Source organism: Aquarana catesbeiana, linkage group LG02 (genome assembly GCF_042186555.1).
Source record: "Aquarana catesbeiana isolate 2022-GZ linkage group LG02, ASM4218655v1, whole genome shotgun sequence".
Taxonomy (NCBI): domain Eukaryota; kingdom Metazoa; phylum Chordata; class Amphibia; order Anura; family Ranidae; genus Aquarana; species Aquarana catesbeiana.
Window position 1 is genome coordinate 673,564,471 of NC_133325.1, and position 288,358 is coordinate 673,852,828.

Genomic DNA, 288,358 nt, shown 5'->3' on the forward strand with positions numbered 1-288,358 from the left:
GTTGCTGGAGGGGGTCTATTTTTGTGTGGAGGTTTATGGTTACTGGTGGGGGATCTTTTATTGCTGGGGGTCAATTGTTGCTGGAAGGTATCTACTGTTGATTAAGGGGGTCTATTGTTGCTGGCTGTTGGAGAGTCTATTGGTTTTGGCTGTTGCTGCTGGGGTGGTATTTTGTTGGGGAATTCATTGTTGCTAAGGGGAGGGGGAACGGTTGCTGCTGCATGTGGGCGATCTATTTTTTGCTTTTCTTGTTATTTTTACCAAATTCCATACAAATTACTTAGAACTACAAAAATGATACCCATCACAGTATTCTCGTACGGGGAGTTGGATAGGGGGTGGAACCAAGGGTTGGCGCTTGCAGTTGGGTCAGGGATAGAGACACAAAGTGACTCAGAAGGGGGAGTTCCTGCATCTCTTCTCTGAGAAAAGAAGTCCTAGTTATAACCCTCCCTTACTCTATCCTAATTGAAAAATAAAAAAGTGTTGCATATAGTTCTACTGTAACTTAACATTGAACTAAAAAAAGCCATCTCTCTATTGAAGCAGACACATGCTATGGCGTGGAAGTCTAGTTCCTTAATTTCCTCCCATCTACTGTATGTATGTTGTGTTGGGCTAGTGTATGTGCACAAGTCATGACACTGCTGGGGGAAAAAGTTTTTTTTATGAGAAACCGCACTGCAAATTTAGGTTGTTGTAGTGAAGATGTCCACAGTCTGATAAACACGTTATATAAAACCTTTTACTTTAATATCAGATACAGTCAAACCCACCTTATATAAATTACTGAGACCTATTTTTGTCTGCATGTTAAAAGTGGAATTCCTGCTTACAGTGGCCGGACAAGGTCATTTGGAGCCCAGGGCAAACATGTCAAATTGTGCCCCCCTCGCCCAAGATGTTTGAGCTTTAGGTGTCAGCGAATATCCCCCCCCCCCCCCAAAAAAAAATTGAGCACTAATCTGCATGGTTACCCCAAGCATAAATTCCCTCTCCTCCCATGCTGCTACTGAAATCCTCCCCTTCCAGCACAAATTTTTACCCTGACCCAAGCTCAAATATTCTGTCTCCTCATATGTCCCCAGCAAAATAACCCCCAACCCCCCCCCCCCCCACACACACACAAATGTTTCTCCCTCCTAGCACAAATCCTCCATCCCACAAATTTAGCCTCCAAGCAGAAATCCACTCTTCCCACTCCAGCACAAATCCCCCATCCTGGCACATATCCCCCCACAAATTTCCCCTCCTAGCACAAATCCCCACCCCCGAAAAAAAATATTTCCCCTCTACCATATTACTTTTATAGCACAACACCCCCCCCTCCCCCAACGCAGATCCCCCCAAATGACCACTCCTAGCACACCTCCCCAAATTTGCCCTCCTAGAACAATTCTTACCCCCTACCCCAATAAATCCCCCTACTCAACACAAATTCCCCCCAATCCCCTTGTGGTGCCCCCCACCTCACACGATACCACAGTGCTCAGGGCAGCCATCCCTCCTGCCCACCCTATGTCCCAGCCCTGCCGGCTTAACACTATGTCCCTATGAAAAACCGCAGTGATCAAATACCACCAAAAGAAAGCTCTATTTGTGGGAAAAAAAGGACGTCAATTTTGTTTGGGAGCCACGTCGCACGACCGCGCAATTGTCAGTTAAAGCGACGCAGTGCCGAAAAGCAAAAAACACACTGGTCAGGAAGGGGGTAAATTCTTCCGGGGCTGAAGTGGTTAAAAATGTCCCCTCTCCCCTCATGCCACCTATGCTGTCTAACCTATGTAAAAAAAAAAACTATTTTCAGCCCGCTCCTGTCTGGTCACGTGATCCCCTGTGATAGTGAGCAGCGGCTGCAGGGAAGAGAAGGGAGCACTCAACAAGGGCTGGGAATTCTAGGAGCGTGATGTCATGCATAAGCTCCCATGTCCCTGCCGTTAGCATCGCTCCCTCCTCTCCCCTGCAGCAGCCACTGACTGACACAGAACCGAAGCTGCAGATCACATGATTGGAATTGGACAAGTATACACATCTTTTTTCAAACAGGTTAGGCAGCATGGGTAGCAGGAAGGGGGGGGATTTTTTAACCTAGTTAGTGTTGGGCAGGAATGCTACTTTTAATCCAGCCCTCTATATATTGTATTAACACAACAAAACACAAATTACTCAGTTGGCTATGTTAAATATTTTATTAAAATAAGATACAAATGATAAGACTAAGAAAGACTTGCCTAAGAAAATAAAAACATAGTCCAAGAGGAGTAAATGGAAACATCTACAAAGATGACATGAAACAATTGCAACACAGACATAAGATGAGTGTGAATGTTGGCTTACACTATTAGCAGCTAGAAGGCTTTATTACAGGTCTTCAGTAACATCAGTGCCTCAATACAATGAAAAATTGAACAACATTTACAATACCATTTAATGTGAACTGTTGGCCATAAAAAGTAATGTGAAACGTTCACTATAAAAAAGGGAGCACAATGGGGAGATTTACTAAAAATGGTGCACTCGGAATGTGGTGCAGCTGTGCATAGTAGCTAATCAGCTTTGCTTGTTCAATTAAGCTTTGACAATAAAACCTGGAAACTGATTGGTTTCTATGCAGAGCTGCACCAGATTTTGCACTCTCCAGTTTTAGTAAATAACTCAGAGTCTTGTGATCCCCTGATCCGCTTCCAGACTGTAAGAGAAATACCCAGCACTTCAGGTAATGGAACACAACACACTCCCTATCCTACAATGCAGCACTCTCTAGGCAAATGCTAGGAATGAGCACGATCACATGGAAGTTAGGGGAGCGTGCATAGTCCTGTGTAAGTGACCATTTGCTGAGCCAGTCAATGGGGGTTATTTACTATAACTGGAGAGTGAAAAAGCTGGTGCAGCTGTGTATGGTAGCCAATTTTCTGCTAACTTCAGCTTGTTCAAATAAGCTTAGACAAAAAAAACCTGGAAGCTGATTGGTTTCTATGCAGAGCTACACCAGATTTTGCACTCTCTAGTTTTAGTAAATCAATCCCAATGTTTTCACTGGAATCTGGGTGGTCTAGCAATGAATCACATCGGGACAGGTAAGTACACTCTGTTTGTGCTCCCTTTTCTATACCTGTAAACCTGCTGCTTTACTTAGCATTCACAAAGCCAAGTTGACTAAGGCCCGATTCACACTTATGCATTTTTTAGCGTGTTTTCAGTTTTGCAAAAACACACTGCAGTGCATTTAACATAGTTTCCTATGGGTCATGTTCACATCTGTGCATTTTATGGAAGGGCCCAGGGACTTTTTTTCTGATTTTTGGTTCCACAGACTTCAATGGATCAAAAAACGTGTATTGAAAAACACAAACTGCACCTGGGGTATGCAAACTGCAACCTGCATAGGTGTGAACCAGACCTCAAAGTGTTACTAAACCCACAACAGTACAATCAGTCTATAAATGCAGTAAAGAATGCTTGTTATACTCACTGTGGAACCTAAGGGGTTAATCATCCGTATTGTGTAAAAATGCTGTTTGATCCTGTATGTACAGATCCTCCCCTCCTTCCACTGTCCCCTGATAATTTCCTGATAACACAGAGTCTATGGACTCAGGCAGCACATGCTCAGTTTGGAGTGTATTGCTAGAGGTTTTTTTCTTGGGAGGGTGCATGTGATCAGCACAGGTCCAATCAGCACTGTCCAGAGGATCAGGGTTCTTGCAGTCTCATGGGACAGTCAGAAAACTCCTCCTACAAGCTTTAACCAGTGCTTGGCTTGTCTAACTGCTGATGAGAAAAGGTATTTAGCGGTTTTATATTTACTAAAATAGTTGCATTTCCATGTTCTGTGTACTGTGGGAGTCCGGATATAGTGATTGCAGGGTCCTGGGTTTAGTAACACTTTAAATGTACAACCAATGACATTAAAAACAAATACTTCTGAACAATGAAAGTTTGTAGTATATGACATGATGCAACAGTTCTACTATTCAAGAGCCAGAGGTTGCTGAAATGCTAAAAGGAACAGGCACATGGCCAAGTCACATACAGTTAGGTCCATATATATTTGGACACAGGCACAATTTTACATTTTTTTAGGTATTTTTCAAAACATATTCAAGCTATAGTTATATAATGGATATAGGCTGAAAATGCACACTCTTAGGTTTAATTTGAGGGTATGTACATCCAAATCTGTGGAAGGGTTTAGGAATTACAGCTCTTAAGAAGAGCCACTCCCCTTTTTAAGGGACCCAAAGTAATTTGACAATTGAATCAAAAGCTGTTTCATGGTCAGGTGTGGGCTACTCCTTCGTTATTTCTGCATCAATTAAGTAGATAAATGGTCTGGAGTTTATTTCTAAATGTAGTATTTGAATTTGGAATCTATTGCTGTGAACCTACATCATGCGGTCAAAGGAGCTGTTCATGCAAGTGAAACAGGCCATTGTAAGGCTTCAAAAATTAAACAAATCCATCAGAGAGACAGCAGCAACATTAGGAGTGGACAAATCAACAGTTTGGTACATTCTGAGTAGGGATGAGCCGAACACCCCCCGGTTCGGTTCGCACCAGAACCCGCGAACGGACCGAAAGTTCGCACGAACGTTAGAACCCCATTGACGTCTATGGGACTCGAACGTTCGAAATCAAAAGTGCTCATTTTAAAGGCTAATTTGCATGGTATTGTCCTAAAAAGGGTTTGGGGAACCGGGTCCTACCCCAGGGGACATGTATCAATGCAAAAAACTTTTAAAAACGGCCGTTTTTTCGGGAGCAGTGATTTTAATGATGCTTAAAGTAAAAAAAAAAAAGTGAAATATTCCTTTAAATATCGTACCTGGGGGGTGTCTATAGTATGCCTGTAAAGTGACGCGTGTTTCCCATGTTTAGAACAGTCCCTGCACCAAATGTCATTTTTAAAGGAAAAAATCTCATTTAAAACTGCTTGCGGGTTTAATGTCATGTCGGGTCATGGCAATATGGATGAAAATCAGTGAGACAAACGGCATGGGTACCCCCCAGTCCATTACCAGGCCCTTTGGGTCTTGTATGGATATTAAGGGGAACCCCGCACCCAAATTAAAATAAGGAAAGGTGTGGGGCCACCAGGCCCTATTTACTCTGAACAGCAGTATACAGGCGGTGCAAACAAGACAGGGACTGTAGGTTTGTTGTTAAGTAGAATCTGTTTGTAATTTTGAACATTTTTAACGTGTTTAGCTCCAGCCAAAAAATCTTTTCTAAGCTTTTTGGAAAACATAGGGAAGGGTTATCACCCCTGTGACATTTGTTTTGCTGTCTTTCCTCCTCTTCAGAAGATTTCACCTCACTTTTTTGTCCCAATGAAAAATGTTTTTTGAAAATTTGGGTTTTTTTGTGGAACAAGGATTGGAAAGCATCAGTGGAAAGGAGAAATTGTTTTCCCATATTAACTCTTACAGGAGAGAATTTCCCTTCCTAGGGGTAGATTTCATCTCACTTCCTGTTGTCTCCTTCCGTTTGCAAGTAGGAGTCGTTTGTAAGTTAGATGTTTGAAAGTAGGGTCCTGCCCTATATACTCAGCAGAAATTTGGGCCTTAGGTGTTGCTGTGGCCACAACACTGTAAGCCCTCACAGGGCCCTGCTGTGAAATATTAGATCAAGAATTGTAATTACATGCCCCTGTTGAACAGGAGCTGAAAAATTAGGCCTTAGGCACTGGTGCTGGTGCCACAACACTGCAACCCCTCACAGACACTCTAGTTGGAACGCAGGAACGAGCCCTGCTGCAAATTATTGCTTCAAAAATTGTAATTACACGCCCCTGTTAGACAGGGGCAGAAAAATTGGGCCTTAGGCACTGGTGCTGGTGCCACAACACTGCAACCCCTCACAGACACTCTAGTTGGAACGCAGGAACGAGCCCTGCTGCAAAGTATTGCATCAAAAATTGTAATTACACGCCCCTGTTAGACAGGGGCAGAAAAATTGGGCCTTAGGCACTGGTGCTGGTGCCACAACACTGCAACCCCTCACAGACACTCTAGTTAGAACGCAGGAACGAGCCCTGCTGCAAAGTATTGCATCAAAAATTGTAATTACACGCCCCTGTTAGACAGGGGCAGAAAAATTGGGCCTTAGGCACTGGTGCTGGTGCCACAACACTGCAACCCCTCACAGACACTCTAGTTGGAACGCAGGAACGAGCCCTGCTGCAAAGTATTGCATCAAAAATTGTAATTACACGCCCCTGTTAGACAGGGGCAGAAAAATTGGGCCTTAGGCACTGGTGCTGGTGCCACAACACTGCAACCCCTCACAGACACTCTAGTTGGAACGCAGGAACGAGCCCTGCTGCAAAGTATTGCATCAAAAATTGTAATTACACGCCCCTGTTAGACAGGGGCAGAAAAATTGGGCCCTAGGCACTGGTGCTGGTGCCACAACACTGCAACCCCTCACAGACACTCTAGTTGGAATGCAGGAACGAGCCCTGCTGCAAAGTATTACATCAAAAATTGTAATTACACGCCCCTGTTAAACAGGGGCTGAAAAATTGTGCCTTAGGCACTGGTGGTGGCGCCCAGAACCAAAAATGTTCTTACAAGCTATCAGCGTGATGATTGAGGAGGAAGAGGATAATTACTCAGGGATAGTCACTCAGCATCAGCATAGGCAGTCTTTGAAGGGATCTGAGATTTCAAAAAAAATTATTCGGTTACATCAGCATCAGGTGCTTGGTAGCTGGTGGTGATCCAAGACTCATTCATTTTTATGAAGGTCAGCCGATCGACCGAGTCGGTGGACAGATGCACCCTGTGATCGGTTACCACGCCTCCAGCAGCACTGAATGTGCGTTCCGAAAGAACGCTGGATGCAGGACAGGCCAGTAGCTCAATTGCATACTGTGCAAGCTCTGGCCAGTGATCCATCCTCAAGACCCAGTAACCCAGAGGATTTTCGGTGGGAAAGGTGTCCAAGTCTGATCTTGCCCCTAGGTATTCCTGCACCATGTAAAACAGACGCTGGCGATGGTTGCTGGAACCGATCATACCTTGGGGCTGCGGACCAAAAAATTGTCTGAACGCATCGGTCAGACGGCCACCTTCTCCACCGCTCCTTCTTTGACTGACCGAAGCCTCAGCAACACGTTGTCCAGAAACAGGAGTTTGTAACCTCCCAGTCTCTGGGAACGCGTTGCACAGACCTTTCTGCAAGGCCTCCCGAAGATGTTTCATCCTCTGCTCCCTCTGCGATGGCAAGATAAGGTCCGCAACCTTACCCTTGTAACGTGGATCAAGGAGGGTTGCCAGCCAGTATTGGTCCTTCTCCTTGATACCACGAATACGAGGATCCTTACGCAGGCTTTGCAGGATCAGGGAGGCCATGCAGCGTAGGTTTGCTGAGGCATTCGGTCCGGAGTCCTCTGGGTCACTAAGAACGACATGGTCCGCAGCCACCTCCTCCCAGCCACGTACAAGTCCATGTGTTTCTTGGGACTGATCCCTTAAAGACTGCTGCTGATGCTGAGTGCCAGGCTCCACCTCCATACTGACACAATCTTCCTCCTCCTCCTCTTCCTCCTCGTCCTCTTCCTGTGTGATCGGCGGGCACGCAGGAACACTGTCTGGATAAAGGGGGCCTTGAGAGCTAAGGAAGTCCTCCTCTTCCTGCCTCTGTTCTGCCTCAAGTGCCCTGTCCATTATTCCACGCAGCGTGTGCTCCAACAGGTGGACAAGGGGGACAGTGTCACTGATGCATGCACTGTCACTGCTCACCATCCTCGTGGCCTCCTCGAATGGTGACAGGACAGTGCATGCATCCCTGATCATGGCCCACTGGCGTGGGGAAAAAAAACCAAGCTCCCCTGACCCTGTCCTGGTGCCATAGTCGCACAGGTACTCATTGATGGCCCTCTGCTGCGTGTGCAGCCGCTGCAGCATGGCCAACGTTGAGTTCCACCTGGTGGGCATGTCACAGATTAGGCGGTTCTTGGGCAGGTTAAACTCCTTTTGGAGGTCCGTCAGCCGAGCACTGGCATTATATGACCGGCGGAAATGCACACAGACTTTCCTGGCCTGCCTCAGGACATCCTGTAAGCCCGGGTACCTGCCCAAGAACCGCTGCACCACCAAGTTAAGGACGTGAGCCAAACAGGGCACATGGGTCATTTGTCCCTGTCGGAGGGCAGAGAGGAGGTTGGTGCCATTGTCGCAAACCACCATTCCTGCCTTAAGTTGGCGTGGCGTCAACCACCTCTGAACCTGCCCCTGCAGAGCTGACAGAACCTCTGCCCCAGTGTGGCTCCTGTCCCCCAAGCACACCAGCTCAAGCACCGCATGGCATCTTTTGGCCTGCGTACTTGCGTAGCCCCTTGAACGCCTACGGAGCACTGCTGGTTCCGAGGAAGAGGCCATGGAGGAAGAAGAAGAGGAGGGGGTGGAGGAGAGAGGTGTGTCACAATCAGCATTTTGGAGGCGTGGTGGCGGAACAACCTCCAACACTACTGCACCTTGTCCTGCATCCTTCCCAGCTGCCAGCAGAGTCACCCAATGCGCCGTGAAACTTAGGTAACGTCCCTGTCCATGCCTGCTGGACCATGAGTCAGCGGTAATATGCACCTTACCGCTGACCGCCCTGTCCAGCGAGGCATGGACATTGCCTTCCACATGCCGGTAGAGAGCCGGAATCGCCTTCCGTGAGAAAAAGTGGCGTTTGGGTACCTGCCACTGAGGAACCGCACATTCCACAAACTCACGGAAGGGGGCAGAGTCTACCAACTGAAAAGGCAGCAGTTGAAGTGCTAGCAATTTTGCCAAGCTAGCATTCAACCGCTGGGCATGTGGATGGCTGGGAGCAAACTTCTTTCGGCGGTGCAGCAGCTGGGGCAGGGAAATTTGCCTGGTACAATCTGACGTCGGTGTACCAAAAGCAGATTGCCCACAAGTACTTGGCTGTGACACACCTAATTCTACACCTTCATTCCTCTCACTGCAGGTCTCAGAGAGGACTGAAGGTCTAGTGGGGTTGGAAATCTCAGCTGATGAGGAGCAAGGAGAGATCCTCTTTGTTCTTTGGTGTGGGTCTTTTAGATACGCTTGCCAACGAACTGCATGGCAGGTCAACATATGTCTGGTCAAGCATGTGGTACCCAAGCGGGAGATGTTTTGGCCACGCGAGATACGCTTGAGACATATGTTGCAAATAGCAGCAGTGCGATCTGATGCACTTGTCTCAAAAAAGGCCCACACCAAAGAACTTTTTGAATAACGCGCAGAGACTGCAGCGCCCTGCACATGTGGAGCTTTGGGGTGTGATGCAGTCAATGTGCTGCCCTTAGGCTGGCCCCTGGAGGGCATCCTGCCTCGTTGGTGATGTGCTGCCGCCTCCTCCTCCTCCTCCTCCTCCTCCTCTCTCCTATCAGGCACCCACGTTGAGTCAGTGACCTCATCATCCCCTCCCTCCTCATCACTGGAGCAAACCTGGCAGTATGCTGCAGCAGGGGGAGCATGACTGCCAGATTGCTGTCCTTCTTGGGCACCCCCTCTGTCCGCGCTCATGTTACTGCCTTCATCGAGCTCAGTATCGTCATCAGAGCCTTCCAAACGCTGGGCATCCTCCTGGAGCATGTACCCAACACTGTGGTCAAACAGTTCGAGGGAATCCTCATGAGGACATGGTGGAGCTAGGGAAGGAGTCACTGATGACATTGAGCTGAGGGAAGAGGCCGCTGCTTTGCCAGACAAAGCACCCTGGGCATGGGTGAGAGAGGATGAGGAGGATGAGGACGGCTTGGTCATCCACTCGACCAAGTCTTCCGCATGTTGCGGCTCAACACGGCCAGCTGCCGAAAAAAAGGCCAAGCGTGTCCCATGGCCACGTGCTGATGAGGATGCACCGTCTCCACGACCAGCACTAGACACAGAGCCTGCTTGCCCTCTCTTATTGGCTTGTGACTGTCTGCCTCTCCTTCTTGGCCTTCCAGACATACTAATGGCCTGTAGCTGCACTAAGCTGGGATAGAACACCTGTAATTTTCTTCAAGTAGCTTTATATACTGTAACCAGACAAGCCTGCCTGTCAGTAGGAAGATAACAGGAACGGATCTAGCTGAACACTGTGAGCAGGACGCACTGTACTAAATGTAAATAGTCTAGCTGCCTGACCGTGGTACTAATAGGATCAAATAGAACACCTGTAATTTTCTTCAGGTAGCTTTATATACTGTAACCAGACAAGCCTGCCTGTCAGTAGGAAGATAACAGGAACGGATCTAGCTGTACACTGTGAGCAGGACGCACTGTACTAAATGTAAATAGTCTAGCTGCCTGACCGTGGTACTAATAGGATCAAATAGAACACCTGTAATTTTCTTCAGGTAGCTTTATATACTGTAACCAGACAAGCCTGCCTGTCAGTAGGAAGATAACAGGAACGGATCTAGCTGAACACTGTGAGCAGGACGCACTGTACTAAATGTAAATAGTCTAGCTGCCTGACCGTGGTACTAATAGGATCAAATAGAACACCTGTAATTTTCTTCAGGTAGCTTTATATACTGTAACCAGACAAGCCTGCCTGTCAGTAGGAAGATAACAGGAACGGATCTAGCTGTACACTGTGAGCAGGACGCACTGTACTAAATGTAAATAGTCTAGCTGCCTGACCGTGGTACTAATAGGATCAAATAGAACACCTGTAATTTTCTTCAGGTAGCTTTATATACTGTAACCAGACAAGCCTGCCTGTCAGTAGGAAGATAACAGGAACGGATCTAGCTGAACACTGTGAGCAGGACGCACTGTACTAAATGTAAATAGTCTAGCTGCCTGACCGTGGTACTAATAGGATCAAATAGAACACCTGTAATTTTCTTCAGGTAGCTTTATATACTGTAACCAGACAAGCCTGCCTGTCAGTAGGAATTTAACAGGAACGGATCTAGCTGAACACTGTGAGCAGGATGCACTGCACTAAATGTAAATAGTCTAGAAGATAACAGGAACGGATCTAGCTGAACACTGTGAGCAGGACGCACTGCACTAAATGTAAATAGTCTAGAAGATAACAGGAACGGATCTAGCTGAACACTGTGAGCAGGACGCACTGCACTAAATGTAAATAGTCTAGAAGATAACAGGAACGGATCTAGCTGAACACTGTGAGCAGGACGCACTGCACTAAATGTAAATAGCAGGAACGGATCTAGCTGAACACTGTGAGCAGGACGCACTGCACTAAATGTAAATAGTCTAGAAGATAACAGGAACGGATCTAGCTGAACACTGTGAGCAGGACGCACTGCACTAAATGTAAATAGTCTAGAAGATAACAGGAACGGATCTAGCTGAACACTGTGAGCAGGACGCACTGCACTAAATGTAAATAGCAGGAACGGATCTAGCTGAACACTGTGAGCAGGACGCACTGCACTAAATGTAAATAGTCTAGAAGATAACAGGAACGGATCTAGCTGAACACTGTGAGCAGGACGCACTGCACTAAATGTAAATAGCAGGAACGGCTCTAGCTGAACACTGTGCGCAGGACGCACTGCACTAAATGTAAATAGCAGGAACGGATCTAGCTGAACACTGTGAGCAGGACGCACTGCACTAAATGTAAATAGCAGGAACGGATCTAGCTGAACACTGTGAGCAGGACGCACTGCACTAAATGTAAATAGCAGGAACGGATCTAGCTGAACACTGTGAGCAGGACGCACTGCACTAAATGTAAATAGCAGGAACGGATCTAGCTGAACACTGTGAGCAGGACGCACTGCACTAAATGTAAATAGCAGGAACGGATCTAGCTGAACACTGTGAGCAGGACGCACTGCACTAAATGTAAATAGCAGGAACGGATCTAGCTGAACACTGTGAGCAGGACGCACTGCACTAAATGTAAATAGCAGGAACGGATCTAGCTGAACACTGTGAGCAGGACGCACTGCACTAAATGTAAATAGCAGGAACGGATCTAGCTGAACACTGTGAGCAGGACGCACTGCACTAAATGTAAATAGTCTAGAAGATAACAGGAACGGATCTAGCTGAACACTGTGAGCAGGACGCACTGCACTAAATGTAAATAGCAGGAACGGATCTAGCTGAACACTGTGAGCAGGACGCACTGCATTAAATGTAAATAGTCTAGATAGAAGATAACAGGAACGGATCTAGCTAAACTGAATACAGTGTATATATATATATGCAACACCTGGGATGCATATATATACACAATACACTGTAAGTGCAGCTAACTGACTGACTGTTCTGCCTAATCTATCTAACTCAAATCAAATGACACTGTCTCTCTCTCTCTCTATCTCTCAGCACACCGGAACACACACTACACAGGGCCGCCGTGCAGGCGGCCTTATATAGTGTGGGGTGTGTACTAAATCCCCTGAGCCATAATTGGCCAAAGCCACCCTGGCTTTGGCCAATTACAGCTCTCTCTACTGACGGCGCTGTGATTGGCCAAGCATGCGGGTCATAGTGCATGCTTGGCCAATCATCAGCCAGCAATGCACTGCGATGCCGCAGTGAATTATGGGCCGTGACGCGCCACACGAATTTAGCGCGAACGGCCCATAACGTTCGCAATTCGGCGAACGATCGAACAGCCGATGTTCGAGTCGAACATGGGTTCGACTCGAACACGAAGCTCATCCCTAATTCTGAGGAAAGAAGAACACACTGGTGAGCTCAGCAACATAAAAAGGCCTGGACGTCCACGGAAGACAACAGTGGTGGATGATCGCAGGATCCTCTCTATGGTAAAGAAAAACCCATTCACAACATCCAGACAAGTGAAGGACACTCTCCAGGAGGTGGGCGTATCATTGTCAAAGTCAACAATCAAGAGAAGACTTCACAAGAGCAAATACAGAGGGTTCACCACAAGGTGCAAATCATTCATAAGCCTGAAGAATATAGAAGCCAGATTAGACTTTGCCAAAAAAAATAAAAAATTACAGTTCTAGAAAAGCATTCTTTGGATGGATGAAACTAAGATTAATCTGTACCAGAATGATGGGAAGAAAAAAGTGTGGAGAAGGCTTGGAACAGCTCATGATCCAAAGCACACAACGTCCTCTGTAAAACATGGTGGAGGCGTGTGATGGCATGGACATGCATGGCTTCCAGTGGCACTGGGTAACATTGTTGTTTATTGATGATGTGACAAAAGACAGAAACAGCCGGATGAATTCTGCAGTGTTTAGAGATATACTGTCAGCCCAGATTCAGCCAAATGCAGCAAAGGCGATTGGACGGCGCTTCACAGTACAGATGGACAATGATCCAAAACACACCGCAAAAGCAACCCAGGAGCTTGCTGAAGGCAAAACAAAAGGCAGAAAGACCCACAAACAAAGAACAAACTAAAGACAGCTGCAGTTAGAGCCTGACAAAGCATCATAAAGGAGGAAGCCCAGTCTTTGGTAATGTCCATGGGTTCCAGACATCAGGCAGTCATTGCAAGTAAGGGATTCTCAACAAAATATTAAAAATTTACATTTTATTTAATATATTTATTGGTCCAATTACATTTGAGCCCCTGAAAACGGGGGGACTGTGTATAAAAATAGTTGCAGTTCTTAAAATTTGTACTTGATAGTTATGATCAACCCCTTGAATTAAAGCTGAAAGTCTGCGCTTCAAATTAATTTGGATTGTTTCATTTTAATTTTAGTCTGGTGGCATACAGAGCCAAAAGTATGAAAATTGTGCTTGTGTCCAAATATATATGGACCTAATCCTCTCTCTATTCAGACCATTGTGAGTAAGATCAGAGGTTAACTTTGTTTTTGTAATTTTGGGCCATGAAAATCTGTTAAGTAAGGACCATACCGGTATCTCTGTAGAATACCAAGCTTTTGCAAACTTCGTGATCTTAACAATATCTCCCACTGTCCTCCCATCTGAACAGACAGTGTAAATAATTAAAGCGGAGCTCCACCCAAAAGGGGAAGTTCCGCTATAAGCTCCCCCCCAAATATGCCACATTTGGCATGTCATTTTTTTTGGGGGGGGGGGGGGGACAGGTACCTAGTTTTGACAGGTACCTGTATCCACTTCCGCTTGAGCCACCTAGTTCTCCTCTCCCCCTCCCTCCCTGCAATAGTCTGGGACACATCATAGGTCCCAGAAGATTGCCTGACCAATGGGGAGGCTTAGAGCGACTCACGCATGAGCAGTGCACGTCCGGCTGTGAAGCCTTAAGCTGTCAAAGCCGGGTGCCCACACTTGCAATGCCGGCACTGGGGAGAGACGGGGGAGAGAAGTGAGGCTTTGGGCAGCCGCATCGCTGGACCATGGGACAGGTGAGTGTGTGTTTATTAAAAGTCACCAGTTACACTTTTTGTAGCTGCTGACTTTTATTAAACACAAAAATGAGTGGAACTCATGCTTTAAGAAAAAAAATGGAAAAAAAAACTGACAGCTTTTACTTGTCATGTGTAACTCCTTGTAATCCTCATTTCACTTTTTATTTAGAGCAGATAAGTGAAAAATTGCTGTAGGTGAGATGTAGGTGGCATCATTCATTGTGAAGGACGCCCTATCGCATTGATGAGGGGCAACGCACAACACAGTGCACCACAATACACACAGTGCACAGCTAAACAAAAAAACAAAATACAAAAATAAAATATAGCATTTTTTGATCTATTGAGATGCATTGGCAGACCATTCATAATAAATTGGCTGCTTTATCGCAACGTGCAACATATGTTAATGCACCACAACTGATTGCTGAAGACCAAGTGTTATAAAAAGCACATTTTTATAACACCTGAGTTTCTTAACTGTACTCAAGAAATTAATTTTATTTTAAAAAGGAATGCAACCTTTTTTTGTAAAAATCCTTTGAGAGCTGCACTGAGATTATCAAAGGTCTTTTGAGAGCTTTATGGATATTATGTTTACAGAAGCTAGCACTACATCTGCCAGATATGATTTTATTACATCTTAAAGGTTTACTTTACTTAAAAGGTTATTGTACAAAATTGCACTCAGTGCACTCAAGCGTTGAACCCTATGGGCATTGTTGCTGCTGTATACTGTACAAGGTCACTGCAGCAGGTGGTTTAGGCAATTGTGTAACAATACCAGTTTTGTGCTGGGGTTTTTATGCTGTGCTATGAATGAGGTTCACTCCAATAGTCTCTTAAGGAGCCTGATGGAGGTGGGGCTTGGGCACTTTGTAATATCCTATGCATTAGAAAAGGACTAGCAAATATCTCATTAATGTGTATGTTTAGACAAATAAAATGTTGAATGGATTATCCCATCCATTATAAACCATAGCCTGGGGAAATATGAAATATGTGGTTTGTACTCCCTGTAAACTCCCTTTTCTTGGATTCCATTGAGGGACACTTTCAGTTTAAGGCTATACTGTAACCCACTGGAAGACTGGATACTGGCAAACAAAAAAACTGTAGGTTAGCCCAGGATAACTCTTACTACTACCAGCATGCCTCAGTTTTTTAGTCCAACAGAGAGGTGGGCAACACAGAAAAGAAATGCTAAGGGTCCCAAAAAAAACCCCAACAAACCTATGGACTGCCTGCAACTGAAGGAGCAGCCAGGAAGACCTTACACCTGAAGATGACCTCAGATGAGGCTGTAACATCCACCTGGTAGAATTCGGAGAATGTGTGAACAGAAGACCAGCCTTGCAAATCTGGGAAACAGGTGTTTAATTGTCAAAAAAGAAGTACTCACAAATCTAGTTAGACAGGGAAGAGTGGAACCCAATATGGGAGACCATAAGCTTGGATAATAGTCTGTCTAAGCCACTTAAAGATGGTGGAAGGAGAAGCTGGTGCACCTAGACAGGGCCCAGCTAAGATGTCCTGGTTGAGGTGAAAGGCAGAAAGGAAGTCCTGGGCCTCAGCACCACCTTGTTGCTATGAAAACCCAAAAATGGTTCTTGCAGAGTAATGCCGCGTACACATGAGTGGACTTTTCTACCGGACTGGTCCGACGGTCTATCCAACGGACTTTCGGCGGACTTCCGACGGGCTTTCCAAACTAATGGACTCACGACCGGACTTTCCGGCAGAATAGGTCCGACGGTCTTCCCGACGGACTTTCGGACTTGCCCACACACGTTCATTTAGAACGTGATGAAGTACGACAGGGCTAGAAAAGGAAGTCAATCTCCCCGCTTTTATTGGCTAGATTAACACCTTGCGAGCCCCATCGCAGAGCATACCAGGCCCTCAGGTCTGGTATGGATTTCAAGGGGAACCCCTACACTGAAAAAAACGGCTTGGGGGGTCCCCCCAATATCCATACCAGACCCTTATCTGAGCACGCAGCCCGGCCAGTCAGGAAAGGTGGTGGGGAGGAGCGAGCGCCCCCCCTCCTGAACTGTACCAGGCCTGTATCTATAGCATTTGCTCAGTCTCAGGGAACAGAGATGTTAATATGACGTTGTTTGGGAGCATTGGAGACCTACACAGCTGATCCCATTGAGCGCAGGAGTGGCTCCAAAGTGTGTATTGACAGAGTTTAGTTACTGTGTCACACACATCAAGGTGAGCGCATGCGCTTTTGGGGGTCACAGGAGAGCACTAAGGCATGCTTTATGGTGATACACTTATGAAATGAGCAGGATGGATGGACTTCACTAATTATGGACACACTTTTTTGAGCACTTTATATTTTATGGACTATAAGGACTTTTTATAAGGATTGGTTTATATATTTTTTTAAATTTTTTATTCTTTCATTTCTATCTTGACACTCAGATTTTGGAATAATTTTGCACATTGCACTTTTGTGGGTCATGTGGATTAAGCACTAACAGTCAATTAATTCAGATTTTTTGATATTCAGTATATATTTATTTGATTTATTCATTTTTGCACGGAGCACTTTTTGGATTTTTCAGCGCAGACACATTTATATATATTTTTTCAATAAAAAAAACACACTACATGGGTTTTTAAAGTAATTTATTAGGCAGCTCCAGGGGTCTTCTTCTGACTTCGGGGGTATCGTCCTACTTCTCCGCTCTCTCCGGCCTCTTCTCCGCTCTCCGGTTCTTCTTCCGGGCTCCTCCGCTATCTTCTGCTCTTTTGCCGCTCTCTTGCTAGCGGTGGCCCGGTCTTCTCCATCGTCTTCTTCCCTCTTCTGATGTTGACACAACGCTCTCTCCCGCTGTAATGCTGTGTTCACGGTGCGCAATGGCTTATAAAGGCATGGCGCGTGTCCACCAGGTGACCCCGACCCTTATGAGGTCACAGTCCCGGGGCATGCTGGGACTGTGCCGTCATAGGGGGCGGGGTCACCACATGGTGACCACACCCCATGCCTATATAAGTCGTTGCGCACCGTGAACACAGCATTATAGCGGGAGAGAGCGTCGTATCAACATCGGAAGAAGAGAATAGGGAAGAAGATGATGGAGAAGACCGGGCCATCGCTAGCAAGTGAGCGGCAAAAGAGCATAAGATAGCGGAGGAGCCCGGCAGAAGAACCGGAGAGCGGGAGAAGAAGCAGAGAAGAGGCCGGAGAGCAGGAGAAGAACTGGACAACGGGAGAAGAGGCCAGAGAGAGCGGAGAAGTCAGAAGAGACCCCCCGAGCTGCCTAATAAATTACCTGTGTAGTGTTTTTTTATTGACACTCTTTTCCCCAGGTGAATGGCATACCCATTCACATGGGGGGGGCGGGATCTGGGGGCCCCCTTATTAAAGTTGGGAAGAGGCCCTTGTCCTCATCAATATGGGGACAAGGTGCTTTGGGTTGGGGGGGCTGCAGGATGCCCCCCTTCCCCAAAGCACCCACCCCCCATGTTGAGGGCATGCGGCCTGGTAGGTTCAGGAGGGGGGGGGGCGCTCGCTCGTCCCCACCCCCTTTCCTGACCGGCCGGGCTGCGTGCTCGGATAAGGGTCTGGTATGGATTTTGGGGGGACCCCCAGGCTGTTTTTCTCGGCGTAGGGAGTTCCATTTAAAATCCATACCAGACCTAAGGGACATTGACGCTTCTTTCTCGCGCTCGCTGCAATAGGAAAATGTGTTTTTCCTATTGCAGCGAGCGCGAGATGCATAGTACCCTGTCGCCGAGAACCAGCGCGATAGGATTGCGCTGGAAACATTCTCGCGGGCAGGTGCTATAGCTGCCCTTGTGTCGTATTTGGTCCGTCCGACCAGCATACAGATGAACGGGCTTCCCGATAGGAACTGGGTCCGGCGGAAAGATTTGAAACATGTTTCAAATCTAAAGTCCGTCGCATTTTCAACCGAAAAGGTCCGTTGGAAGTCCGATGAAGCCCACACAGGGTCGGATTGTCCGACGGATTTGGTCCGTCGGACCAGTCCGGTCGAAAAGTCCGCTCATGTGTACAAGGCATAAGACTGCTATTTCAGACACTCGTGGTGATGGCTACAATTAATACCACCTTGTGGCTAAAAGTAGAGAGGGGAATGTCAATAATGGCTTCAAATGGTGGTGTGCGGAGTACAGGGGGTCCCCTAGTTACAAACATCCGACTTACAAACAACTCCTACTTACAAACGGAGGGAGACAACAGGAAGTGAGAGGAAATCTACCCCTAGGAAGGGAAATTCTCTCCTGTAAGAGTTAATATGGGAAAAAGGTGTCTCCACTGATGCTTTATCACCAAGGCTTGTTTCCACAACAACCCAAAATTTTCAAAATCCAATTGTCATTGGGACAGAAAGTGAGGTGAAATCTTTTGAACAGGGGCACACACAGCAAAACAAATGTTACAGGGGTGTTAACCCTTCCCTATGCTATCCAAAAAGCTTAAAAATAGTTTTTTTGGCTGGAGCTACACTTAAAAAATGTACCTGTTCCGACTTACAAACAGATTCAACTTAAGAACAAACCTACAGTCCCTAACTTGTTTGTAACCCGGGGACCCCCTGTATAGAGAGAACCAGATTATGCTGAATCACAGGGGAGGAAATGGGGAGCTACATGGGAGACTCCCTGTACAAAGACAAAGTCAGTAAGAGAGGGGTGGTCTCTGAAACAAGATAGAAAAAGCAGAAACTTGGCTTTTGATTGTGCTGACAGCCAAACACTGGTCCAGACCCAGCTGTAAGAAGCAGAGGATTCATCCCACACAAAACTTCCTAGGGTGCAAACCCCGAGACTTACACCAAGTAAAGTATGCCTTCTATGCTCGATGATAGACCATGTGGGAATTAGACTTCCTAGCTTTGGAACCACCGATATACGGATTCCCCTGTTTTCATAACCTGGGCTTCAACTGCCATGCCGTTAAAGCCAGCAACCATGAAGCAGGATTGTATATCAGTCCTTGAGACAGAAGGTCCGGACAATCTGGTAAAGCCCACAAAGCATACGCCAGAAGTCCTACTAGGGTGGCGTACCACACCATCCTGTGCTAACCTGGATCACTGGAGTGCCCCCAATCTTGATCCTGTGAAGCAGATGAGGAAGACATTTCAAGAAGGAAAGGCATAGCTCAGGATGTACTAATCCCAAGGAGTTACCAGAGCATTCACTGGTTCTGCTAGATGATTCCTGTACCTGGGGAAAAATGTGATTGTTTTCTATATACGTATCTGCAAAATCAATTTCTTGGAGTACACGGGACACAGAGCAGGCTATATACTTAACTACCTGGGACCTCTCAGAGCGATACCCATGAGGGGAGGGAGACACCATCACAGAAACTGCCACCAGAGAAGGACCTAAACTTAGCCGATTGTAATACACTGAGGCTAAAGGCAGTTTCCTCCGCGGCTCTGACATCCACCTGGAAAAACCCTGTGAATGTATGAACCAAAGACCATGTAGCAGCCTTGCAAACCTGAGCCACTGACGCCTGATGGCGGATAGCTCAAGATGCCCCCACACACCTGGTAGAGAGTGCTCTCACCAGAAAGGTTGGAGCCCTTGCCCTTTCAAACTATAGGCTTGAAAGATTAACTGGTGGATCCAATGAAAAACAGTTAACCTGGATGCCACCTGCCCTTCCTGGGTTCTTTTGGCAGCACAAACCAGGATTCCTCACCTGTGCAGATAACTCAAGTAAATCCTGACTGGCTGAACTACATCCAGTGAATGCAGCAATCTTTCCCCTGCTAACTGTGGACTAGAAAAAAAGAAAGGAAAGACACTGTCCTGATTCAAGTGAAAACTAGAAACCACTCTAGGCAGGAAAGATGGATGAGGACGCAATATAACCTTATCATGATGCAAGAACAAAAATGGCTCCTTACATGAAAGAGCCGCCATCTCTGACACTCTTCTTGCTGAAGCGATAGTAACCAAAAAAGACACCTTCTGAGTCAAAGGACTAACAAAGTTTCTCGAATTAGCTGAAAAAGTGGCTTGTGCAAGGACAGCCAAGACCAAAAACAAGTCCTAAGGACACAGGAGTGGCCTAACAGGCAGGATTGTCTGCGTTATACCCTGCGTGAAGTACAAATCAAGAAGTGAGAAACAACGGTCTCTGGAAAAAAAAAATGGATAGAGACAAAATCTGACCCTTAAAGATACTTGAGGCCAATCTCATTTCCCCTCCCAATTGGAGAAAGAAAAAATCTCCCACTCACATACACTATATTGTCAAAAGTATTGGCACACCTGCCTTTACATGCACATGAACTTTAATGGCGTCTTAGTCCTTGGGTTCAATATTGAGTTGGCCCACCCTATGCAGCTGTAACAGCTTCAACTTTTCTGGGAAGGCAGTCCACAAGGTTTAGGAGTGTGTCTATGTTAATGTTTCACCATTCTTCCAGAAGCGCATTTGTGAGGTCAGGCACTGATGTTGGATGAGAAGGCCTGGCTCGCAGTCTCCGCTCTAATTCATCTCAAAGGTGTTCTATCGGGTTTATGTCAGGACTCTGCAGGCCAGTCAAGTTCCTCCACCCCAAACTTGCTCATCCATGTCTTTAGGGACCTTGCTTTGTGCACTGGTCCAAATCATTTGGTGGAGGGGGATTATGGCGTTGGGCTTGGCCCCTTAGTTCCAGTGAAGGGAACTCTTAAGATGTCAGCATACCAAGACATTTTGGACAATTTCATGCTCCCAACTTTGTGGGAACAGTTTGGGGATGGCCCCTTCCTGTTCCAAGATGACTGTGCACCAGTGCACAAAGCAAGGTCCATAAAGACGTGAATGAGGGAGAGTTTGGGGTGGAGAAACTAATACAGTGGTTAGCTAAAATACTGTACAGTGTACACTGTATTAATGGCTTTGAAGGGGTTAACTGTGTGCCTAACAACTGTAATATGTGCTAATTTTACTAACAGATCTGGCTGTTTTAAGCTGGGAGAACAAAAAGCCAGATCGCTGATCTGTTTGTAAAAACAGGCCTTTGTGCTGTGATTGGCTACAGCCGATCAGCACGTCTCGGCCATAAAACCTGCGGACCTGCTGACAAAATCCTGCTGTAGCCAGTGACAGAGCGGGTAAGCAGCGGACACACACGTGTGTCACTAACCCAGAACAGGCTGGATGATGTACATGTATGTGATCCAGCCTGTCTGTGCCACCCTGCCACAGTAAATGTACTGAGGGTGGGCAGCAAGCTGTTAAAGGGGAATGGTGGGGAGAGGTAAAAACGCAGTGGGTGTGAAGTAGTATCTCACTGTGTTTTATGATCATTAGCATTAGACGCCTTTCACACGACAGGTCTGATCAGGTCCGCCTGTCCATTTCAAGTGGACCTGACCCAACCCTTTATTCACTTCTATAGAGCGATAGATGTAAACAGACTTGTGTCCATTTACACCCACCTACCTCCAATCCGATTTGATCCGCTAAACAAAGCGGAAAGGGATCCCGTTCCCCACCATCTAGGGCAGTGGGCATCAACCCTGTCCTCAGGGCCCACTAACAGGCCAGGTTTTATGTATTACCTTGGGGAGATGCAGACTAGAATACTGCAATCACTGAGCAGCAAACTGTATCACCTGTGATGTATTTTAGTTATCTTGCAAACTTGGCCTGTTAGCGGGCCCTGTGGACAGGGTCGATGACCACTGATCTAGGGGATTGGACTGGAGGGCAGTCAGATGAAAACGGGCAGTCGGTTTGTTTACACCAGCCACCCTTGGAGCAGAGTAGGCTGTGTCTGCCTACTGAGGAAGTCCCTTTCATATGACGCAATGCCTATAGGAGGTGAAGTCCTGCACATCCCCCAGCCATCTTTGAACTCAGCTGAGTGCCGGAGCTTGTAAAAACACATGCGATATAGAGCTAGCACTGGCTTGAGTGGTTTGTAAGTTTATTACTTTTTTCAATATTAATTACGTTTTTATACAGAGAACACTAGGGTTTGTGTGCTTTTATTGCCCTTACATGAATACTGGTGACATCTGAGACCCATTTATCTGAATATGAAGCAGTAAGAGATTAACTTCCATCTCCCTAAAGGGAAAACTGCGAGTTATGACCCACTGGTAATGCTGGGGTCATAACTAGAGGCGAGAAGGCCATATTGCACAGGTGGTGGAGTCACAAAGTTTTTTTGCTTTTCTGACATAGCGGTGATTATTAGGATGTTGGATTACTTTACACTGAAATAATTTTTTTTTCGAATACTGGGGAAATCATATTTTGGATGTTTATGTATGGTTGACTTTTGCACATATAATTTATTCCACGTATTGAAGTTCACTACTATTATATATCAATTGGAGTATATGTATTTGATTAATAAATTATTGATATAGTTATAAGTTGCGCTACACTGGTTAAATTTGGTAGGCTGTGTCTGTGTCCGCTCTGCATAAGCTGAGTGGACACTGACCTGTGATATGCCCACTCTGCTCAGTGGGAGATCAGAAGACAGATCCCCCACTAAACAAGTGGATTTCACCCTGCATGAAAGAAGCCTTATTATAACACACAGCACAGGTTAAGATCATCAGCATAACACACAGGCAGCAGTTAGCAGGTTTTCTATCATGGCTGTTGGGTGCTGACCTTGTTAACTTATGACCAATAAGTTAAGAAAATCAGCATCCAACAGCCATGTCATGTGACACATTGTGACAGAAAACCTGCTGACTGCTGCCTGTGTGTTATATTATAGTAATCTGGTATTTCATTAAATATTCACCTGGGCACCCCTGTTCTGCAGCCATAAAGTCTGGCTCCTTATGCTCCCTGTCAGCCGCTGCTCACCTGCCTCACATAAGCCCCTTGGTCTTGGCTACTGAGTGGAGCTGAGCGGAGCAAGATCACTCCGCCAGGGAAGGCAATGGGCAGCGGCAGCCGGTCAGGACTAATTCAGCAGCCAACAACATGTAGGACGTATGTATTCTGCCCCCGAAAGTTCCTCCATTGCATTCACCATCACATCATCAGAGGGGCCAAGGAAAGTGTAATTAAACACCCCCCTCCCCCCAAGCCAGTAGGAGCAGTAGTGTAATTTAGAAAGCACTTCTTTTTTTATTCTGCACAAGTGAACTGTAAAGCTGCTTGGGCTCCCCCTGGTGAGCTGATGAAGCTGAGCCCAGTACAACAGGGCTGGTTGTACTGCCTTATCAGCGGCCTTGTATGTATGAAGTGCAATGCAAACACGCAGGTATGTATGCAGTCCAATGCAAATACGTACGTATGTATGTATGTATGCAGTAAAATGCAAATATGCACATATGTATGCAGTTCAATGCAAACATACAGGTATGCATACCATAATATTATATTATGCTGCACCTGCCCAACTGCACTTGGCCCCATACTAGTTTAGCAGGACTAGCCAAGCATATATGCATCCAAGGCAGCCTGAATGCAGCTTCAGTGCAGCCTAAATGCACGCTACTCTGGAGACAACTCCTTAATATGCACCGATACCAGAAGGGTGTATCGACAAACACTTGTACAAGCCCCCCAAATTAGGCAGTAAGTATACAAATATGCCTTTATGCAAACTTACCATTCCCGCTGCAGGACTCTGAATCATAACAGGATTCCAACGTTCAACCTTCACGATGAGCTCTGTCATAAAAGACCTTCAAGGACTTGGTCCCCCTTAGGCAGGCCATACATGGGTCGAATTTCAAAAGACTTTTCTTTCGAAAATCTTATCTAAGAATTTTCATTTAAAAATTTTGCACCATTAGCTGGCTGCAGCAACAGCCGATTTTCGTGCGGCCATTCAGTTTGAGTAATTGGGCGTGTTGGAAATTTTTAGAAAAACTAGATTAGATTAGAACGATTTTCTAATCAATGATGGGAGAATCGTGCGAGAAATGTAATCTAAAAAGAAATGCGTATGTGCAAGAAAAGAAAATTCCCGGAAAGAAAATAAGATTCCCAGTCACAAAAATTTTTTTCTGTAGCAACAGAAAGATACAAAAAGAAACTGTTTATTTTTATATTTTGTTGTTGATAAACATAATAAAAATAATCAATTAAATTGGCTCTTTACCACGTGACCGGCTGTGTCCAATCACAGCCGGTCACAAATGTCAACAAACGGCTGAAGTTTCCGGGTTCTCCTCCTCAGTGTGTGAGGAGGAGACCTGGATGAAAAAGTGTAGGGATGTGTCCAATTGCCCCTAAAATACAGAGGACATGCCACAGCCCACCAGGAGTACCTGTCACCAGCCCCAGAGTACCTGTCACCAGCAGAGTACCTGTCACCAGCCCCAGAGTACCTGTCACCAGCATCAGAGTACCTGTCACCAGCGCATCAGAGTACCCGAGTAGCTATCTCCAGCTCATCAAAGTATCTGTCACCAGCCCATCAGAGTACCTGAGTAGCTATCTCCAGTTCATGAGAGTACCCGAGTACCTGTCACCAGTTGGGGTGTTTTCTTTTCAAAACGGGGTCATTTTGTGGGTAATTTCAATGTCCTGGTGCTCCAGGACCTTCAAAAGTGTGATAGGTAGTCAGGAAACTAAATGTGTAATTTATGCTCCTAGAACGCCTGATGGTGCTCCCTGCATGTTGGACCTCTCTATGTGGCTGGGCTGTGTAAAAGTCTCACACATGTGGTATCGCCATACTCAGGAGGAGTAGCAGAATATTTTTTGGGGTGTCATTTTTGCTATGAACAACTTTGTGTAAAAAAAAAATTAATTTTCATTTTCTTTCCACGTTTTCCAAAAATGTTTGGAAAAAACGAACCATTCAAAAGACTCATAGATTATACGTTGGGGTGTTTGCGTTCCAAAATGGGGTCATATTGTGGGTAATTCCACTGTCCCGGTGCTCCAAGGCCTTCAAAATGTAATAGGTCGTTAGGAAACTGTATGTGTAATCTATGCTCCTAGAACACCTGATGGTGCTCCCTGCATGTTGGGCCTCTCTTTGTGCCCAGTCTATGTACATGCTATGTGTTAGAAATAACTTATAAATTGACCACTTTGTGTAAAAAAAAAAAAAAAAATACGTTTTCATTTTCTTTCCACATTTTTCAAAGACTTTTGAAAAAAAATGAACCATTCAAAAGACTCATTATGCTTCATAGAATATACATTAGGGTGTTTATTTTCCAAAATGGGGTAATGTTTGGGGTAATTCCATTGTTTCGGTGCTCCAGGGCCTTCAAAAGTGTGATAGGTCTTTAGGAAATTGTATGTGTAATTTATGCTCCTAGAATGCCTGATGGTGCTCCCTGCCTGTTGGGCATCTCTATGTGGCCAGGCTGTGAAAAAGTCTCACACAAGTGGTATCGCCATACTCGGGATGAGTAGCAGAATGTATTTTGGGGTGTAATTGGAAGTATGCATATGCTGTGTGTGAGAAATAACGTGTTATTATGATAATTTTGTGTAAAGATAAATAAATAATAATAATTTCTTAATTTTCCCAAGTATTGTGGGAAAAAATTACAACTTCAAAAAACTCACTAGACTCTTACTAAATACCTTAGACTGTCTACTTTTCAAAAAGGGGTCATTTGGGGGGTATTTGTACTTTCCAGACATTTCAGGGCCTCAAGAAATTAGATAGGCCAGCAGTACACCAGGTGTGATCAATTTTCAGTGATTTGCACCATAGCTTGTAGACCCTATAACTTTCACAGAGACCAAATAATATACAATTATTTGGGTTATTTTTACCAAAGATATGTAGCAGTGTAAATTTTAGCCCAAATTTATGAACAAAAATTACTAAGGCCTCTTTCAGATGAACGATCCGTTCAGGTTCGCCTGACAGTTTTTTAGGCGGACCTGAACGGACCCTCCATAGACATCTATGGAGCGTCGGATGTCAGCGGTGACATGTCCGCTGACATCTGACCCGCTCCGATCCGAAAAAGTGTAAACGGAGGAAAAACCTACTTTTCCATCCATTTTCGGATCGGATGACGACGGACTCTACGGTCCGTCGTCATCCGATCCCCCATAGGGGATTGCGGCACTGTGACAGGTCCGACGCTGTGCAGCGACGGACCTGTCACCTGCCTGTTCAGCGGGGATCCACGGAGCGATCCCCGCTGAGCAAGCGGATGTTCACGGGGCGGATGTTCACGGGGCGGATCATCACGGATCCGTCCCGTGTGAAGGAGCCCTTATTTGCAAAAAAATTTTCATAGAAACAAAAAAAAAAAGTGTTTTTTTTTCTCAAAATTTCGCTTTTTTTTCACTTATGTCACAAACAATAAAAAAACCTAGTGGTGATTAAATACCACCAAAAGAAAGCACTATTTGTGTGAAAAAAAATGCAAAAAATTTAGTTTGGGTACAGTGTTGCATGACTGAGTAATTGGCATTCAAAGTGCAAGAGCGCTGAAAGCTGAAAATTGGTCTGGGCAGGAAGGGTGCAAAAAGTGCCCTGTATTGAAGTGGTTAAGCATGTTATACAGTGCTTGTGCTAAGTCATTTGGAACCCTGTAACACCTGAAATACATGGCTGATCCTGCCTGTTTATGTCCTCTCCTTTGTAAACTGACCACAATGTATCATGGCTGCTGAGCCCTGACACCGTGGTCAGTTTACACGCCTTCGTCATCCGCAGCCCTGCTCTCCGTCTCCTCTGTCCTCTCTCCCCCTCCCCTCCCTGCTTCTCAGCTCGTGACAGTGCCCACCCCTGCAATTCCTGCTGCTCAAATAACTTTCACATCATCATACCATGCCTTCTTTGTTCTAATCCTGTGTGCCCGTGTGAGTGATTTATAAAAAAAAAGCCTGCTATACCTCATATCACAGCTCTTCTCAGCAATCACACGATAGGCTGGCTATCTCTCTCCTCTCCTGAGTGACAACAGCGGGGGAATCTCAGCCCTGCCCGCTGCATCTGTCAGACGGGGAAAGGAGAAAGCCAGCCGACAGCAGGCTTTTTTCTATAAATAACTCACACAGGGGGACACAGGATTAGAACACAGAGGGGATGGTATGAAGATGAGAAGTGGCTTGACAACTACTTTATGCTTTAAACCTTGTCATTGACAGCCAAGCTTGGGGGGGGGGGGGTGTCTCTGGACATCATATAGTATGGGAGCAGGAAACAAACAGGACTTTTCCTAACTGACAGCAACGGAGAAAACTTGGCAGTCTGTCTATTCCGCTGAGGAAGATCCATAGTAGATCCAAATGGATATTGTCCTTCAAAGGCCACACAGACGAGATGCTTCTTAATCGCAGGTTCCATAGTCCAGCACTTTAAACAAAGTGTTCTCCACATGTTGGGACAGGACACCCATGTAGGAGATGAGGCAGGAAATCTCCAGCAGCTTAAAATTATAACCATTTGCTCCAAACTTTCTATGACCAAGTGATCAACTGCAGCAGCGGCAAGATCCCTTTTAAGGGACTTAAATCAATCAGCAAGGGTTTGACAAAGCAAAGTTGCAGCCAAGAGGGTGTGACGAATAAGGCCTGCCAGCAAGAACAGAGCTTTAGAGAGGGTTTCTAATCCTTTATTGGTTGAATATTTAAAGAATCCGAATCCACGGTGGAATTTCTTTTTTACACAGTCCTCTTTAAATAGGTACACAGTTTTTAAGCTTTTGGGGAATGAAAATTGTGCGTTTCCAGTCTCCATATAGGAAGACTTGGAACAGCAGGTACAGTAGGAAAGTCTTTGTCATCTTCGGGGCTATAAAGAACCCCAGACTGGGAATAGCGCTGCCAGAAGCAAGCAGCTGATTCTCTAGTTTTAAAATTATGCGCACCGCATCAATATGCGCTAAAATGGTCTCTATAAATTTAGGAGCAATGTCAGAAAACTGCAACTCCTCAGAGACAAGCTTCTCCGGTAAAGACTGGAGTGACTCAGAGTCTCATCAGCTGATGGCTCAGGTAGCTCAGATACAAAACCTCCATGGAAAGCTGCAGGAGCACATTTGTGGCCTCTGCGATCAGCAAATAACTTGGTGATTTGGGCCATTAAGTCTTCCATGCGTTATCCTGGGCTGACTTACAGTCTAAACCTCCTGTGGTATACTGTAACCTGAAGGTGACAAACTTCCTGTGTCAGTCAATAGAAGAGAAAGAAATAAAAATTCTTGAAATTAATTGTAAGCACCTGTACTGGCCAAGGGTTCCACACCTGACTCCAACAATTCTTACCCCAATACCACTATTTTAAATAGAATATTTTAAAATGGCAACTTTTTCTAGCAGATTTTTTACAGCTTCTAAGAATGAAGAGACCACAAACCACATGATTATAGCAAGTGATGCTTTATTCATCTGCTAGAATCACAAAGCATATGGCACAAATTGATCTTTATATCTGACAAGCTGAAGACCATGAGAAGTATAAAAGTATTGGTGTGAATGACCAAAAAGAATTTAATAATTGCATAAAAATGTCACAAATAAAGAAAAAAAAATAGATTTCTCTCTTCATGGATAAGAAGCTAGCTGCTTGCAAGTCTACAAAGTTGATTGCGAAGGTAGGTGCACAGCTGGTTCATTAAGTCCTTGTTTTGTCCCTCCACCCAGTACATTTCAACCAATACATTAGGAGCCTCCTTCTTTACATTCAGCAAGCATTTAAAAAGAAAAGGAGAACAATTGCCCTGAACTGGCTGTGACCCCTCTCCTGTAATCTGGTGCAGTTCTTTAGAGGAATCATGATCATCCGTTTCAGTATTCTGAGAGTGAGAGGTGTCCTTGGCTTCGTCAGATAATGCCAAGGTATCCTCCTCAATAGACTCTGGATTGGTATCTTCTGGATGTTGCATGGGGTCTGGATCGGAAGATGCAGATGTTGCACTACTGAAGTCTGGAGTAGATTTACTTTTCAGGGGCTCCTCAGGGGCTCCAGATGCCTCTGGTGTTTGGACAACTTGCCGTGAATCTACCTTTAGTGTTGGCGTTTCCATTTTGCTCATGTGCATGAAATCCTCCTCAGGAGCACGAGGCAACTCTTTAAGCTGTCTCATTTGGTTCCTTTTCTTTCTGCGGTTATGGACCCAGGAGTTTTCAATTGCTGTAAGAAATAAGCTCTCTTCTTCTTTCCCACAAGGCATAGATTTATGCTCAACCTATTGGATAAAGAAAATCAGGTTTAAATATCTCTACACACAATCTTAATTTGATACTTTATCCACCTGTGAAATACCCCCAATGGTGGTGCACTTAAACTGACAGTCATCCATAAGTTATTCTTCTCCCTATTTCGTTTTTTTTTTTTTCACTGTCGTTTTGTTTATTGACAGATTTTATCATTTCAGAACTTGTTACCACATTTGTAAGATTTGAAACTGATGCTTTATATCACTTTTTTTTGTTATGTTTACAACAAACATTTATTACATGAGAAAGGGATTATAAATATAGGAAAAGGAACCAAGAGCTGCACCTGCAGGCTCAAAAGAAGATTACAAAATATTGTATAAATATTTTTTTTTTGTCCAGATGATAATATTGTTAAGGGAAAAGGGCACATGTTCATCCGGATTAAACGAAAGACAAAAAAAAAAAAAAAAAAAAACCTTACATCCTTAGAACCCTAAACCCACAGTAAAACAGAGGAAGGCAAACAAAAACCTCAAGGTTGAAAAAAAAAATCCCTCCTGATCAAAGGTAATAGCATCAATAAGTCACACTGGTATTTCTTTTTTGCCTTTACCAACACAGCCTTTTTAACACCTTCTAATTAGTTTGCTAGGGCCAGCTCTAAACAATCCATTTTCTCTGTGGAGGTTAAACCTCTTTTCCTCCAGGCATAGAGCACTCCTTAATTTTCTGCAACATTTGCATTAGGAATGCTATATGGACCATTTATGTATTCACAAGATGATCATATCCACCTAAACGTGAATAATTTCAGTTTGTTTAATATTTCATCATAGTTGAAGTCCATCATGCCCCTAATTACATGTATTACTGTTCTCAGAAAACTGAACTGCATATTCAAGATGAGGTCATACTAATGCTTTCTACACAGCCAAAATTATTTCTTTCTCCCTTGATTCTATTCCTTTCTTTTTACTATTACAAAGATCTATTGCGCTTGTTCTGAAAGCTGCAGCTTGGCACTAGATGCCGTCTATGTCTTTTCTTGCTCACAGCTGTCCACAAAGGTTTTCACCTTTAGATCTGTAAGAATCTTTTTCAGAAAGCCTGTGACCACAGCCACATAGCTGGGAGTTGGGTTCTGGGAGCCATTCAATTTTTCCTTCAGCATTAGCACGGTGGTCTCCAGCACAGTAAACAACATGGGCTTGCGTGGCTTCTCCAATTTTCTTTTTTTGAAGGGTGGAGCCTGGAAATGAAAATCAGAACATTCAAAACTGCTAGCTTTTAAAGAATTTCTCGGATAACAACATGAAACATGAATAAAATTAATTATCTATAAAAAGAAATGGTTTACATTCTTTCAAGTGTGAAAACTGATGAAGATTGCAGTACAAATCTTTTCTATGAGTGTACAGCTGTAAAAGGGCCACTAGATGGTGCCAAAGAAAAGCATACCAAATACATGTTTCTTTCTCCACCCCATGCCTGCTCACAAACAAAATACTGCTATAAGCTACCGATGATTACAATATATAGACATAACTCCCAACTATCCCTGATTTCGAGGGACTGTCCCTGATTTGGAGCAATGTCCCTCTGTCCCTCATTCCTCCTCATTTGTCCCTCATTTTGGTCTGATCTATATAGTTGTATATAAAATGCACTTTTTATCTATCAAAAAGTGTTTTCCAGTGCTAAACCTTTCATCTGATTTCTAAATTGCTGCATCTGTGAATTCCAAAAGCCAATATAAAGGAATAGTAGTGGTAAAAAAAAGCACTTGTGGGTTCAACCAATCTTGTTTTTTTGTACAATTCTACTTTAAGGGGCATGGCAAGGGGTGTGTCCTACATACTTTTGCTGATAGGTGTCCCTCATTCCCTTCTCAAAAAGTTGGGAGATATGTATAGAGAAGGTCATACATGTTTACATACATTTTATGGTATACACTAACACAAGGAGTATAATGTATATAAACAGATAAGACATGTCAATGAAAAAAAAAAAAAAAAATCAATGAATGGCAGTCATCCTTGCCCTGTTAAAGTGCATTATGTACCAAACATTTTAATCCTAACCACAGGCCACTATTACACCAATCTATACACGGCAGGTTTTTGCACATGGCCACTTATTCAGTCCCATGTGGACAGAAACACATCCTGTGCCTTGCCTGCTAGAAAGTTTACATTAGCATTTACAGTTTGTCATGTTCTATCAAAGATGTGTACAACACCATCTAGAGGCAAACTCAGCTAGATTAACAAAAAGTCCATCAAGTTCTGACATGAAAAAAAAAAAAGAAAAAAGAATCCATCAGTGGTTGTCAGTGTGTAAGGTTATCAAGTGCCTTGACTGAGGTCTCTGACACCACCAAAGGGTCACACACAATGTTCACTATATGTAATGCTAGAGATCAGTGGCGGAACAACCAGGGTCGCAACAGTCACACTTGCGACTGGGCCCTGGCAAATCCCGCCACTGTAAGGGGGCCCCAAGACCGCACGAAAGACTTCTGGTCCGGCACCTGGTGTAGCGGCTGCTGGTTCTCTCACCTCTGATGGCTCCAGTGATTGGCTTGCAGCGTGTGTGGGGTGTTTCTGTTCCCACACGCTGTGATTACACTGTATGGCATCTCTCCCTGTGTCCCCCCTTCTGCCCACCCTTACACTAACACACGGACTGAAGTCCCCTCCCCCCTTTCCTCGGCTCGGATGTCAGAGAAAGGAGAAGGAGGGGGAGGAAAATGGACACAGCACTCAGCATCAACAGAACGGACATGCTGATCTAAGGTTTGTACTGAATCTTTATGCTTGGCACTGGCAGGGGAAGGGGAACTCAGAGAAGGGGCAAGTTGTCAAAGAAGAAGAATTGCAGTGATTTGAGGGGGATAAGAGGATGCTTTATGTGCTGGGGGGCACTTTGGGGTGGGAAGAAAACGTGTGATGGGAGGGTCAGATTTTTTTAGCACAATTTCTCTCCCCTCCCAAAGTGCCCCCTAGCACATAAAGCATCCTCTTATCCCCCCCAAATCACTGCAAGTATTCTTCTTTGATAACTTGCTCCTTCCCCCTTCTTTAAAGACAAACAGGCTGCTATTGAGGGGACAATCATGGTTTCTGGGATTCTGTGCACCTATGCTAGTGCCCCCGTCAGGCAAGTTAGTGGAGCCAAGTGCCTGAACTTTTTTTTGGCACTGGACCCCAAGACTCAGGGCCTGTTCACACCACAAATCATATAGGAACGCGCTGTGCTTTCCTTTGCAATTCACATGCCTTCCAGGTGCTGTGTGATTTCAGCCCTTTCATTTTAATGGGCTGAAATCTTGTCGGTCTGCACTGAGCATGTGCATGCACTGCTTTACAAAACGCACAGAAACTGGATCGCATGGTACTGTTGATCAAACATTGTGGTGCAGGCAAACACTGCATTTGTGACCTGCATTTTGGTAATCATTAATCCATTGCCACACATAAATATGCGGCCTCTCGGCACCTGGGCCTTGGCACAGATGAGGCCGCATATTTGCATGAATTGTGATCAGTAGTGATGTGCGCGCCTTGAGCACCCCCTTCACAGTTACCGGTGTCTAACTGAAAGCTCCCGATCACTGCAAGCAATCAGGAGTTTTCGGATCACATGACTACCAGGAGGCACAGCGTGAAGAGGTACGCCCATTGTAGATTGCTATGGCAGTGCATTTTGAAAGAAGTGTGGGAAATGCACACAAAACGCAGGTTTCCCTCACAGACCCTTAATCCGGATACACAGGATTTCATTTGTATCTCAGAAAGGTCCCACCAAAACCAGGACAGTTGGGAAGTATGGATTTGTATTAGAAGGGGAGATAATTTGTGTTTTGGGGGGTTTGTACTGAGAAAGGGGATTTGGGTAGTAGGATTTGTGACAGAACTGGGGAGAGTACTTATGCTGGCATAGGGGAAAGAGGATTCGTGCTGGGGAGGATTGGGGGGGGGGGGGGAGCAGATTTGACCCAGGATGAGGGGGTTCTGCTGGAAGGGAGGACCGGATCTGTGCTAGAGGTGGGGAGAGGATTTTTGCTGAGAGGGGGATTGGGTGGGGATGGATTGTTCTGGGGGGATTTGAAGAGACGTCCTTCATGTTGCACCCCATCACAAACACAGGCATAATGTGAAGGAGGTCCCAGCGTGGCTGTGGACAGTAGGGGTGGGGGTTGTATTGTGGAGGGGAGAGGGGTGGCAGGTGAATGGTGGAGTGGAAGAGCATCAAAAATCGAAATGCACCTTCGCCTGTGTAGACAAAAATTCTTGCATCGGCTCTTCTGTTACTGATAACTGCCTCCTGACTTGGCCCCCCCCACCACTCCCCACCCCTGCTAGCCCAATGCTGCCAGTCTGACATTCCAACCTCCATCAGTGTCCCCAATGTGAGCCACCTGCTGTCAGAGCTCTCCTCCTGCACCACTGCAGCTCATATTCCTGGAGTCGGCAATGGGTATGTTGGTTCTCATAGGTGATCTGCTCAGTGTCCGCTCACTGAGCCTGTCAGTAACATGCTGTTTAAAAGCCTTTCAGATGCTGGGAGTGCAGGTCTTACATGCCGGTAAAATCTATCACATTTATGGCAGTACCTAAATGCAGGTGGAACACGGAGGCAGAACTACCAGGGTTCACAAAAGGTGCACTTAGGACTTGGCCCTGATGTTCTACCACCATGATGGCAGAAAGGAGGCCGCTGTGAGACCCTAATAAAGGGCCCCACAATGAGAGTAAAGGGATCCAGGCCCAGGACCAGAGGTCAGGGGGGCCCTGAAAGTTGTAGTTACGCCTCTGCTAGAGATGACATTACAGCCAGAAATTGTAGTCAAACTAGAGGAAATAATGGTCAGAGACTGGACTTGTTACAGGTTTGATTGGAAACTGAAGACGTACTGCAGAAGACAGTAAGATTTGGTACATAATACATACGGTTAGTAGAGGTTACTGCTATTTCCTTTTACAAATCAATAATACTCCCACTATATGGGTCTCATGCCAAGTACCTAATGACCAAGGTCTTTACCTCTAGTTGCTTCACCCCCTCAAAGATTCATCCAATTTGCACCAATAAAGGGGAAAAAGTCCCCTTCGATCATTTAGATAATCACCTGGGTTCAAAGTTCTAGTATGTATTATCTAAGATCAAGTAGGAATCTATATTTTGGACTGTTAGAAACACACGCAACCATTTTTGAGAAGTTCAGTGCCTTGAAAAAGTATTCATACATCTTGAAATTTTCCACATTTTGTCATGTTACAACCAAAAATGTAAATGTATTTTATTGGAATTTTTCTGTGATAGACCAACACAAAGTGGCACATAATTGTGAAGTGGAAGTAAAATTATAAATGGTTTCCAAATTTTTTTTACAAATAAATATCGGAAAAGCATGGTGTGCATTTGTATTCAGCCCCCTTTACTCTGATACACCTAACTAAAATCTAGTGGAACCAACTGCCTTCAGAAGCCACCTAATTAGTAAATAGCTGTTCTGTGAAGCCCTCAGAGGTTTGTTAGAGAACCTTAGTGAACGAACAGCATCATGAAGGCCAAGGAACACACCAGACAGGTGAGGGATAAAGTTGTGGAGAAGTTTAAAGCAGGGTTAGGTTATAAAAAAAATATCCCAAGCTTTGAACATTTCACGGAGCACTGTTTAATCCATCATGTGAAAATGGAAAGTGTATGGCAAAACTGCAAACCTACCAAGACATGGCCGTCCACCTAAACTGACAGGCCGGGCAAAGAGAGCATTAATCAGAGAAGCAGCCAAGAGGTCCATGGTAACTCTGGAAGAGCTGCAGAGATCCACAGCTCAGGTGGGAGAATCTGTCTACAGGACAACTATTAGTTATGCACTCTACAAATCCGGCCATTAGGGTTGTCCCGATACCACTTTTTTAGGACTGAGTACAAGTACCGATACTTTCTTTTAAGTACTCGCCGATACCGATTACCGATACTTTTTTTTTAAATGTCACGTGACAGTGTTTTTTTTTTTTTTTTTTTTTAACAGTGCTTGCTTTTTTTGGGGGGGGGGGGGGGGGGGGGGGGGTGAACGGTGTATGTGTGTGTGTGTTTTTTTTTTTATTTATTTACAACTTTTATTTTTTACAATAATATTTTTTTCATTCTTTATTGTTTTTTTTTTTTTTTGTTTTTTTTTTAATCAGCCCTTTTGGGGGGCTTTGGTGAGATATCAGGGGTCTTAACAGACCTCTGATATCTCCCCCTTGAGACAGAGGATAGAGATTCCCCAGTCCCTTTCTCTGCAGCGTCAGCTGCACTGAGAATGAATGGAGAGAAGACAGCAGCTTCTCTCCATTCATAAACTGACACATTGTAATCACAGGAGATTACAATGTTTCAGTTATGTGAATGGACAGAGTCAGCTGACTCTATCCATACACAAAGGAAGGAGGAGGGGGACTGAGGAACGGAGGGGGAGAACGGAGGGAGACAGATAAGGAGAGAGGAACGGAGGGGACAGATAAGGAGAGCAGAACGGAGGGGACAGATAAGGAGAGCAGAACGGAGGGGGACAGATAAGGAGAGCAGAACGGAGGGGGACAGATAAGGAGAGCAGAACGGAGGGGGACAGATAAGGAGAGCAGAACGGAGGGGACACATAAGGAGAGCAGAACGGAGGGGACAGATAAGGAGAGCAGAACAGAGGGGGACAGATAAGGAGAGCAGAACGGAGGGGACAGATAAGGAGAGCAGAACGGAGGGGACAGATAAGGAGAGCAGAACGGAGGGGACAGATAAGGAGAGCAGAACGGAGGGGACAGATAAGGAGAGCAGAACGGAGGGGGACAGATAAGGAGAGCAGAACGGAGGGGGACAGATAAGGAGAGCAGAACGGAGGGGGACAGATAAGGAGAGCAGAACGGAGGGGACACATAAGGAGAGCAGAACGGAGGGGACAGATAAGGAGAGCAGAACGGAGGGGGACAGATAAGGAGAGAGGAATGCAGGGGACAGCGGAGAGGCACAGAGGAACGGAGGGGGCATGGAGGAGGATGCAGTGACAGTCAGCGGTGAGCGATCACCGCTGTGTCACTAAAGCTGGTGAAAGCCGCTGGGGGAGAATCTTGTAACTCCCCCACGCGCTGATCACAGCTGTCTTCCAGGTATCGGGGAAGCATTGGGAGCATTTGCCCAAGTACAAGTACTTGGGCAAATGCTCGGTATCGGTGCCGATACCGATACTAGTATCGGTATCGGGACAACCCTACCGGCCATTATGGAAGAGTGTCAAGAAATCCATAAGAAGTCCAGTTTTCAATTTGCGAGAAGCCATGTGGGGGACACAGCAAACATGTGGAAGAAGGTGCTCTGGTCAGATGAGACCAAAATTAAACTGTTTGGCCTAAAAGCAAAATGCTATGGTGTCCGTTTATGAAACAGAGAAAAGCCGTTATGCTGGTCTCTGGTGTGTACCGGTTTATGTAGCTGAGATGAGAAGCAGAGAACATGTTCTCTACCTCCCATCACAATACACAACAGTTCTGGGCAGTTTATAAAAAGTGAGATCTGAAGATCTCACTGGCCGTTACACTGAAATATCTCCCTCACAGATTCTCCAGCTCAGAGTTGGAGAATCTGGGAGAGAAGCTGGTGCGAATAGAGGAATAGAGGCTTCCTTCTTTCTATATATCAGCACCAGTGGGTTAAAAATTAATATAAACAATATATATATATATATATATATATATATATATATATATATATATATATTTATTGTTTATATTAATTTTTAACCCACTGGTGCTGAGGGTAGAGTGCACACGATCCAATGTAGCAGTGCTAAGCAATCAGGCCCTTCCACAGGCCATATATAGAAAAAATCAAATAGGATTGCTGCACTTAAAATTTATTAGAAAGAGACATCAGTTCAAGTTCTATTCAGTGTCAATACATAAACTGTTATTTACTCATGAGAAGAGAAGTGAATTTATACTGTATATATGACCAGCTATTTTAAAGAAAACGATAATGAATATCATTATTTTTGCAAGTTTAAACCAAAAAAAGGGGAAAAAATAAAACAGGGTAAAAATAGCTGGATATATATATATATATATATATATATATATATTCACTATATGTGTTTGTTCTTCTTTAGTGCATATCGAATGTAATGAGAAAAGCGATAGCACCTGATGACCCATGGTTCCACATATGTCCACATTTTTCTATTTGTTAATTAGCCTTATTGGCATTGAATGATTAATTAATTGATCCCGTATGAGAGAAAAATGTATATATATGCTTGTAAAGATCACCATTATTGTATGTGTCTTGTTCCGAAGAAGGTCGTTATCTGAACAGCCCGAAATCGTCATGCATTTGACACTGAATGGAACCTGAATTGATGTCTTTTTCTAATACATTTTAAGTGCAGAAATCCCATTTGATAATATATATATATATACACACACACACACACACACACACAGTCTCACAAAAGTGAGTACACCCCTCACATTTTTGTCAATATTTTATTATATCTTTTCATGTGACAACACTGAAGAAATGACACTGCTACAACGTAAAGTAGTGAGTGTACAGCTTGTATAACAGTGTAATTTGCTGTCCTCTCAAAATAACCCAACACACAGCCATTAATGTCTAAACCGCTGGCAACAAAATTGGGCCCAATTAGCCAGTTTCCCTGCCCGATGTCATGTGACTCACTAGTGTTACAAGGTCTCTGGTGTGAATAGGGAGCAGGTGAGTTAAATTTGGTGTTATCACTCTGACTCTCTCATACTCGTGACTGGAAGTTCAACACGGCACCTAATGGCAAAGAACTCTCTGAGGATCCGAAAAAAATAATTGTTGCTCTACATAAAGATGGCCTAGGCTATAAGAAGATTGCCAAGACCTTGAAACTGAGCTGCAGCACGGTGGTCAAAACCATACAGCGGTTTAACAGGACAGGTTCCACTCAGAACAGGCATCGCCATGGTCGACCAAAGAAGTTGAGTGCACATGCTCAGCGTCTTATCCTGAGGTTGTCTTTGGGAAATAGACATATGAATGCTGCCAGCATTGCTGCAAAGGTTTAAGGGGTGGGGGGTCAGCCTGTCAGTGCTCAGACCATACGCCGCATACTGCATCATATTGGTCTGCATGGCTGTCGTCCCAGAAGGAAGCCTCTTCTAAAGATGATGCACAAGAAAGCCCGCAAACAGTTTGCTGAAGACAAGCAGACTAAGGACATGGATTACTGGAACCATGTCCTGTGGTCTGATGAGACCAAGATAAACTTATTTTGTTCGGATGGTGTCAGGTGAGGAGTACAAAGACAAGTGTGTCTTGCCTACAGTCAAGCATGGTGGTGGGAGTTGCATGGTCTGGGGCTGCATGAGTGCTGCCGGCACTGGGGAGCTACATTTCATTGAGGGAACCATGAATGCCATCGTGTACTGTGACATACTGAAGCAGAGCATGATCCCCTCCTTTCGGAGACTGGGCCACAGGGGAGTATTCCAACAAGATAATGACCCCAAACACACCCCAAGTTGAACACTGCCTTGCTAAAGAAGCTGAGGGTAAAGGTGATGGAATGGCCAAGCATGTCTCCAGACCCAAACCCTATTGAGCATCTGTGGGGCATCCTCAAACAGAAGGTGTGGGAGTGCAAGGTCTCTAACATCCACCAGCTCTGTGATGTCGTCATGGAGGAGTGGAAGAGGACTCCAGTGGCAATTTGTGAAGCTCTGGTGAGAAACTCCATGCTCAAGAGGGTTAAAGCAGTATACAAGAAAAAGAACTGCTGCTCCAGGTGTACAAAGATAAGGTTGATTGGAGTATCTTGCAGAGTGCTAGCCCCGGCCCACCTCCGTGGGAAACTTGGAAAGAAGAAAGAAATGGCTGCACATCCAGAACTTCCGATTGCCTTTCATTTTGTTTCACAAACATAACACCAAAGACACCAAACTGTGGTCACGTAGACGCTTTTCACACATACATCTTGTTCTTAATCATTACTAAGCACAAGATATATGTGTGAAACGCGTCTACGTGACCACAGTTTGGTGTCTTTGGTGTCATCTTTGTGAAACAAAATAAAAGGTAATTGGAAGTTCTGGATGTGCAGCCATTTCTTTCTTCTTTCCAGGGTTAAGGCAGTGTTGGAAAAAAATGGTGGCCAAACAAAATATTAACACTTTGGACACAATTTGGACATTTCCACTTAGGGGTGTACTCACTTTGCCAGCGTTTTAGACATTAATGGCTGTGCGTTGAGTTATTTTGAGGGAACAGCAAATCTACACTGTTATACAAGCTGTACACTCACTTATTTACAAATGTGAGGGGTGTACTCACTTTTGTGAGATACTGTGCATATATATATATATATATATATATATATATATATATATATATATATATATATATACACACACACACATACAGTGCCTTGCAAAAGTATTCACCCCCTTGGCTTTTTACCTATTTTGTTACATTACAGCCTTTAGTTCAATGTTTTTATCAGAATTACATGTGATGGATCAGAACACAATGGTCTAAGTTGGTGAAGTAAAATTAAAAAAATATATACATAAAACTATTTTTCAGAAATAAAAAAAAAAAGATAATTGGCATGTGCGTATGTATTCACCCCCTTTGTTATGAAGCCCATAAAAAGCTCTGGTGCAACCAATTACCTTCAGAAGTCACATAATTAGTGAAAGATGTCCACCTGTGTGCAGTCTAAGTGTCACATGATCTGTCATTACATATACACACCTTTTTGAAAGGCCCCAGAGGCTGCAACACCTAAGCAAGAGGCACCACTAACCAAACACTGCCATGAAGACCAAGGAACTCTCCAAACAAGTAAGGGGCAATGTTGTTGAGAAGTACAAGTCAGGGTTAGGTTATAAAAAAATATCCAAATCCTTGATGATCCCCAGGAGCACCATCAAATTTATCATAACCAAATGGAAAGAACATGGCACAACAGCAAACCAAACAGAATAAAAGTCCAGATAACAGCAATCGGAGTTAAAAGTGATCACAGTGAGAATAGCGTGGTACCAGAAACAAATAGCTAATCGCAACCCGACATGTTTCGGACTAGAGGTCCTTCTACTGGGGCATATATATCAATATGCCCCAGTAGAAGGACCTCTAGTCTGAAACATGTCAGGTTGCGATTAGCTATTTGTTTCTGGTACCACGCTATTCTCACTGTGATCACTTTTAACTCCGATTGCTGTTATCTGGACCTTTATTCTGTTTGGTTTGCAATAAACCTGTTTTTATGGATTTAAGCACTATGTGGGGTCTTCTCCTTTTGCATGTCCCTACACTGGCTGAGTGAAAGTTATACCTTTTGGCCATACATTTGCCGGGGAGGTGTCTACATCTAGACTCAGAAGATCCGACTTCCCCAGGTCGTTTATGATCGCCACAAAGGAACCAGTGGAACCTGCCGCACACGCCTCTCCATTAAGCATCCATCTGGATCGGTTGATCCACAAGCCTGTATGACACCTAGCCATATGGCAAACGTGTCCACCTGTTCCGGTAAGCGTATTTGCTCCTACTATTTTTCATCTGGGGACACAGAGTACCGGATTATTACCTCTGTGACCTGCATGGCATCCTTGACAATTTTCACGTTTATTTAGAACACATATTGTTTACATTATTGGACATCTATATGACTAGAATGTTTACTCAGTTGGACATTCATATGGTCATGAACTGCAATTTCATTCTATGAGAATCATTTTTTTTCTACATATGGCTTTCACACCATCACGTTGCATGTTTGATTGTTACACATTTATAATGTGTTAGCCAATATTGATATTTATGTTTAGCGCTGCATTTTTATTCTAGTACTTTTCACATTGTCACGACATTGTTGATGCTGGCTGCTATATTTGTTATTTAATTTCTTTTTTATAGTAGCGCAACAATATCTGAATTTTATTCTTTGTTCTCACAACAGCAAACCTGCCAAGAGGCGGCCGCACACCAAAACTCAAGGACCGGGCAAGGAGGGCATTAATCAAAGAGGCACCACAGAGACCTAAGCTAATCCTGGAGGAGCTGCAGAGTTCAACAGCTGAGACTGGAGTATCTGTACATAGGAAGACAATAAGCCGAACCTTCCACAGAGTTGGGCTTTATGGCAGAGTGGCCAGAAGAAAGCCATTACTTTCAGCAAAAAACAAATTAGCACATTTTGAGTTTGCAAAAAGGCATGTGGAAGACTCCCAAAATGTATGGAGGAAGGTGCTCTGGTCTGATGAGACTAAAATTGAACTTTTTGGCCATCAAAGAAAACGCTATGTCTGGAGCAAACCCAACACATCACATCACCCAAAGAACACCTTCCCCACAGTGAAACATGGTGGTGGCAGCATCATGCTGTGGGGATGTTTTTCAGCACTCGGGACTGGGAAACTGGTCAGGGTTGAGGGAAAGATGGATGGTGCTAAATACAGGGATATTCTTGAGCAAAACCTGTACCACTCTGTGTGTGATTTGAGGCTAGGATGGAGGTTCACCTTCCAGCAGGACAATGACCCCAAACACACTGCTAAAGTAACACTTGAGTGGTTTAAGGGGAAACATGTAAATGTGTTGGAATGGCCTAGTCAAAGCCCAGACCTCAATCCAATAGAACATCTGTGGTCAGACTTAAAGATTGCTGTCCACAAGCACAAACCATCCAACTTGAAGGAGCTGGAGCAGTTTTGCAAGGTGGAATGGGCAAAAATCCCAGTGGTAAGATGTGGCAAGCTCATAGAGACTTATCCAAAGTGACTTGGAGCTGTGATAGCCACAAAAGGTGGCTCTACAAAGTATTGACTTTAGGGGGGTGAATAGTTATGCACATTGACTTTTTGTTATTTTGTCCTATTTGTTGTTTGCTTCACAATAAAAAAAAATCTTCAAAGTTGTGGGCATGTTCTGTAAATTAAATGATGCAAATCCTCAAACAATCCATGTTAATTCCAGGTTGTGAGGCAACAAAACTTGAAAAATGCCAAGGGGGGTGAATACTTTTGCAAGGCACTGTATATATACATATATATATATATATATATATATATATATACATATATATATATATATATATATATATATATATATATATATATATATATATATATATATATGATCATATTCATATGTCTATACATGTTCTTTTAAACTTTGGCTTCACTTTTTAAACTCGGCTGCACTATAATCTCACAATATTTTACGAGATTACAGGCAGTCCATCCACTTTTACATGGATCTGGGATGTTTTCAGAAAAACTTCTCCTCTGTTCTCCCTCTGAGAACAGAAGTTCTCAGATTCATAAACAGGTTGCAGAGGAGATAATTTTCCTCAGAGAAGTGAATTGAGAGAAAACTACTCAGTTTAATAAACGTACACCAATGTGTGGTGGAAAACACTGCACATCACCCTGAACACACCATCCCCACCGTGAAACTTGGTGGTGGCAGCATCATGTTGTGAGGCTGTTTTTCTTCAGCAGGGACAGGGAAGCTGGTCAGAGTTGATGGGAAGATATATGGAACTAAATACAGGGCAATCTTAGAAGAAAATCTGTTAGAGCCTGCAAACGACTTGACTGGGGTGGAGGTTCACCTTCCAGCAGGACAACGACCCTAAACATACAGCCAGAGCTACAATGGAATGGTTTAGATCAAGGTACATATTAATGTGTTAAAATGGCCCAATCAAGATCCATACCTAAATTCAATTGAGAATCTGTGGCAAGACTTGAAAATTGTTTACAGATGTTCTCCATCCAATTTGACAGAGCTTGAGCTATTTTGCCAAGAAGAATGGGCAAACATTTCACTCTCTAGATATGGAAAGCTGGTAGAGACATACCCAAAACGACTTATACAAAGTATACACCCAGGGGGGGCTGAATACAAATGCATGCCATACTTTTCAGATATTTATTTGCAAAAAAATGTTGAAAACCATTTATCATTTTCCTTCCACTTCACAATTATGTGCCACTTTGTGTTGGTCTATCACATAAAATCCCATAAAAACACATTTACGTTTTTGGTTGTAACATGACAAAATCTGGAAAATTTCAAGGAGTATGAATATTTTTTCAAGGCACTATAATTCAATGAAAATGCTAGAATCATTTACCGTGGAACACAATTCAACACTTAATATCATCTGTACAAGGTAAAAATGCCATCCCTTCTGTTCTCTTCTCATTAGTAAATAACAGTTTATTTATTCTTTTCACATAGTGGAGGTCCTCCATGTCCCTAGTTTATGTGCTGTAGCTGCTGTCCCTTCACCTTGACCAGTTCCACAACATTTTTATTTTTCTGAACTAGTGCCCAAAACTTGAGTATGCACTGCAGATGCAGGTCTTACCAATGCTTTCTACAGGAACAAAATCATTTCTTTTTCTGTGGCATTTATTTCTCTTAATACAAGAGAGTATATTTCTGGCTTTAGAAACTGCATATTGGCATTGCATGCTATCATTATGTATATTATTTATAAGGATGTCCAGCTCTTTCTCCAGAAATAATTCATCCAATTGTACCCATGACTCTACATTAATTCACAATAAACATATGTCAAAAAGCCAAAACGCTGCTTTGGATGGGGGTGCAGAAGGTTAGAACTCCTGTCAGGTTCTTACTGCTATACAGAGCTCCATTAGAAAGATTTTCCCTAATTTTTCTGTCCTACCGACGACAGGCGGTAAGAAGAATTCTCCAACAGCTATACAGACTGTGATACTTTTTTTGTTCCTTGTCAGCCTCCATACCCGTATGTTGCGAGGTTGAAGGGGTTATACCAGCAGCTACAGGCATTATCCCGGTATCTTTTGTTTTTCAGCCGGTGATGCAGTTTAACGTAAAAGCAGTTCTAGCCGCTGGAGCTCTTTTACAGGAGGCAGAAAGGGGTCCTTCCGTCGCCTTCCTGTCCCATTTTTTAAAGTACCCCCATCCCCCCGTACTCACATGCAAAGGCAAACCCACGCGTTGGTCCCACACTCATATGTAAACATGTATCTAGCACCAGACCTGTGTAAATCTAAAGTGATAACCTGCCGTTTTCAACCCCATGTAGGGCACCAATCCCCCACGCCTGACTGGTTATCTATGATGTCCTTGACAAAATTCTGTAACACCCTACACTTATCTGGCCAGATACATAGAGCCCCCATGACTTTTGAGGGAATGTATGGTCTTTCTCAGGTCCCTAGGCATACTTTATATCTAATATACAAAGAGATTCTTTCTCATACATATAACACCTTGCCCACCTATACACGAAAATAGTCCAGAGACCTAGAGTCTCACAAGTCTTCGATATCCAGTTTCACCCAGGAGAAGAACTACAAATTGTTCTCTAGATGGTACAGAGATCCAGTTACTGTTAACAGAATTTTCCCCAACTCTCCCGATACTTGCTGACGGAGGAAGAGGAACCTACCTCCATGTTTGGTGGGAATGCGGTCGAGTTCACCCTTTCTGGAAACTGATTTTTGAGGTTTATAACAAAATGTATTTTGACTCTTTCACCCCTTTCCCCTAAGGTGGCCCTCCTATCCATCCTACCGGGCCCAGCTAAATCACACAAAATGAACCTCCTCAAATTTTTTTTATGTTGGCAGCACGTCAACTGATCACAAAGTTCTGAAAATCAGAGGTTGTTCCCCCCTCCATAAGTGGATTGACATCCTCAATGATGGCATGCTCATGGAGGAGATGCAGGCTAGAGAGAGTGACACTTGGAACAAACACCTCCAACTGTGGTATATCCAGCTCCATTATTCTTCCTCAGATAAACTTCTACGCAGACTGTCTTTATGAAGAGTCATCCTTTGGTCTGGATTTCCATGCCTTAATTATCCCCAGAGAATGGGGACCTTGTGTGGTAGAGATCACACTACTATTAGTCGCTTTCCAGCAACTACGTTTAGAGTTCAATGTGATTTATGTCAGATACACTGTACATGTTTTTCCCTTACCCTCCCTTCTTTCTGTTTAATGACTTCTGCGCCTACCCACGCAGAAATCACAACTCTTTTTGGTACGGTTTACAATTTTGAGGATTATTACTTACATCTGTATATTTTCATGTTATGTGCCAAACGTTGCGGTATTTGTTTACCACTGTTCTCCCTCACCCTTTTCTTCATTTTGTATCCCCTATTGTTTTACTTGAAAACGAATAATACAAATATATTCAAGCATAAAGTAGTAACCTGTAAAAGGTTTTTAAGCGTGGTATATGGATAATTTAATGTATCGTAGTTTGTCATCATTCCACTGACATGCGCAGTTTTAAAGTGCGACGTGTTTGGTATCTATTTACTCGGTGTAACATCATCTTATGTATTTTACCAAAAAATGGGTATTGTATGGTGTTCTTGTGCACTAAAATTCAGTAAAGTGTTTTTTTTTTTCAAAACAAACTACATTTGAAAAACTGTTGTGCAAATACCACGTACGGCCTCTGCTTAAAAATATATTTAATGTTTGGGGGTTCTAAGTAATTTTCAACCAAAAAAATGTAGATTTTTACATATACAGTCATGGTCAAAAATATTGGCACCCTTGCATTTCTTTTAGATAATACAGCACTTCACCCAGAAAATTGTTGCAATTACAAATGTTTAGGCATTCTCATGTTTATTTCTTTTGTTTGTATTGGTATGACACAAAAAAGTGGAGAAACATTAAGCCAAATCTACCACATTCCACGCAAAACTCCAAAAATGGACTGGACAAAATTATTGGCAACCTCAATTTAATATTTGGTAGCACACCCCTTGGAAAAAATAACTGAAATCAATTGCTTCCTGTAACCATTAATGAGTTTCTAACACCTCTCTACTGGAATTTTGGACTACTCTTCTTTCGCCAACTGCTCCAGGTCTCTCAGATTGGAAGGGTTCCTTCTGTTTTGAGATCCCTCCACAGGTGCTCTTTAGGATTTAGATCTGGACTTATTGCTGGCCAGTTCAGTACTCTCCACTACGATGTCTTATACCATTTCTGGATGCTTTTTGACATGTGCTTTGGGCCATTGTCCTGCTGTAAGAGTCATGACCTCTGACGGAGACCCAACTTTCTGACACTGGGCCCTACATTGCACCTCAGAATTCTTTGGTAGTATTCAGATTTCATAATGCCATGCACACAGTCAGGACATCCAGTGCCTGAAGCAGCAAAGCAACCCCAAAACATCAGTGAACCTCCATGTTTGACTGTAGGAACCGTATTTTTTTCTTTAAAGCCCTCATTTCTTTTTCTGAAAAAGTAGAATGATGGGCTTTACCAAAAAGCTGTAATTTTGTTACAATTTTGGCAAACTCCAATCTAGCTTTTTTATGTTTGTGTCAGCAGTGGGATCCACCTAGGTCTCCTACCATAGTGTTCATTTTCATTCAGATGGTGACATATATAGTGATCTGGCACAGTTGTACCCTGTGCCTGAAGGTCAGCTTGAATTTGTCTGGAAGTTGATGGAGGTTCTTTAACCACCATTCGAACAATCCTTCATTGCAAACTTTGATCAACCTTTCTCTTCTGTCCACATCCAGGGAGATTAGCTAAGGTGCGCCACGGGCTGTAAACTTCTTGACAATGTTGCGCACAGGAGATGGACTTGTAACCTTGAGATTGTCCATGCCACAACTTTTTGTTCTCAAATCCTCAGACAATTCTTTGCTGCTCTTTCTCTTCTCCATGCTCCGTGTGGCACACAAAGACACACAACAGAAAGGTTGAGTAAAATTTTCACCATTTTAACTAGTTGCTGGTGTGATTTCTATATTGTTAGCACCTGTTAATTGATACAGGTGAGTTTAATTACAAATTACAGGAGCATCACAAACTTGGAATGCAATTATTTGTTACAATATTAAGAAGGTGCCAATAATTTTGTCCAGTCCATTTATGGAGTTTTGCGTGGAGTGTGTCAGATTTTGTTCCTTGTTTCTCAACTTTTTTGTGCCATACAATACAAACAAAAGAAATAAACATGAGAATGCCTAAACATTTGTAATTGTAACAATTTTCTGAGCAAAGTGGTGCACTGACAGAAATGCAGCTGTGCCAATATTTTTGGCCATGACTATGTGAGAAGTCTCAGAATTGGCCAGGGGCTAAAGTGGTTATTTAGAATTTTCTGGGAGCATAGGGGTAGGCTAAAACCCCTGTCAGATTTCTATGTCTGTATAAGTGTCTGTTGCAGGTTATCCTTCTCTTCCTGTCTAGTAAAAAGTTGTCAGTTGGACAGGAAGGGAGGGTAAATCTCACTAATGGAGCACGAGGTAGCAGTAATAACCTTACAGAGGTTTTAATTCTTCTGCACTCCACATTTTTGGCTTTACATACTATCTTTCCAATCAGTGTGGTTGGGTCATCAAATGTTAACAGACTTGCTGCGGTGTATGAATACATACCATCCTCAAAAATATGCTTCTGCAGGGGACAGCCTGATCACTGATCCCATCTTTAAAAAGAGATTGCATGCTCAAACACCTGGACTTGTGAGCAGAATCTACAGAAGCCATTTATCCAAGGAATTAAGTATTTCAGGTATTCTGTTGCTTGCAACTTATCCATCCCAGCAAGACCACCAAGATAGGTTAATTTCTGAATACAGGTCCTCCTTCAAGTAACCCTTGTGAATCAACAGGTTTTTTTTGGACTTTAAGGATAAGGGAGATTTTATCCAACAATCTTTATCTCACAGATTAAGCCATAGACACACATGCTGATAATACAATATTATGTATGTCCACATGCTGAGCAGACACGCCTCACAAAAAAAAAGTGAAAAAAGATTGTCACAATAAAACGCTTTGATTCTGGCTGATTTAGTATGACAAATCAAAAAATAAACACGTGATTTCTGTTTTGGTCCTTGAACACAGAATAGCCTTCAGCATGGTACACAAGATCCTTTCTACTCATAATTTCTATATAAGTGATTGTTAGAAAAACCATGTTAGTTTGCAAAATGTTCACGCTGCTTTTAATTTACCAAGAATGTCCAGGAGGAAATGGGAATGGCAGAGTCAAAACACAATTGTATATTTTTGCCTTCCCTCTCTTCAGCTGTTCAGACAAGAATGTTTGTTTTTAGTTGGTTCTGCTCCTGTGATGTTGTAGCTACATTCTGTGGTATTGTGGAATGAAGCAGATCTTGGTACTCTGAGTAATGTGCTGTTGTAGCACATTGCAACACAGTCAAGGGTGGAAAGGAGGTAAAGTAGAATTAAAGGCAGAATTTTTTAAAGTATAGCAGGGATATGCAATTAGCGGACCTCCAGCTGTTGCAGAACTACAAGTCCCATAAGGCATAGCAAGACTTTGACAGCTACAAGCATGACACCCAGAGGCAAAGGCATGATGGGGCTTGTAGTTTTGTAACAGCTCGATCCACTAATTGCATATCTCTGAAGTATAGAGTAATGGAGGGTTATTAACAACTGTCGCTTTGTTTTAACCATCTGTTTCCCATTGGGGGGATTTCCCTCCACTTCCTGTCCCATAACCAAAACAGAAAGTGAAAAAAAAGCCTCTAATGTGAACCTGTGCCCCCATTAAAAGACTTCCCCTCTATGCCTGTTTTGGTGACAACTCAAAATTTAGGATTTTCTTACACATTCAGTAATAAAGGTAAACAGGATTAACATGGAGGGTGAACCTTTATAATGGGGATAAAGACAGCAACGAAAACCTGATAGGTGTTCTAATCCCTCTTCACTCTATACAAACCACCCTCCCAAAAAAACGTTTGCCTTTAATTCTATTTTAATCTCAGGAACTCCAGATACATCATGTTGGAGACCTGCCTGGGTCTGCTTTAGTATACCAACACTTAACTTATACCCAAAACTAGCAATGTGCTTATGCCCAAAACGCAACCAAGCCTGCAATCCTACCAGAAATACTTTTTTGCCTCTTATTATGTTACTAAAGCAAGAGCTGCCATATTAAAGGGACGGTTGTATAACTAACAGAGTTGTTGCAGGGAGAGATGACTTCTGTGAAGTACAATACACCTCAGTGGCAAGTTCTCTCTTAATAACTGACCCAGCTCTAACAGAAGTTTGAAAGGCAGATAACAAGTCAGAAGCAAGGTCTCTCTGGTCAAAGGCCAAACCAACCTTTCTCAACCAGGATTCCGCCAGAGCCTAGAGGTTCTTTGAGCAATGTTTACCTCTCAGATAAGTAAACAAATTATGTTTTTGTCAGCTATCTTTTGGATGCATTCCTCTTACTTATTACAAATGTAAGGAGCATTTTTCTCACTAACCATCACGGTAATATAACACTGGGCATTGTTACTGGGAATGCAGAACTCTATTTGCCCACAAGATGGCAGTGCTCGCTGTTTTGCTTGGCCATTGTTTTAATACAAGTGCCCAGAGCATTCTGGGAAATGTAATCTTGAAGTGGGATCCTGCATACAGTTAAGCTAGGGTTGCAATTACAAGGCCCACAAAGACCAGCAAAAAAGGGGAAAGATGCAATAAAAAAACCTTGGAAGAAGCTGGGCAGTTGGAAAGAGGAGTTCCAACTGGAAAGGTAGAGGGGAGAGCTGTGCTGTGCGGAGTTAGACTAGGTCGGACTGGACTGCATCCAACATAGCCAAACCGAGTTCGAAGGACAGGCTGTTAAGCTGAATGTCGAGCTAGTGAGAGGATCTGAGGTGGTGCAGTCAGTAGCTGGAACTGCCGCGAGCTGCAGCTGTCCGAACCGCTGCTGCTTTGCCAACTAAGGTGGCCTCCCACCAAGCAGAGAGAGCGCTCCAGCATCCAGAGACTGCCGCAATAGGACTGGGTGAGAGGGTCTTGGACACAATTAACAGCTTTAAAGTGGTTCTAAAGGTGGAAGGTTTTTTTTATCTTAATGCATTCTATGTCCAGCGATGTCCACGAGTGTCTCAGTCGTCCAAGATTGGCTCCCGCTGCTGTCAAAGTCAGCTAGCCAATCAGGAGAGAGAAGGGGGCGGGCCGAGTTGGGGTTCTATGTCTGAATAGAGACAGAGAGCTGTGACTTGGCTTGGGTGCCCCCATAGCAAGCTGCTTGCTGTGGAGGCACTTAACAGGAGGGAGGGGCCAGGAGCACAGACGAGGGATCCGAGAAGAGGAGGATCCAGGTTGCTCTATGCAAAACCAACTGCACAGAGGAGGTAAGTACAACATGTTTGTTATTTTTACAGGGGAAAAAAAGGAGATTTTACAATCACTTTACGATAAAAAACCTTCTGCAGCAGCAGCGCCCCCCCAATACCTACTTGGGCCCCATCTCAATCCAGTGATGTTGCACGAAAGCCTCAACTGTCCGTGGACTCTTCCTCATTGGCTAAGACAGCATCGGGTGCCCACTGCTGTTAAAGTCAATGAGCCAATGAGGAGAGAGTGGGGGCGGAGCCGAGCTGCGGCTCCGTGTCTGAATGGACACACAGAACAGCGGCTCGGGTGCTCCCATAGCAAGCTGCTTGTCGTGAGGTCATCCGGCAGGAGGGAAGGGCCAGGAGCACCGGTGAGGGACCTGAGGAGAGGAAAATCTGGGCTGCTCTGTGCAAAACCACTGCACAGAGCAGGTAAGTATGACATGTTTGTTATTTTTAAACAAAAGAAGCAAGACTTTAATATCACTTTAACGAATAAGTGATTCCCCTTTGCAAATCAAGCCCAGGGAGTATCTTCTCCCTACGTTCGTCCGGTTCCTCTAAGAGAAAGCAAAAGTGCTCTATTGCTGCCTCTTCCCACTGGAATCAGAAAACTCCAAGATCATAAGACAATTTTCATAGTTGCTACCATATCAGACGGCTGACTCTGTTTATACCCCTTTTTACACTGCAAGTGCTGGACAGAGTTCTAAACTTAAAGTGATTGTAAACGATCGCCTTGTAAAACAACCCATTTAGTTTAACCACTTCCCTAAGCGCATATAGACATATGACGCCTACAGATGGGATCTCCCATCCTGGGTCGACGTCATATGACGGCCTCGGGTTCCCGGCCGTCTAGGGGGGCGCGCGCGCGCTGCATTGCTTGGGACCCGGTGCGTGTGCGATGTCCGCCGGGCACCCGCGATTGCCCGTTAACCGGGCCGGACTGTGGATCTGTGTGTGTAAACACACCGATCCACGTCCTGTCAGGTGAGAGGAGAGCGATCTGTGTTCCCAGTACAGCGGAACACTGATCGGTCTCCTCCCCTTGTACGTCCCCGCCCCCTACAGTTAGAAGCATTCCCTAGGAAACACATTTAACCCCTTGTGTCCTCCTAGTGGTTAACCCCTTCACTGCCTGTCACATTTACACAGTAATCAATGCAATTTTATAGCATTGATCGCTGTGTAAATGTCAATGGTCCCAAAAATGTGTCAAAAGTGTCCGATGTGTCCGCCATAATGTCGCAGTCACGAAAAAAAAAATCGCGATCGCCGCTATTACTAGTAAAAAAAAAAAAAAAATAATTAAAAAAAAAAAAAAAGCCATAAATCTATCCCGTATTTTGTAGACGCTATAACTTTTGCGCAAACCAATCAATATACGCTTATTGCGATTTTTTTTACCAAAAATATGTAGAAGAATACGTATCGGCCGAAACTGAGGAAAAAATTTGTTTTTTTTTTAAAAATTGGGATATTTATTATAGCAAAAAGTAAAAAATATTGTGTTTTTTTCAAAATTGTCGCTCTTCTTTTGTTTATAGCGCAAAAAATAAAAACCGCAGAGGTGATCAAATACCACCAAAAGAAAGCTCTATTTGTGGGAAAAAAAGGACGTCAATTTTGTTTGGGTACAACGTCGCACGACCGTGCAATTGTCGTTTAAAGTGCGACAGCGCTGAAAACTAAAAATTGATCTGGGAAGGAAGGGGGTGAAAATGCCCTGTATTGAACCGGTTAAAATGGAAATAAAAGGCAAAACATTTTTGTATATATATAAAAATACATTATAATTACCATTTTCCTTTTTATAAGTGATCGCATTTCCTCTCTTCTAAGCTGCATAAGAGCTGGGGGGAGGAGAAGCAGTAGTACACTGAGCTTCCCAGTGACAGGCTGTGCAGGAGGGGTGTGTCAGGACAAGTCTGATCATTGGAGAGCAGGCTGAGTTCCCAGCATAGCTAGAGAACTGAGCATGGTGTGCTCTCCTGCTTAGTGTGGTCAGTTTTTAAAAGGAAAGCAGAGGGACTAGCAGGAACAACATGGATTGCACACAAAGGAAGCAATACAAAGAGAACAAGACACTTTCTCATACAAGTACATGGTACAGCAGGCACATATCAGTAATATGAAGTGTTGGGTTAACAAACGCTTTAACTCCTCCCCCTGTTCACAGTGCATTCCAAACTCCTTGCATGTGCCTACATTGCCCTGCTGCTCCTAAAGGGGCATACCCATTGGCTGAGGACAACCTGACATCCTCTTGTCCCTGAACTTTCTGTCCCACAAAACACCACTGTTTATGCGCACAATGTTAAGGGCCCCCCTGAGTTTATGCTTAGTACTGCAGTACATATTGAGTTCACTCCTAGAGGTACCTGGGTTGACTGCATAGTATCTGTTATCATACTGATTTCTTATATGTTAATGTTAAACTACTGATTTACTGTGCTTGTGTGTGCTCTTCCTGTGTGACTGCTGGGAGGTGACAGCTAAGGTATTCTGGTGGTGCCAGTAAGAGTAAGGCTCCAGACAGGGCCAGAGAACAAGCAGAGGACCCAGCATCATCAGCGGGTCTCCTGTAGGGGTAGCACTACAGAAATGTGCTATAAGCTGTAGATATTGTAATTATTAGTAGGGGTTCCCTGAGACCAAAACTAAAATGTGTACTAAAAAGGTTGAGACTTGAGGTGATTGTAGCCGTATTAGTGCAATTGTGACAGAGAAAATTGAGCACTGTCTGTGATACTTTTTTTATTTGCACCAACATATAATTTTTCATGGACAAGCTTTCGGGGTGTGTCCCCTTCTTCAAGATCCAAGTAGTACTGATTCACAAAAGTTTTAGCAGAAGGTTAAGAAAAATGGTTAATGTCTAGCTCAGCCTGAGGACCAGCGATGTACCGGTACGCCGCTGGACTGGAAGGGTGATATCTTGGTTATTGCTGCAGCTATGACAGAGATATCATTTTTTTTTTTCAGCTGGTGACTCCCTTCACTGTAAAAGTAATCCTAGCAGCCAAGAAGCTGCTGGGTTACTTTTACAGGTAAAAGTAACCCAGCAGCTTCTGGGTCCAACCCTCCCCCCTCTCAACATCACATTTACCAGGCTCTCCTGAGCGATCGGGGAGCCCGGTAAGGATGCCACCAGCGGTATTAGCTTCCCTGAACATAGTGAAAGGAACTAATTTTGCCCCCCCCCCTTACTGTGTGACGCCAAAAACTCGAAACGAGGATTTCTTCCCTTTCAGTTTCTGTTCTGGTTTCAAGCCATTTCCGGCTTGTATAGCAGCAGATAAAACCTGAGATTTATCTGCTGCTTTAGAGGCCTTAGTGCCTTGCCAGGCTCTCCCGTGCAATCGGAAAGCCGAATTATTGATCCTGGGGCGGTTTACCATAGAGCTGGCCATGGACTGGTTGGTTCCAGCCATCTCTATAACCCTGGGAGGCCGGAAGCTGTAAACACTGCCAGTTTTCTTTTTTCTCTGGAAAGCAGAGATCAATGTTTTTTTTTTTCTTTTATCTCATTTTTCCCAAGGTAGAGAAGATATCTGGGGTCTCATTGACCCCAGGTGTCTCCATAAAGTGGACCTGTCATGCCTTATTCCCATTACAAGGGATGTTTAGATTTCTTGTAATAGAAATAAAAGTGATACATTTTTTTAGGGATGCACCGAATGGGTTTTTTGGGGCCGAAACCGATACCGAAAATAAATCTTCCTTGATCCCGAAAACCGAAACTGATACCGAAACAGCACCGAAAGTGACTGTTTTTAAAAATATTTTTATAGAGGAGATGGTCAGCGACTGGGGACATGGTACAGGAGATGGTCAGAGACTGCAGAGATGGTACAGGAGATGATCACAGACTGCAGAGATGGTACAGGAGATGGTCAAAGACTGCAGAGATGGTCAGAGACTGCAGAGATGGTACAGGAGATGGTCAAAGACTGCAGAGATGGTACAGGAGATGGTCAGAGACTGCAGAGATGTACAGGAGATGGTCAGAGACTGCGGACATGGTAAAGGAGATGATCAGAGACTGCAGACATGGTAAAGGAGATGATCAGAGACTGGGGACATGGTACAGGAGATGATCAGACTGCAGACATGGTAGAGGAGATGGTCAGAGACTGGGGACATGGTACAGGATATGGTCAGAGACTGCAGACATGGTACGGGATATGGTCAGAGACTGCAGACATGGTACAGGAGATGGTCAGCGACTGCAGACATGGTACAGGAGATGGTCAGAGACTGCAGAGATGGTACAGGAGATGGTCAGAGACTGCAGAGATGGTACAGGAGATGGCCAGAGACTGCAGAGATGGTCCAGGAGATGGTCAGAGACTGCAGAGATGGTCAGAGACTGCATACATGGTACAGGAGATGGTCAGAGACTGCAAACATGGTACAGGAGATGGTCAGAGACTGCAAACATGGTACAGGAGATGGTCAGAGACTGCAGACATGGTACAGGAGATGGTCAGAGACTGGGGACATGGTACAGGAGATGGTCAGAGACTGCAGAGATGGTACAGGAGATGGTCAGAGACTGAGAACATGGTACAGGAGATGGTCAGAGACTGAGGACATGGTCAGAGAGTCAGAGACTGCGGACATGATACAAGAGATCAATGCAGCCTCACCAGTGCCCGTCAGATGCAGCCAGCCAGTGTCCCCGGTAGTGCAGCCTGTGTCCCCATTGCAGCCAATGTCCCCAGTAGTGCAGCCTGTGTCCCCATTGCAGCCAATGTCCCCAGTAGTGCAGCCTGTGTCCCCATTGCAGCCAATGTCCCCAGTAGTGCAGCCTGTGTCCCCATTGCAGCCAATGTCCCCAGTAGTGCAGCCTGTGTCCCCATTGCAGCCAGTGTCCCCAGTAGTGCAGCCTGTGTCCCCATTGCAGCCAGCGTCCCCAGTAGTGCAGCCTGTGTCCCCATTGCAGCCAGCGTCCCCAGAAGTGCAACCAGTGTCCCCATTGCAGCCTGTGTCCCCAGTGGTGCAGCCTGTGTCCCCAGTAGTGTCCCCTTCTGCAGCTAGTGAACGGAGAGGAGAGCCGCCGCCGCCTGTTTGATTACAGCGCCGGGAACAACACAGCTTTCATTCCAATAGCTGTGTGTTCCCCGCTGAGCGCCGTCACATACAGCCCCTCCCCCTTGTCCGGGCACTTTGATAGACAGATCACCCGTCCCATTGGACGGGTGATCTGTCTATCAAAGTGCCTGGACAAGGGGGAGGGGCTGTATGTGACGCCGCGCAGTGGGGAAAACACAGCTATTGAAATGAAAGCTGTGATGTTCCCAGGCGCTGTAATCAAACAGGCGGCGGCTCTCCTCTCTTCTACAATATAGGAAGTCCCCCTAATAGGCGGCACCAGGGGAGGAGCCCCGCCCCCGCCCTGCCCCTTTCGGTATCGGCAAAAATTCTCTTTCGGCTTTTTGCCGAAAGGGCCATTTTTGGCCGATATGTTTCGGTGGCCGAAATTTCGGTGCATCCCTAATTTTCTTTTTTAAGGGACATTGTAAAAAAAAAAAAAAAAGATGTATGCGTAAGTTGCGCCCATATATGTAAACGGCATTCACACCACACGTGAGGTGTCACCGCGAATGTTAGAGCAAGAGCAAGAATTCTAGAAAAAGACCTCTTCTGTAACTCTAAACTGGTAACCTGTAAAAAAATTTAAAGCGTAGCCTATGGAGATTTTTAAGTACCGAAGTTTGGTGCCATTCCACAAGTGTGCTGAATTTTAAAGTGTGACATGTTAGGTATCTAGTTACTTGGCGTAACATCATCTTTTACATTATATGAAAAAATTGGGGTAAATATTTGTTTTTTTTTCTAATTCATGTTCAAAGTGTATTTTTTCCCAACAAAAGTGTGTTTGAAAAATTGCTGCGCAAATACCGTGTGACATAAATTGCAATTATAACTATTTTATTCTCTAGGGTCTCTGGTTATATATATATATATATATATATATATATATATATATATATATATATATATATATATATATATAAAATATGTTTGGGGATTCTGATTCTTGATTTTCTGCCAGCCCCCTATTTTTATCTTTTTCTGATGCATCTTCAGGCCAGTCACGTGTGCAGTGTAAGGCTGTCTCCCAGGGGCACGCTGGATTATTTGTATCCTGAATATGCAGCAATGGGATTGTATTGAGCCTTCAGCAATGCTAACACTAAATCCAGGATCTAATTGGTACATCCTAGGTTGGCCCTTTTCCCTTTAATGGCTGCTCCCACAATTAGGAAAACTGTTTACATGCCCCTATCGAGAAACCTGGCTATATCTAATATACTTTCTAACTTCTGATTGAACTTTCTCATCCTACCGTGACTTGCATGATTTTGCATCTCAATTTAAGATAGAGAGACTTATTCCCTTCTCTGTGAACCTTGGTCGTGTCCTGAGGTAGCCTAACGGCGAAACGCGTAGACATACAAGGGCTCACTGCACAATAATCATAAATGCATATATGTTACAATTGTTATTATGTTTTTTAGATATTTGTAATTTTCAATAAATATATATTTTTTTTATACTGCTATATCTTCTCCACTGTTTCTTAGCCTAAAAAGTCCGCCTCCCTGGTAATACTCAGTACTACCTTAGTTTGTATCCTCAACGATTTATGGACATGGCTTATTTTTGGTGCACTTTCTTCTTTTTTTGTGTCTGTGTCTGAATGGACACACAAAGCTGCAGCTCGGCTCGGGTGCCCCCCATAGCAAGCTGCTTGCTGTGGGCGCACTCGACAGAAGGGAGGGGACAGGAGCAGCGAAGAGGGACCCGAGAAGAAGAGGATCGGGGCTGCCCTGTGCAAATCCACTGGAACAGAGGAGGTAAGTATTACATGTTTGTTATTAAAAAAAAATAAAAAAAAATGACACTTTACAATCGCTTTAAATAACAAAACAGGTTTGTACTTACCTGCTCTATGCAATAGAGATACACAGAGCAGCCCCGATCCTCCTCTTCTCAGGTCCCCCGCCAGCACTCCTGGCTCCTCCTCTTCTCCGTGTGCCACCATAGGAAGCTGCTTTGAACCCGAGCTGTGCTGCCTATGTCCACTAATACAGAAAGAGCAGCTCGGCCCTGCCCCCCGCTCCCTTGTCACAGGATTTGACTGACAGCAGCAGAAAACAGTGACAAAGCCTGTGAGAGCGGGGAGAAGAGGAGAGAGCCGCTGCAGATAGGCACAGCTCTGGATCGAATGAGGACTCTGGTAAGTATTGAGGGGGTGGGGGACCAATACTTTAACCTAAACATTTTGTACCTTAATGCAAGGAATACATTAGGTAAACAATGTTAAGGCTTTAGAACCACTTTAACATATCATGACAGTAGAAAGAACTGGCAGCCAAAAGACCTTTCCAAAATTATGGACGGCCATTTTTCCATGAATGCAGGTCTCCGCACTGAAAAGATGCCAACCACACCAGCTTGAAGCCAATGACAATTAAAAAAAAAATTCCATCCATTTCCGAAATTAGTTGGCTGGGGGTGTAAGCACAGGCAGAAGAGCGTTCATGGACATGCAGGCATTTCTAATTGGAGATCCTATCCCCATCAACATGGGGACAAGGTTCTTTGTGCCAAAGCACCCCCCAATGCTGACGGCATGTTGTCTGGTATGATTCAGGAAGGGGGGTGCTCGCATGTCCCCCCCTTTCTGACATCCCGGGCTACATCCTCGGATAAGGGTCTCGTATGGGTTTTAAGAGGGACTCCACGTCGTCTTTTTTTTAAATTTAGGCCTGGGTTTCCCCTTAAAATCCACACCACACCAAAGGGCCTGCATGGGGGGGGGGACCCTACGCTGTTTTTTTCCAGAATTTTTAATTGCCGGCATGTTTTTTTTTACATTCAGCTGTCAGCGGGGAACTTGCTGACAACTGATGAGTCATCCATTGTTAAGGAAGTGTCACCAGACATCAGGATCTCCAAAATTGGGTCCAAAACTTTAATCACATAGCATCAAAAATATTGCTTTTTATTTTGATACTATGCAATTAAAGTCTTGGACCCAATTTTGGAGATCCTGGTGTGCTGGTGACACTTCCTTCTTATGATTGCAGTCGGTTCCAGCCGTTGGTCATTTCAGCACCCAGTCTAAGATACAGCCGTTTGTGCAGGAACGTATGCATTGGGAGTATTGCATTGGCGATCCATTGGCAAGGACACGGCGATGGGCTTTCCAGCCCGCTCCTTAGCAACCAGCTCAATGCAATAAGTTACCGCATGAACAAAATGTGGTAGTTACCGCTCAATCGAACATCGTATTCGCTGTTTAACGCAAAATTCTTTCTATATTGCACTTTCAAAATGGATTTACCGCTATTTTACTGCATTTTATTTGCTGTTATTTAGTGTTTTGAGCCCTATGTTTGGATAGTGAAAGGACAAGTAGCATACAGGGATGCTCATCTCTATGTCACTCTGTTCTCTCCTCCCTCTCCCATTCTAGCCTCTGCTGTACAGGGACTGCAAGAGGCTGATCCCAGGTTAATCAGGTAATTACAATGCCTTCAATTAAAATATACATTTGTTGATATATTAATTAAATAGCACTAAATTATTGTGTGCCTTTAAAATCTGTCACAGGCAAGATAAACAATAATAATGAAATGTTCACTTGCTACTTTCACTTTAGTTTTATAGTTACAGTCATTCCAGTATTTTGCTTTGTAACCTTTTCTGCTCATTTCATTGTCCCAGAAATCCATGCCCAAATTTGCTAGAAAGAGCCTCCAATGGTCCTTTTTGTATGTGCACAATGGAAAGCATTAGCTGAAAGATAACAGGTGCACATTTTAAAAATCACCTTTTAACATCTAAATTATGCTGAAAACCTCTAGTAATACCATGCGCCTTTTACAAAGCCCTGTAGGGGTGCAGCTTGCAGACTGCGACCAATAACTATTTCATCGACAGCCTATCTGTATTGATGTTACACAGCTAGCTTGTTATTTTTCAGGCAGTGTCGAATCTTGTTTTAATATCTATTATGCACAAGGTTCTTCATAAAATTCAAAAGCGAGGGGTGGGGGGGGACAAATACAGCACTGCAGCTTTAAATGGCGAGACCGGCTGTAAAAACAATCAATTCTATCACGCCACGCTCGGCTTGAAATCACAGTTAGTCATCCTTTAAGACCTTTCACTGGCTGCTTACAATCATAGCAATTTAATGCCAACTCTCTGAATTGTAATTGCCAGGCTAGACATCTGCAGTTAACCCCCAACCCACGTTAAGAAAATAAAAAAGGCTTGAAATCGATAGACAACATAGTCTCCTAGCCCAGGCTACAAAAGGTCTGACAGGTCGCCCTGGCCACGATCTTACTTTCATTGTTTAACACCAGCCCATGATTATGCCGATAGTTTGATAGAAGCTGTCAGCTAATGCCTTTTTAATTTGTTAAGCCCAGAAAAATCAGTGTGCATGTCTAATCCTTAAGACAAATGGGCATTAGCAGGCTGGTCTGTCACAAGACGGCTCTACAAAAAGGTATTTATCAGACATAGGGCAGGGAGCATGTTCACCCACGGGCTATGGATGAGGATTTTTGTGCCTTCAAAACTCCATCATACAGGAGATAGCGCTGGCCATACAACTCAGGTACATTAATAACAATGCAGAGAATTACAGATATATCAGCATATGACTTCCCTGCTTTGTTGAGAATAGTCAAAGCCCTCAAGGGCGCTGTATATTATTTTTACAGCATTTACACAAAAGGAAGGTAGCAATGCCATGTTCTTTAATACAGGGTATTACCCTTTCAGAACAGTATATTTTGCTTTCAGTGCTGTATGAGTTTATTAATAACATCTGAATTCGAGACCTTTTAGGGCTTTTAATTGATTGTACAAAAATAACAAAATCACTTTATTTCATAGGGGTATTTAGGGGTAATAAGAAAAATAATTAAATTGCGCTAATTATATAAAAGTCCATATATGTGACCAAATGAATTAATTCAAATGTACAAAGAGTCCACACTTAATGTGATAAAGTGAATAATTCCATGATAGTGATCATTATCCAGCACCAATAGTATCACAGTGAATCCACCACCAGCTGTAGAAGCTTCTTACCAGTTCCAGTTGACCCCTTATTACAGGGGGCCGGTGAACGCCTATGGCTTAAAACCCAGCCAGGGCCTCTCTCCACAAGAAATCATTCAGAGGCTCCAGATAGTGTAAAATCCTTAGGTTTATTTAAACGGACAGGTTGTTTGGTATGTGCCGGCCAACACGCCAAACTTCAGGCTTTTTATTGCTGGGAGCAAAAACTTTTATTTAATAAACCTAAGGATTTTACACTATCTGGAATCTCTGAATTCTTTTTGGTGTCTAATTCCTATCAAATCCCTGGAGAACCATCGGGAGAAGTGGAGTGACCCCGTGATGTGGAGAGAGGCCCTGGCTGGGTTTTAGTCATTCACTGACGCCCTGCTAAAAGGGGTCAACTGGAGCTGGTAAGCAGTTTCTACAGCTGGTGATGGATTCACTGTGATACTATTAGTGATGGATGATGGACACTATCATGGAATTATTCACTTTATAACATTAAGTGTGGACTCTTTGTACATTTGAATTACCGGTAATTCATTTGGTCACATATATAGACTGTGGATGTTTGTGGAGCTGTCTTTGCAATAAATTGACAATTTGCTTTACTTCAGTCTTTTAATCTTTTTTTCTTTGCTTGTGAAATCACAACAATCTTAAAGTGTTTGTTACCCCAGCTCTACCCTGTTCTCTTTGTATTGCTTCCTGGTTTTCTTGCCAGTCCCTCTGCTTTTATATTAAAAACTGACAACACTAAGCAGGAGAACACACTGTGGTCAGTTCTCTAGCTCTGCTGGAAACTCAGCCTGCTCTCCTCCAATGATAAGACTTATTCTGACAAGCCCCCTCTGCACAGCCATTCACTGGGAAGCTCAGTGTACTGCTGCTTCTCCTACCCCCAGCTCTTATGCGGCTGAAAACAGAGAGAACAGAGGGTATGTGATCACTTAAAAAAAAAAAAAAAAAAAAAAAAGGAAAATAAGGTATTTATAATGCTTTTTTTATATCTATATACAAATGTTTTGTCTTTCATTTCAGTTTTTAACTGAATGGGTTGTTTTACAAGGAGATTATTTACAATCACTTTAGGCTGGCCATACACAAAGTGAATTTTGGCCAGTTTCTGATGAACTAGCAGAAAGTCACTCAGATGGTGGTTTTGTCGGCTGTCTCCCTCTAAACATCCCTCCATTGAAAAATCAGGTAAACCTCACAGTCAAGAGAGAGATACCACATGTACAAAAAACATACATATACAGCTGAAACAATAATCACAGTGTAGCTGGACAAGCATAATGGAGCTACAGGCAGGTATATGGAACAAGGTGGGTACCGGTAAAGTGCAAAATAAAAATCTTCATGGGTGTGGAGGGGGTGTTTGGTGCTGAAGCAGAGAGGGAAGGACCAATCAGGTCCACCACACAAACCCCCCCATCCCGACAAAATAGCAAACAAGCTCCCTCAAGGTAGGGTAGAATGATCAGTTTCTATTCTAGCGTCAGTAATAGAGGGGGACTCAAGCCATATTTCCCATACCTTGTAAAATTTCTTAGGACATCTGTGAGAAAGATATGTCTTTTGTATAACGGTATCACCAAGTTAATCAGTTTTTTCCAACAGTCTAAAGGACACCTGTCTGATTTCCAACCTAACACAACTGCCTTCCTGGCATAGAAAATGAGTAAACTTAGTAGGGTCCTAGAAGCTCTGGGAAACACTAGGTGATTAACTAAACCCAGCAGATGAACAGCATCTGTTTGGGGAATCGATATCAAGGTTAGTGAATAAATAAATTGAACTACAGCAGCCCAGAACTCTTGAATATGGGTGCAGGACAAAAAGACATGGAAAAAAATCAGCAGGTGCGTCCCCACATTGCCAGCAAATAGGTGCCACCGTGGGGGAGATTCTATGAAGGCGTTGAGGGGATAGATAGCGCATATGCACAATTTTAAATTGTATTAACCTATGCCTTGTAGCAACCAATTGGGCCATGTGCACTCTACTTTAAAAGTAAGTTATACATTGGGGTGGTTTCCATTTTTGTTTAGCCTATGGTGGGCCACCGACAGATCCAAGGAGGGGTATACCACTGTTTAACAAAATCCTTTCCAACAAGTCTGGGAACAAGTCTAGTAAGTCTTTGGAGGGTGTCAATGGAGTGCCATTGTGTATTCAGTCCGCCAAAGACCTCAGAAAGCAGTTGCAATGGATGTGTCTTTGCAGCTTCAGGGACTCCAAAAGACCAGAGACTGAAAACAGTAGGCTGATACATACAGTATCTCACAAAAGTGAGTACACCCCTCACATTTTTGTAAATATTTTATTATATCTTTTCATGTGACAACACTGAAGAAATGACACGTTGCTACAATGTAACGTAATGAGTGTACAGCTGGTATAACAGTGTAAATTTACTGTCCCCTCAAAATAACTCAACACACAGCCATTAATGTCTAAACCGCTGGCAACAAAAGTGAGTACACCCCTAAATGAAAATGTCCAAATTGGGCCCAATTTGCCATTTTCCCTCTCCGGTGTCATGGGATTTGCTAGTGTTACAAGGTCTCAGGTGTGAATGGGGAGCAGGTGTGTTAAATTTGGTGTTATCACTCTCACTCTCTCATACTGGTCACTGGAAGTTCAACATGGCACCTCATGGCAAAGAACTTTCTGAGGATCTGAAAAAAAGAATTGTTGCTCTACATAAAGATGGCCTAGGCTATAAGAAGATTGCCAAGACCCTGAAACTGAGCTGCAGCATGGTGGCCAAGAACCCAAGACCATACAGCGGTTTAACAGGACAGGTTCCACTGAGAACAGGCCTCGCCATGGTCGATTGAAGAAGTTGAGTGCACGTGCTCAGCGTCATATCCAGAGGTTGTCTTTGGAAAATAGACGTACGAGTGCTGCCAGCATTGCTACAGAGGTTCAAGGGGTGGGGGTACAGCCTGTCAGTGCTCAGACCATACGCCGCACGCTGCATCAAATTGGTTTGCATGGCTGTCGTCCCAGAAGGAAGCCTCTTCTAAAGATGATGCACAAGAAAGCCCGCGGTTTGCTGAAGACAAGCAGGCTAAGGACATGGATTACTGGAACCACGTCCTGTGGTCTGATGAGACCAAGATAAACTCATTTGGTTCAGATGGTGTCAAGCGTGAGTGGCAGCAACCAGGTGAGGAGTACAAAGACAAGTGTGTCTTGCCTACAGTCAAGCATGGTGGTGGGAGTGTCATGGTCTGGGGCTGCATGAGTGCTGTCGGCACTGGGGAGCTACAGTTCATTGAGGGAATCATGAATGTCAATATGCACTGTGACATACTGAAGCAGAGCGCGATCCACTACCTTCAAAGACTGGGCCACAGGGCAGTATTCAAAGATGATAACGACCCCAAACACACCTCCAAGACAACCAATGCCTTGCTAAAGAAGCTGAGGGTAAAGGTGATGGACTGGCCAAGCATGTCTCCAGACCTAAACCCTATTGAGCATCTGTGGGGCATCCTCAAACAGAAGGTGAAAGAGCACAAGGTCTCTAACATCCACCAGCTCTGTGATGTCATCATGGAGGAGTGGAAGAGAACTCCAATCGCAACCTGTGACACTCTGGTGAACTCCATGCCCAAGAGGGTAAAGGCAGTGCTGGAAAATAAAGGTGGCCACACAAAATATTGACACTTTGGGCACAATTTGGACATTTTCACTTAGGAGTGTACTCACTTTTGTTGCCAGCGGTTTAGACATTAATGGCTGTGAGTTGAGTTATTTTGAGGGGACAGCAAATTTACACTGTTACACTCACTACATTGTAGCAAAGTGTAATTTCTTCAGTGTTGTCACATGAAAAGATATAATAAAATATTTACAAAAATGTGAGGGGGTGTACTCACTTTTGTGAGATACTGTAGCTACATAGTAAGTAAGGTTGAATAAAGACAATAGTCCATCCAGTTCAACCTGTGTAGGTGTATGTGTGTCAGTGTCTCTAATTATTTCCCATATCTATGTTGTTCTTTAACCCGTTCATGCCTAAGCCTATTTCTGACATTTGTTACTTACAAGTTAAAATCTGTATTTTTTTCTAGAAAATTACTTAGAACCCCCAAACATTATATATATATTTTTAGCAGAGACCCTAGACTGTATTTGCACAGCGGTCTTTCAAATGCACTTTTTTGGAAAAAAAATACACTTTCATGACTTAAAAAATAAATGAAACAGTTAAGTTAGCCCAATTTTTGTGTATAATGTGAAAGATGATGTTGCGCCGAGTAAATTGATACCTAAGATGTCACGCTTTGAAATCGCGCACACTCATGGAATAGTGACAAAATACGGTACCTAAAAATCTCCATAGGCGATGTTTTAAAAAAATGTAATGGTTACCAGGTTAGAGTTACAGAGGAGGTCTTTTGCTAGAATTATTGCTCTCGCTCCAACGATTGCGGTGACACCTCACATGTGTGATTTGAACACCGTTTACATATGCGGGTGCGACTTACGCATGCGTTTTCTTTGCTGCGCGAGCTCGCAGGGATGGGGGCAGTCTAAAATATTTTTTTTTTATTTATTTTTTTACATTGTCACTTAAAAAAAAAAAAAAAATCTGCAATAGCGTTTTTTAGCATTTTTTTTTTCAATAGATCAAAAACGTCAGCGGCATTTTTAAGTGTTTATCGGCGTTTATCAGCATTTTTGATGTTAGAGCGTTTTTACAGCTGAAAAAACTCCTCTCAGAACCCATTAGTTTTGGTTTTTTTTTTAAAGCCAAAAACTGCTGATAACAGCCTATGTGTGCATGGACACATGGAATAACATGATGGGGAGTTTATTGACTGTAGAAAAAATGTCTGAAGCCAAAAACAGCTGCTGTAAAAATGTCCAAATGTCCAGTGTGCATGAGGCCTAATAGGTGTTGACAGGTACTCTTTATGAAGGGATCAGGGGTCTAAAAGGCTCCAAATCCCTCTTTTGCACTTAAAAGTATTCAGATCGCCAAAAACTGCGATTCTGAATACTGTCATCTTTTTTAAATCGGCGCCATTGGCAGCTGAGTAAATCGGAAGTGACGTTGTGACGTAGCTTCCGTGTTTTTACATAGGAGACTGGATAGAAGCCGTTTCCGGCTTTGTTTCAGTCTCTATCTAGCCTGCGGAAGTGCCAGATCGTGGATCGGGTCTCCCGGTAGGACAGGAGGCCCGGGAAGAGTGGTGGAAGGCGGGGGACATCCCCTCCCACTCCTTTAGGATAACAACCGAGTTGCTTTTAGCCGCATCGGTTGTTACCCCTAAAGAGCTGCCCACCCGCTCTAAAAAACGGGTGCAGCTGCAGACATCATCCTGTTATAACCCCTTAAAGCCAAGGCCACATATGTGCGTACGGTTGGCGCTAAGGGGTTCTTTTATAAATATTCATACTCCCTGCGGCCACCACCAATTTTGGAAGAGTTCCACAGCCTTTTTGCCCGGACGGTGAAAAACCCAGTGCAGTTTAAGGTTAAACCCGTTCTCCTCCAATCTCATTGTGTGGCCCAGTGTCCTCTTACACTCCCTGAGACTGAATAGGTTTTTTTTCCTATGCTGGGATCACCATTGAGGTATTTGTAAAGCGCTATCATTTCCCCTCGAAAGCGTTGCTTCTCCAGCAAAAATAAACTGTGTGCTTGTAGTTGTTCCTCATAATGGAGGTTGTCCAGTCCCCTTATTAATTTCATTGCCCTGCTTTGGACTCTCTCCAGTTCCAGCACATCCCTTCTGAGGACTGGTGACCAGAACTCAACGGAGTACTCCAGATGTGGCCTAACCTGAGTTTTATAAAGTGGCAGGATTGTCCTTTTATCCCTGGAGTATATCCCTTTTTTAATGCATGCTAAAATTCTGCCGGCTTTGGTAGCTGCAGCTTGACATTGCTTGCTTCAGAGAACAATGGGGTGGCCCTTAAAAGTCGAACATCTAGGTGTCTTGGAGTAGTAAACTCAGCCTGGACTCCAACCAGTCATGGGGATCATTGCATGCTATTGCTCAGTCTGTCATCTACTAGTACCCCCCAGATCTTTTCCCCATCCTTAATTCTCCCAGCGGTTCTCCCTCTAGTGAGTAGTTTGCATTTAGGTTTTTTGTCCCCCAGTGTATTAACTTTACATTTCTCCACTTTAAACCTCATTTTCCATGTAGTTGCCCACTCCATTATTTTGTTCAAGTCTTTCTGGAAAATTTCTATATCCTGATGTAAAGTTATTGCCCTGATTATTCTTGTGTCGTCCGCAAAAACTGAAATAACGCTATTTATCCCATCTTCTATATCATTAATTGAATAGAATTGGTCCCAAGACAGAACCCTCGGGTACCCCACTTACCACTCCAGACCAGTCCGAGTACATGTTATTTATCACCACCCTTTGGACACGCCCCTGTAACCAGTTTTTTACCCAAGAACAAACCTTATGGTCCATGCCTGCAGACCTCAGCTTGTAAATTAAGTGTTTATGTGGACTGTATCAAATGCTTTTGCAAAACCCAGATACATTAAATCCACGGGCCTTCCCCTGTCTAGATGGCAGTTCACTTCCTCATAGAATATTATCAGAGCGGTCTGGCAAGAACGACCTTTCGTAAACCCATGCTGATTACTACTAATGTTTTAAACAGGGGAATTGGCGCTGTCCGGCTATATGTGCATAAATGGTGATTCGTACAAGTGCAAAAAAACGAACAAACGTGTAAAAAAATTTAAAATAATTTAAATAAAACTATTATTAAAAATGTGCATGTACCCAATGTGTTGCAGGGGCTGGGGTATATCAAAATGCAAACAATACACCCAGCAAGAGTAATGTAATAAAGTGCAACATGCTCCTAATATATATGTGTATGTGCCAATATCTCAATATATGCCAAATATCTGAATGTGCATAGGGGAATGTGCCCAAGGGTTGAGAAAGGGTAAAAAAACAGGGAATCCAGAATACAAATAGTTATGGCAATCAAAACAGTTTAGGCAATAAAAACACACAGTTTTAAAAATAAAAATAAGAATAATAAATAGCATATGTGCATAAAAATCCGAATAATGAAAGGTGAAAACAAATGTGTATAGAAAAACAAAGAATTAAAGTGCCCGAAATCAAAGTCCTAAAGTGTATCCTTCTGGTGAAGAAAAACGTGGTCTCAGCATTAACTGATGTTGTCCCCGTCCTTTACTGCACCCCCACTCGTGCTTACACTCACCGGACTGCCTAACCCCTGCAGGGGTAAAAGGCATGTATAGAAAATCCTGCGATGGCGAATCCCAGAAGCAATCGTCCGTCCGGGGGTATTTTATCCTTCTCTGTGATGAGCAGTGCTGGGTTCTCCTATGATGGCTCCTCCGTGTCCAGTGATCACAGCTCTCCCCTGTAATCCTCCAGCCAGGGATCAGCCAGGGATCAGCACCCCGTCCAGACACTTTAATTCTTTGTTTTTCTATACACATTTGTTTTCACCTTTCATTATTCGGATTTTTTATGCACATATGCTGGGGATTATTTATTATTCTTATTTTTAAAACTGTGTGTTTTTATTGCCTAAACTGTTTTGATTGCCATAACTATTTGTATTCTGGATTCCCTGTTTTTTAACCCTTTCTCAACCCTTGGGCACATTCCCCTATACACATTCAGATATTTGGCATATATTGAGATATTGGCACATACACATATATTTTAGGAGCACGTTGCACTTTATTACATTACTCTTGCTGGGTGTATTGTTTGCACTTTGATATACCCCAGCCACTGCAACACATTGGGTACACGCACATTTTTAATAATAGTTTTATTTAAATTATTTTAAATTTTTTTACACGTTTGTTCGTTTTTTTTGCACTTGTACGAATCACCATTTATGCACATATAGCCGGACAGCGCCAATTCCCCTGTTTAAAACATTTTTGCATATTGGATTTCACCTAGGTGACTTTCATTTTTAGGGAGGCAGCAGTCCTCTCTTATCTCTTTCCTCCTAAGCACGGAATTACCGTCATTCACCTGATTACTACTAATGATACTTTTTTATTCAGTAAACTTTTGGATATAGTGCCCTATCATCCCCTTCAATAATTTATCTACTATTGCTGTTAGGCTGACTGGCCTGTAGTTTCCAGGGATTTGTCTCTGCCCTTTTTGAATATTGGTACCACATTGGCTTTTCTCCAATCAGCAGGTACAATTCCTGTCAGTATGCTGTCCGCAAAGATTAGGAACAATGGTCTGGCTATAACCTGACTAAGTTCTCTGAGGACTCTCGGGTGTAAGCCATCTAGTCCTGGTGATTTATCTGTATTAAGTTATCTAGTCTTTCCTTGAATCTGGCCTCCTTCAGCCACAAGGTTATGCCCTGTGACCGTGTCGGGGTCAGTATACCCCTCCTTTTCCTGCGTAAAAACTGAGAAGGCATTTAGTACAGTTGCCTTCTTGTATCATCTGTAACCATCTTCCCATCCTCATCTTTTATGTGGACAATGTGTTCTGATCTTTCCTTTTTACTGTTAACACATCTAAAAAATGTCTTTGAATTTTTTTTACTCTCCTCTGCTATGTGTCTTTCGTGTCCCTGATTGCGTTCTTACACTTCTTATTGCAGTCCTTGTAGTGAGAGAATGGCAGCGATGACCCATCCCCGTTATATTATATGAATACTTTTGCAAGGCACTGTATATGTGTGTGTATGTACATGCGTCTGTATGTGTGTGCGTACATGTGTTTGTGTGTACGTGTCTGTATGTGTGTGTGCATACACGTGTGTGTACAAATGTGTATGTACATAGTCTGTAAGGTTGAATAAAGACACCAATCCATCCAGTTCAACCTGTGGTGTGTCTGTGTGTGTGTATATGTTTATGTCAATAGTAAATCGTATGTCCCTGTATGTTGTGATTGTTAAGATGCCCATCTAATGGTTTTTTTAAACTATTAACGCTCCCTGCTGATACCACTGCTTGTGGAAGAGAATTCCACATCCTTACCACTCTGACAAGAACCCTCCATGCAGATTAAGGTTAAACCACTTCTTTTCCAATTCCCGCGTGTCTTTTTAAACTCCCTCTCACTAAAAACTTTTTTCCCTATGCTAGGGTCACCAGTAAGGTATTTGTATATCAGTATCATAGTCTCTCTGGAGAGGAGGCACTTGAGAGGGGATAAGTTCAATGCTTAGTAGTCTTTCCCCATAGCTGATATCTATTAGTCCTTTTATTAGCTTTGTTGCCCTTCTCTGAACTCTTTCCAGTTCAAGCACATCCTTCTTGAGGACTAGTACCCAGAACTGGACGGCATACTCAAGATGTGACCAGACCAGAGTCTTGTAGAGTTGGGAGAATTATCTTTTATCTCTGGGGTAAATCCCCTTTTCATTGCATGCTAATATTTTGTTGGCATTGCATGTCATTGCTGAGCCTGTCATCTGCTAGGACCCCCAGGTCCTTTTCCATCCCGGATTCCCCCAGAGGTTTCCCCCTATAGCGAGTAACCTGTGTTTGTATTTTTAGCAACCAAATGCATTACCTTACATTTTTCAACATTAGACCTCATTTGCCATGTAGTTGCCCATCCCATTATTTTATTTAGGTCTTCTTGTAAGGTTTCCGCATCCTGCACAGAAGCTATTGCCCTGCTTGGCTTTGTATTATCCACAAATACCGAAATTAAGCGATTTATCCCATCCTCTATATCATTTATGAATAAATTAAACAGAATTGGACAGATCCCTGTGGGACCCCACTTACCACACCGGACCATTCCGAGTACTCGCTATTTATCACGACACTTTGGACCCACCCCTGTAGCCAGTTCTCAATCCAGGTACATACACACTATGGTGCATGCCAACAGAACTCAGTTTGTAAAGTAAACGTTTATGAGCAACTGTATCAAATGCCTTTGCAAAACCCAGATACACCACATCCACAGGTCTGTATGTGTGTGGGTTTGTGTGTACACGTCTGTATGTGTACGTTAGTGTGTGAATATGTTACTTATAATCCTGACCCCTATTTCTGTACTATCAGAACTGCTTTGTCTGGGCCTGTTCATAATAGCAGCAAGGACTATCGCTCCTCTAAAAAGGAACCCATGCTCAGATCGTTTTTTTAGAGGCATTTAACAGGCGGTAAAGAGGCAATATGTCACCTCCTCACCACCTGTAAATGCAGCATCACCACACTGCAACCACAAGCAATGTACACAGTTGTGGGGTGGTTGCAGTGCAGCCCCATTCACCTGGAGGTATATTTCCAGCTGCGACCAAAGCAGGTGTACACTGCTAGTCGCTGCCTCTGCAGCTAAAGGGGGAGCAGTTGGGATGCTAAAAACAGCTCAACTGCATGGTTTTATCACCCCCCATCCCCTCTCCCCGCAGCTTTCTGCCAAAGGAACTGGGTCAAGGCACACTAGTCCAAAAGACCTCAAACAGCTATATGCAGATCTTCTCATCTTCACAGTGATACAGAAAGGTTGGAGGTGAGGAGTGGAAGTTTCACTCTCTTCACCTACAGTGAGGGAAAAAAGATCCCCTGCTGATTTTGTACATTTGCCCACTGACAAAGAAATGATCAGTCTATAATTTTAATGGTAGGTTTATATGAACAGTGAGAGACAGAAAAAACAACAAAAATATCCAGGAAAACGCATTTCAAAAAAGTTATAGATTGATTTGCATTTTAATGAGTGAAATAAATACCACCAGGTTTGCACACATCTCAGGAGGGACTTTGTCCCACTCCTCTTTGCAGATCCTCTCCAAGTCATTAAGGTTTCGAGGCTGTTTGATAATTTGAACCTTCAGCTTTCTTCACATATTTTCTATGAGATTAAGGTCTGGAGAATGGCTAGGCCACTCCAGGACCTTAATGTGCTTCTTTGTGAGCCACACCTTTGTTACCATGTGGCCGTGTGTTGCTGGAATATCCACCCACAACCCATTTTTAAAACCCTGGCTGGGGGGAGGAGGTTCTCACCCAAGATTTGACGGTACAAGGCCCTTTGATGCAGTGACGTTATCCTGTCCCCTTAGCAGAAAAACACCTCTAAAGCATAATGTTTCCATCTCCATGTTTGACGATGGGGATGGTGTTCTTGGGGTCATAGGCAGTATTCCTCCTCCTCCAAACATTGCAAGTTGAGTTGATGCCAAAGGGCTTGATTTTGGTCTCATCTAACCACAACACTTTCACCCAGTTCTCCTTTGAATCATTCAGATGTTCAATGGCAAACTTCAGATGGGCCTGTACATGTGCTTTCTTGAGCAAGGGGACCTTGCAGGCGCTTCAGGATTTAAGTCCTTCATGGCGTAGTGTGTTACCAATTGTTTTCTTGGTAACTATGGTCCCAGCTGCCTTGCGATTATTGACAAGATTCTCCTATGTAGTTCTGGGCTGATTCCTCATCATTCTCATGATCATCGAAACTCCATGAGATGCGATCTTGCATGGAGCCCCAGACCGCAGGAGATTGACAGTTATTTTGTGTTTCTTCCATTTGCGAATAATCGCACTAACTGTTGTCACCCTCTCACCAAGCTGCTTGGCAATGGTCTTGTAGCCCATTCCAGCCTGGTGTAGGTCTACAATCTTGTCCCTGACATCCTTGGACAGCTCTTTGGTCTTGGCCATGGTGGAAAGATTGTAATCTGATTGATTGATTTGTTCTGTGGACAGGTGTCTTTTATACAGGTAACAAGCTGAGATTAGGAGCACTCCCTTTAAGAGAGTGCTCCTAATCTCAGCTTGTTACCTGTGAAGAAGACACCTGGGAGACCGAAATCTTGCTGATTAATAGGGGATCAAATACTTATTCCACATTTATTAAAATGCAAATCAATTTATACGTTTTTTGAAATGCGTTTTTCTGGATATTTTTGTTGTTATTCTCTCTCTCACTGTAAAAATAAACCTACCATTAACCACTTCAGCCCTGGAAGGTTTTACCACCTTAATGATCAGGCCATTTTATGCAATACGGCACTGCGTTACTTTAACTGACAATTGCATGGGCGTGCAAACAAAACTGATGTCCTTTTTTCCCCACAAATAGAGCTTTCTTTTAGTGGTATTTGATGACCTCTGCGTTTTTTTATTTTTTGAGCTATAAACAAAAAAAGAGCAACAATTTGAAAAAAAAAAACAAAACATTGTATACTTTCTGCTACAAAGCATATCCAATAAAATATTTTTAAAAAATCTAATTTCTTCATTAATTTAGGCCAATATGTATTATGCTACATATTTTTGGTAAAGAAAAATCCCAATTAGTGTATATTGATTGGTTTGCGTAAAAGTTATAGCGTCTACAAACTATGGGATAGATTTAGGGACTTTTATTTACTAGTAGTGATCAGCGATTTTTAGCAGGACTGCGACATTGCGTGGAAAAATTGGACACGAAGTGACACCAATAGAGTGATCAGTGTTGAAAAAAAAATGCACTGACATTGTATAAATGACACTGGCAGGAAAGAGGTTAACACCAGGGGCAATCAAAGGGTTAAGTGTGTTCCCTAAGTGTGCATTCTAACTGTAAGGGGGATGGATTGACTGCAGGAATAGAGAGATCTGTGTTCCTGATTGGAAGGAATTGCAGATCTCTCTGTTCCTGTCTGACAGAACGACGGTCTGCTTTGTTTACATCTGCAGACCGCCGTTCTGTCATTCCCCGAACGATCGTGGGAGGTTGGCTGCCTTCGCACCCTGTGGGCCCAATGATTGGCTCCCGCTGTGTCCAATCACAGCGGGAGCGGTCCCCGGCGGGGCGCGCACCCCCCCCCAGACCAGGTCAAATGAATAACGTACAGGTACGTTGTTTCGCACAGCCGGGCCACCATGACGCATTACTGATTACAATTATAGACTGATCATTTCTTTGTCAGTGGGCAAATGTACAAAATCAGCAGGGGATCAAATACTTTTTTCCCTAACTGTAAGTGCCTGAGCAACAAATTATCTAGGTGTCCGCAAACATTACCAAATGTCCCAACCCTCTGAAAAGTTGGGTGCAGCTTCATGCAGATGAAGGTTTTTTTGAGGGTGTAGCAATCTCAAAGATTAAAGCAGAGTGGAACTTCCGCTCATTTGTCTCCTCTCCCCCCTCCGGTGCCACAATTGGCACCTCTCGGGGGGGGGGGGGGGGGAATACCTATTTTTGACAGGTATCCTGTTCCCACTTCCGGGAGTCCGGGCCGTGGCCCGTGACATCACCGCGGGGCTCCCTCCTCCTCTCCCTGTCGCTGGGCCAGTAGGAGAGAGGAACGGGGCCTTGCGCATGCGCAGTAGGGTTCCCGGCATGAAGCCGTAAGGCCCCTTAGTTCCAGTGAAGGGAACTCTTAAGGCTCAAGACATTTTGGACAATTTCATGCTTCCAACTTTGTGGAAACAGTTTGGGGATGGCCCCTTCCTGTTCCAACATGACTGCGCACCAGTGCACAAAGCAAGGTCCATAAAGACATGTATGGGCGAGTTTGGGGTGACAAGACAATGTGGCTTCCACATACAGTACATTTGTACACTGTTAAACAGCGCAATTAGTTTTCTGGCTAGCTGGTAAGTGTGCTGGGAAAATTTTTGTTTTGTTTGTTCTGTGCAAAGGCCTTCCATATTCATCTTACTTTAAAAGCTAGATATAAAGTGCGATGGTTGCCATTTTTGTTTAGATTGTTGGAATTGGTGTGAGGACACACTGGGCGCCTTCAGCTGCCAATTTGCTTTGTTGGATTTCTAGTGTTTTCCTGTGCCTTTAAGAATGGGCTGCCTCCAGGCATATCTTGCCCTTCATTTATCCATTGCTAAATATGCCTCAACATGGAGACTTTCAAAGATTAGAGTAAGGGCCGCATTTCATGAGGCAGTGTGGCTTCCACATGTATTTGTAAATGCTGTGCAGGTAAAATCTAACACAAATTGTTGCTGGATAGCTGGTAAGTATGCTGGCAAACTTTTTGTTTTGTTTGTGCCATGTAAAACCCTTCCATGTGCACTCTACTTTCTTTTTTTTTTTTTTGTTTTATAGAAATTGTATTTATTAAAGTTTCATGAAAAAATTACAAAACAGAGCCTCTGGGCATACCCCAGCTCGATATAAACAGATAATAAAAAAAAACGTAACAGTAACTCAAGTATACCTCACAGTCAAGAGAAAGATACCACACGTAAAAAATATATACATATATAGCAGCTGAAACAATAATCACAGTAAAACTGGTCAAGTAAGTATAATGGTGCTACAGGCAGGTATATGGAACAAGGTGGGTACTGGTAAAGTGCAAAATCAACACCCCCACTGGGGGGGATGAGGGTTTAGCAGAAAGTCAAAGGACCAATCAGGTACACCACACACCGCCACCCCCCACCCCTCCTGAAAAAATAGCAAACAGGCCCCCACAAGGTAGGGCAGAATGGTCAGTGTTATTCTAGCTTCAGTAGTGGAGGGAGACTCAAGCCATATGTCCTATACCTTGTGAAATTTCTTAGGACATCCGTGAAAAAGATATGTAATTTTATATAATGGTATCACCAAGTCAATCAGTTTCTTCCAACAGTCTAAAGAAGGAGGCCTGTCTGATTTCCAAACTAACACAACTGCCTTCCTGGCATAGAAAACAAGTAAACTTAGTAGGGTTCTAGATGCTCTGGTAAACGCTAGGTGATTAACTAAACCCAGCAGACATAGAGAAACTGTTTGAGGAACTGATATTGGAGTTATTAAATAAATAACTTGAACCACAGCAGCCCAGAACTCTTGAATATTGAGCCGGACCAAAAGACATGGAAAAATATCAGCAGGTGCTTCCCCACATTGCCAGCAATTAGGTTGCCAGCAATGAAGGCGTTGAGGAGTAAAATAGGCCATATGCACAATTTTAAATTGTATCAACCTATTCCTTGTTGCAACCAATCGGGCCATTTGCACTCTATTTTAAAAGCAACTTATACATTGGGGTGGTTTCCATTTTTGTTTAGCCTATGGTGGGCCACCGACAGATCCAAGGTTCTGTCAGTGGCCCACCACAAAATCCTTTCCAACAAGTCTAGCAAGTCTTTGGGGGGTGTCAATGGCATGCCATGGTGTTTCCAGTCCCCCAGAGAAAGACCTCAGAAAGAGGTTGCAATAGGAGGGTCATTGCAGCTTCAGGGTCTCTAAGAGGTAAACTGATCCTCCAGAGTGGGATACATCACATCCATAGGAGCTCAAATTGTCTCTTTTAATCCAGGAGTGAAAAGCATAAGACCGCAATACTATAGAACCTGTGGGGGAATTCGCAGGAGCACACTTCTAGCTACTGCAATTATTCAGCAGGACTTAAACTGGGCCACAAAGTCATGCATGACTATAGCAGGATCTCTAGCCAACAAGGCTGGAAAGGGAGGACTTTAGAGTGGAGGATCTTGTGCCCTGTACTGTACTCCAACAAAATAAAATTTACAGGAACGTAGAAAATCAGATTTTCTTCATTGTACAGTAGAGGGCACAGTTTTTCTTCATAACAAATGGGAAGTCCAAAAGTAGTAGGGGAGGGTAACTAATAGGCAACAACAAATTTATAACCAAAAGACCCTTAAAAAAAACTCCAGGCCTAAATGGGCCAACCAAAGTTAAACAATGGCCTGCAAAACGTTGTGGCTGAAAGCGGAATCATAAGTAGTTTACCCCTTTAGCTGCCAGGTCCATATGGCGTATAGACCTACAGCACTGCTTCCAGCTAGCCAGGTCTGTATGCTGAATGGACCTGGCATTCCTCCTCCTGCTAAAGCTTATCGTCGCTTCTGGTAGACATTTTTTACAAGCCCCCTTTCTTTGCTGAATGAACACAGTGAGCAATTGTTACTGATTGCTCCTGTCTCCATTCATAATTAAAGCATTATAAACTGTGTTCACTATGCTTCAGTTTGTGAGTGAATAGAAGTCTCTATACAAAGACTTCTATTCATTCATCCACAGTGCAGCTGAGACTGCAGAGAAAGACTTTCTTTAGTCACTTTCTCTGTCTCATAAAAGAGACATTAGAGGTCGGTTTAGACCCCTGATAGCTCTTCAATGCCCCCCCCCCCCCCCCCCCAAAAAAGTAACAAATATCAGAAATAAAATTATACCTGTTAAAAAAATAAATCAATAAAATTAAAATAAAAGACATTGTAAGGGTAGATTTAGACATGCATCTAAATCTCCCTTGCCTCTGAAGACCACCAGAGGCTACTGACAGGTGGTGAGGAAGCCATGCAACGCCTCCTGTGTTGCTTTGTTGTGGGCACAAAGTGAAGCATCGCGACCGCAGCATGTAAACACCCCCATCCGCCGCCTATTGCAACTTAAAGGGAGGTGTTGGGTTGGTGGACAGCAGAAACGCAGCTCAGCTGAGCATTTTTGTTCCCCCCAGCCACAAGTCTAAATGAGGCCCTCATTCACGCGGGACATCCTATAGCGAGGCTGTGTTTAGGTGTTCTGTGCATCCCATGCATGCAGTCCCCATTGATGTAAATTAGGACACAGAGGCTACACAGAAATGCACAGGTGTTCCATGCATTTCTGTGCAGGCAGTCCCATTCACGTCAATTGGGATGCAGAGGCTGCATAGACTCAGCCATTGCTCCCAACTTGAAATCCACGTGGGTGCATGTCCTTGAACTCACACTGTTTGCGTTTGGGGCCATGCACCTACACCCGCATGGATGTCAGATGTGTCTTTGCAATCGCTGTGTCCCAAATTACTTGAATGGGACTCCCTGCACAGGGATGCATAGAACACCTGTGCATTCCCCATGCAGGTAAACACAGCCTTTCATGGGCGTACATGAAAGGCTGTGTTTTGGTATAATCCATGTGAACGGAGCCTTAAGTTATGTTGTTTGTGCAAATAAGGATTTTAGTAGTGAAAATAGCGATTTGATAAACATTTGTGTAACTATTGTGGGGCCTAAAAAATCAGTAGCACCTTCTTTTTTATTCTCCTGGTTCTTTGCTTTCAGAAAATGTATGGTTTTGGGGAGTCTTTTACAAAACTGTGAAAGCTGTAAGTGAGAAATGAAATCCTCCAGATTTTTATAGAAAGTTGGTTATTTACAGTTTTGCGTACATTCGATTTTTACCATTTCACCAAAAAAAAACTTAAAATTTACAAATGTTTATTTATTACCTCAATTCTGGTTAGGTTTTTATTTTAATAGGAATCTAGCAGGGATTTTGTAAATGTTTTTGTGTTTGTATCTGCTAATGATTTTATTGTATTTTTAGCTAAAATATTGTTTTGATAAACATTTGCGCAAATATCACTGGGCCTTCTTTTTATGCTTCTGGTCAAAGCTTTCAGAAAGATATATATATATATATTTTTTTTTGGGGGGGGGGGGGGGTCTTTTACAAACTTTAAAAGCTGTAAAGGAAAAATAAAATGGCAATGGGAAAAATTGCAAATATGGTCTGGCCATCTGAGTTTAAGAGTGAAGCGCGGGGCCTAGCAGCAAAAGGGTTAGGAATCCATTATGTAAACTCAAAGTGGTTGTAACCCTAAAAAAAACAAAAACATGCTCCTGTCCCTTTAAGGCACGAGATATAGCCCAGTGCTTTTGCCATGTCAATTGTCCCTTTCCATGTTGTACAATACCTGGCTGATCCTGCCTGTTTCCTGTCTTCCCCTCTGTAAACTAACCACTTTTATCACGGCTGCTGATGTCCGATAGTGTGGTCAGTTTAAGTGCCTCTGTCATCCAGCTATTTCCTCCTCCCTCTCTCTTCCATAGTCTGTGTTTAAGCCGATCTCCTCCCCGCCCCTCTCCTCCAGCCTAGATAGATCAATGCTAATGTTAACCACTTCCCACCCAGGCCAATTCTGACATTTCTCTCCTACATGTAAAAACTTTTTTTTTAATATAATATATATACACACACACACACAAACACACATAGTGGGGAAAATAATTATTTGATCCCCTGCAGATTTTGTGAGTTTGCCCACTTACAAAGAAATGAAGGGTCTATAATTGTTATCATATATAAATCATAGAGACAGAATATCAACCAACCAAAAATCCAGAAAAAACACATGATGCAAATGTTATAAATTTAAGTTGCAGTTCAATGAGTAAAATAAGTATTTGTTCCCCTACCAACCAACAATAATTCTGGTTCCCACAGACTGGCCAAAGTATGTGCTCATGTGGTATACAGATTAGTCCTGTCAATGTAAGAAGGTGCTCCTAACGACAACTCCACAGAATTTCTTCCATTTAAACCTCACAATCATGGGAAAGACCAAAGAGCTGTCAAAGGACGTCAGGGACAAGATTGTAGACCTGCACAAGGCTGGAATGGGCTACAAGACCATCAGCAAGAAGCTTGGTGGGAAGGAGACAACTGTTGGAGCGATTATTCGCAAATGGAAGAAATACAAAATAACCATCAATCGCCCTCAGTCTGGAGCTCCATGCACGATTTACCTCATGGGGTAAGGATGATCATGAGAAAAGTGAGGGATAACCCCAGAACTACATAGGAGGAGCTTGTGAATGATCTCAAGGAAGACAATACGCCACCATGGATTGAAATCCTGCAGCGCCTGCAATGCCCCCCTCCTCAAGAAGGCACATGTACAGGTCCAACTGAAGTATGACAATGAACATCTAAATAATTCAGAGAAAGATTGGGAAAAGGTGCTGTGGTCAGAGGAGACCAAAATTAACCTCTTTGGTATTAACTTGACTCACCAAGTTTGGAGGAATAAAATTGCTGATTATGACCCTAAGAACACCATCCCTACAGTCAAGCACAAAGGTGGAAACATGATGCTTTGGGGCTGTTTTTCTGCTAAAGGCACAGGCCGACTTTGCTGCATTGAGGGGCCAATAGACAGGGCCATGTATTGTAAAATATTGGATAAGAACCTTCTTCTCTGGGCCAGAACACTGAAGATGGGTCTTCCAGCATGACAATGACCCAAAGCATACCACCAAGGCAACAAAGGAGTGGCTCAAGAAGAAGCACATTAACCACTTCAGCCCCGGAAGGATTTACCCCCTTCCTGACCGGAGCACTTTTTACAATTTGGCACTGCGTCGCTTTAACTGCTGATTGCGCGGTCATGGAATGCTGTACCCAAATGAAATTTGCGTCCTTTTCTTCCCACAAATAGAGCTTTCTTTTGATGGTATTTGATCACCTCTGCGGTTTTTATTTTTTGCGCTACAAACGGAAAAAGACCGAAAATTTTGAAAAAAAAATTATATTTTCAACTTTTTGTTATACAAAAAATCCAATAAACTCAATTTTAGTCATACATTTAGGCCAAAATGTATTCGGCCACATGTCGTTGGTAAAAAAAATGTCAATACGCGTATATTTATTGGTTTGCGCAAAAGTTATAGCGTCTACAAACTAGGGTATATTTTCTGGAATTTACACAGCTTTTAGTTTATGACTGCCTATCTCATTTCTTGAGGTGCTAAAATGGCAGGGCAGTACAAACCCCCCCCCCCCAAATGACCCCATTTTGGAAAGTAGACACCCCAAGGAAATTGCTGAGAGGCATGTTAAGCCCATTGAATATTACATTTTGTTGTCCCAAGTGATTGAATAATGATAAAAAAATTAAAATAAAACATTTTTTACAAATAAGTTGTCACTAAATGATATATTGCTCACACATGCCATGGTTATATGTGGAATTGCACCCCAAAATACATTCTGCTGATTCTAGCTGCTTCTCCTTAGTATGGGGACACCACACGTGTGGGACTTTTTGGGAGCCTAGCCGCGTACGGGGCCCCGAAAACCAAGTCCTTCAGGATTTCGAAGGACGTAAATTTTTGATTTCACTCCTCACTACCTATCACAGTTTTGAAGGCCATAAAATGCCCAGATGGCACAAACTCCCCCACCCCCCCAAAATTACCCCATTTTTGAAAGTAGACACCCAAGCTATTTGCTGAGAGGCATGGTGAGTATTTTGCAGCTCTCATTTGTTTTCGAAAATGAAGAAAGACAAGAAAAATGTATTTTATTTATCTTTTTTCAAAACTTTGTGACAAAAAGTGAGGTCTGCAAAATACTCGCCATACCTCTCAGCAAATAGCTTGGGGTGTCTACTTTCCAAAATGGTGTCATTTGGGGGGGTTTTGTGCCATCTGGGCATTCCATGGCCTCCGAAACTGTGATAGGCAGTGAAGAGTGAAATCAAAAATTTACCCCCTTAGAAAGCCTCAAGGCGGTGCTTGATTTTCGGGGTCCCGTACGCAGCTAGGCTCCCAAAAAGTCTCACACATGTGGTATCCCCGAAATCAGGAGAAGCAACAGAATGTATTTTGGGGTGTAATTTCACATATTTCCATGGCATGTTTGAGCAATATATCATTTAGTGACAACTTTGTGCAAAAAAAAAAAAAAAAAGTTGTCTTTTTCCCGCAACTTGTGTCACAATATAAATATTCCATGGACTCGACATGCCTCTCAGCAATTATTTGGGGTGTCTACTTTCCAAAATGGGGTCATTTGGGGGGGTTTTGAACTGTCCTGGTATTTTATGCACAACATTTAGAAGCTTATGTCACACATCACCCACTCTTCTAACCACTTGAAGACAAAGCCCTTTCTGACACTTTTTGTTTACATGAAAAAATTATTTTTTTTTTGCAAGAAAATTACTTTGAACCCTCAAACATTATATATTTTTTTTTTAAAGCAAAGGCCCTACAGATTAAAATGGTGGGTGTTTCATTTTTTTTTTTCACACAGTATTTGCGCAGCGATTTTTCAAACGCATTTTATTGGTAAAAAACACGCTTTTTAAAATTTTAATGCACTAAAACACACTATATTTCCCAAATGTTTGATGAAATAAAAAAGATGATCTTAGGCCGAGTACATGGATACCAAACACGACATGCTTTAAAATTGCGCACAAACGTGCAGTGGCGACAACGAAATACATTTTTAAAAGCCTTTACAGGTTACCACTTTAGATTTACAGAGGAGGTCTACTGCTAAAATTACTGCCCTCGATCTGACCTTCGCGGTGATACCTCACATGTATGGTGCAATTGCTGTTTACATTTGACGCAAGACCGACACGTGCGTTCGCCTTTGCACGAGAGCGGGGGGGTAAGGGGTGCTTTTTTTTTTTTTTTTTTCCTTTTTTTTTTTGCTTTTTTATCTTATTTTTAAACTGTTCCTTTCATTTTTTTTTTTTTTTTTAGCATTTTTATTGTTATCTCAGAGAATGTAAATATCCCCTATGGTAGCAATAGGTAGTGACAGGTACTCTTTTTTGAAAAAATTGGAGTCTATTAGACCCTAGATCTCTCCTCTGCCCTCAAAGCATCTGACCACACCAAGATCGGTGTGATAAAATGCTTTCCCAATGACGCTGTTTACACCCGGCGAAATCTAAGTCATAAAATGCTCGTAGCTTCAGGTTTCTTAGGCCATAGAGTTGATTTGAGCCATTCTGGTCTCTGATCAGCTCTGTGGTCAGCTGGCCGAATCAACGGCTGCATTCTCAGGTTCCCTGTTGGGACAGGAGAGCCAGAGAAAAACATGGAAGACGGTGGGTGGGGGAGCATTCCCTCCCACTGCTTGTAAAAGCAGTCTAGAGGCTAATTAGCCGCTAGGATTGCTTTTACATGAAAGCCGACCCCTGGCTGAAAAGAATGATACCAAGATGATACCTAAACCTGCAGGCATCATTCTGGTATAACCACTTAAATTCCAGCAACATACCAGTACCTTGCTGGTCCTTGTTGGGCAAATATTGTAAACCTGTGGGCTGAACGAAAAAAAGAGATTGATCGGTGGGTATGCCCACCATTAGAATACCTCCCTTCATCCACCCACTTCTAATGATGGGCATATATGCACAGTTTATATATGCCGAAGCATGGGGGCATCCTCCCGCAAAAGGTAGGAGCAAATCGCTCCTCCGCCCACTGCTGCCCCCACACTTGGGCATATATGCTGAAGTATGTAACTATGGTGGTGAAATCACCTCCGACAGCGCTGGAGTCACGGCTTTATGTATCGTGGGAGCAAACGCTGTTGCTGTCAAGATAAATAAATCCGCGCTGCAACTGAATGGCGTACCTGCTAAGCAAATGATGGTTAACAATAAAACACAGTAAACTATAAAAAAATTACATAGCTGAAAAGCAAACATGATAAAACATAACAACAATAAAACATTGCAGAATATATTTTTGGTTTTTTTATTTTATATTTTTTTTGTGTATTTTTTTTTACTTTTTTTTTTTATAACTAACTTTTTTAACTGTAACTAGTACCAGGTTTGGGTCTCTCAAAATGCGATGGCATCTTGGGAGACCCTGTGAAAGTGTGTCCTAGTCTGTGGAATGCTGTACCCTATGCTAAAACTCAACTAGTGTATGGTAGCGCTCAAAACATTCACCAATGCATAGACCAGGATTGTCCGGACAGGAGGGACAATAATACCGGGTGTCAAGCTTATATCCGGTTGGTTGGGGAAGGTGAGGTAGAGCACCGTCTGGATACAGAAGGGCTCTGATGATCTCTTCATGGAATTTAAGGAAGGATCCAGTCTGTCCTGAAGCTCTGTATAGCACATGAGCGTTCAGCAAAGCCAATTGAAATAAGTATACAGACACTTTTTTATACCAGCGTCTGGCCTTACGGGCAACTAGGTACGGCGCCAACAACTGGTCGTTGAGGTCCACCCCTCCCATATTTTGGTTATATTCGTGGACACAGAGGGGTTTCTCCACAACACCAGTCGCCGTAGTAATTTGGACCGTCGTGTCTGCATGAAGGGAGGTAAGAACGAAAACATTGTCCCTCCACTTCACTGCGAGCACATTATTACACTGCAAGCAGGCTCTCTCCCTCAGCCTAAGACAGGAATCTACAACCTGCTGGGGAAAGCCCCGGCGATTAGGTCGCACGGTGCCACATGCTCCAATCTGATGATCAAAAAGGTGATTAAAAGTGGCACGCTTGTGTAATAATTGTCCACATATAAATGGTACCCCTTTCCGAATAAGGGTGACACCAAGTCCCACACAATCTTGCCAGCGCTTCCTATGTAGTCAGGGCAGTTTGTCGGCTCTACGTGACTATCTTTGCCCTCGTAAACCATAAAACTACATGTATAGCCTGTGGCCCTGTCACAGAGCTTATACATCTTGACCCCGTATCTGGCACGCTTGCTGGGAAGGTACTGTTTGAATGACAAGCGACCAGAAAACTTAATCAGGGACTCATCAACGCAGACAACTTGATGGGGAGTAAACAAGTCTGCAAAATGTTGGTTGAAGTGGTTTACGAGGGGCCGAATTTTGTAGAGCCAATCGTATTCAGGGTCTCCACGAGGACGACAGAGTTCATTGCTGTTGAAGTGCATGAACCGCAAAATCTGCTCGTATCGTGCCCTGGTCATGGAGGCAGAGAACAAGGGCATATGGTGAATTGGGTCAGTGGACCAATATGATCGCAACTCACTCTTTTTAGTTATGCCCATGTTGAGGGAAAGGCCCAGAAAGATCTTAAATTCGGAGACCGTAATTGGTCTCCAATCTCTGGCAAGGGAGGACTGGGGAATAGTGGTGATGTGTTGACCAGCATATAAATTGCTTTGGTCCACAATAGATCTATAGAGATCTTCAGTGAAAAACAGCGAATAAAAATCCAGTGGCGTAAAATCAACTGTTTCCACCTGAATTCCGGGTTGGCCAGTGAATGGGGGAAGTATGGGTGCTGTAGAAGTGGTGGGCTCCCAATTTGGATTGGCGAATGCAGCAGGAAGGGCACTATGGGCACGACGGGCCTGTGTTCGTCTTCTTGGTGGCAGCGGGATACTACTTGTGCTTGCCACCTCGCCAGCTTGAACTGTACTTATGGGACTCGCCAGGTCACCACGTGATACTGCAGTGCTGGATGTACGACCAGGGTGTACTAGGCCGCTGGTGCTTGCCAGTTCACCAGAAGGAATAGCGGAGCTAGTACTGCTCTGCTCCATACGAGAGCCCTGCGGTTCTTGCACTTCAAGGACAGAAGAAGAAGTTTGGGGTCTGGTACGCCTGACCTTGGCAGGGACCACAACTCTGTTGTCAGAGCTATCTGTCATGGAGCTGCTGTCGTCTACAGGATCGTATTCTGAGCCTGAATCTGACAGATGAGTGACTTCCTCTTCACTATCTGTCATGCTCAGAAACGTGTAGGCCTCTTCACTAGTGTACCTTCAATTTGCCATTTTGGGCTCTAAATTTAGGGGTACACTAGTGAGACTCACAGGCAAAAAAGCTCCTGTCAGTGACTGTATCAAAACGCTACCAAAAAACTGTTAGCGATTGCAGGGATCAGGCCTGACTCTGCGAACGCTGCAGTTATGTGTGCTTAGTGTTTTTTAAGTGTCAGTGATCGATTGATACTGCACTTGGGTGGGCTGGGCTGGGCCGAGGGGCAAAACGCAGGTACTAGCAGGTTTCCTGGGCTGATCCCGCTACCACTGCGTTTTTGGGGACCCTAAACTGCTGGGGACGCTAGTATAGATCTGATCGGATCAGATATTGATCCGTTCAGATACTATAACACTAAGGGAGGTGTAGGCTGCGTGCGTGGGTGTTAGCGGTACTGGCGCTAACCTGACGCTGCCTGGGGCGACGCAGACCTTATCTGACCCTAAAAACTTAACTTACATCATCGCCGGGCAATTAGGGGGTTAAACCTTTATAAGGTAATAAACGGCGGGTGCCCTGAAACTATAATAAACAAACTAACTAACCAGCGTCACCCGTAACACTTATACGGTGATCACTGGTGAAAGGGTTAACTAGGGGGCAATCAAGGGGTTAAAACCTTTATTAGGTAGTATATGGGGGTCCCTGTCACTATAAAACACTGACGGCGAACCTATATACTTACCTCACTAACTAGCGTCACCAGTGACACTAATACAGCGATCAGAAAAACGATCGCTTAGTGACACTGGTGACGGGGGGTGATCAAGGGGTTAACCTTTATTAGGGGGGGTTAGGGAGTACTCTAGACCTAAAGGGGGGTACCCTAGACCTAAAGGGGGCTAACCCTAACTGCCCCAACACTTATAACTGTCACAAACTGACACCAATGCAAAAAAAAAAAAAAACTGCTATTGGTGTCACTGTGACAGGGGGTACAGGGGGGTGATCGGGGGGTGACTGGGGGGTGAAAAGTGTGCCTGCGTGTTCTACTGTAAGTGTAGTGTTGTGCAAACTCACATTGATGTCTTCTCTCCTCAGCGCCGGAACGAAAAGACCGGCTCGAGGAGAGATGACATCACTTCCTCCGCTTCTGTTTACATTACAGAAGCCGAGGAAGCTTGTCATTCGCCAGGAGCGATCACGAGGGGGGAGCCACGAATGAGTGGCCTCCCCCTCACCTTTGATCGCCCCTGACGATAATCCGACCTCCACAGGCACCGGGGGGGGGGGGGGGTCGGGCAGGCAAGGCAGGGCAGGCAAGGACGAACAGGTAAGTCCTTATGCCTGCCCGTGCCATTCTGCCGACGTACATCGTCGTGCGGCGGTCGGCAACTGGTTAAAGGTCATGGAGTTGCCTAGCCAGTCTCCAGCCCTTAATCCTATAGAAAATTTATGGAGGGAGCAGAAGCTTCGAGTTGCCAAGCGACAGCCAAGAAACCTTAAAGCGGGGGTCCACCTATCTATCGTTTTTTTTTTTTTTGAGTTCATTCACAAACTTTTCTTCTCAGCATTACATACTCACATATTGTGTGTAATATGTCCGCCTGTGTCAGATTTTGTCGGAAAGAATAACTTATATTATTCACTGCAGGTGGTTTCCATCTTCATTGTGGGCATTTGAAGCCCACAAGCATTTATTTCCTGGATGCGGTGAATGCTGTGCTCCCAGCATTCACCGCTCATTCCCGCACATGCTCAGTGGCATCCTGGGAAGCCTGAGACTAGCTCCCAGGAGACTGTGAGGAGTCTGGGAGAGGCTAGAAACACGCCTACTCCCATGGGAGGAGAACCAGGAAGTGCAAAGAAGAATAGAAAAATAAAAGGTAATTACGGCGATTTAAATTTTTTTAAATGGCATGTCAGCACCTAGGCAAGAAGAGAATACATACAGATATTGTTCAAAATTTGGGTGGAACCCCGCTTTAAGGAATTAGAGAAGATCTGTAAAGAAGAGTGGACCAAAATCCATCCTGAGATGTGTGCAAACCTGGTAACCAACTAAAAGAAATGTCTTACCTATTTGCTTGAGGATTAAATACTTTTTTTTTTTACTGAGCTACAACATTTGTATCGTGTTTTTTCTGGATTAATGGTTGATATTCTGTTTCATTTGTTTGTAAGTGTCGAAATTAGCAAAATCTACAGGAGAATAAATAATTATTTTCCCCCCTGTGCATATATATATATATATACATACACAAACACACACGTATACAGGCTATTTTGTCAAAAGCATTGAAATGCCTGCCTTTACATGCACATGAACAATAATGGCATCCCAGTCCTAGTCCGTAGCGTTCAATATTAAGTTGGGCCACCCTTTGCAACCCGACAGAACACCTTTGGGATGAATTAGAGCAGAGACTGTGAGCCAGGCCTTCTCGTCCAACATCAGTGCCTGACCTCACAAATGCGCTTCTAGAAGAATGGTCAAACATTCCAATAGACACACTCCCAAATCTTGTGGACAGCCTTCCCAACATAATATTGAACCCTACGGACTAAGAATGGGATGCCATTAAAGTTCATATGCGTGTAAAGGCAGGTGTTCCAATACTTTTATAATATATAATTATTTACTTTTAGCAGAGGCCCTAGAGAATAAAATGGTGGGTGTTGCAATTTTTTTTATGTCACACGGTACTTGTGCAGCAGTTTTTCAAACGCAATTGTTTAAAGAACTTTTTTGCTCACAAACACTATACAGTACCCATTTCTTTCTCAAAATGTAAAAGCGCTAGAGCGCTGGGTAAATAGATACCAAACAAGGCACGCTTTAAAATGGAGTATGCCCATGGAACGGCGCCAGACTATGGTACCTAAAAATCCCTATTAGAGACGCTTTAAAAGCATTCAAGGTTACCAGTTTAGAGTTACACAGGACGGCAAGAGATCCTCTTTCACATAAAAGTGGTTCCAGTGGTGGATTCACCACGGAATCACTTTTATGGCTGCAGAAGTGGTGACCCCCCCTCTCCCGCCGCTTCCTGGTCGTTTCCACCGCTTACCGGAGAGATCAGAAGCAGCGGAAACTATCGGGTCCGATGGCCTGATGGGCAGAAAGACGAGTGAGGGCAAGATGACCCCCACTCGACTCTATGCCCTTGGAGGACCGGAGCGATGTCAAATGTCACTTCCGTGTAAATGTGAGATCTAAGTTTTCATTAAAGAGGCTCTTTCATGCTTATTTCTATTACAAGGGATGTTAACATCACACGCAGAAGTGAACACATACGCAAGTCGCGCCCACATATGTAAACGGTGTTCAAACCACACGTGAGTTATTACCACGATCATTAGAGCAAGAGCAATAATTCTAGCCCAAGACCTCCTCTGTAACTCCAAACAGGTAACCTGTAAACATTTTTAAAGCGTCGCCTATAGAGATTTTTAAGTACCGTAGTTTGTCGCCATTCCATGAGCATGCACAATTTTAAAGCATGACATATTAGGTATCAATCTACTCGACGTAACGTCATCTTTCACATTATACAAAAATTTGTCCATGAATCCCTCGGCTGTCCAGTACTCTCCCTCCTGATTGGCTGAGACACAGCAGCAGTGTCATTGGCTCATGCGGCTGTCAAAGTCAGTTAGCCAATGGGGGGGGGGGGGGGGGGGGGGTCGAACCGCAGCTCCGTGTCTAAATGGACACACAGAGCTGCAGCTAGGCTCGGGTGACCCCATAGCAAGCTGCTTGCTGTGGGGGCACTCAACAGGAGGGAGGGGCCAGGAACAGCAAAGAGGGACCTGAGAAGAGGAGGATCTGGGCTGCTCTGTACAAAACCACTGCACATAGGAGGCAAGTATAACAGGTTTGTTTTTTAAAAAAGGAGACTTTACAATCACTTTAAAGGCCTCACTCGCTTTACACACTGATCCAATAATGTTTTTTTTTTATCTTTGTGATCCAGCACACAAAGATACTCCCCAAGAGGTTTTCTCACTCGATGACAATGAGCCAGTCCCAAAGAGAATAATAGGTAGTAAGTGTAGTATTTTATTTAAAATTGTCAATAAAAAGTGAATATATTTACATTTATTTTTTGCCACAAGTTTCTGGAAAATTACAAAAACATTTTTTTTTTTTTTTGCACAAAGTTGATATATTTCTCACACATGCCATGGGAATATGTGAAATTACACCCCAAAATACATTCTGCTGCTTCTCCAGAGTATGGGGATACCACACGAGTGAGAGGATTTTTGGGAGCCTAGCCGCTTACAGGTGCCAAAAACCAATGACCGCCAGGTTTTCAAAGGGTGTAAATTGCGCATTTCACTTACTACCTATCACAGTTTCGGAAGCCCTGAAATGCCAAAATAGCAGAAACCCAAATTTGATAAGAGGCATGGTGAGTATTTTACAGATCTCATTTTCTTTTAAAAATTGAAAAAAGAAAAGAAAAAGTAAATTTTCTAAATTTTCCCAAAAATTGTGGCAACAAATGAGATCTGCAAAAAACTCACCATGCCACTTTGCAAACACCCTGGGGTGTCTATTTCTGGTTTGCACTATCCTGGCATTTCAGGGCCTTCAAAACTGTGATAGGTAGTCAGGAAGTTTAATAAAGAAATAATGTCCTTAAAAGCCTGAAAGTGCTTAGTGGACTTCGTGGTCCAGTAGGCGGCTACACTGCCTACACTGCCCCATACTCAGAAAAAGTAACAGAATGTATTTTGGGGTGTAATTTCACATATACCCATGGCATGTGCGAGCAATATTATTTAAGTGACAACTTTGGGTAAAAAATATAATAATAATTTTCAAGAAACTTGTGGCAAAAAATAAACTACTCCATGGGCTCCATATGCCTCTCAACAAACACCTTAGGGTGTCTACTTTCCAAAAAGGCGTCATTTGGAGGGTCTTTGAACTGTCTTGGGATTTATGCACAACATTAGAAGCTTATGTCACACATCACCCACTCTTCTAACCACTTTAAGAAGACGAAGCCTTTTCTAACACAAATTTTTTTTTGCTAGAAAATTACTTTGAACCCCAAAACATTATATTTTTTTTAAAGCTGAAGCCCTACAGAATAAAATGGTGGGGAAAAAGAAAAAAGAAGTCTCATTGCACTCTAAGTTCAGGCTCATCAAACCTTAAATCCGGGAATAAGGATCCACGGTCAAAAGGATGTATGTCCAGTACTCCTATGGAGTCTTGTCTCCAGTGGGAAGGATCAGGGTGGAGTACATCAATCAGCAGCCTTACTGAAAGTCAATGCAGGATGTATCACGTTAAGATGTGGGTGGGGATGGACAACGGCTCGGATTGTGGTGCAGCAGGGCTCATCAGATCTGGAAGTCCTCAATAACATGTAGAAAACAAAGGTGGCCACAGTGCAATCATCAATACGAGCATGTATCATTTTTTTAAAAGCATAAAAAGCATTTGCTTACACATGGGTAAGCAAATGGCTGCAAAACTGTGAAGATGGTGAAGAGCAGCCCAGCAAGCCGTCAAAATCAGCTGTCATGCACGGACTGCATGACCGCCAGAGGAGGTAGGCAGCATTTTTGGGCTTACTGGCCCAAAGCAGCAACCATCAAGATAAAAGGGGGCGTGTACAATGCATTTCAGAGGCCCTGCCTCCTTTTTCAAGTATCAAGGATACCGGCCGGCTCTGCTCTTCATCATCATCACAGTTCTGCAGCCCTTTGCTTATCCATGTGAGAGTGTGCTTTTATCCTTTTAATAAATGATACATGCTTGTATTGATGTTTGCGCTGTGGCCACCTTTGTTTTCTACATAAAATGGTGGGTGTTGCAATTTTTCTTGTCACACAGTATTTGCTCAGCGGTTTTTCAAACGCAAATTTTTTTGAAGAAAAATATACTTTTTGGAATTTTAAATGCACAAACACACAATATATTGCCCAATTGTTTGGAAAAAAAAAATATGATCTTACGCACAGTAAATACATACCAAACACGCTGTAAAATTGTGCATGCCGGTGCAGCGACGTCAAACTACCGTATTTCCTGGCGTATAAGATGACAGTTTACACTTAAATTACACAGCCAAAAAGCGGGGGTCATCTTATACGCCAGGTATGAAGCGGTCACGATGGATTTCAGCCCGCCTGGTGCTCGGTAATACCATATACATACAGCATGCACCGCTCAGCGAATCCCGGCGATGCACTCTGTTGATGAATACAGAGCCTGCTAAGCCTGCTCGGATTGGAGTAACAACCTCGGCCAATCCGAGCACGATACATTACAATGAGTCAGAGCCGCACGGGCTGATGATGTCACAGCCTCTGACAATCTGCCAATCCGAGCAGGCTTTGTATCCATCAACAGATTAGTAAAATACATTGCCTGCCGTAATTGGCTCAGCGGTGCACATTGTATTCTGCAGTGTACCTGGCGCTACTGTATTAACACAGCATCATATACTGTGTGTACCTGGGGCTCTACATATTAACAAAGCATCCTGTACTGCACATCCAGCTCTCCCTTAAAATACAGGTATGATTTATGGTGCTTTGGAGGAGAGGATTCATTGTTGCTGCCTACCAATTTTGGGATCTCTGGCACTTGTAGTTCACCAGTTTCCTTTTTCTGATGTTAAGTCTGATGGGTTTTTTTAAGTTTCTGATGTTTTTTTTTTTTTTTTAAATGGTGTTGCCTCGGAAGGGGGGTAGTCTTATACGGCGAGTATAGCCCAAAAAGTTTTCACTGGAAAAATAAGGGGTCGTCTTATACGCCCAGTCGTCTTATAGGCCGGCAAATACGGTACGTACATTTTAAAAAAAAAAGGCTTTACAGGTTACCACTTTAGATCTGCACAGGTCTAGTACTAGAATTACTGCCCGAGAAAACCATGGAAGGCAGCAGGAGGGGGGCTAATTAGCCGCTAGGATTCCTTTTATTTATAGCAGACCGCCGGTTGAAAAAAAACAATACCAAGATGATGTCTACACCTGCAGGCATCATCCCTGGATAACCACTCAAAGTCTAGCAACATACCAGTATGTTGCTGGTTCTTATTGGGCATATACAGTGGATATAAAAAGTCTACACACCCCTGTTAAAATGTCGGGTTTCTGTGATGTAAAAAAACAAGACAAAGATTAATCATTTTAGAACTTTTTCCACCTTTAATGTGACCTATAAACTGTACAACTCAATTGAAAAACAAACTAAAATCTTTTTTTTTTTTTTTTTGGGGGGGGGGTTAAACTAAAAAACGAAAATAATGTGGTTGCATAAGTGTGCACACCCTCTTATAACTGGGGATGTAGCGGTGTTCAGAATTAAGCATTCACATTCAAACTCATTTTAAATAGGAGTCAGTACACACCTGCCATCATTTAAAGTACCTCTGAATGACCCCAAATCAAGTTCAGCTGTTCTTGTAGGTCTTTCCTGACATTTTCTTAGTCGCATCCTACAACAAAAGCCATGGCCTGCAGAGAGCTTCCAAAGCATGAGGGAACTCATTGTTAAAAGGTAGCAGTCAGGAGAAGGTTACAAAAGATATACCATCGAACACAGCGAAGACAGTCATCATCAAGTGGAGAAAATATAGCACAACAGTGACATTACCAAGAACTGGACGTCCCTCCAAAATTGATGAAAAGATGAGAAGAAAACTGATCAGGGAGGCTGCCAAGAGGCCTACAGCAACATTAAAGGTGCTGCATAAATATATGGCAAGTACTGGCTGTGTGGTACATGTGACAACAATCTCCCATATTCTTCATATCTCTGGGCTATGGGGTAGAGTGGAAAGATGGAAGCCTTTTTTTTACAAAGAAAAACATCCAAGCCTGGCTAAATTTTGCAAGTCTCCCAAAAGCATGTGGAAAAATGTGTTATGGTCTGATGAAACAAAGTTTGAACTTTTTGGCATTCTCCAAAAGACACATTTGGAGCAAAAACAACACTGCACATCACCAAAAGAACACCATACCCACAGTGAAGCATGGTGGTGGCAGCATCCTGCTTTGGGGCTATTTTTTCAGCAGGAACAGGGGCCTTAGTGAAGGCAGAGGGAATTATGAACAGTTCCAAATACCAGTCAATATTGGCACAAAACCTTCAGGCTTCCGCTAGAAAGCTGAAAATGAAGAGGAACTTCATCTTTTAGCATGACAACGACCCAAAGCATACATCCAAATCAACAAAGGAATGACTTCACCAGAAGAAGATCAAAGTTTTGGAATGGCCCAGCCAGAGCCCAGACCTGAATCCCATTAAAAAACTGGAGGGTGATCTAAAGAGGGCTGTGCACAGAAGATGCCCTCGCAATCTGACAGATTTGGAGTGTTTTTGCAAAGAAGAGTGGGCAAATATTGCCAAATCAAGATGTGCCATGCTGATAGACTCATACCCAAAAAGATTGAGTGCTGTAATAAAAGCAAAAAGGTGCTTCAACAAAGTATTAGTGTAACCACTTAAGCCCCGAACCATTTGGCTGCCCAAAGACCAGAGCACTTTTTACGATTCGGCACTGCGTCGCTTTAACTGACAATTACGTGGTTGTACGACATGGCTCCCAAACAAAATTGATGTCCTTTTTTCCCCACAAATAGAGCTTTCTTTTGGTGATATTTGATCACCTCTGCGGTTATTTTTTGCGCTATAAACAAAAAAAAGCGCCAATTTTTTAAAAAACGCATTATTTTTTACTTTTTGCTATGATAAATTTCCCCAAAAAATATATAAAAAAACATTTTTTTCCTCAGTTTAGGCCGATATGTATTCTTCTACATATTTTTGGTAAAAAAAAACCACAATAAGCATTTATTGATTGGTTTGCACAAAAGTTATAGCGTCTACAAAATAGGGGATAGTTTTATGGCATTTTTATTATGACTGCGACATTATGGCGGATAGATCTGAAACTTTTGGCGTGATTTTGGGACCATTCACATTTATAAAGCGATCAGTGCAATTAAGAATGCATTGATTACTGTGTAAATGTGACTGGCAGTGAAGGGGTTAACCACTAGGGGGCAGTGTAGGGGTTAAGTGTGTCCTAGGGAGTGATTCTAACTGTGGGGGGGGCATGGCTATGTGTGACACGACACTGATCACCGCTCCCGATTACAGGGATCAGGTGATCAGTGTCCTGTCACTAGGCAGAACGGGGAAATGCTTGTTTACATCAGTATTTCCCCGTTCTTCCTCTCTGTGAGACGATCGCGGGTATCCGAGATCACACTCATGGAGGTCACGCGCGTGCGCCGCCCGCAAGCCGCTTCTTAAAGGGCAACGTACAGGTACGTTAATCTGCCTGTATGTGCCCTTCTGCCAACGTGAGCTGGTCGGCAATCGGTTAAGAGTGTGCACACTTATGCAACCATATTATTTTCGTTTTTTATTTTTACTTCCCTCCACCTAAAAGCTTTATGTTAGTTGTTCAACTGAGTTATACAGTTTATAGGTCACATTCAAGGTGGAAAAAGTTCTGAAATTATTTATCGTCTCATTTTTTTTACATCACAGAAACCTGACATTTTAACAGGGGTGGGTAGACTTTTTATATCCACTGTAAGTAATGTTCTTTTTTTTCCATGCAGCCTGTGGGCTGAACAAAAAAAGAAAACCTAACAGATTCCACGATCCACATTCAATTCAAAAAAGTGTGTGGTATGCCCACCATTAGAATATACCGCCCTGCATCCACCCACTTCTAATGATGGCCATACATGCAATGCTCTTTTTTTTCCCATTCAGCCCGTGGGCTTCCTCCATTCACATTGATCAATGTGGATAAAGAAATCTTTGCCAAAAAAAGTGAAAAAAATGCAGAAGCCTAGGGGCGATCCACCCAATGATTAACTACGGCCCCTGTGGGTGGGATGGGCATATACACTCTTTTTCTTTAACTGCGGAGGAGAAAGTTCCTCCTACAGCATTACAGTCACTGACATATGTATTCTGAAAGCACAGCCTGATGCTGTCAGAATAAACAGATCAGTACTGCAGCTGAATGGCGTTCCTGCAAAGCAATCAATGGTTAACAATAAAATCACAAAACTTTTTTTTTTTTGTAACTTGTAAACTTTCCAAGCTAGGGACTTTTAAAATGCGATAGCCAGTTTTCTGACTAACATCTTTCGAGACCTTGTGTGAATGTGTGCCCTAGACTGTGCCATGCTGTATCCTATACTAATACTCCACTAGTGTGTGGTAGCGACGGAAGCAGTCCTTGAGGCAGAGACCAGGTTGCCTAAGGCAGAAGGGACAAAAAAAGCGTGCGTTTCTTCTTATTCCGTGTCTGCTACAGACACATCTTTTTTGGGGTGACTTTTGGGTCAGGGTACCAGGAATGGGATCCAGAAAAGGCCTCTCAAGCAGCCAGCTCACTGCATCTGGATTGGGAGTTTGGGCCACAGCACTTTCTGGATACAAAAGGGCCATGATCTCTTTCTGAAATTTTAGGAAGGATACACTTCTTCCTGATACTTTGTATAGTACAAAAGAGTTGAACAGAGCCAATTGAAATAAATATACACCCATTTTTTCGTACCAGCGTCTGGCTTTAAGGGAAACGAAGTACGGCATCATCATCTGATCGTTGAACTACATCTCTCCCACGAAAAGGTTGTAGTCGTGGACACAGAGGGGCTTCTCAACAACACCAGTCGCCATTGTAATTTGGACTGTTGTATCTGCGTGAATGGGAGACAGGACGAAAACATTCCATTTGTCCTTCCACTTCACTGTGAGCAACTCATAATTTCTCAAGCAGGCTCTCTCTCCCTTTCTAAGTTGGGTATTTACAAGCTATTGGGGAAGCCCCGGCTATTAGGTTGCACGGTGCCACATGAGCCAATTTCTAGTTCAAAAAGGCATCTAAAAGGTGTCACGCTTGTATAAAAGCTGTCCATGTACAAGTAGTACCCTTTACGGAACAAGGGAGACACCAAGTCCCAAACAATTTTGACACTGCTCCCTATGTAGTCTGGGCAGTCGCGGAGTTCCACGTGACTATCTTTTCCCTAGTAAATCCTGAAATTACATGTATAGCCTGTTGCACTCTCATTTATACATATTGACCCCATATTTGCAACGCTTGCTGGGGAGAAACTGTGTGAAAGCAAGACGGTCAGAAAATTCATGAGGGATTCATCTATGCAGACATTTTGTTGGGGCGTATACAAGTCTGCAAAGGAGTCCCCAAGGACGACAGAGTTCATTGTTGTTGAAATGCATAAATCACATTATATTCTTGTATCTATGCCTGCTATGGCAGCAGAGAACACAGGCATATGATGAATCAGGTCTGTGGACCAATATGACGCGACTCATTTTTTTAAATTTTTTTTTAGTAATGCCCATGTTGAGGGTTAGGCCCAATTCCATTCGAATGATCTGGCAAGGAACGAATCTGGGTTGGTGGTGTTAAATTGCTTGGCATATAAACTGCTTTTGTCCACAATCGATACAAATTTTCAGTGAAAAACAGCTAAAAAAACAAGGGGAGTTAAATTTGCTGTTTTCCCCTGAATTCAGGGTTGGGCAGTGAATGGGGGAAGTACGGGTGGCTGCAGAATCTGTGGGCTGCCAATTAAGATTCAAAAGCACATCAGGAAGGACACTATGGGCTCTACGAGCCTGTGTTATAATTCTTGGTGGCTCAGCAACCTGGGCATGGGTTTGGGTACGCTTGACCTTAGAAGGGATCCCTTCTCCATCGTCTGAGCTATCTGTCAGGGTGCCACTGCTCTCTACAGGTTAGTATTCTGAGCCCGATTCTGGCAGTGAAGACTCCCCATTGCTCTCATCTGACATACTCAGAATCCTGTAGGCCTCTTCACTAGTGTACCTTTCCTTGTTCATTTTGGCCACTAAATTTACAGGTCCCTTTGGTAACTCATGGGTAAAAAAAAGCACCTGGCTGTCAGGGACTGCTTGAATGGCTACAAAAAAAATGACCTGCTAGTGCTAGCAGAGATCAGGCCTTATCTTGCTAATGCTGCGGTTCTGTGTGTATCAGAAGTGACAGTGATCTACTGACACTGCACTTGTTTGTTGGCGGGGGGGGGAGCAGAGGGGCTAAATGCAGGTGCTGGCAGGTGTTGGGGCTGATCCTGCTAACGCTGCGTTTTTGGGGACATTATACTATTGGGGACACTAGTATAGTTCTGATCTGATCAAAGATATTGATCCATTCAGAAACTATACTAGTACCCTGTTTCCCCGAAAATAAGACCTAGCGTGATTGTCAGTGATGGTTGCAATATAAGCCCTACCCCCCAAATAAGCCCTACCCTGTTTCCCCGAAAATAAGCCCTACCCTGAAAACAAGACCTACAAGGACTTTAACTAGGGCTTATTTGGGGGGTAGGGCTTATATTGCAGCCATCACGACAATCATGCTAGGTCTTATTTTCGGGGGAAACCGGGTAATGGAGGTGTATAGTGTGTCTGTGATCGTGTTACTGGCAATCGAAGGGTTAAAATTTATTAGTGAATATGTGGCAGGCAAACTGACGCTATCTGGGATTGACACTAAAGCTATCTGGTGTCACCTGTGACACTAATACAGTGATCAGGGCAGTGAAAGGGTTAACTGGGGCGGCGATAGAGGGGTTAAAATGTATTAGTGAATATGTAGCGGGTAGCCTGACACTACCTGGGACTGACGTTAACAGCCGCTAACGCTCTCTGGCATCACCCGCGACACCAATACAGTGATCAGCAAAAAATCTATACACTGTACCTAATCACAAATGGTAAATGTGCCTAACTATGTGATTTAGTGTCAGTGTAGTACTTTAACTCACTGTTTGATGTTTTCTTTTCTCTCTCTGGAACCAAAAAGGGCCCAACAAGAGAAGAGGACATCATTTTCCTGTGCCTGTGTGTTGTAAACACGGGCACAGGAAGATCTGTGATTTGCCCAAACTGACACCAGGTCCCAGCCAAAAATCGTGGCCCTCAGCTTGGGAACATGCAGGGGGCTCATATTTATACGTGTGATCCGTGATATGGGACACAGCTGCCGCCCTCTAGCAGTAAAACTGCTATTGGGCGGACGGCAACTGGTTGACCCAGCTCTAGCAGCTATATAGAGAAAAGTTTTAATTGAAGAGAAAAAATGTTGGAGAAAAAAATTAAGCCAGCAGAATTAGGTTAGACTTATCTAGCAGAGCTGAAAAAAAAATACACCCACCCTTCTAGGAACCTAGCAAAACACTTATGCATACTGGTAATGGGAGCGGTTATCTTGGGCTGGCCTACATTTTTTATGTTTTCCAGTGTCCAATCCTCCTGTAAGTGGTAGTATAACCCAAAAGCGTCCATCAATGGACGAGAAAGAAATGGCTCCCCTTGAGGGCAGTTGTATGTAGGTAGCTGTACTCTCTCTGCTCTATGTGCTGAGAGATTGCAGGGATTAGGATAGGAAATGTGTCTCACACAGTGTAACATTTCAGTGTGCTGTTCTGGGGACTAGTGGCAATCACAGTTACATGCCGGTATCACTGTAGCAAAGAAACCCAAACTTGACATTAGAAGTGATTGCTTTTCAGCCAGAACTTACTAGAGGGCACACAGATAATCCGTGTCCTGTTTCCTTTACTGGATTTTCTATAGACATGGAATAGATTGGTTGTTCACAAGAATGGATTCTCAGCATAAATGCAATAATTTGACTGAAAAGGCATAATTGGCCTGTAAAAGCTGTGATCAAAATAAGTGGACCCTGCCGCACCAGGGTTTTCGACAGAAGTTAAAAACCTAGCATAGGTTTTTTTTTTTTGGAAATTTCTTTTTATTACTTTTCAAATGTAATTCAGTTACAAGTCAACTAACAGTAGACAACACAAAACAAAAAAAAAACACCACAGCACCGGTGGCTACAACAGCAATTCCAGTTATCAGTCATACAAAAGTTAAAGAACAAAAACCATACAGTGAGTAAATAATACTTATCAAGGGTCACACAAGATACAATAAAGATCAAGCAAAAATACGTAACCAAAAAAAAAAATCAGATGAGTTCCTGGTAACCTCAAAGAACGAAGGAGACTGTCACAGAGCAACTAATTATGTAGATTAAAATAGGGATCACAGGGGAGACATGAAGAATGTGATACATGCCATATAACAACTAGCATAGGCGTGAATATTTACCTGTTACACCCAAAATGGACAGATCGGCTAATTGTACAACAGTGGTCTAGAGATGTTTATTTGAATGATGAGTAATGTTTCATCTTTTATTCTCTAGGGGAAATGCAAGGAGTAGTGTGCTAACAAGAAACTTAGAAACAATGACTTTTTTGTTGGTTACAACAACTTGTTACCTACAGGGATGGTCACATCATCATCGAAGCTCCATGCCAGCGCCCAACGCATGGTTTTTCCCTGATAAAATTCTGTATATGCAACTTTAGATACCTATGATAAAATATGAGACACAATTTTAACATAGTGGTGAATACTGCAGCAATCATACCAAGCATTTTCTATGTGGTGTACATCTCTGAATTGACAGTCAATATATTCTTATTAGTTTATTAAGGTTAGCTCCAATACTGAGATTTGAAACTCTAGCAGGCACAGTTTGCTCTAATACCTACAGAACTGTTACTGAAGATCATAATTACATTTTGGTCAATCTAGTTTTGGCTTAAATAACGAAGCCTGCAATTGCTAGTCTTACCCCAAACACACGTATCAACTCATGTCCTTTAGTGCACAAATCGATTGCGCCAAATACTGACAAACTCATTTTCTGAACCATTATTTATTTTCCTGCAGATTTTGAGACATTGGGGTTGACTTACTAAAGGCAAATCCACTTTGCACTACATGTGCACTGCAAGGGCATTGGAAGTGCATTCGCTGTAGATCTGAGGGGAAGCTCTGCTGATTTTATAATCCAATCATGTACAAGCAAAAATGCGTTTTTTTTTTACTTGCATGTCCCCCTCAGATCTACAGCAACTGCACTTCCAAGTGTACTTGTAGTGCAAAGAGGATTTGCCTTTAGTAAATAAACCCCATTGTGTTATATTTTTTTTTAAATTTTTGCACTAGTCACATCTTTAATTTTAAACATTCAAACAACTATTTTTTTTTTATTTTGGTGCATCCAAGAAAAAGGCAGGTTTGTATATGTCAAATATTTGGTGCAGTGAAAACTGTTTATCTGGGCCACTGTGTTGAAAAAAGGAAAGGTTCACTGCAAATGGCCATATGTTGTCAACAAGGGGGAAATTAACACAGAAGAGGGATACGTTGATCTGTGAGCACAGTACAACTGAAAAAAAGTCTATTCAAATTCATATATTGTGTAGGCAAGTGCGGGAAGGGGGTTGTTCACAAATAACATTTTATTATGGCAAATTAACCCCCTGCCATATAACCCGGATACAGGTAAACTTAAAGCGGATTTCCACTTTTGCAGTCAAATTTGAGAAAACCCCTCTATATGTTTGTTAAATTATATATATATATATATATATATATATATATATATATATACACACTATAGGTTTACCACTGTTTTGGAACTGTATTATATTATATTATAGCACGCTTATGCCGCATACACACGATCGCACATTCCGATAACAAAATACATGTTTTTTTTCAGACGGATGTTGGCTCAAACTTGTCTTGCATACACACGGTCATACAAAGTTGGTCGGAAATTCCGAACGTCAAGAACGTGGTGATGTACAACACATACGACGAGCCGAGAAAAATGAAATTCAATAGCCAGTGCTGCTCTTCTGCTTAATTCCAAGCATGCGTGGAACTTTGTGTGGATTTTGTTGTCGGAAAATTTGAGAACCAGCTCTCAAATTTTGTGTGACGGAAATTCAGATGGAAAATGTCCGATGGAGCCTACACACGGTCGGAATTTCCGTCAAAAAGCTCCCATCGAACATTTTCCATCTGAAAATCCAACCGTGTGTATGAGGCATTAGAGCTTGGCCTGAAACATAGCCTGGCTTTTCTCAATCCAGCCTGCCCTGTACTCAGTACTGATGGCAACCAAGCAGCAACTTGAGCCTGACACCTGTAGGTTCTTCATTGAAATTCCATTAATTTTCCTCTGGGACTATACTTGCAGTACACTACTGTACTTATGGACGATTGCTACCTATTATCATTTCAACATGGACATATAAGCTGTACTTGTACCAATGCTTACATGGCACAAATTCACTAAAATCTTATTCTTTGAAAAAAAAAAAAAAGTTTATTACCTTTTAGATGTTTCTCAGGAAAAGGTGTCATGGGTGATTGCAAGCCTTTTTTTGAATAATGTTTTGTGGGGTACACACTATACGTTTTTTTTTACTCAACCCAGCAGGCTAAACGAAAAAAAAATTACAGATCGCTATACTAGCACAAGCGATGTTAGTGCGGCGATCTCCACCACTGAACTATTGTATTATGACACAGGGACTGCCCCCCCGACAGAACACACTGATGAGCCACTGGCTGAGATCGCTGATTGGATTTCTTGTTTTCCAGCATGCCCATTTGACAGAAGCCGTTTGTGTGACCAGCTTCTGTAAGTCTGGGAGCTGTACACATGGACCGAAAGTCGGATGGGCCCTGTTGAACTGATTGTTTTTGGCCTGTGTGTACCCAGCTTTAGAGTAAGCCTGTCCTCATTAAGGCTGGCCATACATTATACAATGTTCTTCTATAACTTTCCTTTAGATTTACCAAAACCATATAATATAAGGGCACAGCAAAACACTTTCAATTTTGTATGCAGTCCGGCAGGCCTTTCCACTACATAGCCAAAGGTAAATCTAAAGGAAATTAAACAAGAATATTGTAAGGTGTATGGCCAGCTTAATACAATGCAAGAAGCACGGCCTCTACATATTTAACTCTTTGTTAGGACAGTGTTCAAATCTAGTTACAATCAATAATGAAGATCTGTCTGCACAGTACAGACCATGTTAATTATAGCAAACACAGCATCTAAAAAAAGGTAAGCTGCATTTTTTTAAAGTTGTGCTATGTGAATAGGAACATGTAACAAATATAAAGTAGGAGTTATTCCAATTTGGTTGCAAAAGTGGAAACGCACTTGCATAAAAACACTGATTCTTGATTGCATACTCTGTAATACATATTACAATTTATAGCCAGGTCACACCTACTTCTGTAGCTCTCCTCTACATTGAAAGTTTACCCTTAATTAGCATCAATTGTTTGTAAGCAAAATAATTTACATTTGGCAATAGTATCTGTAGTACATAAAAAGGGCTACTTTATGTACCATATGTAATGGGAGTATTTGGCAAGATAGAGTAGGGACTGGCCATTACTTTGATTTAACTAACTTGAAAGTGTAATTCAATGTATTTAAAACCAATAATTCTATTACTTAAAGCATTTTTTTCATGGTAACACGTTGGTAAATTATTACTTTAAGATATGAATTTTATATATTTTTTTTATATATTATTTTAACACATTTGTAAATGGGACATTAGGGGGGAGATTTACTAAAACTGTTGCACACGGAATCTGGTGCAGCGATACATAGTAACCAATCAACTTCTAGGTTTTATTGACAAAGCTTAAGTGAACAAGCTAAAACCCAGATAGCAAGCTACTTGCTAAGCTCTTGCTAGACTTGCCAGGCTTCACAAGTTTGTTGCACAATTAAGTCCGCATTGCATGACTCCAGATCAACTTTCTCAGAAAACATTCTGCAAGTCTGCTGCAAGTTCTGGTTCAGTTATGTTGTGCAATAGTCATCCCACCACAGGGGTCACTGTGACTTGCAAAGCTCCTGCTGTAGACTCACCACTGCAACTTAGGACTTGCCACGCAAATTTTCTACAAATTGGAAAAGTGTCAACTAGAACCTGTGCTTCAAGTGCTCTGCAAGTGTACAACTTGCCACTGAAAATGTGCAGCAAGTTAACAAGACTTACAATTCAACAAATTAGGCTTGCTATCCGGGAATTAGAAGCCGATTGGTTATCATGCACAGCTAGCCAGATTCTGTGTGCACCAGTTTTAGTAAATCTCCCTCTCCTATGTGTCTGATATTAAAGGGGTATAAACCCTCAGGGTTTTTCACCTTAATGCATTCCAGCGACGGTGACGAACACACCAGCTCCAGCCGGTGTCTCGGGTCCTCATTGGATTTATAGCAGCGGGAGCCGGGGGGCGGGGCCGAGTCCTGCTGTCTGTGTCAATGGATGCAGCAGCAGGAATCGGGAGCGTGCCTGCATAAGTGCCCCAAGGAAAGCGCTTCTCTGTCAGGACACTCGAGAAGAGGAGGAGCCAGGAGCGCCACAGAGGGACCCCAGAAGAGGAGGATTGGGACCACTCTGTGCAAAACCCGTGCACAGGGGAGGTAAGTATGACATGTTTGTTATTTAAAAAAAAAAAACAAAAAAAAAAACAAGACTTTACAACCCCTGTAGCCGTTGATCATAAACTAATTGCTAGGAGTTTTTTTTTTATTTCACGATTTTTTAAAAAGATTTAAATGAAATTCCTACCCGAGTTGTTAGCAGACTTCAAAATGTTAATTTTCTTTCCCCTTAAACTAAACAAGAACAACCAAAATAGCAGTAAACATACGAACAACCAGAATAGAAGTAAACATACCCCTTGTATTTGTAGCTCTTCCTTCAATGGCGCCAAACTGCACTTCTTACCCAGCATGCAGCTGTACCATCTAAAAAGAAAAAACCCACAGGGTATATAATTGGTGAGCTTTCTTTCACTGCAGGAAAATACACAAGCCAAGAGCAGCCCAACATTCCCCTGTATTTTGAATAAATTATCAGTTAGAGGTTCAGACATCTTGACATTTCTCAGCACAACAGAGCAAACACGGGGAACACAATTTCTAATTTGCATTAATCAATCAATTCTAAATCACTCCAGTGTGGCTCAATTGCTTCATGGAAACTGAACAGATTGTGATAACTGATTGCACGTTTTGTCAGAAAGACCTCAGGTAAAACAAAATGTAGCATTGGTGAACTACAAACCCCTTGGTAAGGAAATCGCTGCAATTGAGAATCACAGACACTTATGACATCTGCATGAGCTTGCACTAAACAGACTAAATCAGTGATGTGGTTGGTGTGGTAATACAAATACAATTAAAGTGTACACACAATCCTAAAGCTTAGTACACTATTTTTTTCTTCCATTCAACCCAGCGGGCTGAATGGAAAAAAACTGAAAAGCTTAGAAGGAGATCCTGTCCTAACAATGATGTTACTGATCTTAGTAAGGCAATCTCCTTACTGAGGTATTGTGTTCTAATAGAAAGACTGCCCCCCAGCCAGAACACACCGGTCAGCGGCGCTCTCAGCCATTGCTGAGAGCACTGATAGGATGTGGATAGGCAGACCTTTTTCGGTCATGTCCCTTCGACAGAAGCCAATACAGCCCATGTGTACGGCCCTTAACAAAGAACTTGCTCTCTGCCTGTGCTGCACTTTTATCAGTTAAACCGTTCCTGTGCCATCTCTAAAGCCTTGTACACACACACACACACAAACACACACGTGTACCAGGCTTAAAGTGTTACTAAACCCACAACAGTAAAATCTGTTTGTATATGCAGAATAGCATGCTTGTTATACTCACGGTGGAACTTAGGGGTTAATCCTCTGCCTTGTGTAAAAAGGCTCTTTGATCCTGTATGCACAGATCCTCCCCCTCCTGCAGAGTCTCTCTTGGCAAGGCCAGGTAAGACACAGTGAGGGTAGTACTGCTGCACATGCTCAGTTTGGTCTCTATTGCTAGAGAGAAGATTTCCTTGTTTGAGCTGAGCTTTTCAGATCACATGGTATGACATCACACATGTGGGCGTGTATACAGATCCTAAAAAACAACCCAGTCCCTGCCTCCTCCTCCTCCATGCCCAGTAACTAAAAAAAGAACACAGTGGGTGGAATGTCACATCTTGATTGATGGATGATCCAACTCCCATAACAGCATGAGGACACAGGCTATAGTGGAAATCTCTTCCTACCCAAACACTCAGAACTTGGGCAGACCCTGCAGTTTATCACGTGACCGTGGTATACAGATCAGCCAAAAAGGTATATAGTGGCAGTATTTGAATGTAAAAAGAAGGGGGGGGCAGGGCGGATAAACTATTTTCATATTACTGGTTTTAGCAACACGGTAAGGACTATAGACTCACCCTGTGCTATCTCTAAGGTCTGCAGACCCCCTCCCTGCTATGCAAAATATAGCGGAAGGTGTTTGTATTACTTTTCTAAAGTGATATTGCTGGTTCTCCAAGGATACAGTACAGTAAGTGTACATTATTACCCTAGGACAGAAAGTGTGTTAGTGGCAGGATCACCAGGTAAAAGTAGGGGAAGTATATCTGCAAAAATTGAAACACCACATTTAAGTAACATCTAAGGACCGGAAAACTGAAATATAATACATTTTTGTTATTGGGTTTAGACACGTTTTAATGGTCAAATCATGTAATACTTTTTCTTTTGTTTGACAGCTTAACATGTTTTTTTGAAGAGGGCAAAGTTTTAGCATTAATAGCCTGTGAAAGCTTTGTTTTGGTTAGGGATTCTGCTACTCGTGTAAAGGTATAGCTCAGAGCGGTGCTATACTAAAATGGTGTTCTAAAATAATGGTTTCTTCTTCTCAGAAACCATAGATCCTACTCATCATGTGAAGAAACATATATCCCCATAGAGCCATGATCATGTAAGGCCTTGCTATGTTAAAAGGAGTGTGTATATCCATTAGTACCAGGCATTGTATAACTGGAAGAGAGTTCCCTCCCCCTGGATACATGTACAGACCATCTCTTGACAGTGCCTCTTTAAGCGCTATAGAGAGAATGACCTCATATTGCATCTGCCAATTCAGTTGAGGAGCTGGGTTGTACTTCAAGACATGATAATATTGTGATTGTAAAGTCTCGTTTTTTTTCCTATAAAAATAACAAACATGTTATATTTTCCAGCTCTGTTGCAGTGGATCTGTACAGAGCAGCCCTGATCCTCTTCTCGTGTCCCTCTTCTGTGATCCTGGCCCCTCCCTCCTGTTTAGTGCCCCCACAGCAAGCAGCTTGCTATGGGGGCACCCGAGCTGAGTCACAGCTCTCTGTGTCCATTCAGACACGGAGCCCCGACCTGGCCTCGCCCCCTCTCTCCCATTTTTGGCTAGCTGTCTTTGACTGACAGCAGCGGGAGCCAATGGCGCCGCTGCTGTGTCTCAGCCAATCAGAAAGAGGAATCTCAGACGGCTGAGAGATTTGTGGACATCGCTGGACAGAGAAGGACCTCAGGTAAGTGTTAGGGGGGCTGCTGCACACAGAAGACTTTTTATCTTAATGCGTTAAGATGAAAAACTTTTTGCCTTTACAACCACTTTAACCGCTTGCATATCAGTGCACGCACGCTGACAAAAGGGCATACAGGTACATCCCCTTTAAGAAGTGGTGTCGCCCGCCGCAGTCTTCATGACTGCTGGTCCCGCGGACTCGATGTCTGCGATCATGTCACGGAGAGGAAGAACGGGGAGATGCTTTTGTAAACAAAGCATTTCCCCATTCTGTCTAGTGAGAGGACAGAGATCACTGCTCTCTTTCATCGAGAGCAGTGATCACTGTCCTGTGTGTTGAAGTCCAGCCCCCTCACAGTTAGAATCACTCCCTAGGACACACTTAACCCCTTAACTGCTCCCTAGTAGTTAACTACTTCACTGCCAGTGTCATTTACACAGTAATCAGTGCATTTTTATAGCATTGATCGCTGTATAAATGACAATGGTCCCAAAATAGTGTAAAAAATATCAGCTGTGTCCGCCATAATGTCGCAGTCCCAGAAAAAATAAAATAAATCGCAGATCGCCGCCATTACTAATAAAAAAAAGTTAAAAATAAAGATGCCATAAAACTATCCCCCATTTTGTAGACGCTATAAATTTTGCGTAAACCAATCAATATATGCTTATTGCATTTTTTTTTACCAAAAATATGTAGAAGAATACATATCGACCTAAACTAAGGAAAAAAATTGTTTTTTTTATATATTTTTGGGGTATATTTATTATAGTAAAAAGTAAAAAATATTGCGTTTTTTCAAAATTGTCGTTCTTTTTTTGTTTAAAGCGCAAAAAATAAAAACTGCAGAGGCGATCAAATACCACCAAAAGAAAGCTCTATTTGTGAGAAAAAATACATCAATTTTGTTTGGCTACAATGTCACACGACAGCGTAATTGTCAGTTAAAGAGACGCAGTGCCGAATTGCAAAAAGTGCTCTTGGTCAGGAAGGGGGTAAAATCCTCCGGGGCTGAAGTGGTTAAAGGTGTGCAGTCCCTTTTCAGTGTATGTTTTGTAGCCTTTATAGAGCCTATACATTTTTGCAGATCTTATATGAGCAAAAAAAGGGTTTGGGATTTTTCCCTTTGCCAGTAAAGTAAATCTATAAAGCGTTATTATGTAGTTCAGCCCTGTTGCCAATGCCTGGATCACGAAAAAGCAATTTTCCAATCGACTTTTGTTGAAAGAGCTGTTCTCTGCTGAACAGTTCTTGCATCCAATCAGATGCAGGCACTGTTCAGATATTTTGACAGATGGCGGTGCTGGCTGTCGCAATACAATAGTCTACAGTGAGATATTTGTCCTTCTGTGCTCTAGTGTGAATAATGGAATCTGTTTGATTGCTTTCATTCAGCCCAGAGGATGAATGAAGGAAATCTATAAGTGTATGCCTAACCACTTGAACTCCGGAAGATTTACTCCCCTTCATGACCAGGCCATTTTTTTGCAATATGGCGCTGCGCTACTTTAGTTGACAACTGCGCGTTCATGCAACGCTTTACACAAATAAAATTTGAGTCAATTTTTTCCCCACAAATAGAGCTTTCTTTTGGTGGTATTTGATCACCACTGCGTTTTTTATTTTTTGTGCTATAAACAATAAACACCGACAATTAAAAGAAAACAATATTTTTTTACTTTTTGCTATAAATCATATCCAATAAAAAATGTTAAAAATCAAATTTCTTCATAAATTTTAGCCAATATGTATTCTGCTACACGTTTTTGGCAAAAAAATCCCAATAAGCGTATATTGATTGGTTTACATTAACGTTATAGAATCTATAAACTATGGTATACATTTATGGAATTTTTTTCTTTTTGTACTAGTAATGGCGTTGAGCAGCACCTTATAGCGGGACTGCAATATTGTGCGCAGACAATCTGACATACTTGACATTTTGCAGGAACCAGTGAAACTAATACAGTGATCAGTGCTAAAAATATGCATGGTCACTGTACTAATGACACTGGCTGGGAAAGGGTTAAACATCTAGGGCGGTCAAAGGTTTAACTGTGTGCCTAATCAGTGTTTGTGTGGATAGATGGATTTTATTCCCTTTGCAGGGACACAAAGTCTATCCCTTCCCCCGTCAGAACGGAGATCTGCCTTGTTTACATAGGCAGTTCTTTGTGTTTTACTGACAATCGGTGGGTGCCGGTGGACATCCAGTGCCCAACAACGCTAATCGGCCTCTGCTGTGATTAAAGGATCACTAAAGATATATATATATATTTTTTTTTAAATAACAAACATGTTATACTTACCTCCACTGTGCAGCTCATTTTGCACAGAGTGGCCCGAATCTGGTCTTCTGGGGTCCCTCGGCAGCTGTCTCGGCTCCCCCCCGCAAGGACTCAACACCTTCATGCGAGCTCCCTCGCATGGTGTTGAGTGCTTGCGGGCACGCTCCCGTGATACAGCCGGCGGCCATAGCTGCTCACTGTATCACTCGGCCCCACCCCCTGGTGAGCCACGTCATTGGATGTGATTGACAGCAGCGTGAGCCAATGAGCGGCGAAGAGGATGTCGGGGGCGAGCGCGGGACTTTCGAAGGATCAGGTAAGTAAAACGGGGGGGCGGTATTGAAGGATTTTTTTTTACACCTTAATGCATAGAATGCATTATGGTGAAAAAAACTTTTACCTTTACAACCCCTTTAATCACAGCAGAAGTGGAATTCCCACAGTTCGAGAGTTGAGACAAACCATTTGATGCAGACAGGGATGCTAACAATGCTCAGCATTTTTATATTCATGTAAAACCTTTATGCTGTAACTGCTTAAAAAGTGTTAGCTGGAGTTGGACTTGACTAGTTAAAGCCGATCTAAATCTGCTAGTGCATCCAACACTAACCTCTCTGTTGCTCCTCTATCCAGACTTAATACATCCTAAGACAGGAAGTGTGTTACTAACCGGACCACCAGGTGAAAGAAAAAAAAAATAATGTAATGTAGCCACAACATTTATAGTGGTTATAAAGTGTGAAGGTTTTTTTTACCTTCATGCATTTTCTGCATAAAGGTAAAAAACCTTCATAGCAGGGCTTCCCCTGCAGCCCCCCCTCCAATTACTTACCCGAGCCCGATCCAGTGATGTATACAAGAGCAGTATCTCTCCCAGGTCTCTCACTCCTCATTGGCAGAGACACTGCAGCGGGAGCCATTGAGGTCAATCACACCCTGTGAGTAGGAATTGGGGAGTGGGACTGAGCCACACCTCTTTGTCCCATAGATGCATAGAGGCAGTTTGGGAGCGAGCACGCACGAGTGCCCCAGTTAAAATCAGTATTTTTTTGCTAGAAAATTACTTAGGACCCCCAAACATTATATACATTCTTTTAGCAAATAAATATGGCGGTCATTGCAATATTTTATGTTATGGTATTTGCACAGCGGTAGGCAGTATGATTGGTTACAATATATTTGAATAGTGTGTATTATCAGATGATGATACAGCAGTATATATGTGTTTTATATTGCTTGTTTGTACCATATGAAATGTACTATGACATAATTTGAAGGCATGGATTGAATATTTGGGATGTGTGACGATATGCTGTATTTACTTATGGCTATCCGCATCCCCTATCTTCATCTATGACCGTGATTCTTTATAGCCGATATAAGTGCAATGTGGGTTGGTTTGTCCCTCTCCCCCTCCTGTTCCTCAGTTGCGCTGACGTGACGTGTGCTTGTCTGCACTCTGGGGATCGTGATTGGTTGTGGAGTTAGGGGCGGTTTGTTTTTAAGTCCGGCGTCTTTGTCGTGTGGTCACGCCCTCTGTTGAAGTCAGGATATGACGAAACGCGTCAGTGCGTGACCTACACGATGCCGGAAGTGACACGTGCGCTTCATCGTGGTGGACCCGGAACTAGGAAGTGACTCCGCTCTTTGATTGCTGAGGCAGTGACCGGAGATCCTACGATGCGGTGCACGGTGATGTCATCCTTTTTCGCTTGTTGACTGCATATGTTTAGTACGTAGCTAGTGATGGGGAAATTTTAATGTGATGGGTCTGTTTTAATAATAAATGGAATTACGCTATGTGCGCTCTCCTTTGTTTTTATTGCTCTGGAACCCCTCTTTCTACCCATCACTTGGAGAAGTGCTAATTTATTTATCCCATGATATCTGTTATTTGGAGGCTTGAGATATACCTATCTCTGGTGAGTTTAACCCCCTGAGGGGAGTGTGTTCACACCTGGTGGAGTGGAGTGATCGGTGGATGGTGCATGCTTTGACAACTTTGTGATCTGCCTTGAACAACCTCTGAACCACTACTGTTACTATATCACTCTTATGGACATTGCTCACAGCTGGTCACAGCGGTAACCAGGAGGCTTTCCTCAGTTTGCGCTGACAAGATGCGAGCAGAGGAGAGCTGATCAGTGGCTCTCTTGACAGGGGGAGTCTGCGCTGATAATCAGCGCAGCCCCCCCCTTCCCCATCAGAGGTGCCCACCACAGATGCTAATCAGTGCCCATCAGTATAGCCTGTCAGTGCCTATCACAAATGCCAATCAGTGCCTCCTCATCAGTGCTATTACTGTCCATCAGTATCACCTATCAGTGCCCATCAGAGCCCACTATTAGTGCATATCAGTGCTGCACATCAGTGCCCATCAGTGCAGCCTCAACAGTGCCCGTCGGTGAAGGAGAAAACAACAATTTATAACAGAAAACTAAGAAAAACTTTTTTTTTTTTTTTAATCACTTCAATACTGGGCACTTTCACCCCTTTGCTTCCCAGACCAATTTTCAGCTTTCCGTGCCCTCGCACTTTCAATGAGAATTGTGCGGTCATGCTACACTGTACCCAAATACATTTTTTATTATTTTGTTCACACAAATAGAGTTTTATTTTGGTGGTATTTATTCACTACTTATTTTTTTTATGTTTTGCGATATAAGTGAAAAAAATTGCGAAAAAAAACAATATTTTCTCCTTTCTATTTTAAAAGAAATCCAATAAAATCTAATTTTGTCATAAATTTAAGCCAAAATCTATTCTGCTACATGTCTTTGGTAAAAAAAAAATCCTGATAAGTGTATAATAATTGGTGTGTGGTCACGAACATATGTATGCAGATGATCATGTACAGATGTGTGCAGATGACCACAGACATTTGTGTGCAGATGATCATTGGGACATATGATTTTACTGGGATATATGTGGGGGACAGGTGTTTTTACTGTGTGGGGACATGTGTGGGGAGACACTATTTTGGGGACACTGGGCTGGTGATCAGTGTGTAAAAAAGCTGTAAAAAACAGTTCACACTCACTGGTCACCGGCCGGCTGCAGCGATCCGCTCTCCCTCTTCTCACTGACAACTTCCGCCTAACAACCGGCTTTCTATTTACCTCACATGATGGCTGTGATTGGACACAGCCATCATGTGATCAGGAGGGCCAGTCACAGAGCCCTCCTGCCGATCTGAGATGCGCCGTGTCCGGATGACGGTAGCGCATCATGATCGCGCAGCTGCATGGGCGCGATCCCCCTCCTTCTGAAAGACGTTCCTGAACATCTACTCAGGAGGAGGAAGCGCCCACCCGGCCATATATGTGCAGTGGCTGGGTGGGAAGTGGTTAATTTGTTTAGCAAAAAATAAAAAGCCTAGTGGTGATCAAATACCACCAAAAGAAAGCTCTATTTGTGGGAAGAAAATTGTAAAAATGTAGTTTGGGTACATAACCGCGCAACTGCCATTCAAAAGTGTGACAGGGCTGAAAACTGAAAAATGGACTTGGCAGGAAGGGGGTGAAAGTGCCCTGTATTGAAGTGGATAAAAAGTTGACTGGAGAGGGGAAAACATATAAAGAAGTGCAGAAACGGATAGGCTGCTCAGCTATAATATCTCAAATGCTTTAAAATGGCAACCAAAACCAGAAGGACCTGGAATAAAATGGAAAACTACCATTCAAATGGATCGAAGAATAGCCAAAATGGCACAGACTCAGCCAATGATCAGCTCTGGGGTGATCAAAGAAGGTCTAAAGTTACCTGTGAGTACAGTAACAATTAGAAGACGCCTATATGAAGCCAAGCTATCAGCAAGAAGCCCCCCACCAAGTCCCATTGTTGAAGAAACGACATGTGCCGAAGAGGTTGCAATTTGCCAAAGAACACATTGGGGTTGATTTACTAAAACCGTAGAGTGCAAAATCTGGTGCAGCTTTGCATAGTAGCCAAACAGCTTCTAACGTCAGCATCTGCAATTAATCTTTGGCAATAAAACCTGGAAGCTGATTGGTTTCTGTGCAGAGTAGCACCAGATTTTGCACTCTCCATTTTTAGTAAATAACCCTTACTGACTGGCCTAAAGAGAAACGGCGCACCATTTTGTGGACTAATGAAAGCAAGATTGTTATTGGGGTCTAGGGGCCACATTTTGTCAGATGACCTCCAAAACACTGAATTTAAGCCACAGTACCAGAGACGGCTCTAGGCTTTGCGAGGCCCCAACTCACTCCCATAATAGGAAAAATAATTCAAGCGATAGAAATTAACTGTATAAATTGCATACATCAAGAGCTATAAATCCTATGAACCATGAATGCACAGTTTCTATAATGTTCTCTAACCAATTCTCATTAAACATAGGGTAATATATATATATATATATATATATATATATATATATATATATAGTACACACACACACACACCCAGTATCTCACAAATTAGACTTTACTACAATGTAAAGTAGTGAGTGTACAGCTTATATAACAGTGTAAATTTGCTATCCCCTCACTCAACACACAGCCATTAATGTCTGAACCGCTAGCAGCAAAAGTGAGTACACCCCTAAGTGAAAATGTCCAAATTGGACCCAAAGTGTCAATATTTTGTGTGACCACCAGTATTTTCCATCACTGCCTTAACCCTCTTGGGCATGGAGTTCACCAGAGCTTTACAGGTTGCAACTGGAGTCCTCCTCCACTCCTCCATGACAACATCATGAAGTTGGTGGATGTTAGAGACCTTGCACTCCTCCACCTTGCATTGGAGGATGCCCAACAGATGCTCAATAGGGTTTAGGTCTGGAGACATGCTTTGCCAGTCCATCACCTTTACTCTCAGCTTCTTTAGCAAGTGGTCGTTTTAGAGGTGTGTTTGGGGTGGTTATGTTGGAATACTGCCCTGCGGCCCAGTCTCCGAAGGGAGGTGATCGTGCTCTGCTTCAGTATGTCACAGTACATGTTGGCATTCATGGTTCCCTCAATGAAATGAAGCTCCCCAGTGCCAGCAGCACTCATGCAGTCCCAGACCATGACACTCCCACCACCATGCCTGACTGTAGGCAAGACACACTTGTCTTTGAATGCCTCACCTGGTTGCCGCCACACACACTTGACACCATCTGAACCAAATAAGTTTATCTTGGTATCATCAGACCACAGGACATGGTTCCAGTAATCCATGTCCTTAGTCTGCTTGTCTTCAGCTAACTGCGGGCTTTCTTGTGCATCATCTTTAGAAGAGGCTTCCTTCTGGGACGACAGCCATGCAGACCAATTTGATGCAGTGTGCAGCGTATGGTCTGAGCACTGACAGGTAGACCCCCCCACCCCTTCAACCTCTGCAGCAATGCTGGCACTACCCATACGTCTATTTCCCAAAGACAACCTCTGGATATGTGGCTGAGCACGTGCACTCAACTTCTTTGGTCGACCATGGCGAGGCCTGTTCTGAGTGGAATCGCTGTATGGTCTTGGCCACCATGCTGCAGCTCAGTTTCAGGGTCTTGGCAATCTTCTTATAGCCTATGCCATATTTATGTAGAGCAACAATTTTTTTTTTCAGATCCTCAGCGTTTTCTTTGCCATGAGGTGCCATGTTGAACGTCCAGTGACCAGTATGAGAGAGTGATAACACCAAATTGAATACACCTGCTCCCCATTCACACCTGAGACCTTGTAACACTAACGAGTCACATGACACCGGGGAGAGAAAATGGCTAATTGGGCCCAATTTGGACATTTTCACTTAGGGGTGTACTCACTTTTGTTGCCAGAAGGTTTAGACATTAATGGCTATGTACTGAGTTATTTTGAGGGGACAGCAAATTTACACTCTTATACAAGCTGTACACTCACTACTTTACATTGTAGCAAAGTATAATTTCTTCAGTGTAACATGAAAAGTTATAATAAAATGTTTAAAAAACATTCCTTCCACTTAATTATGTGCCACTTTGTGTTAGTCACTCACATAAAATCCATTTACATTTTTGGTTGCAACATGACAAAATGTGGAAACTTTCAAGGGGTATGAATACTTTTTCAAGGCACTGGAACTTAATTTCTGAACTTATTTGTTTGTTTTTTTCGTATGTATGGATTGCATGGGTTGTTACTGACATATCAATAGTACCTTTAGAAATATATTTACCTAGACAAATGGGGACATGTTCAATACTTATTTTACCCGCTATATCACTGCTCAAAGCCGGCTTTCTGACAGTGACAGGAGTGAATCATGCCTGTTCAATGTGTGTCAGCACAGCCTCTTGTAGTCTCCACCATGTGACACGGTGACAACGCTCCCACAACTGGGAGACAAACTGCCTGAACATGAAACCTTCATGGCGGGATCACCAGGGATTTAGGAAAATGGTAGGGGCATTACAATGGTAGATTTCTCCAATTTATCGGGCTAGGCTTTAAAGTTTATAGGAGATTTTAGTGATTTGGTTTACATCTACTTTTAAAAGGTAATTGATTTCAATTTTTCCTGAAATTGTTTTATTTTTTGTTCTATTTTGAAAAACTAACAGATTTGTGAATAGTTACTGAAAAATAAAATTACTTTATAAATTATTTTTTTCTCAACAGTTTAAAACTGCAGAGCCAATCTAAAGAATTAGCCTTTGAAAGCAGAAAAGAGCTGAAAAGAGCTATAATCACTTTTCCTTAATCAAGCACTTGACAGCTCAGTGTACACAATGCTGGGCCCTTCCTATGAACACAAACCACTGGTGGGTTTAGCTCTGAGTGTGGTCAAGCTCAAGATTATAGTCCCCATCTGCTTACTAATCACAAAACATCCGTGTCTGTTGTGCTTACTGTCAGTGAAGCTCCAGTGTCAGGCACATGACAGCCTTTTCGATTCATACTTAATACTGCATTTGACTGTTACAAGAGAAGATAGACTGAGGGATCACACAGGGTCTTTGGTTTAACAGTAAGTAGAGAAAATTGTCACAGTGGTTGGGCCAGATCTACTGCCAGTCTGCAGAATTCTATTTCTAATTAAGCAAAATACCACATGCGGACACACTGTGCGCCTGACAAAACATATTACACATTTACTGTCAAGCATGAATCAGTGCCTTACCATGGAAATGAGCTGGAAATCAGAGTGCTTCAAGCACTAATAGATACATTTGCCCACATAGAAAATACGCAGACATATTGATTTGAATAGTAATGAATACTGTTATTTAGAGCACAAATCTTTATTTCTTTGCACGAGCTTAAGAATGAATTCTCCTTTCCATAACCAATGGGTGTGCAGCAAAGTAGCACTTTATTAAAATGCACAGCACAAGTTTAAGGCCCCTTTCACACTGTCGGACCGTTCAGGTCCGCCTGTCAGTTTTGTCGGCGAACCTGAATGGGCGCTCCATACTAGTCTATGGAGCGACGGATGTCAGTGGTGACATGTTCACTGACATTCGACCTGCTAAAGTCAGACGGATGCCCCTACGTTCGCATCCGTCCCTGGTGGATCGGATGAGATCTGATGAAAACGGACAAGCTGTCAGTTTTCGTCCAATCTCTCCATAGTAACCAGTGGCGCTCGACAAACCCCTCCCCGCTCAGTGAGCAGAGAGGGACCTGTCATCCACCAGCTCAGTGGAGAACAACGGAGAGATCTCCCGCTGAGCTGGCGGACAGAGGCGGACTCCGTGGCAGCGGATCCGCCTCGTGAGAATGAAGCCTAACACAAACGAGCACATTATTCTGTGTTTTATTCCTGTAAAGATCCTACAAGTACAGAAAAATACTAGTTGATCTGCAAGAGATATGCTCAGTTGGTGTCAGCCCTGACCAACTTTCTTTTATTAATCCACCTCAAGACCAGGCACTTTCACCCCCTTCCTGTCCAGGCCAGGCCAGGCCAGTTTTCAACACTGTCACACTTTGAGGCAGATAGAGCTTTCTTTTGGTGATATTTATTTACCACTGGATTTTTTATTTTTTGCTACATAAAAAGAAAAAAAAAATACCCAAAATTTTGAAAAAAATAACACTTTTTTTTTAGTTTCTGTTAAAATTTTTTGCAAACAAATAATCTTTATTCATAAAGCTAGGCCAAAATGTATTCTGCTACATTTGTTTGGTAAAAATAACCCAGATCAGCGTATATGAATTAGTCTGTGTGCAAGTTATAGAGTCTACAAACTATGGTATATATTTAAAAAACCCTGATGTACTGACTTGCCTATCTTATCAGTGATATCAGAGCAGCCAGCCATTGTACATGATCACTGCCACAGCAGTATGATGTCACCATAGTGACACTGCACTTGTGCTGGTAACATTATGTAAAAATTAAATAAATCATACAATTTTTTTTTTTTTACTTACTGTTACCAGAATAGTTCAGTTTTACCATATTGACGCTGTACTAGCCTTGGGGGGGGGGTGATAAGGATGTTGTTTTTTAACCACTTACGGACCGCCCGCCATCAGTATATGCCAGTACTTTGAAGAGGGATATTGTTATGGCAGCAGCTAGCTACCATAACCCCTGTATCCTCTTCTTCAGCGGGCGGTCCGCTTTCACATAAAAAGTGGTCTCTGAGGCGGATTCGCCATGAGATCACTTTTATCGGCGGTGGGAGAGGGCCCCCCCTCCCGCCGCTTACCGCCACTTACCGGAGCCTGTGGCGATCGGGTCCTGTATCCTGTTAGGTATGGAGACGAGTGAGGGGAAGATGGACCCCACCCGTCTCCATACCATTGCAGGGCGGAAGCAACGTCAAAACGTCACTTCTGCAAACATTTTAAAGCAAACATTTTTTTTTTTTTAATGACATTTCATATTTTTTTTATTTATTACATTTTAGTGTAAATATGAGATCTGAGGTCTTTTTGACCCCAGATCTCATATTTAAGAGGTCATGTCATGCTTTTTTTATTACTGTTTACATTCCTTGTAATAGGAAAAACAGCGACACGTTTTTTTTTTTTAAAAGAACAGTGTAAAAATAAAAAGTAAAATAAATAAGGAAAAACATTTTTTAAACGTGCCCCATCGCGCTGAGCTTGCACGCAGAAGCGAACGCATACATGAGCAGCGCCCGCATATGAAAACTGTGTTCAAACCACACATGTGAGGTATCACCGCGATCGTTAGAGCGAGAGCAATAATTCTAGCCCTAAACCTCCTCTAACTCAAAACATGTAACCTGTAGAATTTTTTAAACATCGCCTATGGAGATTTTCAAGGGTAAAAGTTTGTCGCCATTCCACGAGCGTCTTATTTTTTAATCCAAAAAAGTGCGCTTGTAAGACCGCTGCGCAAATACGGTGTGACAGAAAGTATTGCAACAACCGCAATTTTATTCTCTAGGGTGTTCGAAAAAAATATATATAATGTTTGGGGGTTCCAAGTAATTTTATAGCAAAGAAAAATTTTTTAACTTGTAAACACCAAATCTCAGGAAGAGGCTCAGTCCTTAAGTGGTTAAACATTATGATTGCTTATTACAGTGACAATCACTGTATAAGCAATCATTTACACTGTGTAATGACATTCACTCATAATGCCATTTTTTACTATCATGATCCCTGTGATTGGTCATAGCACATTGTTAACATGGTACGAGACAGTTGTGATTTGCCCTGTACCATGTAAATAAGGTAGTAGCGTGATGCCACCTACTGATAGAAATAAATAAATATTGTACAGCTTCTGCAATCACTAAATGTGTTCCCACATTCACAGTAAATCAATATGAAAAAGTGTGATCACACTGCCTCAATAACAAGGTAAGGTATTGACTGAAACGTGACAATAAATAACTGCCGGGGGACCCCAGACGAGCAGGTTCGGGGCCACTCTGTGCAAAACAAGCTGCACAGTGTAGGTAAGTATGATATGTTTGTTATTTAAACAAACCCTTACAATCACTTGAATCTTCGTCCAGCTGACGTGTTTCGGAGAGTTTATGTCTTCTTCTACTTGCAACTACACCCCAAAACACATTCTGCTACAAGGCCCTGGAGCACCAGGACAATGGAAATGCCCAAAAAATAACCCTATTTTGGAAAGCAAATACCCCAACACATAATCTAGGAGGTATAATGAGTCTTTTCAACATGTCATTTTTTTATACCTCGTACGTGCAGGCAGATGCACACTGACAGGTACAGACAGTGAACTACCAGAGCGCTCAATAGCGCCATAGCAGTTCATTGAGAATTACAACCTGTTAGCCACAAAGGCTGTCATTACTTGTAGTTTCCCAATCACAGAGCTCTGTGAAAAGGTGACGTGATCAGGCCTTTTTTTTTTTTTTTCCGCTTTCAATGCTAATATTAAACAGACCAAAAGAGAGCAATTAGTTCATTGTTAGGGCTTACACTCCTCTCTATGTACTGTGCATTTGGGCATCACAGCAGGTATGTGGCTTTCCAGAGCTGCAGCAAGTGTCATTAAAAATAGGATTTTTATAACAGCTTAGCTGTAAAATCCTTTTCTTTTGAGGTACATCACGGGACACAGAGCCTCAGTAATTACTGATGGGCTATAGGGTATTGGACACTGGCACACCCTAGACAGAAAGTTCAACCCCCTATATAACCCCTCCCCTTACTGGGGATTACCTCAGTTTTGTAGCAAAGCAATATAAGTGTATTAGAAGAGGGGCGGGACCTCTGTGTCCCGTGATGTACCTCAAAAGAAAAGGATTTTACAGGTAAGCTGTTATAAAAATCCTATTTTCTTTCTCGTACATCACGGGACACATAGCCTCAGTAATTACTGATGGGATGTCCCAGAGCAATGCTAACTGAGGGGAGGGGAATCACAACCAAGTAGGGTGCAATCAGACCTGAGGACCCTGTACCGCTGCCTGCAGCACACTACGCCCAAAGGCGATATCCTCATGCCTTCCCACATCCACCTGATAAAATCTGGTAAATGTATGGACTGAAGATCAGGTTGCGGCCTTGCAGATTTGAGTCATAGAGGCTTGGTGATGCACCGCCCAAGAAGCACTAATAGCCCTTGTGGAGTGTGACTTGATTTGAAAAGGTGGAATTTTCTGTTTCAAATCGTAAGCTTGAATAATCATTTGTCGAATCCAATTTGAAATGGTAGACTTTGACGCTGCCTGTCCTCTATTGGGACCTTCTGGCAACACGAACAAAACATCCGTTTTGCGAATTTGAGCAGTTGCCTCCAGATAGGCTTTGACTGCTCTTACTACATCCAAAGAATGTAGTGACCTTTCTTCCGTAGAACAGGGATCTGGAAAAAAGGAAGGTAGAACAATATCTTGGTTTAGATGAAAATCTGAAACCACTTTCGGTAGAAAGCCAGGATGAGGGCGCAATACCACTCTATCCTTATGCATGATTAAATAAGGCTCTTTACAGGAAAGGGCTGCTAATTCTGATACTCTTCTAGCAGAAGAAATGGCTACCAGAAAAATGAACTTTCTTGTCAACAAGACCAAGGGAATTTGACGTATTGGAACCAAATTCAAGTCCCAGGTGTTTAGAGGCGCCTTAACCGGAGGATTAAGACGCGTTACCCCCTGCATAAATTTTCAGACTAAAGAATGTGAAGCAAATGGCCGTTGAAATAATACTGATAAGGCCGAGACCTGGCCCTTGATGGTACTCAAGGCCAGCTTAATTTCTAATCCCATTTGTAGAAAGTCAAGAATTCTTCCTATGACATATTTTCTGGGATGCCAACCCCTGGCTTCACACCAGGATACATAAGACTTCCAGACTCTATGATAAATTACTCTGGAAGCTGGTTTCCTTGCATTGATCAAGGTAGAGATCACAGGACCTGAAAGCCCACGATTCTTCAGAACGTGGGTTTCAATAGCCAAACCGTCAAATTCAGCGTTTGTAAGGCAGGATGGAACACTGGACCTTGAGATAACAGGTCTGGACGTGATGGTAGGGTCCACAGGGAACCTACTGTCATCCTTACTATTTCTGCATACCAAGCTCTCCTGGGCCAAGCTGGGGCCACCAGCAGTACCGACTTCTTTTCCTGCCTGATCCTGCAAAGAAGTCGTGGCAGTAGCAGAATAGGAGGGGATGCATAAATCAGTGAGAACCGATGCCACGGAATCACCAACGCATCTGTCCCTGCATGCAAGAGGATCCCTGCATCTGCATGCAAGAGGATCCTTTGTTCTTGCCATAAACTTGTCGATCTTTTTGTTGAATCTGGATGCAAAGAGATCTACATCTGGAACCCCCCATCTTTGGCATATGGCCCAAAAGACATCGGGGTGAAGAGACCATTCCCCTGGGACTAACTGCTGGCGACTCAAATAGTCCGCCTGCCAGTTCTCTATCTCCGGAATAAAAACTGCCGATATGCATGGCACATGCTTTTCTGCCCAGACTAAAATCTGGTTCACTTCTCCCTGAGCTGCACGACTCCTGGTGCCTCCTTGGTGATTGATATAAGCCACTGCTGTGGCATTGTCGGACTGGATCCTGACAGGGCAACCCTGTAGCTTGAGAGTCCAGGCCTTTAGGGCTAGATACGCCACACGGATCTCCAGAATGTTGATGGGTAAGGTCTTCTCGATTTTGGACCATTCCCCCTGGACCGCAGACTGTTCCAGAACTGCTCCCCAACCCGAAAGACTGGTATCCATTGTTACCACTGTCCAGGTAACTGGTAAAATGGATTTCCCTTTTTGCAGGTTTTCGGGTATTAACCACCAACTGAGGCTCTGACGGACTGTAGGAGACAGACGCATCGGAAAATCTAATGCCTGCACTTTCTTGTTCCAGGCAGACAGGATACTGTGTTGCAGCAGTCTCGAATGAAACTGAGCATAGGGAACTGCTTCGAATCAAGCCACCATCTTTCCCAGCAGCCTCATACAAAGGCGAACAGAAGGACCCTTTTTTGTCCTGACTACCTGAATCAGTTCTTTAAAGGCACTGATCTTTGCCTGAGGTAAAAATACCTTCTCTTGGCTTGTATCTATGACCAGGCCCGAATACTCTAGTCTTCTTACTGGTTTTAAGAAAGACTTTTCTAAGTTGAGAATCCAACTACTTGGTATTCCAAGTAGTTGACTGTGGTAACCAAGTTCTGGTCCAGGCAGGCTACCGACCGGTCTATCAAGAGCAGATCGTCTAGGTATGCTATGACTGTTATACCTTGGGCCCTTAATCTGGACAGAGGAGGAGCCAAGATCTTTGTAAACACCCGAGGTGCAGTGGCTAGCCCGAAAGGCAGGGCTATAAACTGAAAGTGGCGTTTTTCTACTTCGAAACGCAAGTACTTTTGATGAGCAGGGAAAATGGGTACATGCAGGTACACATCCTTGATGTCTATTGATGCCAGAAGTTCTCCTCCTTGTAGGATGGAGACTACTGATCGAATTGATTCCATGCGAAAGGATCGAATCTTTAGGAATCGGTTTAGATCCTTTAGATCCATTTGGTTTTGGAACCGTGAAAAGGTTTGAATAAAACCCCAATCCCTGCTCTTCTGTGGAACAACCACAATGACCTTTTGCGACAATAGCCGCTCCAATGCTAGAAGGAGAGACTGCTTTTTCTCTTCGTCTCTGGGGACATTTGATCTGATGAAATGAGGAGAGGGCAATACTCGGAACTCCAGTTTGTAACCTAGAGTTACTGTGAAGATCACCCATCTGTCCTGGAAATCTTCCTGCCAAAGCTTTGAGAACTGTAGCAGTCTTCCCCCCCACCCGAGCAAGCGGGGGTGCGCCTTCATGAAGAGGCTTTAGCGTCTTGTTTAGAAGGCTTCTTCTCCCAGGACTTCTTTTGTCCCTGGGGTCATTTTTGAAATTTATTTCTTGAGCCTGACGGAAGAGGCCGTCGCGACTGCCTGGAGGCTGATGCTCCTGGCACTGGGGAAAGAGCCTGTTTAAAAGAGGGACGTTTACTCCTTTTCTTAACTGGTAAGAGTGTGCTTTTTCCACTAGAGATCTTTTGGATATAATTGTCCAAATCCTCTCCAAACAGCCTTGCACCATGAAATAGAAATCCAGCCAGAAGCTTCTTACATGGTGATTCAGCTGACCAATTTTTCAACCATAAGATTCTACTCATATGCACCAACCCGAGCGAAAGGCGAGAGGTTTGGACGATAGAATCTCTGATTGCGTCAACAGCAAAACATAAAGCCGCTGGAAGGTTGGCCAACCCCTGGGCTTGCTGTTCAGGTAAAACTTTGAGGACCTGTTTAACATGGTCTCTCAAGTATTGACAGACTCCGATTGCTGCTACTGCAGGCTGAGCTACTGAACCTGCCAAGGAAAAAACATTTCTTAACAGGAATTCCATTTTTTTATCAGTTGGATCCCTAAGCATTGTCGACAGGACAAATCAGGCTTTTATTAACGGAGGAAATGGCAGCGTCAATTGCCGGTATACCCCACATTTTTCTAAATTTTTCCTCCATAGGATAAAGTGTTGAAAAATTTTTAGGCGGAAAAAAATGTTTATCTGGGTGATCCCACTCAGAATAAATGAGCTTTTCTAGTAAACTATGAACAGGAAAGGCATGTGTTGTTTGAGGAGGCTTCAGTGAACCCAAAGAAGAGGAGGGTTCTTTAACTGACTCAGATACGGGTAACTTAAATGTGGAGCGGACCAATCCAGCAAGAATTTGCACTAACACCTTCTTATCCTGGGAAGCTGAAGAGGGCCCTTCTCCACTTGATTCCCCAGAAGAGGAATTATCAGTCTCATCCCGATCCTCTGAAAGGCATTCCTCTCCTTTTTCCCCCAGAGTTCCTCTGCTTGAGGGTCATGGGTGACAGAGGGAGACCTAGTGCGTTTTCTTCCACTGAGTGAAGATGCGATTAAGGCCATTAGTCTTTCCTCTAATCCATTAATGGTTGAGGAAAAAACCTCCTGTAATGTATACAGGGGCTGAAGTGCCAGAAGCAGATGCAGCCCCTGACCCCGATGGCTTACCCTGGCCAGCCATCCCAGGTCCTTCAGGGGGAAAGGTGCTGCAGAAGGGGGGTCCTCAGAGCCTGAGGGAGATCCCCTAGAGCCTCTGGTTTTCGGGGTATTCGTACCTCTTGTACCCATAATGCCAAGCAACAAGGTGGAGGTACCACAAGAAAACACTGACTGCTAAACGATGTAGTTCAGCAACTGCCGCTGCTACCAATGCTCAGTCTGGTGGTTAAGTAAATGCTGCCTGGGAGAATGCCTGTGTCCCACCTCACATGCGCCCGTCAGCTACTGTGTCCCTCCATAGGCTGTGTGCACCTGAAAGAGAGTGCACTTAATAGCCTGTATAGCCTGCAATGTGGGCGTTTAATCACGCCAGACGTCGCGTTAACGCATGTTAACCAGTTGCCGACCGCCGCACGAACATATACGTCCTCAGAGCGGCACGGGCAGGCAAAAGGACTTACAGGTACGTCCTTGCCTGCCCGCGGGTGGGGGGTCCGATCGGACCCACCCCGGTGCCTGCGGCGGTCGGCAAATCTCCCCCGGCGATCGGTGGTGAGGGGGAGGCCATCCATTCGTGGCCCCCCCCCTCGCGATCGCTCCCAGCCAATGGGATCAATTCCCTGCCTCTGTATTGTACACATAGGCAGAGCAAATGATGTCATCTCTCCTCGGCTCGGTATTTTCCTTTCCGGCGCTGAGGAGAGAAGACTGTAATGTGAGTGCACAACACACACACACACAGTAGAACATGCAAGGCACACAAAACACCCCGATCCCCCCCCAATCACCCCCCCCCCCCCCCGTCACAAACTGACACCAAGCAGGTTTTTTTTTTTTTTTTTCTGATTACTGTATTGGTGTCAGTTTGTGACAGTTACAGTGTTAGGTCAGTTAGGGTTAGCCCCCTTTAGGTCTAGGGTACCCCCCTAACCCCCCCTAATAAAGTTTTAACCCCTTGATCACCCCCTGTCACCAGTGTCGCTAAGCGATAATTTTTCTGATCGCTGTATTAGTGTCGCTGGTGACGATAGTTAGGGAAGTAAATATTTAGGTTCGCCGTCAGCGTTTTATAGCGTCAGGGACCCCCATATACTACCTAATAAATGTTTTAACCCCTTGATTGCCCCCTAGTTAACCCTTTCACCACTGATCACCGTATAACCGTTGCGGGTGACGCTGGTTAGTTCGTTTATTTTTTATAGTGTCAGGGCACCCGTCGTTTATTACCGAATAAAGGTTTAGCCCCCTGATCGCCCAGCGGTGATATGCGTCGCCCCAGGCAGCGTCAGATTAGCGCCAGTACCGCTAACACCCACGCACGCAGCATACGCCTCCCTTAGTGGTATAGTATCTGATCAGATCTATACTAGCGTCCCCAGCAGTTTAGGGTTCCCAAAAATGCAGTGTTAGCGGGATCAGCCCAGATACCTGCTAGCACCTGCGTTTTGCCCCTCCGCCCAGCCCAGCCCAGCCCACTCAAGTGCAATATCGATCGATCACTGTCACTTACAAAACACTAAACACATAACTGCAGCGTTTGCAGAGTCAGGCCTGATCCCTGCGATCGCTAACAGTTTTTTTGGTAGCGTTTTGTTGAACTGGCAAGCACCAGCCCCAGGCAGCGTCAGGTTAGCGCCAGTACTGCTAACATCCACGCACGCACCGTACGCCTCCCTTAGTGGTATAGTATCTGAACGGATCAATATCTGATCCGATCAGATCTATACTAGCGTCCCCAGCAGTTTAGGGTTCCCAAAAACGCAGTGTTAGCGGAATCAGCCCAGATACCTGCTAGCACCTGCGTTTTGCCCCTCCGCCCGGCCCAGCCCAGCCCACCCAAGTGCAGTATCGATCGATCACTGTCACTTACAAAACACTAAACGCATAACTGCAGCGTTCGCAGAGTCAGGCCTGATCCCTGCGATCGCTAACAGTTTTTTTGGTAGCGTTTTGGTGAACTGGCAAGCACCAGTGGCCTAGTACACTCCGGTCGTAGTCAAACCAGCACTGCAGTAACACTTGGTGACGTGGCGAGTCCCATAAGTGCAGTTCAAGCTGGTGAGGTGGCAAGCACAAGTAGTGTCCCGCTGCCACCAAAAAGACAAACACAGGCCCGTCGTGCCCATAGTGCCCTTCCTGCTGCATTCTCCAATCCTAATTGGGAACCCACCACTTCTGCAGCGTCCGTAATTCCCCCATTCACATCCCCAACCAAATGCAGTCGGCTGCATGAGAGGCATTTTCTTTATGTCCTCCCGTGTACCCCTACCCAACAAACCCCCCCAAAAAAGATGTCGTGTCTGCAGCAAGCGCGGATATAGGCGTGACACCCGCTATTATTGTCCCTCCTGTCCTGACAATCCTGGTTTTTGCATTGGTGAATGTTTTGAACGCTACCATACACTAGTTGAGTATTAGCATAGGGTACAGCATTGCACAGACTAGGCACACTTTCACAGGGTCTCCCAAGATGCCATCGCATTTTGAGAGACCCGAACCTGGAACCGGTTACAGTTATAAAAGTTACAGTTACAAAAAAAGTGTAAAAAAAAAAAAAAAAAAAAAACACAAACAAAAACATAAAATAAAAAATAATAATTGTCGTTTTATTGTTCTCTCTCTCTCTCTCTATTGTTCTGCTCTTTTTTACTGTATTCTATTCTGCAATGTTTTATTGTTATTATGTTTTATCATGTTTGCTTTTCAGGTATGCAATTTTTTATACTTTACCGTTTACTGTGCTTTATTGTTAACCATTTTTTTGTCTTCAGGTACACCATTCACGACTTTGAGTGGTTATACCAGAATGATGCTTGCAGGTTTAGGTATCATCTTGGTATCATTCTTTTCAGCCAGCGGTCGGCTTTCATGTAAAAGCAATCCTAGCGGCTAATTAGCCTCTAGACTGCTTTTACAAGCAAAAAAAAATGAAAGGAACAGTTTAAAAATAAGATAAAAAAGCAAAAAAATAATAAAGAAAAAAAAAAAAAAAAAAAAAAAAAAGCACCCCTGTCCCCCCTGCTCTCGCGCTAAGGCGAACGCAAGCGTCGGTCTGGCGTCAAATGTAAACAGCAATTGCACCATGCATGTGAGGTATCACCGCGATGGTCAGATCGAGGGCAGTAATTTTAGCAGTAGACCTCCTCTGTAAATCTAAAGTGGTAACCTGTAAAGGCTTTTAAAGGCTTTTAAAAATGTATTTATTTTGTTGCCACTGCACGTTTGTGCGCAATTTTAAAGCATGTCATGTTTGGTATCCATGTACTCGGTCTAAGATCATCTTTTATATTCCATCAAACATTTGGGCAATATAGTGTGTTTAGTTTAGTGCATTAAAATTTAAAAAAGTGTGTTTTTTCCCCAAAAAATGCGTTTGAAAAATCGCTGCGCAAATACTGTGTGAAAAAAAAAAAATGAAACACCCACCATTTTAATCTGTAGGGCATTTGCTTTAAAAAAATATATAATGTTTGGGGGTTCAAAGTAATTTTCTTGCAAAAAAAAATAATTTTTTCATGTAATCAAAAAGTGTCAGAAAGGGCTTTGTCTTCAAGTGGTTAGAAGAGTGGGTGATGTGTGACATAAGCTTCTAAATGTTGTGCATAAAATGCCAGGACAGTTCAAAACCCCCCCAAATAACCCCATTTTGGAAAGTAGACACCCCAAGCTATTTGCTGAGAGGCATGTCGAGTCCATGGAATATTTTATATTGTGACACAAGTTGCGGGAAAGAGACAAATTTTTTTTTTTTTTTTTTGCACAAAGTTGTCACTAAATGATATATTGCTCAAACATGCCATGGGGATATGTGAAATTACACCCCAAAATACATTCTGTTGCTTCTCCTGAGTACGGGGATACCACATGTGTGAGACTTTTTGGGAGCCTTGCCGCGCACGGGACCCCAAAAACCAAGCACCGCCTTCAGGCTTTCTAAGGGTGTAAATTTTTGATTTCACTCTTCACTGCCTATCACAGCTTCGGAGGCCATGGAATGCCCAGGTGGCACAAACCCCCCCAAATGACCCCATTTTGGAAAGTAGACACCCCAAGCTATTTGCTGAGCGGTATAGTGAGTATTTTGCAGACCTCACTTTTTGTCACAAAGTTTTGAAAATTAAAAAAAGAAAAAAAAACATTTTTTTTCTTGTTTTTCTTCATTTTCAAAAACAAATGAGAGCTGCAAAATACTCACCATGCCTTTTTCCGTGTATAGCGCAAAAAATAAAAATGGCAGAGGTGATCAAATACCATCAAAAGAAAGCTCTATTTGTGGGAAGAAAAGGACGCAAATTTCGTTTGGGTACAGCATTGCATGACCGCGCAATTAGCAGTTAAAGGGACGCAGTGCCAAATTGTAAAAAGTGCTCTGGTCAGGAAGGGGGTAAATCCTTCCGGGGCTGAAGTGGTTAAGGTACTTTCACACTGAGGCGCTTTAAAACTGCCAGAAAAACACTGGAGCACTTTCAGACTCTTTAGAAGAGCTTTTGAGGTGCTTTTGCAATATTTCAATGGTGAGGGTCATTTTTGAGGCGCTTTTTTTAGCGCACCAAACATGTTCCAAAGATGCTGCTTGCAGGAGTTTTTTTACCGCCTCGCCAGTGCACTGCCCCAGTATGAAAGCAAGTCATTTTTTTAATGGAAATAGGTTTTCATGAGCTTTTTAGGCACTTTTGTTAGCGCGAAAGCGCCTCAGTGTGAAAGGGGTCTTAAAGCTTGCCAAAGGGCACCCAAGCTGAGCCAAAGCTCCACAATTTCATTCACACATGCAGCTGCGGCCGCCCCCACCCCCTTTCTCTCCTCATTGGCTGACTGACTTTGATTGAGAGCAGCGGGACAAAATGGCATTGCGCTGCTGTCTGAGCCAATGAGGAGGGGAGTCCCGGACAGCGGAGACACTCCTGCAACATCTCTGGATCTAGAGGGACCTCAGGTAAGTATTAGAGGGGCTGAGGGAGGTTGCTGCACACATAAGGCTTTTTATCTTAATGCATAGGCATCTGCCTTTACAATCACTAAGTACAGAGAACTCATAAATGGCTGCAGATCTATTGTACAGAATACAGGTTATAGGATAGGCCCCTAGCCTACTGTTATCACTTTAAATGCAAAAACAGGCTCCAGATCTGCAAAACAGAAATATCTATCTGTTTGTGCAAGGTAAACAGTTATTTGCAGTGTTGGTTTGTTAGATAGATAGATAGATAGATAGATAGATAGATAGATAGATAGATAGATAGATAGATAGATAGATAGATAGATAGATAGATAGATAGATAGATAGATAGATAGACACACACACTCACTTGTGCTCATCAGTTTACACACCCTGGCAGAATTTATCATCTCTTGGCTATTTTTTAGAGAATATGAATAACACAAAAACTTTTCTTTCACTCACATGGTTAGTGTTTGGCTGAAGCCATTTATTATCAATCAACTCTTTTTAAATCACATAGAGAACAAAAACTAACCAAATGACCCTGATCAAAAGTTACCCCAGTTCTTAATACCGTGTACCTTTAACATCAACGAGAGCTTGAAGTCTTTTGTGGATGAGGCTCTTTGTCTTCTCAGATGGTAAAGCTGCCCATTCCTCCTGGCAAAAAGCCTCCAGTTCCTGTAAATTCTTGGGCTGTCTTGCATGAACTGCATGTCTGAAATCTCCCCAGAGTGGCTCAATGATATTGAGGTCAGAAGACTGAGATGGCCACTCCAGAACCTTCACTTTATTCTGCTGTAGAAAATGACAGGTCGACTTGGCCTTGTGATTTGGATCATTGTCATGTTGGAATGTCCAAGTACGTCCCATGCGCAGCTTCCTGGCTGATGAATGCAAATGTTCCTCCAGTATTTTTTGAAAACATACTGCATTCATCTTGCCATCAATTTTGACCAAATTTCCTGTGCCTTTGTAGCTCACACATCCCCAAAACATCAGCGATCCACCTCTGTGTTTCACAGTAGGAATGGTGTACCTTTCATCATAGGCCTTGTTGACTCTTCTCCAAATGTAGTGTTCCTGGTTGTGGCCAAAAAGCTCAATTTTGGTCTCATCACTCTAAATGACTTTGTGCCAGAAGGTGTGAGGCTTGTCTCTGTGCTGTTTGGCGTATTGTAAGTGGAATACTTTGTGGCATTTGTGTAGTAATGGCTTTCTTCTGGCGACTCGACCATGCAGCCCATCTTTCTTCAAGTGCCTCCTTATTGTGCATTTTTAAACAGCCACACCACGTTTTCAGAGAGTCCTGTATTTCACCTGAAGAAGTTATTTGTGGGTTTTTCTTTGTATCCCGAACAATTTTCCTGGCAGTTGTGGCTGAAATTTTAGTTGATCTACCTGACCGTGGTTTGGTTTCAACAGAACCCCTCATTTTCCACTTCTTGATTAGAGTATGAACACTGCTGATTGGCATTCTCAATTCCTTGGATATCTTTTTAAATTCCCTTTCCTGTTATAGAAGTATACACCGCTCCTAAACCGCTCCTACCCATTAAACTGAATGGGCACCGCTGCAATGGCGCTTTGCGGGTCGGTTTAACCCTTTTTCGGCCCCTAGCGGGGGTTAAAAGCGTCCCGCTAGCAGCCGAAAACCCCCGCAAAAATGACAGTAAAGCGCTTCTAAAAATAGGTGCTTTACTGCCAACGGCGCCAATGCCCCAGTGAGAAAGGGGCCTAATTACAAACAAACAGATCACAGGTGAGGATGGTTACCTTTAATAGCCATTCAAACCCCTTTGTGTCAACTTGTGTGCATGTTGACAGGACAAAATCACCAGGGTATGTAAGCTTTTCATCAGGGTCATTTGGGTAGTTTCTGTTGTCATTATGATTTAAAAAGAGTAAACTCAGTTGATTGATAATAAATGACTTCAGCCAAACACTAACGAAGAGTGAAAGAAATTTTTTTGTGTTATCATTCATATTCTTTGAAAAATGGCCAAGAAATCAAATTCTGCCAGGGTATGTAAACTTATGAGTACAACTGTATATATAGATATATATATATACAGTTATGTATATTTTATATCTATAAAAAAAAATCCCCACTCACCTTAACCTTTTCTTTAGTTGAAGGCTGTCATGGATGATTCTCTTTACAAACTCCAACTCTCCCCCCTCTGCCATGATCTCAGTAATGCCACCCGTGTTCACAGAACTTGGAGGAGGGCGGCGAGGGTTTCGTGAGTTCACTCCCTGTAAGAACAGCAGAGGATATCAATGTAGGAACGCAGCTCTTCAAACAGCATAATGGTTACCATGGTTATAGTGATCATTTCAGGATACAAGGCCGCAGGCAAGCTGTCAGTTGCAGGACTTTTATCAGAATTTGTAACCTTACATGACTCTGAAATCAGATACCTACTGCATACAAGACTCAACAAATGCTTGTTATACTACAGCACACCTACAGTATGAGCATATTAATCACCTATAATTTCCACAACAGTGAATTTATGACTGGTTAAAAGGCAATACCATAGGATGTTAGCGATCCATTACATCCCTGTCCCATTTTTAAAGTAAGGTATAGTCAGTGTAGCACATTACAGCAATTCTCTTTTATGTACTAAAATAGCCAGAAACCACACAATGAATCTCCAGTTTTTCTGGAAAAGGACCATCTGCTTCAAGTATACATTTAAAGAATTTATTTTCATTTAAATTGAGAAAATCCATCCAGTGCACATGCTGAAATCTTTAAAAGTGAATGTAAACCCTCACATACACCCAGTGAAGTGAACAGCCTCAGATGATACACAGAGATGAAACAACTCCTCCTGCATACTTTTTATTTGTATATCTGCTGCCTTCAGCTTTCTACACTGTTTAGAAAGTGAACATCGTGTTAGAAATTTTTCTTCCTGTTCCACCACTGTATGTGGTGTCTGGGCATACACTGTGTGACAGCTGATTGGAGTAAAGGCACCCCCCCCTCTCCACATAGGCAGAGGAATGAAGAAACTTGCAGAGCTGTGCTGTGAATAGACCAGCTCTCTGCTAATCCATCTGTAAGCTCCCTCCACGACACAAATTTCCAGCTGCTTTTATTTCCTGTGTCAGAGAACTTGTCAGAAGTTATCATGTTGATAACAGAGGAACGAAGCAGCAGAAAGACATGGGACTTAGTGCTTTGGAGAGATAAGTAAACACTGCAGATATACAGTCAGGTCCAAAAATATTGGTGCATCGACACAATTCTAATCTTTTTGGCTCTATACACCACCACAATGGATTTGAAATGAAACAAACAAGATGTGCTTTAACTGCAGACTTTCAGCTTTAATTTGAGGGTATTTACATCCAAATCAGGGAACGGTGTAGGAATTACAAACAGTTTGTATATGTGCCTCCCACTTTTTAAGGGACCAAAAGTAATGGGACAGTTGGCTGCTCAGCTGTCCCATGGCAGATACAAGGTCCAGAGTTCATTTCAAGTGTGCTATTTGCATTTGGAATCTGTTGCTGTCAACTCTCAATATAAGATCCAAAGAGCTGTCGCTATCAGTGAAGCAGGCCATCATTAGGCTGAAAAAACAAAACAAACCCATCAGAGAGATAGCAAAAACATTAGATGTGGCCAAATTAACTGTTTGGAAAATCCTTAAAAAGAAAGAACGCACCGGTGAGCTCAGCAACACCAAAAGACCCGGAAGACCACGGAAAACAACTGTGGTGGATGACTGGCGAATTCTTTCCCTGATGAAGAAAACACCCATTTACAACAGATGGCCAGATGAAGAACACTCTCCAGGAGGTAGGTGTATGTATGTCAATGTCAACAATCAAGAGAAGACTTCACCAGAGTGAATTCAGAAGGGCTTACCACAAGATGTAAACCATTGGTGAGCCTCAAAAACAGGAAGGCCAGATTACAGTTTGCCAAACAACATCTAAAAAAACCTTCACAGTTCTGGAACAACATCCTATGAACAGATGGGACCAAGATCAACTTGTACCAGAGTGATGGGAAGAGAAGAGTATGGAGAAGGAAAGGAACTGCTCATGATCCAAAGCATACCACCTCACCAGTGAAGCATGGTGGTGGTAGTGTCATGGCGTGGGCATGTATGGCTGCCAATGGAACTGGTTCTCTTGTATTTATTGATGATGTGACTGCTGACAAAAGCAGCAGGATAAAATCTGAAGTGTTTCGGGCAATATTATCTGCTCATATTCTGCAAAATGCTTCAGAACTCATTGAACGGCGCTTCACAGTGCAGAGGGACAATGACCCGAAGCATACTGCGAAAGCAACCAAAGAGTTTTTTAAGGGAAAGAAGTGGAATGTTATGCAATGGCCAAGTCAATCACCTGACCTGAATCTGATTGAGCATGCATTTTACTTGCTGAAGACAAAACTGAAGGGAAAATGCCCCAAGAACAAGCAGGAACTGAAGACAGTTGCAGTAGAGGCCTGGCAGAGCATCACCAGGGTTGAAACCCAGCGTGTGGTGATGTCTATGCGTTCCAGACTTCAGGCTGTAACTGACTGCAAAGGATTTGCAACCAAGTATTAAAAAGTGAAAGTTTGATGGATGATTGTTAATCTGTCCCATTACTTTTGGTCCCTTAAAAAGTGGGATGCACATACACAAACTGTAATTCCTACCCAGTTCACCTGATTTGGATGTAAATACCCTCAATGTCCCAATATTTATGGACCTGACTGTATGTGCCTAGGTCAGATTTCATGAATGGGGTTTACCTCCATTTTAATAATGAGTGGCAACCTTAAGATTTTGTTTTCACTACAATCACATTAGACTCATGTTTAAAAGGAAATAGGATTGTTCATGGGATTATTCCTTTTCTGGGTTAAATGGATCTTTTACACTCCCTTTCTCTCATTCCAAGCACTTTTATGATCCATCCTTGTAAGTGGTGAGGATCCTTGTTGGCTTATCCTTCCTTATGTGCTACGTGGCCCCAGTGCATGTGTGTCGACCTTTGTGATGTGTCCCCACTCGGGTCTGTGGTGGACAAGCAGTGTGTAGGTAGCCCAACTCTTGCAACCATTTGTATTCAACTACCATTTATATGTTGTTGATCTAGTATGTAAGTATAGCATGGACTATGTAATATGACATTGTGTTGGTACTATTTTTGTGATCTATATACTTAATAACGTGATTTTTTTTTTTTTTTTTAAACACGGCACGCCTCTGATTTACCCCTGAAGGAGTTTCTCCAAAACGCATTTGATTTGCCCTGATGTTTTTACTGAAATTCAAGCCACGAAAGGCATAGTATAATTCTAGACATATGGGGTTTCAATTTTTTTTTATAAGCTGTGTGTATTTAATAACACTGATATAGTATTTTCTTTATATGCAATTTGATGGTGTATTCTGTGGATCTTTTGTAACAAACTTTGGCATTCCAGCCTTTTATTGAAATATACACAATTGTCTTATCTGCCTTTAAAGTCCCATGGGAAATTTGTATGATATTTTTCAGTTATAATAGGAAAGACTTTATGCTGACACCCCCCAGGCTTGGAAAGTTCTCACCAAGTGGAAAATTCTGGTTAAAATTAAGAATATTACCAGGAATGACTAATATACAGCAGATTACGAATAGATGGATAGATAAATAGACAGAGACAGACAAGATAAGCATTACCCAATAACTGGAGATTATCATACCTGAGCTTCCATCTGGTTGGCAAAAAACGGAGGATTGCACATACAAAAATCATACATGATATCCGATTCTTCTTTTAGGGCATCCATTAAAAGAGTTTTCTGGGGGACTTTAACCACTACAAAAAAGATTAAAAAACATTAACATTTACTGTAAGGTAGATGAAGGTTATAGAATCAGAGGTGACAGAATCACTGCCACTTTGGTTCAGTGCCACCACCGCAGCCCATACACTGAAACCACTGCCCAGATTGAGTGTGAGATTAAAGTGTTACTAAAGGGTTTTTTTTTTTTTTTATTGAAATAATAAACATGCTATACTCACCTGCAAGGATGAGCTCCACCATGTTCGCACAGTCCACGTGCAGAGCCAGCCAGGAAGTCGGCACGGCGCTGTGTTAATCACAGGCAGTGAGACATTTTCCCGAAGTGCGGCTGCAGAGATCGGGATATGTCTCACTGCCTGCCATTAGCGCAACACCGTGCCGACTTCCTGGCGGGCTCGGCACGTGGAGTGTGCGAACACGCCGGAGCACACCCTTACTCACCTGCTCTCTGCAACAGTATTGCACAGAGCAGCACCAAACCTCCTCTTCTGGGGTCCCCCGCTGGCAATCTTTGCTCATTCTCCACTGTGTGCCCCCATAGCAATTGGCTTGCTATGGGGCACACCTGCGTGCTCGCACCCAAGCTGTGCACCTCTATTGAGCCACACTCCATATTTACACACAGCTTGGCCATGCCCCCTTTTTCTCCTCACATTTGATTGACAGCAGCAGGAGCCAATGACTTCCACTGCTGCCGAGTTTCTGCGTGAAGAGGAAGGGAGAAAAAAAAAAGATCCAGCCGCGCACAGCGCTGAATCGATTGAGGACTCAGGTAAGTATTTAGGGAGGTGGGGGGAGAACAGCAAGCCCTGAAACGCTTTTTAACGTAATGCAGAGAATGCACTAAGGTGCTGGCTGTAGAGCATCAATCTTCAAGGCACATGTTACAATGTTTCCCCAGCCGCCCCTCCCGTCAGAAACACCCTCATCCTAACCAAATCACTATGCTTCACCTTCTTGCCAACCTAACCTCCACCACAATCGTATCCTAATTATATCATCTGACGCAATACTGTTCTTGTATATACTGTCCGCTGTGAAAGCTTTCACAATTCTCTCATGCATTTACTGCTTACTGTCTGCATTACCCTTCACACTCTCCTGCACATGCTAACCACCATCATACCTTCCACATTCCTCTCTTGCACACACTGCCCACTGTTTGTCATACCCTTCATTCTCCTCTCTTGCACATACTGCCCATTGGCATGCCCTCCACATACTACTGTCATTCCCTCTGCACTCCTCATCCGCCAGCGGTCAGACTCATCACACTCCTCTCCTGCTGCACATACTGCCCACTGTCTATCATACACTCGTCACTTTCCTACTGCCGGCTGTGATACCCTCCATACTGCTCTCGCACACATAGAAATCAACATCATACCTTGTACAATCTTCTCCTTCACATACTGCCCACCATCATACCCTCCACACTCCTCACTTACACATATTGCTGGCTTTCATACCTGTGTGTGATTCTCCTGCACATATTGCCTGCTAAAATACGTCACCATTCCTTTCAATAAATTACAATGTAATTCAAAGTTCTTTTTGCCATATAATTTAAAGCAGAACTAAATCCTCCTCTCCTTTACAGCCAGGGAAGCTGCCATTTTAGCCTCTGATATGCAGTTGGTATGGTGCTCAGTTATGACAGCAGCCACTTGGCATGCATTGGATGTAACAGTTTTGAGAAACTGTTAAATCAATGAGTTTAGTTCCTCTTATTTATCTCTTCTTCTTAAAGTGGAACTTTAGTAAAAACATTTAGTCTTGCTAGATCACCTCAGGCTGGCCCCTTTTGCAGGTATAGCTATGTAAAACATAAAAAAATAAGTGCCTATACTATTTAAAATTCAGTAATACACTGTCTCACCCTGCTCTGCACATGCTCAGTTGCTCTCCATTTTTAGGCACTGCTGAGTTTGTAGAGGCCGATCTGCTGACAGCCTTAAAACGGAATTAAACCCTCCTATACTTTACAGTCAAGGGAGCTGTTTCTGTTTGAACTGCAACTGCCATGGTGCTGCACATGTGATCAGAGTATGATACCAGCCATTTGATGGTTTGACAGTTTGGTCGAGAACAAAATCAAATGTGACAGTTTGCATTTCCAACATTGCAGGAATGTAACGTCTTTTTTAAACTGGTAAATGGATGGGTTTAGTTCCGCTTTATGATTTAGTGCTGGGGCTTTGGGCTTCAGCAAAATAGCAGCCTCCAGGTAGAAGAAACAGGAGCAATGCTGGAGGCAAGTTACATCACACACTAATTTTGGTAGTATAATTATTGATATAGAATGTATGTCCCTTGCTAAAGAACATTATTTTTTATCAAGTTGTTATAGGTAAAATTCCACTTTAAGGGCTCTTTCACACGGGGGATCCGTATGTCCGTTTTTCATCCTTCCGTTTTCGGATGAAAAACGGACATACATGTATCCCTATGGAGCGTCGGATGTCAGCGGTGACATGTCCGCTGACATCCGACGCCGTTCCGATCCGAAAAGTGTAACGGAGGAAAAACCTACTTTTCCATCCGTTTTCGGATCGGATCGGGTGACGACGGACACTACGGTCCGTCATCATCCGATCCCCCATAGGGGAGAGCGGCGCTCTGACAGGTCCGTCGCTGCACAGTGTGCAGCGATGGACCTGTCATCTTTCTGCTCAGCGGGGATCGGCGGAGCGATCCCCGCTGAGCCAGCGGGTGTTCACGGGGCGGATCATCACTGATCCGCCCCGTGTGAAAGAGCCCTTAGACTCCGACCACGTGTCCTGGCTAAAACAATCCAACTGTTATTTGCTAAACAGAATAAAAACTCTGCTTGCAACCCCTGTTCTGTTCTAATACAAATTTACTTTTTCAGTGCCATTTGCACTGTATTTTGTATTTTAGTATTGTGTCAAAAACAAAGAAATGCATAGTCTGTTGTATTTTTATCTGGAAAAAAGAAAAGCAAAGATGACAAACTATAAAAAGGCAAAAAACGCAGGGCACTGAGCTGACAGCCATTTACTCCATCAGATCACTATAATAACAGTGGAAGCATTAATTATACATGTAAACTGGAAGAACAGGAGAAGAATAGGACCGTTTTGTGAAGCGTCACCAGGGAGTCCTCTGATGGAGCTTTGGGGCAAGGAGCTGTTTCAGGTTGATACGTACAGAAATGAACAATGACAAATTTGATTTCCTTTCTGTTAATAGAGCACAGTTTAACCTCATGTGTGGTCCCTTCTGCTTTGTCATCTCTAAACTCCAATGTGATGGCTGTTACGTGATGGCAAAGAGCCAGCCCTTTTAAAGGACAGTTGTGTGTCCACATCTGCCTCACTTTACTTCCGAAAACCTGATCAAGCCCAATCCTGATGTCTGTGTGATCACGTTTATTTGCTTTTTTTTTTTTCCTTTTTTAAATTCTTTAGGGCTGTCATTCAGTGCAGCAGTAAGAACTGCCCCACCATGCCACCGGAGGGAAAAAAAAAACACCCGTGTAGTCATTCAACTGGCTAGAAGACGTGCAAATAGGCTGAACATTTTTAGGGGAGAATTGAGTTGAGATTAAAAACCAAAAAAAACAAGGAGAGTTCAATTAACACGTCTGTCCTTGTGCCTACTGTGTGATTTTCACAAGTGAGGAGTCCTCAGTCAGATATTGTATGGGTTATGGAATAGAAAATAGGGCACGGCTTTACCTAATATACACACTGGGTTGTATTGCTACTGGTTCAAATATGGATTCAGATAATACTGGCAAGCACAGCTGTTTAATTAAAAGAGCAGCCGGCTCGGCTTCATAGCAAATATCTGATTGTTTTTTCAATATGGTTTTTTTTTTATATATATACTTTTGCATGGCTTAGGATTTATTTTATAGTTTACAAAATTAAGGACATTAGCTAGGAAAATATGCTAGGAACCTTACACAATTCCAAGTTATTTTACACAAGTAATGTGTACTGTAGTTTTTGGGTTTTTTTTGCTTTAAAAATGGAAATGACAGAAGTATATATATATATATAGATTTTTTTCATGCATTTCCCAGAGGTTATAGTCACTTGGACTTGTCCATTGCTGGACAAGCTCACATAATCTGTACTAGCTGTGAAGTGGTTTTAAATACACAGGGGGATCTTGTTGCCCCCAGCAGTCCTGGGGGTCATAATATGGCACAAATCTGATGTGGGTCAGTACCTTTTAAACAGCATTCAAAGAATAACATACAGTGGATATAAAAAGTCTACACACCCCTGTTAAAATGTCAGGTTTCTGTGAAAGAGAAGAGAGAAATCATTACAGAACTTTTTCCACATGTAATGTGACCTATAAACTGTACAACTCAGTTGAACAACAAACTGAAATCTTTTAGGTGGAAGGAAGTTAGAATAAACTAAAACAATATGGTTGCATAAGTGTGCACACCCTTAAACTAATATTTTGTTAAAGCACCTTTTGATTTTATTACAGCACTTAGTCTTTTGGGTATGAGTCTAGCAACATGGCACATCTTGACTTGGCAATATTTGCCCACTCTTCTTTGTAAAAACACTCCAAATCTGTCAGATTGCGAGGGAATCTTCTGTGCATAGCTCTCTTCAGATCACCCCACAGATTTTCAACTAGATTCAGATCGGGACTCTGGCTGGGCAATTCCAAAACGTTAATCTTCTGCTGAAGCCAATCCTTTTTTTGATTTGGATGTATGCTTTGGGTCGTTGTCATGCTGAAAGATAAAATTCCTCTTCATGTTCAGCTTTCTAGCAGAAGCCTGAAGGTTGTGTGCCAATATTGACTGGTATTTGGAACTGTTCATAATTCCTGCTATCTTGACTAAGGCCCCTGTTCCAGCTGAAGAAAAACAGCCCAAAAGCATGATGCTGCCACCACCATGCTTCACTGTGGGTATGGTGTTCTTTTGGTGATGTGCAGTGTTGTTTTTGCACCAAAAATATCTACATATCTTTTGGAATTATGACCAGAAAGTTCAACCTTGAAAAACCTTAAAAACACTCCAAATCTGTCAGATTGTGAGGGCATCTCCTGTGCATAGCCCTCTCCAGATCACCCCACAGATTTTCAATTGGATTCAGGTCTGCGCTCTGGCTGGGCCATTCCAAAACTTTAATCTTTTTCTTTTTTTTTTTTATTTATTTGGATGTATGCTTTGGGTCGTTGTCATGCTGAAAGATGAAATTCCTCTTCATGTTCAGCTTTCTAGCAGAAGCCTGAAGGTTTTGTGAAAATATTGACTGGTATTTGGAACTGTTCACAATTCTCTCTACCTTGACTAAGGCCCCTGTTCCAGCTAAAGAAAAACAGCCCCAAAGCATGATTCCGCCACCACTATGTAGAGCTGCACGATTCTGGAAAAAATGAGAATCATATTTTTTTGCTTAACCACTTCAGCCCCGGAAGGATTTACCAACTTCCTGACCAGGCCATTTTTTGCGATATGGCACTGCGCCGCTTTAACTGACAATTGCGTGGTCATGCAATGCTGTACCCAAAACAAAACTGATGTCCTTTTTTCTCTACAAATAGAGATTTCTTTTGGTGGTATTTGATTACCTCTGTGTTTTTTATTTTTTGCACTATAAACAAAAAAGAAGCGACAATTTTGAAAAAAAAAAAAAAAACATTATTTTTTAACTTTTTGCTATAATAAATATTTAAAAAAACAAAACATTTTTTCATCAGTTTAGGCCAATATGTATTCTTTTACATATTTTGGGTAAAAAAAAAAATTAAAAATCGCAATAAGTGCATATTGATTGGTTTGTGCAAAATTTATAGTGTCTACAAAATAGGGGATATATGGCATTTTTATTATTCTTTATTTATTTATTTTTTAATAATAATGGCAGTGACCAGAGATTTTTAGCGGGACTGTGACATTGCGGCGGACAGATTGGACACGTTTGTGGGACCAATGACATTTATACAGCGATCAGAGCTAAAAAAATTGCCACTAATTATTGTATAAATGTCACTGGCAGAGAAGGGCGGATCAAGGGATTAAGTGTGTCCTAGGGAGGGGGGGGGAGTGGACTGACAGGGAGTAGAGAAAGATCGCTGTTCCTGATCACTAGGAACAGCAGATCTCTCTCTACTTCCGTGACAGAAAGGGGGATCTGTCTGTTTACAAGGACAGATACCCGTTCTGGCTCTCCGAGGAGCAATCGCGGGTTGCCGGAGGACATGGCAGCTGCTGGCCATGCGCATAGGCTCCGGCGTCGTGCCGTGCGCCCCCCCATAGCCCTTAAAGCGCCCGCCGCACAGCTACAGCGATTTGCGCAGGGGAGCCAACCTGCCACCGTATAATGATGGCTGGTCGGCAGGCGGTTAAAATAAAGATCACAATTCTAAGCGTACCATCTTTCACATTATAGAAGAATACTGGGCTAACTTTACTGTTTAGTTTTTTTTTTTAATTCATTGAAGTGTATTTTTTCCAAAAAAAATGTGTTTGAAAGACCACTGCTCAATTACAGTATGACATAAAATATTGCAACGATCACCATTTTATTCTCTAGGGTCTCTGCTAAAAAATATATATATAATGTTTGGGGGTCCCAGGTAATTTTGTAGCAGAAAATACTGACTTTAACTTGTAACAAGTGGCAGAAAAAGGCTTAGTCTTTAAGTGGTTAAACTGACCTCATTTACAGACCAAAGTTCATCCCTTTGATCTAAAAGAACTAAAATGTTACAATGTTTCCTTTTATCTCCCAGCACTGAGCAATGTTAATAAACATTTGCGGGATAGTTGTTGTTTTTTGTTTGACAGCTGTGAGTGAGCAAAGAATGGCTCTGCACTTGTTACATGAATGAATTGAGGAAATGCCAGATAAAGATCGTGAGGGGGGTTGAATCCCGATCTCAATTTTTAACAAATAATCATGCAGCTCTACCACCATGCTTCACTGTGGGAATGGTGTTCTTTTGGTGATGTGCAGTGTTGTTTTTGCGTCAAACATATCTTTTGATATTATGGCCAAAAAGTTTAAGCTTGGTTTCGTTAGAACATAACACATTTTCCCACATGCTTTTGGAAGACTTTAGATGTGTTTTTGCAAAATTTGCCGAGATTCGATGTTTTTTTTTTTTTTGGTAAGAAAAGGCTTCTGTCTTGCCACTCTACCCCATAGCACAGACATATGAAGACTACAGGGGCTTCCTCAGCCGCAAATGCATAAAATGTATATATGGGCTATTGACCATCATCCTCCTGGGGCAACTGCGTGTGCACCGGGTTTTCCCGTGGGTCCCTACCTACCACAGCGCCCGGGACAGGCCCTCTCGATGGCCCTCAGCTTGCAGTACCCTGTGTTTGGACTTTAAGCCAATAGGCAAGTATCGCAAGGATGGATTTTTATTTTTTTCTCTTATCCTCCGTTCTTTTTCTTTTCCCGACATTAAGATATAATACACTATACTGGTCTTTATATATCTTCCACAGATACATTTTATGCATTTGCTCAAGAGGAAGTGGAATTAATCCATAAAATGCATTGAGCTTCTATAGATGCATATAAGTTTTTAAGACACGGTGCATTTTATTGATTTTTCATGTAGATGCAACTTCTGCTTTTCTTAATGATCTTTCAGTATGGAGCAGTATTGGCTCATAAGATCTCATATTGCCAAGTGTCATGATGTTATCCATGTATATAGATGAATTGTAATGCATCATTGATGTGTATATAGATGAAATAGTTTTTTATTTATGTATTTCCAAATCATTATATCATCAGACATGTGTACATGCTGAATAAATATATTACTATGTTCACCATTTTTCCAGTTGTTATTCAAACTCTCCTTTGTATCTGCTGGGACAGAGTGCACAATCACACAAAGGTTGCCAGCAGCAGGGGTCAGGTGTATACTGGCAACTTCTCTCTGTGCGTTCAGTAATGTGGGAGCTGTTAGCCCTGGTTAGAAAAAGCAACATGGCTGGCATTGCTTTTTTTTTTAGACTGGTGAACATAGCTCCCACTTCATATAGGACAGAACAAACTTTATGGTAAACACAAAACACCAGCTTGCCATGGTAGTTGTCCATGACTGTTCACCCAACATACACAAATACAGTACCATTTAAGTACATCTCAGGTAAACTCCCCATAACCAGATCAGCACCAATCCACCTTTCCTCAATCAGAAGAAGAGAGAGAATTTTCCAGCATGTGGGATTTCTTGCAAAAAATAAAAGGGAGGAGACCCCTTTCAGACTTGTGATACAGTCATTGTGCACTTTTATACTTCAACCACTGCCATACCGGACCTATTCTGGCACTCCTCTCCTACATTTAAAAATCATAATTTTTTTGCTCGAAAATTACTCAGAACCCCCAAACATTATATATATTTTTCTAGCAGACACCCTAGGGAATAAAATGGTGGTCGTTGAAACTTTTTATGTCACAAGGTATTTCCGCAACAATTTTTCAAATGCTTTTTTTTTGGAAAAAAAAAGTTTCATAAATTAAAAAATAACAACAGTAGAGTTAGCCCAATTTTTTTGTATTATACGAAATATGATGTTACGCTGAGTAGCCCTGGTTAGATACCCAACATGTCACGCTTTAAAATTGCGCAGTCGTGGAATGCCGCCAAACTTCGGTACTTAAAAATCTCAATAGGCGATGCTTTAAATTTTTTTACAGGTTATATGTTTAGAGCTACAGAGGAGGTCTAGTGCTAGAATTGTTGCTCTCACTCTAACTCACGCGGCAATACCTCACATGTGTGGTTTAAACAGAATTTACATATGTGGGCGGGGCTTCTGTGCGCGAGCACACGGGGACAGGGTGTTTTTTTATTGTAATTTTTTTATTTTGACACTTTCTTTTTAAAAAATCACTTTTATTCCTATTACAAGGGATGTAGCAAAAGGGCAAAATGTTACAAGCTATGTAAAAACCACGGGATATCTGTATTCGTTCCGCATATATAAAGGAAGGGATTCCCAGCTTTAGCCCCCTGAGTGCCCCGCCTATATGGGCACAACCAGAAAAATTGTATGGGACCTGGCATACCCACTGCTGAACAAAGGTTATCACATATACATGGATAACTATTATACCAGCCTGCTCCTTTTAAAACACCCTTGCAAAAACTCTGGCCTGCGGAACCTCCAGAAAGAACAGAAAGGGCTTCCCACAATCTATAGTGAACAAAAAATTGCGAGGGGGGGGGGGGGGGCGGTGCTTTGAGACGCAACGAAGTGCTGGCCTTGAGGTGGAAGGATAGCAGGAATGTGTACATGATGTCTACCATCCATGATGACACTACAGTTGAGGTTCACAGAAGACGAGGTCCCATTCAAAAGCCAACATGCGTACAAGAATATAATCTTTACATGGGGGGGTGGATTTAAATGACCAAATGCTTCAGCCCTAGTTGGCAACAAGGAGGTCCCGTTTCTGGTACAAGAAAGTAGCGATTGATCTCATTCATTTGGCCATTTATAATGCATATATCATCTACACCAAATCCATGGAAAGCCCCCACCCCCTTCCTAAAAAACTGATTTTTAAAACAGCTTACCTGTAAAATCCTTTTCTTGGAGTACATCACTGGACACAGAGCACCATAATAATGACAATGTGGGTTATACGCTTACCTTCAGGTGATTGGACACTGGCAACCAATAGTAAGACGGTTCCTCCCATATTGCCCCTCCTATACAGGAAGTGCCTCAGTTTTGTAGCAAGCAATGACAATCCCAGAAAGAGGGGAGGGACCTCTGTGTCCTGTGATGTACTCCAAGAAAAGAATTTTACAGGTAAGCTGATTTAAAGATCCGTTTTTCTTTATCGTACATCACGGGACACAGAGCACCATATTAATGACTGTGGGATGTCCTAAAGCAATGCATCTGAAGGGGGGGGAACACATTACCCCTAAGCCCAACGGGCCTGAGATTATAAAGCAGCCCGCAACACGCTGTGGCCAAAAACAGTCTCATTTTGAGATCTCACATCCACCTGGTAAAACCTGGTGAACGTATGAACTGAAGACCAAACGGCTGCTTTGCAAACCTGAGCCATAGACACCTGCTGGCGTACTGCCCATGATGCACTAACCCCTCTAGTGGAGTGTGCTCTTAAATCTTGGGGTGGAACCCTGCGCTTTAATCCATACGCCTGGACAATAGTCTGGCGAATCCACCTGGGTATAGATGAACTTGTTGCCGGCTGTCCTCTTTTAGGACCCTCAGGCAAAACAAAAAAGCAGTCAGTTTTCCGAAAGGGAGCTGACATTTCCAAGTAAACCTTTATTGCTCTCACCAGATCCAGTGAGTGAAGCGACCTTTCCTCCCTAGTTTTTGGGTTTGAAAAAAAGGAAGGTAAAATGATATCCTGATTCAAATGAAATTTGGAAACTACCTTCAGCGTGCACCTTCCACCGATCACTCCAATTCCACCATGCGTGAACACACTCCCCTCTTATTTAATTTAGCTCTGGTGAGTTTAACCCCCTGAGGGGAGTGTGTTCATGCATGGTGGAATTGGAGTGATCGGTGGAAGGTGCACGCTGTGACATTCTATAGGATCTACTTTGAACACTTTCTGAACCACTGTTTGTAGTTCACTATTCCTAAGGACTATTTTGTGTGAAGTTGGCCACGCATCACCTTTTCGTTTATATGTGCTCAACATTAGCGCTGTTTTAGTATATGACTATTACATTTAATGATCATACGTTTTTTTATATACTAGTGTGTGTATATATCAGAGAATACTGATCCCAAGGAAATACTAATGCGTCTATCCCGACAGCAAGCGGATCCTTGGTCCTGGATACAAACCTGTCCAGCTTGGCATTGAACCTGGATGCCAGCAGATCCACATCTGGGGTCCCCCAGTATTGGCAGATCTGTAGAAACACCTCGGGATGCAGAGACCATTCCCCTGGTAACAATTTTTGGCGACTTAGGAAATCCGACTGCCAATTGTCCACCCCTGGAATAAACACTGCCGACAGAAATGGCACATGTTTTTCTGCCCAGGTCAGTATATGATCTACCTCTCTTTGGGCTGCCCGACTCCTGGTACCCCCCTTGTGGTTGATATATGCCACAACTGTGGAGTTGTCGGACTGGACTCTGACAGGAAGACCCCGCAACCTGGACGTCCAGAATCGCAGGGCCAGATGGGCTGCCTGAATCTCCAGTAGATTGATGGGCAGAGTCTTTTCTGGCTGGGACCACACTCCCTGGACAGACGCTTCCTCTAGGACTGCTCCCCAGCCGAGAAGACTGGTGTCCGTGGTCACCACTCTCCAGGCTACTGGTGGGAAAGACTTCCCTCTTTTTAAGTTGCTGGTTCTTAACCACTTACCGACCGGCCACTGTATATATACGTCATAACTTTAAAGATGGATATCTCGGTAACGGCAGCAGCTGCTGCCACAACCGAGGTATCCATCTTTAGGACCGGCGATTCTGTACACGATAATGGTGGTCTCTGCGGCGGGTTCGCTGCGAGATCACCGTTATCAGTGGCGGGAGAGGTGCCACCCCCCCTCCCGCCGCTCTCCCGCGCCCTCCGCCGCTTACCGGAGCCGTCGGTAGCGGCGGAGGCGATCGGGTCTTTTCCCTTCCTCAGTATGGAGACGAGTGAGGCTAAGATGGCGCCCACCCGTCTCCATACCATAGGACGGCCGGAGCGACGTCATTACGTCAGCTCCGCCCACTTCTCTTAAAGGCACTTTTTTTTTTGTGTCATTTTTTTAAACGACTTTTTTTTTTTTTTTTGACCCCAGATCTCATATTTAAGAGGACCTGTCATGCTTTTTTCTATGTATGTGTTTACATTCCTTGTAATAGGAATAAAAGTGATCCAAATTTTTTTTTTTTTTTAAACAGTGAAAAAATAAATAAAATAACGTAAAATAAATAATTTAAAAAAAAAAAATTTAAAGCGCCCTGTCCCGACGAGCTCGCGCGCAGAAGCGAACGCATACGTGAGTAGCGCCCACATATGAAAACGGTGGTCAAACCACACATGTGAGGTGTCGCCACGACCGGTAGAGCGAGAGCAATAATTCTAGACCTCCTATGCAACGCAAAACATGCAACCTGTAGAATTTTTTTAATGTCACCTATGGAGATTTTTAAGGGTAAAAGTTTGACGCCATTCCACGAGCGGGCGCAATTTTGAAGCGTGACATGTTGGGTATCAATTTACTTGGCATAACATTATATTTCACAATATAAAAAAAAATTGGGCTAACTTTACTTTTGTCTTATTTTTTTATTCAATTTTTTCCAAAAAAAGTGCGCTCATAAGACCGCTGCGCAAATACGGTGCAAAAAAAAGTATTGCAATGACCGCCATTTTATTCTCTAGGGTGTTAGAAAAAAAACAATATATAATGCTTGGGGGTTCTAAGTAATTTTCTAGCAAAAAAAACTGTTTTAAACATGTAAACACCTAAAATCCAAAACGAGGCTGGTCTTTAAGTGGTTAACCACCAAGAGAGGTTCCATAGAACCTGTGGAGATAGAACCATAGGTTGATCCAAGGTTCGAGCAGACTTGTCCCAGGCTTTCAGGATACTGTTCTGGAACACTCTGGAGTGGAACTGTGCATATGGCACTGTGCTGAAAGATGACACCATCTTGCCCAATAACCTCATGCACAGCCGAACAGAAGGTGTTGGTTCTTTTTTCACCTTCTGTACAAGTTCCACTATGGAGGCGACCTTTAAGGGCGGAAGAAACACGTTTTCTTGGGCAGTGTCCAAGACCAGACCCAGGTACACCAAGGTTAGGGTGGGACAAAGAGCTGACTTGTCCAAATTTAGTACCCAACCTAGGCGTTGTAAGACCCGCACTGTACTTGACACGTTTTGAACTAGTGTAGGGCGAGAGCATTCCCTTAGAAGTAGATCGTCCAGGTATCCTATTATTGAGACTCCTTGAGATCTTAGGGAGGCCAACACTGGGGCCAGAACCTTTATGAAGACCCTGGGGGCCGTGGCTAGACCGAAAGGCAATGCCACAAACTGGAAATGACTGCCCTCTACAGCGAAGCATAAAAACTTTTGGTGAGGACCGAAGATCGGCGCATGAAGGTACGCATCCTTGATATCTATGGATGCTAAATAGTCTCCCCTTCTCAGGGACCTTATGACCGAACGAACCGACTCCATGCGGAAAGATCGGACGTCTACAAAGTAGTTGAGAGCCTTGAGGTCCAAAATGGGCCTTACTTCCCCATTTGGTTTCGGCATGGTGAATAGGTTTGAGTAAAACCCCTTGAATCTTTCCTCGTGGGGGACCATTATAATTACTCCCTGCATCAGCAGATGGTGTAAAGCTAGGAGTAGGCAACTTCTTTTCTCTGGATCCGCCGGGACCCTTGAGTGTAGAAAGCGGTTCGGGGGAACCTCCCGGAACTCTGTAACCGTTCTTTACAGTGGAAATGACCCATCTGTCTTGAACCAGTTCCTCCCAGGCCTCCCCAAACAGCCGAAGCCTGCCCCCCACCCGTGAGAGCGGGGGCGCCCCTTCACAAGGTAGACTTGGAGTTGGGCTTGGGTGGCTCTTGGGTCCAGGGTTTTTTCTGACCCTGAGGTCTTTTAAACCCAGATGGCTGAAATCGTCGATACCACTTAGGGGAAGAGGCACCAGGCCCTGGGGGATTAGAAATTTTATAAGAGGGCTGCTTCCCCTTCTTTTTAATAGGAAGCAGAGCGCTCTTTCCTCCAGAGATCTTTTGGATATACTTATCCAGATCTTCGCCAAACAGGTGCTCCCCAGGAAATGGAAAAGCGGCAAGTAGCCTTTTACATGGCGTCTCAGCAGACCAGTTCTTTAGCCACAATACTCGGCACATATGAACTGATAGTAACGCAAAACGAGACATCTGTTGGATTGAGTCTTTTAAAGCGTCTACCGCAAAACACAAGGCATGAGGGATCTCTGATAGCACCTCCTCTTTACTATCCTCTTAAAGTGATCCTTTAGGGATTGACAAATCCCAATAGCTGCAATAGCAGGCTGAACTGCTGCACTGGCAACTGAGAAGGAGGCCTTTAATAAGGACTCTAGCTTTTTATCAGCCGGATCCTTGAAAACCTGGGCATTATCTACTGGACAGGTTAAATTTGTATTCACAGAAGATATGGCAGCGTCTACCAAAGGTGTGCTCCATTTCTTCCTAAACTTCTCCTCCATAGGGTATAACGCAGAAAACCTTTTGGGAGGTAAGTATATGCTGTCAGGATGCTCCCAGTCCGCATAAATCACCTGCTCCAGTAACGGATGCAAGGGAAAAGCTTGGGAAATTTGTTTAGGTCGCAAAGATCCCAAAGTAGAACAGGAGAGTGCAGACTCCTGAACCGGAGGTAACTTAAACCCAATTCGTACCATCTCCATTAGAGATTGGATAAACAATTTCTGGGAATAGGAGGCTGAAATTGGTTCTTCAGAGCCAGAGTCCTCAGCCGAGGAATCTTCAGCCACCCCTACATCTTGGTCATTTATGACCAACTCCTCCGAATCCTCTGCCCATTCTGGTTCCAGGTCACCTGGACCCATCTGGCTATAAGAGTCCTGTGACTCTCCACTTGGCCCAGGCTCCGGGGAGGGAGATCTATTATGCTTCCTTCCCCCCTGTGTTACAGAGGCAATCATGCCAGCTATTTTGCCTTCAAGGCCTGCTAAGGCAGATGCCAAATCATCCTTTGTAACATAAGCCAAGGCCAGTACATTGGTAGTGGCCATTATGCCTGACAAGTGCAATGGCTCAGCCAGGTCAGAAGCCGCAGGTCCTTCAGTAGAGACTGAGTCTGCATCAGCATGGGGTTTGTCTCCTGCTTTTTGTGGAGGGACTCTTACCCCTGGGCTTGCCTTGTTCCCTGTTCCTCGTTTTTTGGAAGACATTGCTTACACACAAGAAATAACCAAGGAGTACTCCCCACAAACTACAACCAGTCTTTAACCTGTCACCGCTCGCGTGCCAAATTTAAAAAATGCGCGCCAACCGGCCTCTGTAACCCTGGACACCGGATCAAAGCTTACTCTGGCAGTTTGAAAAAGAACAGAGGGAAATTTATATATATATATATATATATATATATATATATATATATATATATATATATATATATATATATATATATATATATATATATAAAAGGCCCCACAGGGGAGTACTCACCATCCCAAGCAGCAGGGCCTGTCTTGCCAGGCCCAATCTTCCCCCAACACGGCGGGTAGCACCTCTAAGGACCTTCAGGGACCGGGTCCCCCATATATTGGGGTCCATACCCCTGGACCTGTAAAGCACCTTTTGTGGTTTCCTTGGGCAAGTTGACCAGGAATACCAACTTTAACAAGGGTCCAGCGCCTAAATAGGACACATTACAAGCAATACCTCGTTGGATCCGATTATAACGTCCTCAGTGGGACATTCTTTTGAAGAAACTGAAGAGCTTCAACAGCCATGACCATCACCTTCAAGACACTGGCGAAAAAACGGAGGCACTTCCTGTATAGGAGGGGTTATATGGGAGGTGCGTATAACCCACATAGTCATTATTATGGTGCTCTGTGTCCCGTGATGTACGATAAAGAAATTCATCGAAGAAATTGTCACGTCCCTCATCTATCAACAAAGACCTCAACAAAGACCTCAGGAAACCTTCGCTATGATGCTGTTAGCCGGCTTCATGAGCGCCACTTCCCGGACAACATTACACTATCTAAAGCAGGCCGAAGACACCAAAAAAGATGTCCCGTATGCAGCAAAAGAGGATTTCAAAGAGATATCAGCTACTATTGTCCCCAGTGTCCCTCCCAACGCGACCTATGCATTGGAGAATGCTTTCGACTTTATCACACATCCCTAAAACATTAGTCCATATTTTTAACCGTTGCTGACTATTTTCCATGCTTCCTCAAATAACCATGCCGCTGCCTTCCACATGAACTGACTCTGGCCTGTTTTTCGACTATGCCACTGCCTACCGCTTGGACTGCTTACATGTGAACTCACCCTGGCCTGTTTTATCAACTATGCTTCTGCCTACTGCTTGGTCTGATCTGTTGCCTTGCGACTGTAGCATACAAGGGTCTCACATATGTGAGGAGCTCCAGAATTTGTTTTTGGAGTGTAATTCTTGGTATGCACATGCTATGTGTTAGAAATATGAAGGGCCTTCAAAAATGATAGGTTGTCAGGAAATTATATGTGTAATTTATGCTTCTAGAACGCCTGAAGGTGCTACTTGAATGTTGGGCCTCTGTATGTGGCCAGGCTGTGTAAAAGTCTCACACATTTGGTATTGTCATACTCAGAAGTAGCAGAATGTATTTTGGGGTGCAATTTTTGCTATGTACATGCTATGTGTTAGAAATATTGTATAAATGGACAACTTTGTGTAAAAAAAAAAAAAAAAAAAAAAATGCGTTTTCATTTTCTTTCCACATTTTCCAAAAACTTGTGGAAAAAAATGACATGTTCAAAAAACTCAATATGCCTCATAGAATATATGTTGGGGTGTTTGCTTTCCAAAATGGGGTCATTTTGTGGGAGTTTCCATTGTCCTGGTGCTCCAGGGCTTTCAAAAGTGTGATAGGTTGTCAGGAAATTATATGTATAATTTATGCTCCTAGAACAGCTGATGGTGCTACTTGGATGTTGGGCCTCTGTATGCGGCCAGGCTGTGTAAAAGTCTCACACATGTGGTATCGCCATAATCAGGAGTAGCAGAATGTATTTTGGGGTGCAATCTTTGCTATGCACATGCTATGTCTTAGAAATATTGTATAAATGGACAACTTTGTGTAAAAAAATAAAAAATAAAAATGCGTTTTCATTTTCTTTCCACATTTTCCAAAAACTTGTGGAAAAAAAGAACATGTTCAAAAGACTCATTATGCCTCATAGCTTTCCAAAATGGGATCATTTTGTGGTCGTTTTCATTGTCCTAATGCTCTGGGGCCTTCAAAAGTGTGATAGGTCGTCATGAATTTATGTGTGTAATTTATGTCCCTAGAACACCTGACGGTTCTTTCCTGCATGTTGGGCCTCTGTATATGGCTAGGCTGTGAAAAAGTCTCACACATGTAGTATAGCCATACTCAGGAGGAGTAGCAGAATGTGTTTTGGAGTGTATTTGCAAGTATGCATATGCTGTGTGATAGAAATAACCTTTTAATATGACAATTTTGTAAAAAAAAATAATATATAGATAGATATCTTAAATTTGCAAAGAATTGTGGGAAAAAAATTACAACTTATAAAAACTCACCATGCAACTTACTAAATACCCTGAAATGTCTTCTTTCCAAAAAGGGGTCATTTGGTGGGTATTTGTACTTTCCTGGCTTGTTAGTGTCTCAAGAAAGGGGATAGGCCCTCAGTACATCAGGTGTGATCAATTTTCAGTGATTGGCACCATAGCTTGTAGACTCTATAACTTTCCCAAAGACTAAATAATATACACTGGTTTAGGTTATTTTTACCAAAGATACGTAGCAGTATACCTTTTAGCCAAAATTTAAGAAAAAAAAATACTAATTTGTAAAATTTTATGACAGAAACAAAGAAAAAGGCGTTTTTTCACAAAATGTTTCATTTTTATTTATAGCACAAAAAATAAAAAACCCAATAGTGATTAAATACCCCTAAAATTATTTCATATGGGAACAGTGTTGCACGACTGAGTAATTTTCATTCAAAGTGTGAGAGTGCTGAAAGCTGAAAATTGGCCTGGCCAAGAAGGGGGTGAAAGTGCTCAGTAGGCAAGTGGTTTAATAGGAACACAAGTCTTTTCAGAGCGTTGTCATCCTGATTTCAATGCTAAGCTGCTCACTGTTTTTTTAATCTGGCATGAAGAGGCACAGCCCTACCTTTACCAAGATGGCCACTTTCACACAGAGGCACAGTGCAGAACAAGACATGGGTAGTCAAGTAATGGGGAAAGCTCAGCTGCAATAAAACCAAATGTAAAAATGGTTGTAAAATCACAACCATTTTCTGTCTTAACCAAACTCTTTATTTCTGTCATACATTATTACTTTATGCTGAAGATCAATGTAAAATAATGGCAGCAAAAATGTGCTTGCTTTATCACAAAAATAAAATGAGCAATCTAACGTGAGTACCGGAGACTGGCACCGCATACCAGCGATTATCATTGTACGGATCTCTGGGTGTAGACTGGCGGGGTCAGGAAGTGATGTGAGCACCGCTGTCCCCTACTGCCTCACAGAAGATATTCAATTAGACGAAACGTAGGTCAGGCAAGGCAAGGAATAGCGGTGACATCTTAGCACTCGTGGTGGGCGTTTGACTAATGTTTTTCCAATATGCCTGTGAAATCAATCTTTGCTGTAAGTAGGTCTGATATTAAGCTCTTGTGCTTTTAAATGAACGCTGAGCAATGAGTTTGTTTCCTCTCTTTTCTGGCTTGATCGGGTCTGAGGTTCTAGTAAAGCCTCGTACACACTATCCGACTGTTGGCAGGGGAATGTGTGATGACAGACTGTTGGCCTAAAATCCAACCGTTAGTACGCTCCTTCAGACAATTGTTGTTCAACTTTCGGCCAACAAATGTTGGATGGCAGGCTAGTAAATTTTCGTTGAACAACGGTCTGTTGTCAGATTTTCGTATGGTCTGTATACAGATTTTCTTATGGTCTGTATACAAGTCACACAAAAGTCCAAAGTACAAACACGCATGCTCGGAATCAATGCTCACCAAACATGGCATTAGCAGAAGGTGCACAAGAGCTGAAATCCCACCTAGTACGTCACTATGTTTGTGTTTGTTGGCCGACAATTGTGTGCCGTTGGTATGCAAGACAAGATCCAGGCACGCGCCCTTTTGACAAAAGTCTGACGCTTTGTTGGCCAACAATCCGATCGTGTGTACGAGGCTTAAGACCATTATATGCATCACTGGAGTCTCTAAACAGGTTGAACAGTAAGGGGTAATTACACACTGAGGCGCATACAGGCCTTGAAAGGTGTTAATATCTGGTAAGAACATATATATTTGTCTTATCTATTCCTTGGGGAGCACGAGGTGTCGCACCTGTTGTTCATTGGAAGGACACTATTTTTCTTCCTATATTTTCTTCACAAGAAGACTTTCACTAGTCTTTGGATATTCACCTTACAACATTAAATGAAATTTTTTTTATTATTGTGGTGTATTTTGCATTGTTTATTTACCCTCTGATAATAATTGAGGAAGCATTTTATCATATTTTTGACAGCGCAACACTTTTTTTTATATTATCACAAAAATAACCTTATGGTTATTTCGTAGTGCATTAAGGTGGTAGAAAACACCGCTTGCTCACTTGTACCTACAGTTGAGCTTACCTGTAAGTAGATGGAATATCTCCTAAACGTGCACAGTTTAGGGGACATTCCCTGTTTATGCAGCCAGTGATGCCACTGGCGCATGTGCTCTGAAGGGACAGCATATTCACTCCCTCCCTTTAGAGCTCCGTGCTGCACCCGTGACTCCCATGCACATGCATGGGAATGACGTCATCAATGCTCGGCAATTCAAACAGCCAAAGCGCCGGGTGAAGATGGAAGCCCTGTCAGCGGTGACAGCGTGCTGCTGGAGGGCTTCGTATCAAGGAAAGTCTTTCATAATGTGCTACTATGCCTTGCAAGGGGAATATATATTTTTTTCCCATCAAGACTTTACTGCCACTTTAAGAACAAGTACGTTAAGATCCAGAGACATTAAAAAGAGGAAAGAATTGCAGAATAGTGAATTAAAATTTACAAACACATTATAAAAAAAATAAAAGTATTACAAATACATTTACAACTAATAAAACAAATCAAATACATCTTAAAAACATTAGAATTCCACAAAGCTAAATAAATGTAACCATTTTACACCACTGCAAACAAATGTGAAGAGACTTTGCAAATATAATCAGCCTTTTTCAAACAGGTTGCTTAGGCACCCTGGGGTGCCTTCTGGGTTCCTCAGGGGTGCCTTGACAAAGTGCCTAAAAATTGCTCCAAATTGCCCAAAAATGGTCTACAAGCCAGTGGGTCGACCAGCCTGCCATTTTGATACAGGACTTCATACCTTTTCATTTTATAGCATTACAGCCTTGGGCACCCTGTGGGGCAGTCGCTGGCATCTTAACAACCAATATTGTGATTGGTTGAGAAGCAAGACATCAAGTGCCTGCACAACATCCTTACTTGCCCCTTCCCTGTCCAAATCGGTGGCAATTGCAGGGAATGGCAGCGTCCGAATCGGTGCGATGCCACACCGATTCCCAAAAGTAGTTTCTGTACTACTTTTGGCGATTTGGGGGTGCGATTTCCATTGACATCTGTGCAGAAACCCGCACAGATATCGCTGAAATCGCTACCCAAGTCAGTACTGATGCGGGAATGAAATCATTGTGAACCTAGGCTAAAACAAATGGTTTAGTTTATTACATTTTAGAATGGGGTGCCTCGAGATTATGTAGAGTTTTAAAGGGTGCCTTGACTGAAAAAAAGGTTCAAAAACACTGAATTAAATGTACCCAAAATTACAATTTTCATTCATGAATATATTATAAGGAGAGAAATCGCTAAATAGTAATAGATGTAAAGCTGCCAAACTGATGAGAATGACCCATATCCCTATATTGTAATCCTCAACTTTCCTGTATGACTTGGTCTCAGTATAAGCATTGCAATTTGCTAATATAATGCAATACTGGAGAGCTTGGACAATTTGTTATTCATGAAATCATGCATTCCAGAATATACTAATGAGGGTGCACTTTGTTCAGCAACTTTCCAAGATCATTAAAAATATACAACTGGCACATCTTCTACAGATTTTGAGAATTGTTAGGTTCAACTCTAGGCAAAATATTTTTCTTATTTTTGGACAGGCTTGGGAGGAGTAACTAATGTTGTCTAAAGTATATTGTCAATGATGTAGTCGCTAAATGTACAGTGGATATAAAAAGTCTACACACCTCTGTTAAAAGGTCAGGTTTCTGTTATGTAGAAAAATGAGACAAGATAAATCATTTGAGAACTTTTTCCACCTTTAATGTGACCTATAAACTGTAATACTCAATTAAACAACAAACTGAAATATTTTGGGTGGAGGGAAGTAAAAATAAAAAAATAAATGAATATGGTTGCATAAGTATGCATACCCTTAAACTAAAATTTTGTTGAAGCACCTTTTGATTTTATTACAGCACTCAGTCTTTTTGGGTATGAGTCTACCAGCATGGCACATCTTTACTTGGCAATATTTGCCCACTCTTCTTTGTAAAAACACTGCAAATCTGTCAGATTGCGAGGACATCTTCTGTGCACAGCTCTCTTCAGATCACCCCACAGAGTTTCAACTAGATTCAGATCTGGGCTCTGGCTGGGCCATTCCAAAACTTTAATCTTCTTCTGCTGAAGCCATTCCTTTTTTTGATTTGAATGTATGCTTTGGGTCGCTGTCATGCTGAAAGATAAAATTCTTCTTCATGTTCAGCTTTCTAGCAGAAGCCCTGAAGGTTTTGTGCTAATATTGACTGGTATTTGCAACGGTTCATAATTCCCGCTAGCTTGACTAAGGCCCCTGTTTCAGCTGAAGAAAAACAGTCCAAAAGCATAATGCTGCCACCACCATGCTTCACTGTGGGTATGGTGTTCTTTTGGTGATGTGCAGTGTTGTTTTTGCACCAAACATATCTACATATCTTTTGGAATTATGACCAGAAAGTTCAACCTTGGTTTCATCAGACCACAACACATTTTCCCACATGCTTTTGGGAGACTTCAGATGTATTTTTGCAAAATTTCACCGGGCTTGGATGTTTTTCTTCGTAAGAAAAGGCTTCTGTCTTGTCACTCTACCCCATAGCCCAGACATATGAAGAGAATACGGGAGATTGTTGTCACATGTACCACACAGCCAGTACTTGCCAGATATTCCTGCAGCTCCTTTAATGTTGAGTTGTACAGTTTATAGGTCACAATAAAAGGTGAAAAAAGTTCTGAAATGATTTAGCTTTGTGTCATTTTTTACATCACAGAAACCTGACATGTTAACAGGGGTGTGTAGACTTTTTATATCCTTTGTATGATTACATTGTATGATTAGGGCTCAACAAACCCCAGGGCGACAAGCAGTTTCGCTCTGGCGCCTGGGCTGCCAACCGAATACTCCCCACACCCCGTGTGCCCCCCCCCCACTATGTTTCCCAGGCTGCGCTTGCCCATCTGTGGACCCGGGACGGTATGCCGCCGGGTAGAGGAGAGGGAGGAGAGCGGAAGCACGTCTGCTCTCCTCGCCTTCTAGTTGTTGACCTAGAAGTGACATGTGACATCACTTCTGGGTCCCCGTTAAAGGCCAGGAAAGAATGTAATGTAGTGCGATGTGCACTGCATTACATTATAATCAGTGGAGCACAGGGGGGACCGTTCATTAAACGATCAAGGGGTTAATATGGCGCACAATGGAGGTGGCCGAGTACATATAACTAAAAATGTTGGGGGGAAGGGGGTGGGTTGGGGGTTCCTGAGAGGGGGAACTTGGTGGTGGTAGTTAATGTTTCACAACAAGTTCAGGTATTAGTCCATGTAAAGATAAAATGATGCTGAATAAATGGAAGGCAGCCAGTCTATAAAAGCTAGAAGAAGCTCTGGAACAATAAAAAAGAAAGAAGGACGGCGCCCTCTAAGTGCAGCATGTATGTTAAAAATATTTATTAAAATAGATAAAAACACTCACATTTGAGTTGCTAAAAACCAGCATGTAAAGTAGTTTCATTCGCGTGCTCTCGGGGGATGTGGGTGTCACGGGCCAGTGGGGGGGTTCCTGGGATGTAAGTCCTGTGACCTGGGTCCTGGTAGCTGTTCCGGTGGTGCTGAGGGTCCTCAGAGCCTCCGGGCGGCCAGGATGTCGGTCATGGATCCTCCGTGGAGCGCCGTGCTGACCTGCGTCTTCACTTCCGGGAGCGGGGTGAGGCGGGCGGTGCTTCGCGTTCGGAGCATGCTTGCTCCTTCATCAGGCTATGCTGGTGGCCATATTCAGTGTGGGAATTTATACCATAGGCAATGGGAAGGGTGGAGAGGTAATTGAGAGGAGGGCGGGACTATGTATAATGATTGGGCGCGTAGGTAACCATGGAGATAGGGTGTACACAATGTGGAAGGGGAGTGAAGGGAGACGGGGAGTGGGCAGGGCGGGGAGTGAGGAAAATAAATATATAAATATAAAAATAAAAATAGGAATAAAGATAAAAATAAAAATGGTATGTGTTATACACTAGGGCTATGTGGATAGGGGTAATGGCTGGTAGACAGGTATACGCTCACACTAGTGTACGGGTATACCCATACACGTGTTCCACGTAGACTGTAAGTTAATGGGGTAGTGACTAGATGATGGATAAAACAATAAATGAGACAACAGGTAGGACAATGGATGAAACAATCCGTGGTGAATTGAGATGAGATGATGTGATGAGGCAGGGATATGGTTGGGGTCACAGCAAAATGTTAATTTCAATGCCTTCATTGAGGTCTCCTGGCGATAAAGTGTCCAGTGTGTATATCCAGTAGTTTTCTCTTTCAAACAACCTTTTGTAGCGTTCAGCGGTAGGGAGGTTGAGTGGAATAGACTCAATAACCCACATGCGTAGCCCTGAAGATGTTTGTCCATGATGTTCTTTAAAATGTCTCGGTACACTATGCTTGTCAATGCCCTTCTCTACAAGGTTACGATGCTCACCAAACCTTTTGCGGAGCGGGCGTATAGTGCGGCCTACGTATAGTAGGCCACAGGGGCATGTGAGGCAATAGACCACATAATCTGAACCACAATTGAAGAAGTCAGGGATGACATATAGTTTACCCTTACGATGGAAGTCTTTTTGCCTATGTGTAACATGGGCGCATGTGAGGCAGAGGGGCTTCCTACATTGATACATGCCTTTGATGTTAACCGCTTCAATACCGGGCCAATTCTGACACTTTGCTCCTACATGTAAAAATCATCATTTTTTTGCTAGAAAATTACATAGAACCCCCAAACATTATATATGTTTTTTTAGCAAAGACCCTAGAGAATACAATGGCGCTTGTTGCAACTTTTTATCTAACACAGTATTTGCGCAGGAATTTTTCGAATGCGTTTTTTTGGGGAAAAAAACTGTTTTGTGTTTAAAAAAAAAACAGAACTGTAAAGTTAGCCCAATGTTTTTGCATTTTGTGAAAGATGAAGTTACGCGGAGTAAATAGATACCTAACATGTCACGCTTCAAAATTGCACACGCTCGTGGAATGGCGCCAATGTTCGGTACTTAAAAATCCCCATAGGCGACGCTTTAAATTTTTTTACTAGTTACATGTTTTGAGTTACAGAGGAGGTCTAGGGCCAAAATTATTGCTCTCGCTCCAACGTTCGCGGCGATACCTCACATGTATGGTTTGAACACCGTTTTCATATGTGGGTGGGACTTACGTATGCGTTTGCTTCTGCGTGCGAGCACACGGGGACAGCGGCGCTTTAAAAAAAAAATTTTTATTTTTTATTGTTAATTATATTTTATTTTTTTTATTTTGATACTTTTTTGAAAAAAAAAAAAAAATTGATCACTTTTATTCCTATTACAAGGAATGTAAACATCCCTTGTAATAGCAATATAACATGTCAGGTGCTCTTAATAGTGATATATGGGGTCAATAAGACCCCACATCTCACCACTAGACTGGGAAGCCTGAAATAAAAGAAAAAATAAAATGATCGCCGCTTCCCAGCCGAAGCGGCGCCGTTTTTTTGAATGGAGAGGCCGGGCGTGACGTCATAACATCGCGCCCGGCCTCCGACGATCATAGAGACTCCGGGGACCATCTGGTCCGCCGGAAATCTCTATGATCTACATCCGGCGCCGGCGGATCTACTCTCCGCCTCACCGATCGTAACGGTGAGTCGGAGCAAGCACCGGAGGGCGGCGGGGGGGGCGTCCCCTCTCGCCTCCCATAGGAACGATCAAGCGGCGGAACGGCCGCTATGATCGTTCCTATGGTGTAGAGATTCGCCGGCTGAAACCGGCAATATCTGAATGATGTCTGTAACTACAGGCATCATTCAGATATACCTGCTCAAAGCCCAGGACGTTATATGACGTCCGTGGGCTTGAAGTGGTTAAAGAAGGTTAACGGGGCACTGGCGGTGGGGCGTGCTGTTTTCACTTTGCTTGGTGCTATTTGGGCCTTTATATTCTTAGCCCGTCTGTAGGTGACCAGTGGTTTATCACTTATGGTGGGTTTTAGATGCGGATCCTCACGCAGAATGGACCAATGTTTGGTGAAGATCTTTTCCATTTGCTTAAATCTGTTGTGGTATTGTGTCACAAATCTGACGGGTTGGGTAGTGTCGTCTGTACTGGTTTGTCTCTTGTCCTTCCCGTTTTCACTGAGATAGTATTGGAAGGCATCTTCTATGATGTGGTCTGGGTAACCCTTGTCTTTGAATTTGGCTTTGAGTAGTAGGCCGTGTGCTTCATAGTCCTGTAGGAGCGTGCAATTATGTTTTAGGCGACAGAACTGGCTTTTTGGGATGTTTTTAACCCATCGTAGGTGATGGCAACTGTTGAAGTGTAGGTAAGAATTCCCTGAGGTGGATTTTGTATAATTCTGGGCACAGATGGTGTTTTCATAGTGGAAGAGTTCCAGATCCAAAAAGGCCAGTTTGTTATTGTCTGTGACTGATGTAAATGATAGACCCATGGAGTTGCTGTTGCAGTGTTGGACGAAGGGTAGGATGGAGGTTTCCGGACCATCCCAGATAATGACCACGTCATCTATGTAGTGCCCGTAACAGACTATGTGGGGCGCATATGGGTTATTGTTATGTATATATTGTAGCTCCCAGTAACCCAAGGTAAGGTTCGCGTAGCTGGGGGCAAAATTGGCCCCCATGGCAGTTCCTTGTGTTTGAATGTAGAAGTCTCCGTGGGATTCAAAATAATTGTGGGTTAGGCAGAATTCTAATATTTCCAGTAAGAATTGGTTCTGACGTGGGTTGAGTGATGGATCATTGTTGAGGTAGTGTCGTACAGCTTGTAAACCAATGTTATGGGGAATGGACGTGTATAGTGAGACCACATCTAGCGAGAGCCAGAGGTATGTGGGTTCCCAGGAGTAGTATCGTAGCATGTTCAGAAGGTGGATGCTGTCTTTAATGTAGGAAGGTAGGTTCTGTACTATACCTTGTAGAAAATGATCAATGTAGATAGAGAAGTAGCTGGTTACGCTTTCCATGGCCGCCACTATTGGTCTACCAGGAGGGTGTGTGGGGTCTTTGTGCACCTTCGGAAGGTGGTAAAAATAGGGCCTTTTGTAAAAGTCGTGTTTAAGAAATGAGGCTTCGGATGCAGTAATTATACCATCTGCTTGTGCTCAATCTATTAGGTTGTGAGCTTCAATAGAGAATTTGGGTAAGGGATCTCCAGGAAAGTTTTTTGTATGTGGATGTGTCAGATAGGAGTCTGGTTGTTTCCAGCATGTAGTCTGCACGGTTCTGGACTACGATACCACCTCCTTTATCTGCGGGCTTAATAACCAGTTGCCTGTTGTTGGTGAGTGATTTAAGAGCCGTGCGTTCTGCTGGGGTTAAGTTAGATGGTGGATTGGAACGTGAGTTGGACATTTGACACATTCGTAGTATATCAGCATATACAACCCGATAGAAGGTCTGGACGTAAGGTCCTTTGGCAAATGTGGGATAAAAGATAGATTTCAGTTTGAAATTAGTGTGTAAGATGGGTGGACAGGTAGGTGGATGTTGAGTTAGAGATTCGATCTGGTCGTCAATGTAGAGATCTTCCAACTGGTCTAGGGCTATGAGTTCTGCTGGTCCTAGGGTGGAGGAGTCTTCTGTAGTAGTACTGCATTCAGCGTGGTCATTAGTAGTATATGGAGTAGTGTTTGGGGTAATGTTTGGGGTACCATTACCTTTCTTAGTGTCTTGAATGTTGAAATATCGTTTGATGGTAATATTTCTAATGAACCTATTGAGATCCAAGAAGAGAGTGAAAGGGTTGGGAGATGCTGTGGGAGCGAAGGTGAGCCCGCGTGCTAGTAGAGATTTTTCAGGCATGGATAAGGTGTGATCAGAGAGGTTGAAGATTTTTACAGTCTGCGCAATTTCTCCCTCCTTTTTGTGTCTGTGTCCCCCCTCTCCTGCCTCGTCTGTGAGCTTTCTTTTTGGGCAGGGTTGGGGGGTGATCACTAAAAAAGAGGGGGTAGGGGTGGGAGATATATGTTTATTGGTCAGACTGTAAATGGGGGGTGATCAGATGGCGTGGATACTGGGGTGGTCCGTGGTGGGCCCAGGTGCATGAGTGATCTTGGGCTGTGCGGTGTGTAGATTCCCAATACCAAAATCCAGAGTGGATGACTGGGGGTCCTCATAAGTACTGTGATCTGATATGGCACTGCCGGTCTGTGTTTCTTTGAGGGTAACCGGTATGGAAGGGATTGAGGTAAGGATGCCAGTGTGGGGCTTCTTCTTTATACTCTTGGAAGTTTTGGGTGTACTGGAGGAAGAAACTAGCACGGGGGGTGGTGGATGATGATGGTCCTCTTTTGGTGTGGGTGTGGGCTGTGGACGTCTGGAAGGTGCCGGTGGCCTATGTGGTTTATAAGGCTTGGTGGAGGGGCCTTGAAAGGATAAGAGGGCCGTGGTGGGCCTTGGTATGCATTCCATCAGGGGGACCAGGGTGTGGTTCTCTTGCCTGATGGGGTGTGGAGATTGGGGTGGTTGTTAACTTTGGGGGGTGTGTATTGCGTCTGGGTTTTTTCCAACAGTGGATCCTGTTGGAGTTGTAATCGTCAAAGTCTCTGCGTATCTTCTGTAATTTACATTTGATGAGGCAATCCTCTTGGTACTTAGTGTTAAGTTTCAGTTTTTTGTACCATGAGGTGGGTAAGGGTGTAATGTACGATCTTAGTTCATCTATAAGATTAGTTAATTTTGGACGATAATGAGTTGACTAGGGTATCCCTTTGCTTGATGATGATTTCCATCCATTTTTGAGTGCAGAATTCGGATATGGTGGACCATTCAGCGGCTAAATCTGCGCCCAGAAATGAGCAAGTCTTTTGGTTTCTGAGACCTCTGGGAGAAATTTTGTAGTTCAAATACAGTTCCAAGAAGAACTTATCCCACCATTGTTGGTTAATGTTGTTGATGGTGTTCTCTATTTTGCGAAACTTCGCACATATGTGTCTGTATTCCAGACGGGGGGATTTACTGATGGGAGGAAGTATCCATCTGGGAAGTGTGCGTATAAGTCATCTAATATGGTGTACTTGACGGATTCTATTTTTTGTATAATTTCCATGGTTACTATACAGCATAGGCTGAAGTATTAGGTATCTAAACTGGGGGGGGGGGGGGGGGGGAGTAAATCACATGAACATAATGGGGCTGAAGATGAATGTACAATAATAATAATTGGCATAGATCCAGAGGCTGCGCATATATGTAAACTTCTTAAGAGGAAATAAATAAATGATCAAGGGGTTAATATGGCGCACAATGGAGGTAGTCGAGTACATATAACTAAAAATGGTGGGGGGAAGGGGGTGGGTTGGGGGTTCCTGAGAGGGGGAACTTGGTGGTGGTAGTTAATGTTTCACAACAAGTTCAGGTATTAGTCCATGTAAGGATAAAATGATGCTGAATAAATGGAGGGCAGCCAGTCTATAAAAGCTCTGGAACAATAAAAAAGAAAGAAGGATGGCGCCCTCTAAGACAAGGGTTATCCAGACCACATCATAGAAGATGCCTTCCAATACTATCTCAGTGAAAACGCGAAGGACAAGAGACAAACCAGTACAGACGACACTACCCAACCCGTCAGATTTGTGACACAATACCACAACAGATTTAAGCAAATGGAAAAGATCTTCACCAAACATTGGTCCATTCTGCGTGAGGATCCGCATCTAAAACCCACCATAAGTGATAAACCACTGGTCACCTACAGACGCGCTAAGAATATAAAGGCCCAAATAGCACCAAGCAAAGTGAAAACAGCACGCCCCACCGCCAGTGCCCTGTTAACCTTCTTTAACATCAAAGGCATATACCAATGTAGGAAGCCCCTCTGCCTCACATGCGCCCATGCTACACATAGGCAAAAAGACTTCCATCATAAGGGTAAACTATATGTCATGCCTGACTTCTTCAATTGTGGTTCAGATTATGTGGTCTGTAGGCCGCACTATACGCCCACTCCGCAAAAGGTTTGGTGAGCATCGTAACCTTGTAGAGAAGGGCATTGACAAGCATAGTGTACCGAGACATTTTAAAGAACATCATGGACAAACATCTTCAGGGCTACGCGTGTGGGTTATTGAGTCTATTCCACCCACCTTCCCTACCGCTGAACGCTACAAAAGGTTGTGTGAAAGAGAAAACTACTGGATATACACACTGGACACTTTATCGTCAGGAGGCCTCAATGAAGGCATTGAAATTAACATTTTGCTGTGACCCCAACCATATCCCTGCCTCATCACATCATCTCATCTCAATTCACCACGTATTGTTTCATCCATTGTCCTACCTGTTGTCTCATTTATTGTTTTATCCATCATCTAGTCACTACCCCATTAACTTACAGTCTACGTGGAACACGTGTATGGGTATACCCGTACACTAGTGTGAGCGTATACCTGTCTCCCACCCATTACCCCTATCCACATAGCCCTAGTGTATAACACATACCATTTTTATTTTTATCTTTATTCCTATTTTTATATTTATTTTTATTTTTAAAAAAAATTATTTTTAATTTCTTTATTTTTATTTATTTGTACTTGTATTTTTATTTTTGTTATTTTTATATACATATATATATTTATCTTTATTTTTATTTATATTTCTATATATCTTTATTATTTTTACTTTTATTTATTTCCCAGTATTTCCCATAACATTCCTCTCATTCCCAAATACCGATCTGGAAACACACTCCCCCCCTCCTTTTGTCCCAATCTTACGCGTCATTTAAATGTGTATATATGTGTATGTGAAGGGATCCTTTATATATGGTTCTTTGTGTTTACACACGTATATACATTGTACATTTTTTATTCCTTTTCCATCATTGCGTCATTTCTTCTCATATATACCACCAATCTTTCCCTATAATTATATACCTATTTAATTATATACCATTTTCTGCATTTTTGTATTCCCTTCCCATATATGTTTACGTGTGTATATATATATATATATATATATATATATATATATATATATATATATATATATATATATATATATATATATGTGTGTGTAGATATGTATATGTATGTATATATATATATATATATATATATATATATATATATATATATATATATATATATATATACATACATATATATATATTTTATTCCCGTCCACTATGATCAATACAACATTCCTCTTCATATAGATCGCCTTCTCCTTACCCCACGATCCATATACACACATATATGTTCTTACCACAACATACTCATTTGCATATCTCCTTTTTTCCCCCCTCCTCACTCCCCGTCTCCCTTCACTCCCCTTCCACATTGTGTACACCCTATCTCCATGGTTACCTACGCGCCCAATCATTATACATAGTCCCGCCCTCCTCTCAATTACCTCTCCACCCTTCCCATTGCCTATGGTATAAATTCCCACACTGAATATGGCCACCAGCATAGCCTGATGAAGGAGCACGCATGCTCCGAACGCGAAGCACCGCCCACCTCACCCCGCTCCCGGAAGTGAAGACGCAGGTCAGCACGGCGCTCCACGGAGGATCCATGACCGACATCCTGGCCGCCCGGAGGCTCTGAGGACCCTCGGCACCACCGGAACAGCTATCAGGACCCAGGTCACAGGACTCACATCCCAGGAACCCACCCACTGGCCCGTGACACCCACATCCCCTGAGAGCACGCGGATGAAACTACTTTACATGCTGGTTTTTAGCAACTCAAACGTGAGTGTTTTTATCTATTGTAATAAATATTTTTAACATATATGCTGCACTTAGAGGGCGCCGTCCTTCTTTCTTTTTTATGGGACCGTTCATTAAAGAGAACCTGTCACCAAGAAAAAAAAATCATCACATAGGGGACTTTTTGTCCCCTGTAATGGAAAAAGAAAAGTAAAAAAAAAAAAAAAAGTATATTGTTTTTAATTGTAAAAAATGTAAGTTATACCTAAGCACATAAAATCCCCCCTCCCCCCAAAAAAATTGAGGTCCCCCCACTTACGCACATACAAACGTTTAGGCATGTGGCGGGGCACCTGCGCCTAAAATGTCTATGGAAAATATAGGGTACTGATATGATTAACCACTTCAAGACCAGGCCTATTTCTGACGTTTGTTGTTTTTGAATTAAAAATCTGTATTTTTTGCTAGAAAATTACTTAGAACCCCTAAACATTACATATACATATATATATATTTTTTTTAGCAGAGACCCTAGAGAATAAAATGGCGGTTGATGCAATATTTTATGTCACATTGTATAATGTGAAAGATGATGTTACGCCAAGTAAATAGACACCTAACATGTCACGCTTTAAAAATGCGCACACTCGTGGAATGGCAACAAGCTATGGTACTTAAAAATCTCCATAGGCGACACTTTAAAAATTTACGGTTACTTGTTTAGAGTTACAGAGGAGATCTTGCACTATGCTCTTGCTATAACGATCATGGCGATACCTCACGTGTGATTTAAACACTGTTTACATATGCGGGCCTGACTTACGTATGCGTTTTCTCTGGCGCACAAGCACAGAGGGATGGGGCTCTTCAAATAAAAAAATAATTCTTATTCTTATTTCTTATTTATTTAATTTTTTTATTTTTACACTGTCCCTTTAAAAAATAAAAATTCTGATCACTGTTATTGCTGTCACTAGGTATGTAAACATGCCTTGTGACAGTAATAGGCAGTGACAGGTACTCTTTATGGAGGGATCTGGTGTCTAATAGACCCCAAACCCCTCCTCTGCACTTGAAACTATTCAAAACGCCAAAATCTGCGTTTTTAAATACCGTTTGCTGCAGAGTAAAGTGGAAGTGACGTCGGTACATTGCTTCTGGGGTTCTACATTGGATACCCGATCAAAGCTTAGAATACAGCTTTGTTTGCAGCGGATGTTATGGCTGGTGGCTCGGGTCTCCCGGTGGGACAGAAGATCCGGGAGGAGCAGCGGCGGGAGGGGGGAGCAAGAACAACCAAGCAGTTGCTTGGCCGCATCGTTAGCTATTACAAGAAAGCCGACCATCGGCTCTAAAAAACAGTACCGGGGTGATGCCTGCAGCTGGCATCACCCCGGTACAACCACTTCAACAAAATGATGTAAAAGTACAAGATTTTGCAGAAAGTGTTTAAGGTTTGACATGTTGGGTATCTATTTACTCCGTGCAACCTCGGCTTTTATATTTTACCAAAAAATTGGGTAATTTATTGCGTTTTTGTGCCCCCTGAAATTAATTTTAAAGTTTTTTTGCGGTAATATCGTGTGACATAAAAAAAATTGGAAATAACACTATTTTATTCTCTAGGTGTCTGCTTTCTGAATATATAATGTTTGGGGATTTTGTGTAATCTTCAGGGCTAAAATTAAAAAAAAATTTTTAAACGTGTGCAAAAAAATGCAAAAATGGCTCTGGCCGTGAAATGGTTAAACATGTTACATCTTCCAACTGTAAGATTTGTTAGTAAAAAAAAAAAAATTGACTTCTAACTTTTTTAGCTGACTCCTAGATTCAAAGCAAATTTGTCAAACCCCGTCTTAAGGAATTCCTGGTTGCAATTTTCCCATAATTTAAAGCTAAACCCAAGGCAAACCGTTAAATACATAGATGAAATGCAAATCAGGGTGTAGTTTTACCTGGCAAAGGCCTTATTTTTCTTTCTATTCAGCTCCGAGATAGCTTTAGATTCCTTTTGTTCAAACAAATCATTTGGCATGTTGGGCAATTAAACAGTATTATAGTCAATGTAATAAAATAAATAAAACTACTGTTTACAGATTAAGCTGCGTGTTACAATACTGCACTACCCCCCAGTGTAAAGGAAGAGCACAGACCTCAAACACATTAATAGTGTAAATGATAAATACCTTTAATCAGATCAGCCAAGTTATTCTGCTCAACGTTTTTCTTTGCATAATTGAAGCAGATGTCATCCACTTCAGTTGCGAGGAAATACCAGCCGTTTAGCGTGGCCCCCAGCAATGGATAGATGCAGGATGCTCCAGTACCTGTAAACAACAGAAGTCCTAAGAAATAAAGCCAGTATAACATAACAAGGGAAAGCATTGCTTTTTTTTTTTTTTTTTGTTACAGGTTTTAGATTTAGATGCGATTAGCCTCCAGTCAAATTATTTATTTTAACCTGTCAGGTTTTTACTACTGTTTGTGTCCCAGACAGTTAGGGAGATTTCCTGTCACTTCCTGACCTGGTGACCACACAAAGAAACTCTCCAACAGGAAAAAAAAAACAATGAAAAACCGAGAAGTTCTATCCAATTCCTATTATTTAATATTAGAGAGAAACCACCAGACAGGAAGTCAGAGCTGCACGATTAATTGTTAAAAAAAAATAAATAAATAAAATAAAAATCGCAATCTCAAATCAACCCACTTCATAATCTTAATCCGGCATTTCCACGATTCAGTGCAGGAAGAAGATGAAAATTGTAGCACTATACTCCCAGCGTCGGGACGTGAGATCCCAAAAGGGGGCCGAAGCCTAGGACACTCTGCCTCTCACTCACTCACTGCCTACCACTACAGACAACAGCAGCCTCTCACCTCCTTACTTCGACCTAGAAGGTCAACAAGCACTTTCCCACATCATGGGGGTAAGATGTCATGGGGGTATTATTGATAGTGAGATTGAGAGTGTCAAAGCCCTAGATAGGGGTATGATTGTTGCAGAGACACAAAACCAGAGGAACGTGAATGGTGAATATTGTATGATTTTAGATTACAGCATCCAATATAAAAAAATTGAGAAGATTGTGACCAAGCATTGGGCAATATTAAAAAATTACAAAGTGCTTAGCCCATTACTCCCTGCACATCCACAGTTTATTTATAGAAAAGCATCCTCCCTTCATGATCGTTTGGCCCCAGGAGACATTGATCCCCCCAAAAATCCTGATAATAAGCGGTTTGCTTTCTTGTCAGGATTCTACGCATGTGGGAGGTGTGCAGCTTGTAAAAGCTCAAAAAGTGAACATTAAAAAACACCACTCAAGGCGTTGTGTATATGCATATGTAGATGAGTGTGAGTGCGTGTTGCAATACATTGGGAGGACTTTGAGAGCTTTACATGTGTGGATAGGAGAACATATTAACAATATTAAGAAGGGTCTTAAAACTCTCAGTGTGTTCAAACATTTTAGGGTTTGTCACCACAGAGATCTTAGAGGCCTGAAGTTTTGGGGCACTGAGAAAGTCTCAAGGCACTGGAGAGGTGGTAATTTTGTATGACATTTAAGCCGCAGTGGTCCTTTTAGATATATGAAACCAAATTTTTGACCCCTGCTGGTTTGAATTGTTTTATTTCTGATATAGATGGATGTTTTTATATTTTTATGATATAAGTATTATTTTGTGAAAGGACGGCCGCGGTGTGACGTACACGTTTTTTATACAGGTTTTTTTATATACATTTTCTTAGTTTTTTTACTTCATAGTTCTGCTGATGGTATTACTGTAGTATATTGGTGGGTGGAGTAACCCGTTATAGTAGAGCTGTATACTGGAGGGTAGAGTGCCCCATTATATTATCATGGGCTTGTTCCACTATATCCACAATGTAGAGTGGGTATGATGATGAATTAGTAAGTACTCTTCCGCAGCAACCCAATTCTTCCAGAGAGATGCACTTTATTGACTTCCAACACAGAACAAAGTCCAAAGTCCACAGATGACAAATAATCCGACAGAGTAGATATAATTCAGAGACCCATGTTCCTAGGCCTGTGTGTTCCCAGCCATACACAGACAAGCCTAACAAACTATAGACTGAATGCCGTGTTATATTCCCTAGATATTGAATGGCTGAGCAATTTGATTGGCCGTCTCCATTCAGGTCTTTTATATACTTTAGTCTTTCAGATAGACAACTCCCAGCCGTGAACAGCTGCAGTCATAAACCACCCCAATTTGCACTCCCGCATATCAACATCAACAAGTCCCCTTAGATATGTGTAATTAGATTAGATTAACAGATACCACCTGAACACCCTTTGACATGTTCAAATAGACTTGCATAAGATTAACACATCAAAGGGTCTTCAGCTGTCCCCTTGCTATGTTAAAATTCAGTTGACTAATCAACCAGTCAATTGAATTCTGGCCTGGTCAATATTGACTGTATGTGTACATACATATAATATAATGTCCCACATAAATCGGTGAACATATTACAACATATACAACACACATTACAGCAGTACTAATGTGAGATAGATTAGCCCGTATTTGCATTTCTAGGCATTACCATTTATCTATGCAAATATGAAAGTCTGTTTTTACTTTTAATGTGGCGGACCATAGTTTACAATCCCGCTCGCAGCTACGCCACCCATTCAGGGAGACAGATTAGTTGGCTTCAGGTTGCTATGGAGTTTGTCATTTAAGAGCGGGTCATCTATGTGGCTCCGATCCCGCTGACCAAGTCCTGCCTACGGACATAACAAGAACGGGGGGAGGAGCTACATGCGACGTCACTCGCGGCCATCTTTATGGTTCATTCATCTGTCTACGGAAACACCTATACACATGCACTTGGTTTAAGTGCTTTATTTGTTGGTGGACTTATAAATAAATAAAGTTTATATGGAGAGCACTAGATTCTTCTGTTTTTAAGCTCTGTGCAACCAATTACCTTCAGAAGTCACACAATTAGTGAAATTATGTCCACCTGTGTGCAAACTAAGTGTCATATGATCTGTCATTACATATACACACCTTTTTGAAAGGCCCCAGAGGCTGCAACGCCTAAGCAAGAGGCACCACTAACCAAACACTGCCACGAAGACCAAGGAACTCTCCAAGCAAGTAAGGGACAATGTTGTTGAGAAGTACAAGTCAGGGTTAGGTTATAAAATATCCAAATCTTTGATGATCCCTAGGAACACCATCAAATCTATCATAACCAAATGGAAAGAACATGTCACAACAGCAAACACGCCAAGAGACGGCCGCACACCAAAACTCACGGACCGGGCAAGGAAGGCATTAATCAGAGAGGCAGCACAGAGACCTAAGGTAACCCTGGAGGAGCTGCAGAGTTCCACAGCAGAGACTGGAGTATCTGCACATAGGACGGCAAAAAGCCGTATGCTCCATAAGGTTGGGCTTTATGGCAGAGTGGCCAGAAGAAAGCCATTACTTTCAGCAAAAAACAAAATGACACGTTTTGAGTTTGCGAAAAGGCACGTGGGAGACTCCCAAAATGTATAGAGGAAGGTGCTCTGGTCTGATGAGACTAAAATTTTACTTTTTGGCCATCAAAGAAAACGCTATGTCTGGCGCAAACCCAACACATCACATCACCCAAAGAACACCATCCCCACAGTGAAACATGGTGGTGGCAGCATCATGCTGTGGGAATGTTTTTCAGCATTTGGGACTGGGAAGCTGGTCAGAGTTGAGGGAAAGATGGATGGTACTAAATACAGGGATATTCTTGAGCAAAACCTGTACCACTCTGTGTGTGATTTGAGGCTAGGACGGAGGTTCACCTTCCAGCAGGACAATGACCCCAAACACACTGCTAAAGCAACACTTGAGTGGTTTAAGGGGAAACATGTAAATATGTTGGAATGGTCTAGTCAAAGCCCAGACCCCAATCCAATAGAAAATCTGTGGTCAGACTTAAAGATTGCTGTTCACAAGCACAAACCATCCAACTTGAAGGAACTGGAGCAGTTTTTCAAGGAGGAATGGGCAAAAATCCCAGTGGTAAGATGTGGCAAGCTCATAGAGACTTATCCAAAGTGACTTGGAGCTGTGATAGCCGCAAAAGGTGGCTCTACAAAGTATTGACTTTAGGGGGGTGAATAGTTATGCACATTGACTTTTTCTGTTATTTTGTCCTATTTGTTGTTTGCATCACAATAAAAAAATAAAAAAATAAAAAAAAACATCTTTAAAGTCGTGGGCATGTTCTGTAAATTAAATGATGCAAATCCTCAAACAATCCATGTTAATTCCAGGTTGTGAGGCAACAAAACACGAAAAATGCCAAGGGGGTGAATACTTTTGCAAGGCACTGTATGTTTTTTATCTTATTGGAGCTTTAGGTAATTTCATTACAACTTTTTTTCAACAGGAAAAAATAGTTTTGTCTTGGATAATAAGTAAAGAATTAAATGTATTAGATCTGGGAAAATTAAATGATGTTCCCACAATTAGTGATAAAAATCAATGAACAGCAAGGATACTAAAATATGAACCATATATGCATGGGAATCAAAGTCAGCTATGGGCATGTCCTTGGAAAACAGAAGAGATCTCATTAGCTAATACAGCTTTATATGATTAACCTAGCTGCCTGATAGAAGGTAACAGTATTGCTCCATCTATATACTAAGTATTTAAATCAGAAGTCTTTTTTTGCCAAAGACAATAAACAAATGGTTAGTCCATCTAATTTTCGACGCAGAACTTATAGACATAATTGCACATTTTACGGTTTCTTAAAGCTACCCCGTCGCCACAGGGTCACTTATAAAGACAGTCAACCCTGTAAAAGATAATCATCTATACTTACCTTTCCAATAGACTGTGTTTTGCAATACTGCTGCTTCACTGCTCACTTGCTATTGAAGGTGCACCACACTTCCAGGTTGGGAATATCCTCCCACCTACAGAATGTACAAGTCAGGGGGAGGAACCAATGCATGTGACATAGATATATGGTATATAGGGGTTTACTTAAGGTTAAGCTCACACTTCTGCGGTTGTGGGTCTGTGTGTAAATCACGCCTTTTTCCTCACCAAAAAACACACTAAAATTATTTCTTAAAGCGGAGTTCCATCAAAAAGTGGAACATCCACTTTAAGGACTCATGACCCCCTGACATGTCACATTTGGCATGTCATTTTTTGGGGGGGCGGGTACCTAGTTTTGACAAGTACCTACTTCCGCTCATGGTGCTGCAGCGCCAAGCAGAAGTTCTCCTCTCTCCCTCCCTCCAATCTTCTGGGACACTTCACAGTTCCCAGAAGACTGTCTGGCCATTCAGAATGTCCAGCGCGACTCGCGCATGCGCACCCGGCTGCGCAGCCGCAAGCTATCACAGCCAGGTGCCCACACTTGCAATGCTGCCGCCGCGGAGAGGAGAGAAGCGAGGCTTCGGGCGGCTGCATCGCTGGACCGTGGGACAGGTGAGAGTCTGTTTATTATGTCTATTAAAAGTCATCAGCTACACTTTTTGTAGCTGCTGACTTAATAAACACAGAAATGGGTGGAACTCCACTTTAAAGTAGAAGTATAGAAAATTCTTTTTTTTTTTTATTATTTTGGGATAGAGTAAGGGAGAGTTATAAACCCTGTCAGATTTTTTTTCACCATTCCATTGTGGAGATTTCCCTTCACTCCTGTCCAATGCCTAAATAGGAAGTGAAAGGAAAGCCCTGCAAATGAAAGTATAAGTTCACATTTACAGAAAATCTGGACCCTCTTCCAATTGCACCCGGTCCCGCGATCCCCCTACACCGACAGATCATATTGCCACTGTACCGGTCCCCACGGCATTCTCTCCTCTTCGCCTGCGGTGACAGGATGGGCTACAAGGGTTCTAATTGGTCAGTGCCGCCCATGTGACGGCGCCGACCAATTAGAATGCTCCTAAACGTACCTCCTGACGAGGTATATTTTGAAAATGAAGCTGCAGGGGATTTCTAAGCCCCGGACCGGTGAGGCGGCGACCCGATGTCTCCTAGTGGGTCAGCGGGACTGATTTTCTTTTACTTTCACTTTTAATGATAATTGTAAACAGTACAAATAGAGAGAGGGTGAATTCTCCTTAAGTGCCGGTTCACACCAGCGCAACACTCAAGCCGACATCCCTGCGTGACTTAATTGCGGCTTGCATACAACATCGCAGTCAATGCAATTCGTGATGAAGTCGCCCCAAAGTAGTGCAGAAACCTTTTTCTAAGTCGGAGCAACTGGAGTCGCGGTGACTAGAATTGCCATTAATGGGGTGTGACTTGACAAACATGACAAGTCACGGCGGTGTGAACTGGCCCAAACAGAGGCACAGACAGCAATCAAAACTAACAGATGTTCTAATCCCTCTGCACTCTATCCAAAAATGTTTTGCCTTTAGTTATACTTTAATGGTACCCCCATGAACTGGAAAACACAGCACTTTTTCCCATGCTGGGAACCACATAGCACTATGCAGTTTCCATGCATTTTCAACAGGTACAGCAGTCCATTCAAATGAATAGGCTGCTGTGCCCACAAAAGCGCAGGCTGCAGGGAAACCGCAATGGTGTGAACCTTGTCTTACAGGACTTGCTTTCTGTGTGGGCCAGTTCACACCAAATCACGGAGCGTGTAAGGCACATTCAGCATTAGTGAGGGAAACCAGCATGGAACATGCTGCCTTGACCGGTTTGAAGACACAGATTGTTTAATTTGCTTAGAAGCCTCAGTAGATAGGAGGGGTCAATTTATTGTAGTATTCGGAAATAAAGCATGTTAGTTCTAGTGTGTTTTAGGACTTGTTAAGGCTGTGATTTGTTAGTGAAAGAATAGCAGCTCACTGATCAGGTTCTCTTTGTGCTCTATCCTCCAATGAACAAGCTGCATTTGATTGTCACGGATTCCCAGCACTGTGCAATGTGATAAAGACTAATTGGCTTACGGTGCTGCTCCTCCTTCTCCCAGTCTGAGTTCTGATGTACAGGGGATTACGGGGAGCTAGAAAACAGGCAGATTGCAGTACTACTTAATAATGCATTTAAGGATTTTTAATGAGCACATAACTGGATTAAATGGAGGTCTTTTATATCAGTCTACATGTATACCTTAAGACCCCTAAAAAAGATGTGCCTTCTAGAATCTCCTTGTGTTTAAAAGGATCTTGAAATGTTAAAGCCCAGATAAAAAATATCAATCTTAGCCATCAGTCTCAGCTGTACATATCTTTGCACAGTGTAGGATATTTACCAGTAGCCTCTAATATGTGACTAGACAATTGAGGAACTCTAAGTTACAATGAGCCAATCTAGTAAACAACAGAAAAGGTAAAAAGTATCAAGCCAAACCTAAGGTACACCACTTATAAGCAATAACTCCCCTTTTCTGCTTTTTATTCTCTTGCTGGGACACGAACCACTACGTAGGTCATGCCCAGCATTGCTGTCAACTAAAAAAATAAATAAATAAATAAGCACATTGGAAGAAATGAGCACAGTCTGGAACATGTAAAAACAATTCCAGCCAAGACCATTCACAGATCCACCATTAATAGTTCTCACATTACCCTAAATTGAATCTGCAGCAATTATCAATGCAAACTACTTGCTGAACATGTAAGACATCTGAATGAAGAAAAAAAAAAAAAATCCTATTCAGTCCACAACAATAATAGCAGCTGGTGTGTGAATGGAGGGTGCACACTACTGTTTGCACGGACAACCAATTAAAACTCTGTTTATTGCAGGAAGGGCATTTACCTGTTTGCCATGCATAACAAAAATTCAATTGTCACTTTACTTGGATTTAATTTGGCCAATAATGCAAAGTATTTCAGAGTACAATTACACACAAGAGTCTGATGGAAAGACTAGGCCAAACTGCCCATATATTGCAGAGTAGTAAAAATTACTATGGATTAATCACGCTAAACACTTCCCTTGGATAAGATGCCTGTGGTGGAGGATATCCTGCTTGACTAGTCATCCGCTACACCACTAATCAGATTGACTACATTAAAACTTAATCAGTGTGACTGGCACACATCTTATAACCCCATGTCATGCCAAGAGCTATGGTTCATCGAATAATACGCAAAACTTCTATCAACTACACATAGTCTAGTAAGCACTAATGAAAAACAAATAAATTATGAAAAAATAATTTAAAAAAATTATAAATAAATAATGTCACCGGCTTGAAGCAGGGGCCCCGTTGGGTATAGTGACTAGCTGTCAGCCCAAGAGCACATATTAGCCTTTGCATCAGACAAAAATGGTCTTTGTTGCTGCTATGCCATTGAAAATATTCTGATGGCTCCTTTCTAGGTTTGTTAGGGGAAGACCTTCTAAATTTGGCTGGTGATATCAGATCATATGGTTGGGGGATGATCAGCAGGAGCTTCAGAGCCTGAAGTCAGTTGTAGGGGTCACTTCAAACGCGTTAAGGCCCTGTTCACACTGGCATAACAGTTTGAGGTGCATTTTTAACTCTCCTCAAAGCCATGGTAAAGCAGTCTGCAATTAATACTATGGACAGCACACAGTTCTGTTCACATTATTAAAACATGAAGAGTTTGCATTGTGTCACATCGCGTTGCTGTGTTTCAAAAATGAAGCTTCATGTAGAGCTCTTTCACACATGCAATGAAAATAGGTAGTTTGGTTGCCTTTAATGCTTCCCGAACACCTACCAATGACACACTGTATTGATATAATAATAGGGAGCGGATGGAGGTATTGACACTGCAGCGTTAGCATTGCTTTTAGGCTGCTGTAAAATGTAACATAAGTGTGAAAGAGTCCATACAGTTAAGGAGTTAAAGCTTCTCAACTCCTATCAAAGTCTATGGTAACTCGCCATAAACTCATTAGCGTGTGTTTGCAGGGAGTTAAAGGGGTTGTAAAGGTAAAAATTTTTTCACCTTAATGCATTCTATGCATTAAGGTGAAAAAACTTTTGACAGTCCTGCCGCCCCCAGCCCCCCCGTTTTACTTACCTGACGCCTCGAATCTTCGCTGCTCGTCCTCGTCATCTTCATTGCAGCTCAGCCTGGTCGCTGATTGGCTGCAGTGGATGGATTGAAAGCAGCGCAGCCATTGGTTCGCGCTGCTGTCAATCACATCCGATGACGCGGCGCGCCGGGGGACGGGGCCGAGTGATACAGCGAGCGGCTATAGCCGCCAGCTGTATCACGGGAGCGCGCCCGCAAGCACTCACCACCGTGCGAGGGAGCTCGCATTAAGGTGGTAAATGCTTGCGGGGAGGAGCTGAAACAGCCGCCGAGGGACCCCAGAAGACCAGGTTCGGGGCCACTCTGTGCAGAACGAGCTGCACAGTGAAGGTAAGTATAACATGTTTGTTATTTAAAAAAAAAAAAAAAATTAACTTTACAACCCCTTTAAGCCTTGTTCACAGCAGCCAAGAAAAAAACCTAGGCATCTGGGGTGCATTTTTAACACTCATCAAACTCATGTCAAAAACACACAGGGCATTTGGGGAGCGTTTTTAACTCGTCTTAAACATGATGCAAACTCAGCAAACAACTCGCATAAACTTTAGAGGCATGTTTGCTAAGCATCAGTATTTTGATCAAGTGATAGCAAGGCCTAATGCCGCGTACACACGGTCGGACTTTTCGTCTACAAAAGTCCAACGGACGCTGACGGACTAAAGCTGGCTGGTAATCCGATCGTGTGTGGGCTTTTCCGGACTTTCAACTGACTTTTTTAGCCTCAAATCCGACGGACTTTAGATTTGAAACATGCTTCAAATCTTTACGTCGTAACTACGACGGACCCCGAAGTCCGCTCGTCTGTATGCTAGTCCGACGGACAAAAAAACGACGCATGCTCATAAGCAAAAACTAAACGGAAGCACTCGGTCTAGTAAAACTAGTGTTCGTATTGTAGGTAGCACATTCCTCACGCTGCAAAATCTGTGATCGTTGAATGCAGCACATTTAATGTCTTCTTTACGAATGCTATAAAGAACGAAGATGTTTTGCTGTTCATATTCAAACAGAGTTCTCCCAATCAGATTTCTGGATTCTTTTTCTCTTTGATCTCATGAATGACATGGTATGCTTTTTCAAAACAATGTTTCCATACTAATAATACTTTTTAAACTTTTTTTTTTTTTGGTGGAGTCATCTTTTCTTGTAATTTTTATCCAGATATTTATTTTATGATTGTTGTGGAACTTTTTTTCTGTTTATCTCTAAATTTTTTTGTAAAGTTACCACAGGGAACCCATTTTTATATATATTTTTTACATTTTTTTTAATGTTTGTAAAGTTACCACAAAGAACCCTTTATAATTTTTGTTTTTATAGTGATTTGTTTTTTTTTTTTATATAAAGTTAACCCAAAGAAGCGTTTTTGGTTATGTATCTTTTTTTTTTTTAAATACTTACCACTCGAACATTATTAACATTATTTTAATCTATTTTTGTTGTGTTTTTGCAAAATCAATGAGACTGTTGTCCCTTGTTAATTTAAAACATTGTGTCTAAAATCTATGATTTAAAATAAAAAACCTAAACTCAAAAAATATCCATTTATTTATGGTCTAAATAAAATAAAGAGGAAGTCAATGCTGGAAAAAGTATGTGTACAAGAAAATGGGGATCTTGAGGAGTCCATATAAGAGGGAGCACAATCTGGTCCAAGAATCCCAGAGATCAACAGCACCAGCAGATGATATAGATGTCCCCAGACTGTGGTACTACAACAGCCTGCGTCTTCTGTCAGACCAGACTGAACCCAAGTCATCACTTTCTTCTCTTCCCTGCAGCCTTTCCTCCACGCTGCCCTGCAGCCTTCCCTGCAGCCTTCCCTGTAGCCTTCTTTGGAGGCTGTGGCTCTGGTGTTTCAGTTGTGGCAGGAGGAGGAGGAGGAGGAGGGGGGGCTGCCTCATGCAGGTATCCTGCCTGCTGATATAGGGGGTCAGCAAAGCCAACAAACGGTCAAAAACGGGGTCCGTCATCCGGAGAAAGTTCCTGAAATCCTCAGGATTATTCTCACGGATCTCACGGAGCAATGGCATGTGACAGAACTGGTCACGCTGGAGCAACCAATTCTTGGTCCATGAACTCCTCCTCGCCCTGTTCATGGACTGGTCTTGGTCTGAAGAATAAACTACAGCACCAAACACATACAATGCACGAGCTCGACGACGAGTACGTACAGGTAACATGGTTTCAAAACGGTCGGCTGGTCAGAACGCACTAAACAGAACGCACTGAAGAACAGCAAGGCCTGTGAAGAACGACCTGAAAATCAGGAACGAGCGGACAATAAAACAAAGATTTCTCAATGCCAACTGACCAAACGTACTGAAAAGCAGATACAAACCTCACAAGCACAGACTGAACAACAGTTAAAACGAACTGAAAAATACGAGTCTCACAAGCGCGAATCGTCTCTCACCAAACTTCTACTAACACGAGATAAACACGAGATTAGCAGAAGGAGCCCAAAGGGTGTCGTACGGGCTATTGAACTTCCGTTTTATAGTCTCGTCGGACTTGGTGTACGTCACCGCGTACTAGGCTGTCGTACTTTTGTGTGGTCGTGTGTAGGCAAGTCCGTTCGTTAGAAAGTCTGCCGCAAGTCCGCCGAAATTCTAATGCACACAAGCACAAAAGAATACCCGATTTTTGGTAAACTATACAGTCATGGCCAAAAATAATGGCACCCCTGCATTTCTGTCAGATAATGCACCACTTCGCAGAGAAAATTGTTGCAATTACAAATGTTTAGTCATTCTCATGTTTATTTCTTTTGTTTGTATTGGTATGGCACAAGAAAGTGGAGAAAAAAAAAAGCCAAATCTGACACATTCCACGTAAAACTCTAAAAATGGACTGGACAAAATTATTAGCACCCTCAATTTAATATTTGGTAACACACCACTTGGAAAAAATAACTGAAATCAATCGCATTCTTGTAACCATCAATTAGTTTTTTACACCTCTCTACTAGAATTTTGGACCACTCTTTTGCCAACTGCTCCAGGTCTCTCAGATTGGAAGGGTTCCTTTTCTCAACTACTGTTTTGAGATCTCTCCACAGGTGCTCTATGGGATGTAGATCTGGACTCATTGCTGGCCAGTTCAGTACTCTGCAATGGTTTGTCTTAAACCATTTCTGTGTGCTTTGGTCATTGAACTGAACTGCTGTAAGACCCATAGCTTCTGACAGAGACCCAACTTTCTAACACTGGGCCCTACATTGCACACCAGAATTCTTTGGTAGTCTTCAGATTTCAATATGCCATGCACAGTCAAGACATCCAGTGCCTGAAGCAGCAAAGCAACCCAAAAACATCAGTGAACCTCCACCATGTTTGACTGTAGGAACTGTATTCTTTTCTTTAAAGTCCACATTTCTATTTCTAAAAACAGTAGAATGATGGGCTTTCTCAAAAAGCTGCAATTTTGTTTCGTCTGTCCACAGCACATTCTCCCAAAAGATTTTGGCTTCCTCAGGTAAGTTTTGGCAAACTCCAATCTGGCTTTTTTATGTTTTTGTGTCAGAAGTTAGGTCCTCCTGGGTCTCCTACCATAGCGTCCCTTTTCATTCAGATGGCGTCGTATAGTGCGAGCGGTACCCAGTGCCTGAAGGTCAGCTTGAATTTGTCTGGAAGCTGATTGAGGTTCTTTATCCACCATTGGAACAATCCTTTGTTGCAATCTTTGATCAATTTTTATCTTTCGTGCACGTCCAGGGAGATTGGCTACAGTGCCATGGGTTGTAAACATCTTGACAATGTTACATACAGTGGACACAAAAACATTAAAGCGGCGTTCCGCTCACCCCATTATTATTTAAAAGTCAGCAGCTACACATATGTGTAACTGCTGACTTTTAACATTAGGACACTTACCTGACCTGGAGTCCAGCGATGTTGGCAACGCAGCTGATGATTCCATCGGCTGGTCGGGTACTGCCACCGATATTGCGGGTAAGGGAACCCGGCAGTGAAGCCCTACTGTGCATGCGCGAAGTGCGCTGTGCTCTCTCACTGGCCCGGCAGAAGGGGAGGGAGGAGGAGGGGGGGGACTGAGCTACTGACTTAAATCACCACGGCCCAGTCTCCCAGAAGTGGGGACAGGGTATCTGTGAAAAACAGGTACCTGCTCCCCCCTTCTCCCCAAAAGTCCAAAAGTTGCCATGTGTGGCACCAGGGGGGGGGAAGAAACAGATAAGCAGAAGTTCCACTTTTGGGTGGAACTTCACTTTAAGATCTCTGGACTTATGGACTTATAACTTTGAGCTTGTCCATGCTATTGCACAATTTTTTTGTTCTCAAATCCTCAGACAATTCTTTGCTGTTCTTTTCCATGCTCTGTGTGGCGCACAGAGACACACGATAGAAAGGTTGAGTCAAATTTTCACCATTTCAACTGGTTGCCGGTGCGATTTCTATAGTGTTAGCACTAGTTAATTGATACAGGTGAGTTTAATTACAACTTACAGGAGCATCACAAACTTGGAATGCAATCATCTCTTACAGTTTTTAAAAGGTGCATATAATTTTGTCCAGCCCATTGTTGGAGTTTTGCGTGGAAAGTGTCAGCTTTGGCTTTTTGTTTCTGCATGTTTTTTGTGTCATACCAATACCGGAAAAAATGGACCCAAGTGGGCTTATACCCACTGGGTCGGTCAGGCCAGATGATGTCCTAGAGGATGAAACGCGTCGGGACGGACGATACCACCACACCATTCTATGTACAAAACGCTTTTTTATCCTCAAGAAATGTGAGTGTTTTTTTATGCTCAATAAATATGTTATGAGCTTTTTTATACAGTATTACGCTATGTGCTCTTATATTTTCTCTACATACAACTCTGACACCTGATTGGACCTATCCTTATTCAATACATCTTTATAAGCACCCGGGCCACCTTGAACTGTGCCTTCTGTGGTAGCTGCCAATAAGGATCCCCACTTTACAAGCCTGACCGACCCAGTGGGTATAAGCCCACTTGGGTCCATTTTTTCCGGTAAGCCTCCATTCAGAGCGGTGGTGGATCTCCTATCAACACACTTTCTACCTTTCCTGTTTCACATTTTGTTGCATTACTTTTATGGACTGAATATATGTGTCACTTATTTATGGACTAGTTTTATACAATTTAGATCACTATTTTTACACAATATTTTCACGTGGTATCACGGATTTGTAAAACATTACTGGTTGTAATATATCTTATATATTATTTAAAACATTTTTTAGTGCTGCACTTTTTCATATAAGTATATTCCTGTGCAAGATTAGATCACTTGCTATGTGTCAGCTGCTCATTTAATTTATACCAGACAGCGCGATATATATACACTTTTGTTTTCACACTATTGCTCCATGTAACCCCTGGCTTATATATTTAATACTGTTATCCTGTATTTATTTTGCAAAACTCAATAAAAAAAAAGTCAATTATAAAAACAAAAAAAAAAAAAACTACAGTACCCCGAATTTTCTATAGGTGACAATTTTAAAGCCTTTGTTAGGTTATCAGTTTAGAGTTAGTTATGAACGATAGCACAGAATTATTGCTCCCACTCCCCTGTTAGCAACAATACCTTATAGCCTGCACATGCATTTGCATTCGGGTGTGTTTTTGAGGTGAAGGGGTTACTCTAGATTTTTTTTTCCCATATACATCACAATTTAACTTTTTTTTTTTCATTTAACTTTTTTGCTACCACGAGGGAGGCCAACAACTCCCTGTGATAGTGTGGGCAGATGACAGGTATTCTTTAAAAAAGATATCAGAGGTCAATATCTCCCCTACCCCCCAATGCAGCTAACCAAGCACTGATCGTGCTTTATTAGAAGTTTACACAGCTACAGTAGCCAGGAAACGACAGATCGGAAACCCAAAGCGACTCATCTGGAAGATTTTCACTCACTTTCTTAACTAGAGAACACATAGGAAAATGAGGGTACTCATTTAGGAAAAAAAAAAAGTGCTTTGATGGTTCTCTATAGCCCTATAGGAGAGGTTAGATACCATCTTGGGGACCATGAAGGTCCCCAGTAATTGTAATCGTCAGCAATAAAAACATGCCTGGTTTGGTTGCCCAACCAGCTGCTTACAAGGCCTATGCTTGTAATCACACTGGAAAAATAATATTAAAGGGTCAATTCAATTCTAGTTTTATTATCAATCAAGCCGTGATGAAGGGGGTGCACTTGGACCCCTCGAAATGCGTTGAGTTGACTACTTTTTGAATTGTCCCCTTTTATCGGAACTAAAGTTGTATCTGGACCTGTTGGCTGTGGTGTGGCACTTCAATTTCAATAGCAATAAAAATATGACACATCATCCACACATTAAAAAAATATTTTTGCAACAGTTGGAATGTAAAAATCATATCCTGCTTACCAATCTGACTTCTAATCATTTTAAAATTGACTGTTTATGAAATGTTGTAACCTTACACTGTAAAGCAGCAGTCATATCTGGATACAATAGTCATGCGATTAGAGGTGGAGGGGGACATCTGTCTGATCACAGAACCCCATCATATCTCATCACATGATGACATTTAGTTTAATTTCGATCATGGAAGGAATGACTGCGTGAAGCAGCAGGCAAGAAGCCAAATGAATTAGACATGAAAAGAAAGAAGAAATCTATGCCAAATGCATTATGAGGAGATCTCAGCCATAAAGCAAGAATAGTTCATGAAGAGAGAGACCTATCAGCTAAATTCCTAGAAAGAGACTGGATTGCAAATCAATAAATAGACACAAACGCTACTTTCACTTTAAATCTGAACTCTGGAATAAACAAAACCCTGCAGTGGGCCAAATCCCCTCACTACGGTACTGTAATGCCCTGTACACATGGTCGGACATTGATCGGACATTCCGACAACAAAATCCATGGATTTTTTCCGATGGATGTTGGCTCAAACTTGTCTTGCATACACACGGTCACACAAAGTTGTCGGAAAATCCGATCGTTCTGAACGCGGTGACGTAAAACACGTACATCGGGACTATAAACGGGGCAGTAGCCAATAGCTTTCATCTCTTAATTTATTCTGCGCATGCGTGGCACTTTGTGCGTCGCATTTGTGTACACACGATTGGAATTTCCAACAACGGATTTTGTCGGAAAATTTTAGAGGAGGCGCTCAAACTTTGTGTGTCGGAAATTCCGATGGAAAATGTGTAATGGAGCCCACACACGGTCGAAATTTCCGACAACAAGGTCTTATCACACATTTTCCATCGGAAAGTCCGACCGTGTGTACAGGGCATTAGAGTTACATGGGCTAAAGCGTAACTTAGATCTCCAAAAAATTTTATTGCAGAACAGACACAATGTCTCAGTAATGACAAAAACCTACCTGCCTGCTCACATTCTTCTTTAGAATGTACACGGAGTTGCACATGCGCAGCTCAATTTACATTCAGGCACATATGTTGAGTTTTGGGTTGTTTGAACTCCGACACATGCACAGGCGTGATGTCATCCTGCTCCAGCCCAATGAGATGGCTGCAACCTGGCACACGAAAGAAACCAGGTAGAAGATGCCGGCATTAGCAAGGGACCCTAGAGACTATAGAAGCAAAAAGGTAAGTTTTGTGGACTCTCATTCTGTTTTAACTGTGAAGTCTAGGAGTAGAGGAGGAAGCTGTAATGCCCACCTTATTCTTTGCTCCGTAGGCAGCTCACCATGTCAACTTTTCTCCAACACTATGGGTTTGGGCAGTGGCAGAGCTAGACAGTCTTTTACCCAGGGAAAAGACACAGTTTGGCACCCCCCAACCCCACTCCTACTCAAGAAAGAAGGTCTACACAATCATCTCATAGGTGAGGTTTGAGCATTTTCAAGCTTCACTCCCAAAGTGGATTAGGAGGGGTGCCACTGGAAAAAGTGAGCCAAGGCTTGCTTCTGTGCGCTCTTCTTTCTTCCCAACGATGGGCTGCCTAATCTGCTGCAGATGTGAGGCTTGAAATGATAGGAACACTATGGGATTGTAAAAGACCTGGGACCCCTTTGGGTGCCCAAAGGAGAACAGTATGCGGCGCCCATAGTGCACCGAGGTGAAACAGTGGGTGTAGCCAAATTGCGTTAACAGTGGCGGGACTTAAAGGGGCATGTTAAATAAAAGTACTCTTGTACCCATAAAATATGCTTAGATTATTAAAGCAAATGTCACTGTAAAAATATGGATTTAGCCTACCTTAAAAGTGGACTGCAGGGCTGGTGCAAGGATTTATTTCTACACATGTAAATGTGCAAACTATCTCTCCCAGACCCTGAGTAGACTGATGGAATTCAGGGAGGGGGAAGTGATTCTGGCAGGGGATTTTAATCTGTCTTGATCCAGCCTTGGATAGGTTGTCTAGAACTAGAGAGGCAAGTAAAAAGCTGTTGCTGAGCCTTGGGAAAAAGTTGCATGATTGTCAATTGATGGATGTTTGGAGGGTGCAACACCCAAAGGAGAGGGATTATTCTTTTTTCTCGGCAGTGTATGGGACCTATTCAAGGCTGGACTACATGTTGGTCGACCACAGTTTACTGGGCTCTATTAAAGAGTCGAAGATAGAGATTATGATTCTGTCAGATCATGCACCCGTCTCGATGAAGGTAATGTTAAAGGGGCTCCAGCGGGTGCCGTATACTTGGCGGTTAAATGAAAAACTTCTTGAGGAGGATAGGATAGTGGAGAAAATCCATCAGGAAATAGACGCGTTTTTTCTAAATAATGATAACGAAGAGACCCCGGGTGCGGTTACATGGGAGGCCTTTAAAGCCTATATAAGGGGAGTACTCATATCTATAGGAGCGTGGGTAAAGCGAGAGAGAACCAAAAATAAAGAAAGCTTGATTGCAATTATTCACCAACTTGAACAATCTCATAAAGCCTCTTCAGGTAATAATAGGCCCTTATTACATCAACTAATAATTAAGAGAGAGGAGTTAAGGGATTTGCTGGAAAAAGAAGCATATAAGGTTAGGAATAAGTTCCTAAAAGAAAGATACCAGAGGGGAAATAAGGTTGGGAAACATTTGGCAGCAATTGTAAGGAAAAAAAAAGAAGAAAATTTTATAGAAAAGATAAAAAATAAAAATGGTGACTTGAGGTACACTTCTACGGAGATAGGCGAAGAATTCAGACAATACTTTACAACCCTCTATTCGGTAGGACAGTGGGGACAGTATGGGCAAGAGATGGAGGAAAAGGCGAGAAACTTTTTAGAGGGGGCAGGCCTTCCCAAATTGTCAGTAGACGACACAATGGAGTTAGAAAGACCGATAACGGTAGAAGAGGTAAGCTTGGCTCTGAGATCGTCCCCTCAGGGTAAGAGTCCGGGACCGGACGGTTTCACATCCAGCTTCTACAAAAAAATTAAAGATTCACTGCTGCCGAGGCTCTGTAAGGTCTGGAACGGCCTTGGGAAACAGGGTGAAATGTGTAGAGAGGCGTTAACAGCTTCAGTGACGCTGATAACTAAAGAGGGGAAGGACCGCACCCTGTGCTCAAGCTTTAGGCCAATCGCGCTTCTAAACACTGATACTAAATTATATGCGAAGGTATTGGCGCTCAGGCTCAAGGGATTAATGTCCAAACTGGTCCATCCGGATCAGGTAGGATTTATCCCAGGGAGAGAGGGCAGAGATAATGGGGTGCGGTCTCTTCTCATTATAGAGGCCATAAGATCAAAGGGATCCCCAGGTCTACTTCTGTCGATAGATGCCGAGAAGGCATTCGACAGAGTAGACTGGGGATTCATGTTCAAAACGCTCGCAGTATTAGGTATAGGGCCTACTATGCTAAAATGGATTAAAATACTATATAATCAACCAACGGCATTTGTGAAAGTCAACAATGTACCCTCTGCACCATTCACTATGAAAAATGGGACCAGACAAGGATGCCCGCTGTCTCCGCTCCTATTTGTCCTAACCTTGGAGTAGGAAAGGAGGAATATAAATTGGCTGCTTTTGCCGATGATGTTCTTTTTTACATCACCAAACCTAGAACCACGATCTCCAATCTATTAGCCACAATGAAGAAATTTAGCGAGATGTCAAACTTAAAAATTAACATTGAGAAATCCGAAGCTCTAAAAATTAACATCAACAAGCAGGAAGTGGTTAGACTCAGTGAGGTTTTCCGTTTCCCTTGGAGGGATAAAATAAAGTATCTTGGAGTCAGTCTGGCGGGCTCCATCGGGAAGATTTTTCAGTTCAACTTCATACCCTTTCTAGATGAAATCAGAGCAGAAATAAAAAGAATTTCATATCGCCCGGTCTCTTGGATAGGACCAATCAACATAGTCAAAATGGTGCTAGCCCTTAAAGTGCTCTACAAAATACAAATGCTCCCGATTCCACTACCCCAATCTTTTTTCAGAACATTAATAGGTTTAATAAGTAGATATGTTTGGAAGAATAAAAGACCTAGGATAGCGAACATGGTGTTGTGTAGGGAAAAAGCACAGGGAGGGTTGGGTTTTCCGGATTTTAGAAATTATCACAAAGCTATTGTATTAGCACGGGCACTAGACTGGGCAAAAGGAAGCGTTAATAAAAGATGGGTCAATTTAGAAATTTAGAAATGAGTTTAAGTAATGTAAGATTAAATCACATAATCTGGAACCCTCCGCAACACAGGTATTTAGGAGTAGATACACACGTCTTAACACATTTCACATTGAAAACATGGGACCATATTCACCGCACTGCACGCACCGCACTAGGAAGTGGGAGTATAATTCCCCCTTAATTTATTTAAAGGATAACACATATTTTCCCCCGGGGATGGAGGAAGTGGGAGGAAATTGGATTTTGAATAGTGAAGCACAGTTAAAAGATATTATTAACGGGAAAAATTTGCACATATCATGATTTAGTAACAAAGAGGGATTTATTGAGGGTGGCGGTATGGTCAGCTCGATCACTTTGTCAAAAGTTTACAAGGTTCTTTGAGGGAAGAAGTAGACTATAGACCGTTCGAGAAACTATTCTGTAGGGATACAGTGAAGAGGAATATCTCAGCGGTATATAAAATACTGATAAATAATGGGGGAGAAATTGTACCGCCCTTTATTAAAAAATGGGAAGAGGATTTAGGGGTTAGATGTGAGAAAAGATGGGTGGGGAGCATTTTGGGGGCAACACATAGCACAGCAATAAATATGAAAACGATTGAGACCAACTATAAATGCCTGACTAGGTGGTATATGACCCCCACTAAAATAAGCAAATTTAATACTGATAGATCGCTGAAATGCTGGAGAGGTTGTGAGGCCCCGGGAACAATGGCGCACTTGTGGTGGGATTGCCCAAAAATCAAAATCTTCTGGCAGGAGGTGATCAAGTTGACTGAAGTGATAACGGGTAGGGCCATCCAGTTGGACCCATGGGTCTGTTTGTTCCATGGGTCGGAGGGATGCCTTAGACGGTACAAAACCTTGCTGATCCCAGTGCTTTTAAATTCCGCAAAGAGTGTAATTCCAAAAAAATGGCAGGAAGTGGAAGGGCCTGGGATCAGGGATTGGATTTCGAGAATCAATGAAATATACACCATGAAAAATCTTGAGGCTTTTGGTTCCGTAGAGGGGGATCAAGAAGATAGAGGGGGCAGATGGGCTAGATGGGAAGCCTTTAAAAGATCAGAGAGTTTTGCGGAAGCCATTTTGCACTAATATATGAAGAAATGTTTCCTTTTTCCATCGGTGTCATGGAAGGAGACCAGTCTGCGGGAGGCGGGGGGGGGGGGGGTAAGCGGGTTGGAGTGGGGTATCATTCTGGAATTTATATGCCTGTGTACAATGTGTATATTTGGGGGACTGCTTTACCCCATTGAAAGAGGGGTTGTTTGTATATTTATAATATGAAAATTTAAATAAAAAAAAAAAAAAAAAAAAGTGCAATTTGCTTCTCGCAGGAGTGTGCTACTTACAGAGGTTCAGGGGTGCGCTATGTACAGAGTGCAGGGTTCAGGTGTACGCTACGTACAGAGTGCAGGGTTCAGGGGTGCGCTATGTACAGAGAGAAAAGGGGTTTTTGGGTGCGCTACGTACAGAGTGCAGGGTCCAGGGGTGCTTTCTGTACAGAGTCCAGGAGTGCACTCTGTACAGAGTGCAGGGTTCAGGGGAGTGCAAAGTACAGAGTGCAGGCTTCAGGGGTGCGCTCCATATACAGTGCAGGGTTTAGGGGTGTGCCACGTACAGAGTGCAGGGTTCAGGGGTGTGCCACGTACAGAGTGCAGGGTTCAGGGGTGTGCCACGTACAGAGTGCAGTGTTCAGGGGTGTGCCACTGACAGAGTGCAGTGTTCAGGGGTGTGCCACTGACAGAGTGCAGGGTTCAGGGGTACACATCTCATATGCCACCTTAAACCATAGATGACTCCCCCGAAATCTCCACCATCTCCTAGTACAAAATTCTCCCACCCCCAAATCCCTATCCTTGACAGGACAATCTTACTACCCTGCTATCACGATCCTCCCCTTTCACCTGCACAAATGCAATCGTAATATTTTTCAATCCCCCCCTTAAATTTCCCCTCTCAACACAGACCTCAGATACAGTGCAGCTTGATGCGGGCGGGAGATGTAATTCCTGTCAGGCTCCTCCTCGTGCTCTGTTGTGAGACAGGGTAGAGTCGAGGAGGAGCCAAGTGCAAGCTTTCTTGGCTCTGTTACACAGGCAGCGGGTTGGCCTGGAGAGATGCCACCGGTGCGCAGTCATATTGGAACAGGAAGGGGCCATCCCCAAACTGTTCCCACAAAGTTGGAAGCATGAAAATATCTTGGTATGCTGACGCCTTAAGAGTTCCCTTCACTGGAACTAAGGGGCCAGGCCAACCCCTGAAAAACAACCCCACACCATAACCCCCCCTCCACCAAATTATTTGGACCAGTGCCCAAAGCAAGGTCCATAAAGACATGGATGAGCAAGACTGGGGTGGAGGAACTTGACTGGCCTGCACAGAGTCCTGACCTCAACCTGACAGACCCCTTATGGATGAATTAGAGCGGAGACTGCGAGCCAGGCCTTCCCGCCCAACATCAGTGTCTGACCTCACAAATGTGCGTCTGGAAGAATGGTCAAACATTCCCATAGACACACTCCTAAACCTTGTAGACAGCCTTCCCAGAAGAGTTGAAGCTGTTATAGCTGCAAAGGGTGGGCCAACTCAATATTGAACCTGGGATGCCAATAAAGTTCATGTGCATGTAAAGACAGGCAACACAATACTTTTGGTAATATAGTGTTTATATACACACTCAGCGGCCACTTTATTAAGTACACATTGCTAGTACCGGGTTGGACCCCCTTTTGCCTTCAGAGGTACTTTAATTCTTTGTGGCAAAGATTCAACAAGTATTGGAAACATTCCTCAGAGATTTTGGTCCATATTGACATGATAGCATAATGCAGTTGCTGTTGATCCGTTGACTGCACATCCATGATGCGAATCCTCCGTTCTACCACATCCCAAAGGTGCTCTTTTGGATTGAAATCTGGTGACTGTGGAGGCCACTGGAGTACAGTGAACTCATGGTCATGTTCAAGAAATTAGTTTGATATGATTTAACCTTTGTGACATGGTGCATTATCCTGCTGGAAGTAGCCATCAGAAGATGGGTACATTAGTCATAAAGGAATTGAACAACAATACTAAGGTAGGCCATGGCGTTTAACCACTTGCTGACCAACCGCCAGTGTTATACAGCGGCAGCGGTACTGGTACGGTGCTTCGTGTAATAAATACAGCGGGCAGGCGCTTGCGTGTGGCCACGATGTCCGCTGGTCACCTGCGATCGCTCCACAGAGGGGCAGAACGGGGATCTGCCAATGTAAACAAAGCAGATCCCGTTCTGTCGGCAGAGTAAAGAGTAATCGTCTGTTCCTAGTGATTAAGAACAGCGATCTCTCTGTACTCCCAATCAGTCCACTCCCCCAGTTAGAAACACCTCCCTAGGACACACTTGACCCTTCCCTGCCAGTGTCATTTATACAGTAATCAGTGCATTTTTATAGCACTGATCGATGTATAAACGTCACTGGTCCCAAAAAAGTGTCAAAAGTTTCCAATCTGTCTGCCACAATCCCGCTAAAAATCGCTGATCACTAGTAAACGAAAAAAAAAAAAATGTTTTAAATAACAAAAATGCCATAAATCTATCTCCTATTTTGTAGGCGCTATAACTTTTGCGCAAACCAATCAATATTCGCTTATTGCGATTTTTTACCAAAAATATGTAGAAGAATATATATTGGACTAAACTGATGAAGAAATTTGTTTTTTTTTTACATTTTTTGGGGGGGATATTTATTATAGCAAAAAAAGAAAAAAAAATGTGGTTTTTTTTTCTCTCGAAATTGTCTGTCTTTTTTTGTTTATAGCGCAAAAATTAAAAACTGTAGAGGTGATCAAATACCACCAAAAGTGAGCTCTATTTGTGGGGAAAAAGAACATTAATTTTGTTTGGGTACAACCTTGCACGACCGCGCAATTGTCAGTTAAAGCGACGCAGTGCCATATCGCAAAAAATGGCCTGGTCATTAAAGGGGTAAAGCCTTCCGGGGCTTAAGTGGTTAAACGATGTTCAATTGATACTAAGTGGCCAAGAAAATATCCCCCGGACCATTACACCACCACCACCAGCCTGAACTGTTGATATAAGACAGGAAGGATCCATGCTTTTATGTTGTTTACCTCAAATTCTGACCCTACCATTTGAAAGTCGCAGCTGAAATCGAGACTCATCAGACCACGCAACGTTTTTCACATCTTCTATTGTCCAATTTTGGTGAGCCTGTGCGAAGTGTAGCCTCAGTTTTTAGCCTGTAGCCTGTTCTTATCTGACAACAGTGATGCCCGATGTGGTCTTTTGCTGCTGCAAGGCTCAATGTGTTGCACGTTCGGAGATGGTTTTCTGCATACCTTGGCTGTAACAAGTGGTTATTTGAGTTACTGTTGCCTTTCTATGCTCTCAAACCAGTCTACCCATTCTCCTCTGACATCAACCAGGCATTTCGTCCACACAACTTCCGTTCACTGGATATATTCTTTTTCGGGCCATTCTCTGTAAACCCTAGAGGTGCTTGTAAATCCCAGTAGATCAGCAGTTTATGAAATGCTCAGACCAGCCCGCCTGGCACCAACAACTATGCCACGTTCAAAGTCTCTTAGATCACCTTTCCTCCCCATTCTGATGTTCGGTTTGGACTTCAGCAAATTGTCTTCACCAGGTCTAGATGCCTAAATGCAAGTTGCTGCCATGTGATTGGCAGATTAGCAATTTGGTTTACCAAGCAATTGAACAGATGTACAGGCACACACACACACACACGTGCATCTCAAAAAATTAGAATATCATCAAAAAGTTATTTCAGTAATTCAATTAAAAAAAAAGTGAAACTCACACTATATAGATTCATTACACAGAGTGTTATATTTCAAGCGTTTCTTTCTTTTAATTCTGAGGATTATGGCTTACAGCTAGTGAAAACCCAAAAACTCAGTATCTCAGAAAATTAGATTGCAGAAGAAATAAAAAAAAAAAGGAATTTTAATACAGCAATGTTTGTTTACTGAAAAGTATATCCATGTACAGTACAGTATGCACTCAATACTTGGTCAGAGCTCCTTTTGCATGAATTACTGCATCAATGCGACGTGGCATGGAGGCGTTATGGAAGCCCAGGTTCTTTGATAGCATTCTTCAGCTGGTCTTCATTGTTGGGTCTGGTGTCTCTCATCTTCCTCTTGACAAAACCCCACAGATTTTCTATGGGGTTTAGGTCAGGTGAGTTTGCTGGCTAATCAAGCACAGTGATACCATGATCATTAAACCAGGTATTGGTACTTTTTTGGCAGTGTGGGCAGGTGCCAAGTCCTGCTGGAAAATTAAATCAGCATCTCCATAAAGCTGATCAGCTGAGGGAAAAATTAAGTTCTCTAAAATTTCCTGGTAGAGGGCTGTGCTGACTTTGAACTTGATAAAACACAGTGGACCAACACCAGCAGATGACATTGCTCCCCCAATCATCACGGACTGGAAACTTCACACTGGACTTCATGCAACTTGGATCCTGTGCCTCTCCACTCTTCCTCCAGACTCTGGGACATTTCCAAAAGAAATGCAGAATTTACTGGACCACTGAGCAACAGTCCAGTCCTTTTTCTCCTTAGCCCAGGTAAGACTCTTCTGATCTTGCCTCTGGTTCAGGAGTGGCTTGACACAAGGAATGTGACAGTTGTAGCCCATGTCCTGGATAGGTCTGTGTGTGGTGGCTCTTAAAGCAATGACAGCAGCCGTAGTTCACTCCTTGTGAATCTCCCCCACATTTTTGAATGGCCTTTGCTTCACAATCCTCTCAGGCTGCAGTTTAACCCTGTTGCTTGTGCACCTTTTTCTACCACACTTCTTTCCACTCAACTTTCCATTAATATGCTTGGATACAGCACTCTGGACAACCAACTTCTTTAGCAATTACCTTTTGTGACTTGTGTTGACTGTCTTCTGGACAATTGTCAAGTCAGCTGTCTTCCCCATGATTGTGTAACCTACTGAACCAGACTGAGAGACCACTTAAAGGCTCAGAAACCCTTTACAGGTGTTTTGAGTTAGTCGATTAGAGTGTGACACCATGGAGTCTTTTTAATATCCTCATTTTCTGAGATACTGTATTTTGGGTTGTCACTAGCTGTAAGCCATAATCAAAATTAAAAGAAAGAAATGCTTGAAATATATCATACTGTGTGTAATGAATCTATCTATATCTATAGATATAGAGAGGTGTTTCACTTTTTTAATTACTGAAATGAATTAACTTTTTTTTTTTTGAGCTGCACCTGTGTGTATATATATATATATATATATATATATATATATATATATATATATATATATATATATATATATATATATACACACATATATATACACACACACACATATATATATATATACACACACACAAACAAACTGTTTCAGTTACCAAAAATTAAGGCCCAAATTGTTAGTTCCTGATTTAAGAAAATCTTTATCTTTCTACTCTGCATGACCTTTAATAAAACGCTGAAAAAAGAATAGTCTTGAGCTCTGAGAAGAAATCAATAATATTAGAATTGTTAATTGCAGTGAGATACTGTTCAATAGACAAGCTTTCAGCAATATGTTGTGATGCAGCATTTCTGACACAATAAATGGGATAGAGACAGAGAACCTCGCACACCACAGACACGCAACCTGGATAGTCTTCACACATGGCTGCTTGTGCTTGAGGGAATCACGGATGTTCCTATTGCCTGATTCCAGGGGCACTGAAGTGTGATCGTCAAGGTTTGGAAGCCAAATGCAATATGTAACTGAACATCAGGGCAGACTAGTAAGATTATGGAAATTAGCCTTGTGCTATGGATATTCACATATCTAATGCTTGAAAATAATGCTTAAATCAGCAAAAATTAGATTATAATGGAGAAGTGAGCCAGTATGTATAAAAATTACCATAAACTCTGAAGTAAGGAGGAACCCCATCCCTTTCAGAGTCAGACTGGTGCTTTATTAGCTAGTGGGGTGTAAACGTATAAGCTTGGTCTCTTAACTGAAAAAAATGTTTTGTTTTTTTTTTCGTTTTGTTTTTTTGACTGCATTACGTTAATCATTATTTAAAGATCTGCCACCGATTCTGTGACCGTCACTTTTCATTCTTGAATTCCGATGGAAAATGTCAAACCTCATTACTGTCCCAGTAGATTATTGCCCAGTCCCATGCCACCAAGAAATGTTAACGCCTGTTTACTGCACCTTTTGGAATCAAGGCCAATGACTCCAGCCTATGGCAGTATTTGGCAAGTGAAGCAAAGCTATTACTGTATTATAAATACTATTTTTACCTTTTTGTCCTTTTTTTGCATTTAAATGCGGCTAATCTTCTCTACCCTTTTACAGCTACTTCATGTCTATATGCACTCATTTTAGCACTGGCTGCACATAATCCTCTGGATTACGTTCCTGGTAGTGACAACAGAAGACCATGCCTGTACAATATGTGTTGGTGTAGCCGTTTGTAATTGCTGCCAAGTACAGCCTGAACAAGGACCCTTACTGCAGTATTATCAGGTATTCTTTTATTAAAAGTTGCCCAGTTCCAGCTTGGGAAACTTAAAAAAAAATGGATCCCCCCCCAGCAACTCCTATACTCACTCCATCAATCCCAGCGAACCAATCCACCACTGCTCTTTTTCCAAGCTGAGTGACACCCTGCATACTTTAACCCACCACCTGTGACCTCAGAGGGGTCATGGCTCCAACCTCACCCAGGGCTTATAGAATGACGCTGCACACAGACACTCATTTCAGATTTCAGGATTTGCCTACGGATGGAGTAAGAAGTGGGTGATAAGGCACTGTGGTTCTTACCCTCAAGCCAATTCAGGATACAGTAGTGATGGAGGGGGTGCGGGAGGAATCAAAGTATCCAGTGGGGGAAACACTATCCAACATACACACACAGGAGTCAGATAGCAGTCCACCCACCAGAAAGGTAAGCATTTACCTTCTTCTTTTGCAGGATACTTCCAGGCATATTCGCTATAGTTAGCGGCAGGATCACTTTAAGTTTCTATTTTAATTAAATAGCCTAGTTTATTACCCTTTAATTTAGCCATAGCCACATTTATACATGCATTTCATCTTATAATTATATAATTACAGGTCATATATCTCTAAATCAATTATTTTCCAACATACAGTATCTCATAAAAGTACACCCCTCACATTTTTGTAAATATTTTATTATACCTTTATGTGACAACACTAAGAAATTACACTTTGCTACAATGTAAAGTAGTAAGTGTACAGCTTGTATGACAATGTAAATTTGCTGTCCCCTCAAAATAACTCAACACACAGCCATTAATGTCTAAACCGCTGGCAACGAACGTGAGTAAACCCCAGGGTGGATATAAATCAATGTTTATTCAGCATGAAATGGAGCTTATTTATGTAGCATGAGGCTGTATATTCTGCAATATTTAAATTTTTGGTAAACTCATTCAATTAACCACTTGCCGCCCACCATATAGCAGAATGACGGCAGCAAAGTGGTTTCAATATCCTGACTGGGCGTCATATAACGTCCTTGCGGCGATCGTTGTTGCCGAGCCTCTTTACCCTGTGATCAGCTGTGTCCAATCACGGCTGATCACGATGTAAATAGGAAGAGCCGGTGATCGGCTTTTCCTCACTCGTGTCTGACAGACGCGAGTAGAGGAGAGCCGATCGGCTACTCTCCTGACAGGGGGGGTCTGTGCTGATTGTTTATCAGCATAGCCCCCCCTCGGATCCCACCCAGGACCACCATCATGCCGCCCAGGACCACCAGGATGGCCATCCACACTGGACCACCAGGTATTCCACCCCCTAGAAATACTAATCTGTGCCCAGGCAGCTGCCAATCAATGACCAGGCAGCTGCCAATCAGTGCCCACTCACAATGCCTACCACTGCCAGTGCCACCAGGGATGCCTATCAGTGCTGCGTATCAGTGCCCATCAATGCCACGCATCAATGCCCATCAGTGCCGCCTATCAGTGCCCATCAGTGCCACGTATTAATGCCCATCAGTGCCGCCTATCAGTGCCACCCATAGAACCCATCTTTGCAGCCTTTTAGTGCCCAGTGTCACCTATCAGTGCCTACCAGTGCCACCCATGAGTGCCCATCAGTGCCGCCTATCAATTCCCATCAGTGCTGCATATCAGTGCCACCCATCAGTGCTGCCTACCAGTGGCCATCAGTGCCTATCGTCAGTGCCCCTCAGGGCCTGCTCATTGGTGCCGCCTTATCAGTGCCCATCAGTAAAAGAGAAAACTTACTTATTTACAAAATTTTATAACAGAAACAAAAGCAAAACTTTTTTTTTTTTCAAAATTTTCAGTCTTTTTTTATTTGTTTAGTAACAAATAAGAACTGCAGAGGTGAGCAAATATCACCAAAAGAAAACTATTTGTTGGAACAAAATGATAAAAATTTAGTTTGGGTACAGTGATGGATGACTGTGCAATTGTCATTCAAACTGCGACAGCGCTGAAAGCTGAAAATTGGTCTGGGCAGGAAGGTGTCTAAGTGCCCTGTATTGCAGTGGTTAATCCAAGCTCTGCAAGCTGAGATAACATGTACTGCATTGATGCATTCACACAATGTCACAGTAATCATGAGATAAAACATAGTTCAGGAATATTCCTTTATCCCATTGTTTTGCAAATCTATGTACACTAACAAACTGTATAATTGAATTGGTTCTGATATTACTGTTTTACTAATCTGACAGCTTATTATTCTAAAATCAGGAAACCTTCATTTTGTTTGCAAATATTAAAGATTTTAACTACCAGCAAGAAGAAGTGCTTACATTTAAAGAGCACCTGTCATTTCAGATCCATCGTGGCAGCACCTGTTAGCAGGCATCCACTCACCTGCTGCCACCACGTCCCTCACGTTGTTGTGTCACTGCCGCATCATCTCCCATCTCATTAAAGTGAATGGGACTGTTGGTGAGTCAACAGCGGGTCAGAGGAGGAGCCGCTGCGGGACAGAGATGACAGCTGCTCTTTAAGAATTATGATTTAAATCGAATCGATTTAAATCAAATCCACCCTGGTACACCCCTAAGTGAAAATGTCCAAATTGGGCCCAATTATTTTTATTTTTTTAATTTATTTCAGGTACTTATATAGCGCCGTCAATTTACGCAGCGCTTTACATATATATTATACATTCACATCAGTCCCTATACCCTCAAGGAGCTTACAATCTAAGGTCCCTAACTCACATTCATACCTATACTAGGGCCAATTTAGACAGGATACAATTAACCTACCAGCATGTCTTTGGAGTGTGGGAGGAAACCGGAGTACCCGGAGGAAACCCACGCAGACACAGGGAGAACATGTAAACTCCAGGCAGGTAGTGTCGTGGTCGGGATTCGAACCAGCGACCCTTCTTACTGCTAGGCGAGAGTGCTACCCACTACAGCCATTTTCCCTCCCCGGTGTCATGTGACTCGTTAGTGTTACAAGGTCTCAGGTGTGAATGGGGAGCAGGTGTGTTAAATTTGGTGTTATTGCTCTCACTCTCTCATTCGGGTCACTGGAAGTTCAACATGGTAAAGAACTCTCAGAGGATGTGAAAAAAATGAATTGTTGCTCCAGCACGGTGGCCAAGACCATACAGCGGTTTAACAGGACAGGTTCCACTAAGAACAGGCCTCACCATGGTCTACCAAAGAAGTTGAGTGCACATGCTCAGTGTCATATCCAGAGGTTGTCTTTGAGAAATAGACGTACGAGTGCTTCCAGCATTGCTGCAGAGGTTGAAGGGGTGGGGGGTCAGCCTGTCAGTGGGCAGACCATAGGCCGCATACTGCATGAAATTGGTCTGCATGACTGTCGTCCCAGAAGGAAGCCTTTTCTAAAGATGATGCACAAGAAAGCCCACAAACAGTTTGCTGAAAACAAGCAGACTAAGGACATGGATTACTCGAACCATGTCCTGAGGTTTGATGAGGTTCAGATGGTGTCGAGTGTGTGTGGAGGTGAGGAGTACAAAGACAAGTGTGTCTTGCCTACAGTCAAGCATGGTGGTGGGAGAGTCATGGTCTGGGGTTGCATGAGTGTTGCCGTCACTGGGGAGCTACAGTTCATTGAGGGAACCATGAATGCCAACATGTACTGTGACATACTGAAGCAGAGCATGATCCCCTTCCTTCGGAGACTGGGCCTCAGGGCAGTATGACCAACATGATAACGACCCCAAACACACCTCCAAGACGATCACTGTCTTGCTAAAGAAGCTGAGGGTAAAGTTGATGGACTGGCCAAGCATGTCTTTATACCTAAACCCTATTGAGCATCCACTGGGCATCCACAAACGGAAGGTGGAGGAGCGTAAGGTCTCTAACATCCACCAGCTCCATGATGTCGTCATGGAGAAGTGGAAGAGGACTCCAGTGGCAACCTGTGAAGCTCTGGTGAACTCCATGCCCAAGAGGGATTAGGCAGTGCTGGAAAATAATGGTGGCCACACAAAATAATGACACTTTGGGCCCAATTTGGACTTTTTCACTTAGGGGTGTACTCACTTTTGTTGCCAGCAGCTTAAACATTAATGGCTGTTGAGTTATTTTGAGGGACAGCAAATTTACACGTTGTACACGTGTTGTCACATGAAAAGATATAATAAAATAAATATTTACAAAAATGTGAGGGGTTTACTCACTTTTGTGAGATACTGTATTATTCCTTGGATTGAAATAATAATAAACATTTCTAATATTTATTTTACAATAGTAGCCTTGTATTGCCAAAAACCATAAAAGTATAATACATACAGCAGATGTGCCATCTAAATTAAGACACATAGAGGCTCTTCATGCATATACAAATCCAGTGCCCTTCAGCATATCCCCTTGTGGCCAACATGCTTTCAGGCAGGAAGGTCCACTCATCAGAGTAGTGGAGGCAAAAAGGGAATTGCGGCAATAATGTGGAAAAAGCTGCACTGCAAAAACATTTTAAAGCAATACAGCAGGAAATAAAACAAAGGCTACCACACAGCTCAATATATAAATCATGTGTACCCAATGCCAGCGTACAAGGCCTTATGTGTTTATATGGAATTATATTGCAGACTGTATAGTTGAACTTCAGCACAAGATCATGGAGGAGCAGGTTAGTGGGACCAGTGAAATGCAACGTTGATATAAATATAATAGGATTCCCCAACAGACTTTCAACACAAACCAGGATTTCTAAAATGAAAGTTAAAGAAAAAAAAAAAAAAATCCTTTGACCTTCAGACAAATCCAAACATTTGCAAGTGAATATTACTGGGTTCAAGGAACACACTGAAGCAGCCACATCATCAATTAGAGGACTTGGAACAACTGTCGACTCTACAAAGAGGCAGAGATCTGCAGGTTCCTCTCGTGCAGCAGATGGTGAGCAAGAAGAAGGGGTAGCAGCTCAGCATGGAGGAGCCCAGCAGGAAGTGACATGTGAGTGAAACGGTCACCACTATGTAAAGAGGGCAAACATCTAAGTTGTGAGGGCATATGGGAAAACCATTATAATAACCAAAAGGCACAGACAAAAGACTGCAGCTAATAGGAGATTTATTTTAGGAAAAGGGTAATGCACATCTGTTAATATCTAATCATATCTGATGTTAGTTAACATCTGATTTTATCTTAGTACAATAAAATCCAAAACAAAAATATACTGTACATATATACCCATGCACGCAAGAAAATCTTAGATTTTTGCATAAATGCTTCTAAACATCACCAAATTAAAAAAACAAAACAATCATACACACACAGTAAAATAAGTATTGAACACGTCACAATTTTTCTAGGTAAATATATTTCTAAAGGTGCAACTGACATGAAATTTTCACCACATGTCGGTAATAACCCATGCAATCTATACATACAAAAAAAACCAAAACAAATAAGTTCAAAAATTAAGTTATGTGTAAAAAAATGGAATGACACAGGGAAAAAGTTTCGAACACGCTAACTGAAATGTATTTAATACCGTAATGCACTCAAACGCCATGGCCTGTATGCATGCTTACCACGCACACTTCCATTGCTGAAGAAAAAGCATGTTGAAGCTTGCTTAAAGTTTACTGCACAACATTTAGGTAGAATATAGAATATAGAATATATATTTTTATTCACGTATTTTCAAGCTATGAATAAAAACGCACAAAAAAAAAAAAGGGGGGGGTACATAAAATAGAAGTAGGGGAAAAAGTGTTAACAAATATCAAGGCAACACATAATGGCAGCACAAGTGCCGTAAATGACAAATAATGGCGGGTAATCAAGATCAGATAAAAAGGAAGAATTATGCCCTGTACACACGATCGGACATTCCGACGGATGTTGGCTCAAACTTGCCTTGCATACACATGGTCACACAAAGTTGTAGGAATTTCCGAACATCAAGAACGCGGTGTTCAACGCATGTATGACGGCACTAGAAAGAGGAAGTTCAATACCAAGTGCGCCACCCTTTGGGCTCCTTCCGCTAATCTCAGGTTAGTAGAAGTTTGGTGACAGACGATTCGCGCTTTTCAGCCTCCGAATAAAAATATTATATTCATGAAATCACGAAAAATAATAAAGAAAGAAGTTTGTGAGAAGTCTGTGTGAATATGAGCAGCAAACAAAACTTCATTCTTCTAGCATTATAAAGAAGAAAATGCGCTGCATTAAACAATTTAAAACATTGCAGCGTGACGAATGTGCTATATCCATTACAAACACTAGTTTTACCAGACCGAGCACTTCTGTCTCATAATTTATTCTGAGCAAGCTTGGCTTGTGTCGAAATTGTCTACACACGATCGGAATTTACGCAAATGGATTTTGTGGTCGGAAAATTTTAGATCCAGCTCTCAAACTTTGTGTGTCGGAAATTCCGATGAAAAGTCCGATGGAGCCTATTTCCGCCGGAAAGTCTGATCGTGTGTACAGGGCATAAGGGTGCAGAAAGGAAGAAAGAAAAAGTAGAAAGAAAGAAAAAAAGAAGTATGAAGGTAGATACGACATCCATGGCCACGATACCTAAAAGTACATAAAGGCTGTAGCATTATGATAAAAGGCAGTCCAAACAGAAGCACCTATAATGAAAATGAGTCCACAATAGGGTGGAGAAATCCAGGGGAGCATTGTAGCAAGGCATATCCAGAATACACAAGGAGTCTCCTCCAAAATTTGTCTGAAGTGGAATAATGGAGCCACACACACATACCAACATTTATTATGCTTCTCCCACGTGTCCACTTCTCTTGCCTGCATCTATTCCATGAGCATGGTATCAAAAAGTATATCTACTCAGATGTTTAGAGGGGGGATAACATCAGTTTTCCAGAATTTAGTGATAAATTGACGTGCGGCTGAAAGGAAAAATCTGATAAGATTTTTTTTCTGAGATTTGACCGAGAATCGATAGAAGGGCAATCTTAGGGGAGGGAGTGAGAGATTCATCATAGATCTCGTTATAAATCTGAAAGATCTGTTTCCAGAAGGGGCAGATTCGGGTGCGTTCCCACCAAACATTCAAGTAGGTCCCTTTCCCTCCGTGACAGTGCTAGCAAGTATCAGGGGAGTTCAGGAAGATCCGATTGATAGAAACCGGGTCTCTATATCAACGGGTAAGTAATTTATCATTTTTCTCTTGCACTAGCAGGAGAGCGAAGATTTGTGCATAAAGGTAAATGAGGTGTGCTAATCACCTACAGAGACTTCCATCAGATCCTTAGACCATAGTCCCGTATAGGTGGGGAGTGCACCATGGGTATGGGAGAGGATCGCTTTATAAATCAATGACAACGTGTGGTGAGGTATCAGAGAGACTACACATTCCCACAAAAGCAGTAGGGACCTATGGGCCTGTCTTGTCATGTGTAAATTTTTACTAGATTTCGTGAAACACAAGTTTGTCAGCCAGTTGGTGGGATGGGAATTACCTCCCGTACGTGGTCTGAAGGATCCCAACGTGGAATGTACAAAAAAAAATATGGAATGCTTCACGAATTTACGTGTCATCCTTGCGCAGGGGCCATGCTAATCTTCTCTGTAGCATTCCAATTTTAGTATACGTCCTGCTGAAGCGAGGACTACTGCACAACCTGTAGACAAGCCTGTGAAATACTGGGAGAATATAGTCTGGTCAGATAAGACCAAAATCAAACTCTTTGGATGCCATAATACAAACCATGTTTGGAGGTCAAATGGCACTGCACATCACCCCAAAAACATCCCCATATCAACAGTGAAGTTTAGAGGTGGAAACATCATAGTGTGGGGTTCAGCATGAAAATTTCATGTCAATAGCACCTTAAGGCCCCTTTCACACTGGGGCGGTGGGGGCGTCGGCGGTACAACAGCGCTATTTTTAGCGCTGCTGTACCGTCGTTCTTGCAGCGGTATTCGGCCGCTAGCGATGCGGTTTTAACCCCCGCTGGCGGCCGAAAAAGGGTTAAAATCCCTCGTACAGCGCGGTTATAGCCGCGGTATTGCTGCGGTATAGCCGCGCTGTCCCATTGATTTCAATGGGCAGGAGCGGTTTAGGAGCGGTGAATACACCGCTCCTTCACCGCTCCAAAGAAGCGGTTTGCAGGACTTTTTTCACCGTCCTGCCAGCGCACCGCTTCAGTGTGAAAGCCCTCGGGCTTTCACACTGAACAAACAGCGGAGGCTGTTTAGGGGCGGTTTGCAGGCGGTATTTTTAGCGCAATACCGCCTGCAAACCGCCCCAGTGTGAAAGGGGTCTTAAAAATATATTTACCTAGAAAAAAAAATGGTGAATGTTCAATATTTATTTTACATGATAGATAGATATACACACACACACACACACACACACACACACACTGTATGTATGTATGTATATAAAAATAGAAAAAAATTGGGGAATTGGAATGATGTACTGCAATAAGTGGTGCATTATATTTACCGTATTTATCGGCGTATAACACGCACTTTTTTCCCCTTAAAAATCAGGGGGAAATCGTGGGTGCGTGTTATACGCCGATCCCCCGCCCTTTCTGAGCCTTTTGGTGGCTCTCGCAGTCCCGCGTGAGCCGCCGAAAGCCTCCGAGAGCGGCCGAGACATGCCGAGAATGGCCGAAAGCCGCCGAGACAATTTAAAACAAGAGAGCAGCGGCGCCATTTTTAAACGGCAGCAGTCTGCAAATGACACAGGGGCAAGGCTGCAGATGGACACTGACAAGGCTGCAATGATGGACAAGGCTACAGATGGACACTGACACTGACAAGGCTGCAATGATGGACAAGGGTACAGATGAACACTGACAAGGCTGCATTGATGGGCATTTAAATGTAAGTTTTTTTCCTTAAAATTCCCTCCTAAACTTGAGGTGCGTGTTATACGCCGATAAATACGGTACTTGATCTGTTCAGGGATTGCAATTTTTTAATTTCCTTCTCTTCCCAACAGAAAGGAGCTGAATATAGCCCAATTAAGAGAGTTTTCATAGATTTTCTAAAGATTTTGACCTACGCTGGTCTACAATCAAGCAAACTGAAGAAATTCAGCATGGTTGACACTTTCCCTGTAGGGACACACCTTACGACATTTAAACTAGTAAGAAACAAACCTTCCCCACAGTGAAGCCAATAGAGCAAAATACTTACTTTTAGCCCCGTTCTGGAGATCTTCACTGTATCTCCCAAGCCAGTACTGAATAACTTTTGCTTGAAAAAAAAAAAGGCCTGGGAGGGCCCCCCGAGACCACTACGTCCTTACTAATTCTTTTGACTGGATCTATGTTACATAGAATGGCTGTGTCTGCCATAAGTGCAGGGCTGAAAGCTAGTATTGAGAGAGGAACTGGAAGGACTGTTATTCCTGCAGTACGCGTCACAGAATGCCTCGCTAATAAAAATGGTCCCCAAAAGGGAAACTGATGTTTCTGTATGTGCCAATCTCTTAGGTCTGACACACCTCTTGCTGGTTCCTCCTGTTGACCTCTATGCCACTATATACACGTTTGTTAAATGAGGCTTTATTCACAAGCATAACTTAGAAAGCAAAAATCCAAGTAATGTCTTCTTACATCTATAAAATGTTAGGCAAATATTCATAATATCCAGCTAAATCCAAACTTTTAACACTTTCACTACCAGGCCTCATGCTCCACTCTTTAGCTCATGTGGCCAGACCATTTTTGCAATGTTTCTATTGCTTTTCTCCCTTACAGCTTTCAGAGTTTGGGAAAGACCCCCAAAACCATACATTTTCTGAAAGACCTGTAGAATTAAAAAAAAAACAAAAAAAAAACACGCTGCTGATTTTTTTTTAGGCCCCCGCAATAGTTGCCTAAATCAAACCAAATAGCTATTTTCAGTAAAAATACACTAAAATCATTATTAGTGGACATAAACATAACAGTTTTAAAAATTCCTGATAAATTCCTACTAAGGACTCGTTCACATGGGGCTTAGAAACCAGAGATGCACCCAAATTTCAGCCTCCGAAAATTATCGGCCGAAAACTGTGTTTTTCCGTTCGGCTGATGGCAAAAAACAACCAATACCGAAAGGGGCAGGGTTCACCCCGGGCGTCACCCTGGCGCGTCCCAGTCCTCCACTCCTTCCTCCTCCCCTCGATGTCCGCATGTCACAGAGCTGAATTGTCCGGGCCGTGGTAACAATGTCCCGCCTCCTGTGAAAGACGGCACACTGATCCAATGGCAGGACATTGAATCAGTGTGACAATATCACAGGAGGCGGGACATTGTTACTGCGGCCTGGGCAATTCAGACCCTGCTCCGTGACACACGGAGATGGCCACTCTGATCCTGGCACAGTCAGGCTGCATATGATGGACACTGGTGAGACTGTTGGGCACAGGCAGGGCGCATATAACGGGCACTGGTGAGGCTGTTGGGCACAGGCAGGCTGCACAAGATGGGCACTGGTGAGGTTGCTGGGCACACGTAGGCTGCATATGACAGACCCTGGTGGGGTTGCTGGGCACTGGTTGGCTGCATATGATGGGCCCTGGTGAGGCTGCTGGGCACAGGCAGGCTGCATATGACGGGCACTGGTGAGGCTGCTGGGCATAGGCAGGCTGCATATGGCAGGCACTGGTGAGGCTGCTGGGCATAGGCAGGCTGCATATGACGGGCACTGGTGAGGCTGCTGGGCATAGGCAGGCTGCATATGACGGGCACTGGTGAGGCTGCTGGGCACAAGCAGGCTGCATTTGACGGACACTGGTGAGGCTGCATTGATCTCTTATATCATGTCGGCAGTCTCTGACCATCTCCTGTATCATATCTGCTAGAGGTACATCGAATGGAAATGTTGCTAATACTATTAGCAATGTGTTTAAGTTTAAGTAAGAGATTGCAGACAATGACATGATACAAGAGATGGTTAGAGACTGCAGACTGCATTTTTCTTGACCTTTCTTGCACTAAAAGGTGCCAACAATAAATTCATATTAATTTAAATTGATGATATTAATTAAAACGTTGAATATAATACAACTATATATAAAAATAATATACTTTTTTTTTTTTAAACTGTCATTTTCGATATCGGTTTCGGCACCAAAATTTCCATTCGGTACACCCCTAGTAGAAACATGTATGTTCATGGAGGGCCATGTTTACCTGCACATCCCTGTGCAGGCAGTCCTATAGAGGTCAGCTGGGATGCAGCGTTTACACGTCCCTGAACGAAGAGACAGTGTGAGCACAGCGAAATACTTCCAGACCCACATGGATGTCAAATTGCGAGCAATGGCTGTGTTCGTGCAGTTGCTACATCCCAAATGAAACCAATGAGACTGCCTGCACAGGGATGCACAGAAAACATGTGTGGGTAAACACTGTAGAAAGGCCTTTCCATGTTTGTTTGCTTTTTTAATAATTGTATTTTTACTGTTCTGCACCTTCTTTTTTTCTTGGGGGGGGGCTTTGGTGAGATATCAGGGCTCTAAACTGACTCCTGAGGTCACATTTTTGAGACAGCGAAAAGGACTGAAGGCAGAGAGTCCCTTTCTCTGCATCCACATCTGCCCTGCATATGAATGAACAGAAGTTTCTGTATAGAGACTCCTATTCATTCACAAACTGAAGCATAATAAACACTGTTTACTATGCTTCATGTTTACCAGCCCCCCACTCTCTATTCTGACACCGATCTTCCACTCCAGCTGCAGCTGGTGGGAGGGGGAAGAGGGAAAGCTAGTCATCAGCACAGCAGGAACAGATGGAGAGTGGCAGAGGGATGCATTGGAATATTTTTAAAGTCCCTGTGGCTCCCCTGAAACACCTGAAGCCAGCGGAGTGGGGAGGAGAAAAGCCTGCAGGGAAGGGGAACTGGGTTGTGGGATGAGGGGAGGTGAAATCAGTGTTGGAGGGGGTGAAGCAGCATGGAGAAGGGACAAAGAGATAGGTGGGCATTTAAGATGTCAATAACACTGTGTTCTCAGTGATTTGTATTGCAATTATATTAAGCTGACCAATCTTATTGAATTTTGTGCATTGCAACTGGATGTTTGTACTATTTTTTCTTGTCTTTTGTCTATTTCTGTGACATCTCAATAGTCTTACCCGATTTAAAAAAAAAAAAAAATGGATGTCAATAACAGCGGTGGGAAGTGGAGAGGTGAGAGACAGTGCAGAGAAGCAGTGGCAGCTGGGGGCATATTTTAGGTGAATAGCTATGATCTGTGGCTTGGCCACTGATCAGAGCTATCTGTTTGTTCAGCAGAGTCTGCTGAACTGTTTTTCTATAAGCTGGGCTGCTGGAAGTGGTGCTGTAGGTTCGTATGACATACAGACATGGCAGCGAAAGGGTTAAGCTAAATTCACACCTCTGCATTTTTGCTTCATGAATTTTCCAGAAATCAATAGAAATTTATAGTAAAAAAGAAAAAAAAAGAAAAAAAAAAAAAAAGAGAAAAAGTCATTACCCTTGGACCTCTTTATAAGCGAAACACATTTTTGATTCTCACATTAAGTAACTTTTTACAGAAAATATGATGTGTACCAAACCAGATATACACATTTATTGGCGGTGTCTATCTTTTATAAAGGTCTCGTGTAACAAATACTGCTTATTTCTATGTAAATGTGACAATAACATTACCTATGTCAATCCCACGTCGCACTGTAGATTTGTCAGAGCTATGGTAATTGAGAATATCTTCCACCCAGTGGATATAGTTGAGTCGCAGAGGCACAGTGGGAATAAGCCTTTCCAGGGGTATGTCAATGGTCAGTCCAAAGTCTTCCTTTAGGAGAGTACAGGTCAAGGCTCGGACAGCTTCAGGGTCTTTGAAATTCAAACTAAAAGAAAGTAGAGCGTTGAAAGTAGATGTTAAGCCTAGCTAAATGACATTTAGTTGCTAAACATTGTGTACCATAAACAAATGGCCATTTTATTTATTTTTTAAACATATAAGAAAAGTTGTCTTCACCATCTTTGTATCATATCAGCACCGCTCACATGGCATTCCCAGGGCAGTTTTTCTAGTGGTGGCAACGGTGGACCATGTCTGCATAATGCGTTTTAAAATGGCCCCTATTTTTCCTCTATGAAAGCCCTTGTGACAGGGTGACAGATGACATTGCATTATTCCCATCACAGGATGTGCCTAAGAAAGGACCTTCGTGGCAGAATACAAGGTATTAATAAAACTACAGATTTCAAAATATGGAAATGACTTTTGAAAAAACATTAATATGTTAAAACTTCTATGAAATTTTTATTGTTTACAACCCCAATTCAAAAAAGTTGGGACGGTGTGTAAAAATCTACAGTACATCCGGGAAGTATTCACAGCGCTTCACTTTTTGTTACATTTTGTTGTTACAGCCTTATTCCAAAATGGATTAAATTCATTATTTTCCTCAAAATTCTACAAACAATACCCCATAATGACAACATGAAAGAAGTTTGTTTGAAATCTTTGCAAATTTAGGGGGGCGCATGCGCGCGAGCGACGGGAATGGCTGTGTGATTCCTCCGCTCCGCGCCGACGGGATCCTTAACCCGGCCTGACACCGAGCAGAAACAGCGGGGCCGCAGCACACACAGCGATCCGGACTCCGGAGCGTCTCAGGACTCTGCCGGTGATGCTCCGGTCCGGAAAAAATAAGCAGAAAGCCAGGCAGCCCCAGAAATCTCTTACAGCGCCAGGCAAGGGGAAATCCAATATGGCGCTCAAGCCTCCAGAACGGGAGGACGCTGCCCACATGTCTGATGACAACCCTACATCTCCTACGGACAGCTTACAACAGTTCCCTACAGATCTGGTAAGCCCTCTACCCCTGGACTCTGACAATCTTTTGGCAAGATTCCGTAACATAGTAAGGGATGAAATTACTGTGGCATCACGTAAACTCTCCTCAGATTTGGTGCGGGGTCTTAAAGAGATAGGCCACCGCACGAATCAATTAGAGCAACGCATGGATTTGGCGACCACAGTCTTAGAGGGCCATGAGGAAGAGGTAGATAAACTAACAACAGAATTGGAGTCCCTGAGAGACAAATTAGAAGACGCAGAAAATAGGGCCCGCAGGGACAACTTGCGCATCCGCGGTATCCCAGAAACGGTGAATGACCTGCAGGGCACGGCAATGGCTTTTTTTCAGGAATTGGCCCCAGAGATCCCTGTGGACAGGCTTGAATTCGATCGCATACATAGATCTCTGGCCCCTAAATCTACGGATGGCCCCCCGAGAGATGTCATCATAAAATTCCATTATTACCGTACTAAAGAAAAGCTTTTGCAGGCGGCAAGAGAACAACAGACTCTCTCATTTCAGGGAAATTCCCTTCAATTGTTCGCTGATCTCTCGCCGGTCACGATTGCTAGACGGCGGAGTCTCAAGCCATATTTGCAAATACTGCAAACACAGGGGATCAAATACAGATGGGGGTTCCCCTTCAAAGTATCCTTCTCCCATTTGGGTTGCCAAGTTCAGGCTACATCTCCAGCGGAGTTAAAGCGACATTTCCAGGATCTCCAACTGGACCTTCCATCCTCCCAGATGGAGGCGGCGTCCTCCTCCTCCTCCAGACCAGGACCCTCCAGGCCTCCTCGACAAGGCTCCTAACGTTCGCAACCCGGCTCCCAAGCCCTGCGAGAACTACAGTCCCAGAAGTTCCATAAATCTAACAATGGTTGAAGGTACTCTATTTTGTTTGTTTTCAACGACATCCGGCCCCCTTCTGTAGCCCGATCCCGGGCCGCGATCAGCCCATTTTTTTGTTGTTTCCTGCTTTTACACCTGGAACTTATAAGTGTTTTAGGTAAGGAATTACTGGTCCCACTACTGGAAATCTAGTCCTATGCTCTAAGAACTTTAAAGGACACCTCATCAAGGTCCGCCCCATTAGTGAGATGGCGGTGTGAGGTGCAAGAAGGGACATTGAAGAGAAGCCAATGGACGTTCACCAGCATCTTCCCAGGATGAAGACTACCCACGTTTGAAGAAGAAGTATAGATTTATTTTTTTTATATATTTCTTCAATTTTTCTCTTTTTCTTTTTATTTTATTTCCAGGTTAAGTCTTCAGGATAATTTTATCCATTTAATGCAGGAATATGACTATAACATCTTTGTTTGTTTCTAGGGTTTGACGTGGTGGGGGGAGGGAGAAACCGCAGCCGCAGGAGTTCCCTTACGTGGAGTTCTGTTGCGGCGCGGGCAGTTGTTTCCGTGCCCCGCACCGCTGCCTCCGTAAGGGGGGGTGGGGGGGTGCGGAGGGGCTGGATCAATCTCCCTGGTGGTCAAGGGTCTGGAGGCCTTTTGGCTTTCGGGTCCGGGCCGGCGGGGACAAAGTTATGGTTGTACCTTCATGTACTATATTGTTTCACCAACAATAATCTAGTTTTGTTGTTTTAAATTTATCTCCCCTAAATCTGAGCTTATAGATTTCTAGTTTCTGCTCTCACCGTACACTTACAAGTTATGATTGTTAAATGATAGGCCGGGGGTCCCGTTGGACAAATGCTACCCCCGATGAGTGAGCACTTGACCGAGACGGCTGTCTCGGCCAATGTCTTACTCGAATGTGGGTCTTTCAGCCCACAAGATAAAGCAACCAAGGTATTGTTGTTTATCCGAATTCGAGATTTTCTTACTACCTCTACCTTACCTGCCTCTCTTTTTCTCTGGTGCCCTTTGCTTGCCCCCCCTCCTTTTTTCCCTTCCCCTTCCGCGGGATGTCTGACTGGAACTTCATATAGGAGAAACCCCCTGATCCCATGACCCTTAATTGGTTTACCCTGAATGTTCAGGGTATGAATTCCCCCCAGAAAAGGGTCAAGATCTTCAAATATCTAAAACAACAAAAAATAGACATCGCTTGTTTACAAGAAACGCATTTTTCTACAACCTCTTGCCCTAAATACTTTGCGGCACAATACCCACAGGTATTTCTGGCCAACGCATCTACTAAACACAGAGGCGTTCTGATCGCCATAAGCAAAAGGGTTCCATTTATTTGCAGTAAGCAGATAGCTGACCCAGAAGGTAGATATTTAATTTTGCAAGGCACGATTCAGGATAACGAGATAACGATCATGTCCTATTATGCTCCGAATACTAATCCAGGGCCCTTTCTTACCCATGTCTGTTCTCTGATACGATCTCACCAAAAAGGTACCCTATTGATAGCAGGAGACTCTAATGTAACGTTAAAACCCTCCCTTGACAAATACCCACCGGACTATAAACCTCCCTCGGCGGCTGCCAACTCCTTTTTATGCTCCCTACAGAACTCTGACCTAATAGACATATGGCGGGAACTCCATCCCCTGAGTAGGGATTACACCCATTACTCTCACCCTCACCATTCTCACTCTAGGATTGACCATATGTTCGTACTTCGCAAACATCTTCCCTTAATAGAATCAATCTCTATCCTTACAGCCCCATGGTCAGACCATGATCCCATTCTAACGGTTTGTCGCTCTTTACTGAGTAAATCACAATTCTCCCCATGGGTGATGAATGATTCTCTCCTATCCCACAAAGAGATTCTTGCTGATATCCATGAAGCTTCAGCAGAATATTTTAGAATTAACATAGGTTCAGTACCATCCCCAATTACACTGTGGGAAGCATATAAAGCGGTCCTCAGAGGACATGTCATACGTATAGCGTCTAGACGGAAAAAAGAGAGAGCAAAGGCTCGACAAGAACTTGAATTAAAAGTAGAGACCGCGACCAAGGCCTTCAAACTAACACCTACCCCCAATAACCGCAAACTCTTAGATAAAGCCCGCACAGATTTAGACTTATGCCTGACTGACGAAGCAGAACGAACTCTACGATGGGCCCGACAAAAATGGTATATTAAAGCGAATAAACCTAATACTATGTTAGCTAATAGACTACGCACCTTCGCCCCGAAATTTTCTCCTATCACCCTTCGCACCCGCCACAATTCCCTAACAGGTAACCCCCAAAAAATCCTGCAGGAATTTAGACACCGCCTCACTAAACTTTATTCGGAACAGGATCACCTTTCAACCCAAGGCCTAGATACCTTCCTTAAGAATTTAACATTACCATCCTTGTCTGAAACTCATACATCCCTGATGGACCGTGATATACAGGTCTCAGAAGTACTCCAATGTATCAAGGAGTTGAAAGTGGGCAAGAAGCCGGGCCCTGCCGGCTTCACGGCACTTTATTACCGGAAAATGGCAGATATCATTGCTCCACATTTAACTAAAATGTATAATTCAGTCAAGGATGGTTGTCACTTTACACCTAACCAATTGACCGCCAACATAGTCATGATACCCAAGCCAGATAAGGACCATTCGTCATGGGCTAACTTTCGGCCCATATCACTCATCAACATCGACATGAAAATTTTAACAAAGATCCTGGCCACCCGCCTCAACTCCTTCCTTCCACGTCTAATAAAAAAAGAACAAGTGGGATTTGTCCCACGTAGACAGGCAGGGGACGCAATAAGACGTCTTCTCCAAATACAACATATTGTTCATAACAGACACATTGAAACTATGTTCTTATCTTTGGATATCAATAAGGCTTTTGATACACTGTCCTGGTCTTACCTGATTCAAACGTTGAAGCACTTTGGTTTTGGCACATCATTTATGAGCTGGATCTCAGCTATCTATAACTCTCCTCAAGCCAAGGTGAAGTACTACGGGTTTGAATCCTACATCTTCCCAATTAAAAGGGGAACTCGCCAGGGGTGCCAGCTCTCTCCATTGTTATTCATTTTGGCATTGGAACCCCTAGCGGAAGCCATTAGATCTCACCCTGATATAACTGGCGTGGAGATAGCGGGAACCCCGCATAAACTGTCTATGTTCGCGGATGACATTTTATTGACTATCACCAAACCAAGAATCACACTCCCTAACCTGCTAACTCTTCTGGAAACCTTTGCCACCTTTTCGGGCCTCTCGGTCAATCCCGCTAAATCCAAAGCAATGTCAATAAACCTCTCCCCATCTGAATTAGATTCCCTACAGTCACACTTTTCTTTTCAATGGCTGAATTCTCTACCCTATCTTGGTATTCGACTCACCCCAACATACTCAGGTTTATTCCAAGCCAATTTCCCCCCATTATTTAGAAATCTCACTAAAATGCTCTCCTCATGGTCCGCTCTCCCGTTATCCTGGTTCGGCAGGATAACAACTATCCGCATGTCCTACCTCCCAAAATTACTGTATTACTTCAGGGTTCTCCCGGTACAGGTCCCCTCCCATATTCTCCGTATTCATCAGCGCAAGATTATGCAGTTTATTTGGGGCTTTAAGAAACCCAGGATTAATAAGCAGGTATTATTTGCTTGAAAAATTAATGGAGGTTTATCTGTACCCAACCTACAAGCTTATTACATAGCTGCAGCCATAGCGCCATTATCTCATCTCCATGAAAAAACTCAGATACCGTTATGGGCCGCTATGGATATGGTAGACTCTCACCCAATACCCTTGGCTTCTCTTCCATGGCTCCCTCGAGAACATCGCCCTAGTGCTATGGGCCCCTGTCTGGCCCATTCACTAAGGTTGTGGGATTCTGTCAAATACTCTGCAGGTTTAATCTCCCTGCATCTCCCCCTACTCTCCCTCCTGCACTGCCCATTGTTTCCACCAGGACAAGATAATCCGCAACAGTTTCGATGGTGGACTGAGCAAGGCTTTGTGGATGTCCACTCTATGCTTTCTCCAACTAGGATCACAACATTTGCGGCTTTACGCTCCTCACATGATATCCCCCTAAGGGAGCATTTTAGATATATGCAAATACGACATTTTCTACTAACCCTGATAAGATCTGATGACCCCCCTTATACTCTAACCCACTTTGAACATCTTTGTAGATCACGACCCCAGTCCCCAGGTCTGATTTCATTAATTTACGCAGCCATTATCAATTCGACAAAACCGCCCACTAGAAAATACCAACTTCATTGGGAAGCGGAGCTGGGTAAAAAACTTGACCAGGAGGACTGGCAGGCCATGACAATCTCATTATCCAAGTGCTCCAAGAATGTTTTGTTCTTGGAAAATGCTTACAAAATATTATATAGATGGTACTACATCCCTGCCAGAATAGCGAGGTTCATCCCATCATATTCCCCATTATGCTTTCGAGGTTGCACACAAGAGGGCACGATGGCACATATTTGGTGGAAGTGTCCTAAGGTATGCAGACTGTGGATCAGAGTGTATACACTTCTCCGAAATCTTTTCAATACTACTATAAAGAGGGACCCTTTTGAGGCCCTCTTGGGGAAACCAATCAATGAACTGTTGCGCCCAGAACGTCAGCTTGCATCCCATATACTTACTGCAACTAAATTAACTATTGCAAAATCATGGAAAACACCAGCCCTGAGTTTTGAAGCAGTTAAAAATCGCATTAATGATACCATGGTTAACGAAAAGCTGACAGCAATTTTATCAGATACCCATGACAAATTTCTCCGAATATGGCAACCATGGGTAAACTATGCTCACCCCTCCAGATTCGACTCGGCATTACTCTCCTTGTAATGTGATTGCAGGCACCCCATCCCGCGGATCTCTCCCCCCCTCCCCCCTCTCCCCCCCCCCCCCTACTTTTCTGCTCTTCCCACCTTTCTTTTTCCTCTATTTTTCCTCTGCTCCCCTTTTTTTTTTTCCTTTCTTTTCTTTTCTCTTACTCATTCGGTCAGCCAATGTTTTTCTTTTTTACTCCCATGTTCCATAATCATTTTTTGGAAATTTTGTTTTTTTTCTTTTTTCCATATATCTCTAAATCTGCAAGACTGCCCCTGAAGGGGATAAAGTATAGGCTGACAAATGCTTATGTACACCTTTCTTTTTTTCTTTTTCACCTCCAAAAGTGCTTTATGTAATATTACATGATTTTGTGATATGATGCCTGTTTTCATTTCCCATTATTCCTTGTTTTTTTCTGTATCAAGACCATGCAGACATGTATCTACATAATGCACAGTTATATGCTTCTCTCATTGTACTATTAAGGATTTTTCCTTTATGTTCAATAAAACCTTTTGTACAAGAAATCTTTGCAAATTTATTAAAAAAAAAAAAAATATGAAAAAAAAAGTATTCAGTCTTTGCCACAACACTCAAAATTTAGCTCAGGTGCATCCTCTTTCCACGAATCACCCTTAAGATGTTTCTACAACTTGAAGTCAACCTGTGGTTAAATTCAGTTGATTGCACAGGCCCACGCCTGTCTATATAAGGTCCCATTGTTAACAGTGCATGTCAGAGCACAAACCAACCATGAAGTCCAAGGAATGTAGACCTCCGAAACAGGATTGTATCGAGGCACAGATCTGGAGAAGGGTACAGAAAAATGTCTGCAGCATTGATGGTCTCAATGAGCACAGTGGCCTCCACTTTTCCTACAGCAGACCGCCCAGCCAAACTGCGAGATCGGGGGAGAAATGCCTTAGTCAGGGAGGTGACCAAGAACCTGATGGTCACTCTGGACAGAGCTCCAGCATTTCTCTGTGAAGAGAGAACCTTCCAAAAAAACAACCATCTCTGCAGCACTCCACCAATCAGGCCTGTATGGTAGAGTGTCCAGAGGGAAGCCACTCCTCAGTAAAAGGCACATGACAGGCCTCATGGAGTTTCCAAAAGGCACCAGAAGGGCTCTCAAACCACGACAAACAAAATTCTCTGGTCTAAATAAAGATTGAACTCTTTGGTCTAAAAGGCAAGTGTTATGTCTGGAGAAAACCAGGCACCGCTCATTACCTAGCCAATGCCATCCCTACAGTGAAGCATGGTGGTGGCAGCATCATGCTGTGGGGATGTTTTTTAGTGGCAGTAACTGGGAGACTATTCAGGATAAAGGGAAAGATAAATGCAGCAATGTACGGAGACATCCTTGATGAAAACCTGCTCCAGAGCACTCTGGGCCTCAGACTGGGGTAAAGGTTCATTTTCCGACATGACGACCCGAAGCACACAGCCAAGATAACAAAGAAGTGGCTACGGGACAACTCTGTGAATGTCCTTGAGTGACCCAGCCAGAGCCCAGACTCAAACCCGATTGAACATCTCTGGAGAGATTGGAAAATGGCTGTGCACCAACACACCCCATCCAACCTGATGGAGCTTGAGAGGTCCTGCAAAGAATGGGAGAAACTGACCAAAAATAAGTGTGCCAAGCTTGTTGCATCATACGCAAAAGACTTGAGGCTGTAATTGGTGCCAAAGGTGCTTCAACAAAGTATTGAGCAAAGGCTGTCAATACTTATATAAATGTGATTCTTTTCATTTTTCATTTTTAATAAATTTGCAAAGATTTCAAAACAAACTCCTTTCACGCTGTCATTATGGGGTATTGTTTGTAGAATTTTGAGGAAAATAATGAATTGAATCCATTTTAGATTAAGGGTGCAACATAATAAAATGTGGAAAAAGTGAAGCGCTGTGAATACTTTACCAGATGCGCTGTACATAAAAGCAGAATGCAATGATTTGCGAATCTCATAAAGCCATCTTTTATTCACATTAAAAGATAGAAAACCTATCAAATGCTACACCGTTTACCACGGTGTAGCATCCCCCTCTTCTTTTATTAACACTCTGTAAACATCTGGGAACTGAAGCCAGTTGTGAAGTTTTAGGAGAGGAATGTTGGCCTGATATAGGATTCTAACTGCTCTACAGTCTTGGGTCATTTGTCATATTTTTTGTTTCAAGATGTGCCAAATAATTTCAGTTGGTAAAAGGTCTGAACTGTAGGCAGGCCGGGTAAGCACCCCAACACTTCTACTATGAAGCTATACTGTTGTCATAGATGCAGCATGCGGTTTATTATTGTTCTGCTGAAATATGCAAAACCTTCCCTGAAAATGACATTACCTGGATGGGAACATATGCTGCTCTTCTAATATGCTGGATATATCTTTCAAAACTGATGGTCCCTTTCCAGATGAGCAGGCTGCCCATTCCATACGCACTAATGCACCCCCATACCATCGGAGATGCAGGCTTTTAAAACTGAGTGCTGATAACAAGCCAGAAGGTCCCTCTCCTCGTTAGTGCAGAGGACACAGCGCCCATGGTTGCCAGAAAAAACAAAATATTTTGATTCGTCTGACCACAGAACAGTTTTCCACTTTGCAGCAGATCATTTTAAATGAGCATGGCCCAGGGAATATGGCGGCATTTCTGGATCATATTCAGATATGGTTGCTTCTTTGCATGCTAGAGCTCTACCTTGCATTTTTGGATGACATGGTGAACTGTGTTTACAGACAGTGATTTTTGGATGTATTCCTGAGCCCATGCATTGATATCTACCACAAAATCATGGCTGTTTTAATGTGGTGCCACCTGAGTGCCCGAGCATCACGGACATTTAATACAGCGTTTTAGCCTGATGGGTTTAGGAGATTTGCAAATCATTGCAATATGTTTTTATGTAGATTTTACAAAGCCTCCCAACTTTTTTTGGAAATGGGGTTGTACATACACTACCGTTCAAAAGTTTGGGGTCACCCAAACAATTTTGTGTTTTCCATGAAAAGTCACACTTATTCACCACCATACGTTGTGAAATGAATAGAAAATAGAGTCAAGACATTGACAAGGTTAGAAATAATGATTTGTATTTGAAATAACATTGTTTTTACATCAAACTTTGCTTTCATCAAAGAATCCTCCTTTTGCAGCAATTACAGCATTGCACACCTTTGGCATCCGTCCACAACACTTTTTTCCAGTCTTCCTCTGTCCAATGTCTGTGTTCTTTTGCCCATCTTAATCTTTTTCTTTTATTGGCCAGTCTCAGATATGGCTTTTTCTTTGCCACTCTGCCCTGAAGCCCAAAATCCCGCAGCTGCCTCTTCACTGTAGATGTTGACACTGGTGTTTTGCGGGTACTATTTAATGAAGATGCCAGTTGGGGACCTGTGAGGCGTCTGTTTCTCAAACTAGAGACTCTAATGTTGCTTATCTTCTTGCTTAGTTGTGCAACGCGGCCTCCCACTTCTTTTTCTACTCTGGTTAGAGCCTGTTTGTGCTGTCCTCTGAAGGGAGTAGTACACACCGTTGTAGGAAATCTTCAATTTCTTTGCAATTTCTCGCATGGAATAGCCTTCATTTCTAAGAACAAGAATAGACTGTCGAGTTTCAGATGAAAGTTCTCTTTTTCTGGCCATTTTGAGCGTTTAATTGACCCCACAAATGTGATGCTCCAGAAACTCAATCTGCTCACAGGAAGGTCAGTTTTGTAGCTTCTGGAAGGAGCTAGACTGTTTTTAGATGTGTGAACATGATTGCACAAGGGTTTGCTAATCATCAATTAGCCTTCTGAGCCAATGAGCAAACACATTGTACCATTAGAACACTGGAGTGATAGTTGCTGGAAATGGGCCTCTATACACCTATGTAGATATTGCACCAAAAACTAGACATTTGCAGTTAGAATAGTCATTTACCACATTAGCAATGTATAGAGTATATTTGTTTAAAGTTAGGACTAGTTTAAAGTTAGCTTCATTTAAAAGTACAGTGCTTTTCCTTCAAAAATAAGGACATTTCAATGTGACCCCAAACTTTTGAACGGTAGTGTATATATTTTAAGATATTACCTGAGTATATGTTGCTAAGACAGACATGGCTGTCTGACAACTCTTTAGTAAATTAACCCAGAAGTTTAAAGAAGACTATTTAAATGTGTAGATGTGTAAAGCTAGCAGGAGCAGAGAGAGAGGTTCACATTATATTAAATGAATAGTAAAAAAAGTAATATACCTTACTCTTCCGGATAGGCTCACACTAACATGCTTCTTAAACTCCGGATACTTGGAAGCCAAGTGGGCAAAATTTGGAGGTTGGTCCTTATAACGGTTTCTTGGATGCATTGACTTATTAAGGGCCATTTCTTATCTGCAAAGTCAAAGAAAATCAGTTATAGGTAATTCTTACCTTGAAATAAAAGGAAACTATAATGGCAGATTAAAAAACATAAAATAGAAACTGCGCTGATGTTATCAATGTAAATACAAACAGCTGCTGACAATGTAGCCTTAGGCCTTATGTACACGGGACGCTGAGGCAAAGTCTTCTGAACAAATTTTTTTGACACCTTGAAACCTGCGTTTAAAACGCTAGTTTAGCCGCGTTTGCATGCCACGTTTAGCCTTGTTTGCGTCTAGAAGCGTTTATTCACACTACCTCATTTAAGACCCTCCCCAAACTCAAAAAACATTATAGTTAACTATTTCAGCCATTTTGACCAGAGTGAGTAGCAGCAGCAGAGAGAGCAGTTGTCTACTTGTACGTGCTTTTTTTTTTTTTGCAATGGATCCCATAATGAGCATATGTGAGGAAATGCTCCTGACGTTGCTCTTGACGAGGCTAGAATGACGTAGAAAATTGCGTGAGAGGTCCAGAGTCAGCGTTCGTCACTATTGAACCCATCCTTTGATTGCGCAGCAATGTATGGACTATATATGGCTATATATGGTCTACGAATCATCGTAAGTAATTAAAACATTTTATAACTATATTTTTTTTATGTTTTTTCATTGTTTTCCATCATATTTTTGTCTTTTCAGGTCTAAAAATATAGGGCACCTTTAAAAACGCTTATAGACGAAAAACGTGTCTAAACGCGGGTAACCGCGTTTGGCATCTGAAACATGGAAATCTTCTGCATCTGAACCCATTTTTTGGCTTCCAAAGAAATGCTGTTAAACGCAACTGCAAAAAAAACGGCAATAAACGAGACCGTGTACATGGTCACATAGGATAACATTGAATGAGATAACAGGGGCAGTTGAAAAAAGCGTCCAACTGCCTCTGAACGCACGTTTAACAGCGTCCCGAGTACATGGGGCCTTAATGTACACGGGACGTTTAAAAACTTCCTTTTTGTCGTGTTTACATGCCACGTTTGCGTTTAGAAGCGTTGTAAATGAAACACAGCTAAATGCAAGTTACCGCATTTACAAGCTGTTAGAGGCATTTGGCATTTTAAATGCCTCTGAACATCTGTCCCGAATGCATTTTTTTTGCTTTCCAAAAAATGTTTCTAAACTCAACTGCCTAGAAACGACTATAAATGACCCTGTGTACATGTACTGATAAGAGAACATAGAGGAGAGTTCAGGGGCTGCTGAAAAAACGCCCAACTGCTCCTAAACGTCCGTTTTACCAGCAGCAGTGTACATGAGGCCTAAATAGAAAGACAACACTATATAGCAGTATATAACATGGATGTTGCCACGCTAGTACACTGAAAATAAATGCTAAATAAAGAAGTTCATATAAAAAGTGCAAAGAGGTTAATGTTTGTGAAAACTTTAAAGTCCAAAATATATGCCCTGGCAACAAATGCCACGTTAACATTATCCGTGGCGTTTGCCGCCAAGTCACATAATTTGGATTTGAACATTCTCACAAAAATGAACCTGTTTGCACGTTTTATATGGACTTCTTTAGTTAGCATCTATTTTCACTGTTCTAGCGTGGCAGCATACATGTTATATAATGGCAGATAAGTTAACTTTGAAGAGCTGCTAGCGAGCTGACTGACTATGAAGTTAATAGGGATTTCTGTTAGCTCTACACGCCTGCGCTGGCTAGCAACCCTACTTTGAGGTGGTGCCCGAGTGCACTTTGTGAGTACTTGTAGTCAAGGGCAGAGTGTGTGTGTGTGCGTGTCTCTCATATTAGACTACCATACTTGCTAACTGTCCTGGGATTTAGACCTTTGTCCGGTCTTACCGTTTCCCGTGAAATGCCCCGGAAATCGTTTATTTTTCTCCCCCCCTTTTTTTTTTTTTTTTTTCTTCCCCACCGCCGCTAGAGGTCATCCGCACTGGTCAATTCTGTCTCCGTCGCCATTTTACAGAAGACAGGCTGGAACATTTCTATTGGCAGCCGCTTTCTTGCTACCCAGGCTCCGCCTCTTGGTTCTGTAAATGGCACGGAGACAAACAAAGCATCCTGAGCAGCGCCGAGGCCTCATGGAGAGTCCTGGCCCGATGGGGTGGGGGGGGTCTGTACTGATTGGGGGGATGGTTTGTCCTGCGGGGGGTCAGTGCTGATGGAGGAGGGGGTGGTTTATTCTGAGGGGGGTCTATACTGATCTAGGTGGGTCTGGACTGAGGGGGGGGGATCTATACTGATGGAGGTGGGTCTGCAGTGAGACCCACGGACCTCCCCCATGCACCTTCCGCCATATGATATGTTGTCACTATAGAACATAAGATGTGCGCTGATTGCACACAGCACTGCAGGCTGCCCAGTCCTCGTCTCACTGACACCAACGAGTCTCCCATGTAACCAGCAAACTACAAACCACTCACAGGGTTAACACCGATCTCTCTTCTCTCGCTGGGACTGCACTGTGTCCCCCACGTCTAGAGACCGCATTGTGTCCCCTATGTCTAGAGACCGCATTGTGTCCCCTATGTCTAGAGACCGCATTGTGTCCCCTATGTCTAGAGACCGCATTGTGTCCCCTATGTCTAGAGACCGCATTGTGCCCCCTATGTCTAGAGACCGCATTGTGTCCCCTATGTCCCCCGCGTCTAGGGACCGCATTGTGTCCCCTATGTCCCCCGCGTCTAGGGACCGCATTGTGTCCCCTATGTCCACCGCGTCTAGGGACCGCATTGTGTCCCCTATGTCCCCCACGTCTAGGGACTGCATTGTGTCCCCTATGTCCCCCACGTCTAGGGACCGCGCACTGTGTCCCCCACGTCTAGGGACCGTGCACTGTGTCCCCCACATCACCCATGTCTAGGGACTGCACTGTGACCCCCATGTCTAGGGACTGCACTGTGTCCCCCATGTCTAGAGACTTTACTGTATGCACTGTGTCCCCTATGTCACCCATGTCTAGGGACCGCACTGTGTCCCCTATGTCACCCAAGTCTAGGGACTGCATCGTGTCCCCTATGTCTGGAGACTGCACTGTGTCCCCTATGTCTAGAGACTACTGTATGCACCGTGTCCCCTATGTCACCCATGTCTAGGAACTGCACCGTGTCACCCATGCCTAGGGACTGCACTGTGTCCCCTATTTTCCCCTGCCTAGGGACTGCACTGTGTCCCCCATGCCTAGGGACTGCACTGTGTCCCCCATGTCTAGAGACTTTACTATATGCACTGTGTCCCCTATGTCACCCATGTCTAGGGACCGCACTGTGTCCCCTATGTCACCCATGTCTGGAGACTGCACTGTGTCCCCCATGTCTAGGGACTGCACTGTGTCCCCCATGTCTAGGGACTGCACTGTGTCCCCTATGTCTAGAGACTTTACTGTATGCACCGTGTTCCCTATATCACCCATGTCTAGGGACCGCACTGTGTCACCCACTTCTAGGGACTGCACTGTGTCACCCACGTTTAGGGACCGCACTGTGTCCCCTAGGTCACCCATGTCTAGGGACCGCACTGTGTCCCCCATACACCTCCCGCCTATGATATGTTGTCACTATAGAACATAAGATGTGCGCTGATTGCACACAGCACTGCAGGCTGCCCAGTCCTCGTCTCACTGACACCAACGAGTCTCCCATGTAACCAGCAGACTACAAACCACTCACATGGTTAACGCCGATCTCTCTTCTCTCGCTCCTGCACTCCAGTCCCCACGTGCTCCAACTTCTGTCAATCACGTAACGTGGTCCGGGGACGGGGTGCTGTAGGGGGCAAATGATCTATAGAGTGTAGCAAGCGTTGCATCATCCAAGCAGTGAAATTAGAAGGGTTGTTTACATGTGATCAGACTGTACAGTGCTCGGCTCCTGGTACTGCATTGTCATGACTCGTCTAGAAGTAGGGAAATGGGACAGATCTAGCTCAGGCTGCCACCTGACAGTATAATAAGCCAGTGTTTCTCAACTCCAGTCCTCAAGGTGCCCCAACAGGTCATGTTTTTTTTAGGATTTTCCTCAGATGAAACTGCTGTGGTAATTACTAAGGCAGTGAAACAGATCAAATCACCTGTGCAAAATAATGGAGAGCCTGAAAACATGACCTGTTGGGGACTGGAGTTGAGAAATACTGATACAGTATAAGCAATGTACAGCTCCTGTATAGATGGAGGTAATCTGGAGCGCTCATATCTGGAGATCCTCTGGCTGACACAAGGCAGTGACTACTGACTTCTCTAGTAAGAACTATCCAATGAAAAGAAGCCTTCTACACACTTGCACACATTTTTACTTCTCTACTGTCATGTCTGTTAGCCCAACTCCAGCCCAAATCTTTCTTTTGGTCTGGGTGGAGTGGGGAAGGGTTGGAACCTCTGTGGCCTTTCACTTCTGTCCTCGTTATTTCTTGATCTGTTGTCACAAGGATAAGACTTCCTACATACAGGCATAGTACTATTAGGATTATGAAGCTTGTGCAAACAAATACAACTACAATGATTAGTACATATTTATATGGCTCAGTGGAGCGTTGTAGACAATGATTACCATTTATTTCCCTATATATTGCTACTGTTCATAGCCGTCTGCCACATGCTCTCCGGCCCCTTAAAAGTACAATGGACAGACCCACAGACAAACTGTTGCTGTCAATCCATCTGCAGTATCTTGACCCTTTAAATTTGCTGCTTTGATCAACCGCATACAGTCCCGGGTAGAAGTTGCCTCACAAAACCTATTGATTTTAAGTTGTTTTTTAAATCTCTGTTGATTAACATACTGTCATCAATTATAGTTTTATTTTCTGATTGTCCTGTATACAATATGATGAACTCAATCATGTACTAATAATTGTAGTTGTATTTATTTGCATAAGCTTCATAATCCTAATAATGGTTTATACATAGTTGCCAACAGTCCCAATTTTCCCGGGACAATCCCGATTTTGGGACCCACGTCCCGATTGTTTTCCCGGGATTTTGGTTTTGTCCCGAGAAAATTGGGAATGTTTTTGGCAAAAAATGGCAACGGCTACACAAAAATGGCCGCCGTCGCCTCCTGTTTCCCCTTGTGTTCAGTGCAGAGGAGAGAGGCAGCCAATCGGGTTCTCTCTTCAGTGTACAAATAGAAAATTCTATTGTACACTGAAGCCTATTGGCTACAGGGATTGGTGACCCCTCCCCGCTCTCCACTGAACACAAGGAAATGTTCAGTCTCCACCCGCCGCCAACCCTCCCCTCTGCCCCGTGTGTGTGTGACAGTGTCTGACGAGCGCCACTGATGGAAGGACCGGGGCTCGCTGGCTGGGGACAGTGCACTGATGGTCCTGGTTCCCCCCTTGTGATGAGCAGAGACCCAGTCACACTGATAGAAGGACCGGGGCTCCGCTGGCTGGGGACAGTGCACTGATGGTCTTGGCTCCCCTTGCACCCCGTCCCCCCATGTCCCCATCATAACTGTTTCCCCCCTTACCCGTGTCACCACCATACCTGCTTCCCCCCCCTCCCCCGTGTCACCACCATACCTGCTTCCCCCCTCCCCCCCCGTGTCACCACCATACCTTCATTCTCCCCTCCCCCCCCCGTGTCACCACCATACCTTCATTCCCCACTCCCCCCGTGTCACCACCATACCTGCCTTCCCCCCTCCCCCCCTGTCACCACCATACCTGCCTTCCCCCCTCCCTCCGTGTCACCACCATACCTGCCTTCCCCCCTCCCTCCGTGTCACCACCATACCTGCCTTCCCCCCTCCCTCCGTGTCACCACCATACCTGCCTTCCCCCCTCCCTCCGTGTCACCACCATACCTGCCTTCCCCCCTCCCTCCGTGTCACCACCATACCTGCTTCCCCCCTCCCCCCGTGTCACCACCATAACCTGCAACCCCCTCCCCCCATGTCACCACCATACCTGCAGCCCCCTCCTCCCATGTCACCACTATACCTGCCCCCCTCCCCCATGTCATCACCATACCTGTTACCCCCATGTCACCACCATACCTGCACCCCCTCTCCCATGTCGCCACTATGCCTGCACCCGCCTCCCCCCCATGTCAACACCATGCCTGCACCCGCCTCCCCCCCATGTCAACACCATGCCTGCACCCGCCTCCCCCCCATGTCAACACCATGCTTGCACCCGCCTCCCCCCCATGTCAACACCATGCCTGCACCCGCCTCCCCCCCCATGTCAACACCATGCCTGCACCCGCCTCCCCCCCATGTCAACACCATGCCTGCACCCGCCTCCCCCCCATGTCAACACCATGCCTGCACCCGCCTCCCCCCATGTCAACACCATGCCTGCACCCGCCTCCCCCCCATGTCAACACCATGCCTGCACCCGCCTCCCCCCCATGTCAACACCATGCCTGCAGCCGCCTCCCCCCCATGTCAACACCATGCCTGCACCCGCCTCCCCCCCATGTCAACACCATGCCTGCACCCGCCTTCCCCCCATGTCAACACCATGCCCTGCACCCGCCTCCCCCCCATGTCAACACAATGCCTGCACCCGCCTCCCCCCCATGTCAACACCATGCCTGCACCCGCCTCCCCCCCATGTCAACACCATGCCTGCACCCGCCTCCCCCCCATGTCAACACCATGCCTGCACCCGCCTCCCCCCCCCCATGTCAACACCATGCCTGCACCCGCCTCCCCCCCATGTCAACACCATGCCTGCACCCGCCTCCCCCCCATGTCAACACCATGCCTGCACCCGCCTCCCCCCCATGTCAACACCATGCCTGCACCCGCCTCCCCCCCATGTCAACACCATGCCTGCACCCGCCTCCCCCCCATGTCAACACCATGCCTGCACCCGCCTCCCCCCATGTCAACACCATGCCTGCACCCGCCTCCCCCCCATGTCAACACCATGCCTGCACCCGCCTCCCCCCCATGTCAACACCATGCCTGCACCCGCCTCCCCCCCATGTCAACACCATGCCTGCACCCGCCTCCCCCCCATGTCAACACCATGCCTGCACCCGCCTCCCCCCCATGTCAACACCATGCCTGCACCCGCCTCCCCCCCATGTCAACACCATGCCTGCACCCGCCTCCCCCCCATGTCAACACCATGCCTGCACCCGCCTCCCCCCCATGTCAACACCATGCCTGCACCCGCCTCCCCCCCATGTCAACACCATGCCTGCACCCGCCTCCCCCCCATGTCAACACCATGCCTGCACTCGCCTCCCCCCCATGTCAACACCATGCCTGCACCCGCCTCCCCCCCATGTCAACACCATGCCTGCACCCGCCTCCCTCCCATGTCCCCAACCATGCCTGCACCCCCTCCGGCCTAGTCCCCAACCATGCCTGCACCCCCTCCGGCCTAGTCCCCACCATGCCTGCACCCCCTCCGGCCTAGTCCCCACCATGCCTGCACCCCCTCCGCCTAGTCCCCACCATGCCTGCACCCCCTCCGCCTAGTCCCCACCATGCCTGCACCCCCCAGGTCACCATCACGCCTGCACCCCCAAATCACCACCATGCCTCCACCCTTCCCCAAGTCAGCCTGTAACACCCCAAGTCACCATGCCACCACCCACACACCTCTCCCCCCTTGTCACAACTCTTGAGGAGATGTAGCTAGACTGCAGCCAACACTCTGCTGGGGGCACTGATTTGAGGCACTCCGCTGGGGACACCTGATGTAAGGGGCACTCAGCTGGGGACACCTGATGTAAGGGGCACTCAGCTGGGGACACCTGATGTAGGAGGCACTCCGCTGGGGACACCTGATGTAGGAGGCACTCCGCTGGGGACACCTGATGTAGGAGGCACTCCGCTGGGGACACCTGATGTAGGAGGCACTCCGCTGGGGACACCTGATGTAGGAGGCACTCCGCTGGAGACACCTGATGTAGGAGGCACTCCGCTGGGGACACCTGATGTAGGAGGCACTCCGCTGGGGACACCTGATGTAGGAGGCACTCCGCTGGGGACACCTGATGTAGGAGGCACTCCGCTGGGGACACCTGATGTAAGGACGGACTCCGTTGGGGGGCGCCTGATGTAAGGACGGACTCCGCTGGGGGGCGCCTGATGTAAGGACGGACTCCGCTGGGGGGCGCCTGATGTAAGGACGGACTCCGCTGGGGGGCGCCTGATGTAAGGACGGACTCCGCTGGGGGGGGCGCCTGATGTAAGGACGGACTCTGCTGGGGGAATCTGATGGCATCTGGTGGCAGGTGACACGCTCAGTGGTCCGACTGATTCTGCATTATGGTGAGTTGAATGATTTCATTTTATATTACAATGTAATAATAGAAATAATGCGCTTCAATCATCCTGACACCATAACAACCATGTGCTGGGATGATTGAAGCGCCAACACCAGGTGTTTGGAGTATCTTTATCTGCTGATTGTTAAACTCTGGAGTACACATTGCTATTGTGGTGTAGGATCTGGGTCTGCTGTCCCTCCATCCCTCTCCCCCCCTTATTCATCTCAGACTCTAACCACACCCCATTTGAGCCACGCCCACTATTTCGTGTAAACCACGCCCATTTTTGACGCGCGCCGCATTTCTCTTCTCCCTATGCCACGCCTACAAATGCATGCCCCCCCACCCCCTAATTATAGTGTGACTCCGCCTACAGCCAAGAAAGTGTCCAAAATTTTTTTTTACAATGTTGGCAACTATGTATATACAACTCTGTGGGCACCCTCGCAACCCAGTCCACCCCACTGAACCTTGAGTCCTCCCCTTCCTCCTACCCCTTGCTGTTTATAAGTAAGTCATTTACATTGGGGTGTAGGTGTGATGAACGAGCAATTCATGCTTGCTCTCAAAACGCGTTACTGCCCACCATCTGACATCACTTTCAGTCCCATGCATTCCAGCATGGTCCCGGAAGCTGGGAAGCCATCTTGCTTCCTTGCTTCCCCCTGTTGGCCAACTTTTCTACCCCTAGAGGCGCAGGACTGTACGAGGATTACCATGTTGACATGCTCATCTTTATTAGGAATCTTAAAAGTGTTTTTAACCATTTGATCTTAATAAATCTGTGAAATGCTGCACTTAGAAGCGCCTTTCCATTTCCTTCCTGATTTCTCCTCACTGAAGTGCTGCTATAATGCCCCATTCACACCTGAGCGTTTTGTATCTTGAAGCCTGACGCTACAAAACGCTGGAGGGGAAAAAAAAATCAATTATTCTCTATAGAGATGGTTTACATCTCCACTCCAAGTCGCCTGAAGCTCAAACAAGTTCTGGACCCTTTTTTTGTCGCTCGAATCGGGCAGATTTGGGCGGTTTTGGAGCATATTCACCCAGGAAGCAGATGAAAAAAATCTAAAAATATAGCAACAGCTGATGAAACAGATGATCATTTTTCCTATTGGCTAATAAAAAAACACCAAAGCTTGAAAATGCTGCATGGAAACGTGCAAATGCACGTGACAAAACGCCTGAAAAACGCTCAGATGTGAATGGGGCCTAAAGCCCCATACACACTATCAGATTTTCTGCTGTTTTTTGTCTTCAGATTTACCAAAACCACGTAGTGCAAGGGCCTGCATAGTTGCCAACATTGCAAAAAAAAAATGTGGGACACTTTTTTGGCTGTAGGCGGAGCCGTATAATAATTAGGGGGACGGGGCATGCGTTTGTGGGCGGGGCTTAGCAATAAAAATAAAACTGCGGCGCGCTGTGCCGAACAAATGGGCGTGGTTTACGTGAAATAGTGGGCACGGCTTAGTTGGGCGTGGCTCAAAGGGTTAGAGTCTGAGATGAATAAGGGATGGAGAGGGAAAGGGGGAGAGAGGAATGAAGGGACAGCAGCCCCAGATCCTACACAACAATAGAAATATGTGTATTCTAGAAAGTTTAACAATCAGCAGATAAAGATACTCCAAACACCTGGTGTTAGCTCTTCAATCATCTCAGCACCATGATGGTGTCAGGATGATTGAAGCGCATTATTTCTATTATTACATTGTAATATAAAAATAAATCATTCAACTCACCATAATGCAGAATCAGTGGGATCCCTGTGTGTGTCACCTGCCACGTCGCCTGCCACCAGCAGAGTCCGTCCTTGCATCAGGTGCCGCCAGCAGAGTCCGTCCTTGCATCAGGTGCCGCCAGCAGAGTCCGTCCTTGCATCAGGTGCCGCCAGCAGAGTCCGTCCTTGCATCAGGTGCCGCCAGCAGAGTCCGTCCTTGCATCAGGTGCCGCCAGCAGAGTCCGTCCTTGCATCAGGTGCCGCCAGCAGAGTCCGTCCTTGCATCAGGTGCCGCCAGCAGAGTCCGTCCTTGCATCAGGTGCCGCCAGCAGAGTCCGTCCTTGCATCAGGTGCCGCCAGCAGAGTCCGTCCTTGCATCAGGTGCCGCCAGCAGAGTCCGTCCTTGCATCAGGTGCCGCCAGCAGAGTCCGTCCTTGCATCAGGTGCCGCCAGCAGAGTCCGTCCTTGCATCAGGTGCCGCCAGCAGAGTCCGTCCTTGCATCAGGTGCCGCCAGCAGAGTCCGTCCTTGCATCAGGTGCCGCCAGCAGAGTCCGTCCTTGCATCAGGTGCCGCCAGCAGAGTCCGTCCTTGCATCAGGTGCATCAGGTGTCCCCAGCAGAGCCTGTCCACGTATCAGGTGCCCCCGGCAGAGTCCCTCCTTGCATCAGGTGCCCCCAGCAGAGTCAGTATAGAGCCCCTCAGTGCAGACCCCCCCCTCCATCGGTGCAGACGCCCTCAGAGCAGACCCCCCCTCCATCGGTGCAGACGCCCTCAGAGCAGACCCCCCCTCCATCGGTGCAGACGCCCTCAGAGCAGACCCCCCCTCCATCGGTGCAGACGCCCTCAGAGCAGACCCCCCCTCCATCGGTGCAGACGCCCTCAGAGCAGACCCCCCCTCCATCGGTGCAGACGCCCTCAGAGCAGACCCCCCCTCCATCGGTGCAGACGCCCTCAGAGCAGACCCCCCCTCCATCGGTGCAGACGCCCTCAGAGCAGACCCCCCCTCCATCGGTGCAGACGCCCTCAGAGCAGACCCCCCCTCCATCGGTGCAGACGCCCTCAGAGCAGACCCCCCCTCCATCGGTGCAGACGCCCTCAGAGCAGACCCCCCCTCCATCGGTGCAGACGCCCTCAGAGCAGACCCCCCCTCCATCGGTGCAGACGCCCTCAGAGCAGACCCCCCCTCCATCGGTGCAGACGCCCTCAGAGCAGACCCCCCCTCCATCGGTGCAGACGCCCTCAGAGCAGACCCCCCCTCCATCGGTGCAGACGCCCTCAGAGCAGACCCCCCCTCCATCGGTGCAGACGCCCTCAGAGCAGACCCCCCCTCCATCGGTGCAGACGCCCTCAGAGCAGACCCCCCCTCCATCGGTGCAGACGCCCTCAGAGCAGACCCCCCCTCCATCGGTGCAGACGCCCTCAGAGCAGACCCCCCCCTCCATCGGTGCAGACGCCCTCAGAGCAGACCCCCCCTCCATCGGTGCAGACGCCCTCAGAGCAGACCCCCCCTCCATCGGTGCAGACGCCCTCAGAGCAGACCCCCCCTCCATCGGTGCAGACGCCCTCAGAGCAGACCCCCCCTCCATCGGTGCAGACGCCCTCAGAGCAGACCCCCCCTCCATCGGTGCAGACGCCCTCAGAGCAGACCCCCCCTCCATCGGTGCAGACGCCCTCAGAGCAGACCCCCCCTCCATCGGTGCAGACGCCCTCAGAGCAGACCCCCCCTCCATCGGTGCAGACGCCCTCAGAGCAGACCCCCCCTCCATCGGTGCAGACGCCCTCAGTGCAGACCCCCTCAGAGCAGAACAGACGCCCTCAGAGCAGACCCCCCTCCATCGGTGCAGACGCCCTCAGAGCAGACCCCCCCTCTATCAGTGCAGACGCCCTCAGAGCAGACCCCCCTCTATCAGTGCAGACGCCCTCAGAGCAGACCCCCCCTCTATCAGTGCAGAGGCCCTCAGAGCAGACCCCCCCTCTATCAGTGCAGAGGCCCTCAGAGCAGACCCCCCCTCCATCGGTGCAGACGCCCTCAGTGCAGACCCCCTCAGAGCAGAACCTCCTCAGTGCAGACCCCCCCTCCATCGGTGCAGACGCCCTCAGAGCAGACCCCCCTCCATCGGTGCAGACGCCCTCAGAGCAGACCCCCCCTCCATCAGTGCAGACGCCCTCAGAGCAGAACCCCCTCAGTGCAGACCCCCCCTCCATCAGTGCAGACACCCTCAGAGCAGACCCCCCTCCATCAGTGCAGACGCCCTCAGAGCAGACCCCCTCAGAGCAGAACCTCCTCAGTGCAGACCCCCCCTCCATCAGTGCAGACCCCCTCAGAGCAGAACCTCCTCAGTGCAGACCCCCCCTCCATCAGTGCAGACGCCCTCAGAGCAGACCCCCCCTCCATCAGTGCAGACGCCCTCAGAGCAGAACCCCCTCAGTGCAGACCCCCCCTCCATCAGTGCAAACGCCCTCAGAGCAGACCCCCTCAGCAGACCCCCCTTCATCAGTGCAGACCCCCTCAGAGCAGAACCCCCTCAGAGCAGACCCCCCTCCATCAGTGCAGACCCCCTCAGACCAGACCCCCCACCATCAGTGCAGACGCCCTCAGTGCAGACGCCCTCAGAGCAGACCCCCCCTCCATCAGTGCAGACGCCCTCAGAGCAGACCCCCCCTCCATCAGTGCAGACGCCCTCAGAGCAGACCCCCCCTCTATCAGTGCAGACGCCCTCAGAGCAGACCCCCCCTCTATCAGTGCAGAGGCCCTCAGAGCAGACCCCCCCTCCATCGGTGCAGACGCCCTCAGAGCAGACCCCCCCTCCATCAGTGCAGACCCCCTCAGAGCAGAACCCCCTCAGTGCAGACGCCCTCAGAGCAGACCCCCTCAGAGCAGAACCCCCTCAGTGCAGACCCCCCCCTCCATCAGTGCAGACGCCCTCAGAGCAGACCCCCCTCCATCATTACAGACGCCCTCAGAGCAGCCCCCCCTCCATCAGTGCAGACGCCCTCAGAGCAGAACCCCCTCAGTGCAGACCCCCCTCCATCAGTGCAGACCCCCTCAGCAGACCCCCTTCATCAGTGCAGAACCCCCTCAGTGCAGACCCCCTCAGAGCAGACCCCCCTCCATCAGTGCAAACGCCCTCAGAGCAGACCCCCTCAGCAGACCCCCCTTCATCAGTGCAGACCCCCTCAGAGCAGAACCCCCTCAGACCAGACCCCCCTCCATCAGTGCAGACGCCCTCAGAGCAGAACCCCCTCAGTGCAGACCCCCCCTCCATCAGTGCAGACCCCCTCAGAGCAGACGCCCTCAGAGCAGACCCCCCTCCATCAGTGCAGACGCCCTCAGAGCAGACCCCCCCTCCATCAGTGCAGACGCCCTCAGAGCAGACCCCCCCTCCATCAGTGCAGACGCCCTCAGAGCAGACCCCCCCTCCATCAGTGCAGACGCCATCAGAGCAGACCCCCCCTCCATCAGTGCAGACGCCATCAGTGCAGACGCCCTCAGAGCAGATCCCCCTCTATCAGTGCAGACGCCTTTAGAGCAGACCCCCCCTCTATCAGTACAGACGCCCTCAGAGCAGACCCCCCCTCTATCAGTGCAGACGCCCTCAGAGCAGACCCCCCCCCTCTATCAGTGCAGACGCCCTCAGAGCAGACCCCCCCTCTATCAGTGCAGACGCCCTCAGAGCAGACCCCCCCCTCTATCAGTGCAGACACCCTCAGAGCAGACCCCCCCTCTATCAGTGCAGACGCCCTCAGAGCAGACCCCCCCTCCATCAGTGCAGACCCGCTCAGAGCAGAACCCCCTCAGTGCAGACCCCCCCTCCATCAGTGCAGATGCCCTCAGAGCAGACCCCCCTCCATCAGTGCAGACCCCCTCAGAGCAGAACCCCCTCAGTGCAGACCCCCCCTCCATCAGTGCAGACGCCCTCAGAGCAGACCCCCCTCCATCATTACAGACGCCCTCAGAGCAGCCCCCCCCTCCATCAGTGCAGACGCCCTCAGAGCAGAACCCCCTCAGTGCAGACCCCCCTCCATCAGTGCAAACGCCCTCAGAGCAGACCCCCCTCCATCAGTGCAGACCCCCTCAGCAGACCCCCCTTCATCAGTGCAGACCCCCTCAGAGCAGAACCCCCTCAGAGCAGAACCCCCTCAGTGCAGACCCCCTCAGAGCAGACCCCCCTCCATCAGTGCAGACGCCCTCAGAGCAGACCCCCTCAGACCAGACCCCCCTCCATCAGTGCAGACGCCCTCAGAGCAGAACCCCCTCAGTGCAGACCCCCCCTCCATCAGTGCAGACCCCCTCAGAGCAGAACCCCCTCCATCAGTGCAGACGCCCTCAGCAGACCCCTCTCCATCAGTGCAGACACCCTCAGAGCAGAACCCCATCAGTGCAGACCCCCTCAGCAGAACCCCCTCCATTAGTGCAGACCCCCTCAGCATAACCCCCTCCATCAGTGCAGATGCTCTCAGCAAACCCTCCCCTCCCATAACGCCCCCCAGACCCCAGCAGTGTCAGTGAGCACATAGATAGGGCGGCCGCCGGTTCAGCGGGACGGGCCGATCCATGCGAGAGGAGAAGCCGATTCATTGGCTGCACGGATCGAGCCCCCTTCCCCGCTCTACTGAACACAAGGGGGAGCGATCAAGCGGCGGCGGCGGGACCGGCCGCCATTTTACTGAAGTCCGTTCCCAAAAATGCAAATTGCAAACATTCCCGATTTTTTTTTTTTTTTTTTTTTCCCTGGGCAAATCCCGATTCGGGACAGCCTCCGACCGGGACGAGGGTCCCAAAATCGGGATTGTCCCGGGAAATTCGGGACTGTTGGCAACTATGGGCCTGCCTGATTGCATACAAATTGAAAATCCTAAGGTTTGACCTCATATTATATGGTTTTGGTAAATCTGAATGAAAAAATCAGCAGAAAATCTGATGGTGTGTATGGGGCTTTAGTGACATTTCAACCACCTATTATACATCTGTTGCTGGTACTGGAGGAATAACCCTTTCTGAAGCACCCTCATCTCTCTTCTCTATGCAGAGGTGTTCAGGCAGTCCTGTTCATGTGAAGTGGAAATCAGCAGCTGCACAGACACATCCGCAGCTCCCATTTTCACATCCGGGCATTGCTCGAACACAAAGAGTGTGCATTTGCAGCTGTTCACTCGCACAGATGTCAAGTTGGGAGCAGTATTTATGTCCGTGCAGCTGCTGAGTTAGAATTAACATGAATGGGACTGCCTGCACAGAACACCTGTACATCCCCATGTGGGTAAACATGGCCCTCACACGGGTGTATGCTGTAGCACAGGGGTCTCAAACTGGCATAGTTGCCAACAGTCCCGATTTTCCCGGGACAATCCCGATTTTGGGACCCTCGTCCCGATTGGAGGCTGTCCCGAATCGGGATTTTCCCTAAGGAGAATCGGGAATGTTGTTTCTTTCTTTTTGGAGCAGCTGGCTCCAGCAAAATGGCGGCCGGCGCCGCCGCTCGATCTTCCCCCTAGTGTTGAGTAAGTCAGTGGAGAGAGGAAGGGGGCTCGATTCATGCAGCCAATGAAGCGGCTTCTTTAGCTGCAAGGCCCCTCCCCTCTCCACTGAAGCAGAAGACATGGCGCCGCCGTCGCCGTGTCTAGCCGAAAAGTTCCCCAGCCCCGTACAAGCGCTGCACCTGCGCAGTACAGGGGGTCCTTACTGGCCGAGGGGAACTTTCTCGGCAGAACACCGGCCGGCCACTCCTGCACTAATTGAGGGGGGTCTGCACTAATTGAGGGGGGTCTGCACTAATTGAGGGGGGTCTGCACTAATTGAGGGGGGTGCTGCACTAATAGAGGGGGGGTGCTGCACTAATAGAGGGGGGGTGCTGCACTAATAGAGGGGGGGTCCATACAGACTCTGCCGGGGCACCTGATGCAAGGACAGACTCTGCCGGGGGCACCTGATGCAAGGACAGACTCTGCCGGGGGCACCTGATGCAAGGACAGACTCTGCCGGGGGCACCTGATGCAAGGACAGACTCTGCCGGGGGCACCTGATGCAAGGACGGACTCTGCCGGGGGCACCTGATGCAAGGACGGACTCTGCTGGTGGCAGGCGACGTGGCTAGTGACACGCTCAGGGATCCCACTGATTCGGCATTATGGTGAGTTGAATGATTTAATTTTATATTACAATGTAATAATAGAAATAATGCGCTTCAATCATCCTGACACCATAACAACCATGGTGCCGGGATGATTGAAGAGCTAACACCAGGCGTTTGGAGTATCTTTATCTGCTGATTGTTAAACTTTCTAGAATACACATATTTCTATTGTGTAGGATCTGGGGCTGCTGTCCCGTCATTCCCCTTTCCCCCTCTCCCCCTTTCCCCCTCTCCCCCTCTCCCCCTTTCCCCCTTTCCCTCTACATCCCTCATTCATCTCAGACTCCAACCACACCCTCTTGAGCCACGCCCATTTAAGCCATGCCCACGTGACACGTAAGCCACGCCCATTTTTCGCCACGGCACGCTTCGCGCGCCGCACTTCTAATTTTTTGCTATGCCACGCCTACAAACGAATGCCCCGCCCCCTAATTATTGTACGGCTCCGCCTACAGCCAAAAAAGTGTCACACATATTTTTTTTGCAATGTTGGCAACTATGAACTGGTGGCCCTCCAGCTGTTGCAGAACTACAAGTTCCATCATGCCTCTGCCTGAGGGAGTCATGCTTGTAACTGTCAGCCTTGCAATGCCTCATGGGACTTGTAATTTCGTAACAGCTGAAGGGCCGCCAGTTTGAAACCCCTGCTATAGCACATCCATGCGAACGAGGCCTAAAAAGTGAAGCAATGGCACGCTCACACTATTTCACCTGATTAACGCCAGACACAACAAGGACACATAAAAAAAAAAAAAAAAAAGGCCGGTATGATGTGTGGTGTGGAAAACGCAGACGTGTTTTCCGCAGAATATCGGATGGCATCTCATGTGATGCTGTGTGGAGACCATGAATAAAGTTCAAATTTGTCACACTTCAACAAAGTTAAAAAAAGAAAACCGTGTGATGCTCTGAAACTGGGCATTTCACAGTCTTCACCACCTGTCACAACTAGGGTTGCCACCCGTCCGGACACTCCAGGTTTTTAATCATGTGTCTGGGTCTGCCTGAAACCCGGACACATTATTCAGACTGGACTTTGGCTCTCAAGTAACCGAGTACCTCCACCGCCAAGTGCATAGGTGTGCGCACAGGCCTGTGTGTGCCTGTGTGCACATCCTAATCACCAGAGTTGCTAACTGTATGGAGGGCTGGCTGCAGTTGTCCAATCCAAGCGTCTATGACACTCTCTCACACGCTGCCCAGAGCTAGCACAATCACCCCTTCACCCCATACCGGTGCAAGCTGGGTCAGGTGATGTCACAAGGGGGTCCAGCCCCTTACCCATTTAAGAACTGTCAAACGGCAGAGCAGGCATTTGGCAGTTAGCCTTCGTCGCAGGTGGAGCATTTGGGTTTTTTTCTTTTTTCGGGTCTGGCAGGGCGACAGGTGTCGTGAGTGAAGATTGATTTACATCGGGGACATCATTTTTTTTACAAAATTTTAACAAAGGAATTGTGAAAAACTGCCTCCTGTCTTTTATTTTTGTCACCGCTCAGGGTTGTCAGGAAGAGGCCCTTGTCCCCATCAACATGGGGACAAGGAGCTTTGGGGCAGGGGGGCGGCCCCAAAGCACTACCCCATGTTAAGGGCATGTGGCCTTTCCTGTCTTGCCAGGCTGCATGCTCGGATAAGGTGGATTTTTTTTTGGGGGGGGGGGGGGGGATCATATGCTGGTGTGTTTTTTGTTTTTTTTTTTGTTTTTTTTTTTGTTTTTTTTCTGTTGCTGGCAATGGTTTTTTTTTTTCTCATTCAGCGGTCAGCGGAGAAGCCGTTGACAACGAATGACTCATCTGTTGTTAAGGACGCAGGAGCCAGCTTTCCGGCCCACTCAACAACCAACTTTCACTGTGCCCTGATTGGTCAAAGCCTTGCTCAATCAGGGCTTAGAATGCACTATGCAGCGCACAGTGCATTGTGGGGCGTTCGGCGGGCGAACATCCCGCCAAGCTCCCCGCAAATTCGGGTGCTCGTCGAACAGGCGATGTTCTGGCTGAACTTTTGCTCGTCTCAAACTGTTCGCCCAACTCTAGTGGCACCTATTCACAACAGACACCATCCAGAAGAATAAAACACCTCAGGATCTAACATTGCCTGAAAGTATGGCTTAAGGGGCTGAATCACACTTTTGAGGTGCATTGTGGTAATGTGCTTATTACATGCATTTGGGCTACTTTCACACTGAGGTGTTTTTCAGGTGCTAAAGGGCTAAAAATAGCGTCTGTAAAGTGCCTGAAAAACAGCTTCCCTGCAGCCCCAGTGTGAAAGCCTGAGTGCTTTCACACTGGGGTGGTGTGCTTGGAGAACATTAAAAAAAGTCCTGCAAGCGGCATCTTTCGGGCGGTCTATACACCGTTCCTCCACCACCCCTGCCATTGAAATCAATGGGCACCGCTGCCAAAGCGTTTCAGCTCTTGCGGGCGCTATTAACCCTTTATACGGCCATTAGCGGAGGTAAAAGCGACCCACTAGCGGCCGAAAAGCGCCACTATTACAGCGGTAAAGCACCGCTATTACAGTGGTAAAGCACTGCTAAAATTAGCGGCGCTTTACCGCTAAAGCCCCCCCGCCCCAGCCTTAGTGCATTGTAGGTAAATGTAAACTGAATAACAAAGGAAGGGAGAAAACAGCGCAGACCTTTGGTGTAGTAAAAGGACCAAAGGGCTTTATTAAAAACATCATATGTACTCACAAAATAAAATGTGAAAGAGCGCATATAGTCCATGAGAAAGAGCCCACTCAACACACAACACGGTCACAAGGAAAGGAAGATTGAGCAGCCACAGTGTCCGGATTTGTGTTTTTCCAAAATTGAATAACACTCTAGGTGATACAACTTTAAGACACCTGCGTTGCAGTGCACCATAATGCACAATATCGTACTACTGTTCGTTGTCTTCTGCTCCTTCTTTTTTTTTTTTTTTTTTTTTTTTTGCACGTTCTGGATATCAACACATTTATTTGAATGGTCTGCCTTAGCGCAAAACACGTTAATGCTCAATATAACAGAGAGTGAGAGTTCAGCAATGGCACAATGTACCAAAATAGCAGAGTGTGATGGGCCTTAAAGAATAAGTTAATGTTCACATAAAAAAAAATTAATACCTTTCTTCTGATCCTCCTATGATCTTTTTAGAGCAAAAAATACCTGCTGAGACTGTCAGGACTGGGCTCAGCCCTTCCTTCTCAGAGCTGGCCGCTCAGCTGTCGGCTAATTGCCAGCTCCTATCTCTTCAGTTACTCAGCTGTTGATTTCCTGCTTGTCAGTCCTGCCTACTTAAGCCATCGAGTTCAGAGGATCTCTGCCTTCGCCTTGGTCAACATCACAGAGACGTTCTCCTGCGTTCCTGTTTAAAGACTTGCTTTGCTGACATCCCTTCTGGCTCCAGATCCTGCTTGCTGGTCCACTGCATTGATCCCTGACTTCTGGCTTGGCTGACTATCCGTTCCGGTTACTGAACTTTGGCTATGTTTTTGACTCCGTTCTTTTTACTTTTATTATTATTATAGTGTGATTTAACTGTACTTCTGTCTCGGTCTGATTTAATGGTTTCTGACAGACTGCTGCACCTATCCTGGAAGTTAGCAAATGGATTTTCCTTGTAACACGATTTCTAAAAACCTCATCTTTATCTTAGGACACATGCCCTGTAGACCGATAGGCTGTTATTAATTCCAATCATCCTTTAACCTCCTGGCGTCGGCCGCACGCAAATATATACGGCCTCTCGGCAGGTAGGCCTTGGCGCAAAGGGGACGCATATTTGCATGCAATATTGCAGAAATACGTACGCCCTGTGCACTCCCTGCACAGTTACTAGCAGCTAACGGGAAGCTCCTGATCACAAGTCCAGTGGTGTATTTAGGTTTTGTGCTGCCCTAGGCCTGACTAAACGCATGCACCCCCCCTAATTTAAATACGACCCACCCCATCCTGCCGAGGCCACACCCCTTCCTGTTTAAGACCCACCCTATCATCTGTAAACAACACCCCTTCCTCTTTAGGCTCATTTGGCACCTTTCAGGGGGGAACGGGTACCTGTTTCTGACAGGTACCCTTCCCCACTTCTGGGGGACTGCGCTGTCCCTTCTGAAGTTTGCCCCCCTCCTCCTTCCTCCGTTGGGCCATTCAGAAAGTGCAACGCGCTTCGCACATGTGCAGTAGGGAACCGGTCGGTTTCCCTTACCATGAATGATAGTGGCAAAACCCGAGAGCCAATCCGAAAATCGGCTGAGGTGTCGACATCGCTGGATCCCTGGACAGGTAAGTGTCCTAATATTAAAAGTCAGCAGCTACAGTATTTTTAGCTGCTGAGTTTTAATGCTATCACGGGGGGGGGGGGGGGGGGGGTCTCACTGTGCCCCATCAAACGCAGCCACTGTGCCCATCAAACGCAGCCACTGTGCCCCATCAAACGCAGCCACTGTGCCCCATCAAACGCAGCCACTGTGCCCCATCAAACGCAGCCACTGTGCCCCATCAAACGCAGCCACTGTGCCCCATCAAACGCAGCCACTGTGCCCATCAAACGCAGCCTATCAAATTCTGCCAGTGCCCATAACACTGATATACTTTATTAAATCATTGTACCTGCTGTCCTGGGGGTTTCCCTCGTGCTCCTCTCTCTCCTCCTGACGTCACAGCCCCAGGGCCGAGGAGACGATTCACTGCAGGAAAGCAGTGCAGGGGAGGGTAGGCGGAGCTTAAGGCTCCACCTGTCACCTGTTGCTTATGGGGGCGCGAGTGACACACGCCTCCCCCTCGCATGAGAGAAAGCCCCCCCACCCGTCTGGCTGATTCCCGGCTCCCGCTGCCGCCTCCCGCACACATGCAGCCCACGGCGGCCGGCTTTCTGTAGCAGCGCCGCTGTGTATGGGCGTGCTTGTCAGAGAGTAGGGGGGCGTGAGATACACGCCTCCACCCTCTGCCAAGCACGCCCATACACATCGGCGCCGCTACAGAAAGCCGGCCGCCGTGGGCTGCAAGTGTGCGGGAGGCGGCAGCCGGGAATCAGCCAGACGGGTGGGGGGGCTTTCTCTCATGCGGGGGGGCGGCCTATTTTGCCGTCCCCTGCAAAGTGTCAACCTAGGCCAAAACACAGCCCTGCACAAGTCACATGATCATAAACCCAGTCCTGGCATCCTAAGCCCGCTCAGGGGCCGGCAGGCGCTGGCTCCAAGTTAATGGAGAGGCAGAATTCAATTGCAACAGAATTTCAGGATGGCCTCCAGTAGGTTCACACTATTGCGGTTTAGCCGCATCCAATTCGCATAGCAGGAGATTGTGACCGGCTCTCTATGGAGCCGGTTCACACATCTCTGGAGCGGCTCCGATGCAAATTGCACAGGAGTCCTCTGCATCTTTTGGTCCATTTCAGGTCCAAATTCAGCCAAAGATTCTGATTGAAATCGGACCCGAACCGGTGAATGGAGACACGCCGGATTCCCTGCTGCTCCCTGCTCTAGTGTATGTGTCTTTTTTTTTTTTTTTAAATCTTTGTCAAAACACCTACAAATGCTGTATTTCATCACCCCTGACTCCAGGTCAGGTAGGGAAACACATGCCCAGTGTAACTGACAACCACTGCATGGACACAGCCACTGCTCCCAGTTTGACAGCTGTGAAACTGTGGGGGCATGCCCCGAATGCAGACAGTGTGCGTTTGGGGCCATGCATCGACACAAATGTTAAATAGGGAGCAGGAGCTGTGTCCGTGTAGCCGCTGTGGAGTATGGAAAATGACTCTCTTGAGGTTATTCCGCATCTCTATGAGGCTAAGGTCTGGGCTCTGACTGGGCCACTCCAAAAGGCACATTTTCTTTTTATGAAGCCAGTCTGGTGGATTTATTTAGATGCTTAGTGTCCTGCTGCATCATCCAATTTCTTTCTACATGATCCTGTAGAATATTTTGGTTAACTTGGGAAATAATTTTCCCTTCGATGATGGCAATTTGCAAGTAGTCCAGGCCCAGAGGCAGCAAAGAAAGCTCAAATCATGATGTTCCCTCAACCATACTTCACCGTTGGGGTGATGCTTTTGCGTTGGTAAGCTGTGCCCCCTTTGTGCCATGCATAGTGCTAAGTTTTCTTCCCGAACAATTCAACTTTTGTTTTATCAGTTCACAGAACATTTTCCCAGGAGCATTGTGGTTTGCCAAGGTGCTCTTCAGCTGTTTTTCTTTTTTTTTTAGCTCAGCATCTTCCTCTATGGTCGTCTGCCATGGACACCCTGCCAGCCAAAAGACTTAGGTATACCAGACACATGAACAGGGATGTTTGCCAATTCAGGTGATTTCTTTAACCACTTGTCTACTGGGCACTTTCACCCCCTTCCTGCCCAGGCCAATTTTCAGCTTTCTGTGCTGTCGCACTTTGAATGACAATTGCGTGAACATGCAAAACTGTACCCATATGATATTTTAATAATTTTTTTCACACACGTAGGGCTTTTTCTTTGGTGGTATTTAATCATCACTGTTTTTTTTTTTTGTTTGTTTGTTTTTTTTTGCTAAACAAACGAAAAAAAGAAACCAAAAATGAAAAAAAAAAAAAAGTTTTTTCTTAGTTTCTATTATAAAATTTTGCATACAGGTAATTTTTCTCCTTCACTGATGTGTGCTGATGAGGCTGCACTCATAAGCGCTAATAGGTCGCACTGATGGGCACTGATGAGGAGGCACTGATTTGCACTGTTGGGGCTGCACTGATCAGTGCCCTGATTATCAGTGTAGATGTCCCCTTTCACACTTGTCGGTTACCGGCTCTCTTCTTCTCACGCTGTGACAGTGCGAGGAAAGGAATGCCGATAACTGGCAAGTGTGTTTTACATTGTGATTAGCTCTGATTGGACACAGCTGATCATGTGGTAAAGAGCAGCTATGATGGGCACTTTACCCCGATCTGTGATCAGCTGTGTCTGAAGGAGGCCCCCCTGCCCGCAGACCCCCACAGCCATCAGCCAGGGTTGTGGGGAAGAGGCCCTTGTTCCCATCAACATGGGGACAAGGTGCTTTGGGCAGGGGGCAGAGCCCCCCTATTCTGAGGGCTTGTGGCCTGGTATGGTTCAGGGGGGAGGAAGGGCCCTTGCTCGTCCCGTCCATTTGCTGACCTACCAGGCTGCATGCTCGGATAAGGATCTGGTATGGATTTTGGGAGGGCCCATGCCATTTTTTTTTTTTAATTTTTGGAATGGGGGTTCCCCTAAGAATCCATACCAGACCCGAAGGTGGGGACCAACACCATTTTCTTTCTTACTTTTTATTGCATTTTTTTTTTTTTTTTTTTTACATTCAGCTGATAGCAGGGACTCATCGGTTAAGGACACGGAGGCAGCCCGCTCCTTAACATCCAGGTTGACACTGGTTGTTAAGGATGCTGGCAGCTGTTGGTTCCTTACTATAAATAATGCATGCTAGGACCACTACCGAGTAAATTCTCATAACCCCCGGATCATTTCTCATACCCCCCCCCCCACACACACACATGTCTATACTGTTACTGTGACCAAACAATTCTATCTTTGATCAGTTTTCAGTGGATTCTTTCCAGAAGAAAGACAAAAACAGAACATTCCCTCAGCTCAACTCCCCAACCAGTCTGTCAACCGACCAAATTAACCTGTCCAACAGTCTGCGTTAAAAACAGGGGTTTAGTTAGCACACATTTGCAAACGCATGCATAAGCTGCAAGGCCTCTTCACGGCACCCTGTGTATGCTTGCAGTCCTAACGCTACTAAATTTATAAGTGTCTCCATGATGGAAGCACATGCATGAAATGGATAGATGAGGGGCAGGTGGGCCTGGAGGCAGCCCAATCCCCCTTAAAGGAACAGGAGCACACTGGGCACCCAGCAAGAGCACAGTGGCAGCAAAGATGTACATTGTGTCCCCGGGCCATATTTTACACCAGTAACAAACAAATGGCCCCTGCCCCCACCTACAACTGGCCTACACAGCAAGGAGCACATGGAAGGGTGTTGGATAGCAACATGGTTTAGTATCACACTTCAAAATAACAATGGCTTGACTCAAGCCCACCTGCTGTGATATGTGTGATTGCAAGCTTCAAAGAGACCACTACTGCCAAGGTGTCTGTGGAGATTTGACACAGGGCTAATGGAGCTGCCCCAGTGGACAATACAGCATGCTTCCTGGAGAATGGGCAGACATTTGAAGGAATACCTCTTGGCAATATCTGTTGGATGGAAGGCAAATGGGGGGGGGGGGGGGGAGGGCTACGAGTAGGCTTGTATGTTTTAATGAAAGGAGCCCACACAGGCAACTCTATCTTCCCCTTTCTCTCTCTGCTGATGCAGGTATTTGCAAGCCTCATGGCTCGGCCATCTTGAGGCCTTGCTCTAGGTGCTGGTTTGGGCCTAAACTCCATGCGGCACAGAGCTCTCTCTTTCAACACCCGGAGACCAGCTGATAGGATGTGATAAGTATATTCTCGTATTGTGTTCTGATTGTAAGCTATGTAACATTGTAATACCTTTTTAATACTTTTATGTTAGTTTCCTATTTTCCTGGGAAATAAATGTAACTTGTTTACTAAGCAGAGGTGTTTGTTATATCATTGTGCTTATCAGACTCTTATAGATTAGCAGTTATAGGGACTAGACAAATGAATACATGTATGCAATAGTTATATAGGGTATACTAGATTGTATATTATTGCATTGATTCTTTCAAAGGGCAAACACATAAAAGACAAAAACAGAACATTCCATAGCTCAGCTCACCAACCAGTCTGCCAACTGACCAAATTAACCTGTCCAACAGTCTGCGTTAAAAACAGGGGTTTAGTTAGCACACATTTGCAAACGCATGCATAAGCTGCAAGGCCTCTTCATGGCACCCTGTGTATGCTTGCAGTCCTAACGCTACTAAATTTATAAGTGTCTCCACGATGGAAGCACATGCATGAAATGGATAGATGAGGGGCAGGTGGGCCTGGAGGCAGCCCAATCCCCCTTAAAGGAACAGGAGCACACTGGGCACCCAGCAAGAGCACAGTGGCAGCAAAGATGTACATTGTGCCATATTTTACACCAGTAACAAAAAAATGGCCCCTGCCCCCACCTATAACTGGCCTTTACAGCAAGGAGCACATGGAAGGGCAGACACATGAAAGACAAAAACAGAACATTCAATAGCTCAACTTTGTTCCAGAAGGCCTGGTCTTTTCATATACAATGCAAATTGTATTCATACCCCTTGAAATGTTCTACATTTTGTCATGTTACAACCAAAAATGTAAATGTATTTTATTGAGATTTTAGGTGCTAGACCAACACAAAGTGGCACATAATTGAGAAGTGGAAGGAAAATGATAAATGGTTTTCAAAAAGTTTTACAAATAAATATTTGAAAAGTGTGGCGTGCATTTGTATTCAGCCCCCTTTACTCTGATACCCCTAACTAAAATCTAGTGGAACCAATTGCCTTCAGAAGTCACCCAATTAGTAAATAGAGTCCACCTGTGTGTAATTTAATCTCAGTATAAATAGAGCTGTTCTGTAAAACCCTCAGAGGTTTGTTAGGGAACCTTAGTGAGTAAACAGCATCACCAAGGCCAAGGAACACACCTGATAGGTCAGGGATAAAGTTGTGGAGAAGTTTAAAGCAGGGTTAGCTTATAAAATAATATCCCAAGCTTTGAACATCTCACGGAGCACTGTTTAATCCATCGTCTGAAAATGTAAAGAGTATGGCACTTTGACAGGCTAGGCATGGAGAGCATTAATCGGAGAAGCAGCCAAGAAGTCAATGCTAACTCTGGAGGAACTGCAGAGATCCACAGCTCAGGTGGGAGAATCTGTCCACAGGACAACTATTAGTCGTGGACTCCACAAATCTGGCCTTTATGGAAGATGTCAAGAAGAAAGCCATTGTTGAAAAAAGCCATAAGAAATCACTTTGCAGTTTGTGAGAAGCCATGTGGGGGACACAGCAAACATGTGGAAGAAAGTGCTCTGGTCAGATGAGACCAAAATTGAACTTCTGCCAGGGTATGTAAACTTATGAGCACAACTGTACATAGATGGATAAGTGGTACATAGCAGTAACTAGTGTTCATACACATACACAGGGCCGTGTGTATATGTATGTATGTATGTGTATATATATATGTGTCTGTCTGTGTACATGTGTATGCCTGTGTGTGTGTGTGTGTCTGTCTGTTTACATGTGTGTGCCTGTGTACGTTTGTGTGTGTGTAGCATTACTTTGCCCAGGGGTCCATGATGCTATTAAGATGGCCCTGCACATACATAGGTGGATACACAGAACATTGCAACAACCAGTGGGCAAAGTAATAGTGTTCCATATAGTAAAATTGGTAAAAATAATAAAGGAGTTAATTATATAATCTACATGGAAGTACAGGTATGTAACTAAAGCATGGGAGCATCCTAGAGCTCAACGCGTATCGCAGGCAAAACCATCAGGAGAAGATGCGTCCAAAAGTCTGTGGAAAAATATAGATATCATTATGAGCTGCTAAAAACTACAATATTAAAAAGGTATAGGTAAGGGAAGAGAATATTCCCAGTCCTAAATACTCACATAGGGCTAGGGTATAGGAGCATATGGTACTGTAGTGTAGAGACCACTGGAAATGCTTATCCCTGGAGCTGGGGTATATGGACCCATGTGCGGTTAGAGTCTGCAAAAGACTTGAGACTGGGGCAGAGGTTCACCTTCCAGCAGGACAACGACCCTAAACATATGCCAGAGCCATGGGCATCCGCAGGTAGGGGCAAAGGGGGTCAAGTGCCCCCCCCCCCCCCCCCGGCAGGGCTGGTGCTACCTATAGGCAAGTGCACACAATCAATCGGGGGAACCACGTGGCATGTCCCAGGGACGGGAGTCGCATACAAAACATGGAGTGTCAGGGAGTGATGGTTTTTGAGGCCCTTGAGCTGAAGGGAGGCAGCATGGCCAGAGGCAGGAAATACAAAGCTCTCTCACAGCTTGCCTGTTACCTTTCACCTGCTGCCCGGACAGCGTCTGCTAATGCTCAGCCTGACCAGATGACTGATGATTTCTCTCTCCTCCTCCTCCTGCTTGGACTGCTGGCTGTGTGTGCTCTGCCTGGACATGTGTGAGAGGCCCAGTGCTCCCTTCTAGATAGGGGCCCCAACCAGAGGCGGCTCTAGACTTTGTGAGGCCTTAGGCAAAACTTAGACATGAGGCCCCACTCACTCCCATAATGGGAAAAATAATTCAAGGGATGAAAATGAACTGTATTAGGAGTGTACAGTATAGGGGAGTGGACAGTACAGGGGGTAGGTAAGTGGGCATAATAAAGATATATTTTCCTCAAGCAGAGCTGCACAGGGAAGCTGCTCTCACAGATCTTACCTATTCTGGTAGGCTGTCACAAAGAGAGAAATAAAGGGGGATGGGTGGGGAAGGAAGGAAGGAAGGAAGGAAGGAAGGAAGGAAGGAAGGAAGGAAGGAAAGAGAGAAAGAAAGATGGAAGGAAAGACAGAAAGAGAAAGAAATATGAATGGAAAGAAAGAGAAAGATGGAAAGAAAGAAAGATGGATGGAAGGAAAGAAAGCGAAAGAAAGATGGAAGGAAAAAAAGAAAGAGAAAGAAATATGAATGGAAAGAAAGAAAGAAAGAGAAAGATGGAAGGAAAGAAAGAGAAAGAAAGATGGATGGAAAGAAAGAAAGAGAAATAAAGATGGATGGAAGGGATGGAAGGAAAGAAAGAAAGATGGATGGAAGGAAAGAAAGAAAGATGGATGGAAGGAAAGAAAGATGGAAGGAAAGAAAGAAAGAGAAAGAAAGATGGAAGGAAAAAAGAAAGAGAAATAAATATGAATGGAAAGAAAGAAAGAGAAAGAAAGAGAAAGATGGAAGGAAAGAAAGAAAGAGAAAGATGGAAGGAAAGAAAGAAAGAGAAAGATGGATGGAAAAAAAGAAAGAGAAAGATGGAAGGAAAGAAAGAAAGAGAAAGAAATATGAATGGAAAGAAAGAGAGAGAAAGAGAGAAAGAAATATGAATGGAAAGAAAGAAAAAGAAAAAAAGAGAAAGATGGAAGGAAAGAAAGAAAGATGGATGGAAGGAAAGAAAGAGAAAGAAAGATGGAAGGAAAAAAAGAAAGAGAAATGTGAATGGAAAGAAAGAAAGAGAAAGATGGAAGGAAAGAAAGAAAGAGAAAGAAAGATGGATGGAAAAAAAGAGAAAGAAATATGAATGGAAAGAAAGAAAGATGGAAAGAAAGAAATATGAATGGAAAGAAAGAGAAAGAAATATGAATGGAAAGAAAGAAAGAGAAAGACGGAAGGAAAGAAAGACAGACAGAAAGAGAGAGAGAAAGATGGATGGAAGGAAAGAAAGAAAGATGGATGGAAGGAAAGAAAGAGAAAGAAAGATGGAAGGAAAAAAAGAAAGAGAAAGAAATATGAATGGAAAGAAAGAAAGAGAAAGATGGAAGGAAAGAAAGAAAGAGAAATAAAGATGGATGGAAGGGATGAAAGGAAAAAAAGAAAGAGACAGATGGAAGGAAAGAAAGAAAAATGGATGGAAGGAAAGAAAGAAAGATGGATGGAAGGAAAGAAAGAAAGATGGAAGGAAAGAAAGAAAGATGGAAGGAAACAAAGAAAGAGAAAGAAAGATGGATGGAAAGAAAGAAAAATAAAGATGGATGGAAGGAAAGAAAGATGGATGGAAAGAAAGAAAGAAAGATGGATGGAAGGAAAGAAAGAGAAAGATGGATGGAAGGAAAGAAAGAAAGAGAAAGAAAGATGGATGGAAGGAAAGAAAGATGGAAGGAAAGAAAGAGAAAACAAGATGGAAAGAAAGAAAGAAATAGAAAGAAAGATGGATGGAAGGAAAGAAAGAAAGAGAAAGAAAGAAGGATGGAAAGAAAGAAAGATGGATGGAAGGAAGGAAAGAAAGAAAGATAGATAGAAAGAAAGAGAGAGAAAGATGGATGGAAGGAAAGAAAGAAAGATGGATGGAAGGAAAGATGGAAATAAAGAAAGCAAAAGAAAGAAGGAAAGAAAGAGAAAACAAGATGGAAAGAAAGAAAGATGGATGGAAGGAAAGATGGAAAGAAAGAAGCATGGAAGGAAAGAAAGAAAGATGGATGGAAGGAAAGAAAGAAGGAGAAAGAAAGATGCATGGAAGGAAAGAAAGAGAAAGAAAGATGGATGAAAGGAAAGAAAGAAAGATGGATGGAAGGAAAGAAAGAAAGATGGAAGGAAAGAAAGAAAGAGAAAGAAGGAAAGAAAGAGAAAACAAGATGGAAAGAAATAGAAAGAAAGATGGATGGAAGGAAAGAAAGAAAGAGAAAGAAAGATGGAAGGAAAGAAAGAAAGATGGTAGGAAAAAAAGAGAAAGATGGATGGAAAGAAAGAAAGAAAGATGGATGGAAGGAAAGAAAGAAAGAGAAAGAAAGATGGATAGAAAGAAAGAAAGAGAAAGAAAGATGGATAGAAAGAAAGAAAGAGAAAGAAAGATGGATAGAAAGAAAGAAGGATGGAAGGAAAGAAAGAAAGAGAAAAAAAGATGGAAGGAAAGCGAGAAAGAAAGAAAGATGGAAGGAAAGAAAGAAAGAGAAAGAAAGATGGAAGGAAAGAAAGAAAGAGAAAGAAAGATGGAAGGAAAGAAAGAGAAAAAAAAGATGGAAAGAAAGAAAGAAATAGAAAGAAAGATGGTAGGAAAGAAACAGAAAGAAAGATGGAAGGAAAGAAAGAAAGATGGAAGGAAAGAAAGAAAGAGAAAGAAAGATAGAAAGAGAAAGATGGAAGGAAAGAAAGAGAAAGAAAGATGGAAGGAAAGAAAGAGAAAGATGGATGGATGGATGGATGGATGGAAAGAATGAGAGATGGAAGGAAAGAATGAGAGATGAAAGGAAAGAAAGAAAGATGGAAGGAAAGAAAGAAAGATGGAAGGAAAGAAAGAAAGATGGAAAGAAAGAAAGAGAAAGAAATATGAACGGAAAGAAAGAAAGAGAAAGATGGAAGGAAAGAAAGAGACAAAGAAAGATGGATGGAAGGAAAGAAAGAAAGATGGATGGAAGGAAAGAAAGAAAGAAAGAAAGAGAAAGATGGATGGAAGGAAAGAAAGAAAGATGGATGGAAGGAAAGAAAGAAAGAAAGAGAAAGAAAGATGGAAGGAAAGAAAGAAAGAGAAATAAAGATGGATGGAAAGAAAGAGAAATAAAGATGGATGGAAGGAAAGAAAGAAAGATGGAAGGAAAGAAAGAGAAAACAAGATGGAAAGAAAGAGAAAACAAGATGGAAAGAAAGAGAAAGAAAGATGTATGGAAGAAAGAAAGAAAGAGAAAGAAAGATGGATGGAAGGAAAGAAAGAAAGATGGAAGGAAAGAAAGAGAGAAAGAAAGATGGAAGGAAAGAAAGAAAGAAAGATGGATGGAAGGAAAGAAAGAAAGAGAAAGAAAGATGGAAGGAAAGAAAGAAAGAGAAAGAAAGATGGAAGGAAAGAAAGATGGATGGAAGGAAAGAAAGAAAGAGAAAGAAAGATGGATGGAAGGAAAGAAAGAAAGAGAAAGAAATATGGGTGGAAGGAAAGAAAGAAAGAGAAAGAAAGATGGATGGAAGGAAAGAAAGAGAGAGAAAGAAAGATGGAAAGAAAGAAAGAAGGAAGGAAAGAAAGAGAAAGAAAGATGGATGGAAGGAAAGAAAGAAAGATGGAAGGAAAGAAAGAAAGAGAAAGAAAGAAGGAAAGAAAGAGAAAACAAGATGGAAAGAAAGAAAGAAATAGAAAGAAAGATGGATGGAAGGAAAGAAAGAAAGAGAAAGATGGATGGAAGGAAAGAAAGAGAGAGAAAGAAAGATGGAAAGAAAGAAAGAAGGATGGAAAGAAAGAAAGAGAAAGAAAGATGGATGGAAAGAAAGAAAGATGGAAGGAAAGAAAGAGAAAACAAGATGGAAAGAAAGAAATAAATAGAAAGAAAGATGGATGGAAGGAAAGAAAGAAAGAGAAAGATGGATGGAAAGAAAGAAAGAAAGAGAAAGATGGATGGAAGGAAAGAAAGAAAGAGAAAGATGGATGGAAGGAAAGAAAGAAAGAGAAAGATGGATGGAAGGAAAGAAAGAAAGAGAAAGAAAGATGGAAAGAAAGAAAGAAAGAAGGATGGAAAGAAAGAAAGAGAAAGATGGATGGAAAGAAAGAAAGATGGAAGGAAAGAAAGAGAAAACAAGATAGAAAGAAAGAAATAGAAAGAAAGATGGATGGGAGGAAAGAAAGAAAGAGAAAGAAAGATGGATGGAAGGAAAGAAAGAAAGAGAAAGAAAGAAGGATGGAAAGAAAGAAGGATGGAAAGAAAGAAAGAAAGAAAGATGGATGGAAGGAAAGAAAGAAAGAGAAATAAAGATGGATGGAAGGGATGAAAGGAAAAAAAGAAAGAGACAGATGGAAGGAAAGAAAGAAAAATGGATGGAAGGAAAGAAAGAAAGATGGATGGAAGGAAAGAAAGAAAGAAAGAGAAAGAAAGATGGATGGAAAGAAAGAAAAATAAAGATGGATGGAAGGAAAGAAAGATGGATGGAAGGAAAGAAAGAAAGAGAAAGATGGATGGAAGGAAAGAAAGAAAGAGAAAGAAAGATGGATGGAAGGAAAGAAAGATGGAAGGAAAGAAAGAGAAAACAAGATGGAAAGAAAGAAAGAAATAGAAAGAAAGATGGATGGAAAGAAAGAAAGAGAAAGATGGATGGAAAGAAAGAAAGATGGAAGGAAAGAAAGAGAAAACAAGATAGAAAGAAAGAAATAGAAAGAAAGATGGATGGGAAGAAAGAAAGAAAGAGAAAGAAAGATGGATGGAAGGAAAGAAAGAAAGAGAAAGAAAGAAGGATGGAAAGAAAGAAGGATGGAAAGAAAGAAAGATGGATGGAAGGAAAGAAAGAAAGAAAGAAAGAAAGATGGATAGAAAGAAAGAGAGAGAAAGATGGATAGAAAGAAAGAGAGAGAAGGATGGAAGGAAAGAAAGAGAAAGAAAGATGGATGGAAGGAAAGAAAGAAAGATGGATGGAAGGAAAGAAAGAAAGATGGAAGGAAAGAAAGAAAGAAAGAAAGAAAGAAAGAAAGAAAGAAAGAAAGAGAAAACAAGATGGAAAGAAAGATTGATGGAAGGAAAGAAAGAAAGAAAGAAAGAAAGAAAGAGAAAGAAAGATGGATGGAAGGAAAGAAAGAAAGAGAAAAAAAGATGGAAAGAAAGAAGGATGGAAGGAAAGAAAGAGAAAGATGGATGGAAGGAAAGAAAGAAGGAGAAAGAAAGATGGATGGAAGGAAAGAAAGAAGGAGAAAGAAAGATGGATGGAAGGAAAGAAAGAAAGAGAAAGAAAGATGGATGGAAGGAAAGAAAGAAAGATGGATGGAAGGAAAGAAAGAAAGATGGATGGAAGGAAAGAAAGAAAGATGGATGGAAGGAAAGAAAGAAAGATGGAAGGAAAGAAGGAAAGGTGGAAGGAAAGAAAGATAGAAAGAAAGAGAAAGAAGGAAAGAAAGAGAAAACAAGATGGAAAGAAAGAAAGAAATAGAAAGAAAGATGGATGGAAGGAAAGAAAGAAAGAGAAAGAAAGATGGAATGAAAAAAAGAGAAAGATGGATGGAAGGAAAGAAAGAAAGAAAGAGAAAGAAAGATGGAAGGAAAAAAAGAGAAAGATGGATGGAAGGAAATAAAGAAAGAGAGAAAGATGGAAGGAAAGAAACAGAAAGAAAGATGGAAGGAAAGAAACAGAAAGAAAGATGGAAGGAAAGAAAGAAAGAAAGAAAGAAAGAGAAAAAGAAAGAAAGAAAGAAAGAAAGAAAGAAAGAAAGAAAGAAAGAAAGAGAAAAAGAAAGAAAGAGAAAGAAAGATGGAAGGAAAGAAAGAAAGAGAAAGAAAGATGGAAGGAAAGAAAGAGAAAGATGGATGGATGGAAAGAATGAGAGAAGGAAAGAAAGAAAGAAAGAGAAAAATGGAAGGAAAGAAAGAGAAGGGGGTGGAGGAAGAAGGGAAGGAAGAGCATCCCCTACATCAGTGTACTCACTGGGACGCAGGAGGAACTGGATGGATGGATGAATGGATCAGACTCCCCTTTTCCTTTTCTGTTTTCTGCAGCATGAATCTTCCCGCCCACACATCCCCTTCTCTGAGGCAGAACAGAGAACACTGCCGAGGAGAGTGGGCGGGGCAGACACAGGAGGAGAGGGCGGGAGGAGGAGCAGCAGAAGCTCTCTCTCCTCTTCTGTTTGGCTGTGCGGGCAGCAGGGGGAGGGGGGAGATCTGTCAGAACAGGCTATGCTGAGCGGCTCTCCCTGTCTGTGATCCGGAGATGTACGTGAGCTCCGATCACACATCTCACTCGCAGCCTGTATCTCTCCCTGTAACAAAACGAGGGGACTCAGGACTGTGATGGCGGATACCTCTGCTGCTGGAAGAGGCGGCTCTCTGATTAGGTAAACAATCCAGCTGTGCGAGGCCCCTATGACTGCGAGGCCTGAGTCTACCGCCTATTTCGCCTAATTAGAGAGCCGCCTCTGACCCCAACCTCATCTGAGCTGCTTGGCATGTACAGCTGTTGGAGCCTTCCATCTACCTCAGTTTGAAGCTGTGGAGCTTGGTGTAAGTGGAGCTGGATTAAGTGGGAGTTAAAAACAAGTGTTAGATTATACAAGTCTTGCTGTCTGTTGGTGTTTGTTTGCTGTCTGTTGGTGTGTGTTTGCTGTCTGTTGGTGTGTGTTTGCTGTCTGTTGGTGTTTGCTGGGTTGCATTTTGGGGACTTTTCCTTTTAGTTTTTAATTTGCCTTTTGCTGTCACTTTTTAAATAGCTTTTTTTTTTTTTTTTTTTTTTTTTTTCTTGTTTCATCAGTCTATCAATTAAGGGGTGTGGTTAATTGCTCACAGGTGCCTATTTAACTTGTTGTAGGACTCAGTCTGAGCGTGCTCAGTTTGAAGCTGTGGAGCTTGGGGTAAGTGGAGCTGGATTAAGTGGGAGTTAAAAACAAGTGTTAGATTATACAAGTCTTGCTGTCTGTTGGTGTTTGTTTGCTGTCTGTTGGTGTTTGTTTGCTGTCTGTTGGTGTGTGTTTACTGTCTGTTGGTGTGTGTTTGCTGTCTGTTGGTGTTTGCTGGGTTGCATTTTGGGGACTTTTCCTTTTAGTTTTTAATTTGCCTTTTGCTGTCACTTTTTAAATAGCTTTTCTTTTTTTTTTTCTTGTTTCATCAGTCTATCAATTAAGGGGTGTGGTTAATTGCTCACAGGTGCCTATTTAACTTGTTGTAGGACTCAGTCTGAGCGTGCTCAGTTTGAAGCTGTGGAGCTGGATTAAGTGGGAGTTAAAAACAAGAGTTTAAAACAGGAGGTTATAACAGGGGTCATAGTACCTGTGTAGTGTGAGTATCTGAGTGTTGTCTGAGTAGTGTGTGTGGATCGTTAGTACTTGTGTATTGTGTACCTGTGTATTGTCTTGTCGTGTACCTGTGTATTGTCTTGAGTATTAGTGCCAGGAAGCTAGTTGTTAGGTAATTTGGACAGGGTAAAATCCCCAAATCCTCACTAAATTTAATAGGTACGATGCCCGGCGGGTGTGGAGAGGCGACTCTTTGTACATCTTGCCGCATGTATGCGTTCCTTGATCATCCGATCGAGGGCGAATACTGCTGTGCAAAATGTAAACACATTGTTTCCCTGGAAGCCCAGGTTCTGAATCTGGGGAAGCAACTGTCAGCACTGAGAAGTCCCTCCATACTAAAGGTGAGCCAGGAACGTACACGGCAGGTGCCGGCAGGGGCCAGCACAGAGGCGGGTGGAGACAAAGAGGTGCAGGCACTAGCAAAGAGTAGATGGGTGACAGTCAGGAGGGGTAGAGGGGGAAGTGCCAGGGAGGCCGATCCAGGACTGGAGCATCCCAATAAGTACGCTCCATTGAGTGACATTGGTGTAACCAGTCAGGGACCAGCACTGCTGGAGATGAGGGACTCTCCTAGCTGCCAGGGGAAGAACTCCTCCAGTGAGAGTGGGGGGGCAGCAAAGGGAAAGGAAAGACAGATTCTGGTGGTAGGGGACTCAATTCTTAGAAGGACAGAGAGGGCAATCTGTAACCAAGACCTGAAGCGCCGAACAGTATGTTGTCTACCAGGCGCTCGGGTTCGGCACATCACGGATCTTGTGGACAGATTACTGGGAGGGGCTGGGGAAGACCCGGCTGTCATGGTGCACGTTGGCACCAATGACAAAGTCAGAGGCAGATGGAGTGTCCTAAAGAACGATTTTAGGGACTTAGGAGCTAAATTGAGGAAAAGGACCTCCAAGGTAGTGTTCTCAGGAATACTACCGGTACATCGAGCCACACCAGAGAGGCAGAGGGAGATTAGTGAAGTAAACAAGTGGCTGAAGAGCTGGTGTAGTAAGGAGGGGTTTGGGTTCCTGGAGGACTGGGCCGACTTCTCAGTCGGTAACCGGTACTATAGAAGAGACGGACTGCACCTAAATGAGGAGGGTGCAGATCTGCTGGGAATGAAGATGGCCAAAAAGTTAGAGGGGTTTTTAAACTAGGCGATGGGGGGGAGGGTCCAGAGACAGTGATAGCCAGCGCGGAAGATATTCCAGAGGGTAGTATTGGGGGCATTAGTGGTAGGTTAACCAAAGCTAAAAAACACAAGGTGAGTATAGTAGCAAGTCCAAGTTGCAATCTTGAAACACCCAATACGAGGACAATATGCGACCGGTCTAAACTATGTGGCATGTTCACCAATGCCAGGAGCCTGGCGGACAAGATGGGTGAACTAGAGATACTGTTGTACAAGGAGGATTTGGATTTTGTGGGAATTTCAGAGACCTGGTTTAACAGCTCTCATGATTGGCTGGCAAACATTCAAGGGTATACCCTATACCGCAAGGATAGAGAGGGTAAAAAAGGGGGAGGGGTATGCCTATATATCAAGAATAATGTACAAGTGAATGTGAGAGATGACATCACTGAGGGGGCTAGGGAGGAGGTGGAATCTTTATGGGTAGAGCTCCAAAGGGATGAAGCTAAGGGGAAAATAATACTGGGAGTATGCTATAGGCCCCCTAACCTGAGGGAGGAAGTGGAGACGGATCTCCTATCACAAATTAGATTAGCAGCAAGGATGGGAAGTGTTATCATAATGGGGGATTTTAATTATCCATACATAGACTGGGCGGAGGGAACCGCGCATTCATTTAAGGCTCGCCAGTTCCTTAGTGTCTTGCAGGACAATTTTATGGGTCAGATGGTAGACGCACCAACTAGAAATAAAACATTACTAGATCTACTGATTACCAACAATACAGACCTGATAACAGATGTGGAAATACGGGGCAATTTAGGTAACAGCGATCACAGGTCAATTAGTTTCAGTATAAATCACACAAATAGGAGACATGAAGGGAACACAAAGACACTGAATTTCAAAAGAGCCAACTTCCCTAAACTACAAACCTTGCTAAAAGGCATAAATTGGGATAAAATATTAGGAACAAAGAATACGGAGGAGAGATGGGTTTGCTTTAAGAGCATATTAAATAAGGGCATTAGCCTGCAATAAGAAATGTAAGGGTGCAATTAGGATGGCTAAGATAGAACATGAAAGACACATAGCGGAGGAGAGCAAAAAAAATCCCAAGAAATTCTTTAAGTATGTAAACAGTAAAAAAGGGAGGGCAGACCATATTGGCCCCATAAAGAATGAGGAAGGACATCTGGTTACAAAGGATGGGGAGATGGCAAAGGTATTGAATTTATTCTTCTCCTCAGTCTTCACGTGTGAATCGGGGGGCTTCAGTAACCAAAACTGCAGTGTTTATCCTCATGACACAACACAGGAAGCACCTACATGGTTAACAGAGGACGGAATTAAAATTAGACTTGAGAAACTTAACATTAATAAATCACCGGGACCAGATGGCTTGCATCCGAGGGTACTTAGGGAACTCAGCCAGGTGATTGCCAGATCGTTGTTCCTAATTTTTACAGACAGTCTATTGACTGGAATGGTACCAGCTGATTGGAGAAAAGCCAATGTAGCACCAATATTTAAAAAGGGCCCAAAAAACATCCCTGGGAATTACAGACCAGTTAGCCTAACATCAATAGTATGTAAACTCTTGGAGGGGATGATATACAAGATTTTAGTAATAAGAATGATATCATTAGCAGTAATCAGCATGGATTCATGAAGAATCGTTCTTGCCAAACCAATCTATTAACCTTCTATGAGGAGGTGAGTTGCCATCTAGATAAAGGAAGGCCCGTAGACGTGGTGTATCTGGATTTTGCAAAAGCATTTGACACAGTTCCCCATAAACGTTTACTGTACAAAAAAAGGTGCTTTGGCATGGACCATAGAGTGAGTACATGGATTGAAAACTGGCTACAAGGGCGTGTTCAGAGGGTGGTGATAAATGGGGAGTACTCAGAATGGTCAGGGGTGGGTAGTGGGGTTCCCCAGGGTTCTGTGCTGGGACCAATCCTATTTAATTTGTTCATAAACAACCTGGAGGATGGGATAAACAGTTCAATCTCTGTATTTGCAGACGATACTAAGCTAAGCAGGGCAATAACTTCTCCGCAGGATGTGGAAATCTTGCAAAAAGACCTGAACAAATTAATGGGGTGGGCGACTACATGGCAAATGAGGTTCAATGTAGAAAAATGTAAAATAATGCATTTGGGTGGCAAAAATATGAATGCAATCTATACACTGGGGGGAGAACCTCTGGGGGAATCTAGGATGGAAAAGGACCTGGGGGTCCTAGTGGATGATAGGCTCAGCAATGGCATGCAATGCCAAGCTGCTGCTAATAAAGCAAACAGAATATTGGCATGCATTAAAAGGGGGATCAACTGCAGAGATAAAACGATAATTCTCCCTCTCTACAAGACTCTGGTCTTGTCTACAAGACTCTGGTCCGCCCGCACCTGGAGTATGCTGTCCAGTTCTGGGCACCAGTCCTCAGGAGGGACGTACTGGTAATGGAGCGAGTACAAAGAAGGGCAACAAAGCTAATAAAGGGTCTGGAGGATCTTAGTTATGAGGAAAGGTTGCGAGCACTGAACTTATTCTCTCTGGAGAAGAGACGCTTGAGAGGGGATATGATTTCAATTTACAAATACTGTACTGGTGACCCCACAATAGGGATAAAACTTTTTCGCAGAAGAGAGTTAAATAAGACTCGTGGCCACTCATTACAATTAGAAGAAAAGAGGTTTAACCTTAAACTACGTAGAGGGTTCTTTACTGTAAGAGTGGCAAGGATGTGGAATTCCCTTCCACAGGCGGTGGTCTCAGCGGGGAGCATTGATAGCTTCAAGAAACTATTAGATAATCACCTGAATGACCGCAATATACAGGGATATGTAATGTAATACTGACACATAATCACACACATAGGTTGGACTTGATGGACTTGTGTCTTTTTTCAACCTCACCTACTATGTAACTATGTAACCTTTTCTGGAGTTAGTAATCCATTGAATTCTCTTGAATGTCATTTGAAGCTTGCAATATAGAAATTGATTGGAGGGGAGTTCTCCATACTAATGATTGTGTGTGTGTAATGTATGGGGGTGTAATGTATCTGTACTATGTCCACAGTCTCTAACCGTGATAATTTATTTATTTATTTATTTCAGGTACTTATATAGCGCCGTCAATTTACGCAGCGCTTTACATATGCATTATACATTCACATCAGTCCCTACACCCTCAAGGAGCTTACAATCTAAGGTCCCTAACTCATATTCATACATACTAGGGCCAATTTAGACAGGATCCAATTAACCTACCAGCATGTCTTTGGAGTGTGGGAGGAAACCGGAGTACCCGGAGGAAACCCACGCAGACACAGGGAGAACATGCAAACTCCAGGCAGGTAGTGTCATGGTCGGGATTCGAACCAGCGACCCTTCTTACTGCTAGGCGAGAGTGCTACCCACTACACCACTGTGCCGCCCATATAATGACATTGTCGAAAAGGGGTGGAGCATGGGTGACCTTAAAATGATGCTCCCCCCCCCGAAAAAAAGTTCTGCGGACCCCCATGGCCAGAGCTACAATGGAATGGTTTAGATCAAAGCATATTCATGTGTTAGAATGGCCCAGTCAAAATCCAGACCTAAATCCAATTGCGAATCTGTGGCAAGACCTGAAAATTGCTGTTCACAGATGCTCTCCATCCAATCTAACAGAGCTTGAGCTATTTTGCAAAGAAGAATGGACAAAAATGTCACGCTCTAGATGTGCAGAGCTGGTAGAGACATCCCCAAAAAGACTTTCAGGTGGTTCTACAAAGTATTGACTCGGGGGGGCTGAATACAAATGCATGCCACACTTTTCACATATTTATTTGTAAAAAATGTTAACCATTTATCATTTCCACTTCACAATTATGTGCCACTTTGTGTTGGTCTATCACATAAAATCCAGATAAAATACATTTACGTTTTTGGTTGTAACATGACAAAATAACAAAATGTGGAAAAATACTTTTTCAAGGCACTGTATATTCAATCTCAAACTGTAATCTTATTTCAATGTTCTCTTTATACAGCAAATAATTTTTTAAGTAGAAGTGAAGAAGTTTAAAGCCTTGCCTCCCCACTGCTGATAAATATGCTGTATACTGTTTGCAATAAACACATACGTTTGTGTACATACTTTTTTCTCGATCCCTTCTGAGCAGTCACACGATTGCACAATTCTGTCTACAGTGTGTTAGTAAATGGCTCGAAAACGGGGCTGAATTCACAGTGTTACCCATTCAGCAGGTGTTGAGGGAAAAAGAGTTCCATCCCAGCAGCTACAGCAAGCAGTGCAACTTTGTCTGCCAGTGTTCAGAATGTATATGGTAGCTGGTGGGAATGTGACAAAGGTAAGTACAGTTAAAAAAAAAAATTACTAATCACAACATACAAAGTCCACAACACTGCCCCCTGGCTATATCACCAACCTCATCTGCAGATATAACCCAAATCGTCCTCTACGCTCCTCCCAAGACATCTTGCTCCCTAGCTCCTTTGTTATCGCCTACCATGCTCACCTTTAGAACTTTTCTAGAACCTCTCCCATCCTCTGGAAGTCCCTACCCCAGGATGTCCAGTCAGCTCCTACCCTTTTGGCCTTTAGGTGATCCTTGAAAACTCATTTATGCAGGAAAGCCTATCTGACCTCCACTTAAAAACTGTATAGATATTTGAGTCACCTCTATCAGATGATCCCCTGCCGCTACTACCTTTTGTACCATCTCCCCCTTCCTTTAGATTGTAAGCTCCACGAGCAGGGCCCTCCTATTCCTTCTGTATTGAACTGTGATTTAATTGTACTATCTCCCTTTATAGTGTAAAGCTCTGCGCAAACTCGCTATATAAATCCTGTATTATAATAATAATACAGAAGTCTTTTCCCAGCAAAGACCCCCAATGACACATCTAGACCTCTTTGCATCAATACATTCAATTTTGTATAAAAATACTGATTTAGTGCGTGTATGAGAAAGAACATAGGTTAATGCAAGTATAACAAGGAACATTGGTTAAGTTTGCACATCTTGGCATAAGACTTCATTGTTCTTTCCAATGCTCAGTGTGAGTATACAGTGTATGACTTCATAACCTGGTGCACCACTAAACCATAGCTAATTATACACCCCCCCAAAAAATCACTGATCCATATGATGATTGGTTTACCTCAATTCCAGGGTTAACTTCCAACAACAGTGGAATAGGTATAGGTATCATTCAGCGATAATTCTCATGTGACAGGTATCTCCAAATAAACAAAGCATCAACAGATCCAGATAAAAATTCTAAGTGAGGTCCACTAGATGTGACCCAACTATGAAATACAGGAGGTGTTGATTTACTAAAACTGGAGAGTGCAAAATCTAGTGGAGCTCTAAACGTGGTAGTCAATCAGCTTCTAACTTCAGCTTGTTCAGTTAAGCTTTGACAATCCTGGAAGCTGATAGGCTTCTTTGCAGAGCTGCACCAGATTTTGCACTGTCAGGTTAAATCAACCCCACAGTCTCCAGGACTTCACTATGGGAGCCCAAGGCTGGGTTCACACTGGAGAACGCAGCGGCTCACAGCAGGAGTCTGGTGCGTCTCCATTCACTGTTTCAGGTCCGATTTCAGCCCAAATTTTTGGCTGAATTCAGATCTGAAACGGACCAAAAGACACACAAGTGCTCCTGTGCAATTCGCACCGGAGCCGCTGCGGAGATATGTGAACTGGCTCCATAGGGAGCCAGTCACAATCTCCTAACATGCAAATTGGATGTGGAAAAATCCACATCCAATTCGCAATAATGTGAACCCAGCCTAAAAGATCATATTGGTTGGTTCACATCAAAAAAAGAGTTTCAATTGCTAATAAAATGGAAAGCTATACTAATAGTGAGATGAGTCGCTGCACGCCCCGAATAGACATAAATTGGAACGGTTTCCCCTTGGAGTTTTAAATTGCAGCAAAAATTTCAAAAATTGATTGAAAAAGTATAAATTTTATTCAGAAAGAATTATTGCATAAAAGAAGCATTGATTAATGTGAAAACATTAAAACATGAGCTCTGTAAATAAGGCTATTGCATGTACATCATAATACAGCCATTGGGTATACATGAGAAAGCATGATATAAGTATATGTAATCATACTGGAAACTCCAACGCGTTTCGACCTTAACAGTAGCGGTCTTCTTCTGGGGGAAAGAGCAAAAGACTCTGGAGAAAAATACATTGTAAAAGTAAAATCATTTAGAAGCCAAAAATGTCAAAAGACGGTATATATTGATATTGACACACAGATTATAATTGTTCCAAGATACAGTGGTGACGGAAGGTATTCAGACCCCCTTAAATTTTTCACTCTTTGTTATATTGCAGCCATTTGCTAAAATCATTTAAGTTCATTTTTTTTTCTTAATGTACACACAGCGCCCATATTGACAGAAAAACATAAATTGTTGAAATTTTTGCAGATTTATTAAAAAAGAAAAACTGAAATATCACATGGTCCTAAGCATTCAGACCCTTTGCTCAGTAGTTAGTAGAAGCACCCTTTTGATCTGATAAAGCCATGAGTCTTTTTGGGAAAGATGCAACAAGTTTTTCACACCTGAATTTGGGGATCCTCTGCCATTCCTTCTTGCAGATCCTCTCCAGTTCTGTCAGGTTGGATGGTAAACGGTGGACAGCCATTTTTTAGGTCTCTCCAGAGATGCTCAATTGGGTTTAAGTCAGGGCTCTGGCTGGGCCACTTTTTATTTTAGCTGTGTGCTTAGGGTCATTGTCTTGTTGAAAGGTAAACCTTCGCCCCAGTCTGAGGTCCTGAGCACTCTGGAGAAGGTTTTCGTCCAGGATATCCCTGTACTTGGCCGCATTCATCCTTCCCTCGATTGCAACCAGTCATCCTGTCCCTGCAGCTGAAAAACACCCCCACAGCATGATGCTGCCACCACCATGCTTCACTGTTGGGACTGTATTGGACAGGTGATGAGCAGTGCCTGTTTTTCTCCACACATACTGCTTAGAATTAAGGCCAAAAAGTTCTATCTTGGTCTCATCAGACCAGAGAATCTTATTTCTCAGCATCTTGGAGTCCTTCAGGTGTTTTTTTAGCAAACTTCATGCAGGCTTTCATGTGTCTTGCACTGAGGAGAGGCTTCCGTCGGGCCACTCTGCCATAAAGCCCCGACTGGTGGAGGGCTGCAGTGATGGTTGACTTTCTACAACTTTCTCCCATCTCCCGACTGCATCTCTGGAGCTCAGCCACAGTGATCTTTGGGTTCTTCTTTACCTCTCTCACCAAGGCTCTTCTCCCCCGATAGCTCAGTTTGGCCGGACGGCCAGCTCTAGGAAGGGTTTTGGTCGTCCCAAACGTCTTCCATTTAAGGATTATGGAGGCCACTGTGCTCTTAGGAACCCTAAGTGCAGCAGAAATTTTTTTGTAACCTTGGCCAGATCTGTGCCTTGCCACAATTCTGTCTCTGAGCTCTTCAGGCAGTTCCTTTGTACTTATGATTCTCATTTGCTCTGACATGCACTGTGAGCTGTAAGGTCTTATATAGACAGGTGTGTGGCTTTCCTAATCAAGTATAATCAAACACAGCTGGACTGAGATGAAGGTGTAGAACCATTTCAAGGATGATTAGAAGAAATGGACAGCACCTGAGTTAAATATATGAGTGTCACAGCAAAGGGTCTGAATACTTAGGACCATGTGATATTTCAGTTTTTCTTTTTTTAATAAATCTGCAAAAAATGTCAACAATTCTGTGTTCTGTCAATATGGGGTGTTGTGTGTACATTAATGAGGAAAAAATGAACTTGATGATTTTAGCAAATGGCTGCAATATAACAAAGAGTGAAAAATTTAAGGGGGTCTGAATACTTTCTGTCCCCACTGTATTTACCAATAACAGCTGAGAAAAATAGCCTCCTGATTGCTGTGCATAAAAGCTGCTGAAGGATCTGAGCAACGCAGCAAACACTCCCACCCCAACACACAGGTGAAGGGGGCGAATGTTAAGAAGCCAAAACTGGGCCTACAGGAGGCCGCACAAGAAAGAGGGCAGGGAGGAGCCAGGAACTGAGAACAAGACCAATCTCTCACCAAGTCACTGTTAGAGTGTATAAGGGTAGTACATTAGAAGAAATATCGCTTTGTTAAAGACTGGTAATTGTTTCAGAGCTATTAAGGTATATCGATAATTAGAAATAAGTATAAAATATAAAAGGAAACAAATAAATTGATAAGTAGTGAGTAAAGTGAGGATGTGGAGGGATGCGACGGTGTGAGAAGGTATAGACTAAGGATAAGTGAAATGATAAAAATGGCTAATGCATGAGGGTGTGTGTTAGAACAGGGGTGAAGAAAAAGGGAGGACATGGTAATCGTACAGTGAGAGTGAACAAACAAAGCCTAACAAAACCCAAAAGTGAAGGGAGGGATAAATAGGTGACAGAAAGAAAAAGGCGGATGTGGAAAAATGTAGTGTAGACATAACTGCAAAAAAGTGAAAACAAGTGCGATGTGTATACAGTAGGAATGGAAAGGTGAATATGGGTGAAAGTATGGGGAAAATAGATGTTAGTGACTGAGAGTGAAAATGGCAGGATGGGATGATGTTGAACGGGAGTGCAATAGACAGAAATGGAGCCACCCAGAACTAAGAAAAAAGAATAATAAAATTAAGAAGGAGTGAAAGGTGAAGGTGACGTGGTGGAAATGGCTGCAGGAAATAGTAACAATAATGGAGTGCACAGAGTAATAGTGTGTGACGGGTGAGAAAAGGAACAATGTGTGTATGATGAAGAGTGAATGAGAATGTGAGCATAAGAATATAATGCTGTAGTGCACTCAAAGTAAAAGCCTTTAAATAATTACCTAAAAAAGTTAGTTGCAGATTTGACTCACCAATCTAGGATGAGAAAGGGGTAACCTGACATGAATGCCATTTATCAAACGTAAGTTTGAATAGACGGATGATTGAAAGGACCTAAAAGCCAAACAGTGTGTATATGAGGATTTATAAGATTAGAGTAAATTCAGTGGACATAAGGTGAAGTCCAGTGAGTACCCATTAATATATAAGACGTTACTTACTTTGGAGACAAACAGGGTTCAGGTCTGTCCAGGGTGACAGCTGCATGGGATCTGAATTAGATCCTCATGAACTCAGCTATATATACGTCACCTACGAATGACGAGGGATTCAAATTAAACGCCAATGCCCACACCCAAAAAGCACCCCTCCCGAGTGATGCAGTGAACAAGTCACTATGTATGGCAGTCCCCACGCGGTCTCCCCGGCGTTCCAGAAGGGGTAAGACCGCCGACCAGTGTCGTCACTGCTGCCGCAAACGTGCATGACGTCATGGTGTACCGGCGGCGTCCCGCGATCACTTCAGGCACCTTTTGGCCTGCCGCGCCTGTGCGAGTTCCTCTCGACGTGCGTGGCACGCCATGACCTCACACACGTTTGCGGTGGAAGTGACGACACTGGTCGCCGGGTTTTCCCCTTCCGGAATGCCGCATCACTCGGAAGGGGTGTTTTTTTTTTGGGGGGGGGGGGCATTGGCGGCGTTTAGGTCCAATTGAATCCCTCATCATTTGTAGGTGACGTATATATAGCTGAGTTCTTGAGGATCTAATTCAGATCCCATGCAGATGTCACCCTGGGCAGACCTGAACCCTGTTTGTCTCCAAAGTAAGTAACGTCTTATATATTTATGGGTACTCACTGGACTTCACCTTATGTCCACTGAATTTACTCTAATCTTATAAATCCTCATATACATACTGTTTGGCTTTTAGGTCCTTTCAATCATCTGTCTATTCAAACTTACGTTTGATGAATGGCATTCATGTTCGGTTACCCCTTTCTCATCCTAGATTGATGAGTAAAAACTAACTTTTCTGGGTAATTATTTAAAAGCTTTTACTTTGAGTGCACTACAGCGTTATATTCTTCTGCTCACATTCTCATTCACTCTTCATCGTACACACCTTGTTCCTTTTCTCACCCGTCACACACTATTACTCCTTGCACTCCATTATTGTTACTATTTCCTGCAGCCATTTCCATCACATCACCTTCAGCTTCATCGTTTACTCCCTCTTACTTTTATTATTCTTTTTCTCAGTTCTGATTGGCTCCAGTTCTGTCTATTGCACTCCCGTTCAACATCATCCCATCCAGCCATTTTCACTCTCAGTCACTCACATCTATTTTCCCCACACTCTTTCACCCATATTCACCTTTCCATTCCTATACACATCGCACTTGTTTTCACTTTTTTACAGTTATGTCTACACTACATTTTTCTACATCCGCCTTTTTCTTTCTGTCACTTATTCATCCCTCCCTTCACTTTTGGGTTATCTTTGGTTTTGGTTTTGCTTGTTCACTCTCACTGTAAGATTACCATGTCCCCCCTTTTTCTTCACCCCTGTTCTCACACACACCCTCATGCATTAGCCATTTTTATCATTTCACTTTTCCTTAGTCTATACCTTCTCACACCGTCGCATCCCTTCACATCCTCACTTCACTCAATACTTATTAATTTATTTGTTTCCTTTTATATTTTATACTTATTTTTAATTAAAGATATACCTTAATAGCTCTAAAACAATTACCAGTCTTTAATAAAGCTATATTTCTTCTAATGCATTACCCTTATACACTATAACAGTGACTTGGTGAGAGATTAGTTCCTGGCACCTCCCCGCCCTCTTTCCAGTTTTGGCTTCTTGACATTCTTCCCCTTCACCTGTGCGTTGGGGTGGGAGTGCTTGCCACGTTGCTCGGATCCTTCAGCAGCTTTTATGCACAGCAATGAGGAGGCTATTTTTCTCAGCCGTTATTGGTAAATATATTTGAACAATTATAATTTACGTGTCAATATATATACCGTCTTTAGACATTTTTGGCTTCTAAATGATTTTACTTTTACAATGTATTTTTCTCCAGAGTCTTTTGCTCTTTCCCCCAGAAGAAGACCTCTACTGTTAAGGTCGAAACACGTCAGTGTTTGTTATAGAGTACTATGTTTTTCTCATGTATACCCAACGACTGTATTATGATGTACATGCAATAGCCTTATTTACAGAGCTCATGTTTTAATACAAATCAATGCTTCTTTTATGCAATAATTCTTTCTAAATAAAATTTATACCTTTTCAATCAATTTTTGAATTTTTTGCTGCAATTCAAAACCCCACAGGAAATCTTTCCAATTTAGAGGTTCAATTTCTATTGTCTGTTTAAATGATCAAATATCATAAGACTTGAAGTTGAAATAATCTGTTGTAAGGATAGACATCAAACTCTCTTGGCTAATAAATATGAGCGATCTTATCATTTCTACAATAGTTCATCTATTTGAGGGTGCATGCTTGATAGTTTTTGCTTTATATTTAATTTTGCTCTTTATATATAGTATACTTGTTTTATAATCTATATATAATAGCAGTTCATAGCAGTCCAGACAATTTTAAAGTGTTAGCAGGAAATGAAGCTTATCGATTCATGATTTTTTCTGACACCACTTTTTTACGATGCCATACATTCTAGTCAGGAGACATCTTGTCAGTCATTGTTGCCATATCAGAAGTTTGTCTGCAATTTATTGAAGCAGAACAATGATTAGTACCTGCGTGTGTCGCATTTCTGCCTCTACATGGATCTGAAGGGTGAGAGCTCTCAAACCAGAAGTGTATGCTTAATACAGAAATTGTAGATTCATTTAAAACTTTGCTGGCAAAATCCCGTCTAGACTTACAAGTGAACTAGTGGAAAAAAAATACTTGGATAATTTCCCCTACACAAAGGATATACCTCCTGTGTCCGTCTGCTAGTCACATAAAGCTGCTTAACATTCTGTTAATAAAACCCCTGGTGCTGAACTTCTGTTGCAACGTCTGCCACTCTCAGCTTGACCAGTGGCTATTACAGTGCTGACTGCTACCACCAATTAAACCTGGGTAAGCAAAAGAATCTATCCCACTTTAACCTGAATATATAATATATGCTGTCCTGACAGTGTCTACCATCAGGAATTATAAATTGTATTTAAAAAAAGTGTGAAATATTCATATAAAATTAAATCTAATAAAATATTAATGTGAAATGAAATGGTGTATAAAATTGCACATTTAGATTGAACTAGAATTTATTTATCTATCTATGGATATAAAACAATTCCCTAGATATCCAATTGCTGAGATTACAAGTAATTTCTCTAGTGATACAAAATAATAATTGCTTTCCTAAATAAATGCTTTCTATGGCTTGCAGGCCACATCCGGCCCAAGACAAGATTTTATCTGGCCCACAGGTAGGGTCAGTGACGTGTCCTTAATGTGCACAGTTTGAGAATTAAAATCAGCAATAGCAATCAGCAATAGCTGTCTATGGTCCTCACTATAACCCCTTGTTCCCTGTGTAACAAGTTATTCTGATGTAGTGGGGACTCTGTTGGGGACCCTGATGTAAAGGTGGGCTGTGATGGGGATTCTGATGTATGGGTGACTCTGATGTAAGGGGGGATTTTTTCAGGCTGGGAAATATTTATAAAATTTACAATGTGGCTCTCATACTGAAAGTTTGAGCAGTATAGTTTGATGGGACAATTTTTTTATATTTATCAGTTTTGACAATGTTTGGATATTCAAAAGGGATATGCTTTTAAAGCTGAACTCTAGCCAAAAAAGGACATATGTACTATAAAAATAAATCCACACACAATGAAGTGTGTCCTATGTGTCTAGGCTGCAGCAATATGGACAACTTTGACTCACCCATCCATATACAATGTAGAACCAAATGTCTAGCACTGAGTACTCACATCACAATGAATTGCTTGCATTCCAGTTCCTTCATGCAGTGAATATCTTGCATTTTAGGCCTGATTCACACCTATGCATTTTTAATGCTTTTTGCATTTTGCAGATTTGCACTACAGTCCATTTAACATGATTTCCTATAGAACGCGTTCTGTGGTGCAAATCTGCAAAATGCAAAAAGCACTAAAAATGCATAGGTGTGAATCAGGTTTTAATGAATGCAAAGCACTCTGTGATTTGAGGAAGGGAGATTGTGACATTCATCTTCCCAGCCTCCAATCACAGAGCATCTAGTATTTATTCCAAAGAATGCAAGACATGGAGTAGATAGAATGCTGGCAAACAACTGTGATTCATTTCATGGAATAGTTTGGTGCGCCAGTGGTTTCATTCTCTTAAGCTGATCACACACAGTTATTTATTTATTTATTTTAGCCAGCTGGCTAAAGGGAAAAAACTAATAGATTCTTCCAGCCACACAAACGATATGGACATTGTATTCAGAAAGTGGAAATGTTTAGTGGAAAATTTTTCAACGTGTCCCTTTGACAGAAGTTGACTTTTGTCAAGTGGGGGAGCCAACACACTAATCGAAATTCATCCATCCCCTTCTGGACTGCCCAAATTTTGGTCCGTCTATGGTCAGCTTTAGTTAGCATTATTTTCAATTGAGTGTCTTTCCTATCCAGATTACATCTGCCCTCCAATTCTTTCCCTTTACTAGAACAGCACAAATACATTATGTGCATACTTGACAGGTATTAGAGCTAGGCACTTAGGTATGTAGTTTCATATAAAAAAAAAAAAATGGAGAGGCAGCATTACCAAATGCCAAAAGTAGTATGCGAACTATCACTGCACTATATATTAAAGTGGATGTAGACCCTCTCCTATACCCAGTGAAGTGAATAGCCTAATAGAGATGGGCCAAACACCCCCCTGCTCGGTTTACAGCAGAACTCCCGAACAGGGGAAATGTTCTAACCCGAACGGTGAACCCCATTGAAGTCTATGGGAGTCGAACAGTAAAAATCAAAAGTGCCCATTTTGAAGGCTTATATGCAAGTAATTGGCAATAAAAGGGGTAGGGGGGTCTGGGTACTGCCCTGGGGGGACATGTCACAATAAAAAATATTTTAAAAAACAATCATTTTTTCAGGAGCAGTGATTTTAATTATGCTTAAAGTGCAAAAATAAAAATTAAAAATTCCATTAAATATAGTGCCTTGGGGGGTCCCTTTAATGTGCCTGTAAAGTGGCACATCTGTAGCATGCATAAAACATGCTACAGCAAAAATTGCATTTCTAAAGAAAAAAACAACAAGTACCAGGCTACATGCCCTCAACATGATGGGTGGGTGCTTTGGGGTACCTTGTCCTTATGTTGATGGGGACAAGGGCCACTTCCCGAATACCCTGGGCTATGGTTGTTGGGGTCTGCAGGCAGGGGGCTTTTCGGAATCTGGAAGCCCCCTTTAACAAGGGGGCCCCCAGATTCTGCTCCCCCCATGTGAATGGCATTGGGTACATCGTACCCCTACCCATTAACCAAAAAAGTGTCAAAAAGTAAAAACCACAAGAAACAGTTTTTGACCTTATTAAAAAAGAAAAAAATAGTGTCCCTCGATGCAAATCCATTGTCAATCACGACGCCCGCCAAACCCAAAAAAAAGAAGAAAAAAAAACGCTCCGCATCCTGGGAGGCCTCCCGCTGTCTGCCCACTCTGAACTTTGACACTTGTTATATAAGCAAGGGACGGGGCTACCCAGCTACATCACCAGCACCGCCCTTTCTGACGTCACAGGACACTTTTTTGGTGAATGGGTAGGGGTACGATGTACCCGATACCCATTCACATAGAGGGGGTGGGATCTGGGGGCCCCTTTTTTAAATGGGGCTTCCAGATTCCGATAATCCCCTGCTTGCAGACCCCAACAACCACAGCCCAGGGTTGTCAGAAAGAAGCCCTTGTCCCCATCAACATGGGGACAAGGTGCTTTGGGGTGGGGGGCAGAGCCTGCCCAAAGCACCCACCCATTCCCCATGTTGTGGGTATTTGACCTGGTACAGTTCAGGAGGGGGGGCCCTCGCTCATCCCCTTTCCTGACTTGCCGGGCTGCATGCTTGGATAAAGAGTCTGGTATGGATTCTGGGGGGACCCCAGGCCATTTTTCTTTTAATTTCTAAAAACCATACCAGACCTAAGGTTCTGGTATGGATATTGGGGAGGACCCCACACTGTTTGTTTTTTTGGCATGGGGCTCCCCATAAAATTCCACCAAACCCAAAGGGCCTAGTAAAGGGCCCAGCTCTCAGCGGAGAAGCCTTAAAAACCTATTGACTGTGCGCTTGGCAGGCAAAGTGCCCAGACAGTTCGGGTGTTAGGCGAGTACCTGAATGGGCGATGTTCAAGCCAAACTTATGCTCGGCCCAAACCGTTCGCCCATCCCTAGTGGTGCTTGAACACTGCAACCCCTCACAGTTACTCTTGCTGGGCGCAGGAATGGGCCCTGCTGTTAAAAATTTGAAAAAAAATGTTTAAATCATATGTACCTGTCAAACAGGTGCAGAAACATTAGGCCTTGGGTGTTGGTGCCCTAAACCAAAAACTTTGTTGGAAGCTAGCATAATCAAGATTCAGGAATAGGATAGGCAGCATAGGCAATCTTCAGGGATCCCAGATCCCTAGCAAATGCAATCAGTTACATGGGGCTTAATAGCTGCTGTTGATTCAGGACTGATTAATTTTGATAAATGTCAGCCGGTCAACGGAGTCTGTGGACAGATGCACTCTTTTATTCATCACAAAACCTCCAGCAGCACTGAATGTCCATTCAGAGAGCACACTGGATGCAGGACAGGCCAGTAACTCAATATTGAGCAAGTTCTGGCCAGTGGTCCATCTTCAAGACCCAGTATCCCAGTGGATGCTCAGTTGGAAAGGTCTCCAAGTCTGCTCTTTCTTCCTAAATAATCCTGCACCATATGATGCAGACGCTGCTCATGGTTGCTTAAACCTAACGGCCCTGGGCGCTGAGGACTAAAGAATTGTTTAAAGGCATTGGTCAGCCGGCTGCCTTCTCCACCGATCTTCCTTTGACCCAACAAAGCCTCAGAAACACGTTGTCTAGGAAATAGTAACCTCCTAGTGTCTGGAAAGCTGTTACACAAATTTTTCTTCAAGGCGTCCTCAAGATGTTTCATCCTCTGCTACCTCTGCGAAGGCAGGATGAGCTCTGCAACTTTACCCTTGTAACGTGGATCAAGAAGGGTTGCCAACCAGTAATGATCCCTCTCCTTGATACCACAAATCCTTTCACAATGCTTTGCATTGGAGCCCATGTGGCGTAAGTTTGAGGAGGCATGAGATTCAGAGTCCTCTGAGTCACTAAGGATGACTTTGTCAGGAACTACCTGCTCAAAGCCATGTACAACTCTTGGGGTTTCTGAAAACCATCTCTTGAAGACTGCTGTATGTTATCCTCTACATCCATGCTGCCACAATCCTCTTCTTCCTCCTGTGTGTTTTGCGGCCCCTCAGGAATGGTAATCCTCCTCTTCCTCCCACTCTTCTGCCCCAAGTGCTTTGTCCATGATTCCACAAAGAGTGTACTCCAGCAGGAAGACTAGAGGGATAGTGTCATTGATGCATGCATTGTCGCGGCTCACCATCCTTGTGGCCTCCTTTAAATGGTGGCAGGACAGTGAATGCATCCTTTATCAGCAGCCACTGGCATGGTGAAAAGAAGCCAAGCTCTCCTGAGCCTGTCCATGTGCCAGGCATGTCACAAATGAGGTGGTTGGTGGGCAGGTTGAACTCCCATTGAATGTCACCTAGCCAAACACTGGCATTGTATGACCACCGGAAATGGCCATAGTCTTTTCTGGCCTGCCTCAGAAGATCCTGTAAGCCTGGGTACCTGTTCAAGAAATGCTGCACCATCGAATTCAGGACATGTGCCAAGCATTGAACATGTGTCAAGTGTCCCTGTCAGAGGGCGGAGAGAAGGTTGGTGCCATTGTCGCATACAACCATTCCTGGCTCAAGCTGCTGTTGCATCAACCACCTCGGAGCCTACCTCTGCAGAGCTGACAGAATCTCTGCTCTGTGGCTCCTGCCCCCTGGACAGACCATTTGAAGCACCGTATGGCATCTTTTAACAGGCATCTTTTAGCCTGACTGCTTGCATAGCCCCTTGAACGCTTAGGGAGCACTGCTGGTTCAGAGGACAATTCAGCAGAAGAGGCCATAAAGGAAGAAAAAAAGGAGGGGGTGGAGCAGACAGATGTGGCAGAATCACCACAAGCATTTTGGGGACTTGGTGGCGGAACAAGCCCCAGCACTGAACCCTGTCCTGCATCCTTCCCAGCTGCCAGCAGAGTTACCCAGTGCACTGTGAAGGAAATGTAACGTCCCTGACCATGCCCGCTGGACCACGTGTCAGCAGTAATATGAACCTTGCTGCTGACCGCCCTGTCCAACGAGGCCAAAACATGGCCTTCCACATGGTGGTACAGAGCTGGAATGGCCATACCTGAAAACAGATTTTTGGAACCTGCCACTGTGGTACAGCACATTCTGCAAATTCATGAAATGGAGCAGAGTCTACCAGATGAAAAGGTAGCAGTTGTAGGAATAGTAATTTGGCCAAGCTAGCATTTAGACGCTGAGCATGTGGATGGCTGGGACAGTATTTTTTTTTATGGTTCAGCAACTGGGGTAGCGAAATTTGCCTGGTGAAATCAACAGGTGGTGTACTGCTAGCAGATTGGGTGCAAGTACCTGTGGCACCCATTGCTATTCCATCATCCCTCTCAGTGGAGGTTTTTGAGAAAACATGAGGTATAGTAGGGGTAGAGATCCCAGATGAGGAGCAAGGAGAAGTCTGCATTTTTTTATGATGTCGTTCAGGTGCTGTTGCCAACGGACTGCATGGCAGATCGTCATATGTCTTGTCAAGCATGTGGTGGCCAAGCAGCTGTTGTCTGGCCACGCTTGATCTGCTTCAGAGATTGCAAACAGCAACGCTGTGGTCTGCTGCGCGTGTGTTGAAAAAAGCCCACACCAATTAGTCATCGGGGAGTCAGCAGCGTCCTGCACCTGTGAGGCTCTGTGGTGTAATGCAATAGGGTGGCTGCCCTTAACCCGGCCCCTGGGGGACATCCTGCCTCGTTAAAGTTGTGCCTCCGCCTCCTCACTTTCCTCTTCTCTCAGGCACCCAAGTACAGTCAGTGACCTCATCTTCCCCTCCCTTCACATCACTGGAGCAAACTTGGCAGTATGCTGCAGCTGGGGGAACAAGACTGCTAGTTTCTTGTCCATCATTGGCACCCCTTCTCTCTAGGCTCACGTTACTCCCTTCCTTAACCTGGGAAACAACATTGGAGCATGCATGTAACTTTTATTATAGTGTGGGATGGAAATATGGTGCTTGGGTGCAATACTTTTGTGGTTGGTGCACTATAAACAGTTTTTTTTTTTCAAAAAAGAAAATAAGGGGGCAGCAATTGTGGAGATTGTTTTACTGCTACTGCAAAAAATAAATAAAAATAAAGTAAATGTAAAAAAAATGAAGAAAGCCAAAAAAAAACAGTGGTGACGCAGAAGGAAAAAAAAAAAGCCAAAAAAAAAAAAGAAGGTAATCACTGCTCCTGCTGATGCAGAGGAGGAATGCCTGCAACGCAGAATGGAGTAATAGCAATTATGCCCTAAATATTTTAGTGCTGCTGCGGCAAACAAAAAAAAAAAAAAAAAAAAATATATATATATATAATATAGATAGATAGTATCTCACAAAACTGAGTACACCCCTTACATTTTTGTAAATATTTTATTACATCTTTTCATGTGACAACACTGAAGAAATCACACTTTGCTACAATATGAGGTAGTTAGTGTACAGCTTGTATAGTAGTGAAAATTTGCTGTCCCCTCAAAATAACTCAACACACAGCCATTAATGTCTAAACCCCTGGCAACAAAAGTGAGTACACCCCAAGTGAAAATGTCCAAATTGGGCCCAAAGTGTCAATATTTTGGCATTGATATTGAAAATATGACTGAGCATGCCAAAAAATGTCTTTTATTTAAGGATAGTGATCATATGAAGCCATTTATTATCATATAGTTGTTTGCCTCCTTTTTAAATCATAATTGAAACAGAAATCACCCAAATGGTCCTGATCAAAAGTTTACATCCCCTGCAATGTTTGGCTTTGTTACAGACACACAATGTGACACATACGTCTTAAAATTACAATTAAAGGTTAACTTCCCACATCTGTGGCTTTTTAAATTACAATTAGTCTCTGTGTATAAATTGTCAATGAGTTTGTTAGCTCTCACGTGGATGCACTGAGCAGGCTATATACTTAGCCATGGGGTGAAGAAAAGAACTAACAAAAGACCTGCATAACAAGATAACAGAACTTGGTGGAAAGGGATATAAAATTATATCCAAAGCCTTAAAATATGCCAGTCAGTACTGTTCAATCACCTATTAGGAAGTGGAAAATTTGGGGATCTCTTGATACCAAGTCAAGGTCAGGTACACCAAGTAAGATTGTAGCCACAACTGCCAGAGGAATTGTTTGGGATACAAAGAAAAACCCACAGGTAACCTCAGGAGAAATACAGGGTGCTCTGGAAAAAAATATGGTGTGGTTGTTTTTAAAGCACAATACGGCGATACTTGAACAAAAATGATCTGCACAGTTGAGCTGCCAGAAAGAAATCTTTACTGCACCAATGCCACTAAAAAAGGGAGGGAAACCTGTGGGTTTTTCTTTGTATACTGAACAATTTTTCTGGCAGTTGTGGCTGCAATCTAACGTGGTGTACCTGACCTTGGCTCGGTATCAAGGGATCTCCAAATTTTCCACTTCTTAATAAATGATTGAACAGTACTTACTGGCAAATGTAAGACTTTGGATATCTTTTTTATATCCTTTTCCATCTTTATGAAGTTCTATTGTCTTGTTACGCAGGTCTTTTGACATTTCTTTTCTGCTTTCCATGGCTCAGTATCTAGCCTGCTCAGTGCATCCACGTAAGAGCTAAAAAACTCATTGACTAAGTGTACACAGACACTAATTGCAATTTAAATGCCACAGATGTGGGAAATTAACCTTTAATTGCTATTTTAACTTGTATGTGTCACCATCCTTAAATAAAAGGGAGTTTTCTGGCATGATCAGTCGTATTTTTAATATCAATGCCAAAAGTTCACGATTTTTGCAAACTTTTGAGCACAACTGTATAATTATAATTAAAATAAAAGGAAACCACTCTGACGCAGAAAGAGGAACACCTACAACACAGAAGGGGGGGGACAGCAATTATGCTCTAAATAGTCTTAGTGCTGCTACGCCACAGAAAAAAAATAAAACCTCTGCTGACCCAGGAAGAGGAACACCTGCGACGCAAAATGGGAGACAGCAATTATGCCTTAAATATTGTTAGTGCTGCTGCCCCAAAAAAAGGAACTAAAAAAAAGGAAACCACTGCTGACGCAGAAGGAATAATAACACCTCCGACACAGAAGGGGGAGTATTAATAATGCAGCAACAGAACCTGATGCTGCAAAAAAATAAAAAATATCAATAAAAAAAAAATGGGATCCGTGATGACACAGAAGTGTTGTACACACCAACACTTCAGTGGCACCACTACACTGTGTTATTAACAACACTACACTACACTGACTGCACTAAACTGACTGAACACACCATCCACTAACTACTCTGCCTAATCTCCACTAACACACTACACAAGGCTGCTGTGTAAGCAGCCTTATATAGTGTGGGGCGTGGGCGTAGCCCCTGAGACATGATTGGCCAAAGGCACCCTGACTTTGGCAAATCGTGGCTCTCACATTGTGCTGTGATTGGCCAAAGCATACAGGTCAGGTGCATGTTTTGGCCAATCAACAACCAATGCACTGTGAGAGCGCAGTGCATTATGGGGCACTCTGCAAGTGAACAGCCCGACGGACGCCCCTATTGTTCGTGTGTTCAACGAACACCCGACGTTCGAGACGAACGTATGTTCGGTGTTACAAATTGTTCTTCCTGTTTCAGCAGTGGGTGTGGAGTCTGGGTTTACACTGTGTGTGAGCTCTGCAGCCTTAATAGACCAACTCTCTGCTAATCTATCTCTAAGTTCTTTCCCCGACACAAATTTCCAGCTGCATTTATCTTGCGTGTCAGAAAGCTTGTCACAAGTTATTAGACTGTCAACAGAGGAACGGAGTAGCAGAAAGACATGGCTTTGGAGAGAGATAAGTAAACACTACAGATATATGTGCCCAGGTCAGATTTCATAAATAAGATTTACAACAACATTTTAAAGCATGCAAAAGGAAGACAAGTGGACTTGGAGCACCGCTCAAAGCTGGAGGATAACAGGTGTCCCTACCAGTATTCAGAAAGTGGGAGTAGGCGTCACCCAATAATTCAGAAGTGTGGACATATCTGGGGTAAGACGTTGCCCAAAACCGACCTAGTGCTTCGGATGTTGATATGGCTGTGACCAACCCCTGGTAGGCAGGGCAAACCATGTCAGGGGGCATGGCCATAGCAGCGCTGGCTGAGGCCATACGCAGTCATATGCACATCTGAAGCAGTGGGTCAGTTTTGAGCAGTGTCTTAACCCACCTGGACAAGGAGGAATTACAGAAACAGGTGAATTTTTCTTTGGTTATTGCCAGCTGGATTCATGTAGACATTTAAAAGATTCACAAGTATATAATCAATTAATTATTTTTTTACAATGCAAAACAGCTGCTTTCTTACCTTTTGTTTATTGCACTGCCTACAGCCTTTTATTTTGAAAAGAAACAATGAAAACTAATGGACTAAATTGTCATGCTGAATCCATCCATCCTCCTGCAGTAAGAGATGGTGAACATCTGAACAGAACAGGTGGGAGCTGAAATTTGGCCAACATCTCACTCTGCTCAGTGTCTCCCAGAAGAATGATATTTGGCAATCTCGTTGGAGAGCCTAAACAAGTCATTTGAATTAGCGCTCAGCCTAATGCACATGAAGCCATCATGCCCCATTGCTGCCTCATTTCACTACTGTAACAGCCAGATCTCACAGAACCACATGTTACTGCTTCTACCGGGTAGGCTGGCTGGGATGCTGCATGCAAAAATTTTACAGTTTAACATCAGAGTGTAGAGAATGTTGAAGAACTTGCAGCAAATATTAAAGATAATCCGGGTCACTTTTCTGTAAAAGCTATGAAAATATTCTCCACTTCAGTTACCAAAAATTTGTGTTTTATATTCAATTGTTACAAGTCAGTTTTAAAATCAGGCTTGTAATTGTGTGTCTGCTCTGTATGCTAATTATTTTTTAGGTGAGCTTACGGGAGGAACAGAGCACAAAGGGTTGGAACCACTAATGAAGTGATGCTCCTTGGGAATCCAAAGTATAGGTCAGAGGAATGACAGTGGTACTGGCACTGAAAAGGACTGTTATCTTTCTTGGGAAGCAAAATAATCAATTAGGGGTGAGCAGTTCATAAGAATGTATGCATTACAAAGTTTTTGGCAAGTTGAACATTTAATTCATATGTGTTTCTATGGTATGTTTTACATTATAGCTGGAGCTGACCTATAACACATGTCAAGATTTCAAACACATTTAGATATTCTATATTTTAGAGTGCATCATAGAACATTTCATAATGTAGTTGGTTTACTACCATAAATAATAAATACACTACTACAGCATGCCAGTGAGCACTAGATAGAAAACTGAAATGGGAAAACCTTTGGCTATATCCCCTGTGCTGCTGACTGGCAGTCATATGCTTTATGCACCATATGCCAGCGGAAACCCCCTCCACTGGCCCGCTATTTGAATATCACCACTGACCAGCTCTGAGGTTACTACCAGATTTTCCTCAGGACAACACAAACTGACGTGGAAACCCATTTGCCTGCAATAAGCTGCCTGCAATAAGCTTTCAAAGCCAGACTATATCATGATACAAAGAAATCAATTTTAGGTGAATTGAAACCCATATGTCCTTGAAAAAACAGGACTAATGCCCCGTACACACAATCTGACTTTCCGACAACAAAACCGTGGATTTTTGTTCGAAGGTTGTTGACTCCAACTTGTCTTGCATAAACACGGTCACACAAATGTTGGCCAACAATTCCGAACATGGGAACGTGGTGACGTACAAGACGTACGACGAGACGATAAAAAGGAAGTTCAATAGTCATGTGATATCTCCATTACGAACGCTAGTTTTACAAGACTGAGAGCTTCCGGCTCGTACTTGATTCCGAGCATGCATGAACTTGTGTACATGCAACGGACTTGTGTACACACATTCGGAAGGTCCGACAACAAAGTTTTGTTGGCGGAAAATTTGAGAACCTGCTAGGCAACATTTGTTGGCGGAAAGTCCGCCAACAAATGTTCGATGGAGCATACAAACGGTCGGACTTTCAGCCAACAAGCTCACATCCAACATCTCCCGTTCGAAAGTCCGATCGTGTGTATGAGGCATAAATGTGGATATACTATGGGGTTGATTTACTAAAACTGCAGAGTGCAAAATCTGGTGCATCTCTGCATAGAAACCAATCAGCTTCTAGGTTTTTTTTTTTGTCAAAGCTTAATTGAACAAGCTGAAGTTAGAAGTTGATTGGCTACCATGCACAGCTGCGCAAGATTTTGCACTCTCCAGTTTTAGTAAATAACCCCTAATTGTTCCTGATCTTTAGAGCTAGAGGTCACATATTGTACACATTTAACCACCTCAATACAGGACACTTTCACCCCCTTCCTGCCCAGGCCATTTTTCAGCTTTCAGCGCTGTTGCATTTCGAATGACAATTGCGTGGTCATGCTACACTGTAACCAAGTGACATTTTTATCATTTTCTTCACACAAATAGAGCTTTCTTTTGGTGGTATTTAATCACTTCTGTTTTTTTGTTTATTTTTTCCTAAAAAAAAAAAAAGCCCAAGATTTTTGAAAAAAAAAGTTTTTCTTAGTTTCTGTCAGTAAATTTTGTAAATAAGTCAGTTTTCTCTTTCACTGAAGGGTGCTAATGAGGCAGCACTGATGGGTACTGATAGGCTGCACTGACGGGCACTGATGAGGTGGCACTGATGAGAAGGCACGAATATGCCGCACTTATGGGCACTGATATGTGGCACTGATGAGCACTGATAGGCGGCACTGATGGGCATTGATAGGTGGCACTGGTGGCCACTGATAGGTGGCACTGATGGGCACAGATAGGCGGCACTGATGGGAAGTGATGGGCATTGATGGATGGCACTTATGGACATTGATGGGAAGCACTGATAGCCAGCACTGGCTGGCATCACTAATGGGCACTGATTGGTGGCACTTGTGGGCACTGATTGCTGGCAGTGGTGGCCACTGGTGGGCACTCATTGCTGGCACCCCTGGGCACTCATTGCTGGCACTGCTGGGCACTCATTGCTGGCACTGTGGGGGCTTTATTGTAATCAGGGCACTGATGATCAGTGCCCTGATTACATATCTAGATGTCCCCTGCAAGGAGATGCCACTGATTGGCTCTTCTTGCCGCACACTCTGTCAGTGTGAGGCGAGGAGCGCCGATTACTGGCATCTCCGTGTTTACATGTGACCGGCTGTGATTGGCAGCTTTTTTTTTGTAAAATACATTTTATTAAGTTTCATAATATACATATACCAGTTAGAGTAAAATTCCCAGTGCGTAACAGTAACATTAACACAAAAAAAAAAAGAAAGGGTAAATAGAAACAAAACAATACAACACTTGCCCAAACAGATATACACAGTCTGAACCTCCCACCGAAGGAAAGTGCATAGTGATTGAAGTCATGGTCTCTTTTTGTAATCCTACAAAACCATACCTACATTGTGTTTTAATTCACTGAATGTCATTAGAATGCCATTCTGTACAATATCGTGTAAAATCTTAATACCGTGTTTAGTCCAAACCACCGTGTCTGGGTAATTAAAGAAATGTGGGAAATCGTGATTTCTCCACAGCGGTAGATTGGGGGAAACTTATTTGAACCTGACTGCCTCAACCCCTGAGTCACAGACCATACCCTAATCGCTGACCGCATAGAAGCAGTGAGTAAATAGGGAGATCTCAAGCCCCTGTAGAGCAGGTGTGAGAGTGCCTCGTAGGAGCCCACAGAGGCAGCCTCCAGGGACACAGAGGAATTGTTCTGAGGAGTAGTCAGCCAGGGGTGGGCTACTGTCAGTTGGACAGCAAGAAAGTATTTATTGAAATTTGGTACCGCTAGGCCCACCTCCCCCCATGGCTGCTGTAGTATGGCTAATTTAAGGCGAGGAGTTCCTCCCTACCACAAAAAGGGGGAAAGCATACTATCATTCGATTTAAAGATTGACTTTGGAATCCACACTGAAGAATTTCTGAATATATATATATATATATAACAGTAGAGTCAGGATTTTCATCTTAATCAGATTTATTTTCCCAATTAAGTACAAGGGGAGGTTTTTCCAAGTGTGGAACCTCTTAGACAGAATGACAAGCAGCGGGGAAACATTAAAGCTAATAAAGTCAGTCACAGAGTTTGTAATCAAAATCTCCAAATCCTTAATTTGCGTGACCCATTGTAGGGGGTTATTGGGATTGGCTTGACTCGGTACGGGATGGGAACGTAAAGGAAGTATTTTGGACTTGGTCCAGTTGACCTTGAAGCCAGAAACTACCGTAAACCTACCCAGAAATGACAGCACAGCCTGTAAAGAAGGTCCAGTGTAAGGAAATGGACTAGGTCATCCGCATATAGGGCCATGGTTTCTGTTAGCATACCTACAGAAATTCCATGTATTTGGGAGGAGGAGCTTAGGGCAATCGCAAGGGGTTCCAAAACTAATGTGAATAACCCTGGTGAAAGAGGGCACCCTTGTCTAGTGCCCCTGGATGCTGAAAAGGCGCACAACATTGAGACGGAGGGCCACTACTGGGTGATCATGCAGCAGGGATGTCCACTTGAGAAACATGGAGCCAAACCCCATTCATTTTAATACATGAGTCATGTACCCCCAGTCAATGGAGTGGAATGACTTTTCCAGGTCAAAAAACACTAGAGCCCCCCCAGACGATCTCTCCATATCTAATTGAGTATGTGTATATACCTTCCGGAGGTTAATATCTGTAGTCTTTATAGGCATAAACCCGGTCTAATCTGGCGAGATTAGGTGATCTAGAATGGTCATCAATTTATTAGCAATCATTTTGGTGAGGATTTTGAGATCCATATTAAGCAGAGCTATGGGCCTGTATGAAGAACAAAGAAGAGGGTCCTTGTCGGGTTTAGACAGTAACACTACATGGGCCTCGTATAAGGAGTTTGGTAACGTCCCAAGTTCAAAACAGTCCCCATACAATTTTAAGAGTCTGGGAGATAAAAGATCCAAATATTGTTTGCACCACTTTGGGGATCCCATCTGGGCCTGGCTACTTACCATTAGGAAAGGAAGCAATAGCGTTCGCCAATTCTTTGTCATTGAAAGGTGCATCAGGGCCGCCTTTAAGGCAGGGCAAAAGGGGCAGCTGCCCTTGGGCCCTGTCATTGTTGTGGGGCCCAAAGCAGCTGCTTCATACTTGCCAACTATCCCAGTTTAAATTCCCCTGTTCTTTGAAGTTTTAGTCCTGTGCTGTGTCCCAATATCTCAGTGTGAAGTGCTGGTACTAATGCTGCCCAGCTCTGCCTTATTGTTGTGTACAGATGACTCACCTCCAGACGCTGTGTTTACATGTACATAACCGGCATTCATATGTAAATGGTGGCAGCATTCATAAGTAAATAGCTGCGGCCGGCGGTATTGATATGTAAATAAAGGCGGCATTCATATGTAGATCATGCCCCCCTGCAGTGAGGAGATGATGTGCTGTAACCTCTAGCAACCAATCAGTGAGCAGTAATACTCTACAGTAATCTCTAGCAACCAATTAACAAGCGGAAATCATTTGCTGTAACCTCTAGCAACTAATCAGTGAGTCCTAATGTGTGCTGTAACCTCTAGCAACCAGTCAGTAAGCAGTAATGATATGTTGTAACCGCTGGCAACCAATCGAAATTTCTGCCTGATCTGATACAGTAAACTGATTTTAAGTCTAGCTGCTATTTATTGTATGTCTCAGAGCAGGTGGAGAGTGAAATTGCATGGGGGGGCCCAAGAAAATTTTTGCCCAGGGTCCAATCAATATTAAAGACGGCCCTGAAGTGCATCCAAACTGGTCACCACCTCTTCCAGCAATACCGGGATCGGAAGGGAACCCAGCAGATCCTCAATAACCTGATGATCATAGGGCGGGATAGCAGAGTATAATTCTGAGTAGTGGGATTCCTCAGCATAGTTCACCTATTCAGGGAAAACATCTGTAACAGAGAATAAGTCTCAAATAGGGAATAGCAGCAATATGAACAATACCTACCAGAATTACCGCAGCAAAAGGTAAGTAGACAGGCACCCATGGACCACAGACATAAGGTTTGCATCATGGGTAACCTACCCTTTTCTTCAAGCAATGCAATCCAACCAGTCTACTGCATCTGCAGGGGATTAAAAAAATTTGCAGAACCTTTATGAATAACTTTCAGGCGACTAGGATACAGCATATTATACACTAGGCCCTTCTCTCTCAAGCATCTGCGGACATCGGTGAAGGAACGCGGCTTGTTTTGCAGGTCTTGGGAGAAATCGGGGTATAGGTGTATCACAGCATTTTCATACTTTAGCTCAGGGTGTTTACAAGCCTCAGCAAGGATTAGATCTCTATCCCTGAAATTGAGCCCGACCACCCGGACGTTATTGCGTCTGAGGCGGTTCTCAGCATCTTCCGAGCGGCCCATAAGGATCTTAACTTGCTGCTTGAATTCTAAAACAGACTGTATAGTAAATGCAGAAGCATCTTCCATTACTGAGATGCGCTGTTCTGCTTCAGTAAGGCCACCCCGGAACTTATCCATGTCCTGCCTAATCAGGCCACATTCAATGGTCAGGGTATCTATCTTCCCCTCCACAGAGGACTTACTGTCAGCGATGGCCGCCAGGATCACAGCAGTGGATTGCTCCCCCTGCAGCTCTGGGTCAGCCTGATGAGTGGAAGAAGAGCCAGCCAGGTCCGGAGCCACGCGAGCTGCCATCGAAGAGTCTGTCTGTATTCCCACTGAGGCTGAAGGCAAAGAAGTGACAGGCAAGATGGCTGCAGCACGAGTGTTCGGCAGAGCAGACCGGGAGTCCTGAGCAGCTTCCGTCTTGGTGGATTTTCATTTACCGGTCATGGGGAGAACCGGGACGGCCCCCCAGTCCACAGGAAGGTGTTTGCTGAGCAGGATCAGTGAGTTAAACCCAGGATGCAGGCGGATAAATGTCACGGATGACGGGAGCCTAAGCTGAACGCGTCTCTTCTCTCTCATATCCCAGCCATGCTTTCCCCGGCCGTAGCTCTTTACAGAGATCGGGGTCGCGGCATGTCCTAGTAACACGGCCTGATCGCGGCGATGCGTGCCCCTGGGGGGCACGAGAGTGGCTGTTCTGGGATGCCGTCATATGACCGTGTCCCAGAATGAGAGCCGCACTTCCCCGCCGTCATTTGATAGTTTGCGGGTGGCAAGTGGTCAAGGCTGGGTTCACACTGCAACACGGAGTGGCTCACAGCAGGGGTGCCCTGTTCCCCGGTTCAGGTCCGATTTCAGTCCAAATTTTTGGTTGAATTCGGACCTGAAAACGCACAGGACTCCTGTGCAATTCGCAACTAAGCCACTCTAGGGATGTGTGAACATGCTCCATAGAGAGCCAGTCACAATCTCCTGACAGGTGAATTGGATGCAGGGAAACCCACACCCAATTGGCAATAGTGTGAACCCAGCCTAAAGAATATGTAAACCCAACATTTCATATTCCTGATATGTGCCCGCTGTACCATGTACCTGTATGAAAAAGTATCCTGTTCTCTTAGTATTGTTTCCTTTGTGTGAAATCCCTTGTGTTCCTTCCAGTCCCTCTGCTTTCCTATTAAAAATGGACTACACTAGGCATGAGAGCTCACCGTGGTTAGTTCTCTAGCTGTGCTCTCCTCCAATGATCATACTTTTTCTGACACTTCCCCTCGCCCCCCACCTGCGCAGCCTTTCACTAGGACCAGTGGGTGCTGGCTCATTTAACTCTGCTCCCCACATTCCCTTAGGCTCCCATCATGCTGTGGACTCCTGGACATGCCCAGGGGATATACATTTAACCTATTTAAGGGATCAGGTGCTCAGAAAGACCAAGTCTGATAGGACAGCATTGGCTCGAAATGTTAACTGTCACCAGGTGTTGGGATCTCTTTCGTTGGTCCAGGCATGCAGATTACTGCAAAGAGAGTTAAATGGTGTAGCTTCATATCTAGTCCCAGCCACTGTGGAGTATGGCCCTTCCAGTGGTGTGGCACCACTTTTTCAGCTGGTCTTCTATACTACCATCCCTGCATTGCCTTCCCCCACCTGAACATCAGAAGCTCTTACTTTGTCCTGTGGAACCTGTTTAGAGAACTATGCAGCCAACTACCTGGGCTACTAGCTGCAGCCAGCCTCCTTGTGAGAGAGATGTTACCCCCAGAGAAGTGCAAATAATCTCCTTGTGGTTTTACCTTCAGAGAACTGTGTAATGCAACCGCTTTCCACACTCTGCTTGAGTGCTTCCGTCAGTACACTGCTTCCTCTAGTCTGAACATCGATACCAGATATTATAGCTGATCGTACACGACTAGCAGACAATAGCTTGTATTAACATTGAACATTTATTTGACAAACTCACACAGCATATACATCACGTAGGAGGGGATACCCCCTCCTGATCATATTACTCTACCAATACAAACTGTAACCAGAAACATAATTACAACAATCGGCATATACTATAAACATTACGTTAATTAGCCACCTGGATGACAAAGGCCTCATGTACACTGCTGCTGTTAAACGGACGTTCAGAGGCAGTTGGATGCTTTTTTCAGCTGCCCCTGAACTCATCCAATGTTATTTTATGTGTACATGTACACAGGTTTGTTTAATGTCGTTTTTAGGCAGTTGCATTTAGAGCAGGGGCGGATCCAGGGGGGGCAATGAAGCAATTGCCACCCCCGAGAAATTTGTTGCGGGCCTGGCAGATGAGAGAGCGGGCGGCTCCACGAGCCACTCCGTGGGTCTCTCCATGGGCTAACCGGGTGGCGTGGTTTGCGAGCGGTTGGCGCAGTTTGTGGGTGGGCGGGTGGGCTGCCGCGTCAGTGTGTGGCCGGCTCGGCGTGAGCACACAGCTGGCCAATCAGCTAGCTGAAGGATGGGTGAGCAGAGAGATCCCTGCAGTAACTTCCGCCCTCACTGTGCAGGCAGCGTGGGCAACAGAGAGATTACATTATCTCTCTGCTGCCTGACTCTGGGAGTCTGGGACACAGCAAGAAACAAGCAAAACACCACCTTAGCAGGCAGGTGACTATGTGCAAATTGTGGCAGGTGACGTGGCAAATGACAATCCGCAAGGTGTGGCAGGTGACGTGGCAAGTGACAATCCGCAAGGTGTGGCAGGTGACGTGGCAAGTGACAATCCGCAAAGTGTGGCAGGTGATGTGGCAAGTGACAATCCACAAGGTGTGGTAAGTGACATTTCGCAAGGTGCGGCAGGTGACGTGGCAAGTGGACAATCCCCAAGGTGTGGCAGGTGACGTGGCAAATGACAATCCGCAAGGTGTGGCAGGTGACGTGGCAATCCGCAAGGTGTGGCAGGTGACGTGGCAAGTGACAATTCTCAATGTGTGGCAGGTGACGTGGCAAGTGGACAATCCACAAGGTGTGGCAGGTGACGTGGCAAGTGACAATCTGCATCTGGTGGCAGGCAAGTGACAATTCGCAACGTGTGGCAGGCGACGGTGGAAAGTGACACACTCAGGGCTCCCACTGATTCTGCATTATGGTGAGTTGAACCATTTCATTTTATATTACAATGTAATAATAGAAATAATGCCCTTCAATCATCCTGACACCATAACAACCATGGTGCAGTGATGAATGAAGCGCCAACATCAGCCATTTCCCTGATAAATTGCCCAAAAAAAAAAACGTATTTCTGACAGTGCCCCTCCCGAGACAAGACTCTGGATCCGCCCCTGGTTTAGAGGCTTTTCTTTAAAGGCAAAAAAATGAGTTCAGACGCGTCTAAACGCGGCACCGGCGTTTAGCCGCGTTTTCGTTTAGAAGTGTTTTTAAAGGTGCCCTATTTTTTTTACATTACAAAACTTAAAAATGATAGCAAATGATGAAAAACCACTAAAATTTTTATTAAAAACTTGTAATTGCTTGCAATGCTTCATAGACCATGTATATACCCCTAATAAGCCCATGATCCAATCCAATACACCACAGCATTGCTGTTAGCCAAGGTAGAATTGGAATTTGACCTAAATGGTGCTCTTAGCAGGAAACTGCTCCTAGGCAGCCCCTTTTGCTATAATGATAGCATTGCCTATTCCTGACCAGAATCTAAAGCCAGTAAAAAGCAAAGGACAAAGAATGAACATAGGGATGGCAATTTCAGAAAGCAAATACCAGCCTAGCTTGATTACATGGCATTTTCTACATGCCTACAGTTCAACTTTAACTTACCCAAAGCCAACACAGATTCACACATCCAGCTTTATAATTGGTTTCTAGCCAGGACTGCAGCTCCCCTTGGGACTGTGCTGTTTAAGCCAATTATTGATGTAGGCGCAGGTGTTTCTCATCCCTCTATTTGATTGTGGAGTGGCAGGATAGGCATGGGTGCAAAGAGATAAACTGTGGAGGGGCCTAATCTATAACTTAAAACACAGGTGTGATCCTAAAACATTAGGATAATGATGCAGTGAGCCTTTTAGAAGTAGTTTGGTTTTGCAGAGAATGACCAAATGCAAAAATAGGAAGGCACTTTTACCGCATTCCTGCCCAGGCCATTGTTCAGCGTATAGCCCTGTTGCACTTTGAATTACAATTGCGCGTTCATGCAATGTCAAGTTACATTTTTCTCATTTTGTTCACACAACTAGAGCTTTCTTTTGGTGGTATTTAATCACCACTGTTTTTTTTTTTTTTTTTTTTGCTAAATAAATGAAAAAACACTGAATATTTAGAAAATGTGTTTTTCTTAACTTCTGTTATAACATTTTGCAAATAAATAATTGTTCTTCATAATTTTTAGGCCAAAATGTATTCTGCTACATTTCTTTGGTGAAAATAACCCAAATCTATGTACAGCCATGGCCAAAATTTGAGAATGACACAAATATAAATTTTCACAAAGTCTGCTGCCTCAGTTTTTATGATGGCAATTTGCATATACACCAGAATGTTATGAAGAGATCAGATCAGATGAATCACAATTAATTGCAAAGTCCCTCTTTGCCATGAAAATGAACTTAATCCCATAAAAAAACATTTCAAATGCATTTGTGAAGAAGGCTTCAGGGTGCCCAAGAAAGTCCAGCAAGCTCCAGGACCGTCTCCTACAGTTAATTCAGCTGCGGGATCGGGGCACCACCAGTGCAGAGCTTGCTCAGGAATGGCAGCAGGCAGGTTTGAGTACATCTGCATGCACAGTGAGGCGAAGACTTTTATAGGATGGCCTGGTGTCAAGAAGGGCAGCAAAGAAGCCACTTCTCTACAGGGAAAACATCAGGGAAAGACTGATATTCTGCATAAGGTACAGGCATTGGACTGCTGAGGACTGGGGTAAAGTCATTTTCTCTGATGAATCCTCTTTCTGATTGTTTGGGTGCTTCCAGAAAAAACCTTGTCCGGAGAAGAAAAGGTGAGTGCTACCATTATTCCTGTGTCATGCCAACAGTACAGCATCCTGAGACCATTCATGTGTGGGGTTTGTTTCTCAGCCAAGTTAGTGGGCTCACTCACAATTTTGCCTAAGAACACAGCCATGAATAAAGAATGGTACAAAAACATCCTCCAAGAGAAACTTCTTCCATACATCCAAGAACAGTTTGGTGACGAACAATGCCTTTTCCAGCATGATGGAGCACCTTACCATGAGGCAAAAGTGATAACTAAGTGGCTTGAGGAACAAAACATCAAAATTTTGGGTCCATGGCCAAGAAACTCCCCAGACCTTAATCCCATTGAGAACTTGCGGTTAATGTTCAAGAGGTGGGTGAACAAAAAAAACCCCCACATATTCTGACAAACTCCAATCATTGATTATGTAAGAATGGGCTGCCATCAGTCAGGATGTGGCCCAGAAGTTGATTGACAGCATGCCAGGGCGAATTGCAGAGGTCTTGAAAAAGAAGGGTCAACACTTCAAATATTAACTCTTTGCATAAACTTCATGTATCAATAAAAGCCTTTGACACTTATGAAATGCTTGTAATTATACTTCAGTATACCATAGAAACATCTGATACAAAGATCTAAAAACACTGAAGCAGCAGACTTTGTGAAAATTAATATTTGTGTCATTCTAAAACCTTTTGGCCACGACTGTAAATTATTTAGTCTGTAGGAACGTTATAGAGTCCACAAACTATGGTATATATATCTGAAAATTAATCAGTCCTGATGTACTGATGGCCTATCTCATTTCATGAAGCCCGAAAATGACAAGACAGTACAAATACCTCCCAAATTACCCCTTTTGGAAAGTAGACAGTCCAATGTATTTAGTTTGAGGCATGGTGGGTTTTTTGAAGTTGTCATTTTTTGTCTTTTTTTTTTTTTTACATACTGTCACCAGTGCAGTACAGCATCATCATATAAATAGTGTGGCGGTGATCAGGGACACTGACTGGTGACAGTACGAAAAAAAAAAAAATTTTTTTCAATTTTTTTTTTTAATTAAATTTTTTTTGTCCGGTGGACATAGCCGGTGACAGATCACGCCGCTGTGTCATATGACATACACTCAGAACAGTAAAGCCACCGCCCAGCCTTCATTCTGCTATAGGTCTGGTGGGAAGGTGTTAAAAAGCATTTATTTCTTAATGCATTTCAGGGCATCAATAATAATATTGAATGCAGTATACATTTATCAAACATGTCATTTGAATTATTTTGTTCCTTGAGGAATCTGATATATATATATATATATATATATATATATATATATATCCTTTTTTTTTTTTTTTTTTTTCTTTGGTAGAATGACAGTTATAGCTTAAAAATTATTCTATATTTCTCTATTTTATGTAGTCTTTATTATCAAACATTTTTATTCCATATGATTCAAATTAGTAACCATTTAAGATTTTATGTGATTCTTTAATTTTTCCATTGTAAGTGTACAGTTATTGTTTGAATTTTCCATATTCACATACGGTATATTACCTTATACTTCTGTATATTGTGAATCTTCTCACTCATATGTAACCACAACAGCTTTTATTTTCTTTTTTAGGTCAATAATCAGTCAAAATTTATAGAAAAAAAAGAAATCTGACATTTTTAATATTCCTGAACATACCTGCTTCAGTGTCTCAAATTCAAAATCCACAATTTTGTATTATTTCGGCTGACTGTCAAGTATTTTCTTTGTAAATTCTGCTGTGTATCAGTGCCCCACAATCACTTAATCAAAATTAAAAAATATTCAAGATGGACGGTGACGGGCAGATTTCTCTGTTCAGATAATAATTAGGCACAGCATGTGTCTCATCCTAAATGGCAGGGTTGGGGCACCTCTGCACATCAGAGCTGTCATTTCCAGCACTTTTACCACTTTTTGACATTGCTTAGTCTTCATTAATAATTAATGTCTTATTATCTGGATGAGTGAAGCAGAAATGCACCAAGGCAGAAATGAAAGAGGACCAGAGAAAAAAGAAAACAAT

General features: G+C 43.7%; 1 protein-coding gene and 1 non-coding gene across 5 annotated transcripts; both read right to left on the reverse strand.

The window, feature by feature from the left end:
* Positions 1–28,564: 28,564 nt before the first annotated feature.
* On the reverse strand, positions 28,565–221,904 carry METTL16 (methyltransferase 16, RNA N6-adenosine). 4 transcript variants are annotated; one of them, XM_073616698.1, is made up of 10 exons: positions 221,724–221,904; positions 217,918–218,052; positions 206,773–206,972; positions 167,248–167,388; positions 133,984–134,099; positions 130,389–130,531; positions 103,451–103,520; positions 99,158–99,247; positions 30,439–30,612; positions 28,565–29,389 (listed from the first exon to the last, which is right to left on the reverse strand). In XM_073616698.1, the coding sequence occupies exons 2-10, from the start codon at positions 218,043–218,045 to the stop codon at positions 28,760–28,762; spliced, it is 1,692 nt and encodes a 563-aa protein (XP_073472799.1). In that variant the 5' UTR covers positions 218,046–218,052; positions 221,724–221,904; the 3' UTR covers positions 28,565–28,759. The 4 variants fall into 4 exon arrangements, with proteins under 4 accessions (XP_073472799.1, XP_073472803.1, XP_073472800.1 ...); XM_073616702.1 differs by lacking the exon at positions 221,724–221,904 and adding an exon at positions 220,479–220,508; XM_073616699.1 differs by lacking the exon at positions 221,724–221,904 and adding an exon at positions 219,895–219,948.
* On the reverse strand, positions 201,659–201,765 carry LOC141130694 (U6 spliceosomal RNA). The gene has a single exon (XR_012242464.1). It is a non-coding gene; the product is annotated as a U6 spliceosomal RNA (small nuclear RNA).
* Positions 221,905–288,358: the final 66,454 nt, after the last annotated feature.

Coding starts and splice junctions, on each gene's coding strand:
- METTL16 (XM_073616698.1), bottom strand. CDS start 218,045: ATGGCCCTTAATAAGTCAATGCATCCAAGAAACCGTTATAAGGACCAA. Junction 167,389..206,772: donor GCGACGTGGGATTGACATAG/GTAATGTTATTG, acceptor TGTTGTTTACAG/GTACTGGAGCATCCTGCATC. Junction 99,248..103,450: donor AAGAGCTACAAATACAAGGG/GTATGTTTACTT, acceptor ATTTTATCATAG/GTATCTAAAGTTGCATATAC.